Consider the following 288,358-nt stretch of genomic DNA (forward strand, 5'->3'; position numbering starts at 1 on the left):
CCGCCCTGAGCAACCCCCAGCCGGCGGCCAGGTGCCCCGTATTCCTCCCTCACGCAGTGGCCGATTGCCAGGTGCTTCACGCAAGCCACGTCCCCACGGGCCGCCACTGTCCTAGCAGGTGGGGCAGCAGAGGTGCCACGCAGCAGTCACCAACAGGAGACCAACTAAAATACAGTGTGTATTTGCAAGGCTAAGATCTTGTGAAGTATGTAAGAAATGGGAAAGCCAAGTCACATTTCTTGGGGATGGAATTCATCAAAGCTGCACAGGTTGTTACTGGAATCCTCTTTCACTCCTCCATGGTCACCTCATTGGTGGAGCTGGAGGAGACATACTTGACCACTCCATCAACTCCAGCTTCCTCAGCAAGGCACTTGTCATCTTAGAGGTGTGTTTGGGCTCCTTATCATGTTGGAAAACTGCCATGCGGCCCTGTTTCCCAAGGCAGGGGAACAGGCGCAGCTTCATAATGGCACAGTGCATGTGCATATCCAAGCAGGCGGGGCAACAGAGGTGTCAGGCAGCAGTCACCAACAGGAGGCCAATTAAAATATACTGTATATTTGCAAGTATAAGATCTTGCCAAGTATACAAGAAATAAAAAAAACATTGTCGCTATTGTTATAGTCAGCTGCTCAAAATGAGAAGTGGTCAAAAAATAAATTATATATATGATATATAAATTATAATCCATAAAGCTTAAACTATAATACAGATATATAGATACAGATACAGATATATAGATTATATTAAAAACATTTCAATTATTTTCTGTTGCTCTGCTACTCATAAAACTTGGTAAATGAGAGGGATGTGGTACAGAATAATATTCCCCAGTCACTTCAACATGGCATTAATACTATAATAAATAACAAACAATACGCCAAATTGTATACACAATGGCAGAAAACTAGGACAAGTGTTTCTGGATAACACATCACATGACGCTAGTGTTTACACTGCATCGACAACCAGCCTTGCTAGTATTAGAGCCCGTCTTACTTCGACAACATTGGTCGAAGAGAAGAAGACACGGTTTGTGAGTGGATGAGGAGATGTGTCAATCACACCAGCTGTCCGTGTGTGATCACACAGACCAGCTGGGTTGTTATGGGCATGAGTCGTTCGCTGACAAGTATGTTGAAGTTTGTTTCTCTCTTTAAGTCTTATCTCGTTGATGGGAATGTTCAAGTTTTAAGATTAGGTCTTCATGGTGTCCGAGGTATTGTCAGGATGTTTGCGTCAAAGCTACAAAGTTACAAGGAGTGTTACTTAAGTCGCTTAAAGCGACACACTCGTCATGTGTAAGACCTTTTCTTTTCGTGACTTTTCGTTGTTATAACTGAATTAATGAATGTTATTAACGCCACTTAGTGTGTGCTTAGTTCTCCAGTACGTTTGTCAAACTTGAACAAAGCAACTAGAGATTAACCTAGTTAACGTTGAGCTAACGTAATAAATCGCTACAACAGTCTAAAAGTGTCATTCATGTAACACATGGACTGTGTAGTAAAATGTGGGTAATAATGGGGTTAATTTGCTATTGTATTACTATCTTCACGAATTTCTAATTAATGTTTATACGGTATATTTCTTTCTAAACTGCTATATTTAAACCCCCCAAACTAGCTTTAGCCAACCACGGGAGGTCATGTGATCAGTTGGAGCAAATACCCACTTCCTGGTTTAATGCTCATTAATAAATGCTAGAGGTCAAGCATTCTTAATTTAAAGCTCCTATTAAACTGATGTAATTTCTAATGTATGTGTGTTGTCAGTCTCCTCAAAATGAATGTTTTTTTTAAATTATGTTTATTATCCTTTTGCAAGAGAAAACTCATGGAATTATCAATTCACTAACAATGATCCAAGTTATTCTTGTGCACATTTGGAAGTCAGTGTCAATGGTTTGACACCAATTTTGTGACATGTCTGCATGAATAACTTAATATTGAAGTTTTTAGGCTGTTTTTTTAATGCTGCGCTCATTCATCATTTTCTGATGCAGCAGACTGGACGTAACCCCGTGACCTCTTGGTTGCCAAGGAGAGACGGGTGGGGCCACCATGGCTGCCGGGGCTACGGTTGGAGAGAGCCAGCTCCAGAGGATTATCCGAGATCTACATGGTGCGCCACTAGCTTTATATATATGTGTGTGTGTGAATAGAGGAGCCAGTGAGCGGACAGTTGTTGGCTGACATGGTGTGACTGGGGAGAAGCCACCGGAGGATTTGCCGTCACACTATGACCTGCACGCTTGGAACCATCTAACCTAATCTGGTTTTAAAAAAAACTTTCTTTTGACTTGCTCTGATGTCTGTGTAGAAAAGTTAAAAGTGTGTGTCAGCATGGAGCCAGACAAAGAGCATGTGCTGAGGGTACACCCAGCACATGTGTCCTTCCAGTTTTTGCGTTGGATACGAGGCAAGTAGTTGAAAATAATTGTAATAAATAGACAAAGGTCACTATAAAGGTTTAACTAAAAATGTAGACGCTTAGGTTTCTTCGGCTGCATTATGTATTCTGAACATGTAAGATTTAGATGTTATCTGTTTAATAAATGACATTCTTTGATTACTATTCTTTTGAATTGCAGATTCTGTTGCAGAGCTTGCTAAAGAGTACAGGGAAAGTGGGGAGCCCATCACAGACGACAGCACCAACCTGCACAAATTCTCCTACAAACTGGAATACCTGCTACAGGTGTGTATACAGTTCAACTGGCTGCAGGCAGGCCAAATCCGGCCCGTGAACGACATCACACCGCCCTGCGCGTTACGCCCAAAGCTTTGGAGTGACTAACATTTTTGCAGCAGAGTCCTCGTTTAGAGGCTCTTTGACTAGCATTTGCAGTTGATAATTAAAAACAGCAGAACTCTGTCATACAGAGGACCTATGGCAAGCTTTTTGCAGTAAAAAAAAACAAAAACAGCCAAGCGATCCTGTCAAATAGAACATATTTGTTTTCCGTTAAACTAGCACTCGTTTTTGTGTATGATTAAGGTATGTAATGTCTTTATTTTTAACCATTTTAGCCATTTGGTGAAGAACACAGTGGAACTCGCTTAAGTCGGCCCCGCTTATGTCGACTATATGTCTGTGTTGACCAGTTAAGTCCTCGACATACTTTTTGTCAGCATAAAATTAGAGACCTAGAGTGAATGGGAATGGACATAAGATGAAAGATTTGCGCATGTACGAAAGCTTTATTGCCATTGTAGTCAAGACATTCCACGAAATTACTGTAGCAGCTCTGTTAGATAAGAGTATAAAACATCATATGGAAACAAGAGACTCAAAATATATGCACAATAGAGGAAAATTATGTCAACAGACTGTCATAGGCTTATTGTCTCGCATTTGCCTTATGTTTCTAGCCCGTCACAAGAAAATATTCAACCAATGGCTAAGTTCGGTTTTGGTTATGTCAGCAACCGCCAGTCCGAGGGACATCGACATAAATGGGTTACACTGTAGAAGGTTCAAGATATGGTCTTTCATTGACATTATTTATTAAATAAGAATAGTAGTGAAGGAAGAAGTCTTGCGGCCCTTTAGCGTTTATGAAAATGACCCCAAGAATAAAGACAACCTACAATACATCACCATATCTATGTACATGAGGAAGAAAAAACTTGTAGAAACAGATGTTAAACAGAGTTAAGCGTTTAATATCAAATACACTTGTGTTTCATGAGTCATGCTATTTTGTCTTTCAGTTTGACCAGAAGGAGAAGACAACATTTCTTGGCACAAGAAAAGATTACTGGGATTACTTTGCTGATTGCCTAGCTAAAATCAAAGGAGCCAATGATGGTATTCGCTTTGTCAAATCCATATCAGAGGTATGAAGAGCTTTATAAAGACTCATTACAATGTAATCAATTATAATCAGTGTAGCGCTTACTTTATTAATAAGCAGTTTAGGAGAGATGAAATGTTGTCAATCAATGCGGCGACTGCTTATGAGGGACGCTGCCTGGCGAGCAGGCATGGACATTTTATATGACTCCCTCGTGAATGACAAGTCCAAATCATAGTAATAAGTTTTAACTGTGTAAAATTACATTTTGAGTGCATTAAATCACGTGCAGTAATGCGGTCAGAATCGTAATAAATTGTCATTTGTCTTCTTTCGCCCCCTGATAGCTGAAGACGTCACTTGGGAAGGGACGAGCGTTTATTCGCTACTCCCTGGTGCATCAGCGATTGGCTGACACGCTGCAGCAGTGCCTCATGAACCAGAGGGTCACCAGGTAGATAAGATGTTTTCATATCAGATGACAAAATTAAGCCTTTAATAATTAAGCCTTTAATAAGCCTATATTTGTTCCACAGTGAGGAAATTTAAAGGTATAGTTTGGATTTTTTGAGATGAAGTTATGACATCCCCATCAGCATTGTAGTCCATCAACAGGCGTTACATTTGTCTCCCGCCGTATCCCTGCGCACTGTCGCCTGTCCGCTGTGGAACACATATACGTAAACAAAATGGCCGCTGCGCTCCATCGCGGAAGTAGAGGAGAGGAGACAAATAACGCTGAGCATTTTGTGAGGTCAGATTTTTTTGAGAAGGCATTTTTGTGATGCAAATGTATAAATCTATTATTGTTTTGAGAAGCCAAACTCTTTACTTAATTGTCTCCAGCAACTAAGCGGAACTACATTCTTCATCACAGAAATTTGTCCATAACTGGACTTAGGAGACCAAGTGGCGGGTAAGTCGCTGTTAATGGACTACAATGCTGATGGGGATGTCATACAACTTCATGTCAAAAAATACGAACTCGCCCTTTAAGTTTTACTGCAGCCGAATGGATAGTAGCAGCACACATTAAGCAGACTGTATGTCCTCAGTCCTTTTGCTTTCTCTTCCACAGTGACTGGTACTATGCTCGAAGCCCCTTCTTGAAGCCTCACCTCAGTGTCGATATAATCAATCACTTGTACGAGCTAAATGAGGTTCACTTTGATGTGTCTTCCAGAGGTTATGACCTTGATGCCTCCTGGCCCACTTTTGCAAGGTAAACATCTTGTATGTACACAATGTTTGTGCAGGAAATGTGTGTTTTTAAGTTAAGGTAGTACTAAATTTACTGAAATTAATAAAAGGAGGACACTGGGAGGTGCAAGCTCACCTGGACATACTTGGAAACCACCCAGTCGTAGTTCGAGTATTAACAGCCTGGCCAGCAGTTACTCCCAGGTAAGTGGTATGATTAAATTACAATTAAATTACAGTGGAACCTCTAAAGTATGCATGTATCATTCAGATTTGGAAAGTAGTTCCACAGTAAATAATAGAAATAATGTTTGAATTAACCTTGCGAGCATTTTTAAAGTAACTTTATAACATTCTTATCGGTTATACAAGTGTAAAACCAAGTTTGCCACTTCTCTTCCTGATGTCACCCTCCCATTTATCTGGGCTCGAGACCAGTACTGGAGAGCTGTACTTACTGGGGTTTGGAGCATTAGCTGGGAATTGAACCTGTGCCGTCTGCATGAATAGCGTGCTCGTTATCGCAATTACAACATTGGTTCTGTTATTGCTGTGTTGTATAATATACTTGTTTATAAATGACCATGTGGTCAAAGAGAGCTACATTTTCCTTCCCACTTTCTCATTTCTCATGCACTACAAGTCATTATTAAAGTTACAAAATTAAGTTGTTATATACAATGAGTTTTCAAATTTAGGAAATCTTTCTAGTTATCGCCTGCTTCCAATTATTACCCCGGTCTCTTCATGTGTTAGGTAAATGAACGCCCCAAGTGGAGTATTTACATTAAAGGGGACCTATTATGCTTTTCCTTTTTTCTGACCTATAAATGTTGTTACAGTGTTGTATTTTTGTGTTAAACGATGCCAACGTGTCAGATAATGAGGTTTGCGCATTTGGAGGTGAGCCCTAAAAGCAGTTTTGGTTTGGTTTGGTTTGGTTTGGTTTGGTTTAGTTTATTTGAACATGAAGGTTACAATGGAATACATCTCGTGAATCATTTTTTCACAGTTCCACATGTCCAAAAGGAGTAGGAAGAAGCAAAGCTTATTTAATCCTACCCCCCATCCATTCTACATCTAGTACAGTACATGTAGTTCACTTCCTGGATTCCATGTCATGTTTTCAGTGATAGTCAGGATAACACATAATAGATAACGGTGAGATAACCCTCCCCCCAAAAAAAGAGAGAACATTGATAATAATAATAATGATGACAATACTAAATAAATAAATAAATAAATAAGAACAAAGCTTTTTTTTTTTTTTTTTTAAACACAACAAAGAAAATTATAAAAAATAAATAAATAAATAAATAGAAATAAATAAATAACAAATAAAATTTAATTAAATAAATAAAAAAATAAAATAAAATAAAATAAAATAGAAAATAAAAAAAATAAATAAAATAAAATAACAAACCTGACAGAACAATCAGGACTCTTCTGCCTTGTATTTGGCAAACATCAACTGCTTGTATTGTTTTTTGAATTTGCTCATCTCTGTACATTGTTTGAGTTCTTTACTCAATCCGTTCCATAATTTAATTCCACACACGGAAATGCTGTGGGTTTTCAGCGTTGTTCTCGCATATAAATGTTTTAGGTTTAATTTTCCTCTAAGATCATATTTCTCCTCTCTGATTGAGAAATACTTGATTAGATTTTTGGGTAACGAGTTATTATTAACTTTATACATTATTCTAGCGGTTTGAAAGTGTACTAAATCTGCGAATTTTAATATCTGTGATTTTAAAAATAAAGGGTTTGTATGGCTCTGTTTTGGATGGCTCTGCATGCTATGTTTTACAGAGTTTTTTTTAACACCGAGTTCCATTGACGTTAATGCCACCCGGGCTTCTTTATATTATATATCTGCTTTGCTGTGTTCACGGTGTTAGCACGTCGAGCAATGGAACCCAGCAAATGTTTGTTTGGTTGTGCCTAAAGAGGCAAGCATCAGGCAGAAGTGGTAGGAGTTGCTGATTCCCGGCCAGCAAGAGAAAAATATGCTCATCTGTCAGCGGCACCTCACACGGGACTGTTTTGTGAAGATGAGCCAATACAAAGCTGGGCTATCCGCCAAACTGTTGCTGAAGTTTGACGCTTTCCCAGTGTTACTTGGTCGTGTTGAAGAGTCACAACAGCAAGCTGTAAGTGACAATTTTTCAGTGTGCTAACTAGGTTTATTTTGTGTAAGTAATCGGACAAAAGGGGTTCGGCAGCTGTCCGGAAGTCCTCAGGAGCGCTTAGGAGTTTGACCAATCACAGCAGAGTGGGCTCGGCGCGAGGCTTACCTGGAGAAGGGCTGGGGGTGGAGTAAATTACACAGACCGTTTGGGCGGTGGCAGGAAACACTGCAGGAAGAGGTGCAGAGTCTGGAAGGTGTAGAAAGCTTTCTGTGCGGGTTATCGTGTGTAGCTGCTCTATAGGAGTCCTGTACTCAATACAAAGGTTTGAAAATTAGTATAACAGGTCCCCTTTGATTAAACCTGCGAAAAGTCAAAGAAAAAGCTAAATTCACAAGTAGTTAATCTTTTTCAGTGTTCAATACTGAGCTCTTGCGAGGTATGTGCAAGTCAACTTTAGATGTTCCACTGCACATTGTTTCTTCATTGCCTTCAATAACACATCTCATTCAACTGTCCTCCTTCAACCATATAGCAAGCATCGGAGTTCCTCTCCAGCCCAGACTATGGTCAGGGTCTGCTGAATGACCTGAATGACTCCCTGCCTCCCTGCAGCGAGGACGTCAACACCGTGGAAGACCTCCGCCTGGAGCTGGACCAATCGGAGCTGAGGCAGCAGGAGCTCCTGGACAAAGTGCAGCAGCTGGGCGGTGAGGCTGAGGAGCTCAGAGCGGTTGTGGTGGCTCTCCAGAGGCAGCTAGAAATATCACTGGCTGCGCAAGAGGAGCAACGAGGCTTGCAGGGACAGCTCACAGCTCTGCAAGGACGAGAGGAGACTCTTTCCCGAGAGGTGGAGAAGCTTAGGACTGGGGAAAAAGCCAGAGAGGCTGAACAGCGCCTCCTCCAGGAAAAGTTAGCAACCACGGAGGGGAAGAACATCGAGCTGCTGGCCAAGTTGGATGGTGTGCTGAGTGAGAAGGGCCAGCAGGCGGCCAGTCACTTTGATTCAGCACAAAAGATACATGAACTGTTGGACAGGTTGAAGGATGCAGAGAAAGGGAAGATGGAGGCAGTTGCCATGGCTGAGGAGAAGAGGAGGCAGACAGAAAGGATCGAGGAGGAGCTGAGGGTGAAGGAAGTTGCTGCAAAGGAGGGCGAAACAAAACTTGTAGCTCTACTCACATCTGTGTCTGAGGACAAAGCCAAGCTGGAGAGCAAAGTAGAGGAACAGTACAATGCCCTTGAAGTGCTGCAGGGCACCTTGACACTGAGGGAGAAGGAGACCACTAACTTACAGAGGCAGCTGCAGGACCTCCAAACATCGTTGGAGCAGAAGGAGACAGAAGCAGAGGAGGTGAAAAGGAAGGCACAGGAAGACCAAGGGGAACTGCGCAAGCGTTTTAGTGGCCAGAAGGAGAATTTAGAAGAACAAATCACCGCTCTGAAGCAGCAGCTTGAGATAAAAGAGACAGAGATAACCTCTAGCTACAAAAAAATGCAACTTCTTGAAGCCCAGAACCAAAGCCTGAGCACAGAGCGAGACAAACTGACCACTGAGCTCCACCAGCTGGAGAGTTGCAGTCGGGAGCAAGACGCAAAAGTTGAAGACTATAAGACACAGTGTGCCAATCTCATGGAGTTCAATGAAACTTTGTTGATTTCAGCTAAGAGAAACGAGGAGCTAAAGAAGGAGATGACAGACAGTCGAACAGTCATTGAAAGCGAGTTAGCATCCCTAAGGGCTTCTGAGAAACAGGTACAAAGACAATTAGACGACACCAAGATGACGGTGGGGGAGAAAGAAAAGGGGCTGCAGGAGAGTCTACAGCGGGCCAACATGGCCGCCAAGCTATCGGAGGCTATGTCAAAGCGGCTGGAGAAGGAGAACCAGAGTCTGAGAGAGGAGCATGACACAGTGAAAGCATCTCTCTTTCGCATGCAGGCCGACTTGAAAAATGTTCACGGGCAGATCGGCGAGCTGGAGAAGAGCTTAGGAACGTCACGCAAGAACGAAGTCGACCTTCAACGGCAACTCCGAGCTGTGGAGGCGACGCTTGAGAGTAAAGAGAAGCACATTGTTGAGGTACAGTCCAGGGTAAGTACTCTGGAGGCCAGGGAGAAGGAGCTGGAGATGGCAAAGGCAAAAGCAGAAGCAGCTTGCGTGAAACATACAGAAATGATTGAAATGGTTACGTCTGAGAAGCAGGCCATGGAAAAGTGCCAGCTGCAGAAAAGTGCCGTCCAGGCTAAGGAGAACCAAGAGGTGACAGTCAAGCTGACTGTGGTGGAGGGCCAGTTGGAGGTGAGCATGAAAGAAGTGTCCAGGCTCCAGACAGACATCTTAGACCTGAAGGTGAATTTGCAGAGGTGTGAGGAGGAGAAAATGAAGTCCCAAGCACAGCTGGAGGTGACTGAAGGCCAAAGAGATGAGCTCAGGACTTTGACCGAGCAGCTTAAAATCCAAACAGAGGCGCTGAACCAAAAGCATGTCACGGAACTACTGGAGTGTAACAAGAGAGAAGAGGCGCTGACCGAACAGCGCGACAGAGAGATGGCCGCCCATGCCGAGCTGTCCATCTCTGCGGCTGCCCTCCGAGAGGAGCTGTCCGCTCTGAAAGCTGAAAACAACCGACTCGCCCTGGAGAACACTGAGACGCGTGATGGCCTGCACAGGGCCAACACTGAGATGGCCGAGCTTGGAATGACCATTTGTAAACTGAGCGCAGAGAAAGAAGATGCCAAGAAGCACTGGGCAGACGACGCCAGCGCCCTTGAGGAGCTGAGGCAGGAGGTAGAGCGCCTGGAGGACTGCATGGGTGAGTTACAGCTGGAGAACGAGCGACTGGAGGAGGAGCTGGTGAAGAAAGAGAAACTTCCCGAAGCTGTCGCCGAACTTCAAGAGCAGCTGGAGAAGAGCACAAGCCAGCTGCAGAACCTCAGGGATTCCGGTCAAGAGGAGATGGAAGCTCTGAAGTTCCAGATGAGCTCAGAGAACATGAAGCATCAGGTCCAGATGAAGGTGATTTAGTCCAAAACCGTACATACTGTAAATGCTCTTATTTGGAGTGCATGACAAAATTGAAAGGAAAATGTAGCTCTCTTTGGTCACACAGTCATTAATTATTAAGTAGATAGGCAAGTATATTTCACAGCACAGCAGAAACAGAACCGACGTAATAGTGGTATGGATAAAGCTGCTGGATGCTGACCACGCATGATACTTTAAAAGGCAATCTTTTAGAGTTGATTAAAAACTACTGTACATAAGGTGGTTGCCTACACCCACAGCTGTTAATGCCAGTGTTTTTTTGAGCTGGCACTAATTAGAGACCCCAGCGGTTATCTGCATTGTAACCGATGCACCCGGCGACTCTGAGACTTTGTGATTAATTGAATAGACGTCAATTTACGCTACATTAGCATGAAGTTTGTTTTTACATTAAGGATTGACCTAGCAAGTGCCTGGTTCTGATTTAGTACATCATCATCAGGCTCTTAACTTATTTTATGTATTTTTAAGTGACATATGTCTGATGTTACTACAGAATTACACAAGTGTGTACTCGTTGTGAACTGAAGATATCCAATCCATGTGCTTTTTTCAATTGGAATTGTATGATTGTAGTAAATCCAGCAAGTTCATTCACTCCTCTTTGTGCTGCTCTCACTTATTAGAATGTTGCAGAGGACCTACTCAAAGTCAAAGTCCAGCTTCAGGAGGAAATGAGCAATGTGTCCTGTTTGCAGATAAGAGTGTCTGAACTAGAGGTATGTGCACTCCAGACACCAGAATAACACATTCAGTAGTACCGTGGTACTTGGTATTGGTAATTATTCAGAGAGCTCATATGTGGAATGAATAGACACTTGAAGTCAAAGCAAGCCTCTGCAGACCCAATTACTACACTGTTGCGTGAGATTGTAATCCACAGAATAAAAAAGAAAACATTGCTTTCAATATAAATGCCCCTGGGAGATAATAACGCTATAGCTACTGCATGTACCTCTCTGTCTGTCACTCAACAGGATCAATCCAAAACTACCACACTGTTTAATATGTTTTGTGTATTGTTCAGCATTCAATTGCAATGCATTTTTTGTGAGATGTTTCATACATAATGAGACGTTTGGAAAGTAGGAGTCGGAGTTTGCACATACTCCGACAGCCATCCATCCATCCATCCATCCATCCATCCATCCACCCATCAATTTTCTATCCTCACTAGGGTCGCGGGGGTTTGCTGGAGCCTCTCCAACAGCCAGTCTACCTTTTTAAAAGAACCGCTTTTTAAAAAAATCTTGGCTTGGTGAGTCGCTGTTGCACTGCCCGTTTGTTTCGCTGTTATACAGGGTTAGCAAGCAGCTTTAGGTATATGCTAACCTGCAAAACAGTGGCATGTACTACGTAACGAGCTGTTAATGAATTGATTGGCTGTGGAGGTAAATACGTGCAAACAGGATGTTATCATTGGCTGGACAGTGCTCATCATTGTGTTATATGTTACCGCTTTTTGTTGTTCCCTGTCACTCAGTGCGTTGAATTGCAAAATTGTATAGAATAAATTGTGTTTATTTCATTTATAGTTCAGGTTGGATTGTATTTTGTGCGTGGCATGGTTTAGTGGTGCACAGAGAACTCGAGAGCAGTGCGCGATTGCGCACGCACGCAGTTTAGAGGGAGCATCACACTGCGGTTAATTGAATGGAGGCATTAATTGGAGTATTTACAGTACATTATCATGCATTTTCTTTCTACATTAAAAACTGCCTAATTTTGCTTTTGCGATAACTAAATTTAGCTTAGTAGGTTTGAATAAGATGTTTTTTCAAGCTGCTTAGCCTCCTCTGAAGTCTTCCACACTCCCCTGCTCTAGATAAGGCTACAGGATCCCTTAAAATGGCGTAAAAGAAAAAAATATTTATTAATATCGCTTAATTTCTTACAGTCTCTTTACACGTTCTTTTGTCATTTCAAGCCAAAAAATAAACAACGTTGTATGGATAATTATGGGCTTAACTGACTGAACAGAAAGGTGTTTACTCATTGCTTTCTCTGCTAATGTTTGTTCCAGGCCGAGAATGAGCAGTACCTGCGACTGAGTGGTGAGAAGGACGCTCACATCACAAAAACCGAAGCCAGCGTCCGTGAGAGCGAAAGTGTGATCGAACAGCTGAGACACTCGATAACCAGGTTGCGCTCATGCGATGGGAAGCTTGTGAATTTCCTTGCGAAGTGTAACATCATTCTCTCTTTTCTAGTGCTGAAAGTGCACACTTGGCGGTGCAAAACGAATGTGAGGAGTTGATGCAGAAATTGAGCGCAACTGAATCCGCCAAACAAAGTCAGCATGTGAAGATGACGGCGGAGATCGATGACCTCAACAGGACCAAGGTCAACCTGGAAGAGCGGCTCATTGAGCTCATAAGGTAACGCTCGAGTCTGTTAATATTGCTGGAACACGTTGAGCGAGATGGTTCATTATCTGTGTGTGAGCCTACTACCTGCCTATTACCGGTTGCCTCTATTTTTGACGGCCCCACTGTGTTGTCAATTAGTTCTTTCAGCTCGAGCAGATTTTGTTCTCCTCGCACCGGATAGGCGGAAATGAGCAGAACGATGGAGGCCGCAAGGTTTTGTTTGAACGTGAGGAAACTTAACACAGGCACTTTGATGAGAGCAGGAGGCGAGAGGTACAGCCAAGAAAAGAGAGGAGAGGCTTTTCTTTATTATTCAGGTATCAGCAGCCATTGTTGCTTCAGTGCCCACGAAGCTTTCTACTTTCTCCAGTGCTGAACACTGATTGTCAGTGATGCTGTCAGTCACTTCCCCTCAGATCTGCCCACACGATTTCACTGCTCTTCCTCATGTATTATGCATCACTTTTCACCTGCATTATTTCCTGAAATCTTCTAATTTATAGAGACATTAGATACACCTGCACAGTCTACTGACAGTGAGAGTTATCTTAATGATTCTGACCCTCCCATATACAGTTACCAACATATTTGGCAAAACTGCAACTTACATTGTCTTTTTGAAGTTAAGAGTTTGGACTGTTACTGTTTGAAGAGTTTGAACTGTTACTTGCTTTTTGTTGCATACAGTGGTAAGTTGACGTATAGTATACACTGTGTTCCAAATTATTATGCAAATAGGATCTTAGTATCATAAACATAATTTTTTTTGTTTTTCAATTAAATTCATGGATTGCATTGTGTTCTTGGGGCTCGTTGGATTACTGATAAATCTCGGACAACTGTCATAATTAGTCAGGTGAGCCTCCTGACTCCAGAGGCTTGTAGTTATACATAAGCCTACTATTTAGCCACCCCTAACCAATACTCACAAGCAGAAACAGTTGCAGTGGGCCAAGAAATACATGAAGATTAATTTTCAAACAATCCTGTTTACGGATGAGGGCCGTGCATCCTTGGGTGGTCCGGATGAATGAAGTAGAGTATGGCCAGCATAACTCAACAAGGCTGTGATGTCTGCAAGGAGGTGGCGGAGTCATGTTTTGGATCAGAATCATTGGGAGAGGGCTGGTAGGACCTTTATGGTCATTGAAGGTGTGAAAATGACCTCAGCAAAGTCTGTAGGGTTTCTGACTGACCACTTTCTTTCATGGTACAATATAAAGAACCATACCTTGTGTAGCAAAATGACCTTCATGCATGACAATGCACCATCTCATGATGCAAAGAATACCTACCTCTCTGTCATTGGCTGTTATGGGAATAGGAGAGAAACTCATGGTTTGGCTGGCTCCCTTTTTTCCTGTGACATCAACCCAATTGAGAACCTAAGGAGCATCGTCAAGCAAAAAATCTATGAGGTTGGGTTGGCAGATCACAACAAAACAGCAGCTGTGGGAGGCTAGTCTGACATCTTGCAAAGAAATTCAAGCAGGAACTCTCCAAAAACTCACAAGTTCAATGTAAGAATTGTGAAGGTTATGTCAAAGAAGGGGTCTTATGTTAACATGTAACTGGGCCTATTCAAATGTTGAATACTGAAACAGCTTTTGCTTTCAGTGAATATGACCTCCTTATACTGCAAATTCAACAAATGACAATTTTTGGTTCTTAACTACCAGTGAAATGCTTTGGAACTCTGTTGTGCATAATAATGTGGAACAGTGCATTTTAAGTTTTTATTTTTGAAAACACCTAAATTATACCTAAATGAAACCGTAATAACAAGTAAAAGCCAAAGCACTAGCACTCTTCCATCTCAATAACAAGACCACTACACTGTTTGGTTATTGTCGCTTTCAGAGACTCAGCAACCTGGCAGTTTTGTGTACTGTAATGTTCAAAAGTTTTACAATTTCTGACCATCTGTGAACGTGACATGAGTCCTGAGTGTGTGGTTGTATGCAGAGGACAGTTACGTTTGCTGATGTTGTTTTGGCGTAGTTCAGCTGACAGTAGCCTATTTTTGCAATTAAGAGATTGATTGTCCTCCTCGTCATCTTTACAGTCTTCAGGTAGACATTAAAATACGATCTTTATGGTGGCTGCCAGAGCCAAACAGTTGAGGAAAGTGTGGCCAATATTGAGCTTATAGGGTATTCTTTTTGTGGTGCACCATACTGTTTTCGCACTAGTTTTTGAGCGAGTCTCTGTCCAAACTTTTGTATGAATTTATGGCAGCACCTATGTAATCATGGAACAACGTAATACGGAACGTCGTAAACCGAGGACCTCTTGCCATATTGTTCATGAGAAAGTAGAAAGAAAAATGCACAGCTGTTAATGCCAGTGATTTTAATTGGAGACCGTTATTTGCTTCTGTTGACCACACCACCAGCGACCTTACTCAATGATTAATTTAATAGAGGCGTTAATTGAAGAATTAATGGTAAATCAATTGATTTTATTTATCAGCAAAAAATTCACTCAGCATTGTCAATTTCAGTCATTTTTCCTCCCTTTTTTTTGAAATAATATTAATCTTATAGAGTAACCTGCAATTTTTATAAAAGTGCCTTTTTTTTGTAAATTCACACATATTCACAATTGCAAAGCGTAATAATCCACTCCACTTTACGAATATACTATTTATTGACACCATCACTAAATTTATATAACTGTATCTTTTACATTTATATTATATTATTGTGTTGGTTATTGTGGTTGTATGTCATCCTACATCATACAAAGAGCTGTTTTTTTATTTAGCGTCACTAATGCTGGTAAATACAAACTAAATATGACCAGTTTACATCCCAGTGTTTTCCAACCAGACAGAAAACCCTTAAATGTGTGATTGTCTCGTTCCCCAGGGATAAAGATGCTCTGTGGCAGAAGTCGGACGCGCTGGAGTTTGAGCAGAAACTACGGGCGGAGGAACGCTGGTGGTTGGACAAAGAGGCAACTCACTGCCTGGGCTGCCAGGGCCAGTTCACTTGGTGGCTGCGCAGGCATCACTGCAGGTGTGCACGCATTCTTCATAAAAAGGACGTTATTTCGGAGATGCATCCATAACTGTAGCTTGTGTATTTGTGTAGACTTTGCGGCCGCATCTTCTGCTACTACTGCAGCAACAACTATGCAATGACCAAGCACAGCGGCAAGAAGGAGCGTTGTTGTGGGGACTGTTATAGCCAGCACAGCGCAGTGGTGGAACGCTTCATCGCAGCCGAGCTGAGCCTGTCTGATCAGCAGCCGTCTCCACCTAGGGCTGGGCTGCAGCCTGCCCCTGAGCCCGCCCCATATAAACCTACTCCCAGGGTCACAGGTACAAGGCATCATCTCAGGCATGACAGTTTACTTGACATGAATCAATACTTCTGCATTTGTTCTTTAAAGCTAGTCAGTAACAAAAGCAGAAGTGAAAAGATTGGCTAAAGAGGCTTAGGATTATAGAGGGAGCTAAAGAACATGTTTTGCTTTCAGCCTTAAAAAAGCATACGTATTGCTGCTATAACAATTAGTGCAATTTGCCTTGAAGCTTAGAGTGTTGTCTGATCATTTTTTGTTCCAGTTTCCGACCATAGCAACAAACCCGATGATGGCACTTTTGATATAATCACCGAGGAGGAGGTGAATGGCGTGTACGACAGTGACACCAATTCCCAAACAACAGGAGGCTCTTTCGATGGGGAACAAGAGCGAAGGCCGCCCGGTTCCTTAGATATGTGAGTTTCGATTGCCCCTTTTCCACCAAGCTATACACCTCAGTTTCCTTTCCCTCATAAAGTTCACAAATGTGTGTTTGCAGCCTGCTCAGTGGGTCATCAAAAGCTTATTTTCATCATCTCTACCCTCTTAAGATGGGGATCAGGAAATCTGGAATTACTGTACACAAGTTCCCTGTTGTGAGAAAAATAGCATCATTTGGTGCCCGCTGCGAACATCTTGCTGCTATTTTTTAGAGCACAATACAAACACTCAGACTGCTGCTGCTTCTTGGCTGGAAAGTAGAACACTTCAGTTTTAGGCAAGGAAGCCACAATTAAAGTCCCAATATTATATTATTTTCTAAGTGATAGCTGTAGCTTTAATGCGAATGAGCTGTGTTTGTCCACTCCTGTGTCCAACAGATTGTGTGGCTCCAAGAAGCGGTATTGTGCATTTTCCATATACACTAGTGATGTGTGATACCACAGATTTCCTTTCCGATCCAATACTGAGTAAAATTCAGGCTGGTGGGGATACTGATACATTGTGCAAATACACCTTATGTTTAAAATCATAGCATAGGTCATAGCATTAAAATACAAGACATCAGACCAATGTATTTATTTACTTTAAACTCTAAAGTATATTGAGGTAGTGTTGTTTACAATACAGTCATCCCTCACTAGATCGCAGTTCCAACAACGCTCCCTCACTCTATCGCCGTTTTTCAAAAATGTATTAATTAATAAATCCTTGCTGTTTTGTGATTGACTACGCCATATTAGTCAAAAAAATCTCCTCCCATTTTGTGTGGAAGTGGTATGTTTTTGGCTTCTTACTTTGTCTTTCTTCCCCACTCCGTTTGAAATACTTTCTTAATTTTAGAATATGTAAATTGGAGAGGCTAACTAGTTAGCTCCGTAGCTTGCTACGCTAGCGGAGGCCGTCTTCTTATGTCCCTGCAATGATCCCATAGCCTGCGCAATGTGGTGTAAACAAAGAATAATAGGAGTGTAAAGGTGACTATAGCAGTATTATGTCATGTCTACAGAGCTCTAAAAGTGTTAAAAAAAAACATATTTAGAAAGTCATAAACAGGGTTTCTATGCTCTAACTACGAAAATATTCCATTTATTAATATTGAATCCTACACCGTGGAAATTCACTTTTCACGGTCAAGTCTGAATTAACAGTGATCAACGAGGGATGACTTTATAAGCCAAGCTATTATACAACAACCGAAAAAATAAAGACGACCAACTAAAATATGTGGAAATGGTGTTTTAAACAAGTTTAAAAATAAGTCAAATAATAAAATCATTAAAATTGAATTAAGAGCCACTAAAAGAATGAAAATGAATTCACAATTCATAGCTAGTTGAACATTTTAACTAGGTTGTCAAAAATAACGGCGATAACTAATTTGTTTATTAATTACGTTAAATTTTTTAGTGTAATTGATGCTTACACACCAGAGCAAGCACGCCTCTCTGTTATGACGACAGACGGAAGCACAATGGCGGGTCCACACAGTCACACAGAGTCTGACACTCTTTTCTAACTTCATTCGGACCTGAACACATCAACAGCAGTACAATTCCAACACCATATACTGTATCTATCTCCAACTCGCACACGTCTCTAGTCCGTTCACCCTGGGAACGACACTTCCTCATTCTCATTACAAGAATGCGAGATGCATTCAGGGGCACTCTGAACATTACAAAAATGGCTTTAGATTGTGTGTAGGTGTGTGTGTGTGCGTGCGTGCGTGTGCGTGTGTGTGTGTGTGTGTGTGCGTGTGTGTAAATAAACAGAGAGATAAAGAAAAACATGAAGTGGAAATTCTTATCACTCACTTTGTAACTCTTAATTCGGATGTACAATTTGCTCCATGTAAGTATGCTTGAAAATAAATTTAAAACAAGTAAATTTACCTAAAATTATGTGATGTCTTTGAAAGCAACCCCTTATTGCTCGTAATAACACAGTTTGCGATTCAAATGTTCTGCTACTATGAAAGAGATTAGTGTTTGACAATTATATTTTTAGACTTGTGTGGTATTTTTAACTTAATGTCAATTAAGTTAAAAATACCACACAAGTTCATTCAGTTCATTTGGAGCTGTTAATGCATACAAATATATATAATCCTGTCCTGTCATTTATCTTTCTGTTAATTAAACACAGTAAAAATTGGTATATTTCAGCCATATTTGCAAATGGTGATTAATCATGATTAATTAATTTAAAAACTAGTTAATATAGTTAAAAAAAAATAAATCATTTGACAGCCCTAATTTTAACATGAAAGAGTATCTATCTCACTGCTAGTTTGCTCAGGGTTGGAAAGGTTGGTTCATGTTCTTTCCACATTTTGCTCACAAAGCATATTATCACATACTGTATATCACATATTATTACTAGGAGCTGAACCAATGCAGCTGTTTGTGAAGGATGAATTCATTTTGATACATATTTAGTTTGATAAACTCTAATAGCAACAGTCCTTAGTGCCTCTTAAAGCCCCACATTTTCATCCCTTTGTACCTGAGATGTCTCTCTTGCACTAGCAGCATCTGACACTGTGCTCTGACTGAAAGTAGTTCCCACCAACCGCATATCATTTAGACAAGATCTCAATAGTTGACTTACTTTCCATTGTGTTCCTGTTAATGATATGCATTACCTCAAAAAGTATCGATATTTGATTTGAGAATCAATTTTAGAGGACAAAGATCTGGAATCGGAAGTATCGCTATATTAGTATCAATCCGCACATCACTAATATACACTGTAACTCTGCACTTGTCCAACGTACTAGATGCCATATATATATATGAAGGAGCGGGACAAGAGGACACAAACATTAGCTACGCTAGCATAGCTATGCACTAACATTACAGTCGCATTTTAACAGCAACATCCTGCTAGGTTAGTTTGTTTTCTGGAGAAGAACTAAATGATCAAACTTACAGCTCCCACATCTGTAGCTGACGTATGGGTAGTTGGCAGATCTCCAGGCTTTATTTTAAGAGGTCCAGCGAAGCCTACTTGCTTTTTTCCCCCCCCAAAGGTGTTCTCTATGAAGTGGTGGGTGTATACACGGGTAGCGCATGTGCAGGCAGGGGCAGGTCAGAGGCGGTATCATATCCATGAGGAAGGAGGTTTTTTCCAAAAGTGGAGCAAACAAGTTAGGGAGATGATAGATGTTTCTCATGTTTGGTACTGTAAACAGGTTCTAGGGACAAATATTACTGTTAGAACATCATTAAAAAGAGACTTTTGCATAATTGAGGAGCTTTCATAAAAAACCTTAGTCACATCAGTGAAGGTTGATGGTGACATAAAGGAGAACTTCAGGTTCCGTCTTCAAATGCAATATAAGCTCTTTGATGGAGAACAGTGTTTTGAGAACAGGCGGCACTGATTTGAGGAATAATACATCTGTGTGAAGCTTCTTTGGCAAACTCTGACAGTGGTTCAAACTGAAGATACAAGGATGGTCTAATAATTTTTTTCGTGACTGTAATTGCCACTGGCTCCCAGAGGTGCTTTTGACTGCATATGAGTGTATTGATCGGTGGCTGGAGTTGGCTACATGTAATGACAACTTCACCATCACCATGACGACAGAGCACATTTCATTGGCTGCTAAGATGGAGTTGAAAACCCCAGACAAAAACAGATAAACTGTACGGCCCCACAGACTTGTGGGTAAAATCCAAAAGCAGCGTTATTATCCTGGAGGGTTTCACTGAGACATCCTAAGAGGTAGATGTACCTCTCCTGCCTACTCTTGGATCTTGAGGATAGAAACTTTATAATTCACAATATTAGACATAATACTAGTTGTCTTTCTTTGCAGAGGCGTAGGAGATTTAACCCCCGATGACCCTGAGGAGAACAATCCTGCCGTGCAGGATTCAGAAATCAACCTACTCAAATCAGGAGAACTCACGTGAGTGTTGGCATAGCTGCCTGCCTATGACTTGCTATCTTGGTATGCAATGCCTCCTGTGCTTGGTACTTCGCAGGATGGCTGTGCCGCTCAGCATCGACGATATTTCCCAGTTTGGCGACGGCTCACGGGAACTCTTCATCAAGTCCAGCTGTTACAGCGTGGTGACTGTCGGCGTGGCTGACTGTGGGCCCACCATCAGCTGGATGTTTTCCTCTGAACCTAAGAGCATCTCCTTTAGTGTGGTCTACCAGGAATCTGCCGACTCTCAGGTGGAGCAGTCAAAGGTAGTTACACACCCATATATTTATTTTGGTCACAGGGAAGCTCGGGTCTGTTCCAATTTATTGTACCATGTTTTGCATGGTACAATTTTGTTCTTATTTTGCATGTTTAAACAGTATGTGTGAGATCTTATAACATATCTATTCTTAAAATTTCACCAGTTGATGACATTTTTGTTGAAGGGCTTCAATGTTGCTGAATATTTGTCCATCAACAGTCTTTTCATTCACTGGACTTTATGAGGAGAATTCAGAAAATGACCTGTGCAGTACATTGTGGTTGTCTACAACAATTAATTAAGTATTATTTATTATTTAATGTGTCATATAATTTTCTTATATTTTTGGAGGGTTTTTTGTGGCTTTGGGTACAGGTAAATGCTGTAATCATAGCTGGGGCAATTGGTTACCTAAATTGCAAAGGGGGCGGGGCGTTTATTGGATGCAGGCATTAACTGGAGATTAGTTAATAAAAACAACTTTGAGTTGGAGTGCATGAGAAAGTGAAAAGGAAAACATAGCTCTCTTTGACCACATGGTCAATTCTTAACAAGTACAAGTATATTGCACAACACAGCAGCAGCAGAACCAATGTTGTAATAGTGGTAAGGCGCAAACTGCTCAGCCAGTATTAATACCCCGATGAGTTCATTGTAAACAACTTTACAGCAAGGCTACTTTCACTTCAGCATTTTAAAGCACATGCAAATGTCAATGAAGCTGCTGGATGCTGAGGACTAATGATACGTCAAATGCAGTTCCACCCATCTTGTGGAGTTCATAAAAGAAAATACATCACGAGGTTGCCTACAGTCACAGTAAGGCCTGTCACAATAGCAAATTTTGCTGGACGATAATTGTCGTTAAAATTATTGCAGATAAGCAATATTATTGTCAACATAATTTTGAGACCATTTTTTCATTAATGTTATGATGATATATGGCATAATAATGCGAGTACACCATATCGAAAGCAATAAACTTTAATTTCTCAAGCGTATTTTGCATTGCAATTGGAATGTCAAGAGCTTTTAAATGAAATAAATTAAACAAACAACATAATACGTTAAAAAAACAAACAAACTAAAAAAAACCCAATGGAAATAAAATTGACTTAGTCAATAAAAAATAGATCCTGTGTCTGTTGAGAAAAAAAAGCACTCCAATAAAAAGCACACACAAAATAAAAACAATAAATAAAATGGCATATCAAGTCTCTCTAAACAAATTTCACTTCAATAAAATAATGAACATTTGATATTATTCCTTAACGGGAAGGCTTAACATGTAGTGAACAACACTGAGCCTGCACCATTTTGCGCTATTTTGTTTACATTTACTTTGCCGACCAAACGGCTGCAGTAAGCGTTGACTGTCGGGACGAAGGCTCCGATGCACCTCGAGTGGCAGTTTTTTTGTTTGTAGTTTGGACAAGATGGTTATGTTTGAGGTGTGCATGTAAGTTGGTTGTATTTCCTTTCTTTGTTGCCACTACTTTACAACAAATGCGTCGGCTCGTCTGTGTTAATGGGCTCACCTTGTTACAGTAGTTCTGTTTAAAAAAAGGAAGTATTCTCACGTTGGGGCTGTGGCCTTCGCCATTTGTGCCTTCGCTTTTGTGCCTTCATTCATATCACTTGCAGGCTACAGCACTCGCTAGCAGCCCCGACTCCACCCACTGGCACAAAGAGACTGAATGACTGACAGGAGGGTTCGCTCACTCGTTCATTATGCCACAGAACCAACACGCACAGGTGTTGAGACAGAGGCAGAGTGAACCCTCTTGTCATCCAGCCACAACCAAGTTCGTTTTTACTGCTCATGTGATCAATTGATTTATTGATTATTGTGACAGGCTTAGTCACAGCCTATGTTTTTTGACGGGGTGCTTATTAGCGACTCTGGTGGTTATTTGCTGCTGTAGTCTACGCACCCGGCGACTATAGGAAACTTTGCGGTTAACTGAATAGACGTGTTAATTGAATTAATTTCCAGTGCAGTACACTGCTTCATTGTGATAGCTGTTTTCTAATATTTTGCCCCCTCATGTAGTTAGGTCAACAAAATACACTAGGTCCCCAACTTACGAACACCCAACTAGCGAACACTCGTGGATACGAACACAAGCCGACTGGTCTATATTTTATTTGATTTTGCCTTGTAGTCAGTTGCTCAATCAGTATTTATACTGCTACTGTACATGCTTGACCAGTAGAGGGCACTGTGACACTGCTAATGCAGCCTTAGAGCTAATGAGACCAACAGAGGAAGAGTTAGACGCTGGGGAGATACAGTGTAAAGCTAAATGGAAAGCTAAATTATACAACCCGGACACAGCGTGTGATTAAAGTTTATGAAGAGTTAATAGGCCTGCTTAATTCTACACCACCCATAGAACACTACCTCTTTTAGAAGAGTCTAATGACGACGACGACTTGTCCTTTTTTTCAATAACTCCTCCTCCAACTCCACCACAACGACGTATGCTCTGCGACTCCTCTTCAAAGGTAAATAATATTTATCATTACGTATTATTATATCATTTTTATTATTGTTTTTTTCATTAATTATCTTCGTTTAATATTACTACTGCATCCAAACTCATATTTACATACATACACATATACTGTATATGTATACACGTACATGTAGTACCTATATCGTTGGTAATATTACCTTTTCCCCTACTTAAGAACGATTCAACATAAGAACGGTCGTCTGGAACCAATTGTTAGTTGGGGTTAGTTGGGATACTAGAAATACTAAAATACTGCTCAACCTTGTCGTGATGCTGTAGTCATAGACAGTGTAAATCAATAAACAAAATGGTGTCCCAAAAACGACACACAGTGGACTTTAATTGGCAGGGAGTAATCACAATTGTTTTGATAGTGTTGATTAGCATCTGGAGGACATTGAATTCCACCCACATGCCAACATTTCTGTCTCTTTTCTTTTTGAGGTTCTTATTCCTTTAACGCGCTGCAATTCCCACAAAGAGACCATTCAGGGACAGCTGAAAGTGCGTCGGTCCGGCACGTACATGCTCATCTTCGACAACTCCTTCTCACGGTAGGCGAGGAGTTGCAACTCCCTCACCATCTTGAGTGGGTGGGACGCTTGGGAATGAGTCATTTAAAAACAAAAATGCTCAAGTTGATTTCCTGCTACAGTTAAGCCAGCTGTTGGTTTCGCTTCATAGAGCCGTTAATTGGATTGTCCCCGTTTTCAATGGAAAACCTCTTCCCCGCAGGTTTATCTCCAAGAAAGTCTTTTACCATCTGACCATGGAAAAGCCCATCATCTACGATGGAAGCGACTTCTCCTGAAGCTTTAGCCTCACGAAAATGTTGCTTAAGTCTCACCATGGCAACAACAGGGATAAAAACGCAGGATGAGTGTTACAAGAAACATTTTTAAAAATTAGTTTTTCACTTCGTGGCTGTCCACTGAATAGCATGTATCTTCTGTTTTTGTGTCTTGGAGATAAATGCTTTTCTTTGTACAGAATTGGTTGGCTAAGGTTACTCTTCATCCAAGTGTAGTCTTTTTAACGTTGGTATTTTATCATATACACCAAGTAATGTTCTTTTAGTTGAGCTGTGTCTGTTTGTCTATGAATACTGTGATGTTTCTCATTTTTTTGATGTCTACTAAAAAGCATGTACCCCCAAATGTGACAAAATGTGACAAATGTGACAAAAATACAAAAAATACTTTTTTTAATCACAAAAGTTGGAGATACATGCTTTTCTTTCAGATTTTTTTTTTATGAACAAAGGTTCATCTACTTATCTATTATTATTATATTTTATTGATGCTACTTTATTTCATCTAAGAATGCAAATTACCGTAGATGCTGTAATTATAGCCAGGGCCTATATAGTATTTATCTAAAACACAAGAAGGAGGTGTTAATTGGAAGCAGGCAATCATTGGAGAGAGAGTATTATTGCCCTAACTTGAAAATTCATTATATACAATCCCTTTTTTTTAACTTTAATAATGATTTGGAGTGCATGAGAAAGGGGAAGCATAGCTCTCTTTGACCACACGGCCATTTATTAACAAGTATATTGCACAACACAGCAGCAACAGAACCGATGTTGTAATAGCGGTAAGGAGCAAACTGCTCAGCCAGCATTAATACTGCTGAAGACTGATTATAAACAACACTATGACAAGTGTAACAGGTATGAGTTTCACACCAACAGCTGAGTAGCGCAACCAACATTTTGAAGCGCATGCAGAGGTGCAGCTTATATGTCAAGTACAGCTACTGCCATCTTGTGGCATCAATAAAACAAAAAACTTGCATCAGGATCTTGCTGTTAATGCCATTGTTTTTGGACCCAGCTCTTAATTAGAGAGCCTGGTGGTTATTTTATTTTGTAGACCGCGGACCCGGTGACTCAGCGGTGAATTTAATAGGTGTTAATTGGAGCATTGACAGTGTCATAACACTAACCAAATAAAATATGGTAACTATTTATTTATCTGTAAAAGAAGCCAGTGATGACAGTGTTCTTTTTAAATGTATTTTTACAATTCTCGGTATTTTTTCATTCGGCGTCAAATGTTGTGCAGTTTTCTGATTCAAACATCCAAAAGAGGTACACTGGACATGTACGGCCTTCCCAGGAGTTTTCATGGTTTTGGAAATTAAAACTTTTTAAAGGTTTGTTTTTTTTTTGTTTTTTTTTTACTGCCATCTTTCTTCCTATGATGAGATACAGTATATTGCTGACTGTAGCCTCCAAGTGCCTCTTGACTCTTAATTGGCAGGGATTGTTGTGCCCTGAGATGCCTGCTGCAAAAAGCAGTGAGGATGACGGTGACGTTACAGTAACTTTGTATGTTTAGGAGTGTGTGGGTTTGACTGTTATTTTAATTTTTTTTTTGCCATGTTTTAAAATAGCTTCTGCTTTCCTTGTACTTGAATTCTATGGTTGGATTTTGAAACACACACAAAAAAACTTTTCAATACCACTACATTTTCTTTTTAACTACATTTTCTTTTTAAACTGCAAAGGGCTTACCTTCGTAGAGCTCTTCTATTTGTATGCAAATGCTCATATTTTCTCTGCAGAGCTGTACTTGTTGAAAATATTAAAAGTTCACATGATACAATCTACTTATTGATGTCTTTTACTTGCATATACATGTTATAATCAATACCAAACTTGTGGAAATGGATATAAAGTTGTCTAAAGGAAGATATGTTATATTTGTTATTGAGTTAGGACAGGGTTGTCCAAAGCCTTGTCTGGGGGGCATTTTTGGGCCACAGCTTTTTTTTTTTTATTGGTCTTTGGCATATTCTAAAAATACAATTAAGTTATTATTAATGAAATATATTATTAAAGGAAAACTGCCCTTTTTTGGAATTTTGCCCATCATCCACAATCCTTATGTGAGACATGAACACATGTCTTTCTCTTTTCTGTGCATTCTAAAGAAAGATAAAACAGGTTAAAAAAAATAGAGGCAGCTAAGAATGCACATAATGGGACACACCTATTCCGCCTATAAAGCCGTCTGAAAAAACCTCCAAAAACCACCAACAACACTCCATTTTTGTTCCATTATTGTTATTAACGTAGTTACGCCAAAGAACTACGTTCCTGGCGTAGTGACACCTCACCACACCACACCAGCTAGCGACTTCACCACACAGTCAGCGCGGTGCTCACAATGCCTCAGGCCACTCCCGAAAGGTGGTGCTACATATTGGTGCTGCCACCACTGCTGCTGAGTTTTTGTTTTTTGAATTTGGAAAAGTTGACGCTAGGTGTAGCGTTGGTTTCTATGTTGCTATCTGAAATCAATGCACCCAGGAAGGAAGTTCTGGGAATGCTTAAAAATGGGTAATATACAGCAAAATACAGTAATTATTACATGTTATCATACATTTGCTGTTAGTACATAGTAACAGCATGTATAGAAAACCTTGTTGGAGGTTTTTGGAGGTGTTTTAATAGCTGGCTTTGAATATTATAATATTACGTGCATTAATTACCTGCCTCGTTTTTATCTTTTTATATTTTTAGAACACGCATAAAACAGAAAAATGTGTGTGTTCATGTCTGACATAACTTTGGATGATGGGCAAAATTCCACAAAAGTGAAAACCCTGCTAATAAAAAGCACACACAACAATAAAAACAATAAATAAAAGGGAGTATCAAGTCTCTGTAAAGAAAATTTCACTTGAATAAATAATGAATATTGGGTATTATTCCTTAACAGGAAGTCTTAACATATAGCAAAAGACACTGTCTGTGAGCGTGCAGCATTTTGTTCTGTTTTGTTTATATTTACTTTGCCCACTGGCACAAAGAGGCTAAATGGCTGAGAGGAGGGTTCACTCTCTCTGTTCATTCCAACAGAGAAGCAACGTGCCCAGAGTGAACCCTCTTGTGATCCAGCCTGGGTCGTAAAGACAGAGTAGAGAGGAAAACAAACACGCATGCACATGTCAATTTATCGAGGCCGGTAAAATTACTGACTTTGTTTTTGATGATCGTGACAGGCCTACGTAGGGGGTATGTGAATAAAAATTAAAAACAGCTTGACTACATGAGTGTCAAACACTGAGATTTACGTAATGCACTCGAACACCTCGTGAACAGGCACAGCTGGTAGTAAAGGGCAGAAGAAAGGTGACAACATGAAGTTGTTCATTGTTCTGTGTGCGTTAGATTCACCAATAAGTTTGATGATGACGTTGTGCAATGAATGTGCTTAATCTTGAACATTTATATTGTGTGCTAAATGAGAGCTGGTCTTCTTACGTGGTGCTGTGACCAACGTAGTGTGTTTTGATTAGTGCTGTATGAGCCTGTCATTTGTTTGTTGGCTGGATGCACTGACTATGTTAGAAAGCCCCCAATTTTGCACGCGTAAGTAATTTTATGCTTTCACGAATAATGTGTCCTTCACGCCATGTGTGACACAGATTGAGACTTGTGTGTATGAGTTTGTCTGACAGCTGCACAGACAGACATGTGTTTTCCATTCTTCCTTTCACCTCGTCCTTGCTCACAAATGTTACTGCTGTGCGTAAATGCACATCGCTCGGTGCATAGTCTCATGCTATATGTGCTCATATCTCCATTTGGCTCACTAATAAGCCCCTCACTGAATTCATTTCCTAATTGATTTCTGTACGTTATGTGCCTTTTTCATTTTATAATGATTAAGTTTACGTGTTGCATTGTAGTGATTATTTCCATGTTGTTGGCAGACCAAAGTAGAAAAAGAGCATAAAGATCACAGTTCACCTTGTCACCACTTAAATATTCAATATACATACACGTACAAATAAATTCACCAAACAGAAGACAAAATTGCCAGGAGATATCTTACCCCTCCCTAAAATCTGCTCCGTTTAAAATTAGTAACCATATGTGTGCAGTTGGAAAATAAGACACATGATTTTTTAATATAATGTCATAATATAAAATATATTGAATAATATATCAAAGATGTTACATTGTGTGGTGAATGTTTTTTTTAAGTGTTCAAAAGGAGGGGCTACATGACTTCCAGTCAGATGTCTGAAGGCGTACGCCACAGTGTGTTGGATTGGTTTTAGCATTTTTAATGCAATCAAATTAGCCCCCTGCGCCCTTCAATTTTGATCCACTGTAGAAATAATTAAGATACCCCTCATTTAGTGTTCGAAATCTTGTGATGGGACAAAAATAACAAAGAAACTGTTTCATATTTCCATTCCTTTTTTATGGGGAAGGAGGATGCCTGACTAAAGGTTAACATATCAGCAGATAATATGTCAAATTGTGTTTTATGTTGTACTGGTTAAATATCTACTGGTATCCTCAAAATAGCTAAAGCAATCACAATTAAACACAAGCTGAGCTTTTAGTTGAAAAATACTAGGGCTGGACGATATGGACCAAATCTCATATCCCTCTATATTTAGGTTGAATATCGATGTACGATATATATCCCGATATTTTAAAATCAAAGCCAAATATGCGTGTCACGTTGTTTTATTAAAATAAATACTTAACATGAGGATGTTTTTTGAAATGTTAAAGCTTCATGCAAGACGCACATAAACAAATCTTAAAATAAAGTAGCCCATTCTCTTTTTGAAATAAATATAGAAAAAGTCAAATATAATATATTTTTTTATCACCAACCTTTAGCTGTGCTCAAATCCTCAGCTAATAAGAAAATAAAATATGAAGGAGTTTAAGAGGAAATTTTTAAAATGTCAGCAACTCTAAATACTTTAAATTGAAGGTAAGCATTTTTAGGAGACACAAGCATGTCTTTCTTTTTGTGCCAGGAACACCAGCCTGTCAACTGCATCAGGCTTAGCAGCTGTCTGACTGACTTCCCTGTACATTTGTGGTAGAGCTTGTCGTGCTTAATAATTGTGACTGCGAAGCTCGCTGGACATGGCGAGTCCATCGTTTTCAGCAGGTTTGTAAAGCCATTTTTTTCCACTGTTTCCATATCTTAGCAATGTGATAGGACACCGCTTTATAATAGCACACCACTTTGCCAAGTGATCCCATAAACAGGAGTTTGGGCCAAGTTTTTAAGGTGGTGGAAAAAAAAAATGCGGCCTGAATTCTTAGTACCTCCACAATGACTAGCTCTTCCACCGCAGACGCTGTGGCTTTGACTGGAACCGCCGGGCTTCTGCTTCGCCCCTCCTCCCTCCTGCACGCAGGGATGAGGGAGATACAGCGCAAATCCAGTCTACATCGATATCAACGATAGTGTTGGTTTTGATATCGTGCTTAAAGTAAATAACAATGTTTTAAAAATATCGCAATATGGCCCAGCACACATCTTCTGTATTTTTCCTGATGGTTTCTTTATATGACTCTTGTGTTTATGTGCAGAAAATAATCTACCAGTATGCTTGTATTGATGTAATCATTTTTCCTATCTTGTTATGAAAAATGCTATCATGTATGCATGTACGTACTGCTTGTGACTGTGCGGGTGTAGCTAATGAAGTGTCTGGTGAGTACATAATGTATCAATATATTGTATGCATATCTGTTTTTGTGCTTTTATTCTGAAATTTCAGACGCTTTACATCTTCTCCCAGTTTTTGTGAGCTTGACATGGATCTCCCATTATTAATCTTGAGAGAGGGAGAGAGAGGAGAAAGAGAGAGAGGGGCTCAGTATCCAGAGCTGCTTCCAAGCATGGGTTCCACTCGCCACAAGCTTGCTCCACGCCGCGTGGATGCCAACATGCTGCGGATGCAATCCAGAGGGGCTTTCCTCGCGCTCTGCTTGGCTCCTGCTGTAAGTACATCCTCCGTTAGTAAACTTCTGGTGTCTTTTGATCGATTTGTTGTCCTCATATGCCCAATTGTGGTGTAAAGCTTCAATCGGGCTGACAAATACGTGACAGACGTCATTGCAGCAAAGTAATTCAAAGTGAAATGACATCCGATCGATCATTTTCATTTCAGTGGGCATCTGGATTACAATATGTGACAAATATTCATTCATTTTAGAAACGGATGCTTGTTAAAGTTATGTACTGTGAAACTGACAGGATTATTCAATTAATCCGTAGAGTGGACATGTTTTTTTTTAATTAATCACTTATTTAATTGAAAGGGTTTTTTAAAATGTATTTTTGGTTTATGTTTATTTTTTAATACTTCATTTACATTATTACTTCAGTTTTATTTTACTTCTTTTTTTCTTTCTCTTGTATTATTTTAATACTTAATCTTTTTCATTCTTTCACTTACTTACTGTTATTTACTTATTGTGGTTTTGTTTCTATTTAATTAACTTAAAAAATACTTTCATGTAAAAATGCAGGTAAATCCATTCCCTATATATATATATATATATATATACTGCTCAAAAAAATTAGAGGAACACTTCGAAAACACATCAGATCTAAACTGGGGGAAAAATGATCTTGACTATCTTTCCTGATAATAAGTGGGTGATGTATTAGTAACAAAATGATGCCACATAATTTGATAGAAATGAAAATGATCACCCTATAGAGGGGGAAAATCAAAGACACCCCAAAAATGAAAGTGGAAAAATGACGCAGCAGACTGGTCCATTTTGCCAAAATGTCATTGTAGCAACTCAAAATGATTCTCAGTAGTTTGTGTGGCCCCCACGGGCTTGTACACATGCCTGACAACGTCGGGGCATGCTCCTAATGAGACTACGGATGGTGTCCGTAGTGTCCTGGGGGATCTCCTCCCAGATCTGGACCAGGGCATCACTGCGGTACCTGGATGCATGGAGGAGATTCCAGGAGACAGGTAGTTACTCCAGGAGAGCTGGACAGGGCCAAAGAAGGTCCTTCAACCCTCAGCAGGATCGGTATCTGCTCCTTTGTGCAAGGAGGAACAGGATGAGCACTGCCAGAGCCCTACAAAATGACCTCCAGCAGGCCACTGGTGTGAATGTTTCTGACCAAACAATCAGAAACAGGCTCCATGAGGGTGGCCTGAGGGCCCGACGTCCTGTAGTGGGCCCTGTGCTCACTGCCCAGCACCGTAGAGCTCCATTGGCATTTGTCGTAGACCACCAGAATTGGCAACTACAACACTGGTGCCCTGTGCTCTTCCCTGATGAGAGCAAGTTCAACCTGAGCACGTGCGACAGACGTGAAAGGGTCTGGAGATGCTGTGGAGAACGTTATGCAAGCCTGACCGGTTTGGTGGTGGGTCAGTGATGGTCTGGGGAGGCATATCCCTGGAAGGACGCACAGACCTCTACAGGTTAGATAATGGCACCCTGACTGCTATTAGGTATCGGGATGAAATCCTTGGACCCATTGTCAGAAACTACGCTGGTGCAGTGGGATGTGGGTTCCTCCTGGTCCACGACAATGCCCGACCTCATGTGGCTAGTGTATGCAGGTAGTTCCTGGAGGATGAAGGAATTGATACCATTGACTGGCCCCCACGTTCACCTGACCTAAACCCAATAGAACACCTCTGGGACATTATCTTTAGGTCCATCCGGCGCCGCCAGGTTGCTCCTCAGACTGTCCAGGAGCTCATTGATGCCCTGGTCCAGATCTGGGAGGAGATCCCCCAGGACACCATCCGCAGTCTCAATAGGAGCATACCCCAACGTTGTCAGGCATGCGTACAAGCACGTGGGGGCCACACAAACTACTGAGAATCATTTTGAGTTGCTACAATGACATTTTAGCAAAATGGACCAGTCTGCTGCATCATTTTTTCACTTTCATTTTTGGGGTGTCTTTGATTTCCCCCCTCTATAGGGTGATCATTTTCATTTCTATCAAATTATGTGGCATCATTTTGTTACTAATACATCACCCACTTATTATCAGGAAAGATATTCAAGATCATTTTTCCCCCAGTTTAGATCTGATGTGTTTTTGAAGTGTTCCTCTAATTTTTTTGAGCAGTATATATATATACAGATATATACTGTATATATATACATACATTGTTATACATACATACGTTGTTATTATGATTACAATTTTAATGATAATTGTGTTTTTAGTCAGTTTATTTATGTGAAACAATGAAACATTTATGTTTTTTTATATGATTAGATGACTTTATTTGCGTGTTTTGCTGTATTTTGAAAGGCTTTTTAAAGGTTCATATTTCAGTGTACTGTAACGCAAGCGTGTAAGTAAAAGCTGGCTGTTGCATTTGCAAGTGTAAGAAGCTGGATGACCATTATAGAGTATTTGTGGTTTATTTAATGACATTTGAAACTAGTTTTATCCACATAAGCAAATCATTATCATACTATCATATACAGTATATACGTTTGTGTGTGTGTGTGTGTGTGTGTGTATGTATTTAAAAATGTATATGTGTGTGCGTGGTTGTGACCAGTGGCGGAGCTACGGTGTGGCCGTGACCATCCCAGTGGCCACCCCCACGGCTGGGGGACAATTTTGACAAACGCTGCTCTGTGGTGCAGAGCATTAGTTCAGTCTAACCGCCGTTTCCGCATGGATGCATTTCACTGCAGCACACAACTTTCCGTGTGGAGGAGCTGTCAAGAAAACCGTGTCTTGCATGGACTGCAAGCGGTACGTAAGTCGGTTCCGGTCAAGTTTTCTCAGTATGTTGACTTTGACTTCAATTCTGAAGCGTGATTCAGCACATAAATCTGTTAATAACGGAAGCTGAGTGAGCATGTACGGAGCTACGGGCTGGCCAGTGGTGGCGTGGCCATCCCGATCACTCTCTGGCCACCACAATGGCCATCTAGACAATTCAGCTATCAACTTATTGCCACCCCCATATGAGTAATGGTCTCACCTTGGCCACCCCAGTGAAAAATGTCTGGCTCCACCACTGCTTGTGACGCACACCTTATTGTGATAGCTGAATTAAGTGTTCTCGGCTTGCTATTTAGTTATTTTGTGCACTCAATTTCTTTTGGGCAAGTCAAGTGCACTTCCGGCCACAAGGCGCAGACTTGAACTGTACGCTCGTATGCACACGCACACTCTGATGCTCGCTTCTTTAAATCAGCAGCTTTTATTTAGCCCCCTCGCTTATTTCCATAACCAAATAGAATTCAGAGACACGGATAATCGCATGTGTGTCGGTAGCAAGGATGGGAATGGGGTGGGGGGAGCAGCCACTCATTACAATATTCCACTTCAATCTATTCCCATTCACTGCTGGGGACTTGGGAGAATTATTATCAGCGACACACAAATACACCCCAACCAAAACAAAACAAAGCAAAAACAGCCACGACGAACAATGACATCTCTTTTGATTCAAACTTTGCACTTTAAACCGAGAAGCACAAAATAGACACAATGACAACGGTCAGTTTTTGACTGTGCTATTACCAGCTCAACCTGACTCACAGCTTTTAATTCACTCTCTTGTCCTCCCCACCACCACACTACCTCTGAACATGCTGAACTCCTGTTTCAATGCCAGTGCAGAGAACTCAGCTTCACAAAGCTGACATCATGTTATTCATCATTGACTCGAATATAAGACCACCCATTTTTGGAAAAATATTTTTCAATAGAAAATAAACCTTTTGATGTTTTCATTATCAGTGGAATCATATTTAATTTGTTTAATGTCTCAACTTTATTGATCTGCATTATCTTAAAATTGGCATCATAGCACCTTCTCTGTTGTTTGCTCACTTCCTAATAACCTTTGAGACGCTTTTTTTTTTTTTTGTCCCTGAGCCAATCTCCATGGCACAGCTGTTTTCTCCGAGTCACTGGTGTGTGTGAGTGACAGGAGGAAACGCTCTGACTGACTTGGGGTGGAGAAGTCTGGTTTGTATGTATACATCTCTAGACCAGTGTTTCCCAGCCTTTATTGAGTCAAGGGTAGAACAGGTCACACCATTAATTTTTGGACAATTAAGTGAAATTGCAGAATTACCCACAGCACACCTGATGATGTCTAGTGCCGCAGCACAGTTGTTGGGAATCACTGCTCTGGACGGCTATTTGTCTTATATTTACGTCTTATATTTATTTGGATTAGTATGGTAGTTTAGACCGCCTCAACAGCGCCTCTCCTGGTTGTAGTTAAGTAGTGCACACTTTTTTGGTTCTATCGCAACATGATTACTCAACACTATTTATAAGTAATATAGCGCAGATAAAAAAAAAATAGGATTACATCAGGAAGGGCATCCGGTGTAAAAACTAAGCCAAACAAATCATGTGATTGAGTCACTATGGCGTCCTCTGACGGGAAAAGCTTGAAAGACAACACCAAGAATCTTGCTTTAACTTCGTTTTTCATAGTGTAATGCCATCAGCGGTGTCCAAAGTAGGACAGCAGCTTGTTTTTTATTGGCCCTCGGCATATTCAGAAAGTTAAATACATTTATTATTAATAAGGTATATTATTAAATATTACATTAATAACTATCTGCTTTTTCCTTTTTTACCTCTAACAGTGGTCCCCAACCTTTTTTGACCCACGGACCGGCTTGTGTTCCCACATAGCATTATAACGACCTAATTTATCTTATTTATTATGTATTGTGTAAAACTCAGACATGAATAACATCAAATTAAAAGCACAAAATGAATGCTGACCCACCATCCACAAGTTCAAACCTGGAGTTTTTCCAGAGAGATTATTACATCACTGTTTGACGTGTGTGGTCAAAGGCAGTGTGCTAGCATGAATTAGCTTGAGACAAATGTGCACATTAGCACTCAATAAGTCATCAAAACTTACCTTTATGCATTCCCACATAGTATCAGCATTTGAGACCAAATATGAGGTGAAAGAAAAATGGTAAAAATACAGTAGTAGTCTATCTGTGCGGCATGAGATAAAGTTAGCACACGCACAATGGACATGCGTCAAGTGAGACGGATGTAACAGAGAGAATCCGGCCATTTTTCAAAATAAAACATCATGGAAATAATTTTTTCTTTCTGTGCGACCCGGTACCAAATGACCGGTGATTGGGGGTCACTGACCTATAACATAAATATGAATCTTTTGTTCCGAGAGGGATTCCAGATAGCAGGTTAAGTGGAAATTGTTCAGTATGTAAACCCCGAGATGAGGGACTCTGGGTTTTCCATTCCAGAAAGAGAGGTAAGTCATACTGTGTGTCAGCTGCCATGGTAATCAGTATCATGTGGTGAGGCTCATTGCTGGTGAGGCACTGACTCCTTTGGAGTTTTTTATGTTAATACAGGTTGCTCATTAAGTATGGAATCACAGGAGTGCCAAAATTAAAAGGGAATATGTGTGGAAGTACAAAGAGAATCGATAATAAAAAAACATATACAAATGTAGTCATATTCTTTTACCATTTTGTCATTGTTTTTCCTGTTTTGTATTTGTCTTTTCCACTTGCGTTTTGTCATTGCATTTAGTAATGACAAAGACAATGTGGGCGGGTCAAAAGTAAACGGGGGAAATTTAAATAAGATAAAATAAGGCATTTACCTCTTAAAGATTGCGCCACACAGCTTCATCCATATCTGCATTCATCAACGCACATATAGCCTTTAAAGACTTTTTTTATCAAAACTTTCCATGACATTTTCCACCAACCGAGCAATTGCTCATAATTCTCGTTGAACACCTCTTCTCAATTCGTCCACGTCCACCATATTTAAATTTCCCCCGTTTACTTTTGATAAACATGTATTTGCGTCCACTTTCTGTCCGTGACATTATTTCCGGGCTCCCGGGTTTCCTTAGCGACATAGCCCCCCCCGCAAGCAGAAATAGGGAGTAGTCATCATCCTGGCAGAATGACGGGTCATTCTTTCGCATTTGCATGGTTTTGTCTTTGTCATTACTAAATGCAATGACAAAACGCAAGTGGAAAAGACAAATACAAAACAGGAAAAACAACGGCAAATTGGAAAAAACAAAGACAATACAGAAAAAAACAAAGACAAAATGGTAAAAGAATATGACTGAATTTGTATTTTTTTAAATTATTGATTCTCTTTGTATTTCCGCATTTGTATATTTTTGTATTATTGATTCTCTTTGTATTTCCACAAGTATTCCCTTTTAATTTTGGCACTCCTGTGATTCCACAATTAAGAGGATAACAAGAAAAACAAGAGAATAATTCACTTTGGTTGAAAATTACAAACACTTAGTCCCATTTATTCTTTTTTTTATTAACTAAAAAACATTTGTGGTCTTTCCTTTCTCTGTATAAGAAGTACATGCACCATGTCCTTCTACGGGAAATGTTTTGATACGTCATTGTAACAATCTGATCACCTCCTAAAGTGAGATTGTGTATATTTATAATCCTCAATCTTTGCTGTCAAAGTAATTCATTAAGCATAATGTAAAAATATCATTAATACATTTGACTTGCTACTCTCCAGCTGCTGCTGTCAAAAAAATGCTGGCTTTTTCTCTCTATGGAAGGATGGCGGTGACAAGCGCCTTCCTCTGTGTATGACATTTCTGTATGCTATTGTCCGATTAGCAAGAAAATAATGTCGCACTTGCATGAAATACATTACACAGGCTGGAAAGTCTTGGTGTATAATAAATGTTTCTGCAACATTATATTAAGGTGGCCTAGTGGTTAGCATGTTGGCTACACAGTCAGGAGATCGGGAAGATCTGGGTTCGAATCTCTGTTGGGCATCACTGTGTGGAGTTTGCATGTTCTCCCCGTGCGTGTGTGGGTTTTCGCCGGGTACTCCGGTTTCCTCCCACGTTCCAAAAACATGCATGTTAGGTTAATTGGAGACTCTAAAATTGTTCATAGGTATGAATGTGAGTGTGAATGGTTGTTTGTCTATATGTGCCCTGCGATTGGCTGGCAGCCCAGTCCAGGGTGTACCCCGCCTCTCACCTGAAGTCAGCTGGGATAGGCTCCAGCATACCCGCGACCCTAATGAGGATAAGCGGCATAGAAAATGGATGCATTAAATTATTGCCGACATGTTGACAAACAGAAACTGGCAGGTGCCATGATCTGTCATATACAGTAATAGGCTATTATTATATGAGTAGTGCTTTATGAAAGTTTGTACTGTGATACGTCATACTCCAGTTGATTGACAGGTCCCGCCTATAAGGGGGAGTTCCAGGAAGTGACTGTTAGAGTGAGCACACTGCATGTTTTACGGCTCTGCCACATTGTTATAAAAAGTTGCATAAAACGTGAAGCTTGTCTGCTGACAATCATTACATGATCCAACCCAGACGGTAGGCACTAAGAAGAGAGGAGACGCTGGGCCTTCTGCCCTGTATTTGATTAGGAAATGTGGAAATTCAGCGATTTCTATTTAAGAAAATGTTACATTTAATAAATTTATAATACAGTTCAATGGACAAATATTAATATTTATGTTTTCATTATTTTTTGTCCCGACTCTGCCTCACTACACAATACAGGCAATGCATGAAATATAGCCACTGTGTGTAGAGCTATAAGGCAAGCATCTCAATTTTGCTACATATTACTTAGAATAAGCAATGTGGTCTAGCATAGAAAGTATGAAAGAAGTATTAATTGATTTTAGCTTTTGCTTAGATTTCTTTTTTAAATAATTGTATAAATAATAAATAATGTATAATTGTATAATAAATGTATCATTTACTTTTTTCATTGAACCTCTTACCTGGAATAGCCCGCAGATAGCTTAGCATGTCTTGAACTAAATTGAATTGGTTTGTGAGCATCTTTATTGCACAGAATGGATCAAAGTGGACCCACACATCTGACATTTTTCAAACAATAATCCAAAAGCTCTGACAGGCGACCCAATAAAAATGGACCAATTAACTCTGGTCTATTGCATACTGTGAATCAACACTGTATGTGAAAAGCTATTGTTGTCGTCAGATTGAGGCTTCACCACAGCAAGTTCTTTTTTTCCTTCCTTCTTCAACTTTGACATAATTGCAGATCGTAGTGCGTGCTAGCGCCTTTCATTAAATCGTTAGCACTGCATTAAGACCAAAGCGGAGCGAGCAGCAATTTGCTCAGGTTTGCTTTCCTCCTTCCTCCCTGCTGGAAGCGGAGGTGGCGCCACATACCACTCGGCTGTTTGTCCCTCTTTTGAATTTCTTTGCAGCCGCTGCCAAGAGGATTGTATGAGCATCTTTAATCTCCCCTTGTGTGTATGTGTGTCCTTTTGTTTCAGTGTTTTTCTTCAGCTGCAGAAGACAGTGCGAGGAGAAAGTGTAGAGACAAATAAGAAAGTTTATGTTCAGTCATACCACTGGTTGTTTTAACATGTAAAAACATGCGGCTTTCCCGCCTTTAGGCTTTTGGTCCCATAGGAATTTAGCTACCATAGTCTCTCTTTACGAACCCCTTGGGGATTTGAAGAGATGTAACTTGAATGAAGAAGAAAGCGCTTAGTGGTGTGTCATGTTGTTTGTGTCATAAAACACGTTCTAGTGAGCGCCGCACAGCAAATGGCACAAGAGAGAGGGGAAAACAAAACATAATGCAAATCATTGCTAAAATTTCAGTCATTTTGGAAATGGAGGGGCTTCATGATTACACGTCTGCCTCACGAAGTGCCTCCCATTTCGCCTTGCTTCGACAGTTTTTTTGTGTTTCTTTTTTTAAACATGCACACACTGCTGCCATCAGAGTGTGCCTTGAAATTCTGAGTAACTGTCAAGCAAAGGATGACTTTTAGGCTTTTACAGAAGAGTGGAAAGTGTTATTGTTTTCCATCTGTGGATGCTGCACTAAATACTGCCTTTTGATATAACAATGAAATCACCCAATTCAGTACTGATGTATTCAGGTTTCTCGTTCGTGTGTGAAATTAATTTTACTGGGAAAATGGCGTTTCTAAACGACACACCTCATAGAGCATCTAAATCCGCTACCCTTTGCAGCGGGTGAAGATGTGACTTCCAGCCTGTTTGAGGGGCACATTTTGCACAGAAATTGGTTTTTCGTAAAAACCTAAATTGAATCCAAAACCTATTTACTGGAGGATTTGGAGTTAATTGACTGAATGTTCTGTCGAAGTGGAAAAATGGTGTAAATGTGAGCTGAATGGAGCTCGCCCGTCGCTGATTAATCACGACCCCCACCTTCCACATGAGAAATAAACAGAAAATACAAAGGCTTCACAACTTGGCAGTAACACTGTTTTGCATAATGAATGCCGTAGAGCGACGTGAGTGCGCGCTCGAAAAAAAACAACACACTTTGGATAATCTTCTTTCGTAAATAGCAAGTGGGTGAGAGAAAGCCATCAAATGTCTATTCTTGTGAGAACAGTGTGGGATTTTGTAAGGAAAGTAATTAGTAGATAAAACACATATAATGGGTTACTTGACAAAGCTTTTCCTGTTTCTAATTAATGAAGATTAGAAGATGTTTACAGCAAACGCTCTGAGTGGGCCGGAATTTGGATTATAATTTCAAGGATAAGTGGTCCAACAAAGAGTTACAAATGGCTCAAGGCGGGAAGTGACAAAGCGTCGTTGAGTTTTCAAAGCCTTGTACAAGTGTTTTATTGATTAGTGAGGAGAAATAACAGCGGTAGAACTAAAAGAAAAAGGAACTTTAAAGACCTCTATTATGCAAAAGTGACCTTTTAAGGATGTTAAAAAACAGGCTTCACTACACATCTTAAAATAAAGCCTAGATCACTGCCAACTGTGAGTGACAGACAAGGGAGCTGTAAGTTTGATCATTTGGTTTTTCTTAGTGAATAGGCTCAGCCAATGTTAGATATCAGCTCATATCTGTACGTTTATTTTGCCGATAACGATATTGGCGCACTAGCTCTACCCAGCAATAAGCTTGCTAGCTCATTATGTCCGTTGTCTGGAATACCTTCAAAAACTGGAACTAACTGTAAAGCACTGTGAGTGGGGAGTAAGGCGTCTTCCATTAATACAGGGGTACCTCGGTTAACGTCCCCCCCGGTTAGTGCATTTTTCGGTTAACATACAAAATTTTTGCATTCGCACCGCTTGTTTAGTGTCCAAAATATTGTCGGGTTTGTTTATGCCGCCATCTCGGATCACACGCCGAAGACGAAATCTTGTGAAACAAGATGCAAGTGATCTTGCAATGCATTGTGGGCCACAGGTGCCATTTTAAATGTGCTTTGGTTAGAGTCTGTTTTGGTTTGCCATTTTAAATGTGCTTTGGTTAGAGTCCGTTTTGGTTTGAGTCGAACCTTCTGGAACGAATGAATGACGTCAACCAAGACACAACTCTACGTCTTTCTAATAACACACTTCAGGAGGAATCACATACCGCTAGCATAGCATACCTACAGCTAGCATACCTCCAGCAATAATGTTCATAATGTCACTGATTTTATTTTTTAATTTCATACTTTGCACTTTATTTTGGTCTTATACGGATGTTTGTGCCACATAGAAATGTGCTGTTTTGCAAATTGTATCGTTGCTGGCATTATTTAATTGGATTCTTACTTGTGAATGTATACCAGTGTTACTTGTTGATTAGTAGGAAAACATGTTACTTTAGCTGATTGTTGGTCATGGTTTTTTAAGCGGCATAGAAAACAGATGGATGGATGGACTTTTGTTGAGACAAAACGTTTCAAATAAATATGGCACTTTTTCCATAACTGAAATTGCGTATTGCAGTATTTGCCTTATTTTGCATAAACAGTGTTTGTTTGTGAAATGCATCCTGTGGCATCACAGTAAAAGAAGCATGATATGTTCATTATATCCCATTAGAAGTGCTGGACATATCTTATATCGGCAGAAAGGCAATATTGAGCATCTCAATTAAACTAAAATGTTACCTAAAACATTACCTGTACAGTATTTGAAAGATTTACAGTATGATGGCAAAAGTTCAACCACTGGACTAATTTGATCATTATTTTTATTTTATATAATTATTTGAAATGAGTTTTGTATGATATTTATTATTTTATACATATTTTCATGATTGTTTTTATATATTATTTTTGGTTTGTTTTGTTATTTTTATTTTCATTATTATTACTATTATTGGGCCGCACGGTGGTCTAGCGGTTAGCATGTTGGCCACACAGTCACAGTCAGGAGATCGGGAAGACCTGAGTTCGAATCTACGTTTGGCATTTCTGTGTGGAGTTTGCATGTTCTCCCTGTGCGTGGGTGGGTTTTCTCCGGGTACTCCGGTTTCCTCCCACATTCCAAAAACATGCATGTTAGGTTAATTGGAGACTCTAAATTGTCCATAGGTGTGAATGTGAGTGTGAATGATTGTTTGTCTATATGTGCCCTGCCATTGGCTGGCGACCAGTCCAGGGTGTACCCCACGTCTCGCCCCAAGTCAGCTGGGATAGGCTCCAGCATACCCCCGCGACGCTAATGACTATTCCTAATATTATTATAAGTCCACCATGTTGATTGAGTGTATTGCCGCAGGCCTCACCATTACTTGATATTCCATTCATGCTTGAGTTGTTTGAGATGAATTTGACTTAAATATTCATCTGTCCGCTCACCGGGTGTATGGTCATGGTCATGGTTTATTTGTTTCAGACATGTTTAACAAGTAATATTAAGGAACAAAGTGTTTATCTTCACTAACAATAGTTTCTGAGGTGTTTGGTCGTACCGTGAGACAGATGTCCTTGTGTTTATTGTGTTACACTGCCGGAGTAAAATCTCAGTGGTGCTCACTTGACAGAGTGCTAACTTGTCAGAAGCCCAAGCAATCTCCTCTTTCCTATGGGGGAAACGTCTTCATTGAATTAATCAAGCTGCCGTCCTGTACACACTGGCGAAAAAAATCCCCCAAATCCCTACACCAGCCGTGCTTTTCATACCCACAGGAAATGGCTTCAGCGTGTGATTACCCCAAGCTTTTAAATGTGTGTCCTTGTAGGCTCACAGTCTATTCCCTCTGCTCTGCCTCTCTCTGATGCCTTTAGGCTCTAACAAGCCTGCTGCACCCTGAATGTGAGTTCATATTCCAGCTGGAGAAAGATGAGCGCCGCTGCCTGCGCTCCATTGCCGGGGAAGCGAACACGAGTGCACAAGGTGTGCTTGCTGTATTCATTAAAAAAAAAGCATGAACATGCAAAAATAACTGATACAAATTGATGCATCATCATGATTGTCTGAGGGTGTGTTCACACTTGTGGCTCAGTACTCTGGTTTGGATCAAAAATGACAAAAGTGCGGTTGTCTTTGTGTTCACACTATAGGACATTGCACATACTGTCTTAGATTTTACCAAAAGCTTCTAAAATATACTTTTAAAGAGCACCAGTGTGAGGGAGGGAGAGACAGCACTTCCAACACATTTTATTTTACGTATTGGTCATTTCTCTATGTTTTTTTGATATCATTTAACACTGACATCGGGTCTTTGGTTAGTGTAGCGTTCACACCAGTACACACCATGGTTTGCATGATGGCATTCATACTTGACCAAACACGCCTCAGAGTTCCTTTTAACACGAAAAGTGTTTGGTTGGCCAAACTCCATTTTGGTGCAGTTCATTTAGTCAGGTGTAATGAAATTCCGATGCGGACAAAACCATCTACAGTACATGTTAGTATATACAGTTTCAAACAAATTTGGTGTTGTTCAGTTTGGTGACAGAGTGATCCGACCTTGATCAGCTAATGAACCAATCAGATTTGACCATAATCAACATCATGGTGACCAAACTAGAGATAATAAAAAGATGCATGTACGTATGCGTAGAATATCTCCCACAAGTACAGTCATGAAAAAAAGACCATCCTTGTTTCTTCAGTTTATTGATCCATTTGAATGCCTGGTACAACTAAAGGTGCATTTGTTTGGACAAATATAATGATGATAACAAATATAGATCATAAGAGTTGAATTGAAGAGCTGATATCGAGCAACGTCCATGGTTTTCGTGATGATAACCAAAATCACTTCAGTTCTTACATGATAGCTATAGCATTGTACTGCCAAAAAATGAACTTTTATGAGCTATTTTTGTTGTCATTGTTACATTTAGGTACCTTTAGGTATATATAGGTACCTTTAGTAGTATCAAGCATTAAAATGAACAAACAAGAGTGGTCTAATCACTGTAAGTACACGCCTCACAGTTCAGCAAGCATTTTTATATCTTATGGTATATCTTAAGGGACAGTACCATCCACATGAAACCTGGATATACTGTAGAGTAGTCGGTGTACAGCTTGTCTCACCGCACAATTTACCGTGGTTAATTGGTTCCCAACTTGACTGTGATAAGTGAATTTCCGCGAAGTGGATTCCTTATTTATAAATCATATATTTTCATAGAAAACCTGTTCATGACCTTCTAAATATGTTTTTTAACATTATTATAGGGGCGTTAGTTTCTCAGTATTTCTATGTGTTATTTCTAAGGTGACCCCTTTATGCTCGTATGACCCAATGTACTGTAGCGCAGAAAATAAGACATTTAAGACATAAATAAGACTCGTGCTCATGTATGTTGCAATAATTGTCTTCCGGATGTGTGTACAGGAAGTGATGTCGGGGGTTCAGAGTTGAGTGGATTACTGCACAGTGGCCCGTGTTATTAGGTTATTATTTTGTGCCGGTTGTGAGACAATTCAAAACGGCAAAAAAAAGCCTGTTGTTCCGGTTATCAAGTCTAATGCTTGTGTGCCTCACCGGATGTTACAGTAACATTACTTACACCACTGACACCAAGTAACCAGTGTAGAATACTACATACTGTATTACAGCTTGAATGTGTCTCCTTAATGCCTTATATTTGTATTTTAGTTAATTTAGCCATTTTTATGCTTGAAAAAATATGTAACGTTAGCATAAATATCCTTTGTTGTACCAACAGGCCATATTCAACCACAAAACGGCGTGATTTATTAATTAATATATATTTTACTATATAAAAAGTGTGAAGCATCAAAATTGGAACTGTGATGTGGTACAGATTTACTCTCCACTGAAAATGAGTCAACACACAGCCATTATTGGCAACACAAGTGAGTAGAAAGATACTAGTTTCTTGCTTACAGTCAAGCATGACGGTGCTAGCGGCATGGTCTGGGGCTGCATGAGTGCTGCCACCACTGCGGCACTGCGGTTCATTGAGAGGAAGCATTTATTCCAACATGTAAACCCCAACACCATTTTTGCTTCACAATGCGTTGTTTTTTTTTTTTTTACTCCAAAAGCAAACCTTCTTCCTGTTTACATTCTTGCACCTGCCGCTGACCAATAAGAGAAGAGAGTGATTTACAGAGCAGTGCATTACAGCGTTGTTTCATTTTGATTGGTTTTTTTCCCCAGGTTGTCGAGCGTTTTGGGACGCGGTGGTCTGCTGGCCTCACGCTGTGGTTGGGGAAAGTGTTCACAGAGCTTGTCCGGCCGTTTTCTCCCTCTTCAGAAACAGCACAGGTTGACTGCTAATGATATGCTGAAACATGCACAATGCTGTCGTGTGATTTGCATTTACGTTTCCATATGACACAGTCACAATGTTCAGGCTCTTTGACGTAATTGTGAATTATATCCCACACAAGATGCTTGGTTATTGTTAACATATCAAAGCAAATGTATAATAGACTGTAAAGGCTAGTTTCTACTTCAGTCCCGGAAATGTTGTTGAGAATATATTCATTTATTTATGTGGCTTTTTTTTTTAATTTTTTTTTTTAATATCATGAGAATGACTCATGAAGGCCCGGTGGGTGCTTGGGGGTCTGTGGTAATTATCCACTCTGGGAGTGGAAGAAGTGCTTTGCGGGGATATAATATTAAAATATCATTAACAATATCAAAGCATTAACAAATGATCAATGCAGTGTAGTGTAGTCGAAGTAGTGCGTCGCTTTCGAGCCTTTTATGAGCAAGTACAATGCTAATCGCATGATCGCACAACGGACAAGTTGCATCCCCTTTTCTGATTGAGTCATTAGAATGAATCAAATGAAACAGATGTACAGAATATCCATATCCATGTTTGATGATGGTTCATGGCTTATTTGTGTTAAATTCCCTTTGGAACAAACTTATGTTTAATCTTCACTGTCAGACAAACTACAAGCTAAGTAAATCAGAGAATGAATTAGAGAATGAATTTAAACTCTTTTTTTTGTTGTTTTTTTTACCCCTGTCGATCCTGTCCAGCCTTTAAAGCAGATAGAATTGTAGATCTAAATGCCGTCAAGTGCTCAACAGATTTACTCTGCCAGGGAGAAGTGTGATATACACTTCCCCTGTTATACAGAATTTATTTGACTTTGATGCTTGTTATTAAGCAAATTTGGAGCGACCAGAGCGGAGCAGGAGGGGACAGAGAAGAAGAGAAAAGGAAACGAGGGGGGATGAGAGGGGGACAAAAAAAAAGAGAGACAAGGACAACAGCAGCAACAACAATTGTGACAACAAGAACAGAACAACAGAAACATACAGAACTACATCAGCAAATAAATGTCTGTGACAACTATAAAGACGAACAAGGACAAAGGACAAAGGACAAAACAATATCAACAACCACAATGACAACGCTGTCAATGACAATCACACATAATAGCAGTCATGAAATGATGAACTATGATAGTGATCACAATGACAATACTGCATTGTAACAGTCACATGAATGAATGAATTTAAACTCTAACATTAGCGCCGGTGTTTCCTGTGTGAAAAAGACATAAACAGAAAGACTAGAAATATTCTGCAAAGTCCTATCCTACTCCTGCCAGTTATTAATATGAACTCCCACCATGCACAATTAGAAATAATCCAAAAGACTTAAAATAATTCACAAAGGAATGTTGTATAATGAAGTGATGGCACATGTAATTGCATGCTGTAGAGCAGTGTGACTGGATGCCAGTAGGAAACAGCGGAGGTCTTGTACATTTGAATGACCCAGTGTTCTCCTTAATCTCCTATTCTATTCACTTCAGGCTCCGTGAGCCGTAACTGCACCGATGGAGGTTGGTCCAGGCCCTACCCGCCGTACCACGTGGCCTGCAGCGTGGATGATGACATACCTGAGGTGAGAGCTGTGGGAGTTTTTTAGTGCATGTCCAGGTTAGACACTGTTTTGCTTTTTTTTTTTTTTTTTTCCTCAGAGGAAGCACGGAGACATTAATGATCCACATCCTTTAGCAAAGCAGTAAGTGAATCACATGTCATCCTTTAGGTGATAGCGGAAATTATCTTGTTTCACCAAGTGAGAATGTAGTACAGTATAATCCTTTTTTTTTAAGTGGCGATAATTACAGAGCAAACTACTTTGGGGGAGCATTTTGTGGTCTTGTAGGTAATAAATAACCCTCCCGATCATCAAGCTGATTGCCAGGTCTGACTCTTTTTTTTTGTTTTTTACATGAATTAAGGAGCTTTTTCACTTGAATCAATTCATCTCGCTGCCTTTTCAATATGCAAAATACTTCTATCCGACTATAATCTTCTTTTTCCTTGTGTGCGTGTGTGTGCACGCGCACACAGACGGAGCAGAGCTACTTTGCCACAGTGAAACTGATCTACACCATCGGTTACAGCGTCTCTCTGCTGGTGTTGACCGCTGCTGTGCTCATCCTGCTTCTCTTCAGGTAGGAACACGGGACAGCATGATCAGGAGGGGATGCTGTGGCTCGTGAGGCTTTGGCACCTAAAGTGGCATTTGTATGGCACCTCACCCGCTGTCCTCTCGTAGTGTGCCCTTAAGCGATCACACTCAGCTGCCCTCTCAAAGGATGTATTACCATTTTACCATTTATCTGCTGCTCCGCCACCTTTAGCATCTTAAAGTCTTTTTTTTATTGTAGTATTAAAGTCAGTCTCTTCATCCAATACTAAAAATCACTTAGATGTTTATTGGTTGGCATAGACTGAATTCTAATTCTGTGTTTTTGCAATTTGGCCTTCATGGCCGCTTCCAGTGATGCACTTGCAGAAGTTGAACAATTCTGACATTGTGATTATGATGTGATTGTCAGTGATCCACTATAATAGCGTGAACAAATGTCCTGTTTTCGGCTTATTGAGTTAAGCGTTTCTAAAAAAAAAAAAACAAAAAAACGCTAAAAGCCAAAGAAAAAGCAAAACATATGTATGCATTTAATCCTCTGACGGCTGCCGAGTTGAAGTCTCGTAAAACAGGGGATGTCATGCATAACCGCAGTTTAAATTCCCAAGTTCTTGTGACTTTAGAGGGCTCATTTTTCTTGGAAATGTTAATTACATTCCAAAACTTAACAAGCATTGACCTCAGGTTCTTGTGTCGTTCTGTTTTTGGAATCATTTTCATTCTGGTTTTTGAACATTCTTTATTTGGAATTTGTTTCTATGGTTATACATTATTTCATAATGTAACAATGTTCTATCCATACAGAGGATGAAATGATAACGGATCTTAGACTCAACCTCAAGTATCATTTGAGTATCTCATTGCCAGGCCGAGTGTCCTGTTCTTTTTTTATAATCAAAATATGGTCACCCTTTACAACTTTATACGACGCTCTACCCTAAGAACAAAGTACCAATTAGAAATAAAATGATACTTACTAATACTTATGAATACACTAATTGTCCATCACAACAGCTGCTAACCTCGCTCGTAGGGCCAGAAACTGGCAGAAATCTGTTAGCCTGCTGATGCTAAAGCTATCTGGCTTGTCTTGTCTTATATCTCAGGGGTCCACAACCACCAGACCATGGCCCAGTACTGGTCCGGGCCGTGAGAAACTTTCAGGTGCAATTAGGTCTGTCACGATAACAAATTTTTCTATTTTTATTTATTTGTATTTATTTTGAAACATTTATTTCATTCAAGAAAAACAACAGCAGTATAAACAAAAAATATACATACAGTATAGCAGCCAGCCACACAGACAGAGGTCACGCATGTCCTCAATTCCAACCCAGCCAATGCCATTCCCCACAATAAAAATAACCATAGTGTGACAATCAAACATAACTAACATATTTCACATTTCCTCAACATACTAGTTTTAACCATTCTTTTAAATTTGATGTCTGACTTGGGGTCTTTATTTTCTTTATTCAGATTGTTCCATTAACTGACTGCTTTTACAGAAACACAACGTTCCATCAGCTTCTATCCTGAATCTTGGTTTGTTGAAGATCACTGTTCCTTTTAATAAATACTGGCTTTCTCTTTTTTCAAATCTTTTCTGAATGTTGATTTGGCAAAGTTTTTTTTAGAAGCTTTCAGCATAATTAGCAAAATACTATAATCTAAATCAAATCAAAATAAAAATTGACTGGGGATATGTTTTGCAAGCATTTCCCCATACTTCACAGCAATAGGTCAGATATGGAACAGTCACGGTGTTGTATAAAATATACTGTGCTTTGTTATCCAATGAATCCATTACTTTGTGTAACAGTGCTATTATTTTTGTTATTTTTACCTTTGTGTGCTGTATATATGATTTCCAACACAAATTCTGGTCCGGAATGACATCCAAAAAAAGCATGTTTCCCTTAATTTCAATACCATCTCTCTTACTGAGACACCAGTGTCTTTCCCTCGGTTACTGAATATCATGAAGTTTGTTTTTTCAACATTTACCAATAATTTGTTTACATCAAACCACGTTTTTATTTGTTTTATTCTTGTTTTTTTATTCTTATCCGTACGGTGGTCTAGTGGTTAGCATGTTGGCCAACACAGTAACAGTCTGGAGATCGGGAAGACCTGGGTTCGATTCTCCCTTGGGCATTTCTGTGTGGAGTTTGCATGTTCTCCCTGTGCATGCGTGGGTTTTCTCCGGGTACTCTGGTTTCCTCGCACATCCAAAAACATACATGTTAGGTTAATTGGCAACTCTAAATTGTCCATAGGTATGAATGTGAGTGTGAATGGTTGTTTGTCTATATGTGCCCTGCGATTGGCTGGCGACCAGTCCTGGGTGTACCCCGCCTGTCGCCCGAAGTCAGCTGGGATAGGCTCCAGCATGCCCCCGCGACCCTAAAGAGGAGAAGCGGTATAGAAAATGGATGGATGGATGGTTTGTTTAACCACATTCAACACCTGCGTAATATCTTTGCCAATATAAAATAAAGTAGAATAAACAGAATACACTTGAGCAGTTTGGACACACAAACAAAATCATGAATATACCAAATAAACAATTTTGGCCCGAGGACCCTGAGGTACTCCACACCAAATATTATGCAATTCAGATTTTACATTATATATCTGCACAAACCGCTTCCTATTTTCTAAATAAGTTGAAACCCATTCAAGTGCGACTCCTCTGATACCATATTTGCTCAGTTTTTTAAGAAGTATGGTTTGATCAATGGTATCAAAAGCCTTTTTGATGTCAACAAAAATACTTATAAAAAACTGTTTCTTATCTATTGCGGTAGATATTTCTTCCGTTAATTCCATAAGAGCCATTGATGTGATTGGTTGTAAATCCATACTGATTATTGCTCAAAATATTGCATCTATCTATAAATGTATCTAACCTGATTAAAAACAATTACGATAATATTTTTCAAAAATTGTGGAAGCAAGGTTACTTGTCTGTAGTTGGAGAAAGCATGTTCATCTCCATTTTTATAAATTGGAATTACTTTGGCTATTTTCATACTGTCAGGAAATACCCCTGATGAAAAAATTTGATTACAAATATAGTAAATGGTTCAATAACCAATTCAGTTATATTCTATATCATGTCCATATCTATAAAGTCAGTGGATCCTTTACTTCCACAACTTTTTACAATATTCAGTATTTCTTCTTTTTTTACCTTACCAAGAAAAATATTGTCCATATTATCTGTTATTGTGTTTTTATTTACATTGCCTTTTATTGTCGATATGTTTGCTGCAAGAGTAGGGCCTGCATTTACAAAAAAGTCATTCAACTCATTTACTATTTCAGTTTTATCAAGAATATCATATTTTGCATATTTTTTTTACTACTAATAATATAATATAACGATGATTTATTAATTAAACTGTGAGAGTGAATTACAGAGCATGATGACAAGGAATGACTGTACTTTTATTTTGTTATTGCTTTTTTCAAACATGTTTAAATTAATGTCTTAAAGGGACTGAGTACAACTAGCTCAAAATAACTGGGGTATGCTGGAGCCTATCCTAGCTGACTATGGGCGAGAGGAGGGAGTATACCCTGGACTCGTCGCAAGTCAATAAAATCAAATAAATAGTTGATTCTAAAACTGCAGTTTTTGGGTTGTTTTAAAAAGAAAACTAGTTAGTCGCACTAATTAGTCGCACAGTGGACGAGTGGGTAGCATGCAGGGTTTGAATCTCCGTTCAGCATCTCTGTGTGGAGTTGGCATGGAGTTTGCATGCGTGGGTTTCCTCCGGTTACTCCAGCTTCCTCCCACATTCCAAAAACATGCACGTTAGGTTAACTGAGACTCTAAATTGTCCATAGGTATGAATGTGAGTGTGAATGGTTGTTTGGAGGTTTTCTTTTCCCTGCAGCATGGACACAATTATGTGTGTGTTTTCTTCACAAGGAGGCTACGCTGTGCCAGGAACTTCATCCACATCCAACTCTTCCTCACGTTCATCCTGAAAGCCGCAGCAGTGTTCATCAAAGACGCCACTTTGTTCTCAAACGACGAGACCAACCACTGCACCCTCTCCACCGTAAGACAAGATGCCCTTGCCCAAGATTTCTCCTAATTCATCCTTCTCTTCCCTAATCTTCTGTCCAGTTCGGCTGTAAGGCTGCAGTGGTCTTCTGTCACTATTGCGTCATGGCAAATTTTTTCTGGCTCCTGGTGGAGGCACTCTACCTCAATTCCCTGCTGCTCTCCTCATTTTACCGCAGCATCCCGTGCCTGTGGGGCTTCAGCCTGCTGGGATGGGGTATGCATGCATGTATTTACAAAAATAATAACTTCTAAAAAAATAATAATAACTTCATTACTTCTTAGACTTAATTGTTTCATAATTCCCATTATCTTCTATTTGGGAGAGTTTTTTTTTTTACTTGTCTTATAATTAATGTGATTGCTCCTCCAGCCAGGTTTCAATGATAGCCATCACAGTGTGCAATAGAAATATATAAAAAGACTTTGAATAATCCACAAAGTCAAAGCCCACAGGTAATAAACTTCAACAAGGGAACATACACACAACCAGTGTGCAGCATGCGACCTATACCGGTAATAAATGCGATCACTCCTCCAGCTGAAATGATTAGAAACACCAGAAATAATCATCAGAGTCATAACCCATGATTCGCTCACTCGGGCACAAGCTTTAAGTCATATCGTTTTTGTGAGTGCTCCTCCTACCAGTTATTAAACATATCCACCACCTTGCAAAATAGATATAAACACAAAGACTAGAAATAATCCACAAAGCCAAAGACCATGGTATGTTCACTCATGCACAAGCACATACACCCACTACATACGTGAAATAGAATTTATGTAATCGCTCCACCTGACAATCGTTAACAATAATTGCCACAAAACAAAGACTCCAAATAATCCACAAAGTCATATCTTGCACAAGTACATTCTTACATACATATTTCCTAAATTCTTCATAATTCTTAAATACATCATTATGCAATCGCTCCTCCTGCCAGTGAGTCACGACATTCTATATCCTTGTATGATATACAATAAATAAAAATAATACTTGAATAATAAAATACAATAAAACTAGTAGTGTATGTGCATGCAGCGTACGTGTCATATAATTAATGCAATCGCTTCTTCCCTATAAAGACTCAAAATAATCCACAAAGGTAGGAACGTTGCAGTAATATAGCGTTGTATAAAGAAGCGCAAACAATTACAACCATTTTCGTTAGCCCTGGCAAAGGTCTGCTGAGGGCTGTGTGGTGTCATTAAGGTATGCAAGGACGCTCATGTTGCTGGAAAACGTTTTGTACAATATCCTACTCAATTCTTATGAGATGCTATTTTCTTTATCTAATTTAGGAAATCATAAATGATCTGTCAGCGGTGATGTGCAGTCAGGGGAAGCAGGTGGGGCAGAGCCTTGGTTATCCTCCTAATGAGCAACTTGCATTAACATGAAAGAACTCCCAAGGAGTTTGTCTCACTAGCCATGAACCTCACTGCACATCACTGTCCGTCAGTGCCAATTGAAGAAATAATGTTTGCTGGACTTTGCAGAAATAAAACACGAGAGTTGAGATTTGGCTTACCTGCCTTACTGTGATGTGGTGAGGTGATTATTTCATATGAAGATCAGTAAAGTGCGTTAAAAATGAAAAGTAGTCATGATTTTAAATTAGGATTAGGCTGAGATAAGATGAAGGCTCTCTCCCTCTCCTTTTGAATTTGAAAAGGCATCAAAGATGGTGAAAATCTCATATTGATGCTAAAATGAGCTGTCTGGACAAAAGGAGCTATCTTCACTGGCGACAGTGCTGCTCGACCCGCTCAGTCCAAGAAGCAAGAGGTGGATAAATCTAAAATGTATGACTGACTTTTTGGTTTTAGCACAGAGGAGATCAATAGGACTATTCGACTGTTAGAGGAGCTAACTGCCTTATTGTTCTTCCATATTGATTTGGGTCTCACTGATATAGTTCTTTAAAATGTATTTATTTTTTGTTTCACAGGGGTTCCTGTGCTCTTCATTGTGCTGTGGATTGGATCGAGAGTGTATTTTGAAGACACAGAGTCTGTATCTTTCTGTTTCATTCATGTATTTATGTCAAGCATGTTCCTGCAATCAGATTCGTTGCTTATGTATAGATTTTTAATTTACCTTTAAATTACAGTGGAACATCTGATAACCTACATGATGCATCCTGTCTAAAGGTTACATCTGTAAATATCTTCACCCTTCCGTCCATACAGATGCTGGGACATCAATGAGGACTCGCTGTATTGGTGGATCATCAAGGGCCCGATTGTTGTGTCCATTGTGGTAAATGTTCCTCATTGTGTTGCACCTGCGTATGACAATACTGGTCATTGTCATGCAGATGATTTGTTTACCTTCTTTTTCTTCTCCTGATAAATAATTTCCCATCCCCCCAGCACGCACAACAAGCGTCCATCCCAGTCAGTTACACACTCTGCTGCACATATTGTTGCCACCATGATGCCACACCTCCTCCGTTTTCTTCTTTTTATTTATGCATAGGTCAATTTCATGCTCTTTGTCAACATCGTCAGGATTCTGATACAGAAGCTGAGCCCTCGTCTGATCCAGTTCAACAACTCCTCACAGTACAGGTGATTCCTTCCCTGCTTTTATTGAATGGTTGATCAATTTGATCACCCCTCCCGCTTCCACCTTGGACAATAGAAATAAACAGAACAACCTGATATGAGCCACAAAGTCAGGAAAGTTGCAGCAATACAGCAATACAGAAGCTAGATTTAATGAACACAAGAACCAAATCAAAATCACATACAATGAGCCAGCAAAACCAAAGTCCATAAACTCTCCATAAGAAACCGACTAATGAGCACCACCAATGACCGGTGAGAACTCAAAACAGCACAAAACAGGGAACGGATGTGCTAAATAAGAGGACATAACAGGAAATAGGGAATAACAACACAAGCGAGCCCAAGCTGTCAGGCGGGGTGTCACAGTCGATTAGCTCAGGGAGGCACGAGTTTCAAAGCCACCACGATAATACCAGTCCTGAAGAAGCCCCACCCATCAAGCTACAATGACTACCAGCCCATAGTACTGACTTACATCATCATGAAGTCAAACAGATGCACGGAGGTTCTCCACCAAGCCCTCACAGGGGCCCAACAGGGGCCTGTACTTAGTCCTCTGCTCTTCACGCTGCTGAGCCACAATTGTGTCAATTGTGAGCAGCACCAGGATCCTCGGGTTGCACATTTCCGAGGATCTCTCCCGGTCCAACAACACCACATCAGTGGCCAAGAAGGCCCAAACACATCTCTACTTTCTCCTCAAGATGAAGAGAGCAAGAGTCCCACCCCCATCATGTGCTCTTCCTATGGAGGCACCATAGAGAGCTCATCACTGGGTGAGATCTTCAATACTTGACTCAATCACAGAGCCATCCGCATTGCTGGTGACAACTCCCACCATTCTCACTGTCACTTCAGCCTCCTGCACTCAGGGAGAAGGTACCGGAGCCTTCAAGCCCGTACCACAAGATTCACAAACTTAATCAGTCAAGCTGTCAGGAAGTTTAACTTTGCCCACTACCTCACTGCCTAGTTTTTAGTTTCTTAAATGTTTAATTTTTAGCCTTGTTATTCTTTTTTTAATAGCTCCAAGTAGAGTGAGAGAGAAACTGTATCTCGATTATCTATGTCCTGTATATATCGAAGAATATATAGTAAAACAATCAAGAATATTGAATCTTGAATCTTGATTATGCACACAAAAACAATGTTGATGCGTCACACCGTCAGACGTTCATTCAGGCACTGTCCGTATCACTCTCCCCTGTTTTCCCCCTGAGAGGCTTAGAGACTAATTGAAATGGACTTGCTGATGAGCTGAAAGTGTTCAGGCACATAGTGTACATGATATCTCCGCCACATTAATCAAAAATATCCATCCATCTTCCTCCGCTTATCCAGTTGTGTCGCGGGAGTAGCACCCTAAGCATTTCCCAGGCCAGTTGACAGACAATGGGCCTCATTCACGAAACGTTCTTACGCACAAATGTGTTCTTAAAGCCTTCCTACGAAGATTTTTGGCATTCACGAAACGTGTTCTTAACTCACAGTTCTTAGATCTAAGAACAAATTCTATGAACGCTCAGGAGGACTCTTACGCACAAGCAAAGCTTGCACTTTCAATGCGCAATCGCCCTCATGATGGATTTTGCAACCTGATCCCAAAAAATGTAGTGCAAATAAAATATCCCAACAATTATTTATCATCAAAACAACTAAAATATACTCCATGGATAAATATATATTCAAATCCCAATTCATCAAAAAAAAAAGTACCTGGCTGGACGTGCGCTGCGCAGAGAGAGAATGTATAGGGACCATTAGATTTATTTGCTGAAAGCCACGAATATTTGATGTCCCGCTTCAGGCTTCAGGCTTCCCTCTCTGTTCTTTCAGGTGTGCAGGATCATCAGAATAACATCGCAATGAAACGTGGTGTGCCTATTGCGCACGTAGCACCCCCAGATAACGACATGCGCCCCCAGCCACGTCTTGAGCCAGAGCACGGGGCTGCTGTATTAATTAGGCAGCGTCTAATCAAATGTAACCACAGAAAAAATTAATTGTCACACACAAACTATGTATTTTGACTTTATTTTTCCATCGTGATTGTGTAAATATTTTCTAGAGTTTCCGAAATGGTTTGGTTTCTGATTGATGGCCCACCTCCCGTTTCCTCCAGATCCCTCCGGTGCAGTCCAATCTTTTGTTTGGAGTCTATTTTAAGTCAAAACACTTCTTTTTAACCTCTGCGGTGGTGCGTTTCTCCGTGGAAACGGCATTTATGTTTCCTGCAATGGTGCTCCATGCCGACTCTTTTTGGATGGCCTGATGACCGGTGGATACACGTGAAAATAAGGTGGTCTTGTGTTCGCTCACTCCTTGTAAAAGCACCTCTATTTCAGTAGAATTGAAGCTTTTCTTCTGTTTGTTGTCCAGCTGCTTCTCAGTCTTGCCCTTGCGTGTTGCCATCTCCGCCTCCAGCTGCCTGTTGCGCACGGCACATTTTTTACTTTATATAGGAAATAATAGGCGGTGACCTATGCAAATTAGGTCTCACATGCACGGGCATCGCAGTTGGCATTCATCAACCTAAGAACACCGGTGCGAACGATTATCCCTACTTAAGAACATGTCGTGAATGTGGTGCAGTTTTCAACCCACGCCTTCTTAAGTACAGTTCTTAAGAAGACTTTTAAGAAGATGTTCATGAATGAGGCCCAATGTGTCTTGGGTCTTCTCAAGGCCTCCTGCCAGTCAGACTTGCCCTGAACACATCCCCAGGGAGGTGTCCGTGAGGCATCCTGACCAGATGCCCGAGCTACCTCATCTAGCTCCTCTGAATGTGGAGGAGCTGTGGCTCTACTCCGAGCTCATGCTTGATGACAGAGCTTCTTACCCTATCTTTAAGGAAGAACCCAGCCACACTACAGAGGAAACTTGTTGGATGCCTGTGTCTGCCATCTTGTCACTACTTGTTGGTCACTGCCCAAAGCTCATGGCCATAGGTGAGGGTAGGAATGGTGATTGACTGGTAAATTGAGAGCTTTGCCTTTTGGCTCAGTTCCCTCTTCATCACGACAGACCGATGTAGAGTCTGCATCACTGTAGACGCTGCACCATTCCGCCTGTCAATCAAACTATCCATTCTTCCCTCAACAAGATTCCAAAGTACTGAGATCCTCCATTTGAGGAAGGCTATCATCCCCGACCCGGAAATGGCACTTCACACTTTTCCAAGCAACAACCACGGACTCGGACTTCACAGGTGCTGATTCTCATCCCGGCCGCTTGACACTTGGCTGCAAACCAACCTGATGAAGCCGGCAGGACCACATCATCCACAAAAAGCAGACACCCAATACTGCAGCCACCAAACTGGATCCCCTCAATGCCCTGGCTGCCCTTAGAAATGTTGTCCATAAAGGACATGAACAGAATTGGTGACAAAGGGCAGACCTGGATTCCAAACCTCACTGTAAACAAGTTTGACTTACTGCCGGCAATGCAGACCAAGCTCTGTCAGGGAGCTTGTGCAAGGAGCGGACTACCCAAATTAGGCAGTCTGATACCACACAGGATTCCTTGAGGGCCACGTTCAAATATCTTCTCCAAGTCCACAAAACACATGTAGACTGGTTGGGCAAACTCCAGTGCACCCCTAAGGATCCTTTTTCATTCCTGACCAGGATGAAAACCACACTGCGCCTATATGCGCCTAAATATGCAGACTGTGATCTACAGAACTACACTATCACTGTTTGTGGTCCTATAAGACACGTGTTACCTCCCTCAAGTGTCCTGCTAACATCAATATTTGTTGGTGCTCTTTGTAGACGCCTGACCAAGTCCACCCTGCTGCTCATCCCCTTGTTTGGCACTCACTACATGTTCTTCAATTTCCTGCCTGACTACTTCAACATTAACCTGCGCCTCTGCATTGAGCTCTGCATTGGATCCTTCCAGGTTAATACTGCCATGCTTTTAGCGAAGTCTCTCTCAAATATTGTTTACAAATCTGTCTAAATCTGTGATAGTGAGCATTCATGATTCATCATCCACCCACCTCACAGGTGTGCATGATTATTACACAGGTGTACCATAGGTTGGCCACAATAAAAGGCCACCCCATAATGGGCTAGTTTGAATGTTGTTTGTTGTCCATAACATACACCAGCCATAACACCACCACCACTATGGGCCACTCGATCTGCATCACAGGTGCATTGTATTGATGGCACTTTGAATCCGCAGAGATACCGTGACCACATCCTGAGGGCCATTGTTATGCTGTTCATATACAACCATCACCTCATGTTGCAGCATGATGATGCACGACCCCATGTTGCAAGGATCTCTACACAATTCCTGGAAGCTGAACACATCCCTGTTCTTGCATGGCAAACATACTCGCCAGACATGTCACACATTGAGCATGTTGGGATGCTCTGGATCGGCGTATACGCTATTTGAGGCAAATGGGTCACGTACTGGGGGGGGGTGTCACAAGATTTCGCTAGGTTAAAAGATTTCTCGTTTAGAAAAAAACTGTCTCATGGGCACTAGGCCTGGGACGATAATAAATAATTTAATTGACCATGCAATAAATGAAAATGAACTCAATAATTTTGCTGGCCTCAATATATTGCCATGTGCATGCGGATCTGATTTCCTCGTCTCCCACCTCCAAACAGGCAGGTAAGGTGTTCACTCTGTGGTTTCAGCACCTTGGCGCATTTGTTCCAAAGAACAATGGCATGAACAGAGTGAGCCCTTTTGTCAGTTATTCAGTCACTTTGTGTTGATGGGTGGAGGCAGGGCCGGTAGCATACACACAGCGTGCAGAAGAGTGTCACGTAATGTAAGGTAACGGATTAGAAATTAAATTATGAATGATTAGTTGTCATTAGCGGTGGTCCGATCGATCGCCCACTGATCGAAATTGTCCGAATTCCGTGAAAAAGCATGTGATTGGCAAATGCCAATAAATGCCTTTCAGCGGAGATCACAAAAGCCGATCAACTGTGGCTTGTACAGCAGCATGCAGCCTGTAGCGAGCGTCTTCTGCTCACTTTCCCTCATACTGCGCAGGCGTGCCAAAGCCAAAACAAGCATGTCTGCCGTGTGGGACTCACCTGTTGTGGCGAGCACTTGGCAGGGGGTGGTGAGATTTTAAGGCTCGCGATATGATCATCGATCGGGCGGTGGCTAATGTGGCCAAACGCTGGACACTCGCCTGTGTGTGCGAAGCAGTCGGAGGTCTAATGCGGATAGCCCAAAAAGTGGTAATTTCTTTTTTATAGTAATTCCAGGTCAAAAATGTGTATTTTGCATGGTCACATTTTGATAAAGTTTCACATAAGCACTGATAAATGGATAAGTAGTCATCCTACATCTCTTTTACAAATATTGAACATAATTAATTTGTTTGTTGTAATTCATTTTATATTTTGCATGGTTACATTTTGATAAAGTTTCACACACATGAGTATTGATAAATAGATAAGGAATCATCCTATGTATCTTTTATTCCAGTCCTTCTGTTTGAATGGGTTGAATTTGAGCATCACTTTTTTGTCCACTCATGATGGCTATGGTTTAAATCTGCATATTAATTTAATACCAAATTGAAATGGAAAATGTAATAATCATGATAAAGCAGTATCTGAAGTACAAAAATACTGTACATACAACCAACGTTAAAGCCTCATTTTAGGGGGGGAATCCCCACTCACAGTGACAATGCTGTGCAGGCATTGGAACACCAATATAAATGAAATCTTTGAGATTAAACACTCTTAATGTACAAAATAATAATCAAACTTACTTATTTGTTCATATGATGCACACAGAGCAATTAAGCTGTCAATCAATGTGATTGGTATTGGACGATTTCACTCATGGATGATCGGTATCGGAGTTGGCAGCATAAAACCCATCCCTAGTGAATATTACCTGAAGACTTCTGCTGCACCATGTTGAATTAAATACTCGCATCATCTACAAAATGAAGGAAGAGGGAGGGAGAAAATAAAAAAAACAACAAAAAACAACACAACATTTATCTATTCATGATGAATAAATGATACATTTTTTGTCTGTTAGATTCAAAAAGAAGGGTTTTGCGGTAGCAATTGCTAGCCGTGGACTATGGTGAATAACTGGTTTGAGGCCAATGGGTTTGAACCTCCTTCTCTTTCCGTCTGCATGCTCATCAGCGTGTTCAACATCTAAGTCTTATGCTGGTGACAGTTTGACTCTGGAACTGATTATTTCATGTATAAGCTATCCCAATAGAAACATTTTTTACATCGGAACCATTTTACTCTATGTTAAAGGGATAGTTTGGATTTTTTGACATGAAGTTGTATGACATCCCCATCAGCTGTGTATTACACCAACAGTGACTTACCCCCCCAATTGGTCCCGTGAGTCCAGATCCGTGACGAGGAAGGTAGTTCCGCTTAGTTGCTGGGGCCATTTAAGTAAAGAGTTTGGCTTCTCAAAACAATATGCATTCAAAAGAGTAGTACATTTGCATCACAAAAATGCTTCCTCAAAAAAAATCAGACCTCACAAATCGCTTGCCGTTATATTTGTCTCCTGCCGTATGCCTGCACACTGTCGCCTGTGCATTCTTGTGTATGTGATGAAGACGCTGGTATCTTCCTCGGCGACGGAGAGTCACGGCCATCTGGATGACGTGTCTGTTCCACAGAGGAAGAAGAAGAAGTTGGAAAGATATAATCAGTCAAAACTCGCCTAATAATTGTGCTCCCAATTATTAGCAGTTTTATCAGATACAGACAACACGTCTTCATGAACAGGAGCACTGAAGGCTTGTCTTGATTGAAATCTGATATGTCGGGTTAATATTGTAAAAATTCAGAGGAGTCAACTGTAGTTGAATGATGCGTTTGATGCAAAACGTTTAATTATATTACTGCTCTATAAGTATAACATCATTTTCCACTGGTTTTACCCTGGAGGAAATGAATAATGCATAACTTAATTAGTACGTCTCTGTGTATTAACCATATAGAACACTTGATAGCCAGATCTGACAATGTGATTACCTCCTGTCTGCTAATTAGGCAAGGAAGTGTGGAAAATGCCTAATGGTATATCATCAGCTCAGACAGGTCTACCTTACTTGGAAATGATAAAATAATTACTATAGTGTATTAATCTGCTGCAGTTGATTATAATGCTGTCTTAAAATAAAACTGGACAGATTTGTGTATGTAAGCAAGCTCTTCTACTCCTGAACCGCTGCACATAAATGGGTAAAAATTTGTCAAAACATAAACCTCTACTGTGTTGCCTATACTATTATTTTTCTGACAAATACACAACATTATACACTATTATACACTATTATTAAACCTCATAGATTGGACTGGCTTGAGGTTTCTCACACATCTCACTGTGCTCTTCAAAACAACTGCTGTAACTGTAACGTTTTGGTGGATCATTGTGAAATTTGGAACACACCTTTAAGGAACTGACACTCACATGTATATATCATTTGAGTAAGATTGGTTGAAAATCATGGCTGGCATCAAGCAAAACATTTTGGCAGGGGCAAGGGCCCATAAGTCATTGACCTTTTGTCTAATGATTCTAAAACTTCAAGGATGTCTGTATTACATGTATCTAGCATGTCTTCCAAAGCATTTTGCCACAACCCATAGGGGTCGCCACAAATGTCATTTACCTTTCTCTTGAATATTATGGCTCTGTGTAAGCAAATCAGTATCTACTTTGTGAGTACATTTCATTCAGATGACTCACTCTTAATTGTTGTCTTTCAGGGTCTGCTTGTGGCAATCCTCTACTGCTTTCTCAATCAAGAGGTGACTACCCGCCACACAATGGATAACATCATACGATGCATTCCTTGACAAAGGGGAGGAGGGGGCCGAGCACGTTTTTCAAACTATCGCAGCTCAAAAACTCAAAAATAATTTGCAGTTCATCTTTCCTCTCATTACCGGAGTTGAAAAAGAAACCCTCAGGGGGCGCTTATGTAACGACATGATTAACATGAGGTCAACCCCCCTCCCCCAACAGACAACATCCTGTACATAGTAGCGACAAAACACCAGAAGTAGTAACAATCAATCACAGGGAGGCCAACAAATTCTTGTACATCCACATTCCCGTGTAAAAGTATTAATACTAGCCTAATATTGAGTTGAAGGAACACATCATGACAATTGAGATCCATTAAAAGGCAGATGGGACAAGTGATTATGATAAAGCAACAATATGTAATCATACTATAACTTACAAAACAGTGGAAATTGTAGTTGGAAAATTGTCCAAAATAACGGAATTTGCACATCCATTTATGCATGATATCACACCAGAGTTCTACTGTTGAAATCTTGTGAGAATGCAGTGTGTGTGATGCCACCACAGAAGGATGTGCAAGGAGAAGTATGATGACAACCATAGTACTGGAGATTGAACTTATTGCAACATAGCGGAAGATGAAATATGATGACGGCCATAGAACTGAAGTTGCTACAAATTGCGACATAGTGGTCGCAATTTAGTAGTGTCACATACTGTAAGTGCTCCGAAAGCCTCTATTCAACTAAGCAAAGAGTTTCTTGTCTGCTCTGGGTGCGTGGTCTACATAAGCATATAACTGCAGCAGTCGCTAATCAATAACATTGCCATTAATGGCTGTGGCTGTAAGCAACCTCCTGATGTAGTTTTTTTTCATATTAACCCCACAAGATGGCAGTAGCTGCGTATGGAGTATCATGGGTGGTCAACATCCAGCTGCTTTATCTACCTCTGCATCTGCTTTAAAATGTTGCTGCTCTGCTGTTGGTGTGTGTATTACACTTGCCATTCTGTTGCTGTTGATGAACTCATCAGTGGTATTAATGCTGGCGCAGCAGTTTGCTTCTTACCATTATTACAACATTGGTTCTGTTGCTGCTGTGTTGTGCAGTACAACTGTTACTAAATGACCATGTGGTCAAAGAAATCTACATTTTCATATATATACAGTAGGTAATAATATTTAAATGTGACAGCATCATTTTATATGTTTGGGTATGTGTGTGTGTGTGTGTGTGTGTGTGTGTGTGTGTGTAGGTGCAGAAAGAGGTGCACATGCAGTGGCTAAGGTGGCAAGAGAGGAGCTATGGCGTGGTGTCACCTGCAGCCAAGTGCAGCATGATGGACACACCCTTCTAGACACGCCATGACACGCCCCCCTAAAACTTGTGACATAACACACACACACAACTCAGCTTCCAGACTTCTTTGGGGGCTTCATTGGTCAAACTGGAGCAATTGGAACTAGAATAAAGCCATCAATTACCGTAGTAAATAATATGTTTTCCAAGACTTTTCCCGCTTTGTTCAGTTTTGATGTATGATTCCATTTGCAATAAGGCTGAATGTTCATGATTTTGTTATATATTTAGGATATATGCCGGATATTTTCTAGCACTATATACTGCCATTCTATAGCTGCTAATGTATTGCTCATTGTCAACAAAATGCATGGCAGCTGATTAAAAGAAAACAACAAATTGAAAGAAAAAATGCCTTTACGTTTAGTATTACTCCAATACTTGTGTTTTTGGTGTTTTTTGCCACTTTTGTTGTGCTCACAATGGACTGTTTTAACACCAGGTGAAAAGTCAGCGCAGTTTTCCTACACTTCATTGTGTTGCATAAAAGCACGATAACGTCACATGCAGCAGCTGCAACATGTTTTTCTGATAAATTGGGTTAAGGAAGCAAATATTTGGAAAATAAATGTTTTTTGCAAATGTTTTGCAACACCTCATGGGTCGACTCTTCTTAAGAGGTCCTTAAAATTCACTCACACATTTGACCCTAATGACAAAAAATGTGGGCTTCCCAAAAACTACTATAGTATAAAAATATGATTTTATTTTTTTCACTTTAAACAAATACTTTTTAAAGCTACTTTTGCCTGAATTATACATTATCAAACATTCATTGGCCAGTATATTTATATGATTTTTTTTTATTGCCCACATAATCCATGTAATACATTACAAGAAATATTTATTGTATTATTATTAGGTCCTGAGATTGGTCAGTATGACAAGCATGCATTGTTTTTTTTTTTCTCAAATTTAAAACAATTTCATTCTCAAGATCCTGAGGACCAAAAAAGGCCGGCTATCCAAAAACTGTTGTAACTACAAAAAATACTATATAGACTGTTACAGCAGTTTTGGTTATTGATATAGAAGGTTACGAAAACTGAAAAACGCAAAAACCTTTTCAATAGGAAATAATGTAACTTCAATTGATCTGTTGTAAACACCCCAAAATAGTAATACGCAATACTACATAATACATACATAATAATAATACTGTAAATACAATCATTATTAATTGTAAACATTATACGAAAAACGAAATGTACAAAAAACAAGGGAAAAATGGGAAAAAATCCCAGAGGAAACAATGTAAATCCAATTCATTCATTGCAGACACCCAATAATAATAATAGTAATGGAAAAAAATACATTTTATAGCACATGATTATATTTTTACAATCACAAAACAATGTGATATAATTCTAAACGACAAATGAATAGAACTTATAGCTGATGCTGACTTTCCATTTGTCGAATTCAGTTTGTTACATGCAAGACTGTACAAAGCAGAGGCACAACTGAACTGAATCATACGAAAACCGAAGCGTACAAAAAAACGTATTATGACTGTTTTCATAAATTTTTTCCACAAGCTAGCAAGATCTGTAGAGTGGTTCTGGAGAGGAGTGTCCACTGGAGAGTTGAAGCTCGGATAAGGACTTGCAGAAGGCATTACACTCTGACAAGCAAAATGGATGGAAGTTTTTAAACAGGTTTTGGCCCCGGGCTGCACTGTGGAGACCGCTGATGAAAAGCCAAGTATTGAAGAGTCACCTGCTGCCCCCTGGTGGTCGCCCTCATACTCTCTTAACGTCCACACACGCCGTCACGCACACTTGCCTGATTTCCATCGCTTTGACTCAGCCATGTGTGTTTTTTATGACCCGCTCCAGAAGCCCACCCCCTGGCAGGGTTCGTCGTGGGGGCATAATGTGGGTCCGGGAGGGGGTCTGGGACGTGTAAAAGCCGCTGTGGACAGGATGTGTCAGTTCGTCTCGACTAACATCAGGCAGCTTGGAAGTCTTAGTCGCTCTTTTTAAAACACTGGTAAGTTTATATTTTATTACTTCACCCTCCTGTTTAAAGCTGTTACATTAGAACAAGAAGCTAAATCTGCTTGTATCTTCATTTTGGATCATTCTTTGCTTGGCGGGGGGTTAGGGGTCCTCGCATCGACCACTTCCAACATGGATGACGACTAATTTTCAAATAGTTCACAACGTTTTACGACTAAAGTAAGTTTGTTTTTTTTTTTTAATTGAAGCTGTTTCTTTTGTTCTCTTAAAAGAGAGGGGGTAGGAAAGGAACGAGTGGGGGTTTAATGTCAGCTTAATAACAGGGGACATGTTTCTTCCTGCCTGGACATGTTCACTATGGAACATTTTTGAATACAGTGGCTTGTTACAGTATTCTTAAAAGTATTATTAACATTAAAAAAATTACATTCAGAGAACATACTTGTTCCCTAAAAGATGGAAAATAGTCGGTTATGGTGTCTAAAAAGTAGGTAGCACAGTTAATGAGTGGTTAGCTCAAATGATGACCTTGAATTAGCATCATAAGCAGTCTAGTTTTACTTTTAGTCCCCTATTATGCAAAAATGACTTTTTAATGGTGGTTTAATATTATTTGAACATGCATACAAGTTACAATGGAATACATCACATAATTCAATTCACAGTTCCACATGTCCAAAAGGAGTAGGAAGAAACAAAGCTTATTTAATCCTACCCCCCATCCCTTCCACATCTTATTTAGTACATTTATTCACTTCCTGTATTCCATATGTGATTTTTTAATGCATAGAAGAATGATAAGGTAATTATTAAAAACATTTACCACAATAAATATAATAATCAGTATAGTAATAAATAAATAATAATAAATAGAAACAAGCATAACAAAACAAGTTCAATACTCTTCTTCCTTGTGTTTTGCAAACATCAACTGCTTGTATTGTTTGTTGAATTCCCTCATCTTGGTGCATTGTTTGAGTTCCTTACTCAATCCGTTCCATAATTTCATTCCACATACTGAAATGCTGTGGGTTTTTAGCGTTGTTCTCACATTTGTTAGTGTTTCAAATAAATGTTTTTTTAAATATCATTTTTAACATACGGTATCGCCCAAGTGTCAGTACACAGTACACAACCCTTACATTTCAGCATTTTATTATATCTTGTCAAGGAACAATACTATATGAAATAAACGTGTGTGTGTATATATATATATATACTGCTCAAAAAAATTAAAGGAACACTTGGAAAACACATCAGATCTAAACTGGAGGAAAAATGATCTTGAATATCTTTCCTGATAATAAGTGGGTGATGTATTAGTAACAAAATGATGCCACATAATTTGATAGAAATGAAAATGATCACCCTATAGAGGGGGGAAATCAAAGACACCCCAAAAATGAAAGTGAAAAAATGATGCAGCACACTGGTCCATTTTGCTAAAATGTCATTGTAGCAACTCAAAATGATTCTCAGTAGTTTGTGTGGCCCCCGCGTGCTTGTACGCATGCCTGACAACGTCAGGGCATGCTCCTAATGAGACTACGGATGGTGTCCTGGGGGATCTCCTCCCAGATCTGGACCAGGGCATCCATGAGCTCCTGGACAGTCTGAGGAGCAACCTGGCGGCGCCGGATGGACCTAAACATAATGTCCCAGAGGTGTTCTATTGGGTTTAGGTCGGGTGAACGTGGGGGCCAGTCAATGGTATCAATTCCTTCATCCTCCAGGAACTACCTGCATACACTAGCCACATGAGGTCGGGCATTGTCGTGGACCAGGAGGAACCCAGGTCCCACTGCACCAGCGTAGGTTCTGACAATGGGTCCAAGGAATTCATCTCGATACCTAATAGCAGTCAGGGTGCCATTATCTAACCTGTAGAGGTCTGTGCATCCTTCCAGGGATATGCCTCCCCAGACCATCACTGACCCACCACCAAACCAGTCAGGCTGAATGATGTCGCAGGCAGCATAACGTTCTCCACAGCATCTCCAGACCCTTTCACGTCTGTCGCATGTGCTCAGGTTGAACTTGCTCTCATCAGTGAAGAGCACAGGGCACCAGTGGTGTAGTTGCCAATTCTGGTGGTCTATGGCAAATGCCAATGGAGCTCTACGGTGCTGGGCAGTGAGCACAGGGCCCACTACAGGACGTCGGGCCCTCAGGCCACCCTCGTGGAGCCTGTTTCTGATTGTTTGGTCAGAAACATTCACACCAGTGGCCTGCTGGAGGTCATTTTGTAGGGCTCTGGCAGTGCTCATCCTGTTCTTCCTTACACAAAGGAGCAGATACCGATCCTGCTGAGGGTTGAAGGACCTTCTACGGCCCTGTCCAGCTCTCCTGGAGTAACTACCTGTCTCCTGGAATCTCCTCCATGCATCCAGGTACCGCAGTGATGCCCTGGTCCAGATCTGGGAGGAGATCCCCCAGGACACCATTCGTGGTCTCATTAGGACCATGCCCCGACGTTGTCAGGCATGTGTACAAGCACGTGGGGGCCACACAAACTACTGAGAATCATTTTGAGTTGCTACAATGACATTTTAGCAAAATGGACCAGTCTGCTGCATCATTTTTTCACTTTCATTTTTGGGGTGTCTTTGATTTCCCCCTATAGGGTGATCATTTTCATTTCTATCAAATTATGTGCCATCATTTTGTTACTAATACATCACCCACTTATTATCAGGAAAGATATTCAAGATCATTTTTCCACCAGTTTAGATCTGATGTGTTTTTGAAGTTTTCTTTTAATTTTTTTGAGCAGTGTATATATACACAGTATATATTGTTACTATAAGTATATACTTTAGTGTAGTCTTGTTTTGGAAAATAACTAACTGTTTGGTTTGACTTTTTTTTAAGACTAAATGACTATATGAGCTGTACTATTCTATGCATACTTCACCTCCTCCTGTCTTAACAGAATCAAACGATGCCTCACATCTGCATCCTCCTGCTGGTCGTGTCGGTGGTGGCCGAGCCTCTGAACAGCTTTGAGGGAGGAGATGAAAATGAAGTCCTTAAAAACACAGAACCGAACCTCATGAAGATTCAGGCATGTGATTCTATGAGGCAGATAGTTTTCACCAAAAGATCCCTCTAACAACAAACCTGGTACTAGCATGTACTAGAGAGCAGGAATGATTGAAGTGACTGAAGACAGCTCCTAGTGCAACATTTTTTCATTTATTTCATTTTACAATATGCACTGCCTTTGGCTACGTTCACACTCTGGGGTCTGTTCTCCTATAGGACCAGTTGACTAAAAACCTCATTGGAAATCTCAGTGAGCCTGCATCAACTCACACACCTACTACAGGTCTTAATTTTTATTCTAAATCATAATCATACACAATTTATAGCCCAAGTAACAGTCCGGCTTTTTTTTCCCCCACTAGTGGCTTCTTTCAGTAGGACAGGCGTTAGCCAAGTGTCCACTGCAGCCGCTGTCCAGGCCTCCACTCTTGCTACTCTGTGTCCCGGCAACCAGGTGAGGCTGGAGGGCAGCTTGGAGTGCAGCTGTCCATCATCCAACATGCTGAAAGACGGCGACGTCTGCACCTGCCCCGCTGGCTTCATTGTGGAGAGAGCAGCAGGATGTAAAGGTCTACAGTATGATCAAATTGTTCATGTATATAATCATGGATATGATATAGTAATACAGTAATCCTTTATTTTGCGCATTAAATTAGTTCCTGTCCCGACTGTGATAAGTGAAAATTCACATTTATAAATCAAATATGTTCGTAGTTAGAGCATAGAAAACTTGTTTACGACCTTCTAAATATGCTTTTTAACATTGTTCTTCTTCTAATATGAATATTACCATATGTAGTAGACAAAATCAGAGAAAATAAGCTATTTAAGACATAAATAAGACTCATGCTTGTGTGTTTTGCAATACATTAGTATTGTATATACCTGTGTATATAGCCACCATATAGCCAGCTCTCAGTATTTAGTGTGTGTTACAATACATTTTGTCCTGGACGTGTGGAGGAAAGGAATTGATTATTATGTTATTTTTATTGTGCCTGTGGTGAGATCATTAAAACCTCCAATAAAAGCCTGTTGTTCAAGGCTTGTGTGCCTCACCAAACATTACAGGAACATTGCTGACACCTAGTGACCCGTGTAGAATACTACATAACATCGCGTTTTTGAAAGCATCTTCTGACTGCCTTATATTTGTATTTTAGTTCATTTAGACATTTTTATGCTTGAAAATGCTTAATTTAGGCAACAAATATGTAAAATATGCATAAATATGCACATTTTTGACTGATAATAGACCATATTCGACCATGAAATAGCATGATTTATTAATTAATATATATTTTTTAAATCCTTGACAGAGTGAAGCCATGGAATTTGAACCGCGATGTGATGAGGGACATAATAATGATTTATATATTGTAAAACTACTGCTACAGATAAAAATCATCATTAATAAACAAAAATGCATCAAAAATAGAAATAATTACAGAGTAGTTATTGCATAGTTTTAAACATTTATTTTTGTATATTTACAAATACCTTATTATATAATTCTAATGATGATTCCACAAGGCGAAATTCACTTTACACTCTGCTGTATACAGTATGTAATGAAATGTAACTGAATGCAAATAATGAGATCATATAAGCACATAATGATAAAACGTTTGTAAGAGTTGTGAAAGAATAAAAACACTTATGTCTTTCAAACCAGTAATGTTTTTTTTCAGAAACTGCATGACACAGGTGGACCTAATATTGTGCCTAATCACTATATGTACTTCTGTCTAAATCTGCACTGTGCATACACATGTAATTGAGTGTACCTTCCATCCACAGACATTGATGAGTGTGCAGAAGAGGCACCCTGCGGTGCTCACGCCAACTGCACCAACTCCCTCGGCTCATACTCGTGTAGCTGTCGCCATGGTTACCTGACGGGCGCTGGAGGGTGCCAGGGTCCGTCTGCAGAGATGATGTTTGTGTGTGTTAGAGCATGATGAGGTGTAATTACCGGTGCAATTAGTGGGGTGCTCATGCCGACTGCCTACAGCTCCATGTGTCATTTGGTGTTTTTATTTTTTTGCAGATGTAGACGAGTGCGCTCTGGCTGCAGTGACGGGCCTGCAGGCCTGTAAGGGCAATGCGGAGTGCACAAACACCCTTGGCTCCTTCACTTGCTCCTGCCCTGTGGGATATGTCATGGCTCTGGATGGACAAAACTGTGAAGGTTCGGCAGCAGTTTTTCAAAATGTCATATAAGTTGTCAAGTGTACACTTTGTGACCACAACTTGCCTCTTTGTAATCTTTCATTTATTCTCTTGTAGACGTGGACGAGTGCAGCTTCGAGGAGCTGTGTCGCCGTGAGCTGGGAAACGTATGCCTGAACACCCCTGGTAGTTTTGTGTGTCAGTGCCTGCCTGGCTTCACAGCAGAGGCCCCAGTCTGTGTTGGTAAATTTGTCACTGAGCTTTCAACGCCACTGGATTAGTTTGATGTGATGATTCCATTCCTTCTCTGAATCCTCTTCTTCATCCCCTTCATCCTTAAACATTGTCCTGATAGGTGCTGTGTGTCCAAACTTCACCGTGTGTCAAGGTATGTATTGTGCTGATACCGACTGATTTCCGAAATGTGGAAATGCAATACAGTCCATAAAGCAAGTTAATTTTTAATAACACGGTCATTTATTAACGAGTATATTACGTAACACAGCAGCATCAGAAACAATGTTCTGCTGAGTAGCCACGTTTTAAAGCTCATGTAGATGTAGATAAAGCTGCTGGATGCTGACCACTCGTGCTGCTGCCACCTTGTGAAACGTTGCCTACAACCACATCTATAAAGGCTAATGATTTTCACCTGCCCCCTTTTCTCCCACCTTCGTCGTAGATGTGAACGAATGCTCAGAGAGTCCTGCAGTGTGTGAGGGTCAGGGGGTGTGTGAGAACACACACGGGAGCTACAAGTGTGTGTGCCCACCAGGTTACCGTGGAAATGGCACACACTGTGAAGGTAAACAATCATCCCTGAAATCCCTCCATGTGGACATTTGGACATGTCAGCTTTGAGGTGTACTCACTTGTGTTGATGCCAGCTATCGATGTTATTTGCAGTGGATATTGAATCTAAACTGCTATACAAGCTGTACACTGACCACTCTAAAGTATATCCAACTTTAATTTTTGTAGTACTGGGAAGATATCATATAATTGCTAGATGAAATGTGTGGGGTGTACTCACTTAGATACGAACGAGTGTGCGTCTGGTGATCATGGCTGCGATGTCAACGCTCGGTGTGGTAACATCATTGGCTCCTATTTCTGCCAGTGCTACCAGGGCTTCAATGGAGATGGACACACTTGTTTTGGTGAGTGGTGTGTGCAATTAGTCTTAACTCCACTTGTAGGCACCGTATCCGTACGTAACCCAAGGGGGTGCCAGTCAATCATTTGGTACCCTCAACAATGCAGATGGGCCACACGGTGACCTAGTTGCTAGCATGCCTGCCTCACAGCCAGGGGGAATGGAGTTTGTGTGGTACTCTTGTGGGTCTAGCAAGGTCTAATGTTAGAATAATTCACGCTCTTGAGTGATTCTTTGTCTGTGTGTGTCCTGTGATTGGCTGGCGAAAAGTCCAGGGTGTACCACACCTGTCGCTCCAAGTCAATCGTGACTTTAATGAGGACAAATGGTATCGAAAATGAATAGATGGATGGAGAACAATGCAGATTGTATTTGTTGACAGATATTGACGAGTGTGCTGTGAATAACGGACACTGCGACCATAACTGTACCAATGAACCAGGAGGGTACAGCTGCCAGTGTGCCTCTGGCTATCAGCTAAGCCTGGATGGACATAAATGCACAGGTGATCCCCGACATTTATACTTACATATGATTGTTTTGCCACTATTTTGACTTGTCTTTTGTTAATATTTCTGTCTGCAAGAATCTTACCCTAAAACAGTTTCTTTCACTCCCAAGACATAAACGAGTGTTTGCTCCTGAACGGAAGCTGTGCGCACCTCTGTGTCAACATTCCGGGATCTTTCCAGTGCTCCTGCAGGCCGGGCTACCAGCTCCACATTGATGGCCACACGTGCGTGGGTCAGTTTACTCTTTTTTTGCACTGTTAATTTTCAACTAATTTACATGCATCACTAAATCACTCAACATGTGTAAGTGGATGTTTCAATGAGTACATTTCATGGTTCAGTGAGATCCAAAATGTATTATGCAGAGAGAAAAGTCTGTTTTGAAATTTGTTTTTTCTCTCGCTGAATGAATGTGTGTGTCCACTTAGACGTTGACGAATGTAAACTCCAGAACGGCGGCTGCTCGCACGCCTGCACCAATTCCCCAGGGGGGCACAGCTGCCACTGCCCTCTTCCTCTGCTGCTAAACACCGACAACCTCACCTGCAGCAGTACGTGCTTCACTTATCCTCAACACTTTCCACATTAGGTACACCTGCAGTAGTTAGTTTCTAATGTTAGTTTCTTTTAACTGTTCTCAACCGTCTTCAACCATGGGATGCACATTTTATCACCATTAAACCCACTTTTAAATTTTTTTGTATTTAAAATTAAAGTTAAAAAAAAAAAAAATATTTAACCCACTTTAATCCAAGTCAACTGGCTCCAGCATAACCCCGTGACCCTAGTGAGGACAAGAGGCATAGAAAATGGATGGATGTATAATCCAACTCAAACCAAGAAAATGTATTATTTTTAGTGCATCTTATAAAGAAACCCATGAGGAGCATAATAAATGCATGTATGAAAAGGAATAAAGTAATATTAAATTGTCAGGGTCTTTTGAAGCTGGAAAGGCATAGGCAAAGTGCAGGTAAAAGAGTCTTCAATACTTTATCAGGTAGAGCGGAGGCGACAGAAACCAACAAAAAGCAACGGTGCACAAAAAAAGTTGTAGAAGAAGCACAGTGAGGAGAGGAGCTATACAGGAGTAGTGTAAGGAGATGCAGTGGAATGCATCAAAAGATAGGTTTAATGAATGACAGATGGTCTCACAAGAAACACATCAAAATCAGGTACAATGAACTAGCAAGGCTAAAATCCACACACTCTCCATAAGAAACCTACAAATTACCATTGAGGACTGGATGTGACTGGCAGGTTCATCAGAAAGAAATAAAGAGCACTCAAAACAGCACAAAACAGGAAATGGATGTACAAACTAAGAGCACATAACAGGAAATAGGGAAACCAAAACAAATCCAGTCGACTCCAAGCTCTCAAGCGGAGCGTGACATACCCAAATTGCACAAAATATTTTGCACAAAATTGCCTCGTGATTTTTTTTCATTGACCTAGAATTCCTGGCACCCTTGTAGCTCTACAGTGAGCACAAAGCAACTCAGAACAAAGTAAAGGGAAAGGGAAAATAACATAAAAATCATAAATAATAACTGAAAAATGCCGGACCATCTGACATTGGATGCCCAACCCACCCAGAAATGGCCCACGGTGCACTTTTGGGTCCCAAACCACTATTTAAGAATCTGCGTGTGCGATCAATATACGAGCTGTATTGAGAATATATAATTGTGTAACTTATAGTTATATATTCTATTTTTTTTACAGTGGTGTGGAAAAAAATGTTTGCCCCCTTCCCGATTTCTTATTTGATGTTATCACACTTAAATGTTTCAAATCAAACAAATTGAAATATTAGTCAATGACAACACAACTGAACACAAAATACAGTCTTTAAATGAAACTTTTTATTACTAAGGGAGAAAAAAAATCAAAACCTGCCCCCCTGTTAAAACATAACTTAGCTGAGGTTAATTAAGATATATCAGTCTGGAAAAGGTTATAAAGACATATCTAAAGCTTTGGGACTCCAGCAAACCCCAGTTAGAGCCATTATCCACAAATGGCGGAAACATGGAACAGTTGTGAACCTTCCCAGGAGTGGCCGGCCAACCAAAATTACCCCAAGAGCACAGCCACAACTCATCCAAGAGGTCACCAATGACCCCGCAACAACATCCAAAGAACTGCAGGCCTCACTTCCCTCAGTTAAGGTCAGTTAGTGTTCATGACTCCATCATAAGAAAGACACTGGGCAAAAACGAGTTCCCACACGAAAATCACTACTGAACAGAAAGAACATTACGGCTCATCTCAATTTTGCCAGAAAACATCTTGATGATCCCCAAGACCTTTGGGAAAATACTCTGTAGTCTGATGAGACAAAAGTTGAACTGTTTGGAAGGTGTGTGTCCCATTACATCTGGTGCAAAAGTAGCGCTGCATTTCAGAAAAAGAACATCATACCAGCAGTAAAATATGGTGGTGGTAGTGTGATGGTCTGGGGCTGTTTTGCTGCTTAAGGACCTGGAATACTTGCTGTGATAAATGGAACCTTGAATTCTGTTCGTGGTCTCAAGCTGAAACGAACTTGGGTTCTGCAGCAGGACAATGATCAAAACCAGCAAGTCCACCTCTGAATGGCAGAAGAAAAACAAACTTTGGAGTGGCCTAGTCAAAGTCCTGACCCGAATCCTACTGAGATGCTGAGGCATGACCTTAAAAAGGCAGTTCATGTTCGAAAACCCTCCAATGTGGCTTAATTACAAAAATTCTGCAAAGATGATTTGAAGATTCCTCCACAGCGCTGTAAGAAACTCATTGCAAGTTATCACAAACGCTTGACTGCAGTTGTTGTTGCTAAGGGTGGCCCCTGCAGTTATTAGGTTTAAGGGGCAATTACTTTTTCCACACAGTGCCATGTAGGTTTTTCTGCTCCCTTAATAATAAAAAGTTTCATTTAAAAACTGCATTTTGTGTTCAGTTGTGTTGTCTTTGACTAATATTTCAATTTGTTTGATGATCTGAAACATTTAAGTGTGACAAACATGCAAAAAAATAAGAAATCAGGAAGGGGGCAAACACTTTTTCACACCACTGTATATTATATTTCTGTTTTCATGATTTGCAGTGGTGTAGAGCCGCATCATACTGAGGTGTCCTAATGCAGTGCACTAATAAACATATTGTTAATGAATAACTCTCTGACAGTGTCATCTTTGTCAAGGCAGAGTCTTTTCTACATCTCTTGTATCAGATTTCATTAGATAGTGCAGGTATACTTAATTAAGTGGCCAGTGAGCCATTATGATCAATTGCATATCACCTTTTTTTTAATCAATTAATGAGCTTTTTTTGGTTTGTACAGACATTACATCTTGTAAGCTGAGAAACGGCGGTTGTGAGCACACGTGCATCACCGGGGCTGAGGGCCGTGTCCAGTGTAGCTGCCATGCTGGGTGGAAGCTGAGCGAAGACCTGAGGAGCTGCATGGGTAAGACCTAACATGTAACAGTTCATGTAAATAAAATGGCTGGTTAAAAATAAACCCTGCATTCTGAAGAAAGGTGATGGGTTTGTGGTCCTTGTCACAATTGCCCATAGGACGGTTCAACTTGTGAGATCCTACAAGGCAGTTTGAATGGAACTCATGCCATCAGCCTGTAGTGTGTTGTGAGTTATTTGGACAGCTGTGTTACGTCAGCCTTATTGAATGCAACTGGGAACACTCCCAAAATCATGTATGAAATGTGTGATGAGCTGTAAAATGCTGATAGATATGACTGCATGATTTCATGTGTTGGTTAGTTTTAGCGTGTTTTCTGTGTTGTCGTCATGAGATGTGGACGAGTGCGGGGACTTTACAAATGGAGGCTGTGAGCAGCTCTGTAAGAACCACCCGGGTACATTCAACTGTACCTGCAAGGAAGGCTATCAGGTACAAACAGACGACCCTACCAAGTGCCAGCGTGAGTCAAACCCTCATATACTATACTGTACTGTCCAGTACAGTACAGCATGACAGAAGGGTTATTTTTCCTCCTCTGTTTCTTTGCAGCTGTGTGTGACCCCCCCTGTCGGAACTATGGAGTGTGCGTGGCGCCAAACAGCTGTGACTGTCCTCCAGGATACCCTGGCCTTGGCTGCTCAGGTTTATATCGATGCTGTATATACTCTGGTCATTTCATTAGATATACCGTATCTCCAATCAAATACAAAATCAACCTTTGCAAATACTAGACACTGTAAAGCAGGTATTATTTAGACAGTTATTAGTGTTTGCATCATAAGTCCACCTCATAACTAAATAGGTTAACCAAAATAAATATTATGTTATGCTATAGTGCTGGTGCTGGATATGAATACAAAGGCAAAAGCACCAAAAGTGATACAATTTCAACCCAAAGTGTTGAGAATAATAGTCCTCAAAAAGTCACAAGGTAAGCAAACCTCTACTATGGAATGATGCCACAGAAGAGATGGCATACCAGTGATGGCATAGAGGACATTTGTAGTGCTAACCATGGAAGCAGAAATTAAACTTATTTCCACACAAGAAGCCATATGGTTGTTCAGTAGAATATGAGCAATACAATTAATTAAATATCACTTAGGTCCAAAAATGTATTTTACCAAGCACGTACTTACGTACACGCATTCTACACTACGGTACACATATATTAGTGCCAGGAGTACCTATTAAATGCCACTAGGGGACATTATCGTTCTATACTGTGAATGTATGAGATACATGTTTATGTTCTAGCCATGTGCTCCCCACCTTGTGCGCACGGAGGTACATGTATGCGCTGGAACAAGTGCTTGTGTCCTCCTGGCTGGACTGGAGAAGGCTGCCATACAGGTATGTGTACAGTTCTCCTCGTAGGGATGATGCACTCATTGTTAACAAGCTCAACCTGCTAATTTGTTTCAAGTGGCTATTTTTAAAAATGTATTCTGCTCCTGTCAGCTGTGTGCGAGCTGCCGTGTGCTAACAGTGGTCGCTGTGTTGGCCCTGATACCTGCCAGTGTCCCTCTGATTACACGGGCCCCCAGTGCCTCCTGCGTGAGTAACAACCTTGGCATGTTGACTAGCCACTTCTGGACCACAGTGACACAGAATAAGTTGGTTTGTTTGTGTGTCTTTTTTTGTAGCTTTGTGCACACCTGCCTGTCAAAATGGCGGTAGATGTGTAGACGTCAACAAATGCACGTGTGTCAGCGGATGGCATGGAGCTCGTTGCCAGATAGGTTGCACCACATTTCTTCCTGTACACAAAATTGTGTACGAGTTTGCTCAAAAGATGCACTGTAATTACTAAGATGATAATGAATTGAGTGAGGGGAATTGATGGTTGATTACAGAAGAACAAGAGTTAAATATGGATGAGATTTTTTCTTTTTCGAATGAGAAAGGGCTGCTCTGAGACGGTTTTCTGAGTGAAAAGTGTGGACTAAATGAGTGGCTTAACCGTGCATGTGGTACTGGCATGCTTTTATTTTGATGGCTGGATTTATCGGATACAGGAAGTGTTACCCCGAGTTTGCTTGAGTGATGCTGAATGGACCGGAAAGTGGTTGTTTTTTTCGGTTGAGATCTTTTTTTTTTATTTTAACAAAAGTAAACACATATAGCAAATGTGGCATTGCTTTCAAGTAAATTTCCAGAATGAAATAGTGCCAGAATAGGCTGCTGCAAAACAGAAAGGAAATAAGGAAATGAAAGTATACATAATTAACAAAATAAATGGTAAAAAAGAAAAACAAATAAAAAATGAAATGATAAACTAGGTGTTTCCTATCATTAAATTGGTGAGATACTTCCACGGCTTGTTTTGTCTGAGGTGGACAAAGAAGAAAGCTAGATTGTGAAATACGCCTTGCTGACCTTTTTAACCCACTCATATACAAAATACCACAGAATGGAAGTTGGACTAACTCAAGTTCTCAGGTTTTGGACAGGTGTGATACTACAACTGTGCACGTCTGATGGCGCTCGCAAAGGTTGATGCTCAGGTCGTTTATGTGAATGCTAAGACAATTGAAAAATTAGCGGGAACATTTGAGGTAGGTAAAGCAGCTGAATGCTGACCACTTGTGAAACTTCAAATGCAGCTGCTGCCATCATGTAGAATAAATTTGCGAGATTTCAAGAATAAAGTCGTAAATTCACAAGAAAAAAGTCGTACATTTACAAGAATAAAGTCCTAAATTTACGAGAAAAAAAGTTGTACATTTATGTGAATAAAGTTGTATATCTACAAGAAAAAACGGCGTAAATTTACAAGAAAAAAGTTGGAATATTACAAGATTAAAGTTATAAATCTACGAGAAAAAAGTCATATATTTACAAGAATAAAGTTGTAAATTTACGAGAATAAAGTCGTAATATTAGGTGTCATTGTGTCATATGTGTCAGAGGGAAAATAGAGCACATCTCTTCAGGAAGGAAGGAAACTTTTCCTCTTGCTTCAGGCAAGCTTTTATTTATAACATGGCAGCAAAACAGAGCACAGACAGATTAGCATGTCTAGCCCTTCTCACTTCCGCCCGCCTTACCCCGCCCATCTCCACAAAGAGGGTATAGACTTGATATGTGGTTTCAACTTTCAGAGGACTGTAGTTGTCTTACAGTGCTGTTTCTTCTCATTCAGAGCCTGTTCAGTGTCAGAAACCATGTCAAAACAGTGGCGTGTGTGAAGGTTTCAACAGGTGTCGCTGTCCCAAAGGGTTCACTGGTAGTCTCTGTGAAACAGGTCAGTGCATATGTCTACTGATGTCTGCTTGACATGCCTTGACTTTGTATCTATGTATATCTGCAGCTGTGGCCACCCCCTGTGTGCCTCCCTGCCAGCATGGCGCCACCTGCAGTCCTCACAACACTTGCACCTGTCCAGAAGGTACAGCGGGCCTGCGCTGCGAGAGACTGTAAGTGTGAGCCACTTGGTTTGGTTAGGTTTAATTTATTTCGAACATGCATATGTCCGAAAAGGAGTAGGAAGAAGCAGAGCTTATTTAATCCTATCCCCTTTTTGTAGCACATCAATTGCTAATACATACATGTGTGTACATACACATACAAACACGCACACACTGTACATATATATACACTTACATCTGTACCTACACAAGTACGCACATATATACATATACAGTATACACATATACAGTATACAGGTACACAAATGCTAAAAAAAAAAAAAAAAAATCCCCCTTTTTTCCTCCTTTTTCTTTCCTTTTCCCTATCTATTTATCCTGTCCTTCCTCTCCTGTTGATATCCACATCTTCTTTGGTTTTGCACTGATCTCATTGCACAGTGCTCTATTTTCTTCCCTGGGGTCTTTAGCATCCTTAAGATCAGTACGTGAGGCAGCTTCCATATGGTTTATAGCCTCCTTGAGAGCAGTGCGCAAGGCAGCGTTATCTTCCAATAATGCCCTGATATCATCCTGCAAAACCCTAACATCCTTGCAAAATGCTGTATTTTCTTTACGGTTTTATCGCTTCCTGAAGAGCAGAGCGCAAGGCAGCATTGTCATTCAGCAGTACCTTAATGTCGTCCTGCAGAACCTTGATATCTTCCATAGGGTATTTAACCTCCTTAAGAGCAGCGCTCAGGTCTGCAGTTTCATCTTGCAACTTCTTGACTTCTTTTCTTAGTTTTTTGATATACTTGTTCTGTGCTCTACTTTCTTCAGACTGTATCTCTGCCGTTGAATGCAGCTTCTCAATTGCTCGCATTATTTGTGGTAGAGTGATCTCTCTACTCTCGAAGCTACTATCTAAGGTTTCTTTGAAGCTCTTGAAAGCATTTTGCAACTCTTGGTATCCTGGACTAGCTAGGTATTCTGCCAATGTTTTTATTTCCATGTCCACTTCGAATTCAGAGCCAGAATCATTTTCCTCTGCAAGTTCAGAGCCAGAATCATTTTCCTTTGTTTTTGACATTGTTGCTAAGCAACCTCTTTGAACTTCAGCAGTTCGCTAGTTAGCTAGACTTGCCAGCAGTATCGATACTTGTATCTGTACCTCTCGACTATCCAAGTTAAAGTTGGGGGATTCAGCAAGCAGCACTGATCTTGTGTTCATGAAATGTCGTCAGGAAAGCACCAAAATAGTTAAAATTTCCAGTATCAACAGAGCTCCTGCCATACATGTCCTTCCCGTCAAGGAAAAAAAAAAAAAAAGTGTACAAAAGAGACTCACAATTATCACACATGACATGAAGTGATGTGCTTGTGTGTGTGCTTTAGGACTTGCCCTGTGGTCACCACTGTGGTCAGCATGGCTCGAGCGGTGAGAAAGGCCTTTAGGGGGAGTTACGTTGATCGTTGTGGACCCTTGGGGATCCAGCTTTGCACCAAATACAGGTTTTCTTTTTTTTTTTAAATATACATACACTTTACAGTTAAACCTTTTTAATAGCTTGAAAATGACACTGCTAGACATTAATAGGCTGTATTCTGGTTTGAAATATCAAAATTACATCACTTAATATGTCACTAAAGCTGCCCAATCAAGACTTTACTTTTTACGCATGTTATTTACTGCATAGCCTTTGGTCACATGACAAAAATACAATTGTGAATGCTAAGCCAACCCCACCAAAGTGTGCACCAAGTGTCTTTTTTTTATTATAGTTGGTCCGGACCAGCATACCGAACCCCAAAGTGTGAACGCAGCCTTAGTCTGCATGTTTGTTTTTTCTTCCTCAGGATGAACCAAGCACGCGTGTACCTGCAAGCCTACAGGGTGGGCTACAAAATCCAGTGCCCAGAGAAGCGAGGCAGATGAAGCGCTGTTCAATAAACACCCCTTACACAGTATTTCAATCGATGTTGAAGCAGCTTTCAGCGTTGTCAACGGGACAGCATGTAGCTTCATCTTTAAAGCCAAAGTGATGATGATCTTTTATTACTTTTTTTTTTGCAATATCATTCATTGTTTTTATATCTCAACATATTTCTATTAAAAATAAAATGTACACTGAACATATTAGTCACGATGTGATTTTATGGTGGGTTTAAGTGACACTCGTTGTTGTGCACTGTTCACACCATCCAACCTGTTTGTTTTTTTTACCGTCTCTTTCTTTTTAACCGTCTCTTTTGAACTCTGTAGTGGTACACGCTGCTGCCTTCTTGTGCAGACGCCGCAGGTTTGATTCCCAGAAAAGGGCATCCGTGTGTAAAAACTAAGCCTACATTCTGACTCTATACTGTAGAATCAAATACAAGTACGTTTATTTACAGTACAATCTTAGGGCATACTCATACTAGACCATTCGTACCATGCGTTTTCCACCTCCCTCTCACACTTCTCACACTGAGTATTCCTGCTTCGGACCGTTTGCTTGTCTCAACACTTCTATTTGGCTGTATTACTGCAATTTCCCTGATTTGTGGATTATTTATGAGTCGCTCTGATTATTTCTATTGTGCTAGGCAGCGGCTGTCATTGATAATAGCAAGTGAAATGATCGCATTAATTAAATGGCACGTCTATATTATGCACACAAATGTAGCCGCGGGTGATTTGACTTTTGGATTCATTTTAGTCTTGTATTGTATATCTATGATAAAATGTGTCTGTTATAATTAAGAACTTGTGAGGCACGATCACATTAAAGTCATCCTGCAACTTGGCTGCATCGTATGCATGCAATCGTGCCGTGCCCTGGCCTAACCCTTCGGCACAATTGGCCCAGTGTGAGTGCATCTTTAGACAGCATTGCAGTCTAGAGAAGCTAGAATCTAGTTCTCACATATGCTTTTCTTTTTAACCAATTGGCAGAATTGCATTACTACAATAAATTATGAAAATATTTTTTTGGTTGACCCTGCACTTTATGACATACTTACTGCACAACATCTGACCAATGTTGTTTTGAAATGAACACTATGTGAGCATGCATATTTTAACAGCAATATTCTATACACCACTTCATGAAGTCAACTTGATATGGTGTTTATCATTTTTTGTTATTATTACCCCATATTACCCCAAGTGTTGGCGGTTAAAGAAGTCGTCCTCCCGGTGTTTTTATTTGTGTAGTACCTACTCCAACCACACTGTTGTAGTAAGGAGCAGTAATTGACGCAATCCATTCGGTTTAACAAATTAAAATGCCGCTGAAGTTTGTCAATACAATAGCTCACGTCAGAAATGTGATTTTAAAATATCGTTTGTAATATGCACTACGAGTAATTGAACAAGAACGCGAACTAATATGTTTCAAACCCACCAGCTAGTTAAATGTCACGATTAGGCATGTTGTTATTTCTTTTGAAAGACCGGAAGCTGCCCTCTCGCTAGCTCTGAATCTGCTTTGAATTACACAGTGACCTGCAGTGTGTCCTCCAAACTGTCACCATTTCGCTTATCGGTATTTAAGGTCAAGGACAGCTGAAATATGGTTTACGAAGAAAAAATGATCACGAACGGGGAACCTGAGGATGTAAGTACATGCCTATTTTTTAGAATAGCGGGGAGGATGAACATATCACCTTGGAAGTGTTTGCTAATGTTAGCATGCAGCTAGCTGAGTACAGCTAAGCTAGGTAGACGTGTTAGTTTCACTATCATCGATCATGTTCATACTAATAGCGGAATACAGTGTGTACAGTAAGGTTGCTTTGTCATTGTAAAGTTATTTGTTATAAAGTAATTAGTGGTGATTTGTTTTCAGGAAGAAGAAGAAGAGGAGGAAGAAGAAATGGTGGTATGTATTGGGATGGAAATTCAAATTATAGCTACTGGAATTAACTGATGGGCACATTTGGAATTGTAAAGCCACTTTTCTATATTCTGTATACATCATAGGCATGCCATGTGCAAAATCAAAAGGCAGCAATCAAACCGAATAGAAGACATAATCGAACATGGAAGACACCTCTTTTTATAGACCCCAAGGAGTGTTTTTGTTTTTTAAATGATGTTTTCAATATTATTTGTATCATATTTAATTCATAATGTACAAATCATGTCTTTCCTGCTCAACGGTTATTTAATGACCATGCTTGATTGATCACCATTGTAATAATTAGCATCATAACTCCTCCGTTGTTTGTCAAGATCGTTTGCTCTGGCCTGGACCAGAAATTAAAAAATCAAGATTATCATTTGACCAAAGGTTATTTGCAGTGAAACATGCATAAAACATTATAGGGCAGCTTGTGACCTATTAGGACAATATTACGTACAAAATAAAGTTTTGTTGTAAGGGTTTTTTTTATTCTGCTATTTTTATCAACTTAATTTTTACAAACAACTTGTAGAATATACTTTAAAGGAGTACCATTGCAGTACCTTTACAGCTACATGGACCAAAGACACGGACAAACTAGAGTTAAAATGGCAGCAAAGAAAATGAAAAAATGTCAAATATGTAGGAGAAAATGCATTAAAAGCGTGCTCTCCTTGCCCTGCTTTCTCACCAACTATAAGATGACCAGGCTGATTTCGAAGGAACATAAATACTGTGTTATATTTGGTTAGTAAAAATGGGTGATAGAAACGGTATGTAATAGAAATTATTACAAATTGGCCGACTATAGAGATTTTGTCCGCGATGGATTGAAATTACCAGGACCATTTACCTGTGAAAAGACTTGGTACCTTTTCAGATGGTACAGCTTCAAAGCTATTTTTAAATCACACAATTTTGCACGTTTAATGCGAGTGGTCCTTGAACACACCATTTAACTTTGCACTGCTCTGTCTCCCACGATGCTCAGATAAGACTACCTTACTGTATTTTTCTGCTTTTTATTTCACCTCATATTTGGTCCAAAATGCTGATACTATGTGGGAATGCATAACGGTAAGATTTGATGGCCTTATTGAGTGCTAATGTACATCGATGTTAGTGCACCTCTCTGCAAAAAAAAAGTCCTCGTACTGGTGGATGGTGGCTCTGGATTCATTTAGTGCTTTTAATTTGATGTTGTTACTGTCAAAATTTTGCACAATACATAATAAAGAAGATAAATCAGATCGCTACAATGTACGTATGTCACGTGTGTGTTGATATTTTCCAGTGACCAGCTGGCTAGTAACACTAGCGAGAGCTAATGCTATTTAGATTTGTCACTGACACAAGCCCCTTTATAGCTGTCCTCGCCTATGCCTACCTGTAACTAGTAGCTCCTAGCCCAAGTTTTAGCTTGTAGTTCAAAGCGAAAATCAGCCAAGAGATGGTTCACATCTTTAAAAAAAAAAAAAAAAAACACTCGTTAGTTGGGACACTCGTATGCCACGGAACCACTGTATTAAGACAATAAAAAAAATACCTGCAATGCACCAGTAACTTTGCTCTTCTTCCCGGCGACGTACTTCGTGACAACTCGACTCACAGCGACACACATAACTTTGGTCTTGTCAAGAGAGGCATCATCTGCCACGGCTGTGAAGCTAAAAACACCCTTTTCTTTGCCCGTTTCTGCTCAAAATTTATTCCCGCTTCTGGCTTCACATCAGCTGTCACATCGCCGCGTTTCCTCAAACTATATTAACGTTATTAACGCGTTAACTTTGACAGCCCTAATTTAAGTAGATCTGCAACAGTGTGTTGTGTAATAGCAATTTTACACTATAAATGTTCTCTAAACTGCATACTACGTTTCTTTGGCTTTCGTTAGGCCTATGTAACCTGTTCTGAAATAGTTTTATTATAATATATGTATGCCAAAATATGATGATATATATTAATACTCCTATATGGATTTCAGGCCATAATGCCCATCCCGTTATAGTTTTTTTCATTTATAGTCAATGCAGTGTAATCTTATTTTCAGGACCCCCTTGAGACAATGCGACAGAAATGTGCCGAGACAGAACACTGTGTGCACACTCAGGCACGCCTGGAGCAGTGCGAGACCCGAGTCAACTCTCGCTCCGCCACGGAGGAGGATTGCACCGAGGAGCTTTTTGACTTTCTCCATGCTAGGGACCACTGTGTAAGTCATAAACGTCTCAGTAGCCCAAAGTCCATTTTATTTAATGCATGTATACATTTCTATATGCGTGAAGTATGTCTAATCTGATGTTTTTGCTGTTTCTAGGTGGCACACAAGCTTTTCCATTCAGTGAAATGAACCACCCCCTCTATGGTTCTGAATACATCTATATGTAAATCTGTTATTTGAATTGTATGAACATGTGAAGTGGCGGGTGTGAACATCAAAAGGAGTCAATATTTAATTAAAGTGGATAACTTAAGACATCCTGCATTGCGTCTGTGTTCAACGAATGGCTATGATTTGAAACAGTTGAAATAATTTGTGTCATTGTTGTGTGTCCTAATGTTTTAAGACCACTATGTCTCTTAATATAATTATTTCTTTTTAAATCTCTGTTATTCCTGAGGACCACAAGCGGTACTCTGAGAATAAATGGTGTAGACAAAGTTAAAGGCATTATCTTGGTAATGCTTGTTTTAATTTTTTTGTTTCCAACATGGTTAATAAGATAGATTGAAGCATATCACATGATTACACTTGCACAATTTAACATATCAGAAAAGGAGTAGGAAGAAGAAGAGTTCATTTATGTAATCCTACCACTTTTCTATTGTCTCAGTAGTTACCGATCGGCTGCTCAATTCCTGTTTAGCATGTCCAACCATTTTCTAATAGCGGAAGAAAAGACTAAATGTGTAATGATGAAAGAAAGAAAAGTAAATATAACTAGAAAATAAAAATAGATTAAATAGAACTAAAAACTGATTGTATAGATGTAGGACTAAACAGTACATGATTAAATAATGATAAATTAATGAAATTGGTACACTGTACATGATATCAATATTAATTTTACTCATATTCATTTTACTTTAAAATAGTAGTGTACTTTTATTTTTATCCTTATTTTAAAATTTTATTTCTTTCTTTTCCTTAACACTATACTGTCATTTTTAACTCCTGTTTTCTTATGCCATATGGATAGTTACTCCAACACCGTCTCATCTGTTCTTGACACAGGAAGTGAACAAAATTTAAATGACAAAAGCAACTTTTTTTTTAACACAAGTGCTTGTAATGCAAAAACTGTTACTATAACATGGACAATAATACAAATCAACACGTTTTCGTAATTTAATTGTAGAACACAACCACAGAAAGTTAATGTTGAAGAAACACAAAAATGTATCTAACAAAATGCAGTTGACAGGACAGGAAAATGTAATACAGTTTTTGCCTCCCTACATTTTAGCCTATTCTTGTAGAAGGTAGAGTCTATGAAGGGACTCTAGGAGAAGGGCAACAAAGGCGCCCTCTAGGAGGCTAGTTAGGGTACTGTTGAATTGGCTAGTGGAGCACAATGCGCATGCGCCGGTCGTCTTGCCAAGGAGACTGTCGAGCTGTAAAGAGTTAATAAGTAATCACTCAAACAACCTCGTAACCACACATATACACATCTTTGCTGACTATAAAGTTAACTTTGACAACCAGGAAGAATAAGAAGAAGAACAAGACCTACAAGGGCAAGTATGGAGACGGTCAAACTCTTCCTCCAAGGACTGGAGGTGGACATTTGCTGCGGGTCAGTGGCTGTTCTCACCGGTTCCGCTTGTCTTGCCGGGGTTCTGGTGTGGCTGGCCCGGGCAGTTGACGGCCGTCGAACCGCTGAGAGCAAGATCCAGAAGGCCAGGATGCTGAGAGAGGACAGTGTTCTGCGAGCTGAACAGGCTGTACTTCATTACAAGCAGTCGGTGAGAGTTGACTCTTTTGTTGTTTTGGATTAGATTTCCGTAAAACATGTACCGTATAAACTAGTTTCTTTTTTGGACCCAAATTACTGATTCTGAAGGCTGACATTCAGAGGTGGAAATAGTACTGAGAATTTGCATTGATGTGAAATGTTACTTAAGAAAAGTACGATTACTGGTGTAAAAATATACTTAAGTAAAAGTAAAAGGTAGCTCATTTACTCAGTTACTTTTTGAAAAGCAGGAGGGGGTTCTCTCCTGTAGTGCAGGGGCGGCAACCTGCGGTTCCAGAGCAGCATGCGGCTCTTCAACCTCCTTGTTGCATCTCCCTTTGCAAAGCGCTGTGATTATTTTTTTAAACACCATATAGGGTAAATGTGCATTTTCGAAAATGATGTCAAATATCCGACTCACTCACTGCCGAGCTGGATGAGCAAGGGGGGGGGGAAGTAGGCTAGTGTATGCAGTAAGTCTCACTGTCCAATGTTTTGTAGCTCCAGACTATTTTTTTCACTGGAAGAGGAGGCAAAATGGCTCCTTGGATGTTAAAGGTTGCCAACCCCTGCTGTAGTGCAAAAAGTTCAAGGAGATACTGTATAAATCTCAAACTGGTTGTTTGTAATTATAGGAAAACCTTTAGGAACTTCACAAAACATACTGTACAAAAGAAATAAAACATGTCAACACATGACATTTGAAAAATAATTCCAGAGGTACATTAAAGTGTAGACCACTTCATAAAACATTAAACAATACAACCACTGAAGCTGGCACAATGTAGATTCTGACAAGAAGACCAAAGTCTAGATATTAGAGATGATACTACTTGATGATACTTATTTCCAAAGATCTAATTGTGTTTGTGATTCCTCTTGCAGCATCCCAAGATGGACTCCTCTCTCATTTTGTCACTTTCTCTGGCTGAGCTGACAAATAAACTTCAGGGCGGCCTGCTGGCACCTGAAGATGTCTTGTACTCCTACATAGAAAAGGTGCGCAAGATCAAACAGTGCAGGGAAAACCAATCTTTGAATAATGTCTCTTAAAGATTGTTAAGGTGTGTGTGAGGCTTTACAGTGGTGGTGTTCTCAAATTTATTGCAATACTTGACATTGGAGCTCAAGGTTCATCTTTTGGACAATTGAAGTGCTTTATACAGCATGTCACAAAATTGAGTACACCCCTCATATTTCTGCAATTATTTTATTATATCTTTTCATGGCAACTCTTTCATACTATGTAAAGTAGTCAGTGTACAGCTTGGATAACAGTGTAAATTTGTTGTGCTCTCAAAGCAAATTAACGCACCACCATTAATGTCTAAACCGCTGGCAACAAAAGTGAGTACACCCCAATTTTAAACTGCACAACTTGGGCCCACTTAGCCATTTTTTCTCCCTAGGGTCCTCTGACTCATGTTACAAGGCCTTAAAGGGATAGTTCGGATTTTGACATGAAGTTGTATGACATCCCCATCAGCAGTGTAGTCCATTAACAGTGACTTAGCCCCATCTGGTCTCCTAAGTCCAGTTCTGGTTGGATTTAGGTGAAGAAGAATGCAGTTCCGCTTAGTTGCTGGGGACATTTAAGTAAAGAGTTTGGCTTCTCAAAACAATATGCATTCAAAAGAATTATAAATTTGCATACATACGTCACAAAAATGCCTTCTCAAAAAAAGCAGACCTCCCAAAACTCCTGGCGTTATATTTGTCTCCCATTGTATTCCTGTGATGTGATGAAGACACTCGCATCTTCTTCCACTGTGGAACACATACGTAAACAAATGGCAGCGGTGCTCCGTCGCGGAAGTACATGCGAGCGTCTTCGTCACATTCACAAGAATGCACAGGCGACATTGAACTCTCTGAGGATGTGAAAAAAAGTCATTGTTGCTCTACATAAAGGTTTTTCTTGGCTATAAGAGGATTGCCAATACAGCGCTTTAACAGGACATCTTCCACTTAGAACAGGCCTTGCCATGGCCCATGGTTATGTTTGTAAAATAGACGTACGAGTGCTGCCAGCATTGCTGCAGAGGTTGAATGGGTGGATGGTGGTCAGCTAGTCAATGCTCAGGCCATTTTCCACACACTGCATCAGATTGGTCTGCATGGTTGTCATCTCACAAGGAAGCCTCTTCTAAAGATGCTGCATAAGAAAGCCCGCAAACATTTTGCTAAAGACAATCAGACTAAGGACATGGATTACTGGAACCATGTGCTGTGGTCGGATGGGACAAATTTAGTTTAGATGGAGTCAAGCGTGTGTGGCAGCAAACAGATGAAGAGTGATAGTGGTATTGGGGAGCACAGGTAATTGAAGGAAACATGTAATGTAACATACTGAAGTGCTGCATGATCCCTTTGGAAACTGAACTGCATGGCAGTATTCCAGCATGATAAGGACCTCAAACACACATCCAAGATAAACTTCCTTCCTTGAGAAGCTGGGGGTAAAGGTCATGGACCTAAACCTTATTGAGCGTCTGTGGGGCATCCTCAAATGGAATGTGGAGGGATGAAAGGTCTCTAACATCCACCAGCTCTGTGATGTTTTCATTGAGGCCTGAAAGAGGATTCCAAAAGAAACCTGTGATGTTCTAGTGAGAGTCATGCCAAAGAAATTTAAGGCAGTGTTGGAAAATAATGGTACAGTATCTATCCACACTAAATAGTCACACTCATGAGGGGTGTACTCAGTTTTGTTGCCAGCGGTTTGGACATTAATGGCTATGTGTTGTTATTTTGAGGGGACAGTAAATGTACATTGTTATCAAAGCTGTACACTGACTACTTTATATAGTATCAAAGTGTCATTTCTTTAGTGTTGTCCAATGAAAAAAATATAATAAAATATTGTGAGGGGTGTACTCACTTTTGCGACACACTGTAAGTCATTATCCAGGCATGAAAACTATTACAAGTACTTTCATCTTTTTCGCAGTCTCTCAGGGTAGACAAAAAGCTGAACTGCTGCACCGCATTTCTGCTGGAGAGCATTGACCAGCTGAAAGATCTAGACCACAATGAGCGTGGTCTCCTGTACGGCGTTCCAGTTAGCATCAAGGAAAACATTGCATACAAGGTAACCTCGAAAGATTGCCCTCACCACTGCCAAAGATGGTAACATTATACTGTATCGGGTCAGGAACCCTTTTGGCCAAGAGAGCCATGAGAGCCACATATTTTTAAATGTATTTCTGTGAGAGCCACATAATATTTTTTAACATTTAATACAACTAAATGTGTGCAGTTTTAAGCAAGACCAACAATTTTAGAAAATACTGTAAGTCTCTGCATTCATTGTTTTTAATAACTTTGTTGTACTGAAGCTCACTAATAATAAATGAAATACTTCTTACCATTAATGCGACTTCTGGTGCTGAATGGTTTTGCACCATTCTCCTTATCTTTCTTTTTGTTGCCTTTTTATTGGTCAAAAGGGCTTGCTCTGTAGACTTAGCTAGCTTACTATTTCATTAAAGGTTAAAGTTTGCTTCTTCACCTCTCAATGACCCGGTGTCTGACCCAGAAAATATCGGAAGGACAGCTGGCATTAGCTCTGGCCACCCGCATTGCAGTAGAAAATGGGTGGATGGCTTAAAATGCATAACAAAGTTTTATATTTTGAACGTTACTTGTATTTTGTGGACTTGGAAAAGGCACTCGACCGTGTCCCTCGCCGTGTCCTGTGGGGGGTGCACCAGGAGTATAGGATTGGTGGCGTGCTACTACGTGCCATTCAGTCCTTGTACAACCGGAGCAGGAGCCTGGTTCGCATTGCCAGCAGTAAGTCAAGCCTGTTTCCGGTGTACGTTGGCCTCCGTCAAGGCTGCCCTTTGTCACCGATTTTGTTAATAATTTTCATGGACAGAATTTCTAGACTCAACCAAGGCGTCGAGGGGTCCAGTTTGGCGGCCTAGGATCTCGTGCCTGCTATTAGCAGACGATGTGGTCCTTATGGCCTCAACGGGCTGTGACCTTCAGCGTTTACTGGGACGGTTTGCATCTGAGTGTGAAGCTTCTGGGATGAGACTCAGCACCTCCAAATTTGAGGCCATGGTTCTTAGTCGGAAAAGGGTGGATTGCTCCCTCCGGGTTGGGAATGAGTTCCTGCCCCAGGTGGAGGAGTTCAAGTATCTCGGGGTCTTGTTCACAAGTGAGGGAAGGTTGGAGTGTGAGGTCGATAGGCAGTTTGGCGCAGCGTCTGCAGTAATGTGGTCGCTGTGCAAGTGCATGGTGAGGCATTTTACAGCTTTAAAACATATACTTGTAGAATAATTGTAAAAAAAAAAAGAAAGAAGTTGGTAACTTTGCGGATTTCACTTATTGTGGGCTATTTTGGGAACCTATCCCCAATGATAAAAACGAGGGAACACTACATTCCTGATCAAAATTTTAAGACCAGTTGAAAGTATGCCTGTGAATATTGTCATTCGTCCAGGACATAGTATTCTCAGGGCATTCAACTGATCGCAACTATATATTAGTAACTCATCATTTCAGACTGGAACATTTCCTAACAAAATAAAAATAGCTAAAGTGGTTCCAATTTTCAGAAATGGAGATAAACATCAATTTACAAATTACTGACCAGTTTCCTTATTACCCCATTTTTATAAAATTATCGAGAAGCTATTTAATAACAGGTTGGACAAATTTATTAATAACAATGAATTAGTAGCTGGTAGTCAATAGGAATACAGAGCTAACATTTCAACTTCTATGGCGCTGATTGAAATCACGGAGGATATTATTAATGCTATAGACCACAGAAAGTGTGCAGTTGCAGTATTCATGGATCTTACAAAAGCCTTCAATAGAATTAGTCACAATATTTTAACAGCAAAGTTAGAAAGGTACGGAATTAGAGGATTCATTTTGAATTTGGTTAAGAGCTACCTCGCAAACAGGAAGCAATTTGTAAAGTTAGGAGAATACACATCTGCGAGTGAATATTGTCAATCGTCACTTACTCAATGTACTGCAAAAAAGATGGGTGAGGATAATTCATAATGCCGCTTATAGAGAACATACAGACCCTTTATTTTTAAAATCACAGATATTAAAATTTGCTGATTTAATACATTTTTAAATTGCTAAAATAAGGCATAAAGTTGACAATAACTTGTTACCCAAAAACCTCATACAGTATTTCTTTAAAAGAGGAGAAATTTCATCTTAGAGCAAAATTATACTTAAAACATTTATATGCAAGAACAACGCTGAAAACCCACAGCCTTTCAGTATGCGGGATTAAATTATGCAACGGATTGAGCAAGGTACTCAAACAATGTACCAGGACGAGCGAATTAAAAAAACAATACAAGCAGTTGATGTTTGCTAAATATAAGGCAGAAGAGTCTTGATTATTATATTTATTGTTCTGTCATGCTTGTTTTTATTTTTTATTAGTTATCTATTATTACAGCGATTGTTATATGGAATAATATTACATGGAAAGCAGGAAGTCAATAATATGTACTGCACAAGATGTGGAACGGATGGGGGTAGGATTAAATAAGATTTGCTTCTTCCTACTCCTTTTGGACATGTGGAACTGTGAAATGATTCATGAGATGTATTCCATCGTAACCTGCATGCATGTTCAAATCAAATTAAACCAAACCAAACCAACTGGACTGTTTAGGTTGAAAAATGGCAAGAATTTACATTTACTGTAACGGATAAGGCAGTTCTAAGTAGAGCTTCAACATGTAAAAAGAAGAAATGGGAGTGAGACAAAAAATGTTTTGAATAAGCAATTTGTTACAAACAACCATTAAAGTGAATAGGTTGTTCATAGTTTAAGGCAAAACTTTTAAAGTTTTAAAAAACTTTTAAAGGTGACAGCCTTTAAAAGGCTTGGCAAAAATGTGGATTAAATGTCATTTTATGTCAGGTATTCACACTGTTGCAATATTTTGATGGCAAAGGCAAAAAAAGCTATCTTTCTTTGTACGTGGTCAGATTGCTGAGATTTAAGGCCTCTCGCAGCGCGCCATTGCTGCTGAGGTTGGATACAGTAGGATAGTCTTTTTAAACGTCTTAAAAGATCCTGACGGTTATGGAACAAAAAAGTAAAGTGGTAAAATTTCACCGGCTGTGAACCAGAGGATCCAATTGGCTGTCCGTCAAGACACGGGACGATCCTGTAGGTTGTTACTGGTGCTGAGTGCAGTCCAATAACCATCAGACAGCATCTGCGATAGAAGGGTTTTAAGAATAAAAGTATGTACTGTACTGTATATATACTATGAAATACTGTTGTAGACATTTATTTCTGCATGTCGTCCTGCTACAACAGAACTATGACTCCAGCTGTGGTCTGCTCATCAACGTGGACCATCCAGCCGAGAGGAACTCTGTGATTGTGGAAGTGCTGAAGCGACAAGGCGCTATTCCCTTCGTGAAAACAAATGTCCCCCAAGGCCTGTTAAGGTCAACTTTATGGCCACTACCATGTTATGAAGTCTTTAACCACAGCTTGTCATGTCTTCTTGTCATGGCTTCTCTCTTATATCTGTGCCCTCCCTTGTACGCTCCAGTTACGATTGCAGCAACGTCATCTATGGACAGACTGTGAACCCCCACAACCTTAAGAAGACCAGTGGGGGTTCATCCGGTGGGGAGGGGGCTCTCATCGGTGGAGGTGGCTCCATGCTTGGCATAGGCAGTGACATCGGGGGAAGCATCCGAGTCCCTGCTGCATTCTGTGGGTTCTGTGCCTTGAAGCCAACAGCGGGTCGGCTAAGGTCATCATCGCTATTTATTCGCCTCTGAGTGTGCTCTCCAAATACTTTTGTTTTCCTGCAATAAAATGTTGTCTTTGTGCTTAGCTCGCGTGGTATGACCACTGTTTGCCGTGGGCAAAAGTCAGGTGAGCATCGACATTCCGGCATAACTGGCAAACTAAAAACGACAACTGTGTCACTGTTTCTTTTTGAATTTAGTGCTGAGTACACCCGGGCCCATGGCCAAGGATGTGGACAGCCTGGCACTGTGTATGCAGGCACTGCTCAATGACCACATGTTTGCCCTGGACCCCACTGTTCCACCTGTCTACTTTAATGTGCAGGTATGTCCTGGCCTACATCATTCATTATTCATGTGAGAGATGTGGTTTTGTGCTATTTGATAAAATGCATTGGCAAGCTTTGTTTATTTAATTATTATTAAATCCACAAGATGGCAGTTAGTTGCATTTGAAGTATCATGAGTGGTCAGCATCCAGCATGAAACTAAACTGTATGTACTGTTGTTTACATTGCACCAGCGGTATTAATGCTGGCTGAGCAGTTTGCGCCTTATTGCTTTTACATTGGCTCTGTTGCTGCTGTGTTGTGCAGTATCATCATGTTTGTCCGTTGTGGTCGACTAAGACCAAGACGACAACTTGCTAATAAATGACCATGTGGTCAGGGAGAGCCACGTTTTCCTTTTCACTTTCTCACGCACTCCAAATCATTATATGAGGTTGTAATAGAAAAAATTATATCCTAACTATGAAAGAGAGAGAGAGAGAGAATGTCTGAAATAAAGGCAGAACTTGAGCAGTTTATTACGTTTATCCGAGGTAGGGTTGCAGGGGCAGCAACCTAAGCAGGGAAATCCAGACTTCCATCTTCCCGGCTACTTCGTCCAGTGGATCCCGAAGCGTTCCCGGGCCAGATGAGAGGCGTATTCTCTCCAACGTATCCAGGGTATTACCTGCGACCTACTACTGGTCGGATGTGAACACGTCCCCTGGGAGGCATCCTGACCAGATGCCCAAGCCACCTTATCTGTCAATCTTCTACCCCGCATTTTTCGATCAAACCTGTGAGCAATAAGTAACTCCTTATTTAGCAAGCAGAGTAACAACAAAGCTCAAAATGAATTTACCAGCTCCATAGAAATCGCGGGGGGTTACCATTCCACATATTCTTACTCACGGTGTCTTAAGAAAGAGCCAAAAAAAATCACACAGCAACGTAACAAGTAGATAACAACAGACAAGACTTATTCACGCTCACATTCATACCTATTGACCGTTTAGAGTGGCCAATTAACCTAACATATATTTTTGGAATGTGGGAGGAAGCCGGAGTACCCGGAGAAAACCCACGCACACACGGGGAGAACATGCAAACTCCACACAGAGATGCCCAACAGAGATTCAAACCCAGATCTTCGAGATCTCCTGACTTTGTGGCCAACATGCTAACCACTATGTCACTGTGCAGCTTAGGCTCATAATTTATAAAGTAAAATATGTGTGTTTATCAGATGTATAAGAGCTCCAAACCTCTGAGGATCGGCTACATGGAAAGTGACGGAATCACGCAGCCGACGCCAAGCATGATCCGAAGCATGAGGGAAGTCAAAGCTCTGCTTGAGCAGGCGGGACACACTGTAAGGACCACACTGACAAACAAGCACACTTGTTCTTTTTAAAAGCAAATGTTATGTGAAATGTGTTTTACTCCTATATGTAGCTAGTGCCATACACTCCTTTGAAGTTGAAGTATGCCTATGAGCTCATCTCAAAGGGCATCTTTGCAGATGGAGCCACCAACCTGCTGCAAAAACTGTGAGTTGTGTTTGTGTTTTTACATCGTTTTTGACAATGTACTGTAAATGCTCTGTGAATCAATGTGAATATGAATGAATATGCATTGTCCCATTTTAAATATATACATTCAGTATATACATACACACACACACACACACACATATTTACAGTATGTATGTGTATATGGAGGCTGTTATTTCTGAAATGTGAAAATTCATTACAGTGTTCCCTCGCTCCATCGCGGTTCACCTTTCACAGACTCTCTGTTTCTGAGATTTTTTTTTTGTGCGAGTTTAGAGGGTTTTTGGGGGGGGGGTTACAGCGTATGAACACTGTTACAGGCCGAGCATGGCCCTTTAAGAAGAATTGCATTGTGGGAAGTTGAGTGTTGTAGTTCTGTCCTTTAGCACTAGGTGGCGTCTCTTTATCTTCCCTCTCTCTTCTGTCTGTACCGGCCATTGTCTTCTGCGTCCTGATTGGCTGTAGACCATTGTCAATCGATCTCCTTCCGGCCGCCCTGCCATGTCTTGTGTTGTGTCATCGCTAGCAAACAGCTTGCAGTCTTTGTATGTTTGCAAGTTTCTCCCCGACAAAAGCCACAGTGTTGATGAAACGTTCTGCACCAAAAAGACAGATGAAGCCAACCGTCACACAAAAAGGATTGTAGAAGTTACGCGGCTGTAGGGCGCCATTACAGAATAAAAAAATCTTCGGTTCCAGGAGGAAGAGGATGAGGAAAATAGGACTATAGCAACAATATGTTTTAACAAGGATACAAAAACGCTTCAGGGGAGCGGCACCAGGACGGAGAGGCACAGTCAGAGGAGTGAAATATGCGTGAGTCACTTGATAATTTCTTGTGTCCAACCTCATGGGTTGATCATTAAAATTCAAACGAATGTTTGAACTTTTTTTTTAAACGAGAGAAATGTGAGAAAATGTTCATGCTTGTCTGAGAAAAGTGTATAAAGTGTATGGTGAGGGTTTTTTACAACCTCAAAACATGCATAATAATTCATAAAAATAATAATAAAGTTGGCTACTTGGCGGATTTCACCTATTGCAGACTATTTTGGGAACCTATCCCCCAAGATAAATGAGGGAACACTGTATACTATATATAACTAGTTAATTTTGTAAATTTAATAATGGTTTTGAGAGCATAAAAAAGTGAAAAGGTATATTAGCCCAATAGTACTGTTTTTAAAATGCTGACAGGTTAAGCTTATAAAAAGACCTTATAGGACTGCACTCTACATGTGTGTTGGGCTTTTAAATGATGAACAGTACCGATTTGTTGGCAGGGAAAGGAATAAAAATGTAATAATGTAGACACAAAACCTGCGCAACTAGCAGCTGCATATTACAGTAAAACACGTTGCGAGCCCTTTAATTATACTGGAGTTCTATCAACCTTTTTCTCTCCTTTTAGGAAGGGTGGGCCTCTTGACCCCACCTTGAAATTACAAATGAAGCCTTTCTATTTGCCTATCTGGCTAAAGAAGATCCTCTCCATCCTGTTGAAACCTCTGGTCAGTGGAGTCGTCGTCTTATTTGGTGGTAGCATCCCTGCATAGCCTGCATAGTCTGATGAGATGCTGTACAAGACAAATGATGCCTTTGCAAAGATAATCATGTTTAGTTTTGATTGGTTACCTGAAGTTTATTATTGTGGTTGTAGTTTGCAGTGGTTTACAGTATCATACTGAGAGTTGACCCCTGGCAGATCGCAACAGAACAGGCGTGGCCAGGGGGAGCAGGCTGCTGAATCTGAGTGTTTCAGCCAAGTGGTCTTTTTATAATAATATTCATAGTAATTATAGTAATTAGGGCTGTCCAAAATAGCACGTTAACGGCAGTAACTAATTAATGTCATTAATTACATGAAAATGTTCAGTGTCATTAACACATGCGCACTGTATCAAGCCACATCTCTCTGTTATGACGGCAGACAATGCCACTATAGCGTCCCCACAGAGTCACACAGTTTGCCACTCTTGAATAACTTTATCGTGGTCTGAACACATCAACACCCGTGTCATTTCAACACCATATGCACAAACACGTCTCTAGTCAGCTCGTCCTGGGAACGACACTTCCTCATTGTCACTAGATGAGACCTGCACCACCTGAACCATGTTGTAGTCAATATATATTCTTTACACTGTATTCTTTACTTGCGTATCTTGCTTGCTGCTGTAACAAGTGAATTTCCCCGCTGTGGGTTAAATAAAGTACAAATACAATTACAAATGGATGACAGCGAGGTGCATTCACTGACACTCAGAAAATGTCTGTTCTAAATAAACAGAAAGACAAAGAAAAACAATAAATGGATATTCTTATCTCTCACTTTTGTAAGTCTTACTGCAGAAGTAAAATTTGCTGCATTTAAGTATGTTCGGAAATCCCAGAAAATACATCTACACTACAACCATGTTAATTTATCTCAAGTTACATGGTGTCTTTGAATGCAACCCGTCATGGCTCATAGTGGTTAAAGTGTGATTCAAATGTTTTACTGCTTAAAGAGAACAGCGTTAGGCAAATACATTTTCAGACATCTACGGAATCTTTTAGTTTGATTAAAATTTTCAGTTAATTTGGAGTTGTTCATACGTACAAATATATATAATTGTGTCCAGTCATTTATCTTTCTGTTCATAAAATACAGCAAAAATAGGCATATTTCACACACAGTGGCAAAAGGTGATTAATCATGATTAATTAATTTGAAAACTGTGATTAATTTGATTAATAATTTTAATCATTTGACAGCCCTAATGATAATAATACATTCCATTTGTATAGCAGTTTTGGAGGTACTCAAAAAATGATTTAAAATTTTATTAGCATTGTTAGAATGTGTCACTGTATCGTTTTAATTAAAATGTTATTGCTATTCAGAAGAAATGTACTGTAACGCTTCTATTTATTACAGTATATTACCAAATGTTTTGTATTGTAATTTTTTTAATAAAATTATATATATTGTATATCCATAATATATAATGTAGTAATTATTGATAATATGATCAATATTTATTGTATTATTTCAAGCTGTTTTATCCCCCCGCAGTCTCCTCGTGGTTCATTTCTTCTGGGAAACATCACCGGAGTCGGGTGAGAAGAGGTTTATGTTCTTCAAAGATGATATGTTGCTTGTGATTCCCTACATTTTTTTTCTTTGTTTTATGTCTTTAATTTCTTTTGTTTATAGATCTGTTCTCGAACTGTGGAAGCAGCACACAGCTGTGGAGGTACTTCAAACCGCGTTAATTGGACACAGGCGATAATGGAGAGAGGCTATTGTTTTTGAAAATCATTATATATAATTACTTAGTTTAAAAAAAATGTAATAATGATTTGAAGTGCATGAGAAAGTGGAAAGGAAAGCATAGCTCTCTTTGACCACATGGTCATTTATTAACAAGCACAGAGCCATGTCAAAAAATTTGAATGTTGTTATTGTTTGAATATTTTCTTCAGTAATATTCAAATTTTGAAACCTTCATATATTCTAGGTTCATTGTGCATGCAGAGAACTATTCAAAATCTTTTTTTGTCTTAATTTAGGTTTTTATGGCATACAGCTCAAGAAACCCCAAAATCCATGTGTCATAATAGTACAATATTCTGACAGTACTCAGTTAGTCAGTCTCAAAGTACTGAGTTTGCTAATTTAAAAATCGGCTAATCAACTCAAAACACCTGTTAAGGTTCCTTGAGCCTATAAAAACTTGTCAGTCTGGTTCAGATCACAAAAGCACAACCATGGGGAAGGCTTCTGACCGGACTGATAAGGAGAAGACCACAATTGACATCCTCTATCAGGAGGGCAAGAAACAAAAAGACATTTCAGAAAGAGTTGGCTGTTCACAAAGTGCTGTTTCAAAGCACATAAGAGGAAAGCTTGTTGGAAGGTCAAAATGTGGGAGGAAACGCTGCACAAGCAGGAGAGATGATCCTACAAATGGGCTACAGAAGCCGGATCCCAAGGGTCAACTCACTCCTGACCCCAAAACCAGAAAAGAAATGTTTGACCTGGGCTTTGGATAAAAAGAATTGGACAGTTGGCCAGTGGTCCAAGGTCCTGTTCTCTGACGAAAGCAAATGTTGTCTCTCATTTGGAAATCAATGTCCTAGGGTGTGGAGGAAGACTGGAGAGGCACAAGACAGATGCTGCCTAAAGTCCAGTGTGAAGTTTCCTCAGTCTGTGATGAGTTAGGGTGCCATGTCATCTGCTAGTGTTGGTCCACTCTGTTTTATAAAGTGCCAATGCAGCTGTCTACCAGGAGATCTTTCAGCACTTCTTGCTTCCATTTGCTGAAAACCTTTTTGGAGATGCTGACTTCATATTACAACATGACCTGGCACCTGCCCGCAGTGCCAAAACTGCTGGAACTGGTTTACTGACAACGGTATTACTGTAATGGACTGGCCTGCAAATTCACCTGACCTGAACCCCATAGAGAATCTGTGGGGTATTGTGAAGAGGAAGATGAGTAACATCAGACCCAACAACAGAGATGAGCTGAAGGCCCCTATCGAAGCATCCTGGGCCTCCGTAACACCTCAACAGTGCCACAGGCTGATTGCCTCCATGCCAGACCGAATTAAAGCAGTGATTCGTGCAAAAGGAGCCGCAACCACATGTTGAATACATAATTTTCAGTGGGTTAAAATTTCTGTATCATAAATCCCATTTTTTAAATTGTTTTGATTAAATATTCAAATTTTTTGACACATGGATTTTTGGTTTTCATGAGCTAAATGCTATAAACATCAAGATTTAAAAAATAAAAGGCTTGAAACAATTTAGGTGATGTGTAATAAATCTTGGATATATGCAGGTTTATTTTTTGGAATGATATTATGAAAGAAAATTAACTTTTACACAATATTCAAATTTTTCGACATGGCTCTGTATATTGCACAACACAGCAGCAACAGAACCGACGTAACAGCGGTAAGGATCAAAGTAGTCAGCCAGCATTCATACCACTGATGAGTTCATTGTAAGCAACAATATAGAAAGTGCAACAAGCATGACTTTCACACTAATAGCGGAGTAGCGTTCTACTGACTGACAACAAGCAGAGGTAGATAAAGCTGACCACTCATGATACTTCAAATGACACTGAGTGGTCTTGTTGTGTTCCACCAGGAGTACATTCACGACACAATAGCAGAGTGGAGAAAGTGCAACATAGATGTACTGCTCTGCCCGATATTTGGACCCGCTTTCAACTTCATGTACTGCAGCAGGCTTAACTGTACGTCTGGATTTATTTACGATGTTGTCATCAAAGCACATTGAAGTCATTTTTTTGCTGTTCTCGTTTTTGTGTAGTTCCTATTTTTTACACGGCTATCTACAATCTGCTCAACTTTCCTGCTGGCGTTGTTCCTGTTTCTACGGTGACAGCGGAGGATGAGGAGGAGCTGCGCCATTATAAAGGCTTGTTTCAGGACCACTGGGACAAGCTTTTCCGACAGGTAAGTGAGTAGGGACTTCATTAACACTGGGAGTGGAAAACATTCACTACGATAATTACGCCTGTACTTTACAGTAGTTTTATTTCTGATTGATGCTCTCCTAGAGGCCACTTTTTCTCTTTATTAGGTTATCGACTCATTTGTTCTCATAGTTGTTCTCATAGTGTTGCTCCTTACTTGTGGTTCCTTTGGCATTAAAACCCAGATGAACGTCACTAAACAGTCATTACAACACCAAAGTAATGTTTTTTTCCCTAAAGAATCTTACTATCGCGAGGCAATATTTTCTCATAGAAATTTTATTTAAAAAAATGGACACACTGCACTATTCAACCTTTCTTGTGATTGAAGTGCATTACTGCTTTTATTTTAAATCCTGATACATTCTTGTTGTACACATTGTACTTCTTTATTCTTTATTCTTATTTAATTAAGGTGTTGTTTCTCATACCCTGTACTTCAGGGGGCCACCAACCCGTCGATCGCGAGCTACTAGTCAATCTTTACGACTTTGCCAGTCGCGAGAATATTTGAAAAAAAATGTATTATTACATCAGTGTCCTCCCCTCCCGGAGGGCGACCAAAAGGCTTTGACCACTGAACATGCCCGTACGCCTCGCCGCCCTCCAGGCACGCAACCCGCAAGCTCCAGCCAGGAGCCCAGTCCCCAAAACTCAGCCGGAGGTACCAGCACACCCACATCGGCTCGCCTCGCCCCGCAACAGCAAGCGTTCAGCAACAAGCCGAAGAGAAAGAGTGACAGATCGCAGCGATGTGCCTGAGCACACAACAGTAGTTGATGTACGTTAATATGACTCACGATCTACCTTTGCTACCTCAAAATTAAGGCACAACTATAACTCCATAGATGTGTACCTCCAAAAAACCCTTCGAGCTGCATCTCTCTAGGGCTGACTATTGTAACGCATAGACTCGCCCACGACACTGAGCCAACAAGCCGAAGATCCACAAAAGTAGGGGTGGCCAAAGTGCAGCTCAGGGACCACCCGAAGCTCATTTGTCATTGCATCACTGCAGAAACAAAATAACATTTACAAAAACTGCAAAAATGGTAAAAATAGAGAATCTTGCGCAGCTTCACGACCGAGACCAGGGATCTTGGGCTCAGAAAGGCTGGTGACAACTGCTTATTCATTATACAACTTGTTTATTCATTATACAGTTCTGTCACTTTTTACAAATTTATATATTTATTTACTCTTTTATGAATGAAAAATTTCTTCAAACCTCTTCTGTTAACTCTACTCTTACTCATTTGTTGTCCTTGTTAAACACGGGAAGTGAACAAACTATCAGTAATTGCTGAGACATGGAGAAAGTGTAGGATTAAATAACATTAAATAAGATCAGCTTCTTCCTACTCCTTTTCGGGCATTTTGTAATGTGCAAGTGAAAACATGTGATATACTTGTGTAATCATGTTTGAAAGACCAAGAGACCATTGTGTTAATAGTTGTTATCCTATATGTGTTAAACTCATTGGGTTGTAAAAGTACTAAAGAGTGCACCTGCGTTTATGTGGATCGGCTTTTGGTTACAACAATAATAATAATAATAATAAGACATTATTTGTAGTGCAAAACACTCTAAAATGTGGGTTACATTTAGGAACATTTGAAATAACTGAAATCGAAAACAATACAGCAATAATTTCAATGTAAGACAGCAAAACAAACAAACCCATAGAGCTGAAACCAGACACTAGTACTCAAAAGTACTCAAAAAGACAGAGAAACGGTCATCAGATTATTTTTAATCTGGAAAATTGACCATTAGGGAGTAGCTGCATGTTAGCTGTAGTTCCACTATTAGCCAGCAGATGGCTACAGCACACTGATCATTTTGTGTGTGTGCCTGTGTGCCTGTGTGCAGGCGGTGTCAGGGGGCCAGGGTCTTCCCATGGCGGTGCAGTGTGTCGCCCTCCCGTGGCAGGATGAGCTATGCCTGCGCTTCATGAAGGAGGTGGAGGAGCTTGTTAAACAAAGCAGGAAGTAAAGCAAGAGTAGTTAGCATAATCACAAATCACATTTAAAAGCCTCCATTTTAGCTCCCCAATGCACCAGAAACATATCCTTAGTACCTCACAAATGGACATAATTTCAACACAAACACACTCCAACATCTTGAAGAAGGTCTTCCCAGTAGAGTGTTTTTTATTGTTTTGTTGGGTTTTTTTAAACTCCATTTTGGTATATGGCCTGGTGTCCCAATACTTCTGTCAGTGTCTTTTAACACTTAAGCCATGCATTTCAATCCAAGGTTATTATTGTAGAGTTGCAATGTCTTTCTCTCTCATAATATCAACACCTAATGTGTAGAAAAAGGTACATGTTTGCAACATGGTTTTTGCAACATTTGTTTACTCCTCTGCACTACTACTGTAAGACGATGGCTAAAAGACAATGGCTATTTTGTTGTTTTAACCAATCTACTGACAAGCTGTGACATTTCTTTCATTATTCTGCTTATTTAGGGCATTTGATGTGATTATATTACAAGATATATTTCAATGTATTGTTTTTTCATACTAATGTTAAGTGAGACACTGTATGCTTTATCTTAAAATGCACATTAATTGGAATAAATTAGACAGCATAAATGTTGTAATTATAGATTCAAGATTAAAGAGGATGGGGGCATCTATTGGACGCTAGTGATAATTGGAGGAGGCTTTTATTTCCTAAATGTGAAAACTCCATACAGTATATATCAGTAGATATAGTTAACTTTAATAATGATGTGGAGCGCATGAAAAAGTAGGTAAGGAAAATGTAGCTCTCTTTGACCACATGGTGATTTATTAACAGTAATATTGCATAGTTGGAGTTTGCGTGTTCACTTTGTGCCTCTGCGGGTATGTTAGGTTAATTGGAGACACTAAATTGTCCATATGTGTGCATGTGAGTGTGAACGGTTGTCTATATGTGTCCTGTGATTGGCATACCCCGCCTCTTGCCCGTCAACTGGGATAGGCGCCACCCTAATGAAGACAAGCGGTATAGAAAATAGATGGAGTTAATTGTTGACAACAGTATGGTAAGTGTAACACCTGAGTTGCGCAACCAACCTTTTAAAGCGCATGTAGAGGTAGCTAGCGCTGCTGGGTGCTGACGACTCATGATACGTCAAACGCAGCAGCTGCCGTCTTGTGGAGTTACACAAAAAAAAACACTTCAGGAGGTTGCCCACAGCCACAATAACGCCAGTGGTTTTAATTAGAGACCCTGCCAGCTACTTGCTTCTGTAGACCATGCCCTGGCAACTACGGGAGACTTGCCAGTTAATTGTAGAGGTGTTAATTGGAGCATTTATGGTATTAGGGTTGACTGAAGCAATTGTTGTCATGTAGATTTGTGTAAAATGACCATTAACAATAAAGTACACAGACTGATTTGTCAAACCACACTAAAGTCTGCGCAATCCAATTGTTTTTGTGTGTTTTTGCATGTGTGGTGCACCCCCCACCCAAAACAATCTTCCTCCTTTTCATCACTGTGCCACATCATTTCCTCTCACTTTCCACGCAGTGAGTGATTGTAGTACTGGCGCCCTCCCAGGTAAAAGAAAAGCGATAAAGGAGCCTAATGACACATGGCGCCTCCATGGAGCATGTCGTCACATTACTCCCTCGCTATTGTAAATATGTGTTTCTGTTGGGTTTACATAAATTTACATATGTTTCCCCGGCTCTCGTGCGGGGATGGCAAGCCATTTAGGTACAGTGTTGGTGTTTTCCATTACAATTGCTGAATGGGAATAGCTTGGCGGCGGGGAAAGAAGACGAGGAGGGGAGGTTGTTCTCAGCTTTATCTGAATGTGAGTGGCTCTCGCTGTGCCACTCAGTCAGGGAGCGTTTAAGCCTGAAGAAGCACCGGAGGGACTCTGGTCCTCCGAAGGGAACTTGACATTGTTCATAAATCCCTCAGGAATGGAGGAGGTATCAACAGTGACAGTCACGCACATGTAACAAGAAGACAAATTTGGACTTAAAATGTCTCATTATGTTGATTTAATATGTGCAATTTACCAGTCTTACATACTTTATATACTGTTATTAAGTATAAAATATGCCTCTCAAAAAGCACAAAAACTCCGCCTCTCTGAGATTTCAGCTCAGTGAAGAATTAAAGAATGAACTCTACTAGTGTGTTTTCCTTTTTATGTGTCAGTACCACAGAACAATACCAGTTTTATCACGCATCATAAAAGGGTGTTTTTAATTCCATTTTTGTGTTTTCTCATACAGGCACTGAAGTTCTTTTTACACTTGTATGACAAGAAGTTTAGTCGTCCATCCTTAAACGGTCAGGCTCCATCAGGCATCATGAAAGTGTGTCTTTATTTTTTATTTCCTTTTTGTTCTTTTTGTTTCACTATACCAGGGGTGTCCAAAGTGCGGCCCAGGGGCCATTTGGAGCCCACGGCTGTGATTTCATCGGCCCGCAGCACAGTTTAAAAATGTAACTTAACAAGGAAACTTAAAAAAAAACAACAACAACACCGGCAAAAATGGGATCAGGCAAACAAAAGTCAAAATATTAAGAGAAGAGTTGTAATCTAGCGAGGACAAAAAGCCATACTTTAACAAGAATAAAGTAATAGAATGAGGAAAAATGTCATTTTAGTAGCATGAAGTTGAAATATTATAGAAAAAAGTTTTATTTCTTTTTTTAAACGTCAAAAACAATGACTAAAGTTGTTATTTTTTAAACTTGGGTTGGGTGCAAATGTATAACAGGAATAAAGTCAAAATATTAGGAGAAGAAAAATATACGAAGAAGAGAAGAAAGTTGAAATATTTGGAAAATTATTTTAAAAAACCAACAGCAGAAATTTTACCAGAATAAAGTCAAAATATTAAGAGAAAGAAATAGAGAAAACATTTGCAATTTTATGAGAATAAACTTGTAAAATGAGGAAAAATATCATTTTTAGTAACAATGTTGAAATAAGGAAAGCTGAAATGAAATATTTTGAAATTTTAAAACAGCAGAAATGGAAAAAAAACAGCTGTCATTTTACTGGAATAAAGTCAAAATATTAAGAAAAAAAAGTCATAATCAAATGAAGAACAACAGTCGCAATTTTACAAGAATAAACCCGTATTATTATGGAAAAAACATCATTTTTAGTAGCATTTCACCTATATTACAAGGGTGAAATGCAGTTTTTTCTTGAGCTACCTACGCCCTGCCTCCATCACGCATCAGCAAAGGGTAAATTATTTTTTATTTCATTTATTTTTATTTCATTTAGCTGAATAATAAAAAATAAATATAGCAACTTCTGATCAATCCATGTCAATTTCAGACTTAAAATAATGTACCGATTTCCGGTTAAACAATGGCCACTTTCGGTTTACGCCCCTACATCTGCGGGCATGTCGTGGGAGTGAACACACTCCGCTAAAACCTAAACTATGAGACGTCGCACTATTTTCTTTTTTTTTTTTCGCACTATTTTCTAAGGCACAGTACTTCATAATAATGAAGTGACACTTTTTGTCGGCTTTTTGCCATTTACTCTTCAATGGTTTGGTCACGGTTCCCTAGTGTAATTTGTAATGCAGTAATAGTGCGCCACTTGCTGACCATAGGCTGAACAGGTGAACTGAACTTGCACAACAGTATTACGAACCACAGTGGTAACATCCATTCATTTTCTATGCCGCTTCTCCTCATTAGGGGGCATGCTGGAGCCTATCCCAGCTGACTTCAGGTGACAGGCAGGGTACATGCAGACAAACAAACATTCATACTTATTGACAATTAGGAGTCGCCAATTAACCTAACATGCACCTGGAGAAAACCCACGCATGGGCAGAACATGCAAACTCCACACAGAAATGGAGATTCGAACCCAGGTCTTCCCGATCTCCAGACTGTGACTGTGTAGCCAACATGCTAGACCACGAGAACATAAGTACGTTTCTGGAAAATATAGAAAAGGGAGAAAACCAGCTTTTTGTGAAAAGATACATTTTAAGCATAACTTTCACTTTGACACAAATATATTTTGCTTTTGTGACAGCTCCAATATCTAAACAACTATACCAACATAAACAACACAGAAAAGGGGTTGTTTTATATCAAAAATATATTTTTTTTACAAATATAACACCATCAACTATTTGCAATTTTCTAATTTGGAACTGTACTATGTGTCTTTGCGTGTGTATGTGTGCATGTGCATGTCTTGAAAAATTTCCCTACAGTGCCTAACCTTCTGCACGCTACACTCCTCCATGCTCTCCCACTTCATCCTTCCTGTCATGTGTGGTTTGTCGTTGATGATCCCTGCCGCACTCTTATCAAATGCACTTTTGCCACCTTGTGGCCGTTTTGATGGCTTAAAAGTGCTCTGAAGTGTTGATGCATAAATGGAGATTTTCATCATCACCTCTTTTTGCCTCTTGCGCAAAAAACATAAACGACGTATGAATACGTTGTTGTTTTTTTTTTGTTTCATTATACATGCATTTAACTTATTTTTACACTTGTATAACAGTTGAGACTGTGAAAAAAATGCCATACAAGAAGTTGACTCACCTTTGGAAATCCTCTCTCTCTCCACTTCTGTGAATGCTATGCCTCCATCCATCACGCATCATTAAAGGGTGAGTCTTTTTTATTATTTTTTTAATAGTTAAATTATACAAGTGGCTAACTTATTTTAACACTTGTATGTCAGGTAATATCTTACTTGACTACTGTTAATCAAGGTTTTATCATGGCCACTTTTTCACCCTGTAATGAATTCTTTATTTTCCCATTTCTCTGGGAACATTTGTTTTGGTCGTAGAAATTCTGACATTCACTTCACTTTTACAAAGTCGAGTAAAGTTGAATAAAAAAAAATACTTTCAGCTTGTACAAACAAACCACATCAGCACGGCAAAACAATGATGTGTGAAAAGTCACCATTATCCAAGTGTATTGAAGGATTTCTATACTTTTCCCCCTCATTGCTTCACATCATTTGACATCAAACCCTACTGACATTCTGGCTGTCGTTGAGAGAAAACGTAGCAAGCGTCTGTTGTGTGAATATTCCATTGCAATCCGTGCAAATGGAGAGAGCAAACGAGGTTGAGGTAGTGTATCGTGAAATATGAACTTGCGCTATGATCAGCCTGTTGAGCGTATCCAGAGCACCGTCAAATACCTCATTTCCTGGAACCTTAAAGGCTATAAGATCAGATGCTTGAAAAGCCATCCAAAGCTATTCCTGCACTGCACCTTGATATTGCCCCAACTAACCTGGGATGATTCTGTCTTAATGGCCCATTTCAGCGAGCGAGGAGCCCATCGTCATTATGTGGCTGGTAATGTGTGACACAGCAGGTGGTGCTCCTGTCTTTTAGATGATCCCAATGACAAGTTCAGCCTTTTGACAGTGCAGCTTTTGCTCATCAGTCATTACTTCCACTGGTAGTGGGAGGAGACTGGAGATTACCAGAGAGCTGATACAGGTGTATGGGCGCTATCTAACAACAGCTCTGTCAATACAGCAATATCTGCAGGAAGTAAGGAGGATTCACTAAAGGATGCCCAGCGTTTTCCCTATGACAGGATTAGCAGCTAGCTCGGTATGATTCCCTCAGATTGTGTGACTCAACAATTCCGTGATCCACTCTCTATCGGCTTTAAAGGCCCCTATCCCAACTTTCAAAAGCTTACCCTTCGGACAAGGGACGTTCTTTCTCCAAGTCGGTTCCGCTTTCCCCCCTTTGCTGCATTCACTTGTTCGTCAAAGCCGGCATCCTCGCCAAGCCCTCTTTCTGCACATCTGCTACGTTTGGGCTTTTCCATTCTTCCCCTCCGGCGCCTTGATTGGCCCTGGGCCCTTATAGCTAAATTGGTTTACATTGGAGAGATAAATGCTCTGCAAATGCGCTTAAAGACGTACAGTAAAAAATGCAGACAGTGCGTGTCAGGATTATCACCAGAGTCAGGGGGAGAAAGAAGAAGAGCGCCTGTGTAGCACAAAGCTGGGGGAGCCGGAGTGAAGCCTGTAGAGATATAGTCCATCTCTGGAGAAAGAGGGGAGGATTTGGCATTTGCATGCTAGGCTGTAATTCCTGGCGTTTTAGAACTTGTCCCCAACAATCAAAACTCCTGCTGCATTGTGAAAGTATTGTTTCACACAGGTGAACAAAAGTGTGGAACAACACTCTTGCCAAAAAGAGGTTTGGTGGAGTTGCTTGTTTTGTCACCGAGGAGACCACCTGATAATGGTAACAGAAGGTAAGAATCACCTAATGAAAAAGACGCACTCCATATTCCTCTTAAAATAGTTAAAGGTCCTCTATTATAGATACTCTATGTCAACAAATGTAAATATGTGTCCCACAACCCCACAATGCGTACTCCCAAAAACCTAACCTCGATGCTGTAATTTAGACAGCTTAAAATGATCAAATTTACAGATAGTTAGCAGAGCTTTAGGCGTTGTTGTAAGATGTGTAGTGAAGGCTCATTTTATGTGTTTTTTACAAAGCTGTTCTCCATGTAAGAACATCTAGTAGCTCATCTAGCTGGAAGCGGGTCAGATGCGGTATCATGTCCATGAGAAAGGAGGTTTTTCCCTCATGACTCCATGAAAACCCACAACAACTTCAAAAGTCATAAACAGGCTCTACGGACACATATTACAGTCAGAACGTCATGAAAATGCCCGTTTTGGATGGTAGGTGCCCTTTAACCTAAAGGCCCTGTCACACCTTGACGATTTAGCCAGCGTACGCCAACGTATGAACACCAATACGCTGGCGTACGTCGAATAAGTTATGGGTAAGTTTTGTATAATTTTAGAGCACGTTGAAGCACGCCAGCATACATTGTAGTACGTCCAAGTCGTCCAAAAATTTTGTGCATGCACAAAACTTTTCGACGCATGTCAACGTATGATTCATACGTCCCGCATACGCGGGCAATGAGTTATGCGATCATTGACGCCCGTTCACACACGTTATTTGTAAGTTACGCACAAGTCGTAATACGTCAACATACCTTGAGACAAAACTGTGTCTTCTTGGCTCTCTTCTTGGCAAGGGTTGGCTGAGAGGAGATGGAGGCTACTGGGGAAGCAGCTTCCGATACCATTGATGATGCCTGAGAGGCGTTAGAACCTGCGTCATCTCCATCAGAGTGAGAGTGGGAGGGGGAGGCTGTTGGTGGTGATGGATCCCTCCGTCACTACCCTGATACTTCTTGGCAGCGGTCTTCGAAATTTTCTTCGGCATGATGGTGATGTTGACACAGCGATGTCTAGTGAGGTTATGATTTGAGTCATCAAGTGGCAGCCATCTTATAGGCTACGGCACGTGATCGTCGGCCATACGCTGCCGCACAGTTTGCATAAGTTAGACTGGCGTTGGGCATAAGTTGTGAACGCCGGCAACACGCTACGCATTTGTTGGTATAAGTTGTCTATAAGTTCTAGAAACGTTCTATATAAGTTACTAATACGTCATGTATACGTCAAACTCGTTATGAATACGCTACGTATACGCCCAAAATTGAAAAAAACATCGACAGTTCAACGTATGCCATCAAAATGATCACGTCGGGCATGCGCTGGCTAAATCGTCAAGGTGTGACAGGGCCTTAAAGGGTAAAACTGGACTGGGGGTCAGTCTTCTTCCTTCACCGTAACAGTGAGGCAGGACTCCCGTATCTGATCAAATTCGTAATTGTACGACCTCATGGCCGTTCGACGTCAGAGGATTTGGACGGGAGCGATTGAAAAACAGCCCGTGTGGTCATGGGACTGGTTGTGCTTTTCTAGCTTCTGTGAAAAGGCGCTCACGAGGCATTACAAAATGATTTAAATGTGTTCATTTGTCATGGGATTTGATAACAGACAATAGAATTACCACAAAAGATCAATTTGAAGGTCAGACACAAGCGCTCTAATTATGTAATACCTTCTCACAGACTGCTGGAAATTCAAATGTGCAACAACAGAGATTTTTATTTATTAACTCCACAAGATGGCAGTAACTACATTTGAAGTGTCATGAGTGGCCAGCATCCAGAAGCTTTATATACCTCTACATGCTCTTTAAAATGCTATTGGTGTGAAACACCAATAGGCACCAGGCACTAGTTTACAATAAAGTCATCAGCGACATTAATGCTGCCTGAGCAGTTTGCTCCTGACTGCCATTCCAACATTGGTTCTGTTGCTGCTGTGTTGTGCAAAATAGTTTCTTTTTACCCTTTGTGGTTTAGGTAAGTAAATGCCTCATTTACAATGCTGCTGTAATGGCCAACAATGCATCAACACAAGCCCAAGGCACAGCCAGGAGAGTAATATGTGCCGACCGAGTTAATGGATTTGAGGAACAATGTAAAAGAAAATGTTACTGTAATTGCATAACTTTTTTGAAACGTTACTCTCAACACCACCCCCTATCACGTAAGTCGTGAAAAAAAAACCCTACCATGTCGTTGTGGGTGTAAATCTCCTTAAAAAGCCCCCTTGTCCCCTCCTTTCTCATCCCCATGACCTACCCCTCCCACCGAATCAATGCCACCCCTCTTAGACCTCCCAGCACAAAACCCTCACAGCCAAACCAGCCCCAGAAAATCACGGCGCACCATTCAATCATTGTTTTGTTTTTTTTGGTTTTTTTCCTTAGCCCTCTCTCACCCCCTTTATGGTCTCACTAAAGGTCTTAGGCGCGCAGAGAAGGAGGGCTGTCACTGAGGGAAACCTTAGCCATTGATGAAGTGACAGGAGCTGCCAGAATATGATCCTAATCCTGTTTCCAGCATTCTTTTACCCCGCTGGCATCGCAATTCCTCCACACATTCTCTGAGCTGTCAACTAGGAAAATCCCTCTAATAGCGCATTGCAGAGATACACATCAAAGAGCTCCTGGAAACCTTCAGCGGCTTAGCACACACACACACACACACACACACAGCATTAACTTCCACCCTTGTAAAGGCTGCAAACATAAAACCAAAGTGTTTATAGTAAATGGACCTCATATTTAAAGAACAGGTCTGAATGGCCCTTAAGTGCATGTCCTGAAATGATTGTAGTCCTGTGTAAACGTGCCCATCATTACTAAAGCCTACCACTTCTTTTCTGTTCAAGAAAGTGATCTAATGTTTATGCTGAAGAAGACCAAGAAAAAAACAGGTGTGTGAACTTTGCTGACTGCCTGAACCCTTTCACTCACTATTTTATCTCATTCTATTCTTACTTAATCCATCGATATCCCGACCCAAGGTAATCTTCTTATAGCAAAGCATTCGGTTTCGGTGCAGCCAAACCTCAGCTGACAGGGTGGATGTGGATGGAAGGGGGGTGACACCCTGCTTCAGTCGTTTCATTCAGGATTAGTTCTTCTGCTCTGGGGTGGTGAACAAGTGGCACGTCCCCCCTTCCGTGTGCCGTGTTGTGAACCTCAAGGATGCACGGACCCTCCATGTCTCTGAATTATTTACGGATCATCACAGTGTCCCCCAGCTTCCAAATTGACTAAAGCAAACTACAGAGGGTGTGTAGCAGGAGATGTTCATAGGTCGTGTGTGCAGGGCAAATGTTCGGGTATATGCCACATACTGTCATAAGAATGTAGTTGAATTGTATATTTAAAAAATTGTTTAAAACAAACAAAAAAATGTCTTTAAATGGAAAAAAAATCCTCTCTAATGTAGCAATTTTCCGAAAATCTGATAAATAAATTGTGTTAATAGGAAAAAAAACAGTGCAACTTCAAATTTTAATATTCTAAACTCCCAAATAATATAATACCACTGAGAAATCATTTATTTGCGTCCTGTGATGATGTTGCATAGCAGAGTAAAGGGAAGACGAAATTTGACTGAAGCATTGTCCTTTTTAACATTTTTGACAGTCACGCAAATGCAAAACAAGTTAACTATTGTATAATCAAACTTAAAAACAATTAATTGCATTATCGTCCTTTGATGATGTGGCGTAGAAGAGCAACGGGAAGAAAGCGCATTACTGAAGCGTTGCGCTGTTTAACGTTCTGCCATACAACTGCCATACAAGTGTAAAAAGAAGTTAACCGCTATACAGTAAGACTTAAAAACAATTAATTGCATACTTATCCCTGGATGACGCTTGACGGGTACATGGTAGCGCATAGGGAAGAAGAAGCATGACTGAAGCACTGCGCTAGCTAACATTTATGAGTGTCACGCAAGTGAGAAACACTTCATTGCGTACTCATGCTTTGATGATGTTGCGTAGCATTGTCTAGGCAAGACAGAAGTACTGAAGCATTGCGCTATTTAACATTTCCGAGTGTCATGCAAGTGTAAAAAGAAGTTATTATGTATTAATTCTTTGACGGCGCAAGATTAGGGCATGGCAATGCGTAGCATTATTGCAGCATGCTGCATTCTCAACCGTACAAGAGTGTAAAGAAGTTAAAACAAAAATAATTATGTAATCATTCTTTGGGGATGTTAAATAGTAGCGTATAGGGGAAAACGGCACATTACTGAAACGTCACACCGCTTAACGTTGTTGACTGTCATACAATAGTAAAAAAGAAGCTATGCGCTGCAAATAGTGACAAAGATGCAAAGATTTCTCAAAATCCAGTGACAACATGAATCCTTTCAGGCTTGCATTTATTCCCATTACACAGATAAATTACTGACTTTGTACTCACATCTTAAATCTACAGAGATATAATACATAGTTAGCCTTTGCTTGCATTTGACTCTTTTAACTGCAACCATACACTAGCTGCCCACAAAGAGCTTGCTTCATTTTTTTTGTAAAATACTGCAGCTAGCTCTCTTATTTTATCCCGCCATTGTTTTTTTTGTTTTTAACACAACATGTTGTTGTGTTTTGGTGAGCACACTGGCTTGTAATGGGGGATATTGTCGTTGTTGTTGCCATGGTGACCCCACAACACCTGATTTTAAAGACGCTGATATAAGATGATTGGCATGTACATTCATCGGCTTGGCCTTCAGATCAGCAGGGGGAGCCCTCGAGCCAAAGTCCCCTTTTTTTTTTTTAACTTCTTCTTTCAAGCCACAATTTCATTTCAACAACCCTATTTTTGCTGTGCCAATTGTAATTTTTATTTCTATCGTGTTTTGTGTCCAAAGCTGATACCATGGCAACAGTAGGTCTGTAAACATTGCTAGCCTCCATAGGATGTTTGCATGCATAGTTCTGGGTATAATTGGAGGCTATTTTCATATTTGTGCAGCAAAAGCAGTGGTGGAATTGCAACAAGATTCACAAGCATGAAGTACTGCAGTCCAGTGGATATATATTTTTATAAGTCCATGTTCTCCCAGCAGACGCATGAAGAAAGCCATATCAAGGATCAAGCTGTAGGCTTTGAGTTTTTGTGCGGGGTCCCGGTGGGCCTGGCTGGAACACGACGTCGCAAAGGGGGCAACTTCAATTGGGGAGCGTGTCCAATCCTAGCGAGGCCGCATGCTGCTTGGCTCTCAGCCGCAGGTTCTCGATACTGGTGGTCTTGCTATTGAGGGTTCCCGGAAGGCCGCCCGGCGCCCCCTGCAGCAGCGGGCTGTTCCACACTTGCTGGGCCTGCGACAGCGTCTGGTAGTACGACTGGCAGGGCAGCGAGCCCAGCGGTGACGGCATGTTGACGTTCATGCCCAAGTAGGGTAAAGAGGACGGCGGCGGCGCGCTCACGTCAAAGGACGGGTAGTGCACCAGGTTGTTGGTGGCAGCCATGTGCTGCCGAAACTGCTCCTGCAGCCGGAAGAGGCTGAGCGGAGACGAGGCATACGAGTTGCTCTGGGAGAGCCCGCTTGTCACGCTGCTGGAGGATGGCAGGGCGGGCGAACTCAGGGGGGAATCTGTGAGACAGGGAGAAGACTTCATTACTTGTTAAATTATTTACTATTACTCTGTGTGAATGCAGTAGCTGGGAAATACATCACAACAAATCATAGAAGTCCCCTGATATGATGTACATATGGTTGTTGCCCAACAAAATAAAAACAACAAAAAATGAAAGCATTATGCAGATGCATGCTTTTTGTTGAACAGTGAAAATATATGCCCCCTTGTGGTTGTGAGTGATGGCGTGCAGTAAATGCTTCAAGGTGTACATAGCAAAAATAATAAGTTAATAAGTGTTCAGGGTGGACTGAACTTTTTCAGGGAAAAAAGAATACAGTGGAACCTTGGTTTTCGTATATTAACAATATTATTAATTATATATTAAATATATATTATATAATAATTATTAATTAATATTAACAAAAACTACATTTTATAGAGAATAGCTGTAGTTTACATGCAGAAAACAATGTAAAAAATAATTATGACGAATAGATAGAACTTATTGTTGATGTGGACTTTCCGTACATCCTGGCGAGATCCAATCCAATATTGTTTCTCTAAATTGCTGGCACTCGCAAATTTCTTTGGCCCCATGGCAGGTTATGTAGCAGTCACACTCAATAAAAAAAATGCACTGACAGTGTGTCAGCAACGCGTCGGGTGCTTTGTTTGAGCACTTGATCTCGAGGAACGACACAATACGGGGCAAACGGACTTGCTTTGTGCAATATTGTGGAAAAACTGAGACAAAATTTTGGTGAACATTTTTGAAGAAAACAGAATTATACAGAAAGTGGGGCATACAAAAACCGACGTTTCAGTAATAATTATTCCAAATGTTATCAAAGCAGGGCAACAAAGCCCAAGATGTGATGTTGACTATAGAGTGGGAAAGTGAGACGTGTGTGACCGAGCAGAGTCATCAGTATCTGAGTACGCATTTTATTGATTCATTTCACTATTGAGTGACTAACTTTACTACTAAGTATGTTAAAAGGTGAGATGCGTCAAGTCTTTGTGATTTACAATGAATAGCTTCTCTTTATTCTTGTATGACAATGTTAAAATGTAACTTAAGACATTGCCCATGTAGTAAATAAAGGGCACCACAGGAGGGCACCAGAGGCAAGCCAAAGTGTATGTAAAAAGAATGTGATGACGACCATAGACCCCGAAATGGAACATGAAGTTGGACGGTGGTACACCCGTCTTTTGACAAATGGCAGGTTCAAGTTATGGGTGTGTAACTTAACTTCTTTTTACGCCTGTATGACAGTTAGGTACCGCAAATGCTCTGATGAAAGCCTCTGTCCGATCAAGTGCAGAGTCTTTTATAGTTGCCGGTGGCGTTGTCTACAAAAGCAAACAACCGACTGGGTCTCTAATTAGCGCTGAATCAAAAAACAGGCATTAACAGCTAAGGCAGTCGGCACCTTCTTGGTGTATTTTTTTTACCACCACAAGATGGCAGTAGCTGCATTTGAAGTATTATGAATGGTCAGAAGCTTTATCTACCTCTGCATGTGCTTTAAATTAGTTAACTTAGTTCTGAGACTCAGGCATTTCACACTTGTTTAAGATGAACGCATCGGTATTAATGCTGGCTGAGAAGTTTGCTCCTTACAGCTATTACAACATTGGTTCTGTTGCTGCTGTGTAGTGCAATATAACTTCTTTTTCCACTTGTTTGATATTTAACGTTGTATATAGGCTTAATAATAACAGTTTTAAATAATAATGAAGTTTGTCAACCAGTACCTGATATCGGGCTGAGTGGTTTGCAGGACGGCGAGCTGCTGCCAGGGTGCGTCCCCCCCTCCCCTTGTGCTTCCTCCCTGATCTTCCCCCTCACGTCCCCCCTCACTTGGTCTTCCTCCCCGTCTCTGTTGTCCTCAGCTCCCGACTCGCTGTCGGACGGCTCGGGCGAGGTGACGTTGACTTCCACGCTTGTCTCTCCGGGTTGAGGCCTAGCGGCCGCTGCCACCCTCTCTGTTTCCGAGTGGCAAGACGAGGCTGAGGTGGGAGGGGGAGGCGTGCGGGAGTCGGACGCCGGGGCAGAGGAGGGCGCCAGGTCAGTCTTGGTGTCCTCCGTCGAGACCTCTGTTGCTCCTGATGTTTCTTTCTGCTTCTGGAGCTGCTCCTTTTGCAGGCTGCGCTGCTTCTTGCGGAACTTGGCCCGCCTGTTCTTGAACCACACCTGACCACACAAATGAACAGTGCTGAGTTCGGAAAGGTGAAAGGTCAAAAGTCAAGAAGTTTGTAGGCGTTCTACCTGCACGCGGGCCTCAGGCAGGTTGGTGCACATGGCCAGACGCTCTCTCATGACCACGTCGGGGTAGTGCGTCTTCTGGAAGGTCTTCTCCAGAGCCTCCAGTTGCTGGGCTGTGAACGCCGTTCGACTGCGCCGCTGCTTTCGGTGCTGTGAGCCGTAGCGGGCCTCCAGGATGATGTCTTGAAATGTGCAGCCGTTGAGAAACAACCGACACGGCCGGTTTAATTTACACGCTGGTGCTGCAGCGACGGGACATGAGCGGCGGATACTTACCAGCCAGCCTTTCGGCCAGAGTGAGGGCATGCACCGACGGCCGGTAGTCGGGCGCGTGCTGGGCCTGTTGCGCCGCCTGCTGGTGGAGGTTGTACATGGCACTGAGGGAATTCATGGCATGCAGGGAGTAGCCGTTCACGCCGTAGTGCTGCATGACCTCTGACCTGTCTGTAGCCGGGAAGAAGCCTCGGTCAGTGTCAGCAGGCCTTTGACAAATAAATCCAGCTTGTAAACAATCCAGTGAGAAAATGTCATTGGGATTATTATCAGTTTATGGTGAATGTTTAAATTGGCAATAGGTGGAAAAACAGCAAAATATGTGTGATCTCAAGCTCCTGTGTTTTTTTACTTAGTCGTTAATGCCTTTTATTTAATATTTACAAAAAATAGAGAAAGTGTGCCATTATTTTGCAAATTTGGAAAAGGAGAGATTGTTTATCATAAATGTTTTTACATTTTAATTTTTTAGTATTTTTTCTGATATTTTTTTTACAGTTTGTTCACATAAAATGCCTAAATTGCATTTTGTTTCAAATCGTGGCGTAGTTGTCCTGAGCTGTCACTTTTTTTAAAACATTTTTATTTAAAAAGAGTACATATTTATAATTTGTTCACAAAGTATATTTGAATTAAATTTAGCTTAACATTGAGTAAATGTCATTGGCTGTCATATTTTTCATCTTTTTTTGCGTTAGATAAGGTAAGATTTTTTTTAACAATTTGTTGACATGTAATTTGCTTTAAATTATTCAGAGAATGTCCAATTTTTCCCCAGTCGTTCAAAAAAAATGTTACTGTTAAAACATTATGTTTAACACTAATGATATTTCTACAGACTGAACTTTTGGCACTTGGCACTTTTAACATTTCTGATACATTTTTAAAAATCGTTGTCACTTTTTACATTTGTTTTTATATTTTCATATCATCTTTCATGTGTTTTCGGTAATTCAATATAAATTTGGTCCTTTAAAAAAACAAGAGTGCATTATTGCACACTTATTTTCCCAGCTTTTATTTCTTTTGATTTGAATGGGTTTTTTTTGTTTGTTTGTTTGTTTTGTTTTTGTTTTTTTAATCCGTGTCAGTGTTTCGTACGACTGACACATTTGCGTGGGGTTGTCCCGGTGGTCTCCTGTCTAATGTGAGTGCAAATAGGTTTGAACTGTCGTGGGCTTTTAATTTATCCCCTGAATGACGTGTAAAAGGTCGACCAGCATGTGTAAGTGTGTGTAACTGTGTGTGATCGAATCTATCGAAATAGCATTTTCACGCTGTTTTTATGTTTTTAATTATTTGACTGTGCATGAGCCTCAAGCAGTATTCGTGTAATCTGAACCATTTTTTATGATAAACTGGAAAAGATGTGGGGGGGAAAATCAACATAATACTCTCTTGGCCTCGGGCTGTGATTTAACCCTCATTATGCTAATTGCCGTAGATTTATGACTTACACATTTGGCTTGAGGCGAAGCTGTGCGTGGACTTGGAAGTTGCTTCGAAGACGTTGACAATTAAATAAAGTAACGTAAAAAGAATCTAAACAATATTCCAATTTAATTGTGATAGCTAAACATTTTTTTTAATGCTGGGAACTCCGAGCAACACTTTCTGGAAGCAGATGCTAAATGTCTACATTTTATTATAATTTTATTTAACGTCATAAAAAAAACATTAACATGTTAATAATTTCGCCTTACCTCTTTGAGTGTCTTTTTAAATTGAAATATCCAGTACTTTCCCTTCCTTAAATCGTCTCCTCGAAAGTCCTCTGGTGGAAATTCATATTTTAATATATTTTTTATTATTGCGTATCCTTAAGAAGAACGAAAAAGATATCCCGGTTGGTCCTCGGGGTGCAAGTGAGGAGGCTGCTTCAGCTGCCATCACTCGGCCTATAAAGAGCAGCAGGCGGAGTCATGAGAGGTAGTGTCAACCAATCACGTCACGGCTCGGCACCTTGCGGCCACGCCCCCTGTGAGGACGGCGTGATTCCGCCACCTGCTCTGCTGAGGAGTTTCGCATCCGCAATTTCCTGCCACATCTCTCATATAAGTACAGTACATTAGAAACGTACATTCAATTTTAAAAAAATATTTATTTAAACCCCTAATTTTATTTAACGGATCAAATATCAACTTTAACACATGATGAGATGTTGGCGCTAAGTTCCAGATAAATCGTACTGATACTATTTTGCATTATTACCAGCTATTATTTTATTTCTATAAATGATATGTATTTCTATAAATATTAATCCCGTTTAGACGCAATTTTAGACAGTAAGGAGAACCACGCATGGTAATATAAATTGTGTTACTGATTAAGAAATCGCCCCTCAAGTCAGATGCTTCTATGATGTTGTTAATTTACCAGGAAGTGGGATCTAAGATGGCGACCCATGGCTTCTGCTGCAGGGCTCCTTACCTCCAGCAGCTCCTCCTGGCCGGGCCCTAAGGGATTTATTTGGCTTGGGATTTGGTAGACAAGACGCCGTTTCACCCTCCAAAAAATGTCTTAAAATGACTGCTGGTAAGAGGATTAAAACAATAATGCCCCGCTCCTCTTGAAGGTTTTTTTCTCAAAAGATTTCTTCTCCCGAGGAAAAACCGTTTAGGTTGGAATTAAGGGCAGCGAAAAGAAGTAGCCCTTTTTTAATGTAAGTAAAGCTTGCATATATTTTGTGGAGTTGAGAGACAAAAAGGGGGAAGGAAGGCGGAGATGAAATCCTAAACTTCATTGGAGATATTTGGACACCTTCTAGAGGCGTGGGAAAGAAAAAATATTAACAACCAACTTTGTTTCCACAGTGCTAGGTTTTCCAATTCTAACATTCAATTTTTTTCATGCAACGGTTTCTTATTAGTCCATCCATTTATTTCCAAAGTATAAAACTTCACTTTGTTTAATGTTTAGGTATTTTCTTCACCATTTTTGTCACACAGCTGCACTGCACCGCCTTTTGGATCACAGAGGAGCAACAATAGGATTAACTTTGTCAGCCCAAAGAAATTAGAACTTAAAAGTGAAAGAACATCTGCTCAGTGTCTTTATAAAGCAATTAAAACAGCCCAAGTCAACTTTTTTTTACAAAAAAAATAAGCATTTGTCATTTGTCTTATTTTCATATTTCACATACATGTTAACCTTAAATACTAAATAGCATAAAGTTGAATCCAGGATGCAAAACTGATCAAAGATTATGTAAAAAAAAAAAAAAAAAAATCACAATTTTATTTGCTAGATAAACTTGAATAAAAACATGAACTGTTTATTATAACTACATTATATTATAATTAGCCTATTGCCATCAAAATGTACAGGAAAACACGTAATATTTACTCAAAAGTGACGATAATAGAAAGAAAAAGCCTAAAAAATATATATTTAGAATTTTTCCCAAGTTCACTCCCGATTACGCAGCTAGCTTGAGCGTTAGCAGCTAACAAGATAGATATGAATCGATAAGTCACATTAAAGACAAATTCACAAAAAATTAAAAGTGAAAAATAGAATAAGCTACAATACATTCTAGAAAATAAAAATATACATATGGAGTGCAAAAGCAGAGCAGCTATAAGTAAACATATATGCATTCTCATGGATGCACATACTGAAACATTTGGTTTGTGTTCACATAATCGGATCCTGGGCTCAAAAAACGACTCCAACTTATGATTGATTTATTCATAGTTGCAGCTCTTGGGATTTTTACACATTAAATGTTTTTTTTCCACTTCTAGGATGATGATGAGAGGAAGATTGTGGAAGTTTTGCAGCTGCTTCCAAACATGGCTGCTCATTGTCATCACGTTCAGGATGGGAGCCGCTGCTGCGAGCTCTAACTTCCCATAAAGCCCAAATTCATCTCAGATTTTCTGTGGATTTCAACTGCGCACTCATTGTTCTCGCACTCGGCCTGCATTCACCGGCTTTCCCCCCCCCCCGTTTAAGCTCCTCTTCAGATCTAACTCATCGCCTTTCCTCTCCATCATCCTCTCGCCTGCTTTCTCTCAATCTCCAAACTTTTATCCCTGCATCAGGACTTCGTAGGCAGCTCATCCGTGGCGATTTATGAGCCTCCTTCGCTTTTTAATCAGGTTTTATAACGCGTAGATGTTTGTAATTTCACTCCTCCAGTGGCCGGTATAGTGGAGGAGAAAGTGGACGCCTTCAGCCTTCAGAGCCCATTAACTTGTATCATTAGCTTGAACTTCATGAATACATTAGCTTTCCTGGCCTGCAATGCTTTCTCAGTCAAGGTTAGCTCGCACTCATTTGGGTGAAATTAATCATTTTGATGTATGGCTCGGAAAGGGAGCGCTTCCAAGGGACTCCTGTGACTGGAGTAACAAAGCTAACTGCCATCAACAATCCTCGGACTTTCAATTGGACCTCATTCGCTTACTTTGTGTTGAAGAATAATTGCAAACAGTTTACACCTCCAACCATGAACCATTTTAAGGAAAAGATGAGGTTGAAAACAACATTAAGAATGCACAAAATACCACAACTTATAAAGTTTTATTGTTAAAATGTTACCATAACTACCGTAGCTAACAGTAAATGCCTGCAGCACACGCCTGCACACAATGTAGATGTGTAATATCATTAATGCCATCCCTCCTCCCACCTGTTATTCATGATAACCCCACCCTCAAGATTAACAGTGCTTTTCTTTAATACACAGTAACAGTAACACCCCACGGTATACGTTTACGCAACCTCTTTGTGTTGTTTAAAGGTATCACGTAAAGACAACTGTGTAGTCACCTCGCAAATGAAAGTGTCTGTCGGTCTGATTATGCTTCGATTGACATAATTTTTGAATGAAGACAAAGTTTTCAGGGTTCTTCCATGGCAGACACAAATGCAGTCGTCTTTCACGACATCGCGTTTTTGTTTTGTGGTGGACTATCGCCTGTTGTTAGTCAAAACATATTGAAAGACAAGTTATATGTAGTATTGTGTTCATCTTACATTGATGAGACATGACATGAGATTACGTTACCGTTACACTGCATGGAGTCAGCCATGGCATGTCCCACATGATGGAGTGAAAAGATTTCCTCCCATTCTGTGTGGAAGTGGTAAGTTTTTGGCTTCTTACTTGCCCTTCCCCACTCTATTTGAAACATTTTCATAAGTTTAGAATAAATAAATGGGAGGCTAACTTGTTAGCTCAGTAGCATGTTATGTTTAAAGCGGTTTAGCATCTCTTGTGTCCTGCAGTGGTCTCATTGCCTGCGCATTACAGTTGAGCAGTGTGTTGTAAACAAACAATAATAGGAGTGTAAAGGTGACTATGGGGTGTTATTTCATGTCTACGGGGCTCTAATGATGGTACAAATGATATTTCGGAGGTCATAAACAGGTTTTCTATGCTCTAACTACAAAAATATTCCATTTATTAATATTGAATCCTACTATGCAGAAATTGAGGAATCTGGAATCAATTAACCACAATAAATGCGGGCCGACTGTACAGTGGCACCTGTAAAGCTAGGCAAGTTTTTAAGAAAAAATACGCCTCTCAAGTCAAACAAAACTCATGATGTCACATGAAACCTCAGCCAACATAAAAGGATTAACTCTAGTTCGAATATTTCAATATTAACAGTGCTTAACTTCTTTTTACACCGGTCTCCTGTGTGTGGACAAGTAGCATGCAGTTATTCAAGACTGAAGACGGGAACCCGCTGGTGTTCAAAAGCAAGTAAGTACCAAAGGCGCTCCATCCTTAAAGACCATGTACAGCTCTTGTTTGTAAAGGTGACCACAAGTCGTCCGTTTTCTCGCCAGTTTATCCCGGTGTGATCCCGTGGAGGCAAACCGGGGCTCCCAAACGGTTCCTCTGGCAGACGTGACATATCGAGGTTGGCAGGTTTGTTTCCTCCCTCTTTCTCAGAGCCGCTCTTTGGTTGCGCCCCTCAGGCTGCGGCCCAGCACAAGGGTTCCTATTGTCAGGGCCTAATCCAGGGGCTACACAGCTTTAGCAACATGGTGGGATAAAAGCCCATCAAACCACTACTTTATGGGGGAAAATCTTTCCTAATCCCTCGCTTTATCTAAACAAAAGGAGAGAAACAAGAGGATAGAAAGAAATTGTGCAGACGCAGGGCAAGATGCAAAGAAGTAGTTTCACTGGGGAAGCTAACCATTTTTGACAGGCTTTCACTAAAGGATTGACAAAAAACGGACACCGGGATTCTCTTTAAAAAAAAGGTCCATTCAAGGGCTCCCTTTTTTCTTCTCAAATTGAGCTTTAAGATCCTCCGAGGGATATGTTGAAATTAGCCAGATTAGATCCTGAAAGCGGACTTGCAGGGAGGGGGGGGCACCTGTCAGATTTGGAACCCACCTCCCTGCAAAAATTGTTCTCTGCTCTGATGATGTAAACAAGCGACCCCCTGTGAGATCTTGAACTTTTGCTCGCTTTTGGCCAACCTGTGAACACATTTAAGAAGGAACTTTGCCAAAGACAAGACGCTAATTGTGAAAGCAGCACATAAATTAGCTTCTAGAACCATCCCGTTCCGCGTATGACGGACAAATCCAGTGACCCTGTTTCGTGTTGGATGCCAATTCCAATTTCTGTCTTTTGCCAGTGTGGCAGCTGGCTCCGAATCCCGAGTGTCGCATCCGAAACTCAATTTTTCTGCTGCTGCCTCTAAATGTGTCACCGGAGGACCATTTCGGTCCCAAAGAGTCCAGCAGAGATTGGTTTGCTCTGGTTCAACAAGTCTCAGATGATAATTTATGGCCTGTCCTCATAAGACTTTAAAGAACTTATACATCAAGAGTACGAATGGAGTTTTGCTGGAATGCAATTTGTCCCCCACCTCCCCCCGGCACAGTGCCCCCTGCTGGAGTGTGCGGATGCCCCCCTGTAATGGGGTAATTAAGAGATAGCAGGCTGGGGATGCTCAGGAGGGAATGAGTGATTAGTCATTCATTACATGAGCTTAGAAGGAGGAAAAGGAGGAAGTGGTCGAGTGAAAGAGAAGGGAGGGGATGCCACTGGAGCATTCAGAGAAATTGCCAATGGATTTATCCCGGCGTAATTAACCATCACCCAGGGAAGGGGACTTCACAAACCTACAGCATTGTCAGCCGTCAAGAACACCTCATGAAGTAATAGCTGTCACTCTGATTGGGATATTTTAAAATGGATTTCAATGTTCAATTTTTAAAAAGTGTAAAATTCCTTTGCCCATCGAGAGGGACATTACCTCCTGCCGGGAATTACAGGTGTTTTAGGAAATCTTATGGGGACACAAAGTTACAAAAAGTAAAAAAAAAAAAAAACAACAAAAAAAAAACAACCTAAAAATACACTACTGGTCAAAAGTTTTAGAACACCCCAATTTTTCCAGTTATTTGTTGAAATTCAAGTCATTCAAGTCCAATTAATAGCTTGAAATGGTACAAAGGTAAGTGGTGAAGTGCCAGAGTTTAAAAAAATAGGTAAGGTTAACCAAAACTGAATTATATAAATAATGTGTATTTCAAAATTACACAAAAAGGCCTGTTTTAGGGACCACAAAATGGGTCAGCAATTTCAAGGTGTTCTGCAGAAATGGAGGTTGATCAAGCCTTGGCAGTCGGAACAACTAATTCCTACAGGTCTTCCAAATTCTGGAGTACTTACTACCTCCCCTGTCTGCATAAAAACAGTGTTCAGTACTACACCCTTATGAACATCAGTTGAACAGCGTTGTACTGGAGAGAGTAATTTGTTGCTACGAAAATGGCAGGAAGAAAGGAAATTAACAAAGGAAGAGAGGCAGACCATCTTAACACTTAAAAATGTAGGATTTTCCTCCAGAGAAATTGGAGTGTTCTAAAACTTCTGACCGGTAGTGCAAATACAAATAAACAATTTACACATGTATTTGTTATTTAATATTTTTTGGGTTTTTTTACATTTGCTGAATTAAAAAATTGCAGTTCAAAGCTATTTTGTTTGCTTTTGTGTACAGAATGTTGAAATATAATATTAGCTGTGAACTGCATGTTATTTATTTATTATGTAAATGTATACATAAAAGACTATGATTACTGTAAATAAATTGTGAAAACTAGCTTTAGTTTTGCTTTACTGTTTTTATTTTTAGCACTTCACGGCTATTTTTTCATTCATCTTTCTTTCTAAGAATTTTTGTAAAATTATTCTAATTGGTCTCTGTTTGGCGTCACTGTGAGTGGGATGATTTTAAAATGGATTTCAATATTCAGTTAAAAAAAATAAACAGCAAATTTTTTTAACTGTGATATTGAGGGAGAGGGTCAGTATCTCCTGTGGGGAGGTAATGTGTTTTTGGCAAATCTTACATGTACACAAGGTTACAAGGTGAAACAAAAACTGCAAGTAAAAAAACACCAACTAAATAATAATAATAATAATAATAATAATGATAAAGAAATACAAATTAAACAAATCCCGCGTGTATTTTTTTAATTTAATAAAAAATTATGTATTGCATTTAATTTTATTTCACAGCTCTTTTGTTTACTTTTGTTTTGTAGTATAGTTTAAATATGAATCTGTGAACTGCAATTTTTACTGATATATTGATTAATTTAAATGCATGCATAAAATACAGTATAACAAAGAAAATAACTTAGCTGTTCCAACAAGTTTTGTCTTTGTTATACTTTTTTTTTCCCCCGATCTTGTACGTTTAAAATAGCAATTCACACCTATTTTTTTCGTCTGTAGTTCATCTGTAGTTAGTTTGTTAGCAACAGCCAATGCAAAGGAACAAAGAGCTGTTTTCTAATATTTGACCCTTCCATGTAGCCTGTCATGATCATACTGTACAGTTGAACAGCCCTATCATAATAAACACATTGCTAAATTAATTCAGTCAAATAAAAAGGGACATTATTATCATACAGCTCATGTATTGGATCTCATTGTTATGTATTGTGCAGATGTGCGCAATGAAGTGCCCGCCATCTCTAAGCAAACAAGCTGCATAATGCTTTTTAGAACACGCCTCAATGTGAGTGTGCGACGAGTATTACGGAGTAGAATATTTCCCTCTAAGAACACTTGCACGTCGCGCACAATGTCCCCCATCCACTCTTTGACTGCTGTGATCCTATAAAGTCCATATTCTCGTCTTCATAGTCCTCCCAAAGCCAGGCTCCCATCCAGGAGTAATCCTCTCTGGTCCATATGAGCCGCACAAAGCAGCACACTCTTACACGGAGAAGTTGATTTTTCTCCGTCTGTTTTATCTGATTTGGGAGCACTTAGAAACAGCTCCAAGTCTTTTCCTCCATTAAAGTAAGACGTGTGTGTGCGCAATAGTGCTATATGTACCTCTCGACATCTGTCTTTTGTTTTCAAATCTGCTCAGCCACACTCTAAAGCATCTGCGGGTCATCTGGATTCAAACGTTCAGAGAATTGAGGCTCATCTGTGGAGCTTAAAGAGGAGTTGTGCTCTTCTTTTCTTCAAAGGCCATCATTCATCACAATAATGGCTGCTGATATCTGATCAATGAGCAGTATTAAACCTGAAGCATACTTTTGCTTGCACATACGGACACTGGGCCTCCTCCCATAAGCTTTATTCATAGTGTTTTATGAAATGAGCATAGAGGATTGTTTTATTGTTGCTTTATAATCTGGTTTTTAGGCCGTGTTCTGCAAAAAGCCTTCTTAGAAAGGCTTTGGCTGACCTCCAGAGCAGAGCCACTTCCAGCATTAAGCCACTGAGGTCGAGCATTGTGACATCTGCGGGTATGTCAGAACCTAAGACACCTGTTTTTGAAAAGATTGATATAGTTATTTAAAAAATCCCCTGCAAAAACCACAGAAAAGGCTGTAATATGCATGCCAGGCCACTAGTTGATGATGTTACATTGTCAAGAAACACTACACAACGGCTTGATGATTTAAAGTACAACCTTCAAAGTCACACGCCAAATGTCGTACGTGGCGTTCAACCTAAACCAGTAATATGCCTCAAAAGTAAAACCAAACATGGATTTCAAACAGACTTTAACAGCGTGTGTGTTTTGCTTTTCCTTTGGCTTTTTATGGCAGTTACGCTTCCGATTCCACCAATACTTATCTGCAATAAGCTACCACAAGACGTCTTCAAAGGGTGAGTAGTTTTCTTTATTTTACTTTTATTTAATGTTATTATTATACAGCGGTTAAGTAATGTCTACGTATTGCTTAAGCACATTGCTTTTACAGTTAACTGTTTTATGCTGGTGACAAATTCATTCTTATGGGATGATTTGTTTTGATTGGGCTGGGGGGGTACTGACATCTGCTCCAATAGAGCCAATGTAGTTGAGTAATGTAGTATTTATCTGCTCCTAATGAGTGCTGATTAGCTGCCTGCTGAGCTGTAACATGAGCATACAAGCCAAAAATACACAGTGTGGGCAAGGCGAGTGTTTGAGTGATGATGTTGCAATTAAGTCATGGTTTCCACGCTTGGGGTCAGTTTTTACTGGGTCACCGGTCCTTTACCTGCACAGTATATTGTTATTTTATTATATTCTGTTGTTATTGGGGAAAAACATTATCACCTTAATTGCAGATTGGTTAGGAGAAATCACACACGGTAGTATTACTGCTTCATAGTGATGTGTATAGTGTTCATTTTGACTTTTTAAGTTAGGCTCCATTTCTTATGAAGGGCTACTATTCTTACTATTGCGGTTTTTGCTATAGATGACCAAATATGGTACTCTTTCCTACAAAGGGCTACCATTTCTTACTTTGCTCATTCTACTGTAGGTGACCAGATATTGTTCTCTGTTTGGTGAAGCTCATTTTTGTTTTTCTTCTCAAAACTGTACCTTTTATTTTAATTTAATTTAAAATAGTCTGCAAATGTAAAACAAGTTATTATTAATTTATTAAAGTACCTATCAGAAAATAAGAAATAATGATAAAATACCGACAAATATATTTTTATAATGCAGTATAAAATATTAAAATACATTTCATTTACTTATTTCATATTTACATACTGGCTAATAATGGTACATTTGGATCCCTCTTGTGCATGAATATGAATGAGATGCTAACCCACATGGGAGTGTCATAGAAGCTGATGACAGTGCAGGAAAGGGATGCATGGGGACTTCTCACTCCGCCCTGTCACTGATATGATAGAGTGGCCACTTTCACATTGTGTGTATGTGTGTGCGCCTCAGATCCCGTCCCATCAGATGGTTATGAATAATGTATTGATAGCCAGCCCCCTGTGGTATAGTCCTCACAATCCAGTCAGAGTGTGTGTGTGTGTGTGTGTGTGTGTGTTGTGTTTAGCCTGCCCAGCTGGCAGGGGTCACAGGGGGGATGCACAAACACACACGCACACACAAACACACACACATTATGTCCCAGTCCCACGAGAGGTGTGTATATGTGTGTGTGCATGTTCCCTTTTCATCATCAATCAGCAGTGTAAACTGTTTAACAACGACAATGAGGCTATTAAGAGGCCCCCCTCACTTCAGGGGCACAAGTGGTGATAATTACCCAAACATGAAGTTGTCACTCTTCACACGCCTCCTCGGCATCTGCCCCCTTTTTCTTTCTTTTTTGTGTGTGTGCCGAGACGAGCGTGACACTGAGATGGACAGTAATTGGTGAGATTGATTTTTAAAAGCGTGTTCATTTAACCCCCCTCTATTGTCCGTATGGAGCATTTTCATTAAGCTTGATAGATTCTACAGCGTGTTCCGTGTCACCACCATTACATTTAATACTCCTGCAACATCTTGTGATCATTTTTAGCAAAGGAATCTGTTAATTGTACTTTAAATGCAAATCAATTAACATTCTGACTTGTTTTTTTATTTCATTGTACTAATTATAACCAAGGGGGAATTGTGGTTTGTGCCACGAAATGCCACTGAAAACACATAAATATATTTGAAGATATACTGTAATTGTTCTCACAGTTGGGCCTGTAAGTGCTGGGAGATACCCTTAACTGTAAATATCAGTACAATATGGTACCAAGTAATGCAGATTTAAAAAAAAAAACAACCTTTAAACTAGTGTTTATTTAGAAACCTTAATTAACATCAGTACCTCTCTTTGCTCATTGGCTAGGAGAAATCACATTGTTTTTTCCTTCCTTTTTTCCAGAGGTATTAGACATATTGTATGTCTTTTACCGCCAAATATGGTTCCTTTCCCAATGAAGGGTAACACATTGTAGTTAATGATGAAGTGACCTTTTATTGTGGGCAGTCTAAGGCACACCTGTGCACAAATCATGGTGTCTAATCAGCATCTTGATATGGCACACCTGTGAGGTGGGATGGATTATCAGCAAAGGAGACGTGCTCACTATGACAGATTTAGACAGATTTGTGAACAGTATTTGAGAGAAATAGTCATATTGTGTATGTGGAAAAAGTTTTAGATCTTTGAGTTCATCTCATAAAAAATGGGAGCAAAAACAAACGTGTTGCGTTTCTATTTTTGTTGAGTGTATTATTAGTGCAACTAAAGTTATTGAATCCCTGCAGAGTTCTGAGAAAACATTTTAAAAGTTCTTATCTATTTGTTAAGAAAATTATAAAGTTGATATTCTGTCTATGTATTGATCCATTTTTCGGAGTCATTTATTTTAAGCAGGGCCATTTTGGGCCCCACAGCCCAGAACATTTTGTTAAAAAAAAACAAAAAACGCTAGGGTCGGACTGGAAAGTTGTCTCTGAGCCCAAATATCACACACACTCTTTTCAAGCAGTAATATGCAGGAATTTGATGGTAAAGCAACATCTAAAAAGTAATTGTGACATTACACTGACTTGCGATAAGGAAAAAAGTATCCCTTTTGTGGCCATGGTGACGCCAAATCCTGGAAACATCTCCCAAACATGTTTACCATTACTTTTATGGAAGTTTTGGCAATGCTATGTATGCCACAAAATTCGAAACAGAGTTCTTTATTAGTGCTCAACAGCATCGCACAAACAAACCTTGACGAACGCCATCGCATAGCCTCGAAACTCATGAAGCTAATCCATGATATTGATCAGTGCGTTTCCTATGGGCCCTGGTAATCCATCAAGTCTAACAGTGCGGAATAGGCCTAATTTATATCATCTGAAAGGTGTAATCAAAGATGAATGAGCCCCAGCGTGATAGAAATGTGCACTGGGTCATAATTTCTAGCTCTGTGAGTAATGATAGTTGAGGATAGAAAATACTCTGGATATAAACTTCAGTGTAATTTGTGCAATATTTTATGAAATGAAGAGGAAATTGAATGCCCCTCAGGTGGTAGAATTTGGATTTTGGGGGCGAAAAATACGACTCTGACGTTTTCCACAGGCTGAACTTTGTCATGCGAGACTCCGGTGTATTTTGTGTTGCTTTTTTTGTTTTTTGAGGGGGGATGTCACGACAGGAGGGTACCCATGATGGGAACAACGAAAAATGTGATGATAACCCTAGAGCCAGAATGGAGGTTGGGAAGTGGTATGCACTCCCCCACTCATGGCCCACTCATGACATGGCTGCTCAGTGCTAAATGAGCAATATAATTAATTAAATATCAGCTACATAAGCAAATTATTTTTGCCAGCCATATGCTAATGTAAATACCTTGTATATAAAAGCATAGTTGCTAATAACTAGCATAATTTTTTTTTGTTCCCTCTCCCTTTTGCGATTGACAGGTCAATGGTGAGTAGTTTATTTAAATTTTATTATATACTGACTTGACAGTTAAGATTGTTAAAATGTTGCCAACATGTACAGTTAATAAAGTTTTTTTTAAGACATTATTCCCTGTAGCACTGTATTACAGGAAGTAACCATCCCAACACTGGTACATAGCAGGGATAGGGCATTGTATGCATGAATCAAAGTAGCTATAAAAGGTGTACCTGAGGCGCTATGAAAAGCAGTCGGCTTCTTCTAATCTTACACAAACGTGCATAAAGTCTGTGTATTTTCATCCAAGTGCAATTTTCTTCATCGAATTAGCGAACAACAGCTTTAGTCTCATCACAAAAGGGAGGCTCATGTTGCATGCTGACCCTGAAGGCTGAGAGATGGCGGCGGCGGTTTGAGGGAGTGTCTGTAAATATAAGTGCAAATATATATAAACGTTTCCCCCTCTTTAAAAGCCACTTAAGAAGTGCAACCCTTTAAATAAGGCCAGGAATAATCTGTTTCCCTCGTCGCGCTCGATGCAGCGGAGGGATTTGCAGAAACATTCGCCAGTTGACACAGATCTACATAATCATTTTAAGTTTCTAGCCGCTCCTTCCAATGATTCTCCTGCTGTCACTTTAGATACCGCTAAAACTGATTTGGGCGCCCTAATCTCCCGCTATTTCTTCGACTTGAAAAATCTCTAATATTATAAGCAGATTATTTCATTTATAATTGATTGAGTGCATTTGCCGGAGTGCCACTTCAAAGTTGGCTGAATTAAAGATGCCTTTAAGACGCCGGCTGCCGGGCGCTGCCAGTCGCCGGGTGGGGTGGGAGGTTGTGTTTGGGAGTAGAGGAGAGATTGGGGGTGTCGACTCTATATGTTGTAAGGATGGGAGGGAGGGGAGAGAGAGGAAAAGTGGCATGCAGATTTCTTAAAGTGGGCTCAGGAAAAGTATCCCACTCTTGAGGAGGCATCAGGGGACACCAGGCGTGTTGCGTTCACTTGCCTCCGGGCATGTCCTTCCTCACTGTTGCTTGATGAGATCCATTCAGGTGAAGTAATAGACTTAAATGCAGTTTGTGTAAAACTTATCATCATAAAACCGTTAACTGTACAGGTGATATTTTAAATACATTTTAAACTATCATGTAAGCGCAACGAGGCGGTAACCACTGTATATTAAAACTAAAATAAATTCAACTGATTATCTTTGAGGCTGTCTCACGGACACAACAGGACAGTTTACAGTATGATACTGTCACTTACAGGTGTTTTATAGTGATTACTTTATTGTTGTTTATTGCAGTGTATTTACAGTGTGCGATCATCTGCTTGATAAAATTAATTTGTGTTCTGCCCTATTATTGATTTTATATTTATTGTTGTATTTTTACTCATTGTACTGAGCAGCCAAACCCTTTTTTATGTCGCCATGAGCTACATTTCTGGTTCTGGTTTTATCATCACAATTCCACTTATCACTGGGAACCCTTAACAAAAAAGATAGGAAAACACACTTGTGGAGTTAATACTTTAGAGCTGAGGCGTCCCAAGTGCCATGCCACTTGGGGGGCCATTTTCAGGCCACAGCTTGTTTTTGTTCGCCCCTCAACATATTCTAACAAATCAGATATTAATGAATGAATTCACAAATTCATTATTAATAAGATATATGGTGGTGTGAAAAAGTGTAATCAACTGCAATCAAGGGTAGGGATGAGCAAGTACACCACTATCTGTATCTGTATATGTATATGTATCTGTATCTGTATATGTATCTGTATATGTATCTGTATATGTTAATGTATATGTGTATGTATATGTGTATGTATCTGTGTCTGAATCTGTGTCTGTATATGTATCTGTATATGTATATGTGTCTGAATCTGTATCTGTATATGTATCTGTATATGTATGTATCTGTATATGTATCTGTGTATGTATCTGTGTCTGAATCTGTATATGTATATGTATCTGTATCTGTATATGTATCTGTATATGTATCTATATGTATATGTATATGTGTATGTATATGTGTATGTATCTGTGTCTGAATCTGTGTCTGTATATGTATCTGTATATGTATATGTGTCTGAATCTGTATCTGTATATGTATCTGTATATGTATGTATCTGTATATGTATCTGTGTATGTATCTGTGTCTGAATCTGTATATGTATATGTATCTGTATCTGTACATGTATCTGTGTCTGTATCTGTTCACCCATCTAAATTATCCGTACTATCTGTACTCGTAGTGGGCGGGGCATAACACAACATGGGCGTGGTTTAACCGTAAATGGGTGGGGCTTAAATTTGTTATTTTAAGTCTGAAATTGACATGGATTGATCAGAAGTTACTATAGTTATTGTTTATTATTCAGCTGTATGTGTACTGTGTATGTGTGTAAGTGATATGTCAGACTTTATTATTTTATTTTTTTAATGATCTGTGTGAAGTTGGTGATTCATGCAAACATCCACTGATGGAAAAGAGGGAATTAATCTGTCAGCCTTGTTTACTGTATTTTTCTCGAAAGCACCGCGTTCAGTACTACAAGCAAAGTTTTCCACCTGAGTTTATATCACCAGCCAAATTATAAGCAAGCAGGCGGGAAAAAAAAAAAAAAGCCGGCAGTGACTGATGCGTGAGCCGTGTACAGCTGTCTTGTGAAATGCACCACATACGTTACGAAACAAGTTTAAGATTACATTGTGCATACTGCAACGTATTGAGAGGGGTGTCATATTTTACCTTGCTTATGTATATAATGTAGTATGATAGCCATACAGGCAGAATGTTTGATGCAGCACTTGTGCAGGTGTATCTAATACTGTGACCGGTCAATGCAGGTTACTGTTAGCACCGTCTGTGTACTGACAACAAAAAATTAATAAAATTTGTATATTGTAGGCAGCACGCCTGTTTTTTGATGACTTAATGGAATAAGACATAAAAAAATTTCAAGGAAAAAAGCGGTCGTGCTACCCCAATTGAGTTGCATAAGTGACTGATGCAACACAAGCCTGCACAGCGCTGTCTTGTCAAATGCACCGCGTGCTTTACGAAACAAGCTTACCAAGTAACTTTAGATACAAACCGAAATAGAGGTGAGCTGAGGAAAACCTAATAAAGTGGAGACGGTGAGCAACGTCACACGAGCCGTTTTCAACTTGCCAATTGCACCGTGTCCGTGAATGAGGCACCGATCAACTCCTCTGTGGCTCCAGCCTGCACAGGCTGTCTTAGGAGGGGTGGTCGCTGTATGTGACTGGCCAATCACAGAGCGTGAAGAGTGAATACATAATGAGGATTTTCTTTCATCACGGTTTACGGATAATGACGAGATGTACTCGTTTCATGCTCATATTCGGCAAAAATGCATCATCCGTAACCGGTACTCGTTTATAACGAGTTTCCGGCTGATCAAGCGTTTGTGATAACTTGCAGTGAGTCTCATACAGCGCTGTGGAGGAATTTTGGCTCACTCATCTTCGCAGAATTGTTGTAATTCAGCCACGTTGGAGGGTTTCCAGCATAAAGCACCTTTTTAAGGTCACGCCACAGCATCTCAATAGGATTCAGGTCAGGACTTTGACTAGGCCACTCCAAAGTCTTCATTTTGTTTTTCCTCAGCCATTCAGAGGTGGACTTGCTCGTGTGTTGTCCTGCTGAAGAACCCAAGTTGGTTTCAGCTTGAGATCATGAACAGAATTCATGGTTCCATTTATCACAGCAAGTCTTCCAGGTCCTGAAGCAGCAAAACAGCCCCAGACCATCACACTACCGCCGCCATATTTTACCGTTGATATGATGTTTCTTTTATGAAATGCGGGGTTACTTTTACGCCAGATGTAATGCAACACACACCTTCCAAAACATTCAACTTTTGTCTCATCAGAGTATTTTCCCAAAGGTTTTGGGGTTTATAAGATGTTTTCTGGCAACATTGAGACAAGCCTTGATTTTCTTTTTGTTCAGAAGTGTTTTTTGTCTTGGAACTCTGCCATGCAGGCCATTTTTGCCCAGTGTCTTTCTTATAGTGGAGTCATGAATACTGACCTTAACTGAGGCAAGTGAGGCCTGCAGTTCTTTGGATGTTGTTGTGGGGTCTTTTGTGACCTCTTGGATGAGTCGTCGCTGCGCTTTTGGGGTAATTTTGATTGGCTGGCCACTCCTTGGAAGGTTCACCACTGTTCCATGTTTTCGCCATTTGTGGATAATGGCTCTCACTGTGGTTCGCTGGAGTCCCAAAGCTTTAGAAATGGCTTTATACTGTAACCTTTTCCAGACTGATACTGTAGATCTCAATCTCAGTTGTGTTTTAACAGGGGGGCAATCACTTTTTCACACAGGGACATGTAGGTTTGGATTTTTTTTCTCCCTTAATAATAAAAAGTTTCATTGAAAAACTGCATTTTGTGTTCAGTTGTGTTGTCATTGACCAATAACAGTATTTATATTTTTCTGATCATTTTGAACATTTAAGTGTGACAAACATGCAAAAAAAAGTAGGAAATCAGGATAGGGGCAAACTCTTTTTCACATCACTGTATTATTAGATATTACACATATGTTTTGTCACGTATAACACAAAGTTAAGAGGTGGATTTTTTTTTTTTAGTATATAGACCTATATTGGATTGGTTTTAGTGTATTTAATGTGCAAAATGTATCAAAGTGCCCCCCCTGCATCCTTGAATCTTTCTATATGCAGTCCTTTGCAGAAAAAGTTTAAACACCCCTCAACTGATATCTCACATGATGATGGTTTGAACTGAGAATTGTTCTACTTTTGGAGCGTTCCACTGTATCTTTCTTTACTAAGTGAAACCCTTTCTTTTTCTTCTTCATCTTAAATTCTTTGTAGGGTCCAAAAGTCTTCATGCGACTCAAATTGGAATCTTCATCTTTTTTTTCCGTTTACAGATGGAGACCTCTTGCAGCCTTCTCATTGGCGTTCCGCTGCCTGAAACACCTCCTCTTATTGGTCCACTTTGAGGGTCTTTATTAAAGCAGAGAAAAGAGATGGTGAGTCTTTAAAGACACACTCACAAACACACACACGCAGGCTCGCGCACAAGCACGCATGCACACACACACACACACACACACACACAGAAGATATGGCCTATTGGAGTGCTTAGTTCTGACTAAATGAGTCTTGACAGTGAGGAGGATGCTCGGCCCGGTATTGTACACCCCCCACCCCCCACACGTATCTCTCCGCCTTAGATGCTCTGACTCCCCCCTCCCCCTGTCCGGCAGCAGCACCATAGCCCTACCACATCATAATCCTCTTAACGCTCTGCCTTATTAACCATTCATCTCAATGACATGAAAGCAATCGGCGAAAAAAGTGTATGAGAGGGGAGGATGGTTTGTGTGAGGTTTGAGGGTTGTGGGGGAGCAAAAGGGGAAAAAAATAAGTAAGCAAATTATTTCCCGGACCCTTTCGCTACCCGGCAATACTTTCACATTTGATCATGTGACAAGTGTATCTAAGTCGGGTCATTTGAGAAAGAGCGTCGCCTAAATTGAATTCCAATTAAGATGGCTGGGCAGATGATGAATAAATGGATGATCCATGTGGCTTTTGACTTTTTTCAATTTGGCAAATTGGGCATTGCTGATCCCTCTTACTCCCCCACAACTCCCTCCCACCCTCCTCCCAAACACCAGAGGAAGTCACTCATTAGGGTTCATTTGTGAATCAAGTTTTCATTTAACCCCATTCACCGGCCATTTCCACCCTGCGTGCTCACCATGGCACCACCTGGAAATGAATTCTCAGTCACTCTACTCAGTTTTTGCCCCCACCCACTGAGGCCAAAATTCTTGGGTCTCTTTAAAGAGCCAGACTGAGCCTTCCCTTTGTCTATGAAAGCTACTAGTTGTTACAGAACACTGAATGTGGTCCTATACCAAACACAGCATCACTATACAGTATTGCAAAGGTCAGTACACATCTCCCTTTTCAGGAACCATTGTATTCAACATGTCAAAGTACATGTTAGAATTCATGTTTCTCCTCAATGAACCCAGTCAGCTCCCCAGTGTAGATGGCACTCATGCATGGCACTACCAGCCACCACCATGACTTTGACTTTCTCGCTACTCACTTAAATTACCCGCTTTCTAGACAATGACAATAGTAAAACTCTACAGCTATACAAGCTGTGTGCTGACTACTCTAAAGTATATGCAAGTTTACTTACTATGGAAGTGTCCCTTATACTAAAAGATAGCTGAAATGTGAGATACTGCAGGCCACAAGTAGCTATAAGGGGAGTCTTAACATTAATATTAGAGAGAGAAAAGTGGTTTAACAGGCAGTTCATCCATCTTTTCTCCTCCAGTATAGCTCCAGCATGAAATACAGCACTGCTCCACATGTGTTGTGGACCCGCTGAGATAAAATGTGCCTTTCCTTTCAGGCGCCGACAAGTGAAACACCGTAACCCCTGTTAGGCCCACTAAAGACACCATGTCCGCAGGCTTTGTAAGGTCTATTTGCCTTGCACACATCTTGTTTTCTTAGGGCCTCCTCAGCACTCTAAAGACCTTTTCAAAGAGTTTATGAAGGCCCGTAAAAAGCCTTTTCCGTGTTTGCTTTGGGGAATAGTCTGCTGACAGGCTGCTAAAGGAGCATGTCGATGCACGGGTCCCAAAGTGTTTTGGGTTAAGAGCACCACTGCTGAGGAATCCGCCCCTTTCTCGGGTAATCTGTCACACCGCCTTCCGAATAAAACACAGTAGAGATTTTGACACAGTCCTGTCAGGGTTCACGTTTAGTTGCCGTGCCCTTTGGCCACGAGGCAGAGTAGAGGTGAGGGAGTCATTTCAAGCTGTAAAACACACTCGATCAAGCGGTTGCCTGATGAGGACTTTATTAACACGAAAATTGTCTTATATTACCAAAGCAGTGATGTTAACACATTAAAAGGGGTAAACATTGCAAGTCGTACACTTTTATGGCATTTAGGAAGTCAAGTTAAGCATATTTCTTTCCATTTTTGAGGATTATACTGTATGTAGCAGTAGTGGAGCAATGTGGATGCAATTACAAATATTTTTATAATGTTCTGCATCAAAAATGAATTCCTTGTTGAGTGTAAGTAAGGCTTTGTACATAATAGTCATGCAAACTACCTTGTTTTCATAAATATGCTAACTAGCTACAGTATGTATGTTCCTAGCAATGACGGTGAGTTTAGCTATATGTGCATGTGTTACACCAGATTGACTATAAAATAAAAAAAAAATAGCCTAGCACTCAACAGAGCGCAGACCTCCTCCAATTACTTGGCGATCTGGTTCCACTCCAATGCAAGTGGACTGTAACAGTGAAGAAAGTAAAAAGACAAAAATTACTTTTTCAACAGTTTCATTGGGATGGGTTCTTGCTCGGCTGGTGTAATTCCTCTTTAGCAGGAATTGGTTGTATAGTTTATCACGATATTATACACTATAACCCTGATAGCCAAGACACAAGCAAAACTTAACATAAGTTTTTTTTCATTTAAAAGTGACTTTGGTTGGGAATGTCTAATAATGGCAAATTATATGCGGCCGAAATGCTGATAAAAAACGTATTTGGTTTTGTCTTAATGCTGGTTGACAAAACACGGCCTAACTTGTCATTCTCGTGAATTGAAGTATTGGGCATAACATTCCCTTCAATAGGTGTCTATGTCGTCAGGTCAGTCGTTCACAGGCCATCGCGCTCGAGTGCGGAGGCTGAATGCCTGCAGGACGAGGTGGTATATTTGCCGTAGCCTGTCGCAGGTGTAATTCCCCGCGGTGGCGTCAGAGCGCCTCAGCTGCGCATTGCCTTGCATATTCAGATTTGGGCTGGGCTGCCATGTGGACTCGGAGATACTCCGCAGCCCCCTCCCTGGCTTCATTCGGAGGGCTTGTGAGGAGCCTCAGCATGGCGTTTAAAAAGGAGATTAAGTTTCCTGCAGAAAGCAAAGCTTCTTAAGGGGGTATCTTTGTGCCTCTCAGCCGCTTGGTCAGTTAGGGATTCGCCGGGGGGGCCTTGCCGTGAACTCAGTAGAGGCGGTGGAAGGCGAGTGGGGGTGCTGACCTTACTCCCAACCCCACACTGAACCACCTTTGGGTGCTTGTGGAAAGACACAAAAGGGGTGGGGGTAACTTCTTTATTGTCATCATTATACGGTCATGAAAAATGACACCCCGTGGGGTATATGACATTTGTGGCGCCCCCTATGGGTTGTAGTCAAAATCCTTTCAAAGACATGCTAGCATACATGTTATACAGATATCTACGTTTTATAATCATGAGACAAATGTTTAAAGACTTATGGTCAATTATGTTGCGAAGTCCTGCCTGTGCGCCCACAAAGACATTTTGATGGTGGACAATTTTTCAACCAATCTCAAATTACAATTTTTAAAAATTAAAAAAAATTGTCAGTCTCCTAAGGGTGTGTGCCAAAGTTTGTGATTTGGCACACACTCAAAAGTTCAGCAGGTGTTTTGTAAAGCGTGTTGAGCTGTGAGAGAAATTTCAAGTCAAACTGACTCCTAGTATTTGATACCTGCACCACCATGTGGTGTAGTGGTCAGAAAAATAATAGCAGAGGAAACACAGTAGCTGTGCATAAATAAACACATACAGTCATGCTTTTTCACATGACTGTAGTTCAGTTTAGTGGATGTAACATTACCTTTTCTCTGCTTCCAAACATGGTTCCTCACCCAAACAAGGGCCCTTCTCTCCTCCTCTGCAGATGGAGACACAGTGATGCAGTCAAGTTTTTAGTGGTTTTGTTATCTCATTTGACTTGATTTCTACAATGAATGTGACTAAAACCTTCTAAAAGTGGTCTAAATGGGGCCAATCACTCATTTGGATTAGGCCAGGAAGCAGTTAGGCTAACCCTGTGATATTAGCCATTCAACCAGCAGCAGATTTAAAAAAAAAAAATTGAAAATATGGAGTCAATGGGGTTGAAATCTACCTTTTTGAAAAGGCTTTGATACAATCCTGTGGGCCGAATAGAGAGAAGAGGAGAAAACCCTTACACCATCTTTTAGTTGATTCGCAATACTGATGACGGGGTTGAATGACAGAGGTGGGCAAAAATTCTAATACAGGGCTAAAAAAAAGAGCCTTATCTGCTCTATTCAGCAGCACCGTAGCACTTTCAGGTCCTGCCAATAGCCCTAATGGACCCTAATTCCACATCAGCGCAGCCTAAATGAAGTGTCAGATGAAGATTGATCTTCTGAGATGAAGCGGCACTCGGTGGACACCCCCCGTTACCCTCTGCAAAACACTGTCAGGCCCCTCATCGGACGGCCACCTGTCCCACTGTATGCGATGGCACATTCAAAATAATCTTTAAATATATAATCTTAAAAATGAGATATTTTTTCCAAGCAAGCAAATGGAGGCTGGCTGTCGCTAATGTTTTTGAAGGTTGTCTAATATCTGCTAGGCCGCTTTTGATGAAGGTGCGTCGCCTCGTCATCTAGTGTTGTCTGACAGGTGCACAGGCGCTGTAATGCCACCAGCGGGAGACTTTGCAGGGAGCTTAAACACAAGCAGTCCTCCTACTGTACACATTTAAACCCCCCATTTTACTCCTTTGCGTGAGTAATTCTTGTCCACAGAAATGGATTTTTACTCTCTGTCACATTTGAAGCGCCACTCTTCCTCCATGGGGAGTATTAAGCTAATCGCGCCGTAATTCCTAACTTCTCAAAATGTAGTGTAAAGTGTATGAGAATGTACTGTATAGCTCGCTGTCTATAGCCTAGGTTGGACCTAGCATTGAAGACCATTTCAATTTCAGCACATCCCAAATCATTTGCACAATATTATTTTTTCTTAAATTATGATTAATTTATTTTAGATTTTAAGATTTTATTATTAGATTGTGTAACTTATGCTACTAAGAATTATAAATCTATTTTAAATTTATTTTGTAAATAAATGTCACTGAATGGGTTTGCATTATATGTATATTGTAAGTCATTTTTTTTCTCAAATATTTATACAACATTGCCAGCCGCAATATTAGGTACACATGCACAGTTTAATCCTTTTTATTACAGTAGAAAGATAAACTATTTTTCTATGACAATATCAGAGTGGTATTAATTTCAATATGAATCTATCTAGCCATTTTCCATGCTGCTTATTCTCACTAGGGTCATAGGGCTATGCTGGAGCCTATCCCAGCTGACTGCGGGTGAGAGGCGGGGTACACCCTGGACTGGTCGGCAGGCAATTGCAGGGCACATATAGACAAACAACCATTCACACTCACATTCATACCTATGGACAATTTAGAGTCACCAATTAACCTAACATGCATGTTTTTGGAATGTGGGAGGAAACTGGAGTAAATAGGCAAAAATATTACAACCCCCCCTACTGTAAACTAAAAAATAATACGTCTGTGACTGTCAGTCAAAATGTAATAGCTCCTTGTACCTAATGAAATGTCCACTGAGAATATATTTCACGATATTTGACTTCAAATTGAATTTCTATCATTTACATTTGAGTCTAATGACTTAAAGTGTGACTAATAAGGCACTTGGAGTTTCCATTTGATGTTTAAATCACATTGCGGAGAACGTTTAGCTAACTGTAATAAACTTCCTTCACATCAAACAGACTTTACGCACTTAATTGGAACACTCTGTGAATGATACAAGTGTGTGTGTGTGTGTGTGTGTGCGAGAGAGCGAGAGGAAATAAGCAAAAACATGCATGTAGCGTAAAAGTGTGGACTACATGAGAGCCAGCGGGCTGCGGGATGAGCTTCCCAGGTGAGCAGCGAGTGTGTCGGTGTCACTTTGATTAAGTCTAATGCGGCAGCTTTTGGTGCATGTGGTCAGGTTAATGAAACTCACTGATAAAGCACTTCTCCCTGCTTCCTTCCCCGCCTGGAAGCTGCGGGTGATGGGATGAGGTTCAGCAACTCCCCTCGACACCCTGCGCCCCATCCCCCACACAACAGTCTTGCCCCTTTTACACTGCACAGTTTCTACTTCAACTAGTACGCCAAGTGACTTTTCCACTGGCAAAAGCAGATACTACGAGGTACTATTTCTAGTACTTGGTCTGCCGGGTTTCAATAGGGATGACGTAAACCACTGCCGCTCATTAGTCATCATTGTAACATTTAGGGATATATGGCTAGAGAGTTTAGTAAACTTCCCCTTTTGCTGTTCAGTGGTATACTCCACAATGTCCACTTTGCTGGTATGGTCCTCAGTCCCTGCGGTGCGGTTCTCGTAGCATTCACTCTGGTATTTTTGTGAGACAATGCTGCACAGTAAAAAAAACATGTGCATAAATTAAGAACTTGATTGGGCAGCTGTTGTGATATATTTTGTGATATGACTCAAAAATTCCGAACCAAAATGCGGACCTGCCAACATGTCATGTTTTTCATACTCATACTGTTCGCATTTTGACCCTTCGCTGATCTCCAAGTATGCATTATCTAGTCAGGTTGCTGAAACCTGGATTATGCTTCCCTGTCAAGTACAGTGGATCCTTGCAGCATTCACAGCCCCGCAAATTCAGATTTATTTATTTTTTGCTCTGAAAATTTTCCGGTAGAAAACACATCTCATTCACCCTAAGGTGGTAATAATTGATAAAAGTCTGATAATGCAGGTAAAATGCACAACATACATTGCCCGTAGTTTTACATGTTTATGTCTTTATGCTTCAGTGACGATTTTTCATCAAGCATTGAGATTTCAAACTTTCTTTGGCGGTCCATGAATTCACCATAGCTGCTGTGAAAGGCAAAAGTGAAATGTATCACCTGTACACCAGGACTGGACATGGGCCGGTATGAGAGTCTGGTGGTATGATAACCTTGGGCAAAATTATCCCCACATTTTAATTACAGGTCCAAAATGTGTTATTTTGAAATGTCTTTATTAAAATAAAAAGGGGAAAAAAAACCTTTTTATTGAATAGTCATTTTTAAACAATATAAAAGAACATGGTAGAAGTGGAACATATGTATTTAAAATAAATAACAAACAACAGAATTATTTCTAAATGAATAATAAATAAAATGCAGGTCTACTGTGGCTAATCCCGCAACTCATGTCAGAAGACCATAAATAAAACTAACAAAACCATAAAACTAACAAAACAGAGCAAAATGCAATCAGTGGCTCAAAAAATGGTCACAACATAACGTAACTTAATGTTACGTTATTGTTGCAGGCCACAGCTTGTCCACAATTGGTTTGGAGTTGTTGGATTATGTATTTGCGAGTTTTGATTATTTTGCTTGGGTCACCAAGTTTCTCTTCCATTTCCGGGTCATGTGATTGTTGTTAGCAACTCTTGCTTGTTGCTCAGTGGAGAGTAAACAGTTTATACCACTTCTCCTCGTCTCCTTTCTCGTTCTGAATCACATCTCCACGTTTGGTGAGTAACATGTCGACAACGATGACAACACCACGGCCGTACCGGTGGAATGACGACACGTGTGTCTTCGACTTCTGCCACCTAGCGCTACTGCGCATACATATACGAGGAAATCTGTTGTAAAGGGAGTAAATCTTCTAAATGTGGATCCCTTTTGAAGCAATCTTCCATGTGAGTACGTTATATTAGTGTATATTAGTGTATTTTGTCATTTGCTATACGTTTTACGCTGCAATGTGTAGTGTCAATACGTGTTTGCAAGCGATTAAACAATGACATTTGCGACTGGTTATGATACTCACGTTAACATGTCGAAAATGTACTTGAAATATTGTTAGAGTATGTGTTTACACATTAGTTCCATAGCTGTAAAGCCAGGTGAAAGTTGCCCGACTTGCGGCAACAAAGCACATGCCTGTGGTTTCAGCACATCAAAGCCCAGTTCCAACTGTGAGGAGTAACACAGGACATATTAGAATTTCATATTTAGTATTTCCACGTAGTGGCCACGTCGGACCTCCACTTCTCATACCGCAGACGGACAAATTTAGCGGTTTTGAAATCGTGGTATACCTTGAAACCGGTAACCGGCCCATGCCTAACAATGACTTTGATTCCACATTAAAAAAGAGAAGGGGAGGGTTTCTAGAACTGAACTTAATTACAACAGTCACCCTTATTGCAAATGTTGCAGAGAAAAACGTTAACGTGAAGCTAGCAGGAGGTTTTGGAGGGGGAGTGAGCGATGTGTCAAAAATGGACATTGTTATGGGTGTATTAATTACTCATAGATTTGTGGGGAGACGAAGTGGGGACAGACTGTATTCATACAATTTCTTCAAGGTTTGGCAGGTGTGAAAATTCCATCTCCTGGTTAAATGTTATTTTTACAGTATATCCTGCCATTTTTACTAGCTTAAATCTCACAAAAAGCTTCTAAAATCTACTTTTAAAGAACGCCGTTGTCAACTCAGAGGGAGAGAGCAGAGCAGAGAGACAGCACTTCCAACGCATTTTCTTTTACACGTGTGCATGCTTTTTGCTTTCATTTTAACACTGGTCTGGTGTTCACATTCGAGCTCGAGTAAATGGAATCAAGTTTACTTGCAAGCGGGCCGAGAAACACCATCTCTTAAGCGGTTTCGATCCCCATGTGCGCGCATGTTGGTGTTCACACTGGGCCAAACTAGCTGCACTAGGAGAGAATACACATTAGCATGCAAAACCTGGCAATTGTGAACGCACCCGAAGCTGACTTTTTAAAAAAAAAAATTTATATATATATATAGAAGGCCGCAGCAGCAGCAGACCAAATGAGAAGTAAATCTGATAAGGAGAGTGGCACACTGGCACTGAAGTCCTCTCTGCTGAGAGATAATGTGGAATCCTTTTCTTGTGTTGTGGCTGATGATTGCAAATCTATCAGCTCGGGCTTCCCTCCCTCATCCTCCATCTCTCTCGCTGCTCATGGTCCGTTGGTCCGCCGTAGGCAGACATGAGGGGTGATTTTAGGTGAGCTGCAGAATGGTCCGGGCCAAAAATGGACTTAAAAAAAAGGAAAAAAAACTGACCCACTTCTGTTTTGTGCTGTGATCGTGATGCTGCACCAGGAATGGCCTTTTTAAGATGCCAGCAGAAAGGCTTTCTTCTGCATGTTGAGCTCATCCATTTGTTTGTTATCTCAATCCAGGATTTGGAGAGATACAAAGCTGATTAAACAACAAAAGCATACGGGAAGATAAAGAACACTTAGGTAATGGGTTTAGCCCGCCTGTTTAGCACGCCAAATTCATCCCCTTTCTCTCTCGCTCGCTCTCTCGGCTCAAAATGCATTTGTTATTCTTCTTCACTCACTCTTGATCCAGACTGGAGAAAATACACAAGGAGAGAGCAAAACAAGAAAATAAGAGAAGTAGAAGGATTTTTGTGCAACTCCAGCCTTGGAAACTTGGAAACTAGCAGCAGCAGAAAACATTGAAATCACTGGACATAATATTAGCAACACATTCCAATGCAATCCAGTGCAACAGTTCTATGAAAAATCCAGCCATACAATGGTAATAATGCTTGGTTTTCTACTGACGAAGTCTGAGAACTGCTCACTTAAAGCAGTGCTTCTCAAGTAGTGAGGCCCCCCCCCCCCCCCCCCCCCCCCGCAGACCTGCCAACATGTACACATTTTCCTTACTCAACATGCAGTTTGACTCTTGAATACGCTTGTATGCTTCACAGCCCTCCATTATGTAGCATTTTCCTGGTTTCAGTTTCGAGTTCAGTGTGTACAGTTCAGATAAATAAATACATATCAGTTTCTCAATAGTATTTCAAAGTCCCCCTTTGACTTGACATATTAGCGTTACTCAAGTTATGTATGCAACTATTGTGGAATTATGTGTCATTATCTTTATTGCCATATTGAATATCTTATTAGATTGTGCAGATGTATCTAATGAAATGGCCCAGCAGAGGTCCTCAATAAGTAGATTAGATTTGATTATTTTGACCAATAAGCAGCACACTAATACATAGTATTATATAGGAGTGTGATTAAAATGTGAAGAGATTTCTCGTTTGGACAAAAGCAGACTGTGAACTATGGCACCGCTACTATGAATGATAATACAGTATTATTGGAAGCACACATTAAGTGCTTTAGTCAAACCTTGCAATCCAACCTACCTTGGTGTTCCGAGCGTCAGCGAATGACAAGTGGCTTGTTTTCCGTATCTGAGTTAAACAGCTGCTTGCCACTTGGTGATGTCTAAGCAGAAGCTGTAGTAATTCTATGTTTGATCAATTTTACTTGAAGACTTGTCAGCTCAACCCACGTAGATGTTAGGACTTGTATGCGCCCTGAATGACAGGGCTCATTGCATTTGCGTTTCATAAAGGCCCTGTCACACCTTGACGATTTAGCCAGCGTACGCCAACGTGTGAAAAATCTGGCCAATACGCTGGCGTACTTCAAATAAGTTATGGGTAAGTTTTGTATAAGTTAAGAGCACACTGAAGCACGCCGGCATACGTCGTAGTATGTCCAAGTCGTCCAAAAATTTTGTGCATGCATAAAACTTTTCGACGTATGTCAACGTATGATTCATATGTCCCGCATACGCGGGCAATAAGTTGTGCGATCGTTGACGCCCGTTCACACACGTTATTTGTAAGTTACGCACAAGTTGTAATACGTCAACATACCTTGAGACAAAATTGTGTAGGGTTGGCTGAGAGGAGATGGAGGCCACTGGGGAAGCAGCTTCCGATGCCATTGATGATGCCTGAGAGGCGTTAGAACCTGCGTCATCTCCATCAGAGTGAGAGTGGGAGGGGGAGGCTGTGGGTGGTGATGGATCCCTCCGTCACTGCCCTGATACTTCTTGGCAGCGGTCTTCGAAATTTTCTTCGGCATGATGGTGATGTTGACACAGCGATGTCTAGTGAGGTTATGATTTGACTCATCAAGTGGCAGCCATTTTATAGGCTACGGCACGTGATCGTCGGCCATACGCTGCCGCGCGGTTTGCATAAGTTAGACTGGCGTTGGGCATAAGTTGTGAACGCCGGCAACACGCTACGCATTCGTTGGTATAAGTTGCCTATAAGTTATAGAAACGTTGTATATAAGTTACTAATACGTCATGTATACGTCGAACTCGTTATGAATACGCTATGTATACGCCCAAAATTGAAAACAACATCGACAGTTCAACGTATGCCATCAAAATGATCATGTCAGGCATGTGCTGGCTAAATCGTCAAGGTGTGACAGGGCCTTTACACACATCATACATAGAAGACATCCGTGTTGACAATTTTGCGACATGGTCGCTATATTTAGCAAGTAAGGGTATACATTTAAGTGTTTCCGACTTCATGCATTTATTCAGTAATTAAATACAAGCGATCAACAAATGTGATCTACCGAGCGAGCCCTTGACCAACAGTGTCAAGAGCGCAGAGCCTGGACATGCTCGCCTTCCTGGCAAAACAGTCATGTGTGGCGCAGGGGCCATCTGTGGAACGTGGCTCATTGCAGGAATGATTTTTTAAAAACCTAGCATTGCTGAAAAATAAACAAAAACCTAGCAAAAGTGGAAGTGGTGTGAAAAAGTGTTTGTCACACTTAAATGTTTCAGATAATCAAGCAAATTAAAATGTTAGTCAATGACAACACAACTGAACACACTTTTTATTATTAAGGGAGTAAAAAAATTAAAACCTACATCGCCCTCCGCCCCAGGAAGAAAGTAACATTTCTAAACTTTGGGACGCCAGTGAACCGCAGTTAGAGCCATTATCCACAAATGGCAAAAACATGGAACAGTGGTGAAACTTCCCAAGAGTGGCAGGCCAACCAAAATTACCCCAAGAGCGCAGCAACGACTTATCCAAGAGGGCAAAAAAAGACTCCACAATAACGTCCAAAGAACTGCAGGCCTCACTTGCCTCCGTTATGGTCAGTGTTCATGACTCCACCATGAGAAAGACACTGGGTGAAAGCGGCCTACATGGCAGTGTTCCAGGACGAAAACCACTGCTGAACAAAAAGAACATTAAGGCTCGTCTCAACTTTGCCAGAAAACGTCTTGATGATCCCCAAGACCTTTGGGAAAATACTCTATGGTCTGATGAGACAAAAGTTGAACTTTTTGGAAGGTGTGTGTCCCATTACATCTGGTGTAAAAGTAACCCCGCATTTCATTAAAAAGAACATCATACCAACAGTAAAATATGGTGGTGGTAGTGTGATGTTCTGGGGCTGTTTTGCTGCTTCAGGACCAAGAAGACTTGCTGTGATAAATGGAACCATGAATTTTGCTGTCTACCAAAAAATCCTGAAGAAGAATGTCCGGCCATCTCTTCGTGACCTCAAGCTGAAGCCACCTTGGTTGTAATGCAGAAGGACAATGATCCAAAACACACCAGTAAGTCCACCTTTGAATGGCTGAAGAAAAACAAAATGAAGACTTTGGAGTGGCCTAGTCAAAGTCCTGACCTGAATCCTATTGAGATGCTGTGGCATGACCTTAAAAAGGCGCTTCATGCTGGAAAACCCTCCAATGTGGCTGAATTAATTGGATTTTTCTTCTCCCTTAATATTTTGTGTTCAGCTGTGTTGTCATTCACTAATATTTAAAGTTGTTTGATCATCTGAAACATTCACATTTGACAAACATGCAAAAAAATAAGAAATCAGGAAAACAGTTTTTCACAAGTAGAAAAAGCTAAAATGTTGATGATAATAACTAATAAAAACATAAAGATTTGTCTTTAAATATATGTATAGATTTTTTTTATTATAAATTGTTGTTTTTTTAAATTAAAATAAAGGACAGTTGCACAGTCCTGATGTAAATGGACAAAGACAAGTAGACAAGACAAAAACAGTGACCTGTAGTATTTATAATTAGTATTTTTACTATTATTATATATTATAACAGTGGTTTATTTGGTCTCCAAAAATATTGACAATATTGTTGAGTGTCAATTTGACACAATACTGGCACAGTGGCACAGTTTTGTGACTCAGTTAAATAAAACAGTTTGTTCAGTCATATTTTTTTCATTGCATTTTTCTTCAAATTAATGTTAAAATCTCGTCTCTCCTCATTCTCGTGGACTCAGTCTCGTGTATCGTCTCATCTCGTGAGTTGGGTGTCTCGTGGCACCCCGAGTATTATACTATTATTTTACCAGCTTTTCCCAGCTTTACGTGAGAAAATGAACATCATGCAAACAGAAATAGCAAGTTGCGTGCACATTTTTCCACTTTAAGTGTACTTTATTACAACAAAGTTTTTAACTATATTTTAAGTCTCACTAACATTACATTTTTAAGGGTTTTGTCGATGAAACCAATGTTTCACTCTGATAGTAACACCCCAAAGAGGTCAGTGAGCAGTGAGGGGTCCATGGAGGGATGGGGGGCTGTAGAAACATATTTATGCTCCTCCCACTGCTCCCCCCTCATGGAAGGAAGCCACGAGAAAGGTGCTTACTTAGAGCAGATAAAGAGCAAGATGAGAGGCAGCGGACCTGGATTAGGGAAGGGAGACGATCACGGCCAGAAAAGGCAGGCAGTGAAGAGCGGGGGGGTGAGGTGTGTGTGTGTGTGTGTGTGTGTGTGTGTGTGGAGGACAGCGAGGCCGGGTGCCGGTGTCTGGGCCGCTTGGATATGGGGGGAATATTAATCTGGGTTTAGTGTGAGCAGGACCCCACAAACGGCTCAAGCAAACAGAGCTTAGACGGGGCCAAGCCTCCGAGAAAGTCCTAAATCTTCACATTAGCTCCCCGCGTTTCTTCTGCTCAACCCATAAGCTCTTTTTCTAAAGGACAGCACAAACAAACCACCACCACCCCTCACTCAACACACCCCCCATCGTACCTCTTGCCACTTCCTCACTTTTTCACAAACACACACACTCAAAATCAAGACAGCTTTGAGATTGCAGGAACTGTATAAATCCAGGGCCTGAGTGGATAGGCAAAGATTAGAAGGGTGCCCCTCTTAAAGCGACAGGACGCCCTCCAATTGTGTCGCTCATTCTCCGCTATGGCCTACTTCTGTGTCAGCGAAGAAAGAGAAACACTTGAAAAGGACTTGAGCCGCTGTCTCGATAACCTCAACAAGCCATGGGAGAAAAGTGGTGAAAAAGTGAATTTGGTGGCTTTGACGAAGGGGAGGGAGGAAGGTTTATTGATTCAGCATTCCGTGACACAAAGGTGTAGCAAAGTGATACATTTTCTTGGAAATTGTGGAAAAACTTAGCACTACATTACCGTCATCTCTTTTTTTTGGAGCAACAATGAGTATCGCATGTGCAATTCCCTGCAAAAAATTATATTAAATATTAAATAAAATGTGCTGAAGGCCGAAAATGGCTCTTGGGCCGCATGTTGGACACACCCGATATACGGTATGTGACACAGTGCATCTTATAATTGAATGAATAATCAAAGTCAATACATTTATACCCTTTAGAAGCCATGGCCTGCAAAAAAACATGGCCGACACGCCACAAACATGGCCGATATTTTTTTTTTATTTTGTGCTAAAACAGAGTCTCAAAAATAGATAGGGTTAGGGTATGTTTTCATAAAGTTATTAATTAAAAATTGTACGAATGTTGTATGAAATTCTCCTTTCATTATCCATCCATTTTCTGTGCCGCTTATCCTAATTCCGGTCGCTAATTAGGGGTATGCTGGAGCCTATCCCAGCCGACTTCAGGCAAGAGGCAGGGTACACTGGTCTCCAGCCAATCGTAGTGCACATATAGACAGCCATTAACACTTACATTCATACTTGTAGACAAATATGGAGACTTATGGACAATTTAGAGTCTCCAATTAACAAGTTTTTTGAATGTGGGAGGAAACCGGAGTACGCAGAGAAATCCCGCGGGGAGAACATGCAAACTCCACACAGAGAGATTCGAACCCAGGTCTTCCCGATCTCCTCGACTGTGTGGCCAACCACTCGGCCACCGCGCGTCCCTACTTTCATAATTATTATTCTACCTGCAAGCTGTTTTCGCTTGGTTTTGGGAACACAACGTGATGAAGACTGCTGAAAGCAACACAAAAAGTATCGCATCCCTTTTTTGAAGCTTCCCAAGTTCATCCAAGTGATGCGTTCACTTCATCCTTGAGTGTATAAAAAAGTCTATAGAAGACGCACTGAAACAATTGCGTTGATAGCGGAGAAGGTGATAAGTGTGGGTGCAGGCGACCTCCATGTGGTGCATCTCACAGTTGAATTCCCTCAGGGTAGAGTAGCTCACAGCCCCCCTTCCTCCTCCCTCCTACACCCCCATCAGCAACACATGCACAGACACATTCTGTGAACGCTGGGGGGAAAATAGCCCTCATTTATTATGGCCATGCCGCCTCGTCTCGTCCCCTCGGTTCAGCGGGTGGGCCACCAAAGCACGTCTTCCCGCTTGTAGGTGTCACACAATTACCCCTTAACTGCTCAAACAAATAGAGCGACCCGGCGAGTGACATCAAATCAAAACTGTCACAGGTGATTGAGTTGAGTCATCAAGGCGGACCGCCCGCTACCTGTCACAGGAGCTCTTTCTTTATAACGCAGCCCTAATAATGTACATCCCACCCCCCTTTTTTCCCCTCCCGCTCTGACTGAAGTTGGGCGCAGAGTGCTCCGTGCCCTCCTTTTCAGCCGCTCTGTCTCTCGAGAGACTGGAGAGACATGCCTGCGAATGGCTGGCAATGATGGGTGGAAATGATAGAAGCAGAGATTGAAATTTCCATCCTCCATGAACCGTGCCGACGCTCTCTGCTCCTCCAAAAGACATTTCAGAGTCCTGAGTGTGCTTGCCGCTTCATATGATTGGACTGAACTTGAACAGACAAACTTCTTAACATTTCTGTAGGGAGTGAGAGCCCCCAGCTGTTCACATGAACTGGCAAAAAATTTTGTAAAAACATTGCTATGTGCATGCCGGGCCACTAGTTGGCGATGTCACCATGTGCACCAACGGCTTGATCTTCCCGTTTTTAAATACACTTCCTCTGCAAATATGCAGACTTACAATCTGTGCTCCACCATTGTTGTTTTTGCCATTTTCCATATTACATTCATATTCCCATTTTTTTTGTTTTAGTCTTTACATCACATTACATTTCCAAGCTACAAAAATGCTGTTGTCATGCAAACTAATGGCCAAGCAACAAAGTATCTGTTGGTCAGTTGTGTAAACGGCCCTTTTAAGTGGCTAGAAGAGCTCCGTCTGACCTCCGCCAAGGCAGAACAATCCTAATTTGCATCAGGGGCTATTAATTCATTCATTTGATTTCAATATTAAATGAGAAGTTTAGGAAAATGTTGATTAATACACAAAAGTGAAGACAAAAAAATCCTGGAAATGCACCTTTTTACAGATCGGCAACAAACTTGAAGGGGTTTTTTTACGGAAATTAGTTTTGTCCATTTTGTTCACTAGGAAACAAAACAGTGGATGAAAAAAAACCCATATTTTTGGAGGCAAAGACCCCCCCCACACACACACACACACACACAATTCATAACGCATTTTTGTTTATTATGATGACTTATTCTGACTATTTTTGAATCTAAAAAATATGTTACAAAAAGGCAGTATTGCCAGTTTTTTCCAACATGATAAGTTTAAGAATAATAATAATCATACTCAGTTAATATATTTAATCTAGTTTTTTTGTATATTTACTGTATTGATATATTAACATTTACTCACAGGATAATGATTTTAAAAACTAGTAGAAAAAGGCAATAACAATAATAATAATAATAGCTTGTTTTTGTATATATTGTTATATATTTATTTGGACAGTTGTAATAATTATGAAAAATATTGATTGTAGCTTTCAGTTCCATTTTTTAGTAGCAATGTATGATAGGTGTTGGGAGCGTCCACTGTAAGTCACATCTTCCAAAGGTCCTTTGGTGACACACAAAAAAAGGACACATCATCCAGTGCAACAACAAAGACATGAAAGTAAAGGGTTGAGCAGGGGACATTCGGGACACAATGATGACGATGATGATGATGATGTCATCAGTGTCTGATGTAAATTGGAAAATGACACAAGCCAACAGACACGGCTGGTTGCTCGCCAAGGCGACGCGGTCGCCGCCTCCGCCACCGTCGTGACACTGACAAATGGAATATTTCAGAGGACTTAATCAGAGGAAATGGGGTTTGGTCTGCAGGTGACACCGGTCCCGCTTCGGCGCTCGCAAAAAGAAAACGGATTGCCTGCTCTGACACCGTCTCTCTCTAGTTCCACCTCATGTGTGTCCCTCACCTTCAGATGCTTGGAGACATCACAACATGTGGGGACTACAAAACAGGAGGCATTTACATTCACTATATGGACAAAACACCCACAGGAAGTGAACCATTTAAAGGGATAGTTTGGATTTTTTGACATGAAGTCGTATGACATCCCCATCAGCAGTGTAGTGCATTAACTTACCCCCCACTTGGTCCCGTGAGCCCAGTTCTGGTTGGATTTTGGTGAAGAGGAACGTAGTTCAGGTTAGTTGCTGGGGCCACTTAAGGAAAGAGTTTGGCTTCTCAAAACAGTGTGCATTCAAAAGAGTTATACATTTGCCTCCTTAAAAAAATCAGACCTCACAATTGCTCAACTCACCAGTCTGTTGTTGCGTATGTGTTCCACAGTCTTTATGTGCGGAAGAAGACCATCTTCACTGTTGATGTACTCCACTGCTGATAGGGATAACGTGATGTCAAAAAAATCCGAACTACCCCTTTAAGAATCAGGAGCAAATATCGGTCTTGTCCAACCTTATTGATCCTTACAAAACGATGAACAGGTGTGTCTTTTATCCACATCGTGCATTTAACAGTTTACAATGATGATAATGATGATTATCATTATTATCAATGAATATTCAAACCACAGCACCTCTATAAATAAATGGCAGTCAGTGTTACGGCTAGTGTTTAGGGTTAAAGCATATGTTTTAAACTCAGGCCCGGGGGCCAAATCTGGACCGTGCTGCAATTTCATCCAGCCTGCAGAACTGTGAAATAGCATCGAGTTGGCCCGCCTCACGGACCTTATCAAACAAAGTGCTTACAACGATCTGCGTAATTAAGCAATTCCTCCGATGTGTAAGCTACTCCTCTGGCATTATAATTTAAAAGTGGAAACAATATTGTTTATAGCATGAAATTCACAACCATTCTTAATAAGGATGCCAGATTCAGACCAAAAGCCAAAATAATTTCACTGTACACAGCTAAAAATGGCAGCACTTTTTTAAAACTATGACACCCTGTCTGTACAAAATAACTTAAAGAGGCAGAAGTCAAAAGTCAAAAGTGATCATTTTAACTACAGCAAAGCATGGAGACATCATGGAGTACAAATGCGTACTCTGCCCATTCCACAGCTGCAAACTCTTCCGGGTTACTCATCTCGCAGATTGTGATATTTTTGTGTTGTTATAAAACACTGTAGCTTTTGCCCAGACGTTGAGAGAATGACGAAGAGGTGGTCGATCAACAATCACTTTATTGAAATGTACAACCACGGCAAAACAGCCATAGTCGTATATCCCGCAGACTATCTAAAAGTAGAAGGAATGAACAAAATGCACATTTCCCCAACCCTGATGGAAAAAAAATGTCCATCTACATGAGTGAAGTTTAAAAAAAAAATGTATGTCCACATGAAGACACATTCAGCAGCTGTCATGCACATTTTGTCTCAACCTGAAAACGCAACCACAGGGGTGCATTATATTGTACGTTCCAATCCCGGCGCTGTGCGCGCAGGGAACCGGGATAAAAGGTGTGTAGGCTGCTTACTTATCTATTCATCAGTGCAAAAGAGATATTTTTTCAAAATCTGACCAGACTATTTGTTTAGCCTGGATAATTGCAGCATGTCCTGTCATGTTTGCAACTTCTAATGAGCGTCTGTGTGTGTGCACTGATGATGCATATGAGTGTGCTACATTCACCAATTATGTTGGTTAAGAAGACAAGAAGGTTTTAAGGGTTTTAATACTTTCAATATGCGGAAATGTGTTGAAAATTTCTGGATAAATAACAGGAAAGATACAAAGTTGAGGAGTGGGGGGTAATGTCCAGTTCAGCCCACAACCTAAAGTAGGCTTGAGTTTTGGCCCCCTGTGCGATTGCTTTTGACACCCCTGGGTTAGAGGAAGACCTCCACCAAGGCAGAACAGTCCTAATTTGGATCAGCAGCAAATTGTATACCTTCAAACATACATGTTTTGTGTGTATTCCCACAATTTTGTCATTGACAATTATGCTTTAGGCACGAAAAAAGTTGGTGAAAAAAAATCCTGCAATTTTAACAAAAGAGAGAAGAAATTCCAGGTCTTGCAGAAAGGTAATGGTAAAAAAAGGTAAAAAAAAAAAAGGTAAAAAAGAAGAAAGGTAAAAAAATATATATATATACAGTATACAAAAGTACATTGAAAGAAAACAGTATTGGATTGCAATATTACTATCATAGCTGTAATAATTACTACAAATTCTGAAGTTGTCAAAATAAAAAAAAAATAAAAAAATTCTACCATTAAAATTTGAGTTAAATATTTTCAATAATCGGTTGAGTGCATTGTGTGTTATCTGGCAAACTAACAAACAAGTCAGATAAAAAGCAATCGTTCCAGTCTTTTGTTCCTGTGCCTGGCACTGCTGCGCCATCACAACCTGCACGTGACGATGAGAGGTGCTGATTAGGTGCCTCAAGTCCAGTAGACCCGTATGAATCACGGCGCCGGCCTGCAGATCAATGGTAATTACCACCTTGACACGAGTACGCTTATTACTGAACAGGATCAGGGACCAAGGGCCCGGGCTACGCTGGCCTTAGGCCCCGATCGATAGTCCAGGAATAATGGCTCTCTGGGGCGCCCGGATTGGACTTTGCCGCTGAACAAGCCATAACGGCTGCACGCGTGACAGCTTAGGGTGGAGATACGCGTCCTAACGCTCCTTCTGCTTCCTCCAGCGCCCCCTCGCTTATAGCTCCCGCTTGCCTCGGTGCTCCATCTTGTTCATGGACGTTATGGGCCGGCGACATGTTCACACCTCGGGCCGTAAGATGTGTTAGCAAGAAGCGAGTCATTCTGGGAAGCATGTGGTGACAACACAATCTGTTCCTCTGAACTGGACGTACACTTTGCCCAAGTCGGTTGACTCACTTTAAAATCAGGCTCAATTTGTGCTGTCAGGCGTCTTGTGAGGAGCAGATGTAGATGATCAGATGAACTACCGGTTTGACCAAAATTTGTTGACTGCACAAATAAATTCCAACTAGATTTTTGAAACTTTGAAGCTTTTTTCCATCACTGCCCCTGCGCAGAAGTGCATCATAATATATAGTAACAACATGATACAATGCACAGTTCTACAGTTCTTCGGGTCACGTAGTGCTGCGTCCTCCATGCCGTGCTCTGTTTACACTCACTGGTGACACAGAGATTCTATCTCACTATCTCTCTGTGACACAGGTTTTCATGGCATTGAAGACATAAGATGACCCCTAATTTTTGCACATTTGCGGCACCCCCCTATGGGTTGTGTTCAAAATGCTATGCAAGATATGGTAGCTTACATGTAATGCAGATATTCTCAAAGTTTTATAATCATTAGGCAAATGATCAGTTGCTTATGGACTATTATTTGCAAAAGCTGGATTTACACTTGCACTCATTGTGTCCCCGCAGTGGTACGAAAGTTGGCGTGTTAATGGCGTGCCCAATGAGTAAAGTGTTGGAAACAGGTGTGAAGTATGAAAAAAAAAAAAAGTTCAAAGGTTCAAAATTTTTGGTACGCATAATTTCCGTGAACTAAACGCACCACAAATGCACTGCAACCTATGCCTAAATTCTCAAGCAATTTACGTAGCCTCTTCGATCTTCCTCATTCCCGTTCATAAGTGCTCATAATGCCCAAAGCAATGTCTTCTAGTCAGCAATTCCCTTTCCCACACTGTCCGTGCCACCTTTTTTTTAGTTTATGCCTCCTTCCTGCTCTTTCCACATTCTCTTACCTTACCTTTCTTTTCTGCAATGAGGGTTTCTTCTTTGGAGTTCAACATCTTGTAGGTCCCTTGCAAATATGGGAATGAATGTAGTTAGGAGTGATGCTTGCTGTTGTGTGGCGTCACATGGGACACAGCGGGACACAGAAGGACCAAATAATGTCACAACTTCTTCACAGATGCGGGAAGTGGTGGTGACAATGTATACCCATGCGGGAACGTGCGTACTATTGTCGTGTACTAGACGTAAACAGTACTTGACAAAGTGTTAAATAAGTCATGTGGGAGAATGGTCATTTCATGTCAATGCGCACCATTTCACAAATTGTATGCCAAGTGTGTAATTTAGCCGTAAACAGAAAGCAAACAGTGCGCAAACTAGTCTTCGAGCTTTTAAGGTGCGCCTTAAATAAATAAATAAATGACACACATTGCCACGGTAAATTGCGGGACAATGCAAGTGTAAACACCACTTAAGTGTCGCCCGTACCTTTACAAAGACTTGCTTGATGGCGGCCATGTTTTTCCAGCTAATCTTACTAGTTTATCCAAACAAACATAGTCTTGTGTCCTTCTCTTTGAGTTGTCACCACATATCAAAGCTCACACAGTTAAGATAAGCATGTTGCTCCTCTGTTAGCATTGTTTTTAGCAAAACATTGTCTTCTTTTTGACTAAAACATGCACTGTCTACACCTACAGGACGTTCGTGCAGTCAGGTTGTGGTAAACAAATGTTAGCGGTGACTATTAATTAACTCATACAGTATGAGGTGTAATGTAAAAACAACGCTGCTAACATACAGCATATGCTCAGCTGCAGAAAGAAAAGGGGGGCCTTGTAATATGACCTGAGGATTGCCGCCAAGCATTGAGATCAAACACTCACAAACAAGACAGGAATAAGCACATCAATGAGTAGAAGTGATGCTGATCCGTCTATGGCAGCCCTCATCTCCTTTTCTCTTTGATTTTTTTCACCATTTCCCTCCTCCAGATCCCTTGTTTTTTTCCCCTCTCCTCTCCCTTTTTTATTTTTTAATCCGGTCACACCTGTAATCGGGCTGTGCGACAGGAAACTTCACAGAATCAATTAGTCGCCGCCTCATCCCGCAGCCAAGACGATTCCTCTCGACTTGAGCCGCAAACTCCTTCTATCAGGAGTCATTCTGGCTGCCTAACACCCAGACTCCTCTCTCCTGAGCCCGGATACGTTTGACTCTAAGCTTCTAAAACGTTGACAACCCAAAGCGCCTTTCTCTCACAGCCAGCCCGAACCGCCTGCCTCACCCAGGCCTCCTTCCCCCTCGCCTCTCCCTCCCTTCTCCTCTTTAGAACCACCGTCACAGCTAAATAAGGACGGATTTGTTGTTGCTGTTGTGCTGCCTTGTGGCGTTTCATCTACAATTAAATAAACAGCATTTAAAAAAAGAAGCTAGACCGCATATGAGAGAAAGGCTAGTAACCTTTGACCCCACCAGATGGCAAAGTTTTTCTAGTATATTTTATATTTCATACAGAGTAGTCAATCAATAGCTTTTTTGTATGGTTTGCTTTTCCACGAAACCTCGAGGTTGCTGAAAATGTATTGATGTGTGGGAAAGTGGTAGAGAAACAGGGTTGGGTCTTGTTTACATCTGATCCGATACCAGTGCCAAATCAGTACTTTTGGAACGGTATCGGTGCTTTAGAAAAATAGAAAACATACATTTTGTCCAAAAACAATGCCTTTTTTATTTATTCATTTTTTATGCCGCTTGTCCTCACTTCGGTTGCGGTGGTATGCTGCCGCCTATCCCAGCTGACTTCGGGAAAGAGGCAGGGTACACCCTGGACCGGTTGCCAGCCGATCGCAGTGCCTCTTTTACTTTAACGCAATTTTGTGACATGCAAATTGAACAGAATAGCAATTTCAATTCTTCCATAATATAAATAAATTGATAACGAAGTAATAATTGATGAGACTGAGGTGGAGAGGGTGAAAACCTTCAAGTTCCTTGGCACACACATCAGCCAGGACCTCACCTGGTCTCACAACACCCAACAAATTATGAAGAAGTCCCAAAGGAGACTGTACTTCCTGAGAAGACTGAGGAAATTTGGCATGTCCACCACAATCCTGAGTTGCTTCTACAGATGCACTATCGAAAGTGTCCTTACCGCCTCCATCACTGTTTGGTACGGTAACTGTACAACACGTGATAGGAAGGCACTCCAGCGGGTGATCAAGACCTCACAGAACATTGTTGGGGCAGCCCTCCCCTCACTGCAAGACATTTATAAATCTAGAGTCCTACGCAGAACACACAACCTCATCAAGGACAGCACACATCCACAACACTCATTATTCACACTCCTACCGTCAGGCAGACGCTACAGGAGTTTGAAGTCCAGGACCACAAGACTGGCAAACAGCTTTTACCCACAGGCCATCAGGCTTCTCAACGAAGCACTCGCACACGCCGCACGCAACACACGCACACACTCATAGCACTTTATTTATTTACTTATGTATTTATCTGTATTAATGTCTCTTCTGTTGTTGTTGCTTAATTTATTGGTATTTATGTTTCTTATGTTCTTATTCTTTTTCTTGTGTTTTCTTTCTTTTCTTGGGAGAATGAACAGAATAAGAATTTCATTGCATAGTATAACTGCCTGTTTTACTATGCATATGACAATAAAACTCTTGAATCTTGAATCTTGAATAATTCACCAATATGAAATGAAATTCACAACGTTGTTATTATTATGACAGCAAAACCAGCAGCTCTACACTCATTTCTGTTGTATGAACCGCTACCTTAGTCTGTTCATCCTGGGAACAACACTTCCTCATTCTCATTATAAGAATGTAAGATGCATTCAGGGACACCCCGAACATCACATAAATGGCTTTATAATGTGCGTGCGCGTGTGTGTGCGTGTGTGTGTGTAAATAAACAGAAGATAAAGATAAAGCAAAACACAAAGTGGATATTCTTATCACTCACTTTGTAACTCTTACAATTAGCTACATTTAAGTATGCTGGGAAATATTTTTAAAAAAGAGTCTATTAGTAAATTTACCTTAAATTACGTGATGTCTTTGAACGCAACCCCTCATTGCTCATATTAACACAGTTTAAAGTGTGGTTTAAAGAGACTAGCGTTAGACAAATAGATTTTTAGACATGTGTGGTAAGTTTTAGCTTGATTGACATACTCAGTTCATTTGGAGCTCTTAATACATACACTTACACTGTGTTGCAAATTATTATGCCAATTATATTTTTCTCTGATTTTGCTAAATAGTCAATATACATTACAGTCAAAATTTTCAAGCCACGAACCTTTAGAGTACAATTTGAATGTTATTGAGCAAACCTCCCAATGATAACAGTATTTTTTTCAAAAATAAAAGCTGCGCTGTTCCACATTATTATGCACAACAGTTTCAAAGCATTTCACTGGGTGTTAAGAACTGAAAATGGTCATTTGTTGAATTCGCAGCATAAGGAGGTCATATTTACTGAAAGCCACTAAAATTTTAACAAGCCAAGTTACCACAATTCTTACATTGAACTTGTGAGTTTTTGGAGCGTTCCTGCTTGAATTTCTTTGCAAGATGTCAGACTAGCCTCCCACAGCTGCTGTTTTGTTGTGATCTGCCTCCCACCCTAATAGATTTTTTGCTTGACATTTTTTGCTTAGGTTCTCAATTGGGTTGACGTCACGGGAAAAATGGGGGAGGTGACAGAGAGGTGCAGTTGGTATCCTTTGCATCATGAGATGGTGCATTGTCATGCATGAAGGTCATTTTGCTACAGATGATACGGTTCTTCATGTTGTGCCATGGAAGAAAGTGGTCAATCAGAAACTCTACATATTTTGCTGAGGTCATTTTCACACCTTAAACGACCATATGATTCCTATTCGAAACATGACTCGGCCACCTCCTTGATGACATCACAGCCTTGTTGAGTTATGCTGGCCATCCTCTACTTCATCCATCTGGACCACGCTGGGTTGCACGGCCCTCATCAGTAAATAGGATTGTGTTCGTGTGTTTGTTGGCCAACTGCAACCATTTCTGCTTGTGTGTACTGGTTAGGGGTGGCCAAATAGTACTTTTATGCATTTACTACAAGCCTCTGGAGGATCCTATACCTTGAGGTTTTTAAGTAGTTTTGTTTTAATTGGGCTCACCTGGCAAAATAATTATGCCAATCGTCCGAGATTGATATCAGTGATCCAAAGACCCCAAGACACAATGCCATCCATGGATTTCATTGAAAACCAAAAGATGTTTATGATACTAAAATCCTATTTGCATAATAATTTGGAACACAGTGTATATATAATCCTGTCCTGTCATTTGTCTTTCTGTTAGTTAAATACAGTAAAAAATGGGCATATTTCAGTCATAGATGCTAATGGTGAATAATCATGATTAATTAATTAAAAATACTGTGATTAATCTGATTACAATTTTTAATCATTTCACAGCCCTAATTTTAATATTTTGTCTGGACCAGCGCCTCTCCAAGTCGAGACAGCATAATAATTACATCCAGACTCGCCTCCAGCCTCCACCTTTTATCTTACAGTTAGGACTGCTTCATTTATCACACAACGGTCTCCCATCGCACGTTCCGACTCACTGACAGGGAAGTGACCATAAAAACATTTTAATTTTAATAAATAAAAACTACGAAAATATGTTTACAAAAGCTGTAATAGTTATAAAAAATATGAATTAAAAATAGACAACAAAAAAGTCAAATTTATATAATTTAGAAAATATCAATGGCAAAATTTTAGGACGAATCACACAATTGTTGTTTTTGTGATTTTCAATGTAAGATAAATTGGAAATCCATTTTTTTTAAAAGCCTGTCAGGCAGTAATGATCCTAATAATGATAACTAATAATAATAACTCCACATTCTGCGCTTTGCTGGAGCGGCACTCAGACTCCTCTCGAATAAAACGCGTCTCCTTGCCTGCAAGTAAAAATGGAAGACCCTCGTTCGTTTCCGTTGTTGTTGCTGCCGGCTCCAGCAGACCCCTCGAGTGGAACAAACAGAACATTGTGGGGTCAGATTTAATCCACCGCCCTTTTCTTTTGTATTCAGATTAGAGACTAAGGAGGATTTAGACGAGACTGGAGTCTCTTGTTAAAAGACGGTGTTCTCCACTTAACCTGCAATTTACCTGTCACTTAAGCCCCCCCTTGCTGCAGCAATCATATAACACCTTGAATAAAGTATGGGATTTTTTTTTTCTCGTTTACAACTCCAAAGAAAGGTGTTGTGTTCACTTGAGCCACATAAAGTACAGCTAATGTATGATAATGGTTGATTAAATGAAGTGTCATTAGGATTTGTGCATTGTTCCCCATGAAAGTAAGGCAAATGTTAAACATGAACAGGTCCGCAGCAGCTGTTGTTTACTTTTTCAGTCCAAAGGACCAAGCTGAGTCACAGCCAAAGCTCTTTTTCTTTCTGTCTTTTGAAGGCAGATGCCGAGCAAACAAGCGCACTGCTCTCGATGGAGCTTTGCACCAGGCTCTGATACGTCCCTTAATCTCCGCTAAACTATCCCACTGGTTTTAACAGCAGTACGCATTAGCCTATGTCTTAAAACTTAAGAGTTTATCGTTAACGCTAAATTTAGACACCCTGCTTTAAGACTGCAGGCAGCTCGGAAGCAGTGTGCGCTGTGTATATATACGCTGTGCTAAATCGTAAACCTTCTCAAACATAACAAAGGATGTGAAACTCCCTATTGTTTTTTTTTAAGAAATCTTGCATTTTCTGCTTTAATAGGAAGTCAGACTATCTGAAGGTCATTGTTATCTATTTTGTTAGCTAGTTACTTTGCTAATGCTAAGGCTAGCAGAGGCTATTTGTTCATAAAACAATTCAAATGTAGTACTCGAGTTCCGAGGTATACTCTGTCTATCTAGTTAGTTAGCATCCTTGCTAAAGCTATAGCTAGCTGAGTGAAAGAAATTACTACCGAGCTAACCCAATCTTGTTAGCTAGTTGCCATGTTAATGCTAAAGCTAGCTGAGGTAACTTGCTGGTGAAATAAATTACTTGCAAGCGGTCTATCTACATATAATATACTAATTGTAAATCATGAATAACCATCTGTAAACAATACAGTAACAGTATTGCAGAGTTTATCAGTAGACTCACTATTTGGCTAGTTAAATCCTTCAGGCAAGGTAGCAGAGCTAAATGTGAGTTCACTATTTGGCAAGTACATTTTGTAAAGGTCCTTTTATTTGTGGGCCCTAAAGAGGATCTCTGTCACCTGTACTTTATTTTTAGAACATCATCATCTCATCCCTTCCGAGCACAGGACCCACATCCTCCGTCTTTATTCTGGAGCAGCCCACCTGTCAAAAAGAGTCCCCCGGTGGGCTTTGGGGGTAAACTCCAAAATTAAAAGCCATTACAGAGCTATAATGCAGCCTAACCACCTCATTTACCTACGTGTCAGCACTGCCCCCCCCCCCATCTCCCCCAGGCACAACCAGGACAGGACAAGCCAATCTGAGGAAATGTGTCGGGGAGTATGACAGTAGAGGGTATTTCATTCAACATCTCCACTCTATTAGGGGGACACGTGCAGTCAAACGGGCCACATTTTGATGGGGGGTGGGGGGACGAGGGGACTGTTCCAGCCCGAAACAATTTAAAGGAGTTGGTGTGTAAAGATGGATTATGTCCAAACATGGAGGACTGAGCAATGCTGATCAATTGTATTCCCAACTACTTCTGATTATTGTTTTTTTTGTTAGCAGGATGACACAAAACCTACACAGACATTTTGCAGAAGGATGGCCGTGCGTTGAGCAAAAAAACGTTAAAGTTTGGTGCAAATGTGGATACAAATATATTGATTTATTTTCTGTTTTTACTATTCGAGTCAACATTCCTTCCTCGGCAGGCTACAAATGGTAGAGTCCTGGCGCCTCATGTACAGAAATCAGGGGCGTCATCGCAGTTATGGTTATCATCAGAAGGCCACTTTTATGATTCTATTTTAGAATTTTGTTCGTTAATTATTACATACATTTTTCATTAATAACGAATAAAAAAATTGTCATTTGAAATTGGATTTAACAAAAAAAATATAGGGTTTTCTGTGAATATTGACAACAAATTCATTTAACAAGAAAGATTGTCTTTTTGATTAAAAAAAAAATTAAGTTGTTTTTGTAAGTAATATTAATTTTGTTTTTACTTTAATATATATTTAAATTTTTGTAAATGTAACGGTAAATGTTTATTAAATTATTGTAAAAATCTGTTTTAAATACTACATTTTTTTATATTATTGTAAAAATATTTTTATATATTAAGATTGTTACTAATTAAAATATATTTATATTAAGTAAAAAAAATAAAATCACAGCATACATATAAAAATACAATAATATAAATATAATTTTACAATAGTGTAAAAGTTAAATAATGAAAAATAAAGCTTAAAAAAGCAAAGACAAAATTAATATTAATAACAAAATTACAATATATATATGTATATGTGTATATATATATATATATACATATATATATATATATATATATATATATATATATATATATATATATATATATATATATATATATATATATACAAATACTTTTTTTTATAATATTAAAATAAGTGTCCTTTTGACATGCATTATTTCAAGGCTTTCACGGGCCACACAAAATGATATGGCGGGCCAAATCCGGCCCCCGGGCCTTGAGTTTGACACCTGTGCAGTAAGTAGTCGGATGATCAATTTTGGGGGAATTTTATGTCCCTTTTTACCCTTTGAGTCATGATTGAAACACTCCGCCCATCCACTTCCATTTAAAAATGGTACAGTCCTGTCACCGTCCATGTAGCAGGAAGTAACCTGCTAACAAACAATGTCTGTTCCAGGAAGACAACTAATTTTCCCAAATAATCTGCTTCACTGAATGCATCTATTAACGTCCAATCAGGTGTGAGTACAAACGAAGGTGAGGACCAAATCCTGAATGTTGTGTCAGCACTCTTTTTCTGTGACTATTCTTGTCACACTGGTCTTATTTCCAAAATAAAGCAATTCATTATATTTGTCAAATTTAATAGATTGTTACATTGTTAAAAAGGCATTTTATGACCCTGTGAGGACTTGAACATTTCAAGTCAGTGACGTCAGACTTGACTCGAGACCTGATATTAAAGACTTGAGACTTCCTTGCAAAACACTGACTTTCTCCCAACTTTTCCAGAAAGTTTAACTCGCAAACGAAAGGACGCCTACAATTTGTAACTTTACATAGAAGAATTTATTTTCTCTCTTTTTGCTGCTCGAGTCACAGTCGAACTGCTGCCCCACCCCAGAATCAAAAACGGTACGGTCCCATTACCGTATTTTCATGAACCTGGAAGTAGCCTGCTCACTAACAAACGGAAGATCACAAACAGCATTTTTTCCCACTTTAGTTAAAGGAATTTGTTTTCCCTCATTTTGCCGTTTGAGTCACAATGGAACCATTCCATCCAGCCCAGAATTAAAAATGGTATGGTCTCGTCATCTTTACATCGACTTCCATGGGCCAGGAAGTAGTCTGTCTGCTTACAACAAATGGAAAATCCTCCTCCTCCTTTTGAGGTCCAAAGTGTACACATTCTGGACAGAGAAGACCGATGGTTTGAAAGAGGATTGAGGGAAGCAATCTATGCTACTGTACGTCTACGAGACCACCTTTCTCCCACATACAATGCCGTCCTTTCATCCCTTCCTAAAATAGTCATTTAGCCTCTACCAAATAAACAAGGCATTACCACCTTGGTTTCAGGTGAGTCCATGACCATCATTACATCTGAATGGGATGCTAATGAAGGTGATACCACCACCACTGTGAGCATAGTGGAGCTCCACGCATCCATGAATCACGCATGCGCGAGGAGCAGTACCGCCGGGGAGGATCTCGCCCTGTTTTACAGAGCGGGATCTAAAACGTAAATGTTTCTTAATCTTCATTAAATTACTCCTCCTTACACTCAAGCCTCATTCGGACTCAGTCACTTCCCTGTCAGTGTGTCAGAACGTGTGATAGAAGAACGTTGTGTGATAAATGAAGTGGTCCTAACTGCAAGATAAACGGGTGGAGGCTGGAGGTGAGTCTGGATGTAATTATTATGTTGTCTAGACTTTGAGAGGCGCTGATTGAGATAAAATATTAATATAAAAATTATATTATTTGATGAAGTGATGGCCAATTTTAAATGAACAAACCAAGAATCGAGTTTATTTGTAGTTTAGCCGTAGTTAAGGTGTTTTTAGTCACTTTTTTTGTCTCTCCTATGAAGTTATGCTTCTTTTCCTGCAGCACCTCCATCCATGCTTTTTCTATGTCGCTTGTCGTCCTTACAGCATCTGTTACGTCGTATGCCTATTAGCCGATGACATCATCTAGCGACTTCAAGGACAGCCAATAGCTACGTTACTGAGGAGTTGGCAGCAGTGGAATTGATGTTGAGCTATTAGTTGACTGTTGCTGCTGCCTCGTTCTTGTCAGAGCGCACGCCGCCGATTGCAGAAACCGCATTGTGCGTTGGCAGTGTCACTCGTTAATTTTGTTAACTTTTGTTAACAGTTTAACCTCAAGACCCTCAATCAAGGCGGTTCATTGTTGCCTTGTTCTTGTCGGAGCACTCGCTGATGCTTGCAGAAAGTGTCCGCATGCATGTCTGCTTTGGACTGTAGTGGAATATTCCCTGTATTCTGTCGTTTTTTTCCCGATTAGTTGCCTGCGCATTTAGAATGACACATGCTACATTACCTTATGCATTAAGACATTTACTTAAGTGTGTGTGTGTGTGTGTGTGTGTCTCCACGGGCCTCCCCACATCTCCCAGAGTGTACCTTTCTGTGAAATGATATGGTAAATATGGAAAGGGGCCCCCGGGGCACAAAAGGCCCGGCCCCCTCTTTAGGAGTGGATAATTGACTCTTTTTCTTGCTTGATAATTCATTGCGTGCATATGCCAACTAATACATCAGATGAAAAGTGCCCCCACCCTCCTTCCACCACTACAACCCAACATGGATGACAAATGGGGGGCACTTCTATATCCATGAATGAATGATGTCTTCTAAATACCTTGAGCAGAGGCTGAACTGTCACTGGGCTAATCTGGGACAAAATATGACCAGCTCTGTGCTCCAAAAGCCCTGCGAGATAGAGAATGAGGCGAGAAATGAACGCACATTAACACTTAGTGTCTGATTCAGCTTTGGTGGACATTTGCACATTTATCAAATGATGGAAACACCCCCCACCCACTTTTTTCTTCCCACATCCACACACCCCGTCTGTCATTTTAATACTCGCATTGAAATAGATGAGGATTATTGCGGCAGGACAGAGATATCATTTGTTTTACAACAGCCGAGTCAGCACTCACAACGGTCATTAGGGAATTAGAAACGACTGAAAAGAAGGATCAAATTAATGGCACTTCATTTCTAACATATGGAATGCTTCCTCTCGCCAATGCTGGTGACGTGACTGTATGTCACACACATTCAATCTTTCCACTTATTGTGTTCACAGACGGAGGTCAAATGCGTTTTTGACCTTGCAGTTGTTCTCTTTGGGGATATTTGAAAATGAAATGTTTTACCAGTCGGAAAAGCATTTTAATGCAGCTACTCATGTGTTTCAGGACAACATGTACATCCCTTTGTGATATCGTGTCCAAATAGTGCTTTTCCTTTATAGAAAACAGCCAGTGGGTGTGATGCATTTAAGGCCCTCATTCTGCATTTAGGCCCGTAATCCAGCCAAGCCATAATGCCAAATGTTTCATTTAGTTTGCATTTCACATTTCAGATCTGGATTTTTTTGGGATAAATTAATGATTTAGGCATTTAAAAAATATATTTAGAATTAAAATGAATTTGCATTAAAACTTGCATGCAATTATTTAGGTCTGAATATATTTAGTTTTATCTTAATTCAAGTATTTAAGTACTTACCTGTATATCCATACATTTTCTATGCTGGTTGCTTGTCCTCACTAGAGTCACGGGGGTACGCTGGAGCCTATCCCAGCTGACTTAAGAGGCAGGGTACTCACACTCATGGACTATTTAGAGTCGCTAGTTAACCTAACATGAATATTTTTGTGGGAGACAGGGAAACTCCACACAGAGATGCCCAAATGGAGATTCGAACCCAGATCTTCAGGATCTCCTTACAGTGTGGCTAACATGCTAACCACTAGGCTACCGTGTGGCCCGAATTACTTCATACTTCATATTACAGTACACCAAACCATACTTAAAATCAACCCTGAAGTCGCAAAAATGCTTTAAAATCAGTCGCAGCAATCTCTATCTCGATATGAAAAAATAAAATAAAATGCCTAAACTCTCTGTCCATCTGTCACAAGAGATAAAAGCTTTCTTGAATGGAACACAACAACCAGAGACTGGTGGACACATCGTCTGAATGACGACACTGCCCTCTAGTGGCAGAAATCGGGACAACTGAAAAAGCTGTTCTGAATAACGGTACAGTACTACGTTTTCTGCACTTGAGGGAGACATACACATTGACGTCAAATGATCCTGTATCCGAACTTCAAAGCTGCTTCGACTACTACAAGTATGTACTACTACTATTAATACTACTAGTGATAATAGTTTTAATAAAGTAATAATGTTATGTATTTTTATAATGGTTATATTATGTATTTATAGTCATTCTTATTTTTTTGTCCACTAGGTGGAGGCATGCCATCCATCCATCCATCCATCCATCCATCCATCCATCTATCTTCTACCGCTTATCCAACAGCCTCAGCAGGGAAATCCAGACTTCCCTCTCGTTTGTCCAGCTACTCCCGGCATACCCGAGGCGTTCCCAGGCCAGTTGAGAGACATAGCCTCTCCAATGTGTCCTGGGTCTTCCCCGAGGCCTTCTACCGGCCGGACATGGCCTGAACACCTCCCCCGGGGATCCAGAGTTGTTGTTGGGACCAGCCGGCGATCTCTTACGGCTCTCCCCCTCCTCCCGCTGTCTGTGAGCGCATGCTGTCACCGGCAGGTAAGATGAACCTTTTTTTTTAAAATAACAGTATGAAAGACTGGTGTTCTCCTGTTTAGGCACAAAACTGCAGCTGTTTTAAAGGCTGTTGCCCAAAAAGTGCCTTTGCTTTGTCGAGATTTGTAAACTTTGCACGACCAAAGCTATTCTCCCCTTGTGTGTGGCAGGCTCGTGCAGTAGACTGTGGCGTCTGAATGCTGCATACAGAGGCCCTCCTGAACAGAACATGGGATCCATATACTGGCAGGATGAGGCAAGCACTTTTTTTTTTTTAAACACAGGTTGCCGATGCGGTTTGTTTGATTCAGTTGTTTCCTTTCTGTTTTGTATTACTTTGCATGTTTATTATGGTTTGTTGTTTTGTGTGATTATTTTGTTTTACTGATTCACTCGTCCATTGATGAAGAGTATTTTATTCTCAATAGGCCTCAAGTGTTTTACTGTTGTTAGCAAATAAAGTCAATATACACTAGGTCCCCCAACTTACAAACATCCGACTAGCGAACATTCGCGGATACGAACACAAGCCGACTGGTCTATATTTTATTTTATTTTGCCTTGTAGTCAGTCGCTCAATCAGTATTTATACTGCTACTGTACATGCTTGACCAGTAGAGGGCACTGTGACACTGCTAATGCAGCCTTATAGCTAATGAGACCAACAGAGGAAGAGTTAGACGCTGGGGAGATACAGTGTAAAGCTAAATGGAAAGCTAAATTGTACAACCCGGACAGAGCGTGTGATTAAAGTTTATGAAGAGTTAATAGGCCTGCTTAATTCTACACCACCCACAGAACACTACCTCTTTTAGAAGAGTCTAACGACGACGACGATTTGTCCTTTTTTTCAATAACTCCTCCTCCAACTCCACCACAACGACGTATGCTGGACCACTCCTCTTCTAAGGTAAATAACATTTATCATTACGTATTATTATAGCATTTTTATTAAAGTTTTTTTTATTAATTATCCTCGTTTAATATTACTAATATTACTTAATATTACTACTGCATCTAAACTCATATTTACATACATACACATATACTGTATATATGTATACATGTACATGTAGTACCTATATCATTGGTAATATCACCTTTTCCCCTACTTAAGAACGATTCGACTTAAGAACGGGCGTCTGGAACCAATTGTGTTTGTAAATTGGGGACCTAGTGTATTTGTTTATACAGCCTCAGTCTCTATGTGGTGTCCGGACTTGATGCCGTCTTAAATTACGTTTTTCAGGGTTCTGGGGGTCCTTTCCTTCCCAGTGGCGTTGTCAGTGTTTATTTTCTTTCAATTAAATTGATAAACTGTCCCCCTCCGGCCACACATAGATGTGCCCTAAAACAGTGGTCCCCAACCTTTTTTGACCCACGGACCGGCTTGTGTTCCCACAAATCTCCTGCGGACCGAGGGGGGTGTCGTACATTATAACAATCTAATTTATCTTATTTCTTATGTATTGTGTAAAACTCAGACATGAATAACATCAAATTAAAAGCACAACATGAATGCCGACCCACCATCCAACAGTTCAAGTTCCAGCCAAGTTTTTCCAGAGAGATTACGTATTACATCGCTGTTTGACGTGTGTGGTAAAAGGCAGTGTGCTAGCATGAATTAGCTTGAGACAAATGTGCACATTAGCACTCAATAAGTCATCAAAACTTACCTTTATGCATTCCCACATAGTATCAGCATTTGACACCAAATATGAGGTGAAAGAAAAATGGTAAAAATACAGTAGTAGTCTATCTGTGCGGCATGAGATAAAGTTAGCACACGCACAATGGACATGCGTCAAGTGAGACGGATGTTACAAAGAGAATCCGGCCACTTTTCAAAATAAAACATAAAAAAAAAATAATGGAAATTATTTTTTCTTTCTGTGCGGCCCGGTACCAAATGATGGGATCTCTGCCCTAAAACATACAACAGCTACTAATAATATAAAATCTATATTACAAAAGACTGACTTTTTCAGGAAATGTATATATTTTTTGGATGATGTAATATGATGTTTTGTGGGATATGCGTAACATATGGCCCAATTTTTTAGTAATCACTCTGATCATCATGACCACTCAGGTTGCTAAGACATCTTTGTAGCAACAGCATTATTATTATGTCTTAATGGCTTCCATCAGGCTTCCAAACAGGTGGGTAGGCTGCAATGACAATGTTTCTTATCTCTGCTTTACTGCTGTGGTTTAATCACAGCGGTGTGTGTGTAGCACATGTACAACACTGAGTAAACACAACTCTCACCTCACCACAGCAGCTGCTGACTAAGATAAGGAAAAGCCATGCACAACTTTAGGTACATCTGCACAATGGAAGATAATATCAGAGATGTTCATGTATTAATGTCTTTCTCATTGTACTTGCACTTCAGGATCTGAGGTTGAAGCAGGCAGAGTTCCGTGGATGGAGTCAGACGAGTCGGTGGGGCTCAACTGGCCCCCCGTGGTGTCCTGCAGTGTGTGCTCACTGGTTTCCATCTCGAAGGCCGCCCCCATTTGCATCAACCGCCACCTCTCACCTGCTTTGACCTCACAGGCCGAGCCGGCAGCGAAAGGGCGTCTACTGCTCGCCACGCAGCACGCTGCGAAGAAAGCCACGGCTGTCAACAAGAGGAGCGGTCCTATTACAATTGACGGGTTCGCTGCGGGGGCGTAGGTGGCAAAAGCAAAGGCGCCCACTAGGGTGACGTTGATGCCGGCCAGCAGGACGCACAGGCCGCACGCACAGCATAGAGGTGGGGAAGGTAGGCTGTGGACTCGCTGCTTGTGGCTTTTGTCAGCTGGAGAAGGTCTGCTGGTGTTCTCTGTAAGAACCATGGAGAAGTGGGAAGTAGGACAGATGGACTCGTCAGATCACACGAAGGAGAAGCTGGTAGAAAAAAGAATTAAAAGTTAAAATGATTGAACAGTCAATCTGCAGCAAAAACTTCACAGTTGTAGATTAGAAATTAAAATTTCAGTAAATATAAAATAAGGTATACTTACTTTACGTTGATCGCATTCATACCAATGTGTCAATGTGCAAGCAGCACAGTTGGAAAAGCAGGACAGCTGGTGTCTCTTCTGCGGGTGAACAGCAACAGACTGAAAAGCTCTGCCTCCAATTGTGATGTGTCAGTCGCAAACGAATCGGCTCGTAGAGCTGGCTCTTTGAAATGAACGACAGGAACCAGTTTGGGTCGTTGGGAGCCAATTGTGAGCAGATTATTTTTTTCCTCGTCTTCATTTCTGTTAAAGGCGAATATAATTGGTCAAGATGTGTAGCGGCGTCGCTGTGTCCACACTGAGCGGGGGGGGGACGAACACGCTGTGGTTCTCTTAGAGCCGATTGGTTCGTGAGAAATTTGCATAAGGAGATTTGACCTATTTTGACCTAATTTGTCTATTGAGATGGGTATTTGTTTTTAAAATATAATACATTATATTTTTGTCGCTGCTCATTGAGGTCTAAATAAATAATTTAAATAATAAACATTTGATTTTTTTTTACATTGGTAATTCATTTTACACAATGCACATAATGTGGTAATTAATTCAGACAAAACAATCTGAGGAGCCACTTGGGAGCCGAAAGATCCGACTCTTTTTAGTGACACGATCCAAAGGAACCGGCTAAAGAGCCGAAATTTTTCATCACTAGCCTCCAAGCCACTGCCGTTACAGTGCATCGCCGCTGAGGGGCACCATAGAGCACCTTGAATGAACGCCACGTCCACTTTTAAGACCGCTAGATACAAATTAAATACAATCAAATAACGTTCAAACTCAATATAATGTAAATATTAAAAAATATTTATATAAGTATTTCTCATAAAAGAAGCTAACACTTGCCTAAAAAGCACCCTAACTTAGGGTTTCTGTTAAGGTACGGTTAAGAGTTAGGGTTCAGTAGCTCCACACTGAGCTCACTTTATGCATGAAGACCATTCTGAAAATATCAGTGGGGGAGGGGGTTCATATTTAACTGCACACCGATCTCATTTGTGGCCACTTAAGTTAATGGTGCTAACAAAATAGCACATTTTAGACAAGAGGCTATTAATCTAACAAGTGCTTCTTCGTGCACTGTTAGGCAGTTAGTTGTCGGTAGAGATGCTGTCTCCATGGCAACCATGAAGTTGGTAGAGATGCTGTCTCCATGGCAACCATGACACACTATCTCTCTCTCTCACACACACACACGCGCACACAGGGGTTCCTGACAAAGGAAACTAATTTCTCCCAAATGAAATTTCAAATTACTCATTCTTGGCAGATTCAGAACAAAAAATCCCCAAATGAACAAGACAAAAGCACATATAAAAATAGAATGTACTGTAATCACTTATCTTTCTTTATATAAGCATTTCTTAAATTACCTCTGACAATTGTCAAGAAACTAAATGAGTCTTCCAAGTTGGCAAACAGAAAAGGTGGAAGTGGAATCAGGTTTAACCAAAAAGAAACACTGGTCTCCCTGTGTTGGTACAAAAAGAGCCTGAGGGACAAGACTCTGACTCTCACTCTTCAAAACATAAATGAAGGGCATTTACAATATACAGTACATGAAGGGTAAAATCCTTCTAAAATGAAGCAGGCTTGCTTATGTTTAAAGTACATCAGTGCTACAGGTAGCTTGTGTCTGTCAAAGCTCATCATAGAAGAAAAGATTGATCACATTCTGGTCATTTCAGTTCAACACAACCTACTTGCGGGTGACAAACGTCTACCTTTTCTGAGCATAGCTTTAAAAAAAAATCACATGCATCCAAACACTTCACTTCACATACACTGATAGGCTTCATAAATGCACACATTACAAAAAATTAAAAAGATCATTCTTAATTCATATAGTGACAAGATCAAATGTAACCCTTTAACTCTCACATTGGGGAAAAATGTACTTTCAGAAAAGAAAGTCTGTGTTTCATGCATCCTGGATAATGTCACTAATCTACCCGTGTTTTCCAAGAGGAAGTGCTGCCAAGTGATAAGATAACAGGCTGCTAAAACACACAGAGGATAGAAGAGGTCAGAAAACAAGGATGACAGGATGCTGAGTGTCTCCTTCAGGCTGTGAGATCAGCCGTGTCGTTTGTAGTGCGGAGGGCGTTGGACTGTGCCCTCCTACGTGCCAGTCTAGAGTTGGACGGAGGGGAAAGCCTCATGGAGCAAACGACTGCGACGGCCGAGTCCTCCTGCTGCTCGTCGTGCTGCGACAGCTGCCTGTGGAAGGCGATGGCTTCTGCTGCAAATTGACTCAAGTCTTTGGTGCTGCTGTTCCTATCGGTGAAACATACACACCAGGTCATTTGTTTTCTGTACTTACTCTAAACCCAAACCCAACCAAAACCCTGACCCCAACCAAAACCATACCTTCGCTAATATAAACCTTACCAAACCCCAACCCAGATCCTAACCCTAGGTCTAATCCCTAACCCAAACCCAAACCAAAGTCTGAACACAAACCATAGCTCTAAACAGAACTCCAGTCCCTGGACAAAATCCTAATCAACCTAATCCCCATCCCCAGCCAAAACCCTGAACACAGTCCTTACCCGCAACTCCAGCCTAATCATAACCCTAAACTCTAACCTGAACTCTTAGACTCAATCTTAACGGCAACCAAAACCCTAACCCCAATCCCTATCCCTACCATCCCTCGTGAAGACCTAACCCTAAAACCAGCCCTAAACAAATCCCCCTTTGAGACGGCATGTTCGATGGATCCGTGAAGTGTAAATGACTTTCTTACCTCTGTAGAGTATGAGGAGTTGGAAGACCCCTTTCTGGTGCGTTCTGTATAAAGAAGGCGAAACAATGGACATGGAATGAAATGACATGAGAAAAAAACAACACAAAAACTGACAATACTCACCCCCTGCACCCAAGGGTGCTCTAGGACCTGAGCCGCACTGAGGCGTAGCATGGCATCTCGCACCAACAGCTTGGTGATGAGATCTTTTGCAGCACTTGTGATGTGAGCCCAGTCCTTTTCTGGAAATTCGTACTTGCCCAGCTGGATGCTCTCGAACAGGTGACTCTGGAGGCGGAACATCACGCAGCGTCTAATTGACCAATTTTATCGCAAGCAGGTGACATTCTCCACATGCTAGCTCCATGTCAAAGTGCCATCATGTTCTATTTTTGGACCAGGTCTGCTTGTGACCACATGCCTGCTAAACTGATAAACACAGTCTGATGATGATCAGGTGACAACACTCGCTTCGTTAAACCCACCAACCAGCTGTACGCCACACAGTGACAAGTGAGAAGCAATAAATCAACTATGAATGCACATACAGCAAAGAAAAAAAAGACAACTGTGCAATATTCTGCTGCACGAAAAATTTTAACCAACATCTACATCTCTTAGGCTACGTTCACATTGCAGGTTATGATGCCAAATTTGGACTTTTTGTTCAAATCTGATTTTTTATGTGGTCGTTCATGTTACCAAAAAAAAAAAAAAGCGATTTGTCAATGTGAACGCAAATCATCCATAAAGTGACATGCATGCGCAAAAGATCGACGTCACACGTATTTCCGTGTGTTCACGGAAGTAAAGATTACGGCAGTGTGTGTGCGCCTTGGTGCATTTGTGGCAATTTCTAGAATTTTGTGCAACAGGGAGTCAATATTTTCTTAACCAAATGATCCTGCGCAGCAGCTTAAGAAGAAAGAGGACGAGAATTTTGGCAGTTTGTGGAGAACTTCCTGCGCTGTCTGTTCCAAGGAGCATGTGTATGGCACGAACCGTGAGCTGCTTCACTGACACTTTTTAAAAATAATTTTCGGACAAGAAGAAGAGCTTTTGCTTAGAATGGTGAGTACCTTTATGGAAGTAAGCACAGCATTACACGTCTTTCGATGACGTATAGGTCGGATATATGCGACCTGATTGTTCATACTGCAGTCGCATTGCATACAGTACATATCGGATTTCTATCCACATACAAATGAGGCCTGAGTCGCATTTGAAAAAAATCTGAATTGTGCTGTTCACACTGACATGAAAAAATCAGAGACAGGTCAGATATGAGCAAAAAAATCGTAATTGACCTGCAGTGTGAACATAGCCTCCAACCCCCGTTAATATGGCTGCTGCTCATGTATATAGACCAGGGATATTTCCCTAAATAGTTTTAAAAAACGCCAGTCAAAGATCCTCTATCTTCAGATGGACTCTGCTGTTTTTAAGGACCTATTGCAAACATGCTACCCAAAGATCCTCCATATGACAGGAGCGCTCTGCTGACTGGCCTGTCCAAACTGCTTTGTCATTTCAAATAGAACAAATCTTTCATGATGTATGAGGGGAATACATGAGACAGCCAAGCCTACCTGACATGTGCGGCATGTTTCCCCCCTGTCCCACCCGCAGTCGCTGCCACAGTGGCCTGTGAAGGGGGGGCTGCCACTCAACAGGATGTAGAGGATAACTCCGAGGCTCCACAGGTCGCAGCGCTTGTCGTAGAAGGACGCCTCATCAGTGAACACTTCCACCACTTCTGGAGCCATGTATTCTGCAGAGCCACACTAAAGCGAGACGGTCAACGTTCCAATGACTGTTACGTTGTTAGTGGACCATGTATTGCTTTTTAGCACGACTGTTCGGTTACAAACAAATCTTAAAGTTACGAGTCTTACCGGCGTAGTGAGCTCTGGAGTGGTTATGGGTGTGCAGGCGCTGCTGAGCTTCACGCCACTTCCCAGGTCAAAGTCGCAGATCTTAACTGGTGATACCTGAAGAGAGATTGTAGAAGGTCTGCTTAAAGTGTTTGGGAAATGTTCCTACTGGAAGGTTTACAAATTTAAGCACTTCACATTTTCAAGCTTCGCACACTATTTATACAAATACTCAATTGATGACTGTAGTTTTTCCCTTTTTTATTTTTAATTCAACCACAGAGAGTACCAGGTGTTTATTCGAGGTAAGGGCTCTTATTAGAGGTACAGTCAAACTTGTCTATAACGGCCACTAGAGGGAGTCTGCAAAAGTGGCCGCTATAGACAGGTGGTCTCTATAGACAGGTTGGCATCCAGTTTGAATGTTGACCAGTAGAGGAAAAAAAAAGAAAAAAAGGGGGGGGAAAAATAAGAATGTTGACCAGTAGAGGACACTGCGGACTGCGGATAAAAGTTGTACAGCACTACTAGGCTTGTTATTATCATGGTGCATGGTTCATGGTTTTAATTCATCCTGAACATGCATGAGTCAAACAGTAGCACATCACATAGTACAATTCACAATTTTGCATGTCCAAAAAGGAGTAGAAAGAAGCAAAGCTTATTTAATCCTACCCCTCATCAGTTTCACATCAGTTGCAATACATTTATTCACCTCTTGTTCTTCCAAGTGTACTTTGTAGGTCTACATGACAATGTAGTGCAATCATAGCCAAGGTTTTTACTTACTAAAAGGAAGCTAGAGGCTTAATAATAACTGATAGAATATATCCACGACCCACAGAACAAAGCTGTGCTCGTAATGTCTTACGCTTGTTTTTTATATTTTACTTTTTATACGGCAGTGTCATTACAGCTTTAGTTCATGTTCAGGTGACTGCTATACACAGGGTCTATAACATGTAAATTTGCTGCGGGGGATTTTTCAGTGGCTGCTATAGGCAGGTGGCCGTTCTATAAAGGTGGCCGCTAAGACAGGTTTGACTGTATGTCTTTACTTGTACAAAAGCATATTCACAATAATATTAAATAACGTAAATAATGTTTTAACTGAGGGGAAAATGAAGTGTCTGTATTTTACAATTTGCAATTTGGAGTGATGTGTTTAATTGGAGCAAGGTGTCTATGTTTGACTGGGGCACAGCGTCTATTAGAGGCCACTATTTGCTGATATGCAGTATTATACTTCATCTCATTAAAAAAATAAACATGCTGCACATTCACCAATAGTGGCATCGGGCTTTTATATATTCAATTCAACAGAGTACCAGGTGTACAAAGCAAGTTCATATATTCAGTAGGAATGCTCTGATCAGGGTTTTTTGCTGCCGATTCTGATCATCCATGAGTGAAAGTGGCTATGATATGAAAAAAGGAACCATAAAATGACCTTAATTTAAGCAAAAATATTTTATGTACTTTTTCAAGAGAACATATCACTTGTGAAACTTACAGGGGATGAGACGACTTCTTTAATTAAGGAGACTCTGGATGTGAGAGTGCATTGGTGGAGCTCTAGCAGCACTTCCAGAAAGCACGTAGGTGGGCTCCAAGTGAGAGAGCCGTCGGCGAACCCGGTGTCTTCCACCACTGACAAAAGAAGCTCATCTCGTCCGATGAATTCAGTTTTATTTCGGGTTATTTGCTTAGCCTTCTGTCTGTCACGCACATATAGGCGAGTGCTGTCCAGCCTTTTGGTTGCGTTAGCTGTCGTTTGACTGAACCTCAAAAACTCATCATACTTCATCAAGTGTTTGTTCTTCAAATGCCGTATTAAAGCCGCAAGATATTTTTCATGCCATGTGTTCCACACAGCAGACATATTTGCTCTGGCTTTGGCACGCCTGCGCAGTGTAAAGGAAAGTGGGAGGAGGATGCTACCCAAGATGTTAGGGCAAGACACTACACTGTACTCAGGGATCGCTGCAGCTGCAGCTGCAATAATATGAGCCACAGGTGATCGGCGTTGAAAGGCATTTATCGGCATATGCCAATCACATGCTTTTTCACGGAAATTGGCCAATAGTGATTGGAGGCCGATTGATAGGAGCATCCCTAATATTAAGTAATGTGTCTATTTGAATGTATATTTCAGGTCCGTTTAACTGAGGCATGGCGTCTAGAGTGGAGGCCAGAATTTGAGGAAAATGTGTAGTAAATACCTTCACATTACAAGACAAAGAAGTGTGCTAAAACCACTACAGTAGTACCTCGGATAACATAAACCTCCTTTTACATAAATTCCACTGAACATAAAGAATTTATGTAAAGTTTTTGCATTGTATTACAGAAGAAATTCCATATAACATAAAGCTCATTGGCTGATTTTCGGGGCACCGCCTCCGCTCTCATCTCATTGGCTGATTATCGGGGCACCGCCTACGCTCTCATCTCAATGGCTGACTTATACAGAGTTTGTGTGAGAGACAGACTTGTCCCTTCAAACTCCTTCCTCTTCGTAGTCCCCCTGAAACTAACTTAAAAAATTAAGTTAAGTTACAAATTAAAATTTTGCACACAGCATTATCGTGTAGTGCGTGTGTCTTTGTCTGTGAGACCAGCTGACTCTTAGACACTTTGAGTCCCGTTTCGACTGAGGCTAGTCCTCCTCCTCCTTCCTGCCTCCACTTGCGCTCCTGATCAAGACATCTCGTGAACGGTAGGATTGTTTTTGTTTTTCAGTTTTATTCATTTACAGTAATCCTTTTAATTACCTTATTTTAGATTGGAATGTTACTGTACTATGTTTATGCTAACGTTTTCTTATATTTTCCCACCATATTTGGTGGACTTTGAATATTTTGACGTGCCAAAGGGGTGAGTTTGGGAAGATCTTGGAACGGATTAGGCTATTTACATGTATTTTACGCTTCGTATAACATCAAAACCCTACAACATAAAGGTTCTCGGAATGGATTATTGACGTAGGGGCATCTACTGTACTACAATTTTAAACTGTGGATCACCTGCCATGCTTAAAAAAAAATAAATCAATGAAATTATGAATTCCTTTTACTTTGAATAACTTAACAAATAGTTTTAAAGCCCCTTTTCAAAATGTCAAGTACTTTGCAAGGCTGAAAACACATGAAAAGAAGAATTCCAAGCATCTGACTTACTTGATCAATGCATTCACAAAGGATGTTCTCCAGTTTGAGGTCTCTGTGAGCAATACCTGTAGGACAACACACTGTTACCATGACGACCAGGATACATCCGTTGCAGGTTTGGCAGTTTGGGAGGACTATTTGACATACCCTTTGTGTGTAAAAAGTCAAGAGCTTGGGCGATGTCACGAACGACCTTGCTTGCCTCCAGCTCATCAAAGTGCTTCCGGTTCTGGATGTGCGTAAGAATAGACCCTAGGAGACGGAGCCATCACATGGTCAGTGTGTGCGGAATAGTGTGACTATTGCGTATGCAGGTTTATGTCCACTCACCACCTCGCAGCTTTTCAAACACCAAATAAAAGCAGGTGTGATCTTCAAAGAACTCAATCAATTCCAAAATGTTCCTGGGTCAAAAGAGTCTCTGGTTAGTGTCCGCATACATAAGTTAAAAGTTGTTGTTTACTTCATAGAAGGTTTGAGTGACAATGAAATGTCTTTACTTGTTTCCTTGACACTGGTAGAGAGTCTCCACTTCTCGAAAGACTCGGCTGCGGCTGTGTCCTGCACTCTTTTCGATGATCTATGCCAAATACATTAACGCTGTGAGAATTCATTTAGCATGGCAGTTGTGTAACAGCTTTTGTAACGTACATACTCCTTTACTCACCTTCACAGCATACTCCTGTCCATTCTGCAGGCTTACACATCCTTGGACTTTAGCATAGGCCCCCTGACCAAGAACCTCATTAGTCAGCTTGTAGAGGTCTGGAAGGAATGTGACAACATGATGAAGTGATATATTTCAACGTGGCTTACACGAATTCTATTGTTATTACCATCAAAGGTGCCAGTGGAGCTGTCTGTCGCTCTTGATCTTTTCTTCTTCTTTCGTTTCAATGCATCTGGGATATTCAAAGGCTGGCTGAGCTCAACTTCGGCTAAAAGACAGGAATGTCAACAACAAATGAAAACAATTAAAATATAAAACTGTGTCAGCTTAAGCAGGTGGTAGGTTAGTTGCACCTGCTTGGACTTGAGCGTGGTGCTGCCTGTCCTCTGAGGTCATCCCATTCTGCTGCTGTTCACCATGACACTGCCCTACTTGGCCCACAGCCAGGGAGTTACCCCGAAACTGAGAGGAAGAAGAGAAGGTCAGTAGATCAGCTGCTGGTTCAGTAGCAAGGGCAGAGGAAATGCATACTTTTTCTACTTCTATTTTCACATTTAACACCTTACTTTGGAGAGCTCGCCAGCTACCACACCAGCAGTGGAACCTCTCAAGTACACCCAGAAGTTGTAAAAATCACAATTTGAGAATTTCAGGAAACAGGTGCCTCTAAAGTAGCACATAACCATTGGAGCTCAAACGCAAACGAATAATGTCAGCCAGATGTCAGCTTATCACACAAGATCTCTGTTTAGAGCAACTGAGTGTGTGCTTTGTTTTTAATTTGGCATTTTTGCAACTCTTATTCCAAAAGGACCAGCCTCAACAAAGAAGAAAATATTTCCAGGCAAAGTATTCAAAGCACTAAAACGCCAGCATCCCCAAATACGTCATTACTGTCCCTTGTTTATCTCAGTTAATTGGTTCCAGACCCAACTGCGATAAGTGAATTTCTGCAAAGTAGGAACCAATGATGTTTTTTAACATTATTAGTGCCATCTAGACATGAAGTAACACCCATATAGTCACCTTTACATTTGTATTACCCAATATGGTAGCTATAATCATAGAAAATAACACATGTTATACATTAGGCCTGTCACGATATCAATAAATCGAACAATAGAAAAAACAAACAAGGTCTATCATTTTGACGGCCTCGGTAAATTGACCTGTGTATATATGTTGTTCTTTTTCCTCGTCTCCATGTACCTCGCAGGCTGGATGACAAGATGGTTCACTTTGCATGTGTCTGTGAGAATTGGTTCTATAGTGGAATGAATGGGTAGAGTGAACCCTCCTGTCAGCCATTCAGCCTCTTTGTCCCCAGTATGTGGAAACCGGGGCTACTAGTGAGTGGATACATACACAGAGTGCCAGCAGTTAACAACTTAGCAAAGAAATGCTAATATGAATGAGGCACAGAAGCAATAGTTTCTAAGCCGAATGCCACTGCTCCAGTGTGGATATGCAGCAGAGGCTTCGTCCCGACAGTCGATGCTTACAGCGGCAAAGTAAATATATACACTAGGTGCCCAACTTACAAACACAATTGGTTCCAGATGACCGTCCGCAGGTCGAATTGTTCTTAAGTCGGGGAAAAGGTAATATTACCAATTATATAGGTACTACATGTACATGTATACATATACAGTATATGTGTATGTATGTAAATATGAGTTTGGATCTAGTAGTAATATTAAACGAGGATAATTAATGAAAAAAACAATAATAAAAATGATATAATAATACGTGATGTTAATGTTATTTACCTTTGAAGAGGAGTGGTCCAGCATACGTTGTTGTGGTGGTGGTGGAGGAGGAGTTATTGAAAAAAAGGACAAATCGTCGTCGTCGTTAGACTCTTCTAAAAGAGGTAGTGTTCTGTGGGTGGTGTAGAATTAAGCAGGCCTATTAACTCTTCATAAACTTTAATCACACGCTCTGTCCGGGTTGTATCATACAACTCTTAGCCTTTCTCTCTCCTCTTCCTGGTCTTTCTCTGTTGGTCCCATTAGCAGTGTCACAGTGCCCTCTACTGGTCAAGCATGTAGCAGTATAAATATGGAGTTATAATACATGAAAATATAGACCAGTCGGCTTGTGTTCGTATCCGCGAATGTTCGCTCGTCGGATGTTTGTAAGTTGTTGACAGTGTTGCTCGCTACTTTGCAAAATAAATGCAACCTTTCAATACGGTTGAAAAGCCAACATTTCGGGAAATGTTAGACAGCCAGTACAACTTTCCTGGGACAACGCACATGCACATGTCACAAACAGCAATTCCTGAACTGCATAACCAAGTGAAAGAAGATGTGTTGAAGTACAATCAGCAACATTGCATTTTATTCCGCCACTACAGATATGTAGTCCAACTCAAATATAACCCCCTACAATAGTTTAACAATACACTCATAATTGCATGTGTGTGTAGTTTTTATTAGAGTGGGATTTTTTCTTAACAAAGACGGGGTCTATAATTTGTAGCGATAATTTGTAGCACAATTATCGACCAGCAAAATTTGTTATCATGACAGGCCTATTAAACATAAAAAAAGATAACAGACTCACACGTTACCAGTTCCTTGTTTTTTTCTGGACAGAGTACTGAACAGTGTGGCTAGCGGGCAGTTGTGTGGACGACAGGAAGTGACGTCAAAGGTTCAGAGTTGGGTTTTAGCCTGTCGTGGGTTCTGGCCCCAATGGTAGCCCGTGTTATTATTATGATTATTATTGTGCCTGATTTCTGTGTGGAGTTTGCATGTTCTCCCCGTGCGTACGTGGGTTTTCTCCAGGTACTCCAGTTTCCTCCCACATTCCAAAAACATGCATGTTAGGTTAATTGTCGAATTGTCCATAGGTATGAATGTGAGAGTGAATGGTTGTTTGTCTATATGTGGCCTGCGATTGACTGGCAACCAGTCCAGGGTGTACCCTGCCTTTCGCCCGAAGTCAGCTGGGATAGGCTCCAGCATACCCGCGACCCTAGTGAGCATAAGCAGCATAGAAGATGGATGGATGGATTATTGTGCCTGTTGTGTGATAATTTAAGCCTGCAATAAATGCCTGTTCTGGCAATCACTTGTGCTACTTGTCTCACCAAACAATTACTGACACCTAATGGCCAATGTAGAATACTACATTCACAAATAGAATGCCTTGGCTTGGTTCATTTTCTGGCGGACGTCGAACAGCATTCTGTTGTTGTTACAGAACTTCCTGCAAGTAAGAACCACTATAAATACATTGGTGTCAAATCACTTTTAATCCATCCCTTCCCAATGGGAACCTGCCAGAACAGTAGCTTACAGTAAATCTAGGAAACACTAACCTTATCTAACCCTGGCTATTACCAAAATTATCTGCACATGACTCACCGAGAGTGATGAAATGTCTACATGTTCAGGCAAATAAGAGCTGACAGTCAGTGGACTGATAAGGGTGTTTTTAAACCAACGCTGTGACAGGTCGTACCTGGAGCGAGTGCTGGAAGGCTTGCATCTCCATCATCATGCTGTGTCTCACCATATCTGCCAACTGAAAGGCACGCCACAAATATTTACTTGGGCTGTCCTGGAATACACTGCATCAGGTGACACTTACACAGACATAACAACAAAGCAAGTTTATACATCGGTATGGAATGTCAGTTATGGCAGAAGATGATCATGTCATCAACAGAAAGGGTTTCACATTTTTTCAGGTTTACACATGTTTCTAGTTAGGGAGACTCACAATAACACTTCCAATATGTGGGCTGCATTTATACTCAGACATTAAGCATCCAGCAGTAGCTAAGATGTGCTAATACTGGAAAGCTGCTATTTGAACTGACGCTGTACTAGGGATGTCCCGATCCGATCTTCGGGAGCGGGATCTGCTGCTGATCCACTTTTGAAGATCGTATAATATCGGCTTCCGCCAAGAGATCATGCCGATCCGGTTGCCATATAACGTTCGTAACTCTGGGCCACACTCCAACATGGTAGGTGCGGTAATGCGCCTCAAAGCTGGATGCCACTGTACTCCCGCCACCCGCGAGAAGAAAACACAACACCACCATGCAGACATGTCCGCTGTGTACCGTGGTGAAGTTAGTTTCATGTTGGATGTTGGATATTCGGCTCCGCAGCTACAGTGCTACTTCCTCCTCACTGTGCCCGGACTGCTGTGTCATTGTGCTGGGAGCTCGTACAGGAAGTATTGCTCTAACCCCTGGTTGTATATACTAGGACCGTCAATAAATTACTACTGTGCTGAAGAAAGTCTGTTAAAAAAAATGTAAGATATTCTAAATCACACTACAAATTGATATAAAACCTTATCAAATTATTATTCCACTGAAAGTATTTTGCACGCCCATTTTTTCCAATTGTATCTTTTATTGGATTAGGGCCCTGACTCACAGAGGTTTGTTACAAAAGCCAAGCAATATTGCTGATCATGCTGTGTAATAAAAAAGTAAATTCAGCAATACTTTGGTTGCATTATTTTTAATGTTTTGAAGAGTTATTTTCATTTACAAAACAGAAACCTGACGTCAAGTGTTAACTTTTGGAATGTAACCAATACTTTCAGGAAAGGTTTGCCCTCTAAATTTGCAAAAGCTTGGGAATTTGAACCGCCGTTGTGCATGACGTCCCCAAATTTAGTAGAATTCAACTCCGCAAGCGTCAGAAGATTAGGTCTGTGCATGTTTTGCTTTTTCTTTGTCAACACTAATTCAAAAAGCCATCCACGCGGTAGCCTCCCAGGACATCACATGTAGCAGAGTGACCTATTGCCTGTCAATTTAATGGCCCAATAAAAAACAATGAAAACCGGGTAATTTCCATCACTTTCTAAACCCCAGAACGACCAAGACAGGCCGTGAAAAAACGCTCTGTCCGTGGACAAAAGCACGTTTGGTCACCCGAATATAATGCAATGGCAACACCATGACGGAATGCAATCCAAGCTAGCAAGTGGTGTGACGTCACTGGCGGCCAAGAAATTTAGATCTGCTAGCAGTAGTCTTGTTTTTAAAACACTTTTGTAGCATAATTGTCTTCCCAACTTCCGTTTTGTATAAAACTAAGCGTGAAGCCCTATCGAAGACCGCACAAATAATGTAACGTTGTTAGCCACACAGCTAACTAGCGAACCTGTTTGGTAGTTTCCCTCCCAACGACTGCAGTCCATGATTATGTTTAAAAACTGGTCGGTTGTCGTTAAAGCCAACGTGATAAGATAATAATGGGTCCTCTCACCTGAACACTCTCCAAACTGGGCGAATCCCTTCCTGTCAGAGCCGCCGACGGCTGATATAAACATCCATACTAGCTCAAAAACCACCCGTGTTTCGACAAGCGGGAAAGCACGTCAACAGCCATATACCACGCCTACTTCTCGTTTGCTCCTCTCTCATTGGTCTGATTAGTAACGTCATCGTAACGTCACTTCAGCACCCCTTCTCACGTTACAGCTATTGTTTTGATCCGGGTGGTAAAACGTTTTATGCCTCTTAGACGTCATGTATACTAAAACGTTTTCCCTGAAACAGTATACATTTTTGAGAAATGTATTGTGATTTTGTGGCTTAACTATTATGCTATATGTGTTACAGTAGCGCTATCGGTAACACATCACAGATGACTTATTTAGGAAAATGTTTAATTTCCAAGACTATACAATCTTTCATCCAATAAAATATGTTACAAAATCCTACCATAAATACATGCAAAAGGAGCAAAGACATATGCGTTAAAAGATTATTAATAATCAACTTGCTCAAGCACCTTTTTTAAACTATGAAGTAAACACAGGTTGGCACCACCTGAAGAAGTGTGTGGCAGGATTGCAAAGATTCACAGTAACCACATACAAACACACACACATTGACATCCATCCATCCATTTTCTATACCGCTTCTCCTCTTTAGGGTCATGGGGGCATGCTGGCGCCTATCCCAGCTGACTTCGGGCGACAGGCGGGTTACACCCTGGACTGGTCGCCAGCCAATCGCAGCACACATTGGCATACTGTGCACATTTATGTAAAATAATGGCTTTGTTTTGAGTCCATAGAGGTGACATTTCTAGTAATCTTTCCTGTTTAATTGCAAATCTTCTCCGTCATCTCTCTCTGTGGGAAAACAAAATGCATATATATTCACAAACTTTTATTCTAAAATTGGAGAGCATTATGATGTAATGTTGACAGTGAACTGGAAAAGACTGTGGTGCCTCACCAGGGGCTCAAGTTCAGAGTGGTCGATCAGGTTGAACTCAGAGATGAAGAAGTAGTAGTGCTTGTAGCAGGTATTGATGTGGGCCTCAGCGCCCATGCTGCAGATGCTGTCAAAGTGATGGATGTAAACATGCACAAACACCCTGAAGAGCCGGCTCAGAATCTTCTTGCACACCTGCTGGAAATTCTTGGGGAAAGGAACACCTGCAGTGGATATGAAGCATAATTTCAAATTTTTAAACAATTGTATAACTGAAACTCAAGTCAGTATCTACAGTAAGAAATAGATATTGATAGATATTGATAGATATTATCAAAATACTTTTGTATTCATTAAGATGATAATTATTGTTACAGTATGTAAATTATTTTCTACTTTCCTTATTATAGTATAAATCTTCAAATAATATATATAATTAGCGGTGTCAAATTAAAGCATTAGTTGTGATTAATTAAGTACAGTCACATTTAGTGCGTTATTTTTTATTCACAATCTAATTTTTCATCTCTTAATTTTACTGTCTCTGTATGCAGTTTTTATGCGTTGTACTTGAGTTGTTGGGGGAGGAAAACAATGGTCAGTCACACCCTGAAGTGGACATTGATTGGTTATCATTGTGTTTGGGCTTGTTTAGCATCAGCTGATAGGCTGCCATTGTAAGTGGGAGGGCAAGGTGAGGAGCAGAGGAGATGTGAAAATGGAGGAGCATGTGAGGGTGCAATGAACAAATGGGAAATTTACATTTGAAAAACGCGCCGACTGCACCATTGATAGAGGTAGTGTGATATGCTTTCTTTGTAAAAAGAAGTTTGCTTACCACCAAAGCAACTCAAGTTTAATTTTTTGGGTATTTCATTAAAATATATTGGATTAAGTTGTGTGCAACAGATATTTTTAAAAATCTAATTAATAATTTTTAATGATTACATTTTTAATTATTAAATATCTCCAACAGATATTTTATGTATAATATATTATGCACTTTTATGTCATAAAAAAACATAAAAATTTAAAAATAATTTATGAATCTTATTGCAATTGAAATAAATGTCAGCACATGCAAGAGATTTCAAAATAAAGGTATGAGGGCATAATAGTGTGAGGAAAGTCCTGAAAAAAATTCATTTCCTTTATAGGATTGACGTGAGGGACCATTGTGGTGGTCTGAGCCCCTCATCCACTTTTCCATTATGTTAATTGATGCTATAAGCCAGTTATTTCATTGCTTCTAAATGTCAGCCTCTTTGTGCAATTAACCTCTGCTGGACTCTTTATCCCATGAATGAAGCTTCAGTAAACACTGTATTCATAAGCAGCACATTCTACACACCTACTCTGGTGGGGAAGATGTCCTCATTGTTGATGAGCGACTCTATCCAGTCCATCAATAGGTTCATGTACTTCAGAGCAGGCAGCTTGGTGGGTTTCCTGTAGTCGTCCCCGTCCTGCCACCTGTACTCGTACCTGAGTCCCCCAGACATGATGGGACAGGTGCGCTCGGTGCAGTACTCACTGACCGTGCCGTAGATCAGGTTGATCCTGTTGAAGAAATCCACCACATGCACAGCGATCCAGTCGTTGAGGCTCTCGCCCTCGGGCAGCTGCACCACCTTCCTCAGGTCCAAACCGGACTTGAGTGAGGCCTGGGCCTTCTTGTATAGTTCGAAGCGCTGAGTGCCGGGTTCGAAACGTTTCCGGGGCCTGAAGGTTTTATCTTTACTGAACACCTGACCGAGACACAAAGCCATGGGCTCATCCGCTTCGTCCCCCTGAAAGATGGAGAGTTTGTCGTCTCCACAGGAGAGTTTGAGGTCACAAGCAAGAGATCAGAGTCTGGTGACGATGTTGGGATGTGGGACTGTGAAACATAAAAAGATGATACTTTCTATTATGCTTGTGTTATTTTTGCAACTTATTTGGACCAAAATGATCACATATATAACGCACACAATACCACCACGTGCACCTGCACAATACAAGAGCTGTATCAACAATTCTGCCTTTACAAAGATAATATTGTTTTGATTAACTTCATTCATTTTTTAAACACTAACATGAAACTAACACCATATCGAGGTTGGAGGTTTGGTTACTTTATTAAGTTACATGAAAGTCAAAATGTTACAAACATCTGTCATTGTAATGAAGTGCACTTCTACACTCCTGGACCCACAATAATTAAATATATGACACTGATAAATATCATAAAAATCAGTCAGTGTCAATCACTTATCTTTGGAAACAATACAGCTATATTACATTGCGCCTCGTTAAACTGTGCAAGTGATCATAATGTATATGTACTGTGGCTGCTTGTAGGTGAATACCACTGAACTGTGCTGACATCATCATACTGAAAATATAATAAAAAGAAGTATACTGTAGTACTGATAGCAGCACTTGTTCATTTATATTTATAATGCATTTATTTAATATTTATTGATACTTATTTTTTTTGTTATATTTTTTCATGTAGGTATTTTTATTAATACACACCAAATGCAAAAACTTTACCTCAATCTAAGTTCAATATACCCATACAGTATTATGAACTGATTATGAACTGAACTCAACCTGTGGTCACATCATCATATTAAATATCTATTTATTCTGGTAATTTACTCAAATTGCAAAAAAAAAAACCAACAACCCTAAAGTAACTTTTAAAAATTATAATATAATATGCCAATATTATGACCCCTTTGTGATTGTCATGGACACATCTCTTTTACATAAATCTCATTAAATTGAAGTAACATAGCCGCTGTGAGGCAAATACAAAACAATGCCTGTGGTGACATCATCATATTAAATATATGATCAAGTACTGCTCAAAATAACATTATGACCCTTTTCTACACATTTTCACTCAATTTCTCTCCTTTACATTCAGCAGTCAGTATAACGAACATAATAACACACACACACACACACACACCATTGAGTTGATGATCATTTAGCAAGCGTCATCATCGCATTTATAAGGCACACATTAAAGAGTCATTTCCAAAACGGTCTGTTTGTGAATATGTCACGTTATGAACTTTCCTGGCCTCGACTGATTAGATGCTGCAGTCACATGTGTGATTATGGGGTGCAACACAACATTGTATCCTCCATTCTAAAGCACTAACTTGATACGTCCTGCTGTTGTTCCTCTCTGATCCATAGTAGAACAAGTTTCAGTTTCTTTTGTGCCATTTGAATTGTTTATTTACTTGAAAAATGTGACATTTTGTGCACAGATACACAAAATTGCCTCCAAAAATCAGAATAATTCTGCATAAGAGATCTGCAAGAGAGGTAATTTTTCTTTCGCTGGCTGATGCCAGTTCAGTGGGGGAGCATGAATACGTGGTCATGAGATAGCTCCATAACAAAAGAGCTTCTTGCTAGAGTGCTTTCATCACTCATGTACTGCAAACAATCTTAAATGTGGAGACTTTCTACTGGTAAATAAACATAGAAACAAAAGATAAGCAAATGTGTTCTACTATTACTGGCCTCAGGGTGTAGCATGTCTGATCATGCACTCATGCATACTTCCCTGGTGTTTATTGACTCCACGCGTTAAAGAGAGACTTCATTCCATGCATGCTTTGAATTTAAAAAAAAGCATGGCTAATATCCTAAAATAGGATGTTAAAGGACATATGAACACAATTAGTACAGAATAAGAAGTATACCTGGCTGGTATCCTAAAGCTGAGGCTCCAGAAGAGTTGGTGAAAGCTTTGGGAGAGGCCAGAGTGGATTTTGGAGGACTGATTTATCCAGCTGCTTTATCCCCTTTCGCTGCCCCCCTCCTAGCACTCAGAGAGGCTCCAAGTTCAGTCTACAGCAAAGCACAAGTAAAGTAGAGTCTGAAAAAGTCATTTGGCTTCTCTTCCTGGGGATGATGTCACATCCTGACTTTGTGTTAAGTGTGTGAAGGGCTGGAAAAGGCCTTCTTTCAATCCTTCCTCTTTTTCTTCCCCCCTCTACTTTTTTGTCATCCTGCCGGCAGAGGACCGGCCCACTAAAGCCCGGCCCCCTCTCTGGTGAAGTGGGCCACGTCTATGTGCCACAAATACAGTATGCAGAGAAGCGGGAGAATGCCACAAGTATGTCAGAAAATCTGGCAGGGTGGCCTACTCTTTCATGGCAACATATCATTTGAACGCTTTACCTCCATTGAAGCCAATAAAAACCTACTTTCTTCAAATGAAGCCCAAAGTTCAAATGGCATGCACGCACAAAAATATCAAACATTCTTTTTTTTTGTGTGTGTTCAACAAAAAAAAAATCTATTTTCTTAAAAGAGGCTGATGTAAGTTTATTGCTGGTGAAGATGTATGAGGTCCTAATGTCATGTCCTTAAATTAGCCTAAAATGTCAGCTCTACACAAAAACGAACACATTGTTCCTGCCGACCAAAAATGTCCAATTGCAAACTATTAAAAATGCAATTTTTCACATTTATCTCTACATAAACTTACACTTACACACACCGTTGTGTTAACATTTCAGTTTCGATTAGTTGTCCCTTGCCAATTCGTGGTTCGAATTTCGCAGCTTCACACTATCACAGTTTTTCAAAAATATATGAATGAATCCCGCTGTTTCGTGGTTGAATACAGCCTATTGTTGGTAAAAAATCTAAATACATATGCATATTGAAATAAATTTTGGGGTATTTTGCCTAAATTAAGCATTTTCAAGCATAAAAAAGGCTAAATGAACTAAAATACATATACAGTAATCCCTTGTTTATCGTGGTTAGTTGGTTCCAGACCCAACTGTAATAAGCAAATTTCCAAAAGTAGAATTCCTTCTTTATAAATAGAATATCTTCATAATTAAGAGCATAGAAAACCTGTTTATGACTTTCCAAATAGGTTTTTTTTAACTATATTAGAGCCCTTTAGAAATGAAATAATACTCCATAGTCACCTTTTCACTTGTATTACCCAATATAGTAGACATAATCAGAGAAAACAAGCCATAAATAATCTATTTAAGACATGAACAACATGTGTTGCACTAAATGTGTTCCGGATGTGTGGAAGACAGTTTGAATTATCTCACAACAGGCAAAATAATCCCGAATAAAAATATCTAATAAAAGCTGCTGCTGCAGCAACCCACGGCAAACTACAAGTAAACTCTGAATCAGTGACATCACTTCCTGTCCACCCGCCACTCAGCTCCCCTAGGCAACACATTTATAACGACACACACCAGCACGAGTCTTATTTATGTCTTAAATGGCTTATTTACTGTTATGTCTACCGTATTGAGTAATATGAGTGTAAAGGTGACTATAGGGGTGTTATTTCATGTCGGGTCTGGAAACAATTAAATAACAAATATTTGTCCACAATATGGTGCTACTTTTTTTTATTTATTTAAAGCATGCAGCAGCATTTGTCAGTTTGGACTGTTTTCTGGAAGGGTGCCATGCTACAGAAATGATAATGATGTTTGATAGTGCTGTGAATGTAAAAAAAAAAACAAAAAATGTGAATTTTCGATCAATATATGTGAACATACTGGCTTTTAAAGGGGTAAAATCCTCAAAACATAATACTTGATATGTATTTGAGGCAGAAGTAGTTCTAAAACACTTACTTCCAACACACTCATTTGAAGTGGGGAAACTATCAATAATGAATCAATAAATCAACTATCAGTAAATAAAATAATTTGTTTTATGTGACTGTTTTCATTGACATGAAAATCATTCCTGCTGTCAATGCCTGATCCATTTTAAGGCTTAATTATAATAATAAACAAATATATTTTATGGAAATGATTTGTGTTTTTTTCAACTTAGGAACATGCTTGTCTGGTAGGATCTACTGTGAAAATCATAATGCCTCGAGCTGTCGAGTGTTCTGTGGACCTTCAAAGGTGAACAGGTATGCAGTAGGTGTCAGTTTCTTTTGCTTTGTAATGATACACAACCCACAAAAGACATCACTATAACTTGTCCCACACAAAACCTCATGAAGTGTCTGGTTTCAAAGTTTACTGCAAACAACTGGACTGTCTATATTAAGTCAAAAGATATATATATTATTCAAGTGTATATGACAGTGTTCAACTGCTAAATCATCTCCTAGTTAGTAACATGCAGAGTTACATTAACGATTAATTTCCTTTTTTGTAAAAAAACAACAAAAAAATTGCCATCCAAATGCATGCAAATGAACAGTGACACAATTGTACTAACAACTTATGGCCACTTGAGGTCGCCCCTGATTATTTATATGAGTTATTTTATGACTGACAGAGTCAGTGTTATGTTAGGTAGATATATATATACATATATATATATATTTTAAACTAGATATTTCTATTTTTTTTAAATATAAAAATGCATATTTGAATTAAACAAAGTGTCATGTGATTCTTCCTCACCATTTGTATTATGCCCTCAATGCATAATACATAGCTGAAAAAAATTTTGTTTAGTATAATTCTGCAATCTGCGATTGGCTGGCGACCAGTCCAGGGTGTACCCCGCCTCTCGCCCGAAGTCAGCAGGGATAGGCGCCAGGGGATGGATGGATAATTCTGCAATAAATCAATATATAATCATATACAGACCCTTTCCAAACGGACAGGGAAAAGCTGAGTTACTTCTAGAATTTAATGGTGTTTCTCACCTTCCTTATCAAAATGCTGTTACTTGCAACATTCTTTCCATTTTGGGTTATTTTGCAGCCGTGATAAAAAGAAAAGCAGAGTCTTGAGGTGAGAAACACTATTCTGTGTTTTGTCCCTCTGATGAAGTATGGCTGAAACGCGTTGTGGCATAGTAAGGCCCACAGGACCGGAGGTTGTGTTCGCACTCCTCAGCCTCCCTGGTAAGGTCTATTCAGGGGTTCTTGAGAGGATCCGCCGGATAGTTGAATCTCGGATTCAGGAGGAGCAGTGTGGTTTCGTCCTGGTCGTGGAACTGTGGACCAGCTCTACACTTTCAGCAGGGTCCTTGAGGGTGCATGGGAGTTTGCCCAACCAGTCAACATGTGTTTTGTGGACTTGGAGAAAGCATTCGACCTTGTTCCTCGAGGAATTCTGTGAGAAGTACTCCGGGAGTATGGGGTATCGGACCAGCTAATTCGGGCTGTTTGTTCCCTGTATAACCGGTGTCAGAGTTTGATTTGCATTGCCGGCAATAAGTCAGACCCGTTTCCAGTGAGGGTTGGACTCCGCCAGGGCTGCTCTTTGTCACCAATTCTGTTAATTATTTTTATGGACAGAATTTCTAGGCGCAACCAGAGCGTTGAGGGGTTCCGGTTTGGTGAATGCAGGATTGAGGCTTTTTGCAGATGATGTGGTCCTGCTGGCTTCATCGAGCCGTGAACTTCAACTTTCACTGGATCGATTCGCAGCCTCATCAGCACTTCCAAGTCCGAGTCCATGGTTCTCACCCGGAAAAGGGTGGAATGCCATCTCCGGGTCGGGGATGAGATCCTGCACCAAGTGGAGGAGTTTAGGTACCCTGGGGTCTTGTTCACGAGTGAGGGAAGGATGGAACGCGAGGTCGACAAGCGAATTGGTGCAGCGTCTGCAGTGATGCGGACTCTACATTGGTCTATTGTGGTGAAGAGAGAGTTAAGCCAAAAGGCAAAGCTCTCAATTTACCGGTCTAACTACGTTCCTACCCTCACCTGGTCATGAGGTTTGGGTAGTGACCGAAAGGACAAGATCGCGGGTACAAGCGGACGAAATGAGTTTTTTCCATAGGGTGGCTGGGCTCTCCCTTAGACATAAGGTGAGAAGCACTGTCATCTGGGAGAGACTCGGAGTAGAACCGCTACTCCTTCGCATTGAGAGGAGCCAGATGAGGTGCCTTGGGCATCTGGTCAGGATGCGTCCCGGTCGCCTCCCTGGGGAGGTGTTCAGGGCAAGGCCGACAGGCAGAAGGCCTCGGAGAATACCCAGGACATGTTGGAGAGACTATGTTTCTCAATTGGCCTGGGAACGCTTTGGGATCTGCCAAGAGCAGCTGGACGAAGTAGCCGGGGAGAGGAAAATCTGGGCTTCCCTGCTTAGGCTGCTGCCCCCACGACCCAATCTCAGATAAGCGGTAGAAGATGGATGGATGGATGGATGGATGGATGGAATGTTAGGATGTTGTGTTAGCCTACATCTCACTCCTTTTTCATCAACATTTAATCAGCGGAATCTGTTACCAGATTTAACAACAGATGAGTCAGTAGCAGCCCTGTCTCCCCGTAACTTTAGCCCTCTCCCTGTTCCAGTGAAGAAGGTGAGCAACACTGTGTTCAATGACATGTCAATGCAAGAAGTCTGTGGGAATTACAAAAAAATATATATATATTTTTGTGATGACAGAAATTCAAACTAATTATTTTTCCACATGATTCCATTTGAACTTTATTTGCTTATTGGCAAATTTAAAAGTTAATGTACTGCATATATATGTTTCATTTAAAGTCTTTCAGAAATGTTAAAAACATTTTGGAATTTCAGAATTAAAATTACAGTGCAAAAGATGGTCTTTAGCACATTTATGTTCTCTTGCATCAAATAGTGAATTACATACTATGTGCAGAGTGTTGCACGGCCAACTCATTAGCAGTAAATATTACACTGCTAGTATTGAACATTAAGCAGCAAAACATTTGCAAACATTCAGAGTTGGAGTTATGTAAGGCTCTTTGTTGGGTCAGTTAAGGTTCTAGAGATGTGGTGACAGCAGCTGCCCGACGGGGGAACGAAGGTAAACCTTTTTTCATGGGGCCCAGAATTCCTGGCGGCACCCCTGATTTTCAATCCCCACACGACACAGCGGTGAAAACCTGCACTGTGGGTGGGGATTCCCTCGCAAATTAGGCTTTATCGTTGGTTGTCTGTATTTTTGTACTTCAGATCTGCTTTATCATGATTGTTAAACGTTCCCCTTCAATTTGGTATTAAATTAATATGCAGAGTTACACCATTGCCATCGTGAGTGGACAAAAAACGTGAAGCTCAAATTCAACCCATTCCAACGGATGGATGCCAACATCAGATGTAAACAACGGATGGTAGCAGGATTATCAGTGCTGATGTTAAACTTTAAAATGTGACCATGCAAAAATAATAAAATTAATTAACCAATCTTAATTAATGTTTATAATTAATGTTTCTAATGTTTCTAATTAATCTTAATTAATATGTTCAATATTTCAAGTTAATTCAGATAAAAAGGTTTATGTTTTTTATATGTGCAGGTGTAGGGGGTACATGGCTTCACATCAAATGTCTGAAATGGCACGCGACTGTGAAAAGTTTGAGAACAACTGTATTAGGTAAGACATGCTGTAAACAATAAAGGCATTTTAATAGGGTAAGAGAGTGCCTTGGATTTTTTCAGTTTTTGTTGATTTCCTGTCCCTATTCCAAAAATCACGTCTTTCTTTGACTTCTACACTTCTTGGAGGTCCTGGCAGCGTTTTTGATACGTTTCGGTTAGCGTTATACCTTCTGGAACGGTTTAATGACGATAACCCAGGTTGCACTGTATAAAAAGCATATTGAACAGAAAAGAACAAACTTTCAGTTATGGTTGTGACATGGAGAATGAGTAGGATTAAATAAGATGTACTTCTTCCTACTTCTTTTCAGACATGTTGAATCGTGCACGTGCCAACGTGTGATGTGCTTTCAATGAACTTTGTTAAACATGTTTCACATATACACAATCATTACCATTAGTATCATTTTGCCATGCAGATCCAGGGCATAAACTTAAGTAAACAAAAATGCTGGAGGTTTAAAATTATTGTGTGAGTAAAAACTATGACACTTTCCACAGTTCTATAATTCATGTTTAACATGTCCTCATGTAGCCTCTCTGCTGTTTGTCAGTCATATGTCCTTTAAAGAGATGCCAACTTTAAAAAATAATGACCAAAATAAATTATATCATTTGATGAACTGTCATATGAATGCATGACATATACTGTAGATGCCTGCCAAAGCCTGTATAGTTTCACGCCAGATGTTTGTGTCATCAGCTAGAAATGTGAAATGGAAGTGGAACCAGTCAGGCCTTCTTCAGCTGTCACACTGACTGAGCTTGAAAAAAACATGTTGCCCGACATGTTGAGTGCTCCGACTGGCCGTAGGACTTCCTGTCAATGTCAACACAAAGACATGGCCAAGGTAAAGAAGGATGAAGACTCACAAGCTGAAAATGAAGCGTCAACTTTAGGCCAAGAAATACCTGAAGACACATTTTCCAAATGTTTTATGGACTGATAAGTGACACTTGATGGATCTCTAATGACAGGAGGCACCATGGTTGAGGGGCTCTCACAAATGTCATGTTTGGTTCTGTTAAAAGGAATTCTGGTGCGTATGCTCTGCTAGTACGATTCGTTTGGTGAACAACAACACAACAATAGTGCACACATGCACTGTATTTGTTTCTATGTTGTTCTACTCCTGAACCACTGCACACAAAAGGGTGAAATTTTGTCAAAACATGCTGAAAAATGGGATGGACATGACATTTTTCACAGGGCTGAACGCTTTCTGTTAAACAAGCAACGCAACTTTCAGTTGTTAAGCCGAATCGCCACCGAATTTGGTACACACTTTTAGGGCACTCACAAGCTCATGTGTGTAACATTTTAGCAACATTGGTGGAAAAACATGGCCGCCACAAAGCAAAACGTCTTTGCAGGGGCACGGTCGGGACTTAGCAACTAATTGCCCATAAGTCATTGACCATTTGTCTGATGATGGTAAAACTTTGAGGATATCTGTATTACATATCTGGATATCTGGATATCTGGATATCTGTAGCATGTCTTCCAAAGCATTTTGACCACGGTCCATAGAGGGCGCCACAAATGAGATTTATACTCACTCACTTTGGTGTTTAGTAGAATTCTGGACTGACCTAGAACACTTGACTAATAATCGTGCACACAAGTGTATTTGCGAGACTGGGCTAAAACCAAAACACTGATAAACACCATACAAGAAGGCATATGCAGTTACAGAAAAGGAGCCAAAATGTTAGGATATGGACATTTTCGTTATACTGCAATTCAGGTGCCTGATCATTCACACTAATAATAGAGGTCACTACAAATTCCACTTAAAAAAAACAAAACATTCACGTTCCACATTAAATATCAACAGAGCATTGGTATTGGTCCATAGTAAAATTAATCGTGGAAAAAAATGCACATCTGTCAGTTGAAGCTCTGTTTTTTAAATAAGCAGCATCCAAATGACATCCAAAGTAAGCAGGGTTTGTACAGTGTGTCTTTGTTAAACATCCGGCTGAGCCACTGTTTGACAAGTACAAGCAGACTCTTATCTTCACTTCGGATCAGGATCAGGTTCAGGGATTGTTATGACAACTGAGTCGGCCAGAGGGCTGTTTGGTTCATTGTGTGGCTTTTGTATAAGGTGCACGACAGGTGCATCATGAGTCTCCTATAGGTTAAAGCGCACTGTGTTAAGACATATTACAAATGCACTGATTGACTTTACATGTCCCTCATTTTTTTGAATGTGCATCCAACATAAGCTGATTTTCTTTTGTGTTTTAATAATTTTAAGTGTTTGACAAACAAAATGCAATATTTTAAATTGTGTTCACTAGTGTTTATTATGAGGTCCTCATGTTGCATCCTTAAATTAGCCCAAAATGGCACAAAAACACTCATTGTCCCATTGAGAAGCACTTATAATGGCATTTTTCATCCAACAGCTCACAACAAATACTCCTTGAAATGTATTTTGTGGAGTGAAACACAGTCAAACTATGGGAACACAACAGAACAACACATTAAAAACAAATATGTATATTTCAGGCCGAAGTAGTTTTAAATGACTGACTTGTAAACAATATTAATATATGATATTTTTAATCCTATAAAGATCATTATGTTTACATACAGTTTTAGAAAAAACACTATTTTTCTACGCAGTCACATCAAAGCTGATTTGTATCACAGACTGACAGTTTTAAAAGACTGGTTTGTTTAAAGCGTGGGAAAACATTAATATATTGTAATGCCCCTGGTTGTGGGGAAGGAGAGACTCACGTCGCCGATGCACTTCAATCGCTTTATTCACAGCGGAGAACTTTCCAACAGTTCACATTCACACCAGGGCTGCTGTAGGCCACAACCCACGCCAACATCCACAACAACTCCAACTTTCCCCCACACTCCTCAACACACCCACCACTCGCTCGTGACGTCGCACCGCCACTTTCCAAGCCCCGCCCCTTAAAGGCCCAGGAACACAAATCACAGATATTACACTGCCCCCCTCTTTAATAAGCCCCTCGCCCCGAGGGGTCAACAACAAAATCCCCAAACCTTGGCGGCCTCCGCCTCTGTCTCTGTGGCCGGCCCTGGCTTGACTCCTGTGCGCCTCCCCTTGGCGCCAGCGGCTGAACAAGAACAACTGTGGTGGGACCCGGTGAACTTGAGTCCACCCCACGTCCCAAGCCAGCTGGTGAAGCAGGCTCTGCCTCGAACTGGGGAACATCCCGGCCCCTGTAAGGTGCCAACCGGTCCCGGTGCAGGGCAACTCTTCTGCCTCTAGGGGGAACTGCAACTCTGTAGACTACTTCCCCCACCCGCTCTAGCACCCTGCACGGTCCATCCCAATGACTGTCTAATTTAGGGCAACGCCCTTTTTTCCGTTTGGGCGTGAAAACCCAAACCAGCTCACCCGGCTGAAAGTCACGCCCCTTGCTGCGCACATCATGGTTCCTCTTCTGCCTCATACCAGCCTTCTCTAGCTGACCTCGAGCAAAGGCATGCGCCGCTTCCAGCCGATCCTGCAACTTCCGGGCATACTCCAGTCCCGGCCGGTCCTCTGCACTGCCTGGTGGCCTCCCAAACGCCAACTCCGCCGGTGTCCGGATCTCCCGGCCCAACATCAACAGGGCAGGAGTACAGCTTGTGGAACTCTGGACTGCTGAACGGTAGGCCATCAACACTAAAGGAATGTGCCGGTCCCAGTCACGCTGATGGTTAGAGGTGAGGATGGCCAGCTGCTGCTGCATAGTGCGATTAAACCGCTCCACTAGGCCATCACTTTGCGGGTGCAGGGGCGTGGTGCGAGTCTTTTGCATATCCAGACGCTCACACAGGGCAGCGAACACTCTGGACTCGAAATTCCTGCCCTGGTCACTGTGGAGGATGTCCGCAGTGCCAAACCGACTAAACATGCCTTCCAGGAGCGCATCTGCCACAGACTCTGCTTCCTGATCTGGCAGCGCATATGCTTCCGGCCATTTAGTGAAGTAGTCCATTGCACACAGCACATACTTGTTCCCTCTGTCCGTTTCAGGAAAAGGCCCCATAATGTCCACGGCTACCCTCTCCATAGGCGCCCCGACCCCTTGCTGCTGGAGTGGTGCGTGCGACTGGTCCTGGGGCCCCTTGTACGCTGCACACTGGTCACAGCGCCGGCAGAAGTCCTCCACATCTCGTCGGTGCTGACCCCAGTAGAATCCCTGGCGCAGCCGTCTGAGGGTCTTTGTGCTCCCGAAATGGCCTGACCCGGTGCCTCCATGACATGCTCTCAGCACCGCCTCCCTGAGAGCTACAGGCACCACCACCTGCCACCTCTCTTCCCCAGTCGCTGGCTCCTTCCAAGCACGCTGCAACACACCATCCTTGATGCGCAGCACTGCAAACTTGCTCCACAGGCCCTTTGTGCCAACCGACAGTCCCATCGCGCTCTCCCAAGTTGGCCTCCTGCCACTCTGGACCCACTGTCGCACCGGTTTGAGATCGGCGTCCTCTTCCTGCTTGACCGCCCACTCTGCAGCATCCACTGCCTCCAGCGTGCAGCATGACGGTCCACCAGCTGTTTCATCACCGCACAGCTCCTTTTCTCTGGCGTCGCGCCGGTCGCAGTAGCTGCAGCCGTCCACAGCACACGGCCGCCGGGAAAGGCCGTCAGCGTTAGCATGCCGAGTACCTGCTCTATGGATCACACTGAAGTGGAAGGATTGCAGCTCCTCTAACCATCGCGCCACCTGGCCTTCCGGTTCTCGGAAGGTCATCAACCACTGGAGTGCTGCATGATCAGTTCTAATGGTGAAGGGCACGCCACAGAGGTAGTACTTAAAGTGGCGTGCAGCCAGCACAACAGCCAACAGTTCACGCCTGGTCACACAGTAGCGCCGCTCACTTTTATTGAATGTTCGGCTGAAGTAGGCTACCACCTGTTCACCTTCTGGCCCCATCTGCGATAACACCGCCCCCATGCCGACATTGCTAGCGTCCGTGTCCAGCACAAAGGGCAAAGCTGGGTCTGGAGCGGTGAGGACAGGAGCGTTCGTGAGGGCCCTCTTGAGGTTGGAAAACGCCTCCTGACAGTCTGGCGTCCATGAGAAGGCCTGGCCGTTCTGGAGGAGGCGAAACAAGGGTGCACCGATGCAGGAAAATCCCTTCACGAACCTCCGGTAATATGAAGCTAGGCCCAAGAAACTCTTGAGCTGCTTTTGGTCTCTCGGGGCCGGCCAGTCTCTGATGGCGCTGACTTTCTCCTCCAGTGTGCTGATACCACTTGCATCCACCTTGTGGCCCAGGAACGCCACCTCTCGCCGCATAAAATGGCACTTCTCAGGATGCAGCTTCAGTCCAGCCGCCGCAATCCTCCCCAACACTAGCCTCAGGGAATCTAGTGCGGCCTGGAAGGACCTCCCATGGACGAGGACATCGTCCAGGTACACTAAACACTGCTGCCTGGGAATATTTGCAAGCACAGTGTCCATCAGCCGCTCAAAAGTCCCTGGTGCATTGCAAAGTCCGAAACTCATGACCTTGAATTGCCAGTGCCCCCTGGTGGTGCAGAACGCGGTCTTTGGTCTTGACTCAGGGGTGAGGGGGACCTGCCAGTATCCACTGCGCAGGTCGAGCGATGAGAACCACGCGGACCCCAACACCAGGTCCAACGTCTCATCAACCCGAGGAAGCGGGTAACAGTCCTTCCTCGTGACCTTATTCAGCGGTCTGTAGTCCACACAGAACCGCGGCCGAGAGCTGTTCTTCCTGGGGACCATCACAACGCCTGACGCCCACGGACTGTCAGAGGGCTCGATGATCCCCGCCTCAAGCATGGCCTGGATCTCTTTATCAGCCGCCTCCTGCCGGACCATGGGCAGGCGACGAGGCCGCACCTTCACTGGACGTGCGTCCCCAGTGTCGATATGGTGTTCAACAAGGTGCGTGAGGCCCACCTCATTTTCATTGAGGGCAAAAATGTCTTTAAAGTCCCACAGCACTCGCCACAACTGCTCTTGCTGACCAGCATCTAGGCCAGTGCAGTTCTTTTCCCAGATGGATCGGATTGGCTCCATCCGGTCCTCCACAGTAGGCAGGCTGGGTGGCACTGCCCCCCACTTTGGACCAAGCCTCTCAGGGCTAGCAAACTCTACCCGTCTACTCGCCAGCTGCTGTGGTGTCGCCCCCTGCTGGGCACAAGCCCTCTTCAGGCGAGCAGACTCTGCCCATGTCGACAACGGCTGCTCTGGTGTCGCCCCCCTCTGGCGACGGGACCTCTTCAGGCGAGCGGACTCTGCCCCTGTCAACGACGGCTGCTCTGTTGTCGCCCCCCTGTGGGGACAGGACCTCTTCAGGCGAGCGGACTCTGCCCCTGTCAACGACGGCTGCTCTGGTGTCGCCCCCCTCTGGGGACGGAACCTCTTCAGGCGAGCGGACTCTGCCCCTGTCAACGACGGCTGCTCTGGTAACGATAACACCGCCCACCTGTGCGGATCAGATGGGGTCTCACTGTGCACCGCGATGTCTGCAACCGCGGTGTCAATGGACGCTGCTGCAGTCCGTTGAGTGGGGCTGATAAGCTTCACACGCTGACCCCCTGGCAGGATAATCACTGCAGCTCCCAGGTCCACCACACAACTTGCAGCCTTCAGGAAGTCCCGGCCTAATATGCATGAGTCGCACACATCTGCCACCCAGGCCACAAAGGACTTGGAGAGACCCCCTAGGACAAACTTGAACTTCCCTTTTCCTTTCATCTGGGCTGTCTCCCCGGTCACTGTTCTCAGCCTTGTCAAGGTTGGCTCTATAACGGTTCCCACTGGAACGATGTCAGACCTTACTATCGTGGCCGAAGAACCAGTATCCACCAGGGCCGTGCAGGCAACATCTCCAATCTGCACACAGACATGACAGGGGTCTCCCACCTCCGTCCAGCCCACAGCCACAACAGCTGTATCGTCAGTGTGCTGGTCCCTGCACGCAACCCCCGCGTTTGCAGGCGGAAGTTCCCGGTTGACCACTGAAAGGGCCCGTGCCATCCGGGCTACACGGGCCCCTTCCCGTTTCCCCACGCGTCTTTCAACTTGGGGCAGCGGCGCAGCAGGTGACCTGGTTGACCACACCCCCAGCAGGTCATGGGGCGCGTGCGTCGGTCACCCCCTTCCTCACGCTGGGCTGAACGGGCCATTACTGCACAGACCAGTTCCTCCACCCACGGCGGCCTTTTCTCCATCCCTTCTGCCACTATCGCAGCCGAAACAGGGTGGGACGGCGTCTGCAGCGCCCCCTTGGCTGCAATCTCCCTCTCCATGGCGAGCGCAAGGGCCTCATCCAGAGTGGTGGGGTGGGCGAGCTGGACATGCAGGCGCAGCTCGTCTGGTCTCAGTGCTTGGACGAACTGGTCACGAATCAGCTCGCTCTGGATTGAGCCCGGCATCCCTGCATATGCGCGCCGACCCAGGGCCTCGATGTCATGGGCGAGGCAACGAAGCTGCTCACCTGGCTGACGCTCACGGTGCTTGAATTCACAGCGTGTGGTGTCTTTAACATTACACACCCCGAAACGCCTGTGCAGTGCGCCCACTAGCGTGCAATAATTAAGCCTCTCTTCCGGGCCCAGCAGCAGTAAGCAGGACGCAGCGTCATCTGTCAACGATAATGCCAGCAGCACCGCCTTCAACCTCTCAGTCCAGCCTGCTGCATCAGCCACAAGCTCAAACTGTGCCTTATAGGCTTCCCAGCTCCCTTTGCCAGAGAATTTCAGTGCTTTCATAAGGTCCCACATGTGCTGATGGGCGCCGCCATGTTTGTTCCTCTCAGCGTCTTGACGCAGCTCCAACATGGCCGCCGCGCTCTCATTTTGGCGGGAAACGCCGGAGTCATGGAGTCCGTGCTCCGCGAACTTTGTCTCATGCATGCTTATTACACACTCGCCGTCTTCCTCTTTCACCGTCGGTCGAGCGCCGAACTCACCAGGCATTTCAATCACGCACTGGTCAGCTCCCTCCTTCACCTTCGGTCGAGCGCCGAACTCACTGGGCATGCTCCCCCCACAACAGCGGTCGTGCAGCGGGGTTGAAACCGAAACTTCTGACACCAATGTAATGCCCCTGGTTGTGGGGAAGGAGAGACTCACGTCGCCGATGCACTTCAATCGCTTTATTCACAGCGGAGAACTTTCCAACAGTTCACATTCACACCAGGGCTGCTGTAGGCCACAACCCACGCCAACATCCACAACAACTCCAACTTTCCCCCACACTCCTCAACACACCCACCACTCGCTCGTGACGTCGCACCGCCACTTTCCAAGCCCCGCCCCTTAAAGGCCCAGGAACACAAATCACAGATATTACAATATAATAAATGTTGCCGTATTGACTGTGACTTTTTATTTTACATGTGACACTACAAAAATAAAAACGAATGAATATCAGTGGCTTAAGTAGCGTTATAAGGAATATTTACTTTTTTCTTTTTTTTTTTACAGCTGCTTTGGGGAATCTGGTCATTTTTGTTAATAGGGTACAATGCGTGATTTTGAGGGAATTCCTAAAGGATAAAAACTTGCCAACGAAAAAGCCCTGACAGTTGATGAATATGTTGTCAGTTGCTGACGTCCAAACGAGGCGACTAAATACGCCAAGAGGAGTGGACTCGTGACTCCACCTTTCCTGCTACATCAAAGGCTTGGTTGGCTGCTTCTACGCTGCAAGATTTAAGCGGAAATGAGCAACAAGTCAACCTAAAACCCGCGTCTGCTGACCGCATTAAAAGTCGTTGTCTTTTCGACACTTCACACGGGCTCTATTTCAACCCCGAACAAGTAAGTCAAACCTGTGCAAGATAAAGGCTCACTTACCGATTTAATTCCACTGATGTGTTGTTCAGTAGTCGAAACTTGTTTGCCGCTTTAATTTGCTGACGCAGCGGTCAATGTGCTCTAAAGTGAAGTCTAGGCTTTATGATGATGTGCCTTTGTGTGTGAATGTCAGCTTTGAGTGTGTGTATGAGTATGTAAGTGTCGTCATAGGTTTCACTTACAGCTACACACACACACACACACACACACACACACACACGTGCGCGCGCAAAGATATATTATCACTTGTTTGTTGGTACTAGTGTGATGCATCTCAATAGTAACTACTACACTGCCATTGTATACACGTGTTCATCTGTGTGTGTTGATGCAAATAGGTGTTTTTAATTACAGTCTTAGTGTTCTTTTTTCATTAATTCATGTCAGTATTATGATAATACTTGACCAAAATTGTTTCCCAGTTTCCCAATTGCCAGTTTTTATTGGGTCAAATCTTGTAATCTATTTTACTTATTGTTGGTTGTGGTCAATATAATGAATGAATTTATATGGTGATACATGATTTACTAGTGATGTGTTCCAGTAAGCTTTGGTCCAGAGGGGGAACCAAATTGTAATTTTAGTGGCAAGATACAGTGTTGTCTAGTATTCATGCATTTTCTGTGTAATGTAATGTATTGCAGTCTTTATCAACCTTAAGGTAGGAAACCAATATTAGTTCCGGGTTGTTGTTGTTGTTTTTTTTTTTTAACTCAGCAAAAATATAAATGCAACACTTGTTTTAGCTCCCATTTGTCATGAGTTGAACTCAAAGATCAAAAACTTTCTATACCCATAAGGTGCATCTCGCTCAAACATTGTTTCAGTGTTGGCTTGGCCACAGTAAAAGGCCACGCCAAAATGTGGAGTTTTTTACTGTATTGGGTTGGTCCGAAAACCAGTCAGTATCTGCTGTGACCACCATTTGCCTGAAACACCACATACACTGATCCAGAGCATCCCAAACATGCTGAACGGGTGACATGTCGGGTGAGTATGTTTGCCATGCAAGTACTGGAATGTTTTCAGCTTCCAGGAATTATGTACAAATCCTTGCATCCGTGCATTATCATGCTGCAACATGAGGTGATGCTTTTGGATGAATGACACAACAGTGGGCCTCAGGCTGTCATCACAGGAACTCTGTGCATTCAAAGTGCCATCAATACAGTAAAATGCACTTGTGTTGTGGGTGGAGTGGTTCATGGTGGCAGTGGGGTTACGGTATGGGCAGGTGCGTATGTTATGGACAACTAACACGTGCATTTTATTGATGGCATTTTGAAGATGGTGAGCATATTTGGGATGCTCCAGATACCGAGTGGTTTTCGGACCACTTAAAATACCGTTAAACTGCACATTTTGGAGTGGCCTTTTATTGTTGCCAACCTAAGGCACACCTGTGCAATAATCATGCTGCCTCATCAGCATCTTGATATGCGACACCTGTGAGGTAGACAGATTTATGACTCATGAATGATGAATGCCCACTAACAGATTTAGACAGATTTGTGAATGATATTTGAGAGAGAGAGAGGCTTTTTGTGTACATACAAAAAGTTGTAAATCTTTGAGTTCAGCTCAAGCTGTTGCATTGATATTTTTGTTGAGCATAATCGGGAGCAAACTTATTTGACAGATACTGTATGATGTATATGTCAATGTTAAATTTTAGTATGTTTGAAACCAAATTTCAAATGTTCTTTTTCTCAGGAAAAAGTAATTCTACATGTGCAAGTAACAAATTTTGCTGGACGAAAATTGGCGTACAAATTGTCGATAATCGATATTATTGGCAACTGTTTATGAGAGCATTTTTATATATAAGTACATCGTCTCAAAAGCAATAAACTTTAATTTCTCAAGAGTATTTGACACTGTAATTGGAATGTCAAGAGCTTTTACATAAAATTTCAGCGCAATAGCTTTATTAATGTAAGCTATTTTATGACAATCTTATTTTATTACCACTATGAGACAGGATGTGTGCCACTCTTATTTTGAAGGCCGGAAGTGTGATGTGTGTTGAAAATGTGTTTTGACTATAGCTAAGTGAGAGAGCTATCGAGTGCCTCTGGAAGCCGTGGCTGTTGTCCCTATTTCACACACAACTTGAACGAAGTCAGCGGCCAACCTAAAACGCTGGGTTACATTAACAAGCACTAAAGCACAATTCATACAGCCTGAGCCTGCCGCTGTGAATGAGTGGTCCGCTGGGGAAATATATCCACACACTCTTCCCGTGTGAGCTCCCCGCACCATAGAGAGCAGTCCGGGCACAGTGAGGGGGTATTATCGTTGTTGCTACGGAGAAGAATATCCAACATGAAACTAACTTCACCAATGTGCAGAGTGAGCCGTCTTGTCATCCAGCCTGTGCGGTAAAGAGAGAGGATAGTGAGAAAAACAAAACATGCATGCACATGTCAATTTTTCGAGGTTAGCAAAACGACCGACTTCGTGTTTTAAAATCATGCGATTTATCGATTCACGTGACAGGCCTATGTACAAGTATTTTGCAAGTATGCAAGGTCGGCATTCTTGGTATGTGGTGTGTGATGCCACAGCGTGAGTCATGGTGAGCACACTTGAATGACATCACATAACACACACACCATTTTAAGGTACTGTGTGATTCCGTGCTGCAAGAGTGATTCAACACTTAATTGCTTGCAATGGTAAGGCTGTCATTTAGCCTTAACGGTTTCTCTCATACAAAAGATGTTGGGTCATTGTTTTACTCATTAGCAGTACCGGTAACTTAAGCCTTTTAAGCAAAGAGTCTTAAGATCAGGTTTACTTGTGATTACATGTATGCATCACTTCCTCACTTTGTAGCGGCAACTCTTACAGTCTTAATATAAATTCAAGAGAGCAGAAAATCACAAGTACTAACCAGATGCCTGCTTTCGGTGAGAAAACAGATTAAGGAAACTCACTTTTTCCTTTACCTCATGTCCTTACCACACTGTTTTCCCAGACAGTTGGGAAGTAGGGCAAACCCTGCAATTTTTGGATCATAAAATGACTTTTTGAGAGTGAAGTTTTGCATAGTGTGTATTGTGTTGCCAGGGGTTGTTTTTGGTCATGGTAATCTTGTGGTTTAACTGTCAAACCATTGCGCTCAAAGTTAACATTAGCCTTCGTTGTAGCAGTTCTTTTGTTAGCTGAGCAAGGTAATTCAAAGTGGGCAAGTGTATTTACAGCCACAACATTAAAATGGGCGGCTTGGTCTTGTCACAGCACACCTACCATGCTCATGCTGCATCTACAAACGCACGTCACCAAAACAAGCAAAACTCAATGTTTGACAACAAATGGTGCACAACTATACTCTTGACTATTATAAAAAAAAATAATAATTCGACACATTTTTCATGCTTCACCGAAATGTCACGCAAATATAGTAGTACCTTTTGTTAGTGAATAATTATAATTTGATGGCGACGTCAAAGAATGCTTATCTCCACGTTGAGCAAATCAGCTTGACTTTTATCCACTCCTTCCGTACACATGATGCCAACACAGCTCTGCTAGTTGTCCGGAGTTGCGCCTTTAAAAAGCAAGGCGCAGGAACAACAGTTGGAACAGGGGTGCAACCAAGTCTACACCGACCAGCTTTTAAATGGAAGCGAACCTTTAATGTTTGAACTGTTATTTGCATGCTGACAGATGTTTTCAACTTTCTGTTGGACATTGACTGACAAATGACAAACTTTATGAGGTTGAATCTAACCTCTGTCAATACAGCTTTATTTCCTGTCACAGGAAGTCAAGGCAGGAGGAAGTGTGTGTTTATTCAGACCAGTCAAGTCCTTTTCCAAAATGATAGAGATTGGTAATCAATTTAGTTGACCGGGCGCTAAAGGCTAACTGCTTATTGATGTGTTATGGTTTTACAGGTATGGTTTACAATGTGACTAGTTAAATATTAAAGAGCAGTGGTCCTAGAACAGATCAGTGCGGGGAGCCACCAAACCAACAATTATCAGAATACACCTTTCCATGCTACCACAACAACTTGACAACACAAGTACAGATTGTCCAAATTAAACCTATTGGGCAGAGTACAAAACAAATAGTTCCTATTGTTGACAAACTGCATACTTGTTTCACTGTACCAAACACCAACTGTGTAGTTGTAGGTCATTCTGTGCTCGTGCCTCCATAAATGTGATGTGGTTGAACCAGTTCCCATGTAAACAAAGCCTGGGTAAGAAATTGTCTTTTTTTCTTTTTTCTTATTTCTTTTTTTTTTTTTTTTTTTAAATGTCACAATGTCCTCAGGTGACTATACTCATGTGTCTTGGCAAGCATGCCTAGAAAAATGTCTTAAGTGCACTTGTCATTCAAGGCCTCATTTCTGCCGTGTGAGTTGTGATGAGGTCATGTCTTTTTAAAATTACATAAAAGCTTAAAATGAAAAAAATGACACGAGAGCCCAGCCATTCCTGTAATACTGAAAGCAATGCGTAATGCAACTAGCCTACCGGTTTGCTTTTTACCATTGCCCGAGTTTTCTTTTCCAACGTTCATTATTTTACCATCAGGGTTACAATGACTTGTCCTTGCGGCGCTGCCGTCATCTTTTGCACCCTTGATACTTGTACATCATGGGAGCATACCTGTACCCTTTGGCCCCGGTGACCTCATGCTTGGCATGGATTGACTCACTATTGCTGCTTTTAGGTACTATGAGTACTATTTCTCATACCTGGTCAGCAAAGTTAGCCCACTTTGTTGTGCTTTAAGTGGCAGTACGATAGCCTCCTCCTGGCTGTGACGGCCCTCAGTCTCCTCTTGGATAAAATGCATCTCCTTATCAAAAGCCACATGCCGAGAAGAATGGAACCTCCAAAGTCGAACAGTGCCAAACAGTTCATCCAAAATGTTCTGAGAGAGAGTGAAAATCAAACCAAACTAGCACCTAAAGAAATGCCAATTTGTTTTTGCTTCTTCTTTTTGGCTTTCTTGACACACAATACTTATATTTACTAAACGGCACTCAGTATTGTGTCAGTATTGCTCTGTATTTAGTCTTGTCATGCGTCTTCAAAGGGTGAGAAGTTTTCCTTTATTTTCAGTTCTATTATACTAAAATCTAAACTCAAAAGAATCTAAATTTATATAACGTTTAGTGTGTTTTTTGCATTTTCTTAGGACTTTTGACACATTGCAGTACGTATTCATACAGACTAAACGATTACCATTTCAGCTTTTATTTCCAGGTAATTACTAGAGGTGCACCGTTAACAATTTTCTGGCTGATCAACCATCACCTGTCTTATAAAAAGGCTGACCTGCCAATTCCAATTTTTGCTGATATCATTTTTTTATATAACTGAGAGCATACACCTTCAATGTTCCAATCTTATTTTGTTGAAAAACATTGAATATCCACCATTTTACAAACTTGTTTTAAGTGCACATGAGGTAGTTCTGTCAAATATAAATTCAACGTTTTTTTTAAAATTGCTGTCCAAACCACTAATTATATCAGTTCTTTTTTAGTCTTTAAGTTTTTAAAATTTTAAAAACAAAACTTTCCCAACAGGTTTCACCGCAGACCTGATTTGAGCCTTAAAATAAAATGCACAGCGACTGAAAATGGCTGGTCATACAATGCCATGAACTTCATAATTCTCCTCGTAGTAGTGTAAGCTATTTTTTTGACACCCTTATTTTGTTACCACACGTAAACAGGATAGGTCGCGTATCGCTGTTATTTTGAAGGCCGGAAGCGTGTTGTGTGTGTTGAAAAGGTCTCTTGACTTTTGCTAAAGAGAGGAGCTGTGTACATGAATAAATGTGCCTCCTGTAGCCGAACTTCCACGACATCAGCGAGCATTCTGAAATCCTCGGTTATAGCAGCTTTGCTGTTTTCACTGCATAAGAGCCTGGCTCTTTGCTTCGGCTAGCTTTAGCTTGAGGCTCGATTGCTAGCTGTCAGTCGGACAGAGCAAAAGGGGACAGAGGCTGACTTTGAGACTATTGTGGAGGTAGATAAGATCGGTTTCATGTGCAAGGATTGGCCGATACCCGATATCCCAAAATTAGGAAAATAGGTCTATCGGCTTACCATGCTTAGTATTTACATCTGGGTGTGGCACACAACTAGCAGATGCCATTATTTGTAATTGAATACCAAATTTTAGGTGAGCAAAAGTATTTGAAATGATAGACTTTAAAAATACACTGCTTAAAAAAATAAAGGGAATACTAAAATAACACATCCTTGTTCTGAATGAGTGAATTATTATTATTATTATTATTTTTATTATTTTTATTTTTATTAAATACTTTGTTCTTTTACATAGTTGAAAGTGCTGACAACAAAATCACACAAAAATTATTAATGTACATAAAATGTATTATTATTATTATTATTATTATTATTATTATTATTATTATTATTATTGGGGGTGTCTTGCTGTCCACCTGTTGTCTATTCCATTTGCACAACAGCATGTGAAATTGATTGTCAATCGGTGTTGCTTCCTAAGTGGACAGTTTGATTTCACAGACGTGTGATTGACATTGTGATTGATTAAGTGTTCCCTTTTATCTTATTGAGCAGTTTAAGTAAATAAGATGTAATATTTAGTTGCAAATCCTTTTGTTTTCAATATCTGCAGCATGCCTGTGACCCGTTAACATCACTAAACATTTGCATTCTTCTTTTGTGATGCTTTTCCAGGTTTTGACCACAGCCTCTTTCATTGTTTGTTTTGTGGGGTTCCTCCCTTCGGTCTCCTTAGGCATGTAAAATGCACACTCTGTAAGGTTTAAAGGAATAGTTGGGAATTATATTGAAACCTTCACTCCTGTCTTCTGGAGGTTGTTGGTGGTGTCACGAACAGTTGTTTTACGGTCTTTCTTTACAGCTTAGCTCATCTTTCTGTCAATAACTGCTGATGTTTATCTTGGTCTACCTGTTCGACGTCTGTTACTTATTACACGACAGTGGCTTCTTTCTTCTTCAGGAAATTCAAAATGGTTGTATTGGATATGATCCATGTTTATACAATGGTTCTGATTGCTTTTCCATCTTCTTTTAGATTTACTTTTGTTTTTGTTTTTCACCCGATACCACTCTTGTTTTAACCTCTAAATGCAGTCTCCACAGTCACTCCACCCTATACAAGTGAGGGTCCATAAATGCAGTCTCCAGTCAAAACCTATCCTACCCAATCTGAAACTGAGCGTAACTGATGCTATTTATTGATTGAATAATGACTGGAATAGAGCTCGGCCTGTCACAATAACACATTTTGCTGGACAATAACTGTCCTACAAATTATTGCAGATAAACGATATTATTGTCAACATTATTTTGACACAATTTTTTTTTTATTAATGCAATAATATATGGCATAGTAATGCGAGTACGCCATAGCAAAAGCAATAAACTTTAATTTCTCAAGAGTATTTAACATTGCAACTGGAATGTTAAGAGCTTTTAAATAAAATAAACAACATAATAGATTAAACAAAAGGACAAAAAAAACAATGAAAAAAAGGACTATCAATCTCTTACCAAAAATTGCACTTAAAAAAAAAATCACAATCATAACCAAAAACAATAAAAAATTGAAGTTCACATTGTGTGTCAATGCAGACATAACCTCATTTGCATATACACTTCCTTGATTCACTCGCAACATTGTGTGTGGAATACGCTGTTTATGTTAAATGAGGTGTAATGTTTTGTCGGAGTTTGATCAGAGTGCATGTTTTGGATGCAGCAAAATGCGTTTGGTGCACATTGAGGTGTTATGCTTCGGGGATCATGGCAGCTGAAACACAACTTCCACCGTTTTGTATTATTTATTCAATTGTCTGTCACACAATGACACAAACAAGCTGAAATTGACATCAGATTGTGTTTTCTGTACATAACAGGCAAGAACAAGGTATTCGTGTTGCACAAAGACTCACAGCTAGCGAGTGCACACTTGGTAGTGCCCCGCCTCTCCCCACTGGGACAAAGAGACTGGATGACTGACAGGAGCGTTCACTCACTCGGTTCATTCCGCTATAGAACCAACATGCCCGGGTGTTGAGACAGATGTTAAGCACGCATGCGCGTCAAAATTATTGACTATTATTTAACATGCGGTTAATTGATTATGGTGACAGGCCTAAATAGGGCACATCTGGGCAACAAAACACATGTCACTCACATGTTCCAATACTTTTGCTCACCTGAAAAATGGTGAGTTGTGCGTCCCATCCATCAAATAAAAGCTGAAAAGTTAATGTTAAACCTAAATGTTTTTACTCTACAGCAAAAATAAAGGAATTGGCCTGACAGTTGAAGAGCATTTAAATATTCTGCCTCTGACAACACGTCTTTGGCACAGATAGACGAACAAAGATATTTTATTTGTAGTGACTAAACAATCATTTTTGAACTAATGAAGTGAAATTGGATAAATTCCTGCAGCACACCTGATAATCTCTCATGGCAGTGGTTGAAAATGACTGTTAGTGTATCTCATTGGGACTTCAATGGACATTTGGCAGTTTTCGCTGTACTGGGGCGAGTAGAAAAGAAACATTTGTCCAATAATTTTAAGACTGGGAGTAGTATTTTCTTGAGTGACAGGAATTGAGAAAAGTGTATCATCTTTGGAGGAGCACAGCCAAGTAGCAAACATAAGTATAAGGCTGACTTTCTAAGTATTTATTTGCGCTAATTGCAGACAGTGGTTCGCATTCCGACACCCGTTTTACCGTTCCGACAACTTGCACTTCAACTTTGCCCTACAATGCAGTGCTGACATTAGCTCATTGACAGACATTTAACTAATTAACCGCCACCACCACCACCCCCGGCACACAAGTTTCCAGTTTTTTGGTTTTGCGCGATCAGTTTGCGCCATTCCACTGGTCAGGATGCAAATTGACTTTAAATCCATCGCTTGTACTGCGACATGAGCTCATTCATACGGATGCAACGGCGTCTGTGGAAAGTTCCAGAAATGTGAGGCATTGGTGAGCGAGACCTGTGGAAGTGGCGAAGGAGGAGGGAAGGCGTGGCATGTAGAGACGGGTGAAGGTGAAGGGTCGGCTTTGTAGGGGGGTAGGGAGGATGATGATATTCTCAACTCTCAAGCACCCACCCACGGCAGCAGCAGCACCACACACCCCCTCGCCCAAACACAATGAAACAGAGGAGGTGGAAGCATGTCGGAGGTGTAAACATGTCCTCAGGCTAGTCTAGCGACATTCCAGTGCTATGGGGGTCTGTGACAGTACTTGGTTGATTATCTACTGTTCCAGCAATTATTTGTTTTCTTTGTTGTATAACTTCTTTTGTTTTGCATTTGCGCTGTAGTTCCAGCTTTGCCAGAAGAGCGGAACCTACAAGTTGAACGCCCTAAAAAGCCAACTACATTTTTAAGTGTTAAGATGGTCTGTCTCTCTTCCATTGTTAATTGCCTTTTGTTTGCCATTTTTGTAGCAACACATTACTTTCTGCAGTGCACTGATGCTCATGAGGGTATAGTACCACAGTTTGATCCAAACCCTGCCTTTATGCAGACAGCTCGTGAGTACTCCAAAAAAGTTGGAACACCTGTAGGAGTTGGTAGCACCAACTGTCAAGGCTTGATCAACCTCCATTTGTGATTTTTTTTTTTTTTTTTTTTTTAAAGGGGGCCTTTTTGTATACTTTTGAAATATACATAATTTTTTTTCAATTTTGGATAACCTTACCTTTTTTTTTTTTTAACCTCGGGCAGTTCACCACTTACCTTTTGTATCTCTTCACTGGATTTGAAAACTGGAAAAATTGGGGTGTTCTGAAACTTTTGACCGGTAGTGAGGGTGTCACGGTACATGTATTTGAAATTCGATTTTCTCAGTATGGTACAGAGGCATGACAAGTTCTCAAACGGAACACATTGCGTTAGGGACAGGAAGTGTAACTTCCTCACGATATAGTCACACATTTACTCCTTGAACAAATACTGTGCAGCCCAGCCTTTGGCTAGCGGAAACCATTGCTAGTGATAATGCCAGAGCTTGAAAACCCACTTCTGTCATTAAACTCTCCTGTTTGGGAACACCTCAGCTTCCCGGTGAAGTACGTAAACGGACAAAGACAAGGGAATAAGACGAAAGCATTGTTCAGTAGACATACGAAACTGGGCTCCAGATTAGAACTATTCACGCTGCACTTCAGCCAATAAGGAACTTTTTACTAAAAGCAAAATAATTCAGACTGCTCAAACTGTTACTGTTGACAGCAATAACGGTAAGCTTGTAAACTATATCGTTTATTTTTCATCTTATTTATTGAGGAATTACCTGCTTTCAATTTGCAGTCATTTTTAAAAATCATAAAGCTGTTTAAAGAACAGCTAACCACGTTTGTTATGCGATTTGCTCCCTTACTGTACCAAAAATGAACTGAACTGTGAACGAGGTACGTGCCAAACTGTACACCCCTAATACGAACTAACCCTCCTTGTTCCGTCTCCATTACGTGTAATGTTAAAGGGTGCCTCGTTTTACTTTCCTTTACTTGTACAGTTCTTAACTTTTCTCTGGCGCTACTCTATCTCAAATATTAATATGTATTTGTAAAAAAAAAACAAAAAAAACTTGGGTTCGCACATCGGTAAGGGTTTTTCCTTGGTGCACCTGCAGCTCTACGGCAGATCTGAGCATTTATCTGCGATCTTCTCAAACTGCCACATGACCCGAGCAGTCTTGTTTCCTCCCAAGTCAGTCTCTGAGCTACATGGTCACAATACAGCTTGTACAGCCTTTTTCGTTATCTGATCTTTTGTGACAGACATCACATTAATCCATAATGATTTAAAAATTATTGATTTGAAACGACTAGATAATTTAATTATACAGTAGATTAGTGTTAAATGATGTGCAAAATAATCCCTTTTTGGTTTGATCAACTAGTAGATAGCCTTTATTTATTATTTACATTTTTTTTTGCAACGACAAAGCCACACAGCAAGTTTGGAATGACATTGAATGTAACATGGAATGACACCTGCTTGGTACTGTTCATTTGGCCTTGGCTCAGTCTTGATTTGAGTCTTGGCATTCTCTTTGTGCCGTAATACCTTTTTCATCTTTTGCATTCATAGTCAGTCACTCTAGGGCTGGAATAGATGACGGGGGCCCCAAAAAAATTGATGATTAAATGCATCTTACAAGGGTTTGCTGAATTTAACCAATTAAATCCAGACAGTTAGGAAGATGTTTTTTCTGTCTGGCCTGTGGTACATACTAGAAATATTTAGAAGACTATTTTGTAAATTTGGCAGAGTAAAAAAATATCCAGTATTTGCTTGTAGATGCAGTGTTTTTTTTGTTTTGTTTGTTTTGCATTTATTTATTGATTTTATTTTTAATTTGAGGAGGGTTGCAAAAGGTTGAATAATTTCTAGAAATGTTTATTTCTAAGTTTAGTAAAATCATTGTAATTAATGATGGGAATGGAATTTTATAATGTATGTTTTTTTTTTTTTTTTTTTTAACAAATTGTAACACATGCAAACATGATGTGCTTTTTTTTCCCTTAGCAAACATGCATGCAACTAATATTTAAAAATAATATAATACAAAAAAATACTATATAGAAAGTCTAATCTGAAAAGTTGAAAACTTTATTTTAATATATTTAAATTCTTTACACTTTTCATGGGAATTATAATTAATTAATTAATTAATTATTATAATTAATAGGAATGACAATGTAATATATAAACAATAGTTTTGTTATAAGCAGACATGCTGTAATAATTTAAAATAAATTTCTGTCTAAATCATATACGATCCAGGATTCTGCAGTTTTATTTTCCAGCAGCAGTTAGATTTTTGGAGAAATTTGTGGAAAACTCCAGTCAGGAGAGTTGCAAAAGGTTGAATAATTTTTTTGTTTTGGTATTAAAATCATCGTAATTAATAATGGGTATAGGATTTGGTGATGATACGAATAACATAGGCTATATTTTTTTTTCTAACAAATTGTAACAACACAATTAAAACATAGTAATCAACTTTTTTGTTCTATGCAGACATACATGCAACTAATATTTTAAAATATAATAAAAAATACTATATAGTCAATCTAGGATTAAAGAAGTTGCAAGATTGTGATATTTTAATTAATATGAAATGTATTATTTACACTTCATGGGAATTATTAATGATAATTCATAGGATTAACAATAATAGTGTAATATAATAATAAGTAATATATAATAGTGTAATATATGTTCCAATAGTCTGCAATTTTATTTTCTAGCAGCAGTTAATTTTTTGAGAAATTTCTGGATTTTGCAACGCGAATGAGTTACTGATTAAGACATCACATAGGACCAATCACATAAATGAATAGATTTTTCTTTTGACTTGTCTATTACATGCATGCATGTACTGTCGAGTGAGCGAGCGAGTTTTTGACTGGATTATTTTCAGTCTTTCTATTCATTCGTATGAAGAAGGTGCCCCCTTCACTGTCCTTCTGGAACTGAAGAATGGCAGAAGGACCATTGGAAGCAGAACAAGACAATAGGGAGTCTAATAATGATGATAATAATAATTCAAAAAAGCGATTTCTTTAAAAGCAACTATATGGGGGGGTGGAAAATCATCCCAGAAAATCACAATCTCGATTCTAAGCAAGAAAATCAAGAGTCATATTTTTTTTCGCATAACGCTGTAGGTAATCTAATCTGCACTTTTGAAAAAAATAGCTTTTATCTTTTAGTCCTGGATGTCTTCCATGCTTGCTGCACTAAAAGTATTTCACATGGCTCAACAAGAAGCGAGATGTGTGCAGGGAGCCTGTCCTTGACAGCAATGTCCAACTCCTTGCACTGGCATGAGAAATGACGATTAAGGTCATCGGTACTTCAATGCATATGCGGTTGACATTTGATGTTTGTCCTGAACATCCCTGGCAACAATATCTCTCTTTAGATGCGAAGCTTAATTGTGCTGATAATTAGTCGTATGGCAGCATCGCAAAATGCTTAACTCCACACCCTGCATGACATCACTCATGCATTTCTTACATAAGGTCAAAGATAAGTCAATCTAACTTGTGGAGATTCGAAGATGCATTTAGGGACACGCAAAGGTGTATCTGCAATACATCACGTCTCTGGAATGTTACTGACTTCTGCTTCTAGTAGCTTATCAGTGAAAGGGTGGTGCTGCTGGTGGACAAGGACCAAATAGTCATAGTGGCCTCCGCTTAGGCCTGTCCCGATAACAAATTTTGCTGGACGATAATTGTTCTACAAATTACTACCAATAAACGATATTATTGTCAACATTATTTTAAGACCATTTTTGTCATGAATGTAATGTAATGGTAACACAGTATATGACATATTAATGCGAGTATACCGTATGAAAAGCAAAAAATGTTAATTTCTCAAAAGTACTTGACAAAAAACAATGAAAATAAAACAAACGGTCTCTTTTAGCAAAAATTGCACTTAAATAAAAATCACAATATTTCTGATTTTGAATCAGTGTCACTTTCGTTATTGTCTGAACATTGACAAAATACAGAAATAACCCGGAAATACTCCTGAAGTTCACATTGTGTGTCAATGCAGACTAGGCCTGTCATCGGTTAGTCGAATGATACATAAAAACAAAGTCGATAATTTTGCCCGCCTCGATATATTGAAATGTGCATGCGTGTTTGTTTTCCTCCTCTCTCTCTACCAAACAGGCTGGATGACGCCACGCGTACTGTAGGTGTGCCTTGTGTATTACAGAGTTTTCGCTTACTGATGCATTCCCCACTGAATGCAAATATATACTAATCTGGCACAGTGTGGACGCAACTTTTTTTTCAACCCGCCCAAAAAAAATCCCAAAAACGTTCACATGTGGCCAGAGCCTCGGTGAGGCGAGGCGGAGCTGCAAGTGAGCGTACACACAGCATCAGCACTCCATGTCCACTTGCTAACTGTGTGTGTCGTGTGCTGTACAATCAAATACGTTCTTTGTGCCTGTTGGGTTTTCTTCGTGCCTGTTGGGTATAAAATACGATCCAATGTCAATTTGATCCCGTTTGCGCTTTATTTGTGACATGAAAAAATTTGTGACAGACAATTAAATAAATAATAGCAAATGGTGGAGCTTAACGCTGCAGCTGATTCCCGTAGTATAAAACCTCATTGTGAATACGCAATTTACATTTAGTAAAGTGTAACATTTTGTCAGAGTTTGGCCAAAGTACATGTTGGGTCCCCAACCAGGTACTGGGCTGTGGGCACGGCCGAAACGGGCCATGGAAAACTTTCAGAAGCAATGATTTAAAACAACAAAAAAGTTGTAAAAAATTGTTTTGTAAATAACTTTTAATAACTACATTTTAACTAAATCCATAAAAACCAAAGACAGAGGATATTTAGCATTTTTTAAAAAGCAGATTCCTAAAAACAGCACACATACTGTACTTTATAGGGGGTCTTGGGGCTAGCATTTTTTTTTTGTACATCCCCCAAAACAGCAGCCATACAAATGATCTTTGACTAGTATTTTTCAGTAGGTCCTTCAAAAGAGCAGAGTAGAGGATCTTTAGCATTTTTATTTTTAAAGAAGATCCTTAAAAACAGCACACGCATACTTTATATGGGCCCTTGGGCTAGCAGTTTTTTTTTGTGGATTCCCCCAAAACAGCAGACATATACTGTAAGAGATCTTTGACTAGTATTTTTCAGTAGATTCTTAGAAACAACAGAATAGTGGATCTTTAGCATTTTTAAAGTAGATCCTTCCAAAACAGATCTTTGACTAGTATTTTTTAAGTACATCCCTAAAAACAGCACACATAAGAGGCTCTTGGACTAGTGTGGTTTTTTTTAGTTGATCCCAAAACAGCAGACATAGAGAGAATCTTTGACTAGTATTTTTTTCATTAAATCCTTAAAAACAACAATCATAGAGGATCTTTAGCATTTATTTTTAAAGTAGATCCCTAAAAACAGAACACATACTGTAAAGAGGCTCTTGTGTTACCGTTTTGCAATAGGTCTTTAAAAACAGTACATTTGTATGTACTCTACAGTATATGACAGTACTCCTGTCATATAGAGCATCTTTGACTACTGTTTTAGTTGTTTTTGACGGTTTTATGATTGGGAATATTCCTAGTCATGAATTCTTTAATAATACTTTTGTACATAATTGCCATAATTGTCGTTTCCGTTTCCTCTCTAAGGCCTCAATTTGTCAGGTTGCGCATGGAGCAAGGTGTTGGCCTCACAGGGTGAGATGACTATCATTTTTTAAATGGTGCTGTCAGCGTCCGTGCTGCAGGATGGTGATGTAAATTGCTGTCAGGTGTGTTTTGGTATTTGGAGGAGGGGTGCTGGAGTGCTGCCACTCAACCACCTCCAAGATCCTCCTACTTACCCGCACCACCCGCCCGCCTGCAACCCGACGGGGCTTGAGTGACAAGTCAAACCAGCCCAGTCGGTCTGTGCTCCAGTGTGACACTACACAGCGTCTCCAAGCACTCTAAGAATATATATATATATATTCTTTTTTTTTTTAAGTCAAGTTCAACATTCTTTTGCTTGAAAGCATTTTAGCAATGTTTGAAAATACTTGTTTTGCACTCAAAATGACACCCGAAGAACTTTTTCTGAATGAAATTCCTGTGTCTCCTCGTGCATTGTTCCCGAGAGTGGCAATTTAAGTTGAGCCACAGTTAAAGACTGTCACTATTGCTACTAGGATATGACGACTACTACTAGGTTACTCATTTTGGCTGCTGACAACACCAGGGTGTGGCGGTGAGGTCATAGTAAAAAGATGCTCATCTAAGAAAGTGGGGATAAGTGCCTGGTGTTTATGTGTGTATATGTGATAAATACAACTGTGTAAAGACAATTCATAATTATTACCAGGCTTTTTAATTAGAGTAAATTGAGAAAACGCACAAAAAGCAGAAGGCAGTAATTATATTCTGAAGTATTTAGTGTCATCTCTCCTTGTAATGTTGTCACATGCATTCAGTACTTCATTTCTAGGACCAGGGCATGGAAAATAGTTAATTTTAAGTGTAAAAAAAATACACACTTGGAGTTGCAAAATTAATTAATTTGTGGGAATTCATAGTAACTGAAAGAAATACTTGAATTTACATGAAAAGGGAATAAACTGAAAAAAATTGTAAATACCACATTGTTGAAACTCATGCGTTTTACACCGTACCGTTTACAATGAACTCACCAGAGGGGTTAATTTTGGCTGAGCAGTTTGCTCCTTACCGCTATTACAACATTGGTTCTGTTGCTGCTGTGTCGCAATATACACTAGGTCCCCAACTTACGAACACCCGACTAGCGAACACTCGCAGATACGAACACAAGCCGACTGGTCTATATTTTATTTTATTTTGCCTTGTAGTCAGTCGCTCAATCAGTATTTATACTGCTACTGTACATGCTTGACCAGTAGAGGGCACTGTGACACTGCTAATGCAGCCTTAGAGCTAATGAGACCAACAGAGGAAGAGTTAGACGCGGGGGAGATACAGTGTAAAGCTAAATGGAAAGCTAAATTGTACAACACGGACACAGCGTGTGATTAAAGTTAATGAAGAGTTAATAGGCCTGCTTAATTCTACACCACCCACAGAACACTACCTCTTTTAGAAGAGTCTTTTTTCAATATCTCCTCCTCCTCCACCACCACCGACGTATGCTCAACCACTCCTCTTCAAAGGTAAATAACATTTATCATTACATATTATTATTATTATTATTATTATTATTATATCTTTTTTATTGTTGTTTTTTTCATTAATTAGCCTCGTTTAATATTACTACTGCATCCAAATCTCATATTTACATACATACACATATACTGTATATATGTATACACGTACATGTAGTACCTATATCATTGGTAATATTACCTTTTCCCCGACTGAAGAACGATTCCACATAAGAATGGTCGTCTGGAACCAATTGTGTTCGTTAGTTGGGGACTTAGTGTACTTGTTAATAAATTACCATGTGCTCAAAGAGAGCTATGTTTTCCTTTCCACTTTCTCATGCACTCATGGCACAAATCATGGCGTTGCCCCCTATGAGCTGTGGTCAAAATGCTTTGGAAGACATGCTAGCATACATACGTATTACTCAGTAGACAATGGTCAAGGACTTATCGACAATAAGTTGCTAGGTCCCATCCATGCCCTGCAAAGATTTTTCAACCAATCTTACTTCAATTGTACACACTTGCTCTTGTCAGTCCCCTAAATGTGTGTAACAAATTCCACGGTGATTCGGCTGAACGCCCTAAAGTTACAGTGGGTGTTTTGGAGAGTGCATTGAGCTGCGTGAGAAATTCCAAGACAATCCCACTTATGGTGATCAAACAACAGCACCGCCATGTGCTGTAGTTGTCAGAAAAATAATAGCACATGCAACACAGTAGGGGTGCAGGTTTCGGTTTTCACCCTTTTGTGTGCAGAGGTTCAGGAGTAGAAGAGTTACACAAACAAGCTAGTGGCAGCCGAAGTCTTTTTGCACAGTACTGCAACTCTCAGCAAGGAGTGGAAAGCAAACAACAATGGATGGCCTTCATGATAACGGACTCTACTGATTCCTCGCCTGCTGCCTGTGAATAATAAGAAGAAGAATATCTGACCACTCTGTAGAAAACAAACAATTGAGAGCCAGGTTTCCATGCAAGTGTGTGCAGGGTGTGGCCAGGAGAGTCGTGGGGGGTGGAAAGGAGAGATGTTGGGTGGGAGTTTTTTAGCTGAAAGTCAGGCGGTGGTCACAGGGGGAGCATTTCATTTTGCATGTGTTTAAATACACCACACTACACTCTCTTTCTCTCTCTCTCTGTGGCCTTGCTCAGTCTCTTCCCTCCCTCTCCCCCCTCTGAGCTCGTTATTCATCCACCTCCTCTGGGTGAGTCAGGGAGGGTGGAGATTCGGAAGACGGCCGTACCAGTCGCACTTTGTCGGTTGACTTTTCCATTCACCCTCTCTCTCTGTCTTTCTCTCCCTGTCTCGCACCAACAGCAGTTTTTGCGGTCCCAAGAGAAGCTCCCAAAGAGGATTTTTAACGCTGGCTTCAGTTTATTCAAGCTGGGAATTCTGCTGCTTTGCTTTTCTTTTTTTTTTTCTTTCTTTTTTTTTTTTTTTTTTTTTACAAGAAGGTAAGTCACGCAAGTAACGTTTGTAGCCTTATGCCTGAGAAGTGCACATTTTAATTCGCCCCCTAGTTGTTTTTATGCTTAAACTGTCTTGACTTGTTCCAGAAGTTCACTCTTTGGCCCTTTTTTTTAAAACTTTACACTTCAACTAATGGGTGTTCTGTTTTACTGCCTCATCCCTTCTTCCCTGTTTGTTCATCATTAACTCTTTGCTCTTTTTCCATCCTGTGATTCATTGACTCAATAGGAAACACCCACTACGCTTTATGTCTCCTTCACTAGATGTAAACCAGACATTTGTTGTCAAGGCTTCCCTAAAAACACAACTGTCAATGCTTTCTGCCAGGGGAGGTCATGTGTCTTACTGTCATGTGGGAGTAACTACAGTACTACTATAATATTAGAGAAGTTCATGTCCTTGCTTCCTAAACATTTGATCCCAAAATAGATCCTAATTCAGTCGTTATTGGGTCACTGATAGATTTTATGTGGAATTGATTGTCGTTATGTGATCTGATTGTTGATTCATTCCGCCTCGAAGCAATTGTGGCGAAATGTGAGTGCACTACTTGTCTGCAACCAGCAGAGGCGCTGTTGATTCAGGACATTGTGCCATTAAAGGTCTCATAGTGTTTTTCACAGATAATATGTCTGAGGACCCCCAGTAGTGTATTTGAGGTGTGATTCCTAAAATCTAGTCTTGATGCTGGGATTTAGACAGTAGGAAGTGCTTTAAGCAACCCTTTTAATGGGAGCATGCCATTTTGTGTCTGTTGCTTTAATGCTAATGAGCTGTGTGTGTGTGTGGCTCTAAAAAGTGCTTTTGTACACATTATCCACTTTTTACCTATACACCGTAACTCTGCACTTGTCTAACATGATAGATGTCATATATCACATAGAACAATGTAACATTAAGGAGTGGAAGAGGAGGAAACAAATGTTAGCAACAATTGCATAGCTATGTGAGCTACAGTGCTAACATTACACTCACATTTTAAGCAATATCATGCTAGGTTAGCCAGTTCGCTGAAGAAAAACAAAATGACCAAACTGACTGCAAGCTGACTGACAACGGGCAGAGCTTTATTTTTAGAAGTGTAGCGAAGCCTGCTTTTCTCATTTCCAAAACTGCCCTCTGTGCGGAGGTGGGAAGGGCCATGTCCATGAGGACGGAGGTTTTATCATCCATCCATGAGATCTTAAAACCCAGAGCTTCAAAAGTGACCCCTCACAAGTGGAGCAAACAAGTGAGGGAGATGATGTTTTTTTTGTTTGGTGCTCATTTTCTTTTGCTTTCCATCTGGGTCTCAGGTTACACATACACGTTGCTTCTCCCGCCTTTTCTTCCTGGGGTTGTGAGACTTTTACACCTGATTCTTAAATGGCCACTAGTCGAATAGACGTGAGTTTGACTTGTAGATGGAATGCTAAAATAATAAGTTGGCACCACGAAGCAAATGTCACACTGCTGCTAAAATAAGTTAAGGGAGGACAGAATGAGCAGTAAATACAGTATGTATGTTTTTCTTCACTGTTCAAGCCAAAGGTGTGTTCCCCAATGACCAGATGATCAAATCATGTGGTCAACTTAACTGTTCAGCATTTTTCCTCAGAACAAGACTTGTCTTCTGCACCCACAGACATGATGGTGCACTTGTTGAAAATGCCTCCAGGCTGGCTCAAAAACAGCCACAGCGTTTTGTGTAAGATTTTTGTCAACAACAAAAAAAAATTGTCATTTTATCTGATCTTGTCATTGCTTCACGCCACCATTTGCGATAAGGCTAGGACCAAGATGGAAAAAGATCTCATGAATAGTTATGGAAAGCTGCTGTCAACCTTTGGTGAACTTCCTGACTTAGTTGTTTCTCAAAGTGGGGTCTGTGGACCGCTGGGGGTTCCCAAGGCAATTTGCATGTGGTCCGTGACTAATTGGATTAGTTGGATTGGAACACAAGCCCAATACTGTACAAGTAATGTTTTACCGTCTATAGTAAAACTTAAAAATACAACTTTTGATGCAGTGTAACCATTTTATTTTTTGGTTTACCACAGAGGGAGTATACACACACGTTTTTGGTCAGAGTCTGGATTCTTGCTTTTTGGACCATAACTTACCTGGAGTTTTTGATCAATTTCTGAATTATTTGTCCACCAAACCATTTGCAGTACTTGTTTTTGGTTATTTAGAGAGTACCTGGTCTGCTTTATTGCTCATGTAATCCTTTTCCCGAAATAGTTTGAGAAATACTGACTTGGTGAATGCACAAAAGCAAATGGTGGTAAATCATGTTGCATTTTCTGTGCAAAGGAAAGCCATTGATTGCAACACATGGGGTATGCATATGACTTGTGGTTCCGCTTTCCATTTTGAGAGCATGCTAACATGTTGTCCACACAAAAGGGTGAAAATGTGCACACACATGCACCCCTACTATGTTCCCCGTGCTATTATTTTTCTGACAAATATTTACTGGACTGGCGCAAGATTGATTGAAAAGCATGGCCGCCGTCACTCATAACATAACGGGGCAGGTCTAATTGTCCATAAGTCATTGACCATTTGTCTGATTATAAAACTTTGAGGGTATCTGTATTACATGTATGTAGTACATGTCTTCCAGGGCATTTTGAACACAACTCATAGGGTACGCCACAAATGTCATTTACAGTCCTGTCACATGACACAGGGCATATACTAATAAAAAGTCTAAGGTCTTTAAAGACAGATCAACATTAAATAAATTGTAGTTTGTCAGAAACAGAAAGGTTGACGCCCTATCCAGTGAGATACAGTTCATTGTGGTATAGTTTCATGTTTTGCATTCAAAGTGGTCTTTTTGATTTATTATGTTGTACTTTGGGAAAATATTTGTTTCCTTTTGATGCCTCCTAAGGCGCTCTTTGTGAACAATGGGTAGCTGTAGGCTTTTCATTTCTTTTATGTATCCTATCTAAAAGTCAATACTTCCTCTTGTTTGCTTTTCCCCAACCGCCATGGTCTCAGCTTGTAATGATATTGGCTGAAGGAGGGATTGTCATTGTTGATTGTACATCAAACAATGGCGCTCTCAGGGTCCAGTTTCATGGGACGCCACGCCCTGTTTGTCCTTGTAAACTACAGGGTTTATACACTTGACATTAAGCATTTAACTTTCAAGCTACACCCCCTGGCAGAATTCCTGCTTGCATGCTCGCCATATTCCCAGCACCAGCAGCCTTTTTCATGTTTAGCAATTTTTCAGTTTATGTTCCCACTTTTGTCTTGGCTTTCGCAGTAAAGGAAACAGAGAAGCACAGTGCTGGCTGGCTTCAGGGCGAGGAATGCCATCCCACTTCCCCGTAGCCCCTCCTACTTTGATGTCAGGCCATGTCGGATGAGCAGGGATTTTCATTGGGATTTTTTTTGTTATAGAGGGAGGTTCTCGCTTAGGTCAGCTTGGGTAAATGACGTTTCTGTCGAGCTGAATTAGGGATTGTCCCAAAATGCATCATCTGGATTTGATAATGATTTAGTTTATTTCAAACATTTTTCACAAATGTACATGAAACCGCATTACATGTTAACACTTGCACAATTGAACATGCCCGAAAATGAGTAAGAAGAAGCAGAGTTTATTTAACCCCTTCTCCATGTCTCAGCAGTTACTCATACTTTGTTCATTTCCTGTGTTTAAACGTTTATTATACTGTATTTATGTACTGTACCAGGTACTTCCCCATACAGAAAGAAGAATGGGTAAAACCAGGTTAATAGAGTTTGTAGATATCTGTATTTCTATAATAAAAGAATAAGTACAAAGTAAAAACTGACAGAAACATTGCAATTTCTAGATGTATAACAGGTGATAGATAGAAGCTTACTCAATTAATGATGAATGCAGGATGAAATGATATCAGACACTATGGTTCTTCCTCCATATTGCTTGTACCCAAAACATTGAGGATGTTGGGAAATTTTTGTCCCTACCAGTTTACTGTTTGATTTCTTAATGTCTGTGGAAATTCCAGTGTTGAGAAATGATTAACCACTTGATTAACCACTTTATTTATATATATATATACACACACACACACACACACACACACACACACACACACACACACACACAGTATATATAAAGTGGTTAATGAACACTATTAACGTGTCAAAGGTTTTCACACTTAAATGTTGAAAAAGTTTGTATTTCGGGGGTGTGATAACTGTTTTTGGGCTGTAATGTAATTTAGCTTGTCTTTTTTTGCAGATAAAGGGCTAACAAGATGGCAAACATGCTCCAGGAGATGAAGGAGATTGGCTCACATGCCATAGATATCTATGACTACCTCGTGGCGGGAGTTGGTCAGTCCTGTTTTGTTTTTTTGTTTGTTTTTTTTAAATAACCACATACAGGAGGATGATTATTTGAACAATGTTTAGAATATCACGACTTGCATTGCGCCCTCCACCTTTTTAATGGATGGCTGACAGATCAATGTATTCATGTCGTTTACGTAGGGCTTTAAAAAAAATGCTAATGATTAAATCATTATATCATTTAAAAAGCTATTAACCCTTGAGACCCCTTTTAAAATGAAGTTACACTTTTGAATGAATGAATGGGTGATTTGATAAATAGCTTTACATTGTAGTAAATGATTTCATATTATAATTTCTATGTATTTAATTTTAACTGAAAAAACCTTCCATAGTAAAAACTGACTGATTGTTGCGTCTTCAAGCGATTGAGGCAAAATACTTTACTACAACAAGCAGATTCAGCCTCGACTCGTAAAGAATACAACGTCGGCTAAGGCTTGCATTAATCTGCTCAATACAACAGTCGAATTGAAACAGAAACTCAGAGCATTTATAGAGCTTCTTCCACCCCTTTTAAAGATATTAATAGTTGGTAAGGAAGTGTAGTGACATTCCCATCCCTAAACCAGTCTACTCCTCCCCCAGATCCTCGGCTGAAGGATTATCCACTGATGCAGAGTCCCATTCCCATGACTGTAATTTTGCTGTGCTACCTGTTCTTTGTACTGTACCTGGGCCCTCGCATCATGGCCAGTCGGAAGCCCTTCCATCTGAAGGAAACCATGATAGTCTATAATTTTTTGCTCGTGGCGCTGTCCATATACATTGTCTATGAGGTGAGTCTGCTTGTGGCTGCATTTTATTGTTTCCTGATAAAACATATCAAACCGAATTATTGTTTTTTTTAAAGTTCATGATGTCTGGATGGGCCACGACGTATACTTGGCGATGTGACGCAATCGATGTGTCTGACAGCCCTCAAGCAATGAGAGTAAGTTACTGCTTTATTGCCAACACTAGTGACTTGGGGTGGGAATCACAGAGTAACTCGTGATGCAATGATATTGCATATTTTCACAATGATACCAATGATATAACAAAACAACAATTATCCTGTAATCGGTTTATTTGGAAATAGACCACAATATATACCTGTTACGTAGCTGACAAAGAGAAAACAATAACAGACTGTGTGTGCAAAGAGTTGTCTTTCCCTTTTCAACCTTCTCATGCACTCCAAATCATTATTTAAGTTAAAAAAAAAAAAAAAAAAGATATGAGTTGTCACAATTGGGAAATAACAGCCTCTCTCTAATTATCGCCTGCTTCCAATTAACGCCATCGTCTTTGCGGTTTAGGTAAATAAACAGCTATCATGAGAGCATTTACTGTATCACAAGTGATGTGTTTGATGGCTCATAAAAGTCTCTGTCCTTCAGATGGTCCAAGTGGCTTGGCTGTTCTGGTTCTCCAAGATCATTGAGCTCATGGACACAGTAAGTCATTAAATGTGAAGACGCTTGGTAGGATCTGTTGTAGTCGCCTACAATCCCGTTTTTGTTATGTTTTTTTTTTTTAAATGATAGATCTTCTTCGTACTGAGGAAAAAGAGCGGCCAAATCACCTTCCTGCACATCTTCCACCACTCCTTCATGCCCTGGACGTGGTGGTGGGGAGTTGGCTACGCTCCTGGTTAGTACACGTCAACGACTGTAAATCTGGCTTTCTTTTGTACCTGTACTACCTCTGACCAAGTGACAGCTCTCTAAGTGTTGCTTGATGACAACCTGCTTTGTCCAATCCTCAAGCTACTGTTATTAGAAGTACTATAGTGATAGAAATGTCATTATTCTGCTCAATATACTGCATTACTGCAATATATGCGTTACCGAATATAGCACGATATTTTCTACGATAGAACAAAGTCTGGAAAAAGACATGTTATGTATAAATCTCTAGATCCCGAATATAAGAGGGTATTTTTTTCCTTATAAAAAAGTCATCATGTATAAATGTCTTATACAGTATTCAGGGTCGTTTTATGTGCAGGTCATTACAGTATTTCAAAATGGCCCCCTGTTGATTCTGTCTCAGCTCGATGCTGTCTGAAGAACTCCAGGCAACATTATTTTTCTCAAAATATATCGGTGATAAATACATTTCTGTATTGACCCCAATATAAAATGGTATTTTTTCACAGAGGGAAAAATCATCATGTACTAGTATACATCTCTAGACCCAGAAAAGATGACCAGTGGGTCCAAACACGCTTTTCTTCCTGTCACTCACACACACCAGTGACCTGGCAACACAGAGACCTACTGGATAAAAAGTGTCTCAAAGGCTGTTAGCAAATAACAGAGGTTATGCTAATGGTAATGCAAATGTTACGATCAATGAAGGAGAGTTGTCAAACAACTGTCTCCACAAACAACCTACTGCTAGATGTTGTTTTGTTTTGTTTTTGTCTTTACATTCGTGTCAACACAGTATTTAAAAATCAAGGGAATCTAGTGGAATGCCCATCTATACTATGGACTTTCGTTTCATGTTTAAAGTCAAATTCAACTCACATGGCTGTCCATCTTTGCTTCCGCCTCCAGGTGGAATGGGGTCTTTCCACGCAATGGTGAATTCATCCGTCCACGTCATCATGTACTTCTACTATGGCCTTGCTGCTGCCGGGCCTCGCTTCCAGAAGTTCCTGTGGTGGAAGAAATACATGACTGCCATTCAACTTGTACGTTCGCTCTTCAACCGCTTAGTCACTATTTAGTCGCAATGTTTGACGGCTTCTTACTGGTTTCTCGCCAACAGATTCAGTTCGTCCTGGTGTCCCTTCATGTGACTCAGTATTACTTCATGGACAGATGCGACTACCAGTTCCCGGTCATCATCCACATGGTGTGGATTTATGGCACCTTTTTCTTCATACTCTTCTCCAACTTCTGGGTGCAGGCGTACGTTAAGGGCAAGCGGCTGCCCAAGCAGGGCGTCCGGCCGTGTCAGAACGGCACGGCCGCCGTCTACGCCAACGGCAAGCACCATGAGAACGGCGTCAAACACGCCATGGCCAACGGCACCAGCAACAGCTCGGCCCACCTGGAAAATGGCAGCGCTCCTATGGGCAAGATGAAGAAGGCCTAGGATGACGGTGAGGAAACACCCAAAAAGTATGACTTGGTCAACCTGTCCAACCTACCGAAGATCATTTTGGCGGTTTTTCCTGTTTTTAGTTTAGTGTGATGAAACGTAGGGCGATAATGCGGTCGATGACTGACTTCCACGATGGGAATTCCACGTTTTGTTTGGTTAGGTTGTTTCTCTTGAGTTTTGGGGAAGCATCTGTTGGACAAAATGTATGAAGAGAAGATGTTTGGAATGGTTCATCTTCTCTGATGTTGCAAACATTTAATATCACACTGGTCCTCCCCCCACCCCACTTCTCACTACTTATGAACCCTCCCTATGACATGATGTACAGAAAACTTGAAAATACTTCTTTTTTGTAAATAGTTTTACAACAAAAAAACTAATTGTACTGGTATGGTTTCTACTTTCTAAATTGTCACTTTTGTGTATTTAAAAGAAATAAAATACCAATAAAACCAGTTTTAAATGATCTGATACACATGGCCTCTGTGTGTGGTGGTACTACACTAACATAGGATTCTGCAACAGTAGTGTCATCACGTCACCCAAGAGCAACATTGTGCTGTGTTGCCAAAAAGAAGGGATTTAGTCGCTTGTCTTGTGCCTCTTCACGATATGCAAAGAATGTGGCGCTAGTAGGAGTTACACAAGAGAGGCATTCTGCTTTGTTCTAAGGGAGGAAAAAAACGTAAGTCAGCAGCAGCAGAATGACAGGAATGACAACCACTCAGTTCAGCAGGTTCATTGGCAAAAGGAAAGCATTATTGGGTATTAATTTCTATAGTTTACTACCAAATATTGCAGGCCACTGAAAGTCATGTCGCTCCATTTTTTTTTATCGTGAAAAAAAAATCTAATAATAAAAATATCCATCCATCCATTTTCTATGCCACTTCTCATTAGGGTCGCGGGGGCATGCTGGAGTCTATCCCAGCTGACTTACATTTTATAAATATATTTACTGTACTTTTATTTTTGTTAGTTTTTCCTAATATGACACTCCCTTAATGTGTTGTGTGGTATTTATGATTTCACATACCATTATTCTAATTTAGAAATGTTTATACTTATTTTGACTTGTTTTTCTGTTTTTTAACCATATTTTTAATTTGTGTTACACCAAAGTCCTCAATAAATGCAGCAAAATGTTTCAATAATAAACTCACTAAAGCAAGATATTCTACAACACTTTTATTCTCAAACCGTGCTACGAATACCGCTGGTCGTATGTGGACTCCATCTAGTGGTATGGAGAAACACCAGAATAAAAATACAGTATATGCAGAAAACGTATAAAATAATTGGAAACAAAAAAAATTACTAACAAACCATACTTTTTAGGCCCAGTTATTTTTAAAAATTGAAAAATATTGTAGAGGTTTTACCTTTTTTATTTGTATATCAAGTACATGCAGTCTTTGCTTTTCCAAGAAAAGTTCTGATACATTGTTTTACCAGTCTGATCACCTCCTAGTGTGTTTGGGTATATAATCCTCCATTTTGGCAGTCAAATTAACTTATTCATTCAGCAGAGTATATAAATATTATGAGTGCATCTGTTTTTCTGCTAGCTAATGCTAGCAGGAAGGGGAATAAACAAAAACGCTGGCTTTTCCTCTGTGGAAGGACGTCAGTGCCAAGAAGCACCTTCCAGCTCACGCACGCCCACATCCCTTCAGGATACCTTCAAGTACCTCCCATATGACATGTATGTATTTTATTGTCTTATTAGCAAGAAGAATGACGTCACACTTACGTTGAATACCTTACACAGGCTGTCGAAAGTCACGATGTATAATAAATGTTTCTGGGTAGGCGGGGCTCGTGCATTAAGCCGAGAAGCCACGGTCACGGTGGTCTCACAGTTTTCTTCCCTGTGTTTGATCAGGACATCTGCACTTTATTTTTACTTTGGAAATTATTTAAAACAATCACACGGAAAATACATTTAATACCATTCAATGGACATATAATATTTTGTTATTTTTGTATTTTCCATCGTGACGGGCCTCAGCTTCCTCCTCAGAAAGCATGTCACTGGCCTAGACCTAAATCCCAAATGGCTACCGTTCAACTTGTAAACCTATGGTGTGTTCACTGTACATTTGTTCTACACGTGTTCAAAATGTCAAGCAGAGAAACGAGGCTTCTCTCGAGATTGCAAAGTTTTAATTCCAAGCTGGTAATTGATTTCAAGAACATTAAGCTCATTTACGATCCATCAGGCATTCATTCCATGTGCATCAACTACTACCTAAGTCATTCTCTTAGATTTAAAGTTGCAGGGCTGAATCCCGCTGCTATGCTGAAGGTATTTTTTTTTCCACACACGAACAAGCTGTGGAGTTGCTACTTGAATGGTGCTGCTCGTTTCACCTGCTGGGTAAGCTCAGAAAACCGCCATGAGCGAGGCCTCTCTCTCCTCATAAAAGAACTGTCTTGATGGCAGCACCGGTAAGTTCAGTTCAGGTCAGGGCCAGTTGAAGACGACATGAGTGTTTTTATGAGGTATTTTTTTTAAGTGATGAACTCCAGGATGTAAAAGATGAGCTCCATCACAAGCGGCTCGTCGCCTCTCTTGCGCCCTCTGCTGTGGATGACGGGGATCAGCGTGCTGTCCAAGGCGTTCAGGTACTGTGACGGTAGTGGGTGCCCGTTGCTACCGGCTACAAAACCTACCTAAAATGACAACAAAATATAAAAATATATATTTACTATTTAATGTAATATTTGTTTTCTAACCTGAAATTACTGAATAAACAAAATGTAAATATTTCAAATGTAAATACAAGAATCTAAAATGTCAATGTAATAATAAAAATAATATTGTATATATTTTATTTGCAGATAACTTTATTTGTAGCTAATGTTCAATCTGAAACTGTATTTTTAATAATGCATTTAAATGTAAATCATGTCAAGCGTATTGAACTTTGAAGCAATTTTTTTTAATATTCTGTATTTTTAATTATTTGTCCAACTTGAACTTAATAAATAGAAATACAAATAAAATAGTAATTTTCTGTGTTCTTTTACAATATTGTTTTTTCTACACCAACACTGTATGGAAGGACTTACTGTATTTTTGTAGCTAGATAATAATTGAGATATCAGAAACAGCTGTGGGTGTAATGCAGTGCAGTTGTACATCGCTGCAAGCTACAGCCACAATAATAAACATATTGTTGAACAATATCTTTTTCCTCTTTTCCCTCACCTGTTGTAGGTCGAAAGTGACACGCAGCCCCAACTTGGCCAAGCCATCCTCCTTCAGCAGTTTGAGGTAAGGACAAAGGGCCAAGCAAAAGGCCCGGGCGATACGCTCCGTGAGCCGATTGTGTTCTGCTAAATTGGATGTAACACCTTTAGGCTGATCGGCCTTCTGCAGGTAGAACACCTGCAAAGAACTTTCATTTAAAACCTTAAAACTAAATTAATCACTTAAATAGCTAATAACACCATACTTCTGTCCAGTGGATAATCTTCCCATTTTCTTTGTATTCCGATTTCTGAAACATCTTGGTGCTGCTGATGGACTCCATGGATTTGCCATCAATGGGGCTTATAACCCTAAAAACAATAAAACAAAACAGTTACTTTAGTTAGTAGTTACTGTTGCTATTATAAAACCTTTAGTAACTGTACGGACAATATTTTAAGTAACATTTTAACATTCCTAACTGTCATTCAAATCTAAAAACAGGTTAACCACGGCTTAATAAAAAGTAAAGTTAAATGACCCACCAGTTGCCTAACAGACAAGCAATGAGGACAGAATAAGGAAGGTGTTCGCACAACAATACCGCCACCTAGTGGTGCTTTATAGGTGTTGCTGGAATTCATCTGCATGATAAATGATTTGTGCATCAAAGGGTGAGTAGTTTTATTTTCGTTTAGCTTTCTCACTTGTATAAAAGTTAAGAATGTTAAAATGTTAACTTAAAACATGGCCTGTACACTTAATCATTTTATGATGAACTATTTAATCAGAACAGGAACTGATTTATTTTTATTTACTGTAAATTTTCTGATTATAGCCTTGGTGTTAATTGGAAGCGTGCAGTAATTGGAGAGAGCTTGTTATTTCCTAAATGTGAAAAGTCACATATAATATGCAACAAGTACATTTTTTTTTTACTTTATCAATGATTTGGAGTGCATGGGAAAGTAGAAAGGAAAATGTAGTTCTCTTTGACCATATGGTCATTTATCAAAGTACGCAACAGTGTTGTAACAGCGGTAAAGCTCAGCCAGTACTGATATCGCTAATGAGTTTATTGAAAACAGTACGAGTGCAACCTACATGAGTTTCACAGCAGCAGCTGAGTAGCAACGTTTTAAAGTGCATGCAGAGGTCGATAAAGCTGACTACTCATGATACTTGAAATGCAGCGACTGCCATCTTATTGGGTCAATAAAAAAAAAATCAGGAGGTTGGCAGCCACGGTTGTTCATGTCCATGTTTTTTTTTTTAATCCGGTGCTAATTAGAGACTACGGCAGTTATTTGCTTTTATGAACCACACACCCGGCGATTACAGGCATTCATTGGGGCATTTTCAGTAAATTACTTTTTTTGTTTTGAACAAAACTTTGTAAGTTTTTTCAAAGTGGTCTCAACACTTTAGATTTTGGTTTGATTTTTGTAGCAATAGCTGTAGTTGCCATACCTCCGCGACCATAATTAGGATAAGCAGCATAGAAAAAGGATGGATGGATAGCTTTAGCTGCAATAAATCGACCAGAGGGACACACGCACCCTTTATTGACGGGGCTCTTCCCCTCCACCCACTGCAAACAAACAAGCTCCTGGCTGTCCGCTTGGTCCACACGTCCACATGTGACGGTGTAGTCTCTCATTTCCCGTAGCGACCTGCGCAGCTCTGCCATTGTCTCCGGAGTAATCTGCACCATAAGTCCATCTGGGGAAGGAGGGACGAGGGCGGGGGGTGACAAGTACACAATATACAGACAACAGTAGAGACACACTTGTAAACACTGACACACACGGAGACACACAGGCTGTTAAAATGTACACACACACGGATAATGAATGAATGAAGCAGTCCACAAGCTGCTAACATGCATGTGATGAGGACCTATAGGAAAGAACTATTACCTTCGACGATGCTGGACTTGGCAAAATAACCTGCAGTGGCTTTTAGTGCACTGCTGAATATGAAGAAGCATGATCCAGTTACTGCAGAAAGAAAGGGATAAAAAGAACATGGTGTTCATTTACACTGTGGGACCAAAAAAATCTTTTTTGTCTCACTCCCATTTTTGTTTTTGCACTTTGAAGCTTTGCTTAGAAGCTCCTTTAGATCCAACAGTGCAAAATGTAAATTCTTGCAATTTTTCAACTGGTATTTAAGTTTTGATCAGCATATAAGCAGCCTGGTCTAGCCAGCCCTGCGTTCAGTCCGGGCTTGAACAAGGGTCCACAGATTGAGAGTTGAGAGCACTAGCTAACGAGCTAAAAGCCAAAGCTGTCAACATGACATCCAGTGCAACTCTTAATTCGTCAGGGAGTAAAGGGTATCCCAAACAATGACGGCTATAAAAGTGTGCTGGTTCTCCATACGTACCTTTGCGCGGCTGGTTGTGGATGCTGATGGCTTGCGTCTGGTACTGCCCGTCGTCTCTTTGCACACAGATGAGGTGAGAGTCGGCAGCCTCGTTGAAGCACGCCCCTATGGCCAGTACGTGCTCGTTGGACTTGTTCAGAGCTTTCATAAGCTGAGGAGGACATTATCATCATGAATAAAACAATCCTATTTTTAACTTATGCAGTGTTGATCGTACCTCATTGTAGCCACTGGTTGGTACCTTTATGCAGGTCCTCTGAGCCTCCAGGTCCACAGTGAGCCCCTGCACCTTTGGGAGACCATAGCGGTAATTCCTAAAGTCCTACAAAAGATGGAAGCAAAGTGGCAAACATTTTCTGGTTAATTTCTGGAAATTTTCAGGTACACTTATACAAATCTAAAATGGAACTGTTAATTTTAAGAATTTGTTCAAGTTAGACCAAGGTGGGAATACTGTATATAGTCGTGTATGGGATCATATAGATTACAGTACATATATAGACAAATATGAGTATAATTTATTTGAGGTAAAGTATTTATTACAGGGGTGGCCTTCATTTTTACCAATTTATTTTTAAATAATATTTATTAGTTAATATATATTTTTTACAGCCACATGGTGGAAGAGTGGTTAGCATGTTGGCATTTTTTCCCAGGTAGCATCCTCCCACATTCCAAAAATAAGCATGTTATTTAAGCAAGTTAATTGGAGACTAGAAATTGTCCAGGGGTGTGAGTGTGAGTTGTTTGTCTATATGCGCACAGTGATTGGCTGGTGTCCAGTCCAGGTTTTACCCCGCCTCTCGCCCGAAATCAAGGTGGATGGATAGATTATAGATTAACAAATTTTTTAAAAACTGGGCTGTCAAAAATAGCACGTTAACGGCCGTAACTAATATTGTTAATTACGTGAATTTTTTTTGCGGAATTAACACACACACACACACATCATGGCACGCCACGGCTCTCTGTTATAACGACAGACAGCGGCGCAGAGTCACACAGTGTCTGACGCTCTTTTATAACTTTATTCTGACCTGAACACATCAAGAGCAGTGCAGTTCCAACACCATATATGATTCTCCAATTCCAAACAAACAGTCTCTACTCCATTCCTCTTTGCAACGACACTTCCTCATTGTCACGAGACAGACCAGTTTGATGCATTCATCAACACTCCGAAAATCACAACAGTGTCTTTATTATGCGTGTATGGGGGGTCTAAATAAACAGAAATGCAAAGAAAATCAATACGTGGATATTCTTATCACCCACTTTATAACTCTTAATGCGGAAGTACAGTTTGATGCATTTAAGTATGCTTGGAAATCCCAGAAAATGAACTAAAAACATGTGAATTCTTAAATTACGTGGTGTCTTTGAACGCAACTCTTCATTGCTCAACCACGAGGTACTGCAAGCCTACTTTTCATTCGGGTTTTCAGTTAATGTGTGAACACTAGACAGAAATGCATTCTGAAATACAAAGTGTGAGTTGTGGATACCAGCATTTGGTTAATGTGCTGGTAAAACAAACATTAAACAGCACATGTTTGGGTTGAAATAAGCTATGAAAGTAAATGTTTTTTATTAAAAAACTTACACGTAATCTACGTGATCGGTATCGGCCGATTTCACTCATGGATGATCGGTTATCGGCAGTATGAAAACCTGATCGGAGCATCCTTATTTTGGTTCTTTTACACACGGATTAACTGTGGCATTTAATTTAAATTATATCGGAGCAATATATATACTAGATTATATTGAATTACATAATATGGTACAGTACTGTGATAATTTACTAGTATGAGGCCACTATATGATGAAATGCTGTATTCCTGTTCATTCCGATGGAAAGCTTCCAACTTTGAAGAGAATTCTTGACTCACCACTAAAAGTCTCATGACAGTGTGGCCTATCTCCCCAAACAAGGCCTTCCTAAAGCGCACGCTGTACAGAGGACAAGGGTAGACTGGAACAAGACAAAAAGAAGGATGGTCAGCAGGAGCATTAACAAAATATAGGATGTTATTTCCTCGCTCACATCTGTACTCTGCGCCCAGACGCAGCATAAGGCGCAAGGGGAAGGCCTTGGCCCAGGTCACCTCGGCTCTGTGGATCAGCAAGCCAAAGAGGTAGGGCTGGCTAGGAAGGTGTAGACCTTGGAGGGACTGACGAGTGGGGAGGACAAACAAGAAGCCTGCATGCTCCTCACTGCCCAGGAAACTGCTACCAAATAGTGACAGGGACAAGTGTTTTATCACCTTACCTGTGGACATAGAAAGGAACGTGTGGTTGAAAAAAATAAAAATAAATAAAAAAATTAAATACATTACAGCAGAGGAGAGATACATTACAGGACAATACAAACACAGGAAATACAAGACCAAGTATAATATAAACAATATAAAGTGGAACCTTCCTAAAAGTGATTTTAGGCCTAATGTGCTCATACACAACCGGTATGTCAAAATGAAAAAATTACTGTACAGTCACGCACGTGAGGCTGTACTGAAAAAAAGATAACCAACAGAGGAAGGATAAGCTATTTTTAAAGGTGATATATAGAGGTAAATACATAAGTATGTAAAAACACTAAAAACTACAAAGGGTTCATGTTCAGACACTATAAAATACAGTACTTAAGTAGTACTTAAGTAGGATCTTGTTTCATTTTGTTGCCTTGGATAGTGGCGGTGTACCTAATGTATTGTCCATTGTGTGTGTGTGTGTGTGTGTGTGTGTCTGTGTGTGGGTGACCTGTGAGACCGTCCCTGTACAGCTGGATAAAATGTCTGAAGATGTCCTTGGGGATGCTCTTCTCTTCAGGGAGACATTGCAGCAGCACCACCACTTCCACCTGGCCCACGGCATGCATCCCCTTAGTGGTCACGCACCAGCACTTCCTGTTTACATCTTGTCAAATTAAACCAAAAGTTATATCATCAGAAAGAGTTTAGGCTTGAAAGACATTTTTATACTTACAGTTGACCATCTTGACCATGGCCAGCAGGTTGGCATTGAGAACAAACACAAGAGAATTGGACCTGCCACTCTCTAAATCCTGGATGAGCAGCATCTCAGAAGGATGCTCCTCTACAGTGTAATCTGAGGAGAGAAAAGAGGCCCTAAATGCTTTGGATGAAAACGGGAGGGCAGTTGCTCCACCTTGTGGGAAGTTGTTAAATGGCAGTTTCATCAACCCTCTGAGGGGGGAAAATGTAATAATCCTTAATTAACCAATAGCAGCATCAGAATGAATGGAGCTGAGCTTACCTCCTTTAACTCCTGTGGAGGTGAGTATGGGCGGCAGGCCATCCAACGGGATGAGGTTGGACGAGCTGCCCACTAAAGATGATCTCCCCCAGCTAGGAGGACCACACGCCTCCTTGAAGGAAGAGAGAGCCAACAAAGGCAAAGGCCACTTTCTAGGTCATATTTAAGAAATATATTTATTCATATTTAAGAAATGTCAATACTTTTTAAAACAAACAGACCCTTAGCCAAGGATATAGACTAGGACTAAGCGTGTGATTAAAATTAAGATTGAAATTAGAGCCTAAGATTGAAGTTGACATTAAAATTCAGAATAAAATGGAAAAGAAAAAGATGGATATGGGATCTGAGAGTGAGATTAAGGTTAAAATTCTGAATGATATGATTATTAAAATAAATATAGCGTGATCCTACATCAGTGCCCCCATGTGGCCTGGAGGCTCTCCTGAGCTGTGGTGAACTTCCTGGACTTTTGGCCATCCTGCTGCGCGCCCGGCTCATCAGTGGCGAGCAGGCGGGCCCTCTGATGGGCGTGGTGGGAGCCGAGTCGGACTGCTTATCGACGAGGATTTCATCCGCAAACCACACTCTCCTTTTCCCCCTGGGGGACGTGCCTGATAGGAAGACGCGAGATGTTGTTGTTGCAAAAACGGAGACATCTGTTAGCTTCAACGAGCAAATAAAACATAACTGTGGCTCACTTTTAATGAGGGTTGAATGACAGGAAACACAAACTCGCCCCTCCTTGCCATCCAGATGTGTAAGTCTGAACTTGAGGCCGGAGCAAAGTGCACAAAACACCTGACGACACACACGTGCACATGCACACATGTATACAATCACGGGTAATGTCATGTCCATAGTGCACACAATAGAAGCATAGAATAGGAGCCTCACCTTGCCGCAGGCACGGCAGTGATGCCTCCTCTTGGTAAACGTGAACTTGACCCCGCACTTCATGCACACCTGAGCCTGAGCATCCGGAATCCAAACCGGAGCCACCTCGCCCAGAGCATTGCCGCAATCTTTGGACAGGATACCGACCGGCCCGGGCTCATTGTCGGCATCAACAAGTAAGGATGTAGAGTTTCCCACTGCTCCCTCCTTATGTTCCACCTTGCCTCCATTGGGTACTTTAAGATGATTCTGGAGGTTCCCGGTCTCCTCATGTGATTCCTCCATCTCCTTCTCCTCAATCACTGAGTCCTCCTTGGAGGGGACAATCTGCTCCTCCTCAGCTGGACTCAAAACCAGAGGACTAGCGGAAGACTCCTCAGAGCAACTTTCACCCCATGTAGTCACCGTGCAGCCGCCTTCCTCCACGTGGAGAATTTTTGTGGCCGGGTGTTCCGGAGGGTCCTTCTGCTTGGATGACATTACTGCTTCATCTGAGAAGGACTTAGAAGGGTCCTCAGGTTTGATTTGACCTGATTTGGGCACATCTCCATCTTTGAGGACCAGGAGGCAAGGTCTGCTCAGCCAGGGGTGCTTGGTGTCACCAAGAGATGCGTTGTCTCCTTCATCTGTTTTCAAGGAGAGCGTAGTAGCCATTATTACACACACACACACACACACTACACATGTGTTGCATAACTCCTCTAAATGAAAGCACATATCCTAAGTGGCTATTAAAGTGAATGTGAGGATTCATCACCCTCCATACCCCTTTCAAGCTTTCAATCATCACTGGAGGTCGCTTTAGCACCACCTCGGCCTTGAGTGACGCGTGAGCTGATCGCTGCACACTTTTTGAAAGTACAGCATTTGGAAAAGACAGCATAGAAGCAGTTGGTTGCTGCTGCTTACCGAGGAAAAAATATGTTTATGTTGACTTATTTTGTGTTTTAAAAAGAAAGGCTGGTGAAGATCCCCTATTATTCAAAAGTGACTTTTTAATGATGTTCTAATAGTAATATGTGCCACTAGAGTCTGTTTGCAAGCACAAAACATGAGAACCAATGAGAATTTCCCTCATTTGTTTTCTCCACTTTTGAGAAAAGAGGGGCAAAACTGGTTGTTTTTCAAATTTCGGCTTTTCATTATGTCATAAACGGAAAAACCTTCTTCCTCATGGACATGATGACAAAAGCAGGCCTCCCTATCCATCTAAATACAAAACCTGCCAACTACTCGTCCGTCAGCTACATACTTGGGAGTTGGGACATTTTGGTTTTCTTCAACGAATAGCTATCTGTAGCTATTGTGTTCCACAGTGTTTATATGTGCGGATGAAGCGCGGTCTTCATATGCTGTGGAACATATACACAAGAATGGACAAGCGGCAGTGCACAGTGATACGATGGGAGAGAAAGTAACACCGAAGGATTGTGAGGTCTGATGTTTTTTGAGGAGGCATTTTTGTGATGCAAATGTATTACACTTTTGAATGCATATTGTTTTGAGAAGCCAAACTCATTACTTAAGTGGCCCCACCAACTAGCCGGAACTACGTTCCTCATCACCGAAATCCGACCACAACTGGGCTCACGGGACCAAGTGGGGAGTAAGTCACTATTGATGCACTACACTGCTGATGGGGATGTCATAGAACTTCATGTCAAAAAATCTGAAGTATCCCTTTAATGAAAAGTGGGTTATAAAGACAAATTCTTGGAGCCACTCACAGCATTAAAGCTACAAACAGGCAGAACACTGTGTTCTCAGTAGGGAGGGTAAAAGCACTTTTAAACTGTCAAAATACTAGCATCAAGGCCAGATTTTGGACAACACACTTCAATAGTATTTTGTATTATAGTATGTATTTTGGGACCTGTTTTTTTAACATGAGATCTTTAAACTTAATACCCCTGTCCTGGCACTGCAGCACACCGCACAACGTCGAGAGATTCTACAGTACCTATTACACCGGAAAATTGCCGAGCTGACGTTTCATTTCACCCATTCCGATAGGGTGCTCTTTATACAGACCAGTAAAGGGAGGGGTTGTTACAAGCACGTTTTGCCGCACAAAAGTACAGTACGTATTTGAATGGTATGTTCACATATCATTCTGAATGCATTTAATAATAATGGCAATTTAAAAAGTGCCAGGCATGCTGCAGGTTGCACACTGACATGTATGTGACGCATTGAGCACGTGCAAGTGTTTAATCCTCCCGCAAGCCCCTCGCTCGCCAATGCGACACTCAAGCAGTCCCCTCATCCTCTTACATGAGCTCAACAGTAAACTACACTTGTTTTTCCCCCTCCATATTTATTCATTCATTCATTTTGCATGAGTCAACTGCAGAGCGGATGCGCGAGCTGCCAACGTCGTGGCGTGCACGCGCGTGGACAAACGCTGCATCAGCGGTTTTCAGACATAAACACCGAGAGCCGCGATCAGCATCATCATCATGTCACACGTGCAGCATAGAGAGGATCAAGAAGTACCTTCTGTGATAGCCCCCAGGAGGCTCTCGTTGTCATCGTCCCGCGCAGAGAACAACTTCAACATTTTTCTTCCACTTACATCACAAGCAGCACCAGCAAAGGATGATACTGGAGTGGGGTGGGATCAGGAGGATGATGAGGAGTAGGGGGTGGTGGGGGTTGAGTTTTCCTCTTTACCCCCCACTGAGCGACCCTCCCTCCCTTCGTTCTCTGCAGTTCTTGGAGGAAACTCAGGAGGTATGCAGAAATATGCCCATTGCTGCAAGCTCAGAGGAGCGACCATGACGTCACATACACTGAGCAAGCTATGCAGTCAGTCAGAGGCCACCTCATTAGGTACACCCGCACAATCCAAAACATGACAAAGATCATATAAAGCTCAATTTTTAAAAGGTATTGGCTGTAGTTTGTAGTAATGTAGAACTGTATTGCTTCATAACTAATCTTTTGCTCCATCAGGAAATATTGTGTGATCATTTTCATCCAAAATGCAATACAGTACAACTAGTGACTAGTCATGTGACACCATTAACGTCTGTGAATTCCATTACACTTCTGAATTACTTTTGAGTTACATCACGACCAATCAGTGGTGACGCTACAGTGACTGACAGGTACAATGGTCCAAAGCAGGCAGAAAGACTGTGCAGGAAGGTCAAACACAAACAGAAACCCAAGGCACTGCAAAGCCAAAGAATTCATGCAGACTGCTGATTTTTAAGATCCGAGCCAAAAAAATCGGACATCACTTGAGAATAGTTTCAAAAGCACTGACACATGGACATAATGCTTATTGATTACCTTTCATTAGATCGTGTGGCTGTTGTGGCCAGTTCAGTAAATCATCACTTTTGGATTGTCAATAATGAGAATAGCGGGGTCTAATAAAAAATGTTAATGCTTTTTTTATTGTGTTTTACAAACAAAAAAACAATATGACAGCTATAATGACCAGCAATGCGGCTCAATTGTTCATTTATGAGAAATTCATATATTAACTGTGGACCATCTGTTAAAAGAAAAGTCTCTGGTATGTGTGTGTGTGTGTGTGTGTGTGTGTGTGTAGGTCCTGTCTAAAACGTCCTGGGTGAATTGCTGGTTTCACTGCAGTCACGCACATCAGTTTGCTTCATTCTTTGATGCTTCGTCAAAGTTCTCCACCAAATCTGCACAGCAACAATACAATTTAATTTTTTTTTATTTACACAGAAATACAACATTAAATAGGTAACATATATGACTGTTATAGGTCCTACACACATGTGATACATATAGTTAGTCCATGTGCACATTAAAAAGCTCATACCTGGAACGTCATCATCCTCTTCCTCAATGTCCTCTGCTTTTGGAGCTTTGCTGTCAAGCACTGGATAACAGAAAATGCAGTCAAAGATCTTCTATGCAGAGTCAAAGATCTTCTATATCACTGGTTTTTAAGGACCTACTGCAAAATACTAGTCAAAGATCATCTATGTGACAAGAGCACTCTACTGTTTTTAAAAAGGACCTACTGCAAAAACATTAGTCAAAATTATTCTATGTGACTGGCTTGATTTGGCCTGCCAACTATTAAACGGGTCGAAACCTGAATGCTATTGAGCAGTGAGATTGCAGGAGAATGAGGGGAAAATCACCCACACAAGTCCAGCTCAGTTGAAATAGCCCAGTATGTGAGTGAGTCCGAGGCTCAATGCTGACGTAACTCCCTGCTTTGCACACACCTTGCCGTGGGAACTGTTCGGCCAGTTTGCGCAGGCTGCTCAGGCTGTCGGCCCCCAGTTGGCTGAGGATGCCGGGCAGCATCTCTGTCAGCTGCTTGGTCTCGGCATGACCCGTAACAGCGAATGTGTTGGCTGACAGGGAAGCTTGAACTTTGGGGTTGTTGAAGTGGATTACTGTCCCGTCATCCTTGATCATATTGACCTGAGAATGGAGAAGTGTCACAGCGTCAACTTACACTACAAACTACAAGTTTTGGTCATCTAGCTACATGAGAGGGACAAAACATTCGAGACACCTGTCAATTACCTCCTCAATCCCAGCAATGTTGTTGACCGCCAGCTTCTTTAGTGAACTTTGAAGCTTTTTGTCGTCTGCTGTCGCAGTCCTGTGGACCACCTTCTTCTTTCTGCGTGCAGAGCCCTAAAACCACAGCAAATATATGATATATATAAATGAAAGAAGTGATGGACACCGTAGAGTCAGCATATTCTGTGTTCGTGAAAATGCAAGAGACAATGGAATAAAATATTTTTTATTTGCAGTTGTAGCAAATGAATGAACTAAGGTGCATTTCAGACAGCTGAGGCGCTCTTAAATATACAGTATAGATGGTAACTATTGATGTTTAAAATTATGCCACACCGCCATTAATATGTGACGTCATGTTTGTTTATCTCAAGTAGGAATCCCGACTCAGCTTTCCAAAGCACTTTGCCAAATCGGAAAAACATTTTTGACTTCCCAGTTGCCTGGAACGCACCATTATGTCTATTTTAATGTGCATTTGATCTTACGTACGACCAAAACAATGCATCACTTCCGGGTTCGTCTTTACCTTTCCTCCTATCCGCACTTGGGCTTGAAGTTTGGCCAATTTCTCCTGATTCATCTTTTCACCTATGAGAAGACAACAATTAGTTGAAGCAGAGAGAGAAATACAAGCTGCGTCAGTGTCAAATGTAAAGATTTACGGAGTTGTTTTCAACTAGCACACGCCACATGATAAGCGCTAGTTTTTTAGCTGCGACACCTTAACGGAGAGTGACAAAAACAACACAAGCGCCACACAACCCGTACACAGACATTAATATGTATTATTCCCAAACCTGATCCAGTGTTCAAGGAGGCATGCGGGGTTAAGAGATTGAGATTACTAGGAGGAGGTTTTTTTTTTTTTAGTTACAAATGGATATGGATTTTTGTTCTTCTTCGTTTGCATCGAAGTAAGTGTTGACAGCTGGCGCTGCCACCTAAAGGAAGGTTTTGATATTGCATCAACAACTACCTCCAGACAAAGGAAGTTAAGGTTCTGTCTTTACATTTTTCCTGTTCGTTTTCTTTGGGGCGACTACATCTTACTTTTTGTTTTATCTAAAAATTACACAAGGAAGTGACCAAAGATAGACATATAGATAGATAGATAGATAGATAGATAGATAGATAGATAGATAGATAGATAGATAGATAGATAGATAGATAGATAGATAGATAGATAGATAGATAGATAGATAGATAGATAGATTTAGACTTGAGATTTAGACTTTATTCATCTCTAAGAGAAATTCGCTTTCCCAGCAGCTCTGCAAAAATGTCATAATAAACTTAAACACTTAAAAAATCAAAGCAAGATAGGAGAGATACAAAAAAATTAAATAAGAATAAATAAATACAGAACAGATCACAGGTGCAAAAGTGTTTGCCCTCTTCCAGATTTCTTTTTTTTTGCATGTTTGTCATACTTAAATGTTTCAGATCATTAAACAAATTGAAATGTTAGTCAACAACTGAACACAAAATGCAGGTATTAAAACTTTTTATCATTAAGGGAGAAAAAAAAATCCAAACCTACATGGTCCTGTGTGAAAAAGCGATTGCCTCCTAAACCTAATAACTGGTTGGACCACCCTTAGCAGCAACAGCTGCAATCAAGTGTTTGTGATAACTTGCAATGAGTCCCTTACAGTGCCGTGGAGGAATTTTGGCTCACTCATCTTTGCAGAATTTTTGTAATTCAGTCACATTGGAGGGTTTTTGAATATGAACCATCTTTTAAGGATTCAGGTCAGGACTTGGACTAGGCCACTCCAAAGTCTTCATTTTGTTTTTCTTCAGCCATTCAGAGGTGGACTTGCTGGTGTGTTTTGAGTCATTGTCCTGCTGCAGAACCCAGGTTAATTTCCAATATTTTGTTGGAAATTGTTGGTTAATTTTCCTTCAGGATCAGCAGAATTCATGGTTCCATTTATCACAGCAAGTCTTCCTGGTCCTGAAGCAGCAAAACAGCCCCAGACCATCACACTACCACCACCATATTATACTGTTGGTATGATGTTCTTTTTATCAAATGCAGCGTTACTTTTACGTCAGATGTATGGGACACACACCTTCCAAAAAGTTAAACTTTTGTCCCATCAGACCACAGAGTATTTTCCCAAAGGTCTTGGGAATCATCAAGATTTTTTCTAGCAAAACTGAGACGAGCCTTAATGTTGTTTTTGTTGAGCAACAGTTTTTGTCTTGGAACTCTGCCATCCAGGCTGAGTTTGCCCAGTGTCTTTCTTATGGTGGAGTCATGAACACTGACCTTAAATGAGGCAAGTGAGGCCTGCAGTTCTTTGGATGTTGTTGTGGGGTCTTTTGTGACCTCTTGGATGAGTAGTCACTGCGCTCTTGGGGTAATTTTGGATGGCCGGCCACCCCTGGGAAGGTTCACCACTGTTCTGTGTTTTCGCCATTTGTGGACAATGGCTCTCTTTGTGGTTTGTTGGAGTCCCAAAGCTTTAGAAACGGCTTTATAACCTTTTCCACTTGAACTCAGGTGTGATAAACCACAGTTAAGTTATGTTTTAACAAGTGGGGGCAATCAGTTTTTCACACAGGGCTATGTACAGTAGGTTTGGATTTTTTTCTCCCTTAATAATAAAAAGTTTCATTTAAAAACCGCATTTTGTGTTTAGTTGTGTTGTCATTGACTAACATTTACATTTGTTTGATGATCTGAAATACAGTAGACGCTCCTACAATGTAAATAATCCGTTCCGAGAACCTTTGTGTTATAGGGTTTTTATGTTATACGAAGCATAGAATACATGTAAATAGCCTAATCCGTTCCAAGATCTTCCCAAACTCACCCCTTTGGCACTTCAAAATATCCAAAGTCCACCAAATATGGTGGGAAAATATAAGAAAACGTTAGCATAAACACAGTACGGTAACATTCCAATCTAAAATAAGACAATAAAGAAGATTACTGTAAATGAATAAAACTGAAAAACAAAAACAATCCTACCGTTCACGAGATGTCTTGATCAGGAGCGCAAGTGGAGGCAGGAAGGAGGAGGAGGACAGACAAACGCACACGCACTACACGATAATGCTGTGTGCAAAATTTTAATTTGTAACTTAACTTAATTGTTTAAGTTAGTTTCAGGGGGACTACGAAGAGGAAGGAGTTTGAAGGGACAAGCCTGTCTCTCACACAAACTCACGTACATGCTGTATAATAGGCGGTGCCCCGATAATCAGCCAATGAGATGAGAGCGGAGGCGGTGCCCCAAAAATCAGCCAATGAGAGCGTGATGCATCAGAAGGCGTCACCAAGTGTTAGTCTGAACTTGCACCACTTGAGGCATTAATAAAGTTGATTGAAAAAAAAAAAAGACTTGCACTGACTTGACGCTTTATGTTATATGGAATTTCGTCTGTAACGCAATGCAAAAACTTTACATAAATTCTTTATGTTCAGTGGAATTTATGTAAAAGGAGGTTTATGTTATCCGAGGTACTACTGTATTTAAGTGTGACAAACATGCAAAAAACTAAGTAATCAGGAAGGGGCAAGCACTTTTTCACATCACTGTATATGAAACTACAGGCATGCAAATGTAAAAGAGGAACTGGTTTTCTAATTTCATATGTGTCATTATTATATTAGTTATCAATCAGTTAACAACATGTCACTGCCGATTGTTTTATCATAATAGACAGTTGCACATGAAATTGTTCAACCCCTATTGTAAATTGCATTACATCTATATATAGAAAGTTTAAATAAGTTAAATAGCTCCACACATATAATATTACAAACCAACTACAGAACAGCTTTCTAGTACAATACAGGTGACATTGTAATTTTCATATTTTATTGACTCCTGGGAACACATACTAGTGAAGATGACTGTTGCTTTAATACAGTCAGACAAGAAAAGGTGTAATTACAGCAAATAATGATTGTGATATATCTTGTACAAGCAAACTGATCCGCAGACAGGCACTTCTTTTCTGTAATTTGCATTCAAAATGACAATACTCCTGTAGGCTGGCTCCAGTGATATCAAGGGAACATCAAAACCACACATTTAATAATAACCTTTAGAGCAGATTTTCAAAAATAAATGTTAACGGAGATATTCTGTTTATGGTTGGAACATGAGTCACTAATATATAATATACAGAAGACATATAAGTTAAGAACTGAGTAGTCTAACCATAAAGATCAATTTACAAGTAAGATCCCACATTCTTGAGAAAATTCACCATATTTCCCTTTTCCTTCAGCATTATTTCCACACAGATATGACCACGTGAAACACTTCAGTGTTGGAGTCGGCAGATAGACTGATTCGGGTGTTTTGCACAAGTAATCCATCAAAGCATTCGCTACAGCCGAACCTGGAGCTGCTGGATGCGGAGCTTTGAAGGAAGCCGTGGGATTTGGACCTGCAGCATCTTTGTAACATCAGGTAGAGTTTCCTCAGTACGGCCTTCCTAAGCAGGATGTAGACCCAGGGGTCCAGGATCTGGTTCCACGTGGCCATGCGTACCACAAACAGTAGACTATCGGACTCTGGTTCATGTTTGTCTTTGGAGCTCAGAGAGATGACACGGATCTATACAAAGTCATATAATTGAAAACAAAGACTAATCATTTACACATAGAGGCACAAATAAGCAAATAATGTAGTATAATGTAGTTATGTAGTATGTATTTAACGATATGGGCCGTAGCAACCCCACTCCTGATTAAAAGTCATTGTAAGATAAAAGATAAATGAAAGATAAATGAAAACAAGACTATTCAACTAAATTGTTCCAGGGGTTAACTAAGGAGCGGAGGTGCCTCACTTCTTCCGTCACTATTATTCTAACTTTGTATTTAATGTCAATGCAAGGCTCTGCCATATCTTCACATTTCTACCCCACCAAATGGTGACTATAGTCATAAATAAATCAGTAAATCATAAATTAAAATGCAAGCAATAAGTTTAGTGTACTCTTCTGATGTCATTTACAGGCCAGATTTGGCCCATGGGCCGCCAGTTGAATATCGTAGGTCTAAAAGCTTACCAGTAAAGGCCCCCAGCAAATACAGGAAACCAGCATGATGGCCAGCAGCTGGCAGATCATCTCAATGTGGTAAGAAATTCCTCTGCTGTGATGCTTGCGGTGCACTGTGGACAGCAACAGAGAGCAGCTGCTCACAGTATTGCAAATGATAGAGAAGAGCAGGGCCAGCAAGCCCAGCAAGGAGAAGAGCAGAGGCAGGAACACATCTAGCCAGTCTTTGGGCTTCCCCAAATGGAAGAAGCACCAGCTCTTGGATCTCTGAACCCCGTAGGACCTCCACAACACCACCGGGAGTACGGCCACGATGGCAGCGAACAGCCAAATGACAGACAGAAGCCTCCTCATGTGACGGAAAGCCAACCCTGTGGAATGGTAAAAGGGTCTGGTGACCCCCATGCAGCGCTCTATGGCCATGGCGCAGCCCAGGAACAGCGGGCTCAGGCCGAAGAACACCATGCTGGTGCCAAAAAGGTTGCACACTTTGCCATGAGGGTCAAACGTCTCCCAATTCTTGTGCCAGCTGTAGACGAAAAGCACGAGGGAGCCGTTGACCAGGTGCCCCAGCAGGTCGGTGACCACCAGACTGGTGGCAAACACCAAGAAGGGCGCCTTGGACTTCAGAGGGACACGCTTGGAGGATTTAAGGAGGATTAACAGGGCCAGGCTGTTGGACAGGATGCCAAAGGTCATGGAGATGACAGAGATGGTGACTGACGGAGCCTTCTCTTCACAGGTGATGTTTTTGGGGCTGACCTCTGACCTGCTGCTCAGATCAGCGCTTTCACTGGTTGACATGGTGGACATGAGTTCTGGAAGGTAATGTATGATTAATTTGTAGCATTATTTCCCTAATCTCCAAAATACTAAACATAAAAAGTATTTAAAATAATTTTTAATAGAATAGAATAATATATATATAGATTGTATATATTAATTATATTATTATTCTACAAAACAGAATGCAGTCAGAAACAGCAAATTATATCGAAATGCAAATGCATCATAGGAAATATACCTAAAGTGCAGAGCGGGGCGTTAATTGGAAACAGGCAATCGTTGGTGAGAGGCTGTTGGTTGCAAAATTTGAAAATTCATTATATATATCCAGTCATTTTCTATGCAGCTTCTCTTCATTAGGGTCGTGGGGGTATGCTGGAGCCTATCCCAGCTGACTTTGGGCGACAGGGCACATAAAGACAAACAACCATTCACACTCACATTCATACCTATGGACAATTTAGAGTCGCTAATTAACCTAACATGCATGTTTTTGGAATGTGGGAGGAAACCGGAGTACCCGGAGAAAACCCACGCACGCACAGGCAGAACTAGCTAACCACTAGACCACCGTGTGGCCTCATTTTATATATATATATAACAACTTTTTTTTTTGTTAACTTTAATAATAGTTTGAGTGCATGAGAAAGTAGAAAGGAGAACGTAGAACTCTTTGACAGTATATTGCACAACACAATAACAACAGAACCAATGTTGAACCAATAATGTAATTGTCATTTTTTGCTCTCATAATAGTAACACCTAATGGTATAAAATGGTACAATTAAATTTGCAACGTTATTTTTGTTTATGTTTTTCAATGTTAAAACAAGGCCTATTTTGTTGTTTTAACCAGTCAACCGACAAGTTGTGACATTTCACTGATTATTCTGTTTCACAGCACAGCCAATATATGTAGATACTTCTGCTATTATTACTTTATAATGATTAATAGTTTCTGGCCCTTAAAGGAAAACTGCACTTTTTTTTGGAATTTTGCCCATCATCCATAGTCCTTACGTGAGACATTTTTTCTTTTCTGTTCATTCTAAAGATATAAAAACAAATAAAAAGAAAGAGCTCATTACTGCACGTAATGGGACACACCAAGACCGCTATTAAAACACCTCCAAAAACTTCCAACACGGTTTTATGGGTTTATATGCATGCTGTAATCATGTGGTAACAGGTACATTCTTGGTAACATGTAATAATTACAGCGGGGGTCACCAACGTGGCACCCCATTTTCATTTTGCAAGAGTAGCTCTCACAAGAAAAAAACATTGGAGACCACTGACTTACAGTATTTTGCCATATTTTGGTCCTTCTGAGCATTACCGGAATCTTCTTCCTGGGCACATTGATTTCACATAGCGACATAGAAACGAACGCCGACACCTAGCGTTAACTTTTCCAAACTCAAAAATAAAAACACATCAGCAGTGATGGCAGCTCCAATACGTAGCCTTGCCTTTTTGGTAGTGGTCTGAGGCTTGTGAACACGCTGCGGGCAAGTGTGCGGTGAAGCTAGTGTGGCAAGGTGCCAATACACCAGTAACTAGTTTGATTGGCATAACAATGTTAATAATAATAATAATAACAATGTCGCTGTAGTATACACGTCACATTGTATGTAAATGGAGCGTTGTTGGTGGTTTTTGGTAGGCTTTATCGACGGAATAAGTATTTCCCATTACGTGCATTCTTAGCAGCGTCTTTTTAGCTGTTTTTATATCTTTACAACGCACAGAAAAGAGAAGACATATGTGCTCATGTCTCACGTAAGGATTGTGGATGACGGGCAAAAAATTAAAAAAAACGTTGTTTTCCTTTATGAGCTTATCTGGGATACCCAGCCCCAAATCCTCCCACTTTCACTACAGCACTGCTTCAGTACAGTCTTGATCAATAACAAGATGGTAACGATTATGCTTGTATTTGTTTCGGACATGCTTAACAAGTTACTCACATTAATTTGCACAATTCAACATGTCTGAAAAGGAGTAGGAAGAAGCAAAGCTTATTTAATCCAATAACTTCTCCATGTCTCAGCATTTACAGATAGTTTGTTTTGATGGTAACATATAACATATAACATTTGTAACATATAACATAACAGCTTGCAGAGGGGCACAATCCAATGTGTGCTCTACCCCCAGAGCTTTGAAGGACACTTTAGTGTGACATTCGTTTTAGATTCATCATTATTTAGAGGAAAAAGTATTTCAACAAAAACAACAAAAGATGTGTTACCTCGGTCTTCACGCCATCAAGTGTCCACCTGTTGATTGTCTCTGGTTCTTATATATCATGTAAGTCAGTTCTGCTCCACTCAGCATTGCTTATGAGGTGGAGATGAGATGTGCTGCGCCCAGTCTACTGTCTCCTGACTCCAGCTGTTGGAGTGAAGTGCGTCACAGCTGCGCGTTCTCCTTGGTGGTGCACGGACTGACTGACTGACGAAATCAGACGGTTGGCTCCTGCAATGAATGACAACGATAATGATAGTAATAATAATACAGATTTGCAGCTCTACATGAGCTCTGGGACTTGTGTCAACTAATAATGTTTGTGTTTTGTGTTCGTGACACTTCCACGGTGTCTCCTCTTGAGGACATTTTGCAGTGTCAATGACAATAACAAACATAATTTGCTTTGCATCATTGTCTATTAATATTTGGTTACTTTATTTAGCTACAAATAAAGGAAACAGCTTTCACTATGATGCTGTGCAATTATACACCTCTGCAAACTACAACCAGTATAATAATACCCTCTTGACAGAGCATTATTACCTTTGTAAAGGCAGAATTTGTGATCAGAGTAGATGTAGATGATTATGTTCAGATGTACCTAAAGAAATGTCCATATCTTTACATACTTTTTCCTTCACGATAATGAAAACATTGCATGTTTCTCCTTAGGTAAGCAATGGATTATATTTAATTATCTAGGAAATTACATCCACTTCTCTCTACAATTAAAATGAATAAAAATTATCTCCCCCTCCCCAAACGTCATTTTGAGCCCCAACCCCAAACAAAAACCTAACCATTGAAAATCATAATTTGTCTTTAATTTTTATTGATTTTAATAGATTTCAGTTTATATGTATTTATTTATTTTTACTTAGTTACCTATTTATTTTTATTTGTATGTATTTTTTCTTCTTTCTCTTTCCCTTTTCTTCATAACTATATTTGCTATTCTCTCTTCTTTTCATGACACTTAAGCACAAGTCGTGAACAGACTATCAGTAATTGCTGAGACATAGTGAAGGGGTATAGGATTAAATAAGCACTGCTTCTTCCTGCTCCTTTTCCAACATGTTGAATTGTGCAAGTGTAAACGTGATATTTATGAATGGAACTTGTTAAGCATGACCGAAACAAATACAAACTATCACTAATTTGATAGTAAAATTCCATCGTATCAAAAATCACACCAAAATGGATTTTTGAAATTATGTTTTGGTCATGTTTTGCTTTCAAGATGAAGGTCTGAACTAAAGATGAGCATTGAATGGTACGTTCCTAAAAATCATCCTTCAGGGTGTTTAATTCCTACATGTTACTATTCTTTGAAAAGATTAAACAACCATTCTAAACAGCACTTCATACTGTTGTCTTCCATTTAGAAATACAGTCAAACCTTTCTATAGCGGCCGCTGAAGGGAAGCGGCAAAAGTGGTTGGTGGCCATTTTGAATTTGTGCGCGCACGTATTAACATGTTCATAAAAATTTTAAATTTAGTGTTTAAAAATAATTTTAAAAATTAAATCAAAGAAGGTAATAAAATTATAAAAATATAAGTCGTGGAGAAATATTTTTAAAAATTAATTTCCATATTAGATTTTTTTAAAACACGATTTTAAAAGCAAGAAATAAAAATTTCTTGCTTTTAAAAGTGATGCCCTGGTGAACGAGCCTGAGGAATGGGCTCTAACAGGATACGCGTGAAGCAGTCATGAATGGGTGTGTACGTGAACAATAGAGTGCGGAGGAGGTGCGAAGATCGTAGTAAACTAACAATACTATATGCGGTCAAATATTGACCTAGGGATACAAAAAGGGTGTCCGCTGGCTGCGTTTGACAGGTGACCGCTATCTACAACACGCACATTTTCTGTGGGGGATTTTTGAGACAGGTTTGACTGTACTTTGTTTTTCCTTCAAGGGGCAATTTAGAGATAAATGTGTTTTCAGAAAAAAAGCCATACATAAAAGTAAGGTTTGATGTATGTATAACTGGATGTTTTCGATAGATTTTTTTGAGACATGAGGTAATGTGAGACACACTTGTATCTAGGCAAAGCAACACATTTGGAATGTGACCGTGATGTTTTCAGGCCCCTCCCATTTCCCCCTATGAAGAAAACAACCTCATGGTGATTTGGCAAGCATGCTTTTTTGATTAAAAATGTTTTGTTTTTTAAGTGTCAGAGTAAAATTTGTTCCTGTCAACTTAATCAACGATTGTGTCAAAGAAAATGGATTCAGGTAGAACAACTTATATCATCCATGTTCATGAACTACCATGGGGCGCACGGTGGTCTAGTGGTTAGCGTGTTGGCCACACAGTCACAGTCTGGAGATCGGGTTAGATTCTCCCTTGGGCATTTCTGTGTGGAGTTTGCATGTTCTCCCCGTGTGTGTGTGGGTTTTCTCTGGGTACTCCGGTTTCCTCCCACATTCCAAAAACATGCATGTTAGGTTAATTGGTGACTCTAAATTGTCCATAGGTATGAATGTGAGTGTGAATGGTTGTTTGTCTATATGTGCCCTGCCATTGGCTGGCGACCAGTCCAGGGTGTACCCCGCCTGTCGCCCGAAGTCAGCTGGGATAGGCTCCAGCATGCACCCGCGACCCTAATGAGGAGAAGCGGCATAGAAAATGGATGGATGGACGAACTACCATTGTATAAAACTTTTTCATTGATGCTAGTTGAAGATTAGCCGAGGGTGGGTTTTTTTTCTAAAAAAGGTGGCTGTGAAGTGAGACAAATGTTCTGGGGTAAAGTGAGACATGTCTCATTCAAGTTCACTCTGAAACATATTTTAAAGTAATATTACTTTCCATTTGTTAAATTTTTAATGTTATAACCATTGTACAAAAGCCATCATGCCATGAAAATACAACAGAAGGATGACCAGGGGCAAGGCATCCCTTGAGGAAATGATGAAGACAGCCACTGAGGTCAAAGCAGGAAAGAAGTCCTTAAGGGACTTCAAGGATTGGAATATAGACAAATCAAGCCTCCAAAGATTCATTAACAAAAAAGAGAAATGGAAAGTAAAATCAGTAGCCTGGGATGCAATAGCTGAGGCAAAGAGAATATTCACAGATGAGATGGAGGAGGACCTTGCTAGGCCAGGGTATGCAAGAGATCACATGATTGTGTGCGTTAACTGATATTGCCACAAGGCTTCTGAGTACCAGGCTGTTCTAGCTGGCTGTAAGGGTCTTTTGTTCTACCCGGGTAGAACACAGGACCCTTACGGCACACGACCCTGTGCCCAGACTGAGTAATAGCTGGGTCATGTGTTCTGAGCCCAGAGACTGTTTTAATCTAACTGGTTCTGTCATCTGAATGTTCACTGTCCTTCTATTGCAGCAAACAGGACTGTTGTAATGACAATTTTCCAACATTAATTTCAGCATTAAAGTTGATGCTGATTCGGATTTTGTTTAGAGTCATTTCAAGTGTTGAGAAAAAATGTGCTTATTGACCAATCCCCATGATTCTGTTACTAGTCTGACATTAGTTCTCGAATGTGTAGCTGTCAAGTCAAGCTGTCAGGAGTCTTACTGCTCCAACATGTGTGGCTAGGGTAGTTTTTAAGGGGATTACGTCAAGCTGTCTCACTTTAAACACTTGATTTTCCTGGTCCGTCTCACTTTAAACAAGGCCTGGGGCAAAGTGAGACACTTGACCACTTTCTTAAAAACAATATTTCTACTACTCTTTGAGGACTTCCATTGTGAGGTAAATACCTGTGTGTTCATGCATATGTGACGAAGACGTTCGCATCGTCTTCCACGACAGAGCGCCGTGGCCATCTTGTTTACGTATGTGTTCCACAGCGGAAGAAGATGCGAGTGTCGTCGTCACATGAACACACAGGCGACAGTGCGCAGGGATACGGCGGGAGACAGATATAACGCCGAGCGTTTTGTGAGGTTTGAGTTTTTTGAGAAGACATTTTCGTGATCCAAATGTTTTAATCTTTTGAACGCGTATTGTTTTGAGAAGCCAAACTCTTTACTTAATTGTCCCCAGCAACTAACCGGAACTATGTTCTTCATCACAAAAATCTGACTAGAACTGGATTTAGGAGACCAAGTGGGGGGTAAGTCTCTGTTATTGGGCTACAATGCTGATGGGGATGTCATACAACTTCATGTCAAAAAATCAGAACTAATAAACATAAGTGACGTTACTATGAAAATCAATAATTATGTGTAATTACTTACATTTATATGCTTTCGGCCTCGGCTCTGCCGTCTTGTCAGCTGGTGTTGTAGCTCTGCCTACCTTTTCATTTCAAGTGTGGTCGTCTACCACACCAGGTTTCGAGGGCTGTACACCCTTAGCACTTACCCCTTACCCCTCGGTTGAAAGAGAATTGGGACGCCACTTGATTCTCGTGAACGTGCAAAACCTAGTAGTAAGGGGTAAAATGAGGGCTAACGGGTAGAATTGGGATTCAGCCTTAATCTCCAAAACAAACTTTTATTTAAATTATCTCACAACAGGCACAATAATAATAACATAATAATCAGAACCATAATAACAGGGGCCACTGCTGCGACCGTAATCAGGCTAAAACTCAGCTCTGAACCCCCAAACATCACTTTCTGTCCATATGGCCGGAACACATTTATAGCAACACACGAGCACATGTTTTATTTATGTCTTAAATGGCTTTTCTCAGATTATATTTACTATATTGGGTAATGAGTGTAAAGGTGAGTATATGGGTGTTATTTTATGTCCAGAGTGCTCTAATAATGTTAAAACCTCTATTTTGAACGTCGGAAACAGGTTATCTGTGCTCTAACTACGAAAATATTCCATTTATAAAGAAGGAATCCTACTTTGCGGAAATTCACTTATCATAGTCGGGTCAACTATCTGTGATAAATGAGGGATTACCGTACTAACATCGCCATTGTTATCTGGATTTGTACAGTATCATAAACAATTGTGGGCTGCATCAGCAGCATTTGTGGGATATGCTATGGTCGTCTGCACCATAGGTAAAAATACAAATGCATTTTCTTGCATTTTCCTGGAATACGACGCTGAAACCTGCGTCCCTGTCTTCGCAATGGCTCCTAATTACTTCATAGCGGCTCCACGTCTTCTCCCGATTGACATCACGCCTTCCAAGTGTGATTCCACATCTTCTGTGAGATGTCCTGATGTCAGGCGACGGTGTGGTGGCTCCACTGTTGCATTCTTTTGTTAGACACCATAATAGGCCCAGTGGGATTTTTGTATGGAGTAGAAAATCACTCATAATGTCACCATTACGTCGTAATCACAAAAGCACTCCACAATGCCACAATTCACAGGTAACAAACGTACTCTTCCTCTGTGCGTACTCGTCCTGTCCCTCATGTCATTTTGTCTCCATCACACAGAGCAAGCAGCCCTAAATTGACTGTCAATTGTCAAAGTGAAGGCCAGTTCAAGAGCTTGTTTAACCATGACCACGAGCAAATTTTACATTCTAGAATTAGACCTCAGACACTGTTTTTGTGGTACATCATTGCTCATACAGTATATGATAATGATGACTGGTCTATAAACAGTAACTAAAAACAAAACAAAAGTGTGTGAGGTATGAGCAATATTTCTGGCTGCTGTGACATTTATTGCCAGCAGGGGTCATCACTGTCTCACAGCACACCATCTTTACCAAACAGCTTTGTAAATTACTGTTTCAATGTGAATTTATTATCAATGCCTTAATCCCCCTAAAAGCACTTGTAAATAACAAGAAGCAATTTTTCTTAAATCTTAAAATTTTTTGTGGGTATTTTGACGCCAATATATACAGATACAAAGTAACAGCTACATATTTGTGCAGCCACTTGTTGCTAGGCAGAATTAATGGGCAACATTATTTGTGCCCAATAGCCCAATAAAGCCCGACAAATAATAATTACTTAGTTTAGTTAGTTAATACGGGTACTAAAGCAACAGCAACAGCTGCACTTTGAGTAGCCTTGGTAGAATTAATGGTGCGCGAATGAGCCCAAAATAAACTAATTAATCAATTAGTGTAATAAAAAAAAGATGTGCAGATACAACTATGTAACAGCTACACGTTTGTGCAACCACTTATTGCTAGATAGAACTGATGGGGCACTGGCGTTTGTGCCTGGTGAAAAGCAGCTTCTTTGTTTTTTTTAGATACAGAGAAAAAAATGGAGATTACTGTAAATGCTTTTCATTGTACGGCAATGTTTATGTAGATATAAAGATATAGTAGCAGCTACACACTTGTTGCTGGGCAGAATTTGTGGAGCACAACTAATGACAAAGTCACACTCAAATGTGTAGCTGCACAAAAGACTCACACATGATTTTTTGTAGCCCATCAAATACAATCTATTTTGTGCTATTTTGACCCCGACCTCTTCTGTATTGTCTCCTGAGATGTGTTCAAGGTCAGTGGGAAAAATGGTGTCGCGTTGAGCATGTGCTTGAGGAAACAAAGCCAGGGCAGGCTCATTTTCAGCTAACTTGCCGTGTGAAGCCTTTTAAAAACTAGTTTCTAGCATACCTGAAGGGGCCATTTATTGGTATGCGGGGCACATAGGCCAGCTCTCCACTGCACTTAGCTTGACCACTTGGCGCTGCGTGCACCGTTTTGGCTGAGAGCACCTGAGTTCATTAAGATTCCACGCTAGGTGCAGGCTCCCGTGGTCAGACTCTGAACAAACATGGGAACAGGCAGCAGTCAAAAGTAGTTTTTTTTTTTGCAAGCACTCGGTGCATGACAAAGCACATATGGGATTCTGCAGGAGCCCTTCGGAGACCTGTGCAGTAATCCCCTTGCTGACAACAATGTCAGGCACATGTCAGGATTGAGGTGGCTACATTGATGTAGTGGTTTGTGTCAGGGGAGAAAGTGTCTAACATGATTGTGACTGAGAGAGCTTGTTCTGACTTTTGGCTTGAATATGAGGACAAATGATGGCCAAGGGTCTCAGTCACATGGTGGGGGGCTTGTTTTGATGGACCATCTGTTGTACAGGACAAAAATATGCCTCACTGTCAATTTGTATATGGGTGAAGTACCCAACGACATCCACCAGTGGGCAGTGTGGTGAAAAAAAGCCTGCAGCCATGCAGTGCTGTTTCTGGATAATTGCTCATCAGAAGCAGAATGGCCTTTACTCGTCACTTATACAGAGGTACAAGCGAAATTGTGCCATCACCCATCCGTACATATACAACATACCATACAATATGACAGGGAGGTAGACAGGACAGGATGACTGGACGATAAAAGCGGGAGAGGAAAGGGAAGAACAAGTGGAGAGGGGTCGGGGAAAAAAACAACAACTCCAAACTACAGTATGCTCCTATGGGGGAGTACAGTGTGGGACTGGCAAAAAACCTCGGCAACAAAGGCAAAAATAAGCACACTTTACAACATAAGAACTCGAACACTTTCACCAGGGGAGGGAGAAAGGGCTTTGGAGGTGTTCCAGCGCAGGCCAGCAGTCAGCCACAACAATTGCAGCCATATTTCAATCTTGGTGCCTCAGTCCGCAGGATGCCATCGCCATACCACAGCAGTTGCCATGGAGACAACTGTGAAAGGGCCCCAGACAGAGTCAACAATAAACAGGTATGCTTTTAGGAAGGGATGGAGGATCCAATGCGTCTCGGTACTGCAATCTTCTGGAGGAGTTGTTCTGTTCTAGCAGTGACATTGACTGGGGGTGGGCAGATTAGCTAGATTGTTTGGGTTACTGCGAGTAGCCGCATTCCAATAGACTAGTCTAGTCTATTACACAGACTAGTCAGCTAGTCTGTCCATTTGATCCATCAATCATGACGGGCAGCTGCTGGGCACATGGACTGCGGTCTCCGTCTTCCGAATTCTGTGATACATCATGGCAGTGCTGGGTAGCGGAGATTGGAATTCTGCCTAGCAACAACTGGCCAGGCAAACGTGTGACATGAGTAGGGAAAATAGTCACAGCAATTTTGTATTTCTAAGTAATTTTAATTTAATTGTAGCAGACATTTTCACATCACACAAAGAAAAACAAAATAAATAAAAAAGATGTAATTGTCTGTGTAGCTCCAAGTATAAAACTCCCTCAAGTCATTAAAAAGTGGCACACTTCCAAAAACAGAAAAGAGGACAATATGTCCTCTGTAGTCTAGAACTCTGTTTAAAAAAAACACATAAATGTGTAACACATTTGAAGTCAAGTCAACCACAGTGCAGTCATCTCTTAAGACTGAATCCCAGTAAAAACAAAACTTTATATTAGTTTGTTGAACACATCTCATGGGATGATCCAGTTCTGCCAAACTGCCTTGACAGAAGATATTCTATCCCAGAACAAGTTCTCCACACTTCTGATCACAGCGTCCGGATTCAGTCGGGATTGGAGTGTTGGAGCTATTTGAGCTGATGGTGGCGGTTGGCGCTGCTGCAGGCTTCCAGTCCGGCTGATAAAAGTGGATGTCGAGCCTCCGAGCCCAGTTTGCAAACACCATCTTCTCTGTGATGAAGCGATGGTGGCTCCCTTGCCGGCTTCTTTCGTGGGACAGGTACATGTGGCACTCGGTGGGGCCGAAGGGCTTGTAGTAATGATAGGGCACCGAGCGATGGGAGGGAGATCTACAGTGCATGAGAGGAAATTTACCATTTTATTGTCAGTAAACGCTGGCATACCTGTATTTCCACCTTTTTCCATGTTGCTGTTCTGTATAAAGGGCACTGACGCAGAATGGGGTGGGGGTGGGGTGGGGGTGGGGTGGTGGGTGGGGGCCGTAGACGACCTGTTTTTTCTCCTGGATCGTATCAGAGCCGTAACAGAGGCAGGATGATGTCACACTAGACACTTACTTATCCCACCCTGTTGTGTTGAAAACAATCGTCGCTGTTTGTATTTTCGCCCACCACTTATAAAAACAGCAGGTTTCACTACATATCTTACAATACTCAATAAAATTTCTCGAAATTTTAAAATAAAGCCTGGAGCTGTATGTACTGTATATGGGAAAGCAAATAGTTATCTATTGATGCCTGAGACAGAAATCTGACAGATGTGTTCAAATACAGTATCTGAAAAAAAGGGGGCACTCCACATCGCAGTTCGAATTTCGCTACTTCACTTTGCCACTGTTTGTCAAACATATCTATCCATCCATTTCCTATGCCGCTTATTCTAAGTAGGGTCGCAGCTGACTTCGGTCGAGAGGCAGTGTACACCCTGGACTGGTCGCCAGCCAATCACAGGGCACATATAGACAAACAACCATTCACACTCACATTCATACCTACGGACAATTTAGAGTCGCCAATTAACCTAGCATGCATTCTTTTGGAATGTGGGGGGAATGCAAACTCCACACAGAGATGCCCAGCGGAGATTCAAACCCAGATCTTCCCGATCTCCAGATGTGTGACTGTGTGCTAACCACTTAGTCACCGTGCGGCCTTGTCAAACATACAGTATATACATGAATAAATCATGCTGTTTTGTGGTTGAATACGGCCTATTATTAGTTAAAAAATTATGCATATTTAATCAAATTGGATGTATTTTTGGCCTAAAGGCTTTTATTGTAGGTTTAAATGATCAGGCACAATGATAATAACAAAATAATCATGATAATAACACGGCCCGCTGTTGTGGACATAACTCACGACAAGCTAAAACTGAACTCTGAACCCTTGACGTCACTACCTGTCCGCCACTCAGTCTGTTTCGAACACATTTACTGTGACGCACATGAGGGCGAGTTTTATTTATGTCTTAATTTTTCCCTGAATGTCAAGGTGACCAAATGGGTGTTATTTCATGTCTAGAGGGCTCTTATAATTTTTAAAAAAAGTATTTAGAAGATATACAGGTTTTCTATGCCATAACTACGAAAATATTATATTTAAAAAGAAGGAATCCTAATGCACAGAAATTCACTTATCACAGTAGGGTCTTGGACCAATTAACCGCGGTAAATGAGGGATTGCTGTACATTTTTCACAACTTTACAAGCTTTACAAGCTCTACACTGACTACTCTAAAGTATATCCTCGTGTAATTTTTTAGAGTCTTGTCCCTTAAAAATTGTTACTGAACCATCCACACTACACGGCGACAAAGCATCTCTTGACTTTGTTCTGTTGCCATTGCAGGTTGAAAACATCATTAAAGATGAACGAGGCAGAGGAGGGCACCATAAAAAAAAAATCAGAGCGGAGCTGTTACAGAATAAACCATCTGCTCCTCTTCATGCACTATTTGTCATGAGTGGCACAAACAGGAAGTGACACATTTAAAGTGGGATAGTAAATGGCAGATAAAAAATATTTGTGGAGGATCACTAGCGTTGTATGGTCACAGTTCTATAATTTAATGCCTATAATTTATAGCTGTTTTATTTGTGCCAATACGTGTCTGTATTTGTGTAAACCAACTCTTCTATTCCTGAACCGCTGCACACAAAAGGGTGAAAATTTGTCAAAACATCCAAGTCCACTGTTATTTTGCCGTGAGCTACAACATACGACGATGCTATTACTGACCCTATAAGTGGGATTGACTTGAAATTTTTCACACAGCTCACTTTCACACAAAACACAGGGATGGATGGATAGATAGATAATTTATTCATCTCCAAGAGAAATTCTTTTTGCACCTATTTGGATATAAGACATTGTCGTTTGTCTAATGATTATAAAACTATGAGGATATCTGTATTACATGTATCCTAGCATGTCTTCCAGAGCATTTTGACCACAACCTATAGGGGGTGCCACAAAAAGCAATTTTCAGTGTTATTCAGAAACGATAGTAATGAGATCGTACCTGCAGAAGTCAGGTGGCACCATACCGTACACGTTGACCCTGTCACACAGCTCCAGGGCGATGGCCATTGTGAACCACCCGGTACTCAGCCAGGAGTTGGAGCTTTTCCTGGAAAAATAAGAAAGACGTTTACATTGTGTTGACAAATCAATTACAGTGTAATTACATTCAATATAAAAACTGCATCAATAGTCTCCATTTTGTACCACATCTCACAGACAAAACACATGAAGGGTTTACCTTTCAATGCCAGTCTCTTTTTTGAAAAGCTCATCAAACGACACCATTTTGAGTCTGGAAATTATATAAACTTGAAGGCTGGGCAGCTGCTGGTTCAACATCTTCAGAATGTTGAACACATGGCCTCGACCATCCCGCTTCATACAGCTGCTTGGCCCCCAGAAGATGAACGTTGTCCCTTGGCTGGCGTTGAGCAACTCCTGCTGTCCCTGCAGCACCCTCTGCAGGCTGGAATGCGCCACGACGCGTAGGCTAGTGCGCTGGCCGACATCCTGCTCATAGCCAATGCTCGGGGCATCATTCATGCGGATGACGCATTCTGAGTGGTCGATTTCTTTGCCCCTCTTTCCGCCGCCGAGCTGGCCGGAGCTGGTGATGAGGGCGCATGTCTTGCAGTGCATCTTCAGAGTCTGTTCAAGGCCAAACACATTGGCTTTAATTACAGCTATTGTCTGGAATCAACATCACCGTAAGTGTAGGGGTGCACACACTGTACTTTTTAAGGTATAGTGTGTATCCCTAGAGCCTGTTTATGAGCACCAAATGAAAAAAAATCTATAATCTCCCTCACTTGTTTACTCCACTGTTGAGAAAACAGGCGCTTAAACGGTCACTTTTGAAGTTATGGCTTTTCATGACAATGAAGGAGAAAACCTTCCTCATGGACATGATACCGTCTCTGACCTGCCCCTAGCTAGATGAGCCGGCCCTTTACATACGCCCACCGCTTTGTAAAAAACAGGCTTTGCTACACGGCTTACAATTCAGTCTGGAGTTCTGCCAACTATCCATCAGTCAGCTACAAACGTGGAAGCTGTACGTTTGATAATATTATTTTTCTTTTATGATGTTGTTGTTAAAATGTTACTGTAATGTTAGCACTGGAGCTCACATACTGTAGCTATGCCAGTTTGTCCTACACATGGATCTGGATGCTGAGATCAGATGTACTGTATGTGTAAAAAGTAGATCAAGTGCACAATTGCGCTTCTTGGAGCCACAAATAACATTGATGATACAGACACACAAAATGGCGTGTTCCCAGTAGGTCATACTTTAAACTGAATAAATTCCAGGATTTTGGCCATTCTGGGACTTCTGAGACTTATTGTTGCAAAACGTATATAACCATGAAATCATAACAGCCTGTGACCTGTGTGAATGAAGCTTGATGCATTCATATGATTATAGTATGCACTACAACATCAGTCATAAAATGCCCCTGATGGAAAAAAAAAGAAACATAAATACACATGCCTAGTGCAGCTCCAGCAAACGGTAAGCAGTAATTCCTCGAGTTGGAATCTATATTCCTTTTAGTCCTTTTAGTGTTTTTTGTCTCTTAATCTTTTATGGTTGGCACATGAATTATGAATATATAAACTACAGTTAAGTTGGCTCCCAAAAAGAGATTATCTGTCATTCTAACAGAGTTACAGTACAAGGAAGGAACAATGAGGCCGCTTTAAATGTATTGTTATTCTGGAGCTGTTCCTCCTGGATTTAAGATGCTACCCACAATGTAGCTGCACTGTAAGAGCTTAAAGCGGTAGAAATGATTATTACCGCAGAGATCTCTCTGAAACTAGGGCAGGGCCTTAAAGTCACAAAAGGACATTACACATGCATACCTGCACTGTGCACACCTAAAGGATGGCAGAATACCAATTAGATTGACTTTGTATTACAAATGTATCCTCTTCATGTAAGTACGGGGCTGCAGACTATTTTCAGTGTAGGAATTATATATACAGCAAAGCAAAAAGACAATTTCAGAGAAAATCAGGGGATTACAACTGAATATTACATTATAAACTAGAAAAACACTTGAAGAGGGCAGACCTCCGCCAATTGCCATAGTTCCCCCCATATTGTGATATACACCATAAATATTAGCCTTACATTTATTCTGTCCACATATTTAGATTCCTTGATCATGAAAACATACCATTAGCAATTGGATTCATAATGATATCAATATTAGTCCAGTAGTTATTCACAAAAATTGCATTTTTCATAAGGGCAGTTTTCTTCTGGATCTGTCTTCATAGCTTTTGAAGATACAAAAGATACAAGCGCTGAGCTGATGCTTTGTGCGGAGGTAATAACACTTTTCGAATCACATATGCAGACATACTAAGTACTCTCTATTTTACGGTATGGACTAAGGGTGTCACAATAGGACAACCAGAAGCCGATCAGACCGTGAACTATGGCATCGTTACTGTGAATGATAATCACATAATATGGATGTGGCAGTGCGGAAGGCAGGATTGGCGCCACACATTGTGCACAAAAGTGCTTTATGCACACTATAAACCTTGCGATCCAACCTACTTAGGCATCACTCGCTTGTGACATGTGTTTTTTTTCATCAGAGTTGAACAGTGGCCGCTGTGTTAATGTCCAAGCAGAAGCTGTAGTAATTCTATATTTGTCCAAAGTTACTTAATATTTGTCATATCAAAACACGATCGCTGCATGTGACTTTTATCAAAATGTGTATTTCACTACTTCTTGGTACTGCAGTCTTAGCATCATAGGAACTGTAGTGATTTTAGCATAACCATAAAGCTAATATACTGCAATCTGCAATCTATTTTACGTGTCTTTACATAACTACACATCAACACAAATGACGAGTAGTAGCATCTACAACTGCCGTCATTACTTCAATTTTATAATTTTTGTTTTTGTTTCAATTTATGGAGCTCAAAAGTGAAAAGCATCATGCTTCAGTCATGAATGCAAAGTTTTAAAACATTTCAAAATGTGCCTGCATTGTTTTGTGACTCAGTTAAATCGAAACATCTGTTTGTCCACTCCTATATTTTGTCATTGTAGTTTTCTTAAAAGTAATGTTAAAATATCGCCTCATCTTGTGAGCTCCATATCGTGTATCATCTCGTCTTGTGAGCTAAGTGTATCATGACACCCCTAGTACAGGCCTATTAAAAGAGTATGATTAGTACAGCTGTATTATAATAAAGATTTATGTCTCTTCACTGTCCCGTGACATGAGATTCCCGGCTCCCTTTGTTTATCTTACTAATTTTGGGCCCTGTGAATCTCCAAAACATCACCTTTTATTTGCTAATTTTGTAATAAGATCCAATGATGCCCAGTCTTGATTGACACTGTCAACGAGGCAACAACAGGTTTATTATAATGGTTGTACTTTGCTGAGATGTACAACTGCACTTCGATCATGTGATTTCTCATATTTTGTCCTTCTGAAAGGTAACCTAAATTAAAAAAAACAACCAGTTGTGGTCAACCATTGTGGCAGCGACCCATATTTTGCTGCTTGTGTAATGTAACGTGTATAATATTTTTAAAATACATATACCGGTATCTATTGTATCCTGAAACAAGTTTGTTTTAAAAAGGTAAGCTTCAAACATTCAAGGAGAGTTACATTGAAGTACCTCACATGTTTACACACAATTCAAAATCTCTGAAAAGGAGTAGGAAGAAGCAGAGCTTATTTAATCCTACCCCTTCTTAATGTCTCAGCAGTTACTACAGTAAAGACCTTTACTTTAAAATAAATCACATTTGGGCAAAATGTACATTTATGAAACAGCAAAGTTAGTGAAATGCAGAATTTAAAGTTTTTGCACCACTGTAAATTAAAATCATCTTTGTAACTACTACTTTGTAACATCTACTTGTGTATCTTGCTTGCTGCTGTAACAAGTGAATTTCTCCGCTGTGGGATAAATAAAGTACAAATACAATACAATACAAATAAACAATTCCTGGTGCAGCTCTTGTATTGCAGGGTTACAGGTGCAGGTGTACTGAATGAAATGTCTGACACAATGGCGTTAAAGGGGTGCATTGAGTTGTACTAAAATAAGGATGGGTACTTCAAGGTGGAAAAGCAGCTGCAATATCCAAAATAATGTGCAGACGTGCGTATTATTTACCTTGCGGTCGATGACACCTGTGTAGCCCTCTAGTGTTGCTGAGACCAGGGGTCTCTGTGATATCTTTGGCTTCTCCGTGGCAGATACAGGACCTTCTGCATGGCGGGATGATGGTGATGACGTTGATCTACCACCAGATCTTTTGTTGTACACCAACATCAAACTGGTAACCATGGTGATAATGATGATGCCACTAACTCCTTGGCACTGGAGAGACAGACAGAGAGACAGACAGACACACATTTTGTTGAGTCCTTATATATACATATTATAAATTGTACAAGGTATATATGTAAAAAAGGCACATCAGAGGCACATTTTCCTGCAGGTCTCATTTATAATTACCATGCGCATCCTCATTTTCCTCCACAAAAGCAGGAAGTCTTCAGCTTATCATGGCCAAAACCTCGGGACTCCTCAGAACGCATGAGTGGGACCTCAGTGCGCTGCTTGGAGAGAAGCTGCTCCACTGATGCTCTCCCACCCCTTACTCATGCAAATTGCCCCACTCCGCTCTGCTCCCCGTGATCCTAAACACCTCCGTATCTAACTGCATCTGGACCTAGTGTGTCTGGGTTCATAGGAGTCCATGTGTATATGTATAGGCAACTACAATGTATCCCCCCCAGACATCTTCTGACATGCACTCTAAAAGATGAATGGGTGAAGAGGGCAGGTTTATATGACACAAATCGACCAAAATGTTTTCAAAACAACACCCTATTTCACATGGACCTGCAAATAGGACTGTAATATGCGTGACTGTCCTTCATCTGTGCTATTTTATATTTGATGTATGTAAATAATGTGTCTCTGCTGGACACATGCCGTAATAAATACACAGTATGCCACAAAGGTGAGTAAACCGGTGACGTTTCAGCAAGTATTTTTATGACATTATATCTTCTCATGGGACAATACTGTAGAAATTAAATATGGATATGGGTTAGAGTAATCAGTGTACAACTTGTACCACAATATAGATTTACTATTCATGGAAAATGACTCAACACACAGCCCAGCCATTATCATCTAAATAGATGGCAACACAAGTGAGGACAACTCATAGTGAACATGTCCACATGGTATCCATTATTACATTAAATACTTGAAGTGACATGGATATGAGGACAAGTATGCTGAAACAAGCAGCAGAGGCAGTAGAGCGATGGAAAAGGGTCCAGCTGGTTCTGCTGTGATACCAATCTATTTATAGCATCAAAGCCCAAGTGCATCACATATTGTTGAACGCACATTCCAAAAGACATTCTGTCAAAGATCAGGAAAATGACAACATGTACCCTCCCTAGATCTATCAGACTTTAAAACAAATAATCCCCTCCTATACTTTCCATATTAACATATTGTTGTCATAAAGGTGAGATATAGCGGTTATTATCTTGCTATTAAGGAGATCATGCCTGGCAATCACAAATACAGTAACATCCAGGTTGGATCACAATATGAATCACCTCCCATGCACTCTAGTCTCAGCGTCACTATACTCATCTATCCAAACGCAGGCGCCATTGGCTCAGTCTGAGGATTTGGGCTTCGGAACCCAATTTTGAGACCAGCTGTGGACAAAAAAAAAATGGTAGCTAGTAGTTGGAGAGACACTTGTCTGCTTCCTGACTACTGTCGCCCTTGAGCAAGGCACTGAATCCCCACCTAGTCTCAGCTCAAGCGTGTTTGTCCCCTCACTTTTGACATCTCTTCTTGCATGCTTGCGTGTGTGTGACCTGGTTCTGTGTGGTGTGAAACACAAAATATACAGCGTAGTGTAAGTAGAATTTCCCCTTCAGGGGTTATAATTAGTATAACATCAATGCCTGTAGATTAGTATTTGTTTTATTCGCCCTGGTTAGTTTTCATTGTGAGTTCAGACTCAGAAATAGTTTTCATTGTTTCATTGTTTGTTTTGCACACCAGAACCATGTAAGTCTTTGTTTAAAAAAAGAGGAGGGAAATATGCAATGTTCCCCAAAGCCCAACAGGGGTCAGTGTTTCTCTGTGACTTCCATTTCCAAGCACAAACAAAAGCTGTATTATTAATACAATTTTGAAAAATGAATAGCATAAATGACAGTTTGCCAGTTCCTCTATTTAGCACCCATTATTACTGCTTCTATCCACATTTAAGGCAGTAGTTGATATAAAGGCGTGAAACAAGACCGGAACAAAGAAAATGCTCCGGCGGACCCTTTAAGGCCATTTTGGAATAATTAATGACGTCGAGCTGTAAACAAGACTGACGCTCCAAACTGCGTGGCCGAAGCGAGCATCCTCTGGTGGACCCACCGACCGAGACCTCGCCAGTGCCGCCTGGTCGCCGCGGTTTTGTTTCGGCTGACGTCCACGGCAGTTTCCCCACTCGACTCGTCTTATGCAGTCCCTGGGTCCAGAACGCATCGGTCCCGCTTGAGTGTCATGGCTCGGAAGACGGACATTCCCTCCATCTACTACGGTGAGTCTTTTGTTGTTTGTCGACTTCCATCACACCCGCCACTCTTCTGCAATAACATCGTTAATCCTGCCTGGTGCTCTCGTTGCTTGACAGTCAGCAGTGAAGGAATGTTAGCAGGTTGCTAAAGGACAGACGCTAATGTTACATTGTCCGTATTTATTAAAACATGTTATCCGTGCTTTCAGCAGGGCGCACGTTCTCTTCCTGGCAACTTTAAAACAAACTACTACAATTAGTTTATTATTAAAGTTATCTACCATATAGCGGGTGCTCTGTTTATATATGTATATGTATAGTATGTCTTGAACGTTACACATATTTTTTGCTCCTTTTGGTAAAACGGGTAAGGCACCTTTGTTGCATTGTGAGTGGTGACATCACAATTGTAGGCGCCAACAATCTAGTTAAGCAGTTTCTGCATTTCATCGCAATTACGGAGTGAACGCACCACTGATGTTCTCACACACACAAAAAATTAAATTCCAAAAGTAATAGATTCCAAGAGTGAGCTGATAAATTTTATAAACATGTGTGTGCCTGTTTTGATCAAAGGCAGAATTCATTGAATGTTTCTTCGATTTCTTTTTAAAATCAGGTTTATTGGTTGAATTTTGATGGAACACTGTTTACCTCTAGCATTGTTCTGTAGCTAAAACTATTACTATTAATACCAGCTACTACCATGATATTGCCCCCCCCCCCCCCCAAAAAAAAACATACTGAGGAATTTGTGAGCTACTGTGTTGTATGTTGCATCCTTCATGTGACATTTGTTTAAGCACAGAACGTCTGGTTTTGGATTAAATATGCAGTTAGACGTCCTGTGTATTAGCTTGTCTGAGTGATAATGTTCTATATCAAAACATTATAATCCCTTATGACCACCAGATGCCACACACCATCCACCATGTCTCTTTTTTTCACAACAAAGGGTGGCCCACACTGAAGCTAGTAACTCTGCAGTGGCTTTATTACATCATGTTTTTGTTCATAGGGAGTGCTGGAACCCGACAGATTTTACTTCTTGTCACTTGGCATTAGTCCAGCATTTGTCAACTATGGACAATGACGTAATATGTCCTCAGGATAAAGCGATTGGCCAGATAGCCAATCCATTTCTCACAGCTAATCAATCCAACCCCAACTATACTATTTCTTTTACTGCAATACTTCTGACTTGAATCACAAGTGGAGGTGTAACGGTATGTCATAAAAACGGTTCGATATGTACCCCAGTTTGGTTCGGTTTTTTTTCGGTGGAACAAAATCAAGGCATAGTTCAGCTTTTGTGTAAAAAGACTTAATGATTTTCAAAATGAAAAATAAATTGCAAACTGTTTGTTGGTAATTCTAAAAGAAAAAAAATTGTCTATATATATTACATCATTTTCTGTTATTTTTTTTCCTATTCCTGCAAAAATCCTTTTTTTGACAAGCATCTTTTGCTTCGTAAAGCGAATGAAAAAGCTATGGACCTTCAAGATTGAAGCATCTAAATTACCAGATGCTTTTATTAGTATATTTCTGCCTCTAGTCCCTTGTGTCTTGTCAGCATCGTTCTTGTCTTCCACATCATTATCATCTCATTCCACCTTGCAGTCTCGCTCCCAAGTTGTGCATGACAATTACAGTAGTAGCTCCGCTGTGTCTGAGTGACACTGCACCGTTATCATGATGCAGAGAACAACTGTGCGTCTCCGCGTGCTGACCCTGTGACCCCTCTCACTTCTCATGACGGCATGCTCTGCCAATCATGTCTGTAACCTGTCAACACTGGTCTTGACTAGAATTTCAATTTGGCGTTGAAACAAAGAGAGATTAAGAGATTTAAAAAAAAAATGGATGCAGAATCAGTTCAAGCTAGGTCATCTGTCTTCACTTAAATCACGACAGTCACATTTAAGATTGGTGTAAAGGTGTAATTTCCTCCACAGTCAGCGTGACAGCCTCTGTGTTGGCTCAGTGTGAGGATTTAGGGAAGCTGCCCATGCGAGAAATTTCTTAATTAACTGTGCACCAGACTTGACGCTTTTTTTTTAAGTGAATGGAACAAATAATTGGTCACGTCCTATACCCTGTCCCTGAATGATAATATTGTCATTTCAGTAATAGACCATCCACAGGATTCTTAATTCAAGGGTACAGTATACTGTAGACCTTTCCTTACAGTATAACAAGAAACAAGCATAGACACATGGCATCATCATTTAACTCATATAAAACAATTTTTCAACAATTTTAAATACCTCTAGGAGGTCCCACATATGTGTTTTCCAAAATGTAGCCTTAATGCTGGAATTTAGACAGTTTAAGGGGCTATCCACACAGAAAAGTTTTCAAGTCAAAACAGTAAATTATTTATCGTTTCAGACTTTCATCCACACGAAAACGGCATTTTGGGTGCCCTGAAACTGTATTTTTTGAAAACGGCTTCCAGAGTGGGACAATCTTAAAATGCCGGCTGGTAGTTTCCATGTAAACAGCCGATTCGCTTTTTTACAGAAATTATAACGTCACCGACCTGTCGCCGTCACGTGACCAGAAGTGAGCTTTGACGACCTTTGGATGGACATTACTCACCTCAGTCATTTCACTTCGTCATAGGTCTTGATGAACCTTGAAACCCAGAAGACGACGTCTGCACATCTGTTTACAGCGCCACACGTATATGTGCCTTCTGTATTACAACGTTTTCATCCAGTGACGTGTTCCTGTCTGGATGCAACTATTTACTAGTACGTCACAGTGTGGATGCAATTTTTTTTCAACCCACCAAAAAAATATACCAGAAACGTTCTCGTGTGGACAGGGCCTAAAATCGCTTTTAGTAAGCGCTACTGCAAACACACCGTTTTGTGTGCCTGTAGCTTTAATGCCAATGAGCTGTGCTTGTCCACACCTGTCTCTGACGGTGTGTGCATCCAAGAAGCACTATTGTGCACTTTCACACCTGCCAGCATTTTTCGTACACTGCACTAGATGTGCAATGATTCCTTGAATAATTCGAGTAGGATTTTTTTTTCTGCCTCGAGGAATCACCGACGTGCTTACGTCACCCACGCAGAGGATGAAGAAGGGAGCGGTTGTTTGAAGGCACGGGAAAATTGAAGAGGCGAGAGAACGCGACAAGACAACGAAAGAGAAAGAAAACAAAATGTAAAAAACAGACAGAAAATGTGGCTAAACAGCAAGTTGAACACTGTAGCGTGTATCCGTTGTAACGCGGCACTAACTTACCACAGCAGCACATCTTGTATGTTGCATCATCTCCTCCTGAATGGAGTGTAAGAGCCGAGACAAGGTAAATTTAACATAGCACAAATCAGTGAGATTAAGGTTACCTTACTAACATAACGTTAGTCGTGTGGCGGGTAGGGCTGCGCAATATATTGATATTTAAAAAATATTGATATTTCTTTTAAGCACGATATCAAAAGCAAACATAGTTCATATTGATATAGACTGGATTTGCGTTGTTCTCTTGTATGTTGACACGGAGGTCTGTCTCGCTCTGCTGTGTGTGTCAGAGCTCCTCCGCGAGGCTGCTGCCCGTCCCCCCTCCGTGCTCCGTGCTAGATCTGGTGACATTCCAAAACCTCTCGGTGACATATTTTCTCAAAAGCGACTAGCGACAAATGTAGCTACTTTTTCTGGCATCATTTGAGAGTTTCTGGTATTTGGGAACTTAAAAGTGAAAGTAAAGCTCTCGCTGCACACTGCAGTGGAAATCCACGCACCCTCGAGGCGTGATGCCACCGGGTTGGATCTCGTCCTGTTTTACAGAGCGGGATTTCAAACGAAAATGTGTTTTAATCTTCATTAAATGACTACTCATTACACTCAACGCTCATTGGGACTCGGTCACTTACCTGTCAGTATGTCAAAACGTGTGATGGAAGAACGATGTGTGATAAATTAAACAAGTAGTCCTAACTACAAGATAAAAGGGGGAGTAAAATATTACAATTATTTTATTTAGATGAAGGGAAGGCCAATTTTAAATTAATAAACTAAGAATCAAGTTTATTTGTAGTTCTAAATGTAATGAACGTGTTTTTATTGACTTTTTTGTCACTCCTATGAAGTTCTGCTTTCTAAAAAAAATAATACTGTTCAAAGAAAAGGTATTTTTGAGTTGTTGCTGACATTTAAAAAATTCATCTTAAACGGGGCACTTTATTTCATATGTTGTTCTTTTGTGCTTTTGGTATTAGCTGAGGATTTGAGTGTAGCTCAAGGTTTGTTATAAAGAAGACTGATGATTATATTCAACTTTTTATATATTTCACAAAGAGAAAGGACTTTTATTTTAACGGCTATATATAGTAATTTTAATGAAACTACTTCACATGCATATTTGACTTTGACATTGTCTAAACTCACTTTGTGGAAAAAAATATCAAGATATATATCATATTATATATTGATATTCAACATTAAATATATTGGGATATGAGTTTTGCTCCTTATCGCCCAACCCTAGTGGAGGGCTAGCTTTCCTCTTAATGAAATATATATATATATATATATATATATATATATATATATAGACATTTTGTGTGTCTGTATGTTTTTTTTCTCACTGTATGGTTTTTCGGCACTACTGTATGCGCTATAGCTGATGTAATGTGAATTACATGTACTACTGTGTGGGATCCACAAAGTTCTAATCTTCTGAGAAGATCAAATACATTGTTTTTGGTGCCTGTTTCCCAAGTTTATTAGTTTGTGTATGATTGTATAAATGAGAGGCATTAACTGAAATTTCTTTATAGAAAGGCGCTTTATAAAAGTAAGTACATTTGTTTGTATTCACTTACAGCGCAGCCTTGCCGCATCCAATATGGCGGCGACATTGACTTAAGCCTCACCGCTTGATGCGGCGTGTACGGATATGGTGACAACAGCTCTTCCTGTTTCCCAGCGTGCTTTGCTGCACTGTTGTTGTAAAAAGCTGCTAAGTTACACGTTTAGGGCTCACATAGTTTTTTATTCAGCATTATTCATTGGTAGTGTCTTGTCTGTTGTTATCTACCTATTACGTTGCTGTTTGATGTTTTTTTTAGCCCTTTCCTTAAAGACACCATGAGTAAGAATGATATGTGGAATAGTAACCCCCTCACTCCCCCCGCAATTTGTGAGTGGTAAGGTCATTGTGAGCTTTGTTGTTACTCTGTTTGCTAAATAAAGAGTTACTTTTTCCTCACAGGCTTGTGAGTGACACAGTATTAACTACATGTTTCAACAATGTTGCAAATTCAAAAACATTTCATACTGGGGATCATCTTATTTTAAAACAACGATTGATTAGTGCTGGCCTGTCAGAAAAAAGTGTCAAATGGTTTGGCAATTATCTTTCTGATCGATCCAAGTGTGTACAGGCTGAGGGGTATACATCAGGTCTATTGAAAGTGTCTAAAGGTGTACCGCAAGGTTCTGTTTTGGGACCACTTTTGTTTATTTTATATATTAATGAAGTTGATAAAACTGTGTTAGATGAAAAGTTTCATTTCTATGCTGATGACACGGTCTTATATTGCGCAGGAACTACACCTACTCAGGCTATTTTTAACTTGCAGCAAGCTTTTAATTTGCTTCAGAAAGGCCTCGTTGACTTAAAACTTGTCTTAAATGCAGAGAAGACTAAAGTAATGTTGTTTACAAATGCTTGGAAATCTAATTTAAAAAATCTGCCTAATACTATAACACTACAAGGTTCTCCTATTGAACGTGTGTCAACCTATAAGTACCTTGGATTTTTGCTTGATGAAGCACTTTCTTTTGCCCCGCATATTCAGCAGCTGGCAAAAAAATTAAAAGTAAAATTGGGTTTCCTTTTCAGGATAAAATCATGCCTTTCTTTTGCTGCCAAAAAGAGGTTGGTGTCTGCAGCATTCTCATCAATGTTGGATTATGGTGACATTTTATACATGCATGCGCCAGTTAAGGCCTTACATGCCCTTGATACTGTTTACCACGGTGCTTTAAGGTTCATTACAAACCTAAAATCCTTCACACATCTGTGTGTTCTTTATGATAATGTCGGCTGGTCTTCCTTGTCTTTACGCAGGCTGAAACATTGGTACCTCTTTGTATATAAAGCTAAGCTCGGACTGCTGCCTAGGTATATATGTGATTATATTTTGCCCAGAGAAACTGATCGCTATACCTTGAGATCTGAAGACTGTGTGTGTGTGTGTGTGTACGAATGTCTGATGTAACCTGTAAATTGTGCTGCCTCTTGGCCAGGACACTCTTGAAAAAGAGATTTTTAATCTCAATGAGGTTCTCCTGGTTAAATAAAGGATAAAAAAAAAAATAATTTTGTGACCTTGGCGCTAAAAGCTCTATATCGGCTTTCAATGTAGGGATAAAAACGATACCAATGTTGGCTGATATCACACTTTTATGCCAATATATACATAATGTATATGTATATATACCTGTGTGTATATATATAATTTTTTTTTGGGGGGGGGGGGTCTTATCGTTATCTATTATGTATTATTCTGACTATCACAGGAACCATGACATGGAATGCAGGAAGTGAACAACATGTACTGTACTAGATGTAGAATAGATGGGGGGGTAGGGTTAAATAAGCTTTGCTTCTTCCTACTCCTTTTGGACATGTGGAACTGTGAAATAATGATTCATGAGATGTATTCCATTGTAACCTTCATGTTCAAATAAACTAAACCAAACCAATATCGATATTTTCGGACAAACCTACATATTACTGTTAGAACATTATTAAATTGCATAATAGGGGACCTTTCAAGTATTACTTATAAGCCAGAAGCGGTCAGAGAGTGGCACTGATCACCCCATTACTATTTCTCCCAGTAGCTCACACCATGCCTCCACAAAAAGCTCCATTAGTTGAGGCATTGAACACTGAGACGGCACAGTTAACCTCCTTAATTGAGTTGTCTCACACGTGTTGAAACAACACAATAGATGGGTGCTGATTGACTGTGACATGCAGTGGACATTATACTGTTTATACTGAACAGTATAAGGTTAATATTTTTGTTAGCTACATCCAACTGCTGAGCCTGGTTTCCCACAGAAGGAGGCAAGGTCACATGACAGCAACAACGCTTTACTCCACGGTGCAGAGCAGCAGGCTCACTGTCAGCGGCTGACACTCTGAAATGCTAACAACGCTCCTCTTGGGGGTCAAATCCCAACCTGGATCCCTGTGTTATTTTTTTCCAAGAGGATGTCAGCTCTTTTTCTCCCTTTAAACCATACACTGTTGGAGTACTGTACTGAGATGATCCAATAGACTTAAAAGAAGCCAGATTGCTGACTACACCAGCCTCTAAAGCCTGCTAATATTTGAAAAGATCCCTGTGAGGGGATGCCACTAAGTAAATTTAAACCACAGATCCAGGATGCTGAGGTCTTGTCTCAGTAAGGAGACAAGAACTTAAAAGGTTGTGCTTTTCTCTGGAGGGAGACAATATGTGCAAGGATACAGAAAGGGCAATGGGGAGAAAAAAAAGGATGGATATAATCTTGATACATCCTTAATGTTTGGCGAGGGGAAAAAAAGAGCCATCTGGTGCCTCTTAGCCGCAGTGATTGCTTCCGAGATGGACTCCAACAGCAAGTGTGGGAGACTTGTGTGGTTGTGGTGTGTGTGTGTCCATCCTAGTACACAAAAAGTGAAATGCTCTGCACATTTGGTGCAAATCCTCAACAGTGGTTCTCAGCATGGTATTAACTTGGTACACTTTCACAAAAGATGTTTACTTTTGAAAAGTAGTATGCTTTATTTGGTGTGAGCCAGTGCTTCTCAAATAGAGGGGGCGGAGAACTGCCAGGGGGGCGTGAAAGGCAGGGAGGTCTTTGAAAAATAGTGCAGACCTGCCAACATGTTTGAATTTGTCGTACTCGGCCTGCAAGTTGACTCTTGACTGCGCTTATATGCTCCACTGCTCTTCATTTGTTGCATTTCTCTGGTTTCAGTTTTGAGGTCAGTCTGTACAGTACAGATAGATAAATAGATATTGTGAGTTTCTCAATACTACTTCAAATCCGGTGGGGGGGGCATGACAGAAAGTAATTAAGAACCACTGGTGTAAGCTATTTTTTAAAGACACCCTTATTTTGTTCACACAAGTAAACAGGATAGCGCTCTTATTTTGAAGGCCGGAAGTGTGTTATGTGAATTGAGAAGGTTCCGTGACTGTTGCTAACAGAGACGTACTCTGCTGTGCCGATAATAAACTTGCCTAGCCGTAGCCTTAGCTCCCATCCTTTATTTACACCCAACTTCCACATCAGCTAGCATCCTGAAAGCCTGGCTTACATTGGCATGAAACAGATGTCATTTATTGTTTGACTTCCTTAATTCTGATTGTTTAGAGGAAGTTCAACATCAAAGACGAGGTACTTGTGTTATTTCTACACCATGAATGTGTGAATATTAATCATGTTGATCGTGCACCTTCCTTTGTATGATATCATTTTGTTGCAAATGTTGCACTGAGCCGACTGCTCTTTTTTAATGAAGTTAAGCCAAACTTTTTAGCTGTTTCTTCTTCGCTGGTGTTCTTTGGCCAGCTTCTTTTTCGGTGGTGTTTTCGGCTATTTGTTCCGGTCGGTGAAGTGAGCATCGGAACTAGAAATTGAAATAATAACTTTATTACGATACTGGGAGAATCGGAATGTTAGTCGATGCTCGAGACTTGATGCCCAACCCTAGTCTTATATTCAGGTCAATACAGTAATCTATCCAGTTTGCCTTTAACATTGGGCAGAAGTTAAGTGCAGCAGATTTCAAAGTACAGATGTATGTTTTTTGCATTTGTTTTTCTCAAGCTGTTGCACTCCCTGACTCAGAAGAGGTTCGAATCGCTCACATTTCCTTATTGTTTATATGTTTAACAGGAGACTGGTGACATTCAGAGCGCCTAGTTGTCGTGCATGCACGCTCCTGGCATGTTCCACACTCCTTCACTCCCCGCTCACTGCCATTTCTTTTGAATACATTCCAGAGGAAAACACAAAGCCCCCAAAGAAGTGTTTTTGGTGTTGTTTTCCACAGTAGATTGGCTGAAGTGCTTTCATCAAATATGAATGAATATACAGTACAACACTACTTTGACGCTGCCTGTGTCCTGCTGAGCAGCATTATTTTGATTATGCTGAATTTATGTGATCATTCCCTGTATGCATTTTGCCTTTTGTAGCTGCATCTTGAATTTGAATTTGCATCTGGAATTTCAGCTTGTAGGACTAATCTTTCCGCCATCTTATCCAATGACACTGTAAAAGTTTTGCTGAGGAAAAAAAAATCCCCCATGACACAACTCATGTACATCACCTGCAGTGTGAAAGCTGTTTGCCTTACTGACCGCGCTATGAAAGAGGCCTGTGTTGGACAGTTAAGCCACGTCACACTAGTGACTGTGTCCAGCCATGTTTATGTGTACAGTATGTGTATACTGGATGGATTTACAGGGTTGGAGGGAGGAGTTGCAGTTGCATACATTCCACAGGATTGTGTGTCCATTTGTGTTAGATGTCAGGCGTGTTGGACCATGGCTTGTCATTTTTGTCATTTGCTGTCAGGGTTGTTCCACACCAAAGTCATCCAAGCCTGCTTTTTTTGGACCTACAAAAGGGCCTTCGCCAAACAGTTCCCACAAAATTGGAAGAATAGATCTGAAGAACAAATGTAACAAAAGTAAAATAAACTAAACTAAAGCATCATTAATCAGCATATTTAGCTGAATATAAGACGACAAGGAATATTTTTAAAGCCAAAATAGAAGACAAAAAAATTCTGTCTTTTTAAAAAATGTTTTCAATATAAGTAAAATTATTGATAATTCATTAGATTCTGTTAATCATGTTTTATGGCTGCCGGACAGTTGTTAGGATCACTATCCTTTGCTGACCTTCACCAGCCTGTGAGACACTATTTTCATCACTGATGTGTATACTGTATGTGGGTGACAGGAAGAAAAGCTCTGAATCACCTGCGGAGAAGTTGTAGAAGTTGAACATGGCCCATCTATTTCAGACTGTTTTCTACTAAATAAAATACCGTCTTACATTCAGTAGCGGTCAGAAGTTTACATCCACTCATCATGGGCTTGAATGTTGAATGTTGCATTAATTTTGGGCCCATAAGATGATTTGTTTAAACTGTTGTTTTTCCAGGATAAAATTATACAACGTAAATCAGTTGGGTGCACAATACAGATTTTTATTGTTTTTTTTTTCTATATTTTACACAGCATTAGAAGTCTACATACAGGTTCATATAGATGCAATACACACTGTCACCTAAATCTTATAAGTGGTGCTGAATGTCTATTAGGTTGACAAGGTCTATTAACTGCTCATTCTCATTAGGAAACACGATTGACTGCAGGCTGTAGTGTCTCAGCAACATAAAAGAAATTTGTCTGACAGCGCTTAGGCCTGTCACGATAACAAATTTTGCTCGTCGATAATCGATTTAATGACAACATTTTTTGAGACCATGTTTTCATTGATTATATGGCATAATAATTCGAGCACATCGTATCAAAAGCAAACTTTAATTTCTCGAGTATTTAACATTGTAATTGGAATGTCAGTTTTTATATACAATAAATTAAACAACATAATAAATTAAACAAACAAAAAAAGGAAAAAAAAAACACCAATGAAAAGAAAATGAGCTCTGTTGTTGTTGTTTTTTTTTTTTTGCAAAAATTGCACTTAAATACAGTAGAAGTCACAATCATAACCAAAAACAATTAAAAAATCGATCCTGTCTCTGTTAAGAAAAAAACACTCTCTCACGCCAATAAGTACCTTAGTAACCTATCATTCCAGACAGGTAAATTCCCAAACAAAATGAAAATAGCTAAAATAATTCCAATTTTTTAAAATGGAAACAAACATCAATTCATAAACTACCGACCAGTGTCCTTATTGCCACAACAGGTTGGACAATTTTATAAATAAAAATTAGTTATTCGCGAACAGTCAATACGGATACAGAACATTTCAACTTCCGTGGCACTAATTGAAATTACAGAGGAAATCACCAATGCTATAGATCACAGGAAGTGCGCGGCTGCAGTATTTATGGATTTAACAAAAGCCTTCGACACAATTAATCATGATATCCTAATCACAAAACTAGAAAGGTATGGAATCAGAGGGTTAGTCTTGAACTGGGTCAAAAGCTACTTAGCTGACAGAAGGCAATATGTGAAGTTAGGAGAATATACGTCCGAGGGGTTAAACATATCATGCGGCGTTCCCCAGGGGTCAATCCTAGGAACAAAACTATTCAATCTATATATAAACGACATCTGTAAGGTCCCGAGAGGCCTAAAGCTAGTATTATTTGCAGACGATACAAACGCATTGTGTTCTGGAGACAGCACACCAGAGCCAGTAAAAAAATCACAGATGAACTAACTATACTAAAAAGATGGTTTGATAAAAACAGACTATCACTGAACCTAAGTAAAACTAAAGTAACGCTATTTGGTCAGTGCAAAAAGGAAGCGTATCAGCAAATACAAATTGATGGTGCTGACATTGATAGGGTGAACGAAAATAAATTTCTCTGGGTTATAATAGACGAGAAGATGAACTGGAAATCTCACAATAAAAATTTTAAACATAATGTGGCAAGAAACACCTGAATACCGAATAAAGCTAAATTTGTCCTTGACCAAAAAGCACTACTATTCACTGATATTACCATATCTAACTTATTCTGCCGAGTTATGGGGTAATAATTACAAAAGTGCACTCCAGTCACTAACTGTGATACAAAAAAGGTCACTTAGGATAATCCATAATGCTGCTTACAGAGAACACACAAACTCTTTATTTAAAAAAATCACAAATATTAAAATTCGCAGATCTAGTAAACTTTCAGATGGCAAAAATTATGCATAAAGCAAACAATAACCTTCTACCCAAAAATGTAAAACAATTCTTATCAACAAGAGAGGAGAAATATGATCTGAGGGGAAAATTTAACCTAAAACACTTATATGCACGGACAACACTGAAAACTTTCAGCATTTGTGTATGTGGAATCAAGTTGTAGAACAGATTGAGTAAGGAACTCAAACAATGCACAACAATGAGCGATTTTAAGAAAAAGTACAAGCAGTTGATGTTCACAAAATACAAAGAAGAAGAGACCTCAACTACTGTTTACATACAATATCTAACCACTAATACACTGACTACTAACTCTTCATTGTGGTGAGTACATGGTCTGCACTCACTCATTATCAATCAAACACTCTTTCAACCATTTTATCAGTTATTATTAAGCCTGTAGCTTCCTTTTAGTAAGTAAAAACCTTGGCTATGATTGCACTACATTGTCACGTAGCCTTACAAAGTCCCCTGGGAGAACAAGAGGTGAATAAATGGATTGCAACTGATGTGAAACTGATGAGGGGTAGGATTAAATAAGCTTTGCTTCTTTCTACTCCTTTTTGGACATGCAAAATTGTGAATTGTACTATGTGATGTGCTACTGTTTGACTCATACAACAATAAATACAATATAAAAAAGTATCAAGTCTCTGTAAACAAAATTGCACTTGAATAAATGATGAACATTGGTATTACTCCTTAACAGGAAGGCTTAACATATAGTGAATGACACTGTGAGTGTGCACCATTTTGCACTACCGTGAATTCTGTTGTATAAGCCACACCGGTGCATAACCCGCACCCACTAAATTTAGAGGAAAAAACAGATTTGTTCTTACATAAGCCGGTGTATAAGCCGCACATGTCCACGCCATAAAGTGGCGTGTTGTGCACGAGTCCATGAGGACCAGTCAGCTCTTTGACAGGAGCCAAACATGAGCTATGAATAAACTCACAACAAGTTTGTCAACCCATTGGAAATTGCAGGAGGTCATTACTCAATACACTAGGTCCCCAACTTACGAACACCCGACTAGCGAACACTCGCGGATACGAACACAAGCCGACTGGTCTATATTTTATTTTATTTTGCCTTGTAGTCAGTCGCTCAATCAGTATTTATACTGCTACTGTACGTGCTTGACCAGTAGAGGGCACTGTGGCACTGCTAATGGGACCAACAGGCAACCTTAAAGCTAATGAGACCAACAGAGGAAGAGTTAGACACTGGGGAGATAAAGCTAAATGGAAAGCTAAATTGTACAACCCGGACAGAGCGTGTGATTAAAGTTTATGAAAAGTTAATAGGCCTGCTTAATTCTACACCACCCACAGAACACTACCTCTTTTAGAAGAGTCTAACGACGACGACGACTTGTCTTTTTTTCCAATATCTCCTCCTCCTCTACCACAACGACGTATGCTGGACCACTCCTCTTCAAAGGTAAATAACATTTATCATTACGTATTATTATATCATTTTTATTATTGTTTTTTTCATTAATTATCCTCGTTTAATATTACTACTGCATCCAAACTCATATTTACATACATACACATATACTGAATATGTATACACGTACATGTAGTACCTATATCATTGGTAATATTACCTATTTCCCTACTTAAGAACGATTCGACATAAGAACGGTCGTCTGGAACCAATTATGTTTGTTAGTTGGGGACTTAGTGTATACTGAAACAGTCTGACTCACGGTTTCATCTTACAAACATTAAACTTACCACACAGCAATTAACACTCAAACGTTACACCTCCAGAAATAAAGAAACATGTAAAATGTAAAATGGGATATTTAGTGCACAGAAAGACGTTATACAAAAAGGTTTCTTAAACTTTTCATACAACACAACACATCATCAATAGGGTAAAACTAACCTGTATTTCTAATTTCGTATAGTATACATGAGCGGATATGACGTGTACGTCTGTGGCGCTACATACATTACCTAACGTACATAAGGTTTACGTAGGGTCACTGAAATTGCTGGATATTACACATTATTTATCCTCTGGACTTCATAAGAACCACGGTACAGTAGCACCTTTGTGGCCACCTTTGAGTCATCATAGCGCATGGATCTATGCGTGGATTCTCCGGGATCCAGGTACGTTTTTCCGCTTTTATATGTTTCAGTTCCTTTTTATTTTCATTCATCATAATAGGCTTTGCAATCTTGGCGGTATATTATGGTGTTTATTGAATAATTCCAAATCCAATAATGTTTTACATTTAGTTTTAGTATAAACTGTGCTTGATGTTGCTCACTCAAGTGTGTGCAACGAGAGCGAGAATGCACAGAATGTATAGAGAATGGTGGCTTCTCGCTGTGTTTTGGTTGTTTCCTGAACTTTTTTTTTGCACTTATGATGGACTGTCTTAGTAATAGCGTTTTGTGAATTACATATTTAAACGATTAGTAGTAGTTCTGAAATATAGGAGATGTCACGAGATTAAAACATGACCACACCAAGTATCATGGAAAATGTTTTTAGCCGCATATTAGCTGCACCGGTGTATAAGCTGCAGGGACGAAGGCTCCGCTGCCCGCGGCACCTCATCTGTAGTTTTTTTTTTTTTCCAGCTGGGAAAACTGTCGGTGTTGGTTGCCTGTGTGGTTTAGAGAGACAAGAGAATGAAACACGCATGCACGTGTCAATTTATCGAGGCCGGCATAATTATTGACTTGGGTTTTTTTTTTATCGTTCGATTAATCGATTTACAGTACCTATTATCGCTTATTTCATCGACCGATACACCAGTGGAAATATCCAGCAAACTCAATGAAGATTATAGTAGGAGAAATATAGATTTATACAAGTTGGGAAAGTCTTAAGAACACTGTATCATCTGACAAGCATGGTTGGTGGTGGTGGCATCATTCTCTGGGACTATTTTGATGCCAATTATGTCATGATAAAGGAGGACGACCTCCAAATTCGTCAACTTCACCTCCGTTTTTGTGGGGCCTAGATTTCCAAATATAAAAGTAAGGACTCGGCACATGCCAGAGGCCAAATGTATAAACCATGCCTACACATAAAATGTTTGCATACTCCACTTCCCACATATTAATTCAAATGTGTAAAAATCCATGGGTGGTGAGAATGTGCGTACTGGTTTGCATCATTCACAGTGCCACTTCTCACGTATTTTTCCAAATGTATAAAAATCCACGGCTGGTGAGAATCTGCATACTGGCACGCATACTTGCATGGCCTGTACAAAGTCCTTTTGATTTAATGTAGGAAGGAAAAAATAATACTTTAAATGTGTATTTGTGAAAAACATTTCATTTAGATTTTTTTATTTGACTTTACTTTGTTAGGATGTAATTAAATAAGAACTTAGTATCCTAACTTCTTATTTATTTAATTTATGTATTTGTATACATGTATAAGTATATATCTGTATATATGTATAAGTAAAAAATAACCAACCAAATATTAAATGTGAAAAGGTGACAATGGATAGGCACTGAATCCCTGGCTCCTTACGCCGTTTTTAAATCCCCAAAATGAGCAACAGGTGCGGTATAATGCTGTACACACTGGAGCACGCACTGTAGTTGAGCGGTGCATCGGACTCTTTAAGCGGAGATGGCTCTGGATGCCACAGGTGGTAGATTACTCTACCAGCCAGTGAATTTCTCTTGGAGATCCATCGATCGATCTCTGTCTGTCTGTCAGTCTAAAGGTCTGCAGAATAGTAGAATAGTCAGGGCTTGTGCTGTGTTGCACAGTCTGGCTGTAAGAAATGCATCCCCCACTGACCGCGACGCAGACCACCAGCCAGCTGCAGCAATGCAATTGCATCTTCAGGTAATGCAGCGACTGCATGGTTAGTTAATGAAACAATCGGCAGGGTTATACTTTTTTATTTTTTCATACAATTAAACAATTAGCAAAGAACAAACGTGTTTGTCTTCATTGCAAGTCCAGCTAAAATAAGATTTAAACTGGGTGCGTTGCCTAAATCCATATATGTCCTGGCTCATCTCTGGCCCCCATGTCACCTGGCACAATGCCACTCATAGCAATATGTCTTAGAATGGAAGCCATGTGCTCATCCATTGAAGAGGGCGCTGGGGTACCCTCTCCTTCTTCGGTGGCACACATGTGCTATTGTGCTCAGCTTTTAAAGTCTTTTAAAGTCGGAACATTTTTGAAAAATCTCCTATAGGGTTCTGATCTCAGAACTCGCCGAATTCACTGCCTCTGTTAGCTTCTGCCATTGTATTTGCTTTGGTTTGTTTGTCATCCCTGTGCCCAAACTTCCATATAATACATGTATATGTTTTCTTTTTTCATTTTGTTCCACCATTACTTCCATTTGACAATCTTTTGAAATTGCGCTTCTTGTATTTTACTTTTTTTGCTTGCTTCCGTCATCTCTACTCTAAATGAAAAAAAATCCTGTCCTTTTTTTTTTATGCAAAAAAAAAAAAGGTAATTCTGGTAGTGCGTTGCAAGGCATTTATGGTGAAAATGGGCATGGTCAGAAGACTTGTTCACATGCGCACAATTTCAAGATAACTGATGTGTATGAAGGAAAAATATATGTACGTGGAGTTTTATACGTCTGACAGAAAGACTGCACATGCATGTTTCCTGTTCTGTGAGTACACACATTTTTACACCTAAACATACACTAATTTTTGTACATTTGGCCCCAGGTCTGCACTTGTTTGCGTCCCCTTTTTTTGGTAGGTGGCATGTTTGTTTGTTGTGTTATGTTGGTCCCTCTGTTGCAAATACTAGTCACCACTGCTTCAAACACAAAGTGTACTGGGAGTTATGTTTACAGACAAATCCTTTATTGGCCTTAACATCTCAGAAAGCCACCATGATTGTCAGTTATGACAATGTCCTAAAAGAGCACCACATCCATGCATCCACTGAGCAATTAGCATCTAAAGGAGCTCGTAACAGCACAACACAAGCTGCTCCAGCGTAGCATGCCTGCTAGGCTTTTTCCAAATCATGTCGACTACAGTGCTCCATTCAGCCTGACCAACAGTCACTGTTGCTTGCCACACTGCGGTGCAGGCCAAACATCTGTCATCTAATGCAGAGGCGGCTGGTGGCCTGGCATCAATGGCGATTCTCTCCTTCATTACCACCTAATTATCTACAGTATATGTCATTTTGTCACTGTTTTTTTCTTTTTTTGTTTGTTAGCTGAATCATCGGAAAATAATACAGTGTCCACAATTTTCTTTGTCCATGAGCCAAGATAAAACCCATTAAATTTTGGCACTGATCCGGATAAAAGTGCTGATCCATTTGCTTCTCACTTTTGTAAACATTGCAAGTTCATTTTTCCTCTTATTCGTGCTGATACAAATTAGTATTGTCTTCTGTGATGTTGTAATGGCTTTGAACACACTTGTTTATCTGTTTGAGGGCGCAGATGCTGCTAGCTCTTGCTAATACTACTGACCAACTCCACAACTCTGAAGGAATGAAGGATAATTACTGTGGGTACAAAAATGTCTTGTTTCTTGACTCACAATCTGTCCTCCCCCCACTGGCTCTCATTGGTCGCTGTGTGACTTCTGCCTGCTCCATATGGCCAAACCTGTTTTTATCCTGCCCTGTGTGAGACCAGCACATATTTTACACACCAATCTAGAAACAGTTAGAAACATGTGCTCAATAAAATTGTTGAACATTGATTTTTTGTCTTTGTCTATTTTTATTGATTTATTCAGTTTGTTATGGGATACCCAAGGGTTCAATCTTTGAACCCATCTTATTTTTGTCTGTCTTTCATGCTATTAATTGGTTCTCTCATTTTCTCTACACTGTGTTCCAAATTATTATGCAAATGATATTTTCTCTGATTTTGTAAAATAGTCAATATAAATTACAGTCATCATAATTTTCAAGCTATCAACCTTTAGAATACAATTTGAATATTATTGAACAAACTTCCCAATGCTAACAGTATATTTTTCAAAAATAAAAACTTAAAATGCACCGTTCCACATTATTATACACAACAGTGTTTCAAAGCATTTCACTGTTTAAGAACCGAAAATGGTCATTTGTTGAATTTGCAGAATTTAAAAAAAAAAGCTATTTCAATCTAACATTTTACCAGGTGAAGTTACATGTTAACATAAAATCCCTTCTTTGATACAGTAGCTATAACCATCACAATTCTTATACTGAACTTGTGAGTTTGTGGAGCGTTTTTACTTGAATTTCTTTGCAATTGCCTCCCACAGTTGCTGTTTTGTTGTGATCTGCCTCCCACCCTCCATAGGTTCTCATTTGGGTTGAGGTCAGGGGAAAAAGGGTGGCCAAACCCATAGTTTCTCTCCTTTTATGCCCATAACTGCCATAACTGACAGAGACCTATGTATTCTTTGTATCATGAGATGGTGCATTGTCATGCATAAAGGTCCTTTTCTACAGAAGAAACGGTTCTTCATATTGCGCCATGGAAGAAAGTGGTCGGTCAGAAACGCTGCATACTTTGCTGAGGTCATTTTCACGCCTTAAACGACCACATGTTTCCGATCTAAAACATGACACAGCCACTTCCTTGATGACATCACAGCCTTGTTGCGTTATGGTGACCATACTCTACTTCATTCATCCGGACCACCCAAGGTTGCATGGCCCTCATCAGTAAACAGGATTGTTTCAAAATTTATATTTATGTATTTGTTGGCGTTTCTGCTTGTGAGTATTTATTAGAGGTGGCCAAATAGTAGGTTTATGCATAACTTCAAGCCTCTGGAGGCTCCTACACCTTGAGGTTCATGGGACTTCAGAGGCACCAGCAGCTTCAAATACTTGTTTGCTGCTTTGTAATGGCTTTTTAACAGGCGCTCTCTTGTTTTGATAATTTGACAATTAGAATTTGTCTGGCAGAAACCTTTCTCATTACGTCTTTATCAACACAATCCCAGCTGTCATCTGAATCAGCCACAAATTTCTTAACCGCACAAAAGTTTTTGTGAATTATGGAATGTTTTCATGCCTTGTCCAAGGCATTGCAATATTTGACGGGTTTTTTTCTCAGCAGAGAGATCCTTTTTCTTTCCCATATTGCTTGAAATCTGCGGCATGCTTAATGTGGAACATAATTTTTAAGTAGTTTTCTTTTAATTGGCTCACCTGGCAAACTAATT

At 40.5% G+C, this 288,358-nt stretch overlaps 15 protein-coding genes and 1 long non-coding RNA gene across 34 annotated transcripts in view; 8 read left to right on the forward strand and 8 right to left on the reverse strand.

Moving 5' to 3' along the window:
* fyco1a (FYVE and coiled-coil domain autophagy adaptor 1a) overlaps nucleotides 1-25,633 on the forward strand; it is a 42,313-nt gene extending 16,680 nt beyond the window's left edge. Inside the window, exons 1-18 of one of the 5 annotated variants that reach the window (XM_054790579.1) lie at nucleotides 1,068-1,135; nucleotides 2,009-2,127; nucleotides 2,597-2,703; nucleotides 3,720-3,845; nucleotides 4,150-4,256; nucleotides 4,881-5,024; nucleotides 5,113-5,206; nucleotides 7,667-10,150; nucleotides 10,807-10,899; nucleotides 12,204-12,322; nucleotides 12,391-12,558; nucleotides 15,420-15,569; nucleotides 15,645-15,874; nucleotides 16,121-16,274; nucleotides 20,126-20,218; nucleotides 20,295-20,505; nucleotides 23,465-23,574; nucleotides 23,756-25,632. In XM_054790579.1, coding sequence (XP_054646554.1) covers nucleotides 2,067-2,127; nucleotides 2,597-2,703; nucleotides 3,720-3,845; nucleotides 4,150-4,256; nucleotides 4,881-5,024; nucleotides 5,113-5,206; nucleotides 7,667-10,150; nucleotides 10,807-10,899; nucleotides 12,204-12,322; nucleotides 12,391-12,558; nucleotides 15,420-15,569; nucleotides 15,645-15,874; nucleotides 16,121-16,274; nucleotides 20,126-20,218; nucleotides 20,295-20,505; nucleotides 23,465-23,574; nucleotides 23,756-23,831 — 4,527 coding nt within the window. In that variant the 5' untranslated portion in view covers nucleotides 1,068-1,135; nucleotides 2,009-2,066 and the 3' untranslated portion in view covers nucleotides 23,832-25,632. Of the gene's footprint in view, nucleotides 1-1,067; nucleotides 1,136-1,175; nucleotides 1,305-2,008; nucleotides 2,128-2,596; nucleotides 2,704-3,719; nucleotides 3,846-4,149; nucleotides 4,257-4,880; nucleotides 5,025-5,112; nucleotides 5,207-7,666; nucleotides 10,151-10,806; nucleotides 10,900-12,203; nucleotides 12,323-12,390; nucleotides 12,559-15,419; nucleotides 15,570-15,644; nucleotides 15,875-16,120; nucleotides 16,275-20,125; nucleotides 20,219-20,294; nucleotides 20,506-23,464; nucleotides 23,575-23,755 lie in introns of those variants that run through there. The other 4 variants (XM_054790582.1, XM_054790583.1, XM_054790580.1 and 1 more) reach the window with 4 other exon arrangements.
* A 3,776-nt stretch (nucleotides 25,634-29,409) lies between these two features.
* ghrhrl (growth hormone releasing hormone receptor, like) lies at nucleotides 29,410-62,842 on the forward strand. 5 transcript variants are annotated; one of them, XM_054790762.1, is made up of 14 exons: nucleotides 29,419-29,798; nucleotides 41,860-41,968; nucleotides 44,220-44,327; nucleotides 45,845-45,936; nucleotides 46,392-46,495; nucleotides 50,414-50,546; nucleotides 50,615-50,768; nucleotides 52,507-52,567; nucleotides 52,748-52,817; nucleotides 52,931-52,954; nucleotides 53,037-53,128; nucleotides 56,905-57,034; nucleotides 60,883-60,924; nucleotides 62,183-62,842. In XM_054790762.1, exons 1-14 carry the CDS (start codon nucleotides 29,613-29,615, stop codon nucleotides 62,282-62,284), a joined length of 1,407 nt encoding a protein of 468 aa, XP_054646737.1. In that variant the 5' UTR covers nucleotides 29,419-29,612; the 3' UTR covers nucleotides 62,285-62,842. The 5 variants fall into 5 exon arrangements, with proteins under 5 accessions (XP_054646741.1, XP_054646739.1, XP_054646740.1 ...); XM_054790764.1 differs by lacking the exon at nucleotides 56,905-57,034 and having other exon boundaries at nucleotides 29,412-29,798; XM_054790763.1 differs by lacking the exon at nucleotides 52,931-52,954 and having other exon boundaries at nucleotides 29,423-29,798.
* Nucleotides 62,843-64,098: 1,256 nt separating this feature from the next.
* si:ch211-221n20.8 (neurogenic locus notch homolog protein 1) lies at nucleotides 64,099-80,072 on the forward strand. Of its 5 annotated transcripts, XM_054789825.1 has the most exons (24): nucleotides 64,099-64,278; nucleotides 64,393-64,466; nucleotides 67,180-67,311; nucleotides 67,509-67,575; nucleotides 67,655-67,861; nucleotides 69,093-69,212; nucleotides 69,343-69,483; nucleotides 69,582-69,707; nucleotides 69,820-69,852; nucleotides 70,147-70,269; nucleotides 70,502-70,624; nucleotides 71,003-71,125; nucleotides 71,242-71,364; nucleotides 71,561-71,683; nucleotides 74,461-74,586; nucleotides 74,933-75,061; nucleotides 75,151-75,243; nucleotides 75,859-75,954; nucleotides 76,063-76,158; nucleotides 76,248-76,343; nucleotides 77,747-77,848; nucleotides 77,915-78,020; nucleotides 79,347-79,463; nucleotides 79,809-80,072. In XM_054789825.1, exons 3-24 carry the CDS (start codon nucleotides 67,189-67,191, stop codon nucleotides 79,885-79,887), a joined length of 2,472 nt encoding a protein of 823 aa, XP_054645800.1. In that variant the 5' UTR covers nucleotides 64,099-64,278; nucleotides 64,393-64,466; nucleotides 67,180-67,188; the 3' UTR covers nucleotides 79,888-80,072. The 5 variants fall into 5 exon arrangements, 4 of the variants coding, with proteins under 4 accessions (XP_054645800.1, XP_054645799.1, XP_054645801.1 ...); XM_054789824.1 differs by lacking the exon at nucleotides 64,393-64,466; XM_054789826.1 differs by lacking the exons at nucleotides 64,393-64,466; nucleotides 70,502-70,624.
* A 1,317-nt stretch (nucleotides 80,073-81,389) lies between these two features.
* On the forward strand, nucleotides 81,390-84,380 carry LOC129188797 (cytochrome b-c1 complex subunit 6, mitochondrial). The gene is made up of 4 exons (XM_054789812.1): nucleotides 81,390-81,550; nucleotides 81,782-81,814; nucleotides 83,889-84,050; nucleotides 84,156-84,380. Exons 1-4 carry the CDS (start codon nucleotides 81,506-81,508, stop codon nucleotides 84,186-84,188), a joined length of 273 nt encoding a protein of 90 aa, XP_054645787.1. The 5' UTR covers nucleotides 81,390-81,505; the 3' UTR covers nucleotides 84,189-84,380.
* An 895-nt stretch (nucleotides 84,381-85,275) lies between these two features.
* On the forward strand, nucleotides 85,276-103,250 carry LOC129188806 (vitamin D3 hydroxylase-associated protein). Of its 2 annotated transcripts, XM_054789823.1 has the most exons (15): nucleotides 85,279-85,804; nucleotides 86,680-86,793; nucleotides 88,745-88,885; nucleotides 92,108-92,241; nucleotides 92,349-92,555; nucleotides 92,640-92,680; nucleotides 92,754-92,878; nucleotides 94,069-94,194; nucleotides 94,278-94,372; nucleotides 95,787-95,886; nucleotides 97,434-97,477; nucleotides 97,575-97,614; nucleotides 99,522-99,630; nucleotides 99,708-99,853; nucleotides 101,747-103,250. In XM_054789823.1, exons 1-15 carry the CDS (start codon nucleotides 85,583-85,585, stop codon nucleotides 101,867-101,869), a joined length of 1,767 nt encoding a protein of 588 aa, XP_054645798.1. In that variant the 5' UTR covers nucleotides 85,279-85,582; the 3' UTR covers nucleotides 101,870-103,250. The 2 variants fall into 2 exon arrangements, 1 of the variants encoding a protein (XP_054645798.1); XR_008572700.1 differs by lacking the exon at nucleotides 99,522-99,630 and having other exon boundaries at nucleotides 85,276-85,804; nucleotides 101,747-101,891.
* Nucleotides 103,251-112,486: 9,236 nt separating this feature from the next.
* Nucleotides 112,487-118,104, reverse strand: dmbx1b (diencephalon/mesencephalon homeobox 1b). Its single transcript, XM_054789938.1, has 5 exons — nucleotides 117,950-118,104; nucleotides 116,250-116,417; nucleotides 115,977-116,155; nucleotides 115,463-115,901; nucleotides 112,487-113,715 (listed from the first exon to the last, which is right to left on the reverse strand). The coding sequence occupies exons 2-5, from the start codon at nucleotides 116,401-116,403 to the stop codon at nucleotides 113,291-113,293; spliced, it is 1,197 nt and encodes a 398-aa protein (XP_054645913.1). The 5' UTR covers nucleotides 116,404-116,417; nucleotides 117,950-118,104; the 3' UTR covers nucleotides 112,487-113,290.
* Nucleotides 118,105-118,668: 564 nt separating this feature from the next.
* Nucleotides 118,669-168,251, forward strand: LOC129189214 (uncharacterized). The gene is made up of 9 exons (XR_008572756.1): nucleotides 118,669-118,781; nucleotides 119,993-121,965; nucleotides 122,052-122,133; nucleotides 125,899-126,002; nucleotides 126,309-126,369; nucleotides 134,843-134,944; nucleotides 167,342-167,556; nucleotides 167,677-167,997; nucleotides 168,165-168,251. It is a non-coding gene; the product is annotated as an uncharacterized LOC129189214 (long non-coding RNA).
* Nucleotides 168,252-170,376: 2,125 nt separating this feature from the next.
* On the reverse strand, nucleotides 170,377-170,841 carry LOC129188913 (transmembrane protein 275-like). Its single transcript, XM_054790054.1, has one exon. The coding sequence runs from the start codon at nucleotides 170,839-170,841 to the stop codon at nucleotides 170,377-170,379; it is 465 nt and encodes a 154-aa protein (XP_054646029.1).
* Nucleotides 170,842-172,304: 1,463 nt separating this feature from the next.
* Nucleotides 172,305-184,863, reverse strand: mknk1 (MAPK interacting serine/threonine kinase 1). Its single transcript, XM_054789206.1, has 14 exons — nucleotides 184,719-184,863; nucleotides 182,944-183,006; nucleotides 179,826-179,934; nucleotides 179,639-179,740; nucleotides 179,470-179,567; nucleotides 179,303-179,382; nucleotides 179,133-179,206; nucleotides 178,950-179,054; nucleotides 178,812-178,867; nucleotides 175,654-175,749; nucleotides 175,348-175,542; nucleotides 173,882-174,046; nucleotides 173,759-173,802; nucleotides 172,305-173,286 (listed from the first exon to the last, which is right to left on the reverse strand). The coding sequence occupies exons 2-14, from the start codon at nucleotides 182,995-182,997 to the stop codon at nucleotides 173,073-173,075; spliced, it is 1,392 nt and encodes a 463-aa protein (XP_054645181.1). The 5' UTR covers nucleotides 182,998-183,006; nucleotides 184,719-184,863; the 3' UTR covers nucleotides 172,305-173,072.
* Nucleotides 184,864-185,445: 582 nt separating this feature from the next.
* mob3c (MOB kinase activator 3C) lies at nucleotides 185,446-203,966 on the reverse strand. Its single transcript, XM_054789212.1, has 5 exons — nucleotides 203,827-203,966; nucleotides 189,385-189,532; nucleotides 187,029-187,556; nucleotides 185,699-185,901; nucleotides 185,446-185,592 (listed from the first exon to the last, which is right to left on the reverse strand). The coding sequence occupies exons 3-5, from the start codon at nucleotides 187,444-187,446 to the stop codon at nucleotides 185,563-185,565; spliced, it is 651 nt and encodes a 216-aa protein (XP_054645187.1). The 5' UTR covers nucleotides 187,447-187,556; nucleotides 189,385-189,532; nucleotides 203,827-203,966; the 3' UTR covers nucleotides 185,446-185,562.
* elovl1b (ELOVL fatty acid elongase 1b) lies at nucleotides 203,624-229,758 on the forward strand. 4 transcript variants are annotated; one of them, XM_054789210.1, is made up of 10 exons: nucleotides 203,651-203,790; nucleotides 221,870-222,006; nucleotides 223,620-223,709; nucleotides 226,254-226,348; nucleotides 226,952-227,142; nucleotides 227,217-227,297; nucleotides 227,746-227,802; nucleotides 227,893-227,998; nucleotides 228,910-229,046; nucleotides 229,124-229,758. In XM_054789210.1, exons 4-10 carry the CDS (start codon nucleotides 226,270-226,272, stop codon nucleotides 229,451-229,453), a joined length of 981 nt encoding a protein of 326 aa, XP_054645185.1. In that variant the 5' UTR covers nucleotides 203,651-203,790; nucleotides 221,870-222,006; nucleotides 223,620-223,709; nucleotides 226,254-226,269; the 3' UTR covers nucleotides 229,454-229,758. The 4 variants fall into 4 exon arrangements, with proteins under 4 accessions (XP_054645183.1, XP_054645185.1, XP_054645186.1 ...); XM_054789207.1 differs by lacking the exon at nucleotides 203,651-203,790 and having other exon boundaries at nucleotides 221,675-222,006; XM_054789208.1 differs by lacking the exons at nucleotides 221,870-222,006; nucleotides 223,620-223,709 and having other exon boundaries at nucleotides 203,624-203,790.
* A 1,227-nt stretch (nucleotides 229,759-230,985) lies between these two features.
* Nucleotides 230,986-242,454, reverse strand: zfyve9b (zinc finger, FYVE domain containing 9b). Of its 3 annotated transcripts, XM_054790738.1 has the most exons (16): nucleotides 241,719-242,454; nucleotides 239,223-239,848; nucleotides 239,027-239,126; nucleotides 238,740-238,939; nucleotides 238,326-238,437; nucleotides 238,035-238,157; nucleotides 237,810-237,965; nucleotides 237,094-237,318; nucleotides 236,939-237,021; nucleotides 235,264-235,368; nucleotides 235,047-235,197; nucleotides 234,578-234,658; nucleotides 234,218-234,380; nucleotides 232,924-233,029; nucleotides 232,677-232,856; nucleotides 230,986-232,138 (listed from the first exon to the last, which is right to left on the reverse strand). In XM_054790738.1, exons 1-16 carry the CDS (start codon nucleotides 241,780-241,782, stop codon nucleotides 231,977-231,979), a joined length of 2,637 nt encoding a protein of 878 aa, XP_054646713.1. In that variant the 5' UTR covers nucleotides 241,783-242,454; the 3' UTR covers nucleotides 230,986-231,976. The 3 variants fall into 3 exon arrangements, 1 of the variants encoding a protein (XP_054646713.1); XR_008572769.1 differs by lacking the exon at nucleotides 230,986-232,138 and having other exon boundaries at nucleotides 232,816-232,856; nucleotides 234,218-234,456; XR_008572768.1 differs by lacking the exon at nucleotides 230,986-232,138 and having other exon boundaries at nucleotides 232,816-232,856; nucleotides 234,218-234,480.
* Nucleotides 242,455-242,600: 146 nt separating this feature from the next.
* btf3l4 (basic transcription factor 3-like 4) lies at nucleotides 242,601-244,675 on the reverse strand. Its single transcript, XM_054790739.1, has 6 exons — nucleotides 244,547-244,675; nucleotides 244,276-244,337; nucleotides 243,747-243,860; nucleotides 243,440-243,641; nucleotides 243,025-243,084; nucleotides 242,601-242,884 (listed from the first exon to the last, which is right to left on the reverse strand). The coding sequence occupies exons 2-6, from the start codon at nucleotides 244,327-244,329 to the stop codon at nucleotides 242,838-242,840; spliced, it is 477 nt and encodes a 158-aa protein (XP_054646714.1). The 5' UTR covers nucleotides 244,330-244,337; nucleotides 244,547-244,675; the 3' UTR covers nucleotides 242,601-242,837.
* Nucleotides 244,676-247,961: 3,286 nt separating this feature from the next.
* Nucleotides 247,962-251,963, reverse strand: ptgfr (prostaglandin F receptor (FP)). Its single transcript, XM_054790304.1, has 3 exons — nucleotides 251,818-251,963; nucleotides 248,787-249,595; nucleotides 247,962-248,329 (listed from the first exon to the last, which is right to left on the reverse strand). Exons 2-3 carry the CDS (start codon nucleotides 249,588-249,590, stop codon nucleotides 248,000-248,002), a joined length of 1,134 nt encoding a protein of 377 aa, XP_054646279.1. The 5' UTR covers nucleotides 249,591-249,595; nucleotides 251,818-251,963; the 3' UTR covers nucleotides 247,962-247,999.
* A 7,026-nt stretch (nucleotides 251,964-258,989) lies between these two features.
* Nucleotides 258,990-267,823, reverse strand: st6galnac5b (ST6 (alpha-N-acetyl-neuraminyl-2,3-beta-galactosyl-1,3)-N-acetylgalactosaminide alpha-2,6-sialyltransferase 5b). The gene is made up of 5 exons (XM_054789103.1): nucleotides 267,154-267,823; nucleotides 266,809-267,015; nucleotides 262,877-263,286; nucleotides 262,637-262,744; nucleotides 258,990-260,442 (listed from the first exon to the last, which is right to left on the reverse strand). Exons 1-5 carry the CDS (start codon nucleotides 267,166-267,168, stop codon nucleotides 260,151-260,153), a joined length of 1,032 nt encoding a protein of 343 aa, XP_054645078.1. The 5' UTR covers nucleotides 267,169-267,823; the 3' UTR covers nucleotides 258,990-260,150.
* A 1,178-nt stretch (nucleotides 267,824-269,001) lies between these two features.
* slc44a5b (solute carrier family 44 member 5b) overlaps nucleotides 269,002-288,358 on the forward strand; it is a 61,285-nt gene continuing 41,928 nt past the window's right edge. Inside the window, exon 1 of the mRNA XM_054789102.1 lies at nucleotides 269,002-269,275. Coding sequence (XP_054645077.1) covers nucleotides 269,239-269,275 — 37 coding nt within the window. The 5' untranslated portion in view covers nucleotides 269,002-269,238. The remainder of the gene's footprint in view (nucleotides 269,276-288,358) is intronic.

Source organism: Dunckerocampus dactyliophorus, chromosome 10 (assembly GCF_027744805.1).
Source record: "Dunckerocampus dactyliophorus isolate RoL2022-P2 chromosome 10, RoL_Ddac_1.1, whole genome shotgun sequence".
NCBI lineage: Eukaryota > Metazoa > Chordata > Actinopteri > Syngnathiformes > Syngnathidae > Dunckerocampus > Dunckerocampus dactyliophorus.

Bases quoted from the DNA above. Each gene is read 5' to 3' on its own strand.
- ghrhrl (XM_054790762.1), top strand. From the start codon at position 29,613: ATGGATCTCCCATTATTAATCTTGAGAGAGGGAGAGAGAGGAGAAAGA. The intron at 29,799-41,859 runs GTAAGTACATCC...TGATGCCTTTAG, and splicing joins CGCTCTGCTTGGCTCCTGCT to GCTCTAACAAGCCTGCTGCA. The intron at 52,568-52,747 runs GTCTGTATCTTT...CCGTCCATACAG, and splicing joins GTGTATTTTGAAGACACAGA to ATGCTGGGACATCAATGAGG.
- si:ch211-221n20.8 (XM_054789825.1), top strand. From the start codon at position 67,189: ATGCCTCACATCTGCATCCTCCTGCTGGTCGTGTCGGTGGTGGCCGAG. The intron at 69,213-69,342 runs GTCCGTCTGCAG...ATTTTTTTGCAG, and splicing joins GGGCGCTGGAGGGTGCCAGG to ATGTAGACGAGTGCGCTCTG. The intron at 75,244-75,858 runs GTTTATATCGAT...TTTATGTTCTAG, and splicing joins CCCTGGCCTTGGCTGCTCAG to CCATGTGCTCCCCACCTTGT.
- LOC129188797 (XM_054789812.1), top strand. From the start codon at position 81,506: ATGGTTTACGAAGAAAAAATGATCACGAACGGGGAACCTGAGGAT. The intron at 81,551-81,781 runs GTAAGTACATGC...ATTTGTTTTCAG, and splicing joins CGAACGGGGAACCTGAGGAT to GAAGAAGAAGAAGAGGAGGA. The intron at 84,051-84,155 runs GTAAGTCATAAA...TGCTGTTTCTAG, and splicing joins TCCATGCTAGGGACCACTGT to GTGGCACACAAGCTTTTCCA.
- LOC129188806 (XM_054789823.1), top strand. From the start codon at position 85,583: ATGGAGACGGTCAAACTCTTCCTCCAAGGACTGGAGGTGGACATTTGC. The intron at 86,794-88,744 runs GTGCGCAAGATC...TCTTTTTCGCAG, and splicing joins TGTACTCCTACATAGAAAAG to TCTCTCAGGGTAGACAAAAA. The intron at 99,854-101,746 runs GTAAGTGAGTAG...GCCTGTGTGCAG, and splicing joins GGGACAAGCTTTTCCGACAG to GCGGTGTCAGGGGGCCAGGG.
- dmbx1b (XM_054789938.1), bottom strand. From the start codon at position 116,403: ATGCAGCACTACGGCGTGAACGGCTACTCCCTGCATGCCATGAATTCC. The intron at 116,156-116,249 runs GTAAGTATCCGC...GCACATTTCAAG, and splicing joins TCTGGCCGAAAGGCTGGCTG to ACATCATCCTGGAGGCCCGC. The intron at 113,716-115,462 runs GTACTGGTTGAC...CCTGTCTCACAG, and splicing joins ACCACTCAGCCCGATATCAG to ATTCCCCCCTGAGTTCGCCC.
- LOC129188913 (XM_054790054.1), bottom strand. From the start codon at position 170,841: ATGGTTCTTACAGAGAACACCAGCAGACCTTCTCCAGCTGACAAAAGC.
- mknk1 (XM_054789206.1), bottom strand. From the start codon at position 182,997: ATGGTGAGACACAGCATGATGATGGAGATGCAAGCCTTCCAGCACTCG. The intron at 179,383-179,469 runs GTGAGTAAAGGA...TATTTGGCATAG, and splicing joins GACAGGAGTATGCTGTGAAG to ATCATCGAAAAGAGTGCAGG. The intron at 173,287-173,758 runs GTAAGAAAGTCA...TTTCACCGATAG, and splicing joins ACTCCTCATACTCTACAGAG to GAACAGCAGCACCAAAGACT.
- mob3c (XM_054789212.1), bottom strand. From the start codon at position 187,446: ATGGCTTTGTGTCTCGGTCAGGTGTTCAGTAAAGATAAAACCTTCAGG. The intron at 185,902-187,028 runs GTGTGTAGAATG...TATCCACTGCAG, and splicing joins CATCTTCCCCACCAGAGTAG to GTGTTCCTTTCCCCAAGAAT. The intron at 185,593-185,698 runs GTGAGGCACCAC...GTTTTCCCACAG, and splicing joins ACTCTGAACTTGAGCCCCTG to AGAGAGATGACGGAGAAGAT.
- elovl1b (XM_054789208.1), top strand. From the start codon at position 226,270: ATGGCAAACATGCTCCAGGAGATGAAGGAGATTGGCTCACATGCCATA. The intron at 227,143-227,216 runs GTGAGTCTGCTT...TTTTTTTTAAAG, and splicing joins CCATATACATTGTCTATGAG to TTCATGATGTCTGGATGGGC. The intron at 229,047-229,123 runs GTACGTTCGCTC...TCTCGCCAACAG, and splicing joins ACATGACTGCCATTCAACTT to ATTCAGTTCGTCCTGGTGTC.
- zfyve9b (XM_054790738.1), bottom strand. From the start codon at position 241,782: ATGTTGAAGTTGTTCTCTGCGCGGGACGATGACAACGAGAGCCTCCTG. The intron at 238,158-238,325 runs GTAAGCTCAGCT...TTCTCTCCTCAG, and splicing joins CTCCACAGGAGTTAAAGGAG to ATTACACTGTAGAGGAGCAT. The intron at 237,319-237,809 runs GTCACCCACACA...CTATGTCCACAG, and splicing joins GTACAGGGACGGTCTCACAG to GTAAGGTGATAAAACACTTG.
- btf3l4 (XM_054790739.1), bottom strand. From the start codon at position 244,329: ATGAATCAGGAGAAATTGGCCAAACTTCAAGCCCAAGTGCGGATAGGA. The intron at 243,642-243,746 runs GTAATTGACAGG...CTCCATTCTCAG, and splicing joins ACATTGCTGGGATTGAGGAG to GTCAATATGATCAAGGATGA. The intron at 243,085-243,439 runs GTGTGTGCAAAG...TCTGTTATCCAG, and splicing joins CGAACAGTTCCCACGGCAAG to TGCTTGACAGCAAAGCTCCA.
- ptgfr (XM_054790304.1), bottom strand. From the start codon at position 249,590: ATGTCCACCATGTCAACCAGTGAAAGCGCTGATCTGAGCAGCAGGTCA. The intron at 248,330-248,786 runs GTAAGCTTTTAG...GACTTTGTATAG, and splicing joins TTTGCTGGGGGCCTTTACTG to ATCCGTGTCATCTCTCTGAG.
- st6galnac5b (XM_054789103.1), bottom strand. The intron at 263,287-266,808 runs GTAAATAATACG...GGCCTTGAACAG, and splicing joins CAGGTGTCATCGACCGCAAG to ACTCTGAAGATGCACTGCAA. The intron at 260,443-262,636 runs GTACGATCTCAT...CATGCACTGTAG, and splicing joins GTGCCACCTGACTTCTGCAG to ATCTCCCTCCCATCGCTCGG.